Raw genomic sequence first — 243,793 nt, forward strand, 5'->3', positions numbered from 1 at the left:
AAATTCCTGCACCATGAGAGGGAAGTAAAGGAAGCAGCAAATGTGCAGGCTGAAGCACAAGAGAAGGAAGATGAGACAGAGGTCCAGTAAACTATCTTCTCCACCTATAAAGGTTGAAGGAACAGAAGTAAGGGATGCTGAAGGGCGGGTGCTGGTACAAGTTGTTGTGCTACTGTTGGTATTCGTCTCAGTGGGCCTGGAACCTCGCCATCTGCTTGCAGAGACCACCTAGAGACTTGATTGCCTTCACATGACAACCAAAACTGTCCTGCTGGTCCTTTGCCCTGGACCTATGGCATTCTGGACTAGTTCTGTTCTCACTTGTGGCTGAAAAGAAGATGGAATTCACACCGAAGGTCCATCAGGACTGTGATAACACCACCAAGCTGAAAAACACCTCCTAAAGATTGACTTTGGACTACAAACTTCTCAGGGCAGTTTCAAGGTAGCTAACTGAGATGATCTAGTCAGGACTTGAGACAAGTTGTTATGATTTACGGTGGAGTGACCCTGGCAGGTTCCCCTGCTGGTGTGGGGGACTGCTGCCGGTGGGAGACAGACAGATACACCATGCAGAGAGAGTTTATTTAGTGGGTATTAGGAAAGATATAAGGGTAAAGGGGTTATGGAGGGAAGAGAGAAAGAGAGAGAAAGGGACAGAGAAAAGAAGAAAGGGGAAGGGAGAGGCAGAGGCTGCCTCTTCAGAAGAAGGACAGACAGAAACAGAGAGGAGGAAAGGAGGTATGAGATCAGCTAGAAGGGAATGGGGGTGGGTGGAGCTTGTCTCTTAAAGGGACAGGGTACCCAGGTGACACAGCAGGTCAGCAGAATTATAATTACAACACAAGTCCTGCACTTTCCCATTACACAGAGACTGAACTGAACAACAAATGATACAGCTACCTCTCCCAGGACTTGACAATTAACCCAGATTTTTCTCCTCAGGATTCCCTAAAGATACCATTGCCCCAGACAGCAGGAAGTTAACTTAAGAATATGGCAGCCATGTTCCCAAGAAGTGGGGTGGGTGGTTTTTGTCATTCAATGGGTTATGGATATTTGTCATTGTTTAGGGGGTTGGTTATAAGTTGTTATTGGTTACAGTCAGGAGGAAAGTTAAACAAAGGAGATTAGATTCAGAGCTCTTGTTTTGAAAACAAAACAGGGGGATACAGATATGATAGGACAAAAGGGTAGATTGTTGAATCTACTCTGAAAAGAAAAAAGGGTGGATGTAGATATAAGATAAAAAGGTAGATTATTGAATCTACTTTTAAAAAGCAACTACTACTCTAAAACTACAGTGAAACCCTGTCTCAAAAACAAAAAAAAGCAACTACTAAGTTTAAATATTGTACATTGTATTGGACTTTTGTATATTGTATACAAATTTTGTATATTGATACAAATAAGAGATTAATTTTGTTAAAACATACTGTACATACATTTCTAATCTTTTTCTGTTTGTTGTTTTGGTTTTTCTGAGACAGTATTTCTCTGTGCAACAGCCCTAGCTGCTAGCTGTCCTAAAACTACCTCTGTAGACCAGGGGGGCCTCAAACTAACAGTGATCCACCTGCCTCTGCCTCCTGAGTGTATGTGCCACCATTTCCTGACTATGTTTCTAATCTTGTTCATGCTATCGTATCTATACATCTCATTTAATAATGTAATGCAAGTTTCTAGTTCTTGAAAGTTAACAACTGTTTAGGATAATCAGGAAATGCAGGTTAGTAATTAGCCACCTATTACAATTAAATTTGTGGTCATATTAGGTATGTTTTCAAGGTCAAACAAATATATTTTAAATAGACAGGTCATCTTCAAACACTTCAGAGATATACAGAAAATGGCATTTAAGATGTTTTAATAACATAGGTTCCTTTTTTTATAACAATGAGATGTGTCTGCTCCTGGCAGTACCAATCTATTCCAGAGAAGATAATGGACATCAAAGAAACTCCACATGGAGTTTACTTTCTTTGTGGCAAAAGTAAGCCAGTGGGCAAGAAAATGCCCTTGCCGTGACTGCTGACAGTGTACTGTCCTAATTGGATAAGCAAGGCACAAAAGACTGCCAAATCTTGTCAAAAAAGGTGGGACAATTCTTCAAAGAAGGACAACCCTTTTGTTTTACAGAAAAGCCTGTCAAATATTCTAGGCCTGTCACCTGAAGATGGATGCCCCAATGTTGCAGAGGAATTTTGCATGACTGTCCAGGCAGCCAGCTGTTTCTGTCACTACTCACAATTTTTGGAAGTTGCTTGCTTGCATTTCCTGCTCACGCAGTTAATATTAGGTCTTAGGTCTCTCAGGTAGTCGAAGACAAGATAGTTATAGTTTTCCTTGTTTATGAGACTCAGAAAAGAAATTCACTAAAGAATTGTAAAGTGTATAAGTTTGAGAGATATCAAAAGTTTTGGATGATAATTCAAATTATGATAGAAAGTAAATTAGGTACAAGACTTTGGACTCACCAAGATAGGATAAATAGTGAAATATTTTCTCTGAATTTGTTGAATGCAAATGGACTAGGCATTGTTAATGTACTTATTACTTGTATATGTTATATGTAGTTATTGTACTTATTATAATGGTAAAAGTTAAATGCTGCAAGTCCCCAAGTGGCTGCAGCAGACAACAGGTGAATTTGAGTCACAGCACCAATGTAATGATAAAAATAAAATGCTGCAGATCCTGAGTGGCTGCAGCAGGCAGTGGACCCTGAGGCCACACCGCAGGTCCCCAAAGTGGCAGCAGGCAACAGGCAATGGGTCCCCAGGCAGGGATAGCGCAGTTCCCTGAGTGGCTGCAGCGGGCCATGAGTCCTAGGCAGGGAGCTGCATAGTGGGTGAAAGACCTTGATGGGTCAGCCAGTCCCTCAAAGAGAGACAGACAGATGAGCACACCATGAGACCATGCCACAGGTCTCCAAAGGTGGCTGGTCCCTCCCTGGCAGGGAGCCACGTGGGTCACATGGTAGGCAAGAGACAGAGACATGGATAGGTACACCATGCAGAGTGAGGTCGGATATTTATTTAGTGGGTTATGGAGGGGTAAGGGGAGAAGGGGAGAAGAGCGGAGAGAGAGGCAAAGAGAGAGAGAAACCTGGGGTAGGTCTCAGTACCTGTGACTCCTCCCAGCACTTCTGAGCCTGCCCCCTTCCCTAAACCTCTCTGACTTTCCTTCCCCCAGCGTCTCTGTTCTATACAACAGCCATTTTGGCTACCTGCTCTCTTGGCTTCTGGTTTCTCTTGGTCTCTCTCTCTCTCACCCCAAAAGACCACCAGGGAGACCAACTCACCAAAATGCAAAAGCAAGGTTTATTGTGTGCTTGTTTTCAAGTTTGCAGGGCCCTTGTCAGTGCAGCAGCAAGAGGAGGTACCCTGCTCTTCTAGAGGCATTATTTAAAGGCAAAAACCAGAAAAGTTACATTAGCAGAGTGTGGGGTGATGGGCTCAATCCTGATTGGCTCCTGTTTAGGGACTTTTCAGCAATTTAATTTTCAAACCTTGCCTGTTGCTTGTCAAGTTTTCTTATCAGCTGACCTTCAGGTAGGGACATTCTGCAGTTCTCTGTACTTTCCAGGTGGCTACCCTGTTATTTTTGCCCCTAGCCATTTCTGAGGACTGGAATGTTTTACAGGAAATATCTTACACAAGACACAAGATGGAGGCAGAGGACAAAATGGAGGAACTTTGGTTCTTCATTCCCCCTTGTTCTAGTAACTATCGTGGGTCCTAACATGAGTGTCTTCAGTCCTGAGGGGACTGTAGATTTGTGATCCCTGGACCATAAGTTGTATTGTACACAACCTGTCTTTCATGATTTTCAGTAGCTGGTTAAGAATGCAAGGCCCTGGGGCTGGAGAGGTGGCTCAGTGGTTAAGAGCATTGCCAGCTCTTCCAAAGGTCCTGAGTTCAGTTCCCAGCAACCACAAGGTGGCTCACAACCATCTGTAATGAGATCTGGTGTCTTCTTCTGGCCTGCAGGCAGACACAATACTGTATACATAATAAATAAATCAATCTTTAAAAAAATACAAGATTCAAAAGTCAGTAACAAAAGCAGAACTACCAGGGGTCCCAGTAGAGATGAGTGATCAACCAACCAAGGGGAGCTGCTAAACCGGTTTCAAACCAACCCTGGCTTGCCTGGCGTTCTTTCTGCTTTTCCAGTCCTTCTCTTACTCTAGCCATGTTGTCTTTCATTATTCCTGAATGATCAGTGAAGAAACAGCATTCTTCCCCTAGCGCTGCACAGAGCCCAACCTGCCATAAGAAGATCTAATCCCCTCCTGTTCTGCAAGACTACCTCTGCCTGAGAGGATAAGGACTCCTCTAGGTGGGAGATAGATTTTTCTATGCATCTATGGCAACACGTAGACTGGTAGACTGGAGTAATACTGATTCTGGGTTTACAAGTGCTGAGATTCCCATACCCAATCCCCCCAGGCTAGCACCTAAAAGTAGGCGAAGGGTTAGGACTGTCATAGGTGAAAAGTTTTTATGGCCAGGCTGATAAGCCAATGCAATAATCCAAATCAAACTGAATTAGAAAAAGCCCAGGTTTAATGGATGCCAGCGCTCCTGGGTGGCCTTCCAGGTCTCCCAAGGAGGGATGGAGGTGGGAAGAAAAATCGACAAAGCTCAGAGAGGGAAAAGGAGAACCGGGAAGCCCACGCGCTCATTTGCTGGGGGCAGTTTAAATAGCCCGTGGGAGTGGTCTTGACCCTCTCTGGGGAGGGGTCACCATTTGGTCGGCTTTCTTGGAGGTGGAGTTTGGACCGTGACAACTCCCAGGGGAGGGGGCTTGGGATGGAAAGTTCCACCAAAACATCTTAGACTCCCCAACCCAAACATTTCAGACTCTTTGGATATAGGACTGCCAGGGGGCTGGGGTGACACTTCCAACCAAACAATAGGTTCTCTCTTATGTCTCCATAACCTGAGGGCTGGCTCCATCCTTGCTGCAGGAGGATCAGTGTGATAGGTTATTCTCGGAACAACCTGACTAGCACACAATATCCCCTGGTCTGGAATATCAACGGGCACTCTAGGTAGTCACTTATCCCCCATGCCAGCGAGTTCTCCCTTGTCTCAGCATTTCAACCTATTCTGGGCAGGGAGCATGGGATGACGTGTTCCTTTCTGCAGCTACTTCAAACTGACATTGGGGCGCTGTCATCAGGGCCCAAGAAGGCTGAAAGGCTAGCCAAAAGAAGGAAGGGAATTCAGGTATGGGGTACTCATCAGAAGCATCCAGTTCATAGACCCTGTGGAAGGGACAGGGAGCATTCACATAGCTGGACTGGTCCACATCAGCTTTCAGCAAGGCCAGGGTTCGCAGTCATTCAGAGCAGGTTGTAATCAGCAAGTGATGCTTAGATGTGCCTGCCAGCCAAGTGGAAACCTACTGAGATAGGTTTAAACTAGGAACAGAAGTTAAAATTTATGTACTTAAAGAAAAATAATACTTTGATTCTTCAGGCTGTTTTCTCCCTCACATTTACAAAGCAACTTTTCTCCTCAGCCCCAGACCTAGGAGCATTCACATCCTCACTTTTCATTCAGAGCCCGGGGCGTTGTGCATGGTCGGCAAGCACTCTACCAACCAAGCAATAGTCTCAGCCTCATCCTTAGCTGTAATTCTCTGCGAACACTGAGCACTGCGGTACAGAGAAACAGATCTCTGTAAAGGATTCCAGCGTGAGTCAGAAATCCAGGTACTGTGCACAGCACAGCGGAGTCCATGGCCACCCACAGAGCAGGGGGAAGGGACTCAATAGGTGGAAATCCTGGCCAGAGTCCAGGAGGGAACCTTCACTTTCTCACTGTGTACCAGAGAAAGCTGCGCACAGCGGGGCAGTGCTGAGTTACAATAGGTGTATGCCTGACCTCCCTGTGGAGAGTGAGGCTTTAAAGCCACGCCTGTCTTCTCAGCAAGAAGCCAGCCCTCCCTGCTGGGAACCCTAGTGATTATGTTTTCGCATTGCCTTCACCAGGCTGCTCCTGCTCAGCTGCAGGGAGTTGGTGCTGTTACTCCACCGCCATGCTTTAGCTCGCTCTACATCATCAATGTCGCACCCACCACCATCCTTTAGCCCGCTCATCCATCAGTGCTGCATTTTCATTTCCCTACGCTCTAGTTTCAAAAGACTCAGGTGCAATGGAACCCTGAGTACCACTGACCAATCAAGCAAGAAAAAAAAATTCTACCTAAGAACTGGTGTGTGAAGGCTACACAAAACAGCAGTCACACTTTTTGTGTGTCCAAGCGAGGTAGCTGTGGGTGGCTCAGCGCCTACATCTGTTTGTCTTTATACATAGGGAGTTCCAGTCTAGCCAGGGCTACACAGTGAGACTCCTTTTCAAAAAATAAAATTAATACTTTTGGAATTAGAGGGGAAAGAGAACATCTTTTCCAACTGACCCCGGTGAAATCCAAGGGAGTGTAAGACCCGGCACCCGTCTCTGGAAGTGTCACCCCAGCCCCTGGCCTGGGAGTTGATTTGTCCAGAAAAGCCTGCCAAGCTCTGACCCCTCCACAGGGAGGGTCAGGACGACTCCCACAGGCTATTTAGGTTGTCGCTCAAAAAAATCAAAACAAAAAAAAAAAACAAAAACAAAAACAAAAAAAACCAAGGTCTTCAGGTTTTGCATGATCTCCCCCTCTGTCTCTCTCTCTCTTTCCTTTGTCTCTTCTGGACACCCGGGAGCACTGTAGTAAACATAGGCTTCTTTTATTTTGGTCTAATTTGGTCTGATTGGAATTATTTGCGTCGGCAGAGAGGCTTGTCTTAAGATTATTCCTAATATATGGAGGTTTCCCACTGAGGGGGTCTGTTTTTCTCATGGGCCCAGCACCATGGGCTGGGAAAATATCCTTCTCGCATGTTCTCCCCTAGGCTAAGATTGGCTTCGACTTGGTGAGTTCCCCTTTTGGCGTACATGGCCGGTAGGGTTAGGGGACCCATTTGCTTTTTGGGTTTTCTGTTGAAGTTGAGGCCACAGAGGAAGTCTGACCCACAGGGCCAGCCATGCCTCACTGAGGTAAGCTTGGGTGTGTTTGGAGACATTTTCATGCACCCCTGTTTTGACTCAAAAGTTCTGTCCTGTGGACGCATTACAACAGGCTTGAGTCCCAATAGGCATGGGCTTCTACTGGGTCCTTGTGATTCAAAGCCATTTCCTCAAATGCCCTTGGGATACCTTTTACAAAAATCCTTTTAAGTTGGAGCTACCTAACATCTGATGTAAAGCAAACAAGGCTCTATAGCCCGTGGTTTCTGCCACATGTTCCCTCCTTGCTTCCCCACTCCCCTCCTGGCTTCTATGTCCACCTCCCCTCTCTGCTTCTCCATCCCTGCTTCTCTGTAGCCCGTGGTTTCTAAATGTGTGATCCTGCCCCCACTTCTACGTCCTGCTCCCCTCCACACTTCTCTGTCCTGTTTCTCTAGCTGTGTGTCTCACTCTGAGAGTCCCAAAAGCGGATCTGTTTCCCCTGTCCTTCCACTCTCCTGGCTTCTGTCCCCTAACTACACCAATATTTTAAGTTGGTCAGCTGACACAGCTTTCTAAAAGTGTTTTATCTGTCTGTTAGAATAATGTGGCCACAGGATGTCTGTGTAAGTATGTGGATTTATGTTTCTGTGGGCATGTGTGCTCATTTTAAGATAACTCCAGACTAAAACAGCTCTAAAAAAAATACAAACACATGAGTAACCACCATTTTGACCCCACCACCATCTTGGGTAAGAGCACCCACATGCACTAGTACTCTTTGACTTATTGAAGTATTCCTTTTAATCTTCTTACATTTACTAGCATTGGTAAAGTATAATTAATTGGATAAAATACATGCCTAAATTTAGCTTATATGCCCAGTTTAAAATAACAGGTAATAATACCCTGACTCTCAAAGTGCCTTTACAGATCTAAGAGTATGGCATTTAATAAAAGAGCTTCTAACACAGAGATGTGCCAGCTTTTGCAGCATCCTATAGCTCCTCCAAGAAGACTTATAGTTACAGAAGACCTTCTGCCTTGAGGCTTGCCTTTGGGTTTAGCAAAGCCACCCACACAGCAAAAAATGGTGTTTTACCTCTTCAGCTTCCTGGATGATACTGGGGAATTGATCTTCTCATCCTGCCGAGAAAGGTAAACTAAATCTTACCCCCTCACAGGAAAATCTTTGGGCCTCTTGTAAACTCAGCAACTAACAGCAAGCGCTGCTTCTAGGCTGACATTCTTCAAGGACTGAAAAGAGATTTGGGATTGCCTGCGTAGCTAAAAAAGCTGTCTCATTTTTGCTCATTTATCCCCTTGAATCTGTCTAATGGCATCTGATGACTTAAGGTACTGGTAGCTCATAACTTTATTTGTTAAGTTTCCTGCTAAAAATACAAACAGATGTGCCTCTTTCATAGGCTTCTCAGTTCAAGATTAACAGGTTTTAGTTGTATCTTAAAAATCCAGAGTTCCCAACTCACTTTACTTGCCTGTCTAATGGCATTTGATGATTTAAGGTAAAATACAGAGAGGTGTGCCTCTTTACCAGGCTTTATAGTCCAGAACTAACAGATTTCAGGTATATCTTAAAAATCCAGAGTTCCCAATTCCCTTTATCAAAAATCAGGTCTGGTAAAAAAAAAAAAAAAAAAAAAGTTTCCAGATCCTATTTTAACTCAGCTGTTACAAGCATATTTTACACATCATTCCTGGTGTCTAGGCCAAGGCCAACTTACAAGTGCTCTCCAGACAACACCAAACACCTATACCAGCTCCTAGGACTTCACCACTGGTACCAACTCTCCTAGATCAAGGATACCTACCAACTAAAATCTGGTTTTGTCTGCTATTGTGTCCCAATTATACACCTGAGCCTTGCTTGTACACCCAGGGCACTTCTCTGTCCCATTCTTTGTGACAGTTAATGACTTCCCATAGCTAGCCCCATTTTATAGGGCCAATAATAACACTATTTTTTCTCTCCTAGTCACCTGCCTTCTCATCTCCCTCAAAAAGCAGCTGCCTGCGGACTCCAGAATGACAGTAAACTGGATGCCACTCCAGCTGCACCCCTCACTGAGCATGAGACCACCAACCTCCAGCTCTCCCCTTCCCCACGTTGCCCCATGCCTGCAGGAAGTAGCCAGACTTGAGCTGACACCCCTTTATCCAAAGAGAACCTAAAGTGTTGGTTATAAGCATCACGTCAGCTCCCCGTTACCCCTTAGACAAAGAGTCTGGAATGTAATACCCAGCATCCATCTCAGGAAGTGTCATCCCAGTCCCTAGCCTGGGAGTTGCCTTAGTCTGGACTCCACCTCCAGAAAAGCCCACCAAGCACTGACCCCTTCCCAGAGAGGGTCATGACCACTCCCACAGGCTATTTAGACTGCTGCCCACCCCCCAAACAAACCATGTGGTCTTCAGGTTTTGTGTGATCTCCCCCTCTGTCTCTTTCCCTTTCCCTCGCTAAGCTCCTGGCTACCTGGGAGTGCTGCAGTAAGCATGGCATCTTTAATTCCGGTCTAATTTGGTCTGATTGGAATTATTTGCGTTGGCAGAGACTCTCATCTGAAGATTATTCCTAACAGGGAGCACTCTGTCTGGCCTGGATTGGTTGAGTCTCCACCCTAGGGAGAGAATGTTGATGGTCTGGCTGAGTGTGATGGTATACACCTATAATCTCAGCCTCCCAGAGCTGGGACAGATAGATCCGGTGTTGAAATAAAGGAAGAAGAAAAGGCTGGCAGTGTGGCCCAGTGCTAGACACTATGCAGAGTTCAATTCCAATACTGTGAAAGAAAAAAGAATGGGGTCCCACTGTCTACATCTCACATTTTAGAGATCAAAAACTAAAGACATTTGAAAGGAATTTGCTAAAAGGAAGGCTGGAGTTGAGCATGGTGGCATGTCCCTGTTACCTCAGCTGGGGCTGAACGTGGTGACATGTCCCTGTCACCTCGGCTGTAGCTGAGCATGGTGGCATGTCCCTGTTACCTCAGCTGGAGCTGAGCATGGTGACATGTTCCTGTCACCATGGCTGTAGCTGAACATGGTGACATGTCCCTGTCACCTCGGCTGGAGCTGAGAGTGGCAGCATGTCTCTGTCACCACGGCTGGAGCTGAGCATGGTGGCATGTCCCTGTTACCATGGCTGGAGCTGGGTGTGGTGGCATGTCCCTGTGAAACTGCTTTGAACCTATAGCAAGGTAGAATTTAGTTAGGCAGGGAAAACTAAGCTGGATTCTGGGATAAAGGAGGCGGAGTCAAAGAGAAGCCATGGAGCTACCGCCAGAGACAGACGTGCTGAAACTTTGCTGGTAGGCCATGACCTTGTGGTGATGCACAGATTAATTGAGATGGGTTAAATTAAGATATAAGTGTTAGAAAATAAGAAGCTAGAGCTAATGGGCCAAACAGTGATTTAAATAATAGTTTCTGTGTGATTATTTCAGGGTTGAGTGGCCGGGAACCAACAAGCGGCCTCCTTATAACACCACACACATACTACACATATACATATCACACTCACATACAACAAACATACATATCACATACCACCACACATACCACTCATCATAAACATGCGCACACACCCCATAAGCCCCACCCACATGTACACACCACACACACACAAATACCACATGCAAAAAAATCACACAGTATACACACATACCACACAACACCACACATATACACAAACCACACACATACACCACACACTCCATAAACACACACACCACACACACACCATTAATAGACACCAAGAGGACTAGGGACACATACCACACATAATACTACATACCACCATATTTGCACACACACATACCATGTATTACAAACATATGCACATATCTGCATATATATACCACACATGAGCACAACATGCACACACACATAAATATACCACATATCACATAACCACACACATATGACCACATACCACACACATCACACACACCACACACACAAATACACACAGGCCACATGCTGCACACACACATACACACACATACCATACCCACAAATGCACACACATCATGCACATACATACAAATCACACATGCCACACCACACATATATACAAACATCACAGATACAATACACACACCACATATATACACACACACCACACATATACTGCAAGCACACACGCACACAAAACATCCAAGGCTATGGTGGTTTGAATAGGTATGGCTCTCATGGACTCATGTATTTGAATGCTTGGCCTACAAAGAGTGGCACAATTAGGAGGTGCAGCCTTGTTGGAGGAAGTGTGTCACTGTGGGGGAGGGCTTTCAGGTCTCATCTGCTCAACCTATACCCAGAATGGGAGACAGTTCACTTCCTGTTGCCTGAGGATCAAGCTGCAGAACTCTCAGCTCCTCCAGCACCATGTCTGTCTGCATGGTGACAGGTGCTCTGGTGAGCACATACACTTTAACTGAATTGCACTCACCTCTGCTGAATTTTTTGAAAAGCCTCTAGTTGTTTATTTTTTGAGGCAGGATCTCCCACACAGCCATCTCTTTATAGCCTCGAATTTGCTGTATAGGTAATGATGGTTTTAATCTCCTGATTCTCCTGCCTCCCCCTTCAAGTGTTGGGGCTATGCTCAGTATGATTTTAATTTTGCATTTCCCTGATGGCTCTGGAGCTGGGGTTCTTTTATATGTGTTTTGGTGACCTATATACCACTTTTTTTTAATGTGTTCAAATCGTCTATCCATTTAAGAAAAATTGGAATGTCTTGAGTTAAGAAAAAATTGGGGAAGAGGGGGCTGGCTCAGCATGTAAAGTTATCTCATGCTAAGTCTGACGACTTGAGTTCATTCCTTTGGGACCCACTTGGTGGAAGGAGAGAGCTGACACCTGCAAGTTGTCCTTTGACTTCTACGTATGTGCCATGGAGCACATACCTACACACACACACACACACACAAATAAATAAATTTAAACCAACTCCCAAACCCTCAGTGATGACTTCGGGCTCAGTGAGTAAAGGTGCTTTCTGGCGAGCCTGATGACACCTGTTCCATCCCTGGGACCCATAAGGTGGAGGGGGGGGGGAGAACCTGACTCCTGCAGGTTGTCCCCTGACCTCTCAGCATGCAATGCATGCCATACCCTCCACCACACACATGCACACATGCACGCACACACAATAAATTTTAAAATACAATAAAGATTTCTCAAAACTTCTCTGTAAACCCTTTGCTGGATTTGCAGACATTCTCTCCCAATCTGTGTTTGTCCTTTTCCCTCCAGGGCCGCGGCTGGACCCCAAGGCATCAAAGCTTGCTGGACAAATGTTGTGGGACTGAGCTTGGCCTCCAGTCCTGCTTTTGATATCACCTCTAAAAAATCTTTTTCTAAAAGAGGTCACAAATATTCTCCTCTTCTGTGCTCTTCTAGAAGCTTGGTAGTTTTCTTCTTTTCACTTTCGTTTTTCTTTTTTTGGAAATGCCTCCCCCCCACCCACTTGATTTTTAAAATCAGGGTCCTACATGTCTCAGATTGGTCTCAAACTCACTATGTAGCCAAGGATGACTTTTGAAATCCTGGACCTCCTACCTCTCTGCTTGAGGAGCACTGGATTTCCAGGTATACACTATCTTGCCCAGATACAGGTTTTGATATTACAGGCCTGCACCGCTATGCCTGGTCCACCTAGTTTTCATTTCAAGTTTCATTCATACTATTTTTTTTTAACTTTTTTTTTAAATTTGCTGGGTGGTGGTGGTACCTGCCTTTAATTCCAGCACTCAGGAAGCAGAAGCAGGTGGACCTCTATGAGTTTGAGGTCAACCTGGTATACAGAGTTAGTTCCAAGACAGCCAGAGCTACACAGAGAAACCCTGTCTCAAAAATCCAAATATATGCACATATATACATATATGTGTGTATTGCATGTGCACATACTACAGCCTTTATGTGGTAGTAAGAAGGCAACGTGTAAAAGTCATTCTTTCCTTCCACAAAGTGGATGCTGGGTATCAAACTCTGGTCACTAGTCTTGCATGGCAATTGCCTTTACCCACTAATCTATTTAATTCTCGTTCCCTTTTTTCCTTTTATTTTATTCCATGTGCATGAGTGTTTTGCTTACATGTATTTATATGCAGTGTGTGTGTGTGTGTGTGTGTGTGTGTGTGTGTGTTCCGTACCCATGGAGGCCAGAAGAAAGTGTTGGATCCCCTGGAACTTTAGTTACAGACAGGAACAAAACCTGGGTCCTCTGCAAGAACAAGTGTTCTTGAACCCTGAGCCATCTCTCCAACCCCCCAGGCCCCACACAGACTCACATCTATGGTCCATTCTGAGTTACTTTTTGTGCTGCGTGGAGGGAGGCTCTACATTTGATTTCTCATATTGGTTATCCTATGCCCCAGTGACATTTGTTGGCAGGTCCATTTCCTGTTGAACTGTCCTGGGACCTTTGTACAAAATCAATCGACCACAAATAAAATTTATGTGTCTGTCCTAACACTAATGTCCCACCATCCGCAGCACTGAAGCATTATACTAAGCTTTAAAATCAGGGAGTAAAATTTCTCTAACTTTGAAAAAAAAAACCCACCAACTTCTGAACAGTTTATTTTTAAACTATGTTTTAGATTTGAGGGACAGCTTGGTGTTAAAACTGCATACTGCATTTGCAGTTTGGTTTGGTTCCCAGCACCCACGTGATGGCTCACACTGCCTATAACTCCAGATCCATGGATACTTTCTCTCTAGCCTTCTTGGGATCCTGTATGAACAAGATGCACATTATACTCAAGTATAGACAGACAGACACAAAAATATTAATCTTAAACAAACAATAAAAACAAAAACAAAACAAGGAAACAACTCGCCAGACATGGTGGCTCCCACTTTTAATTCCAGTACTCGGGAGGCCGAGGCAAACAGATCTCTGGGAGTTTAAGGTTAGCCTGGTCTACAGAGTGAGTTCTAGGACAGCCAGGGCTGTTACACAGAGAAATCCTGTCTCGAAAAACAAAACAAATGAAAAAGAACTTGTACTCTGTGAACACCTTGGAGACACAAAGCCTTTAGGAAGAGTAACTGGAGCAGATGTGTTGTTTTTCACTCTTTTGGAAAACCTTTTCTATTATAATGGGAAAACCACATGAAACAAATGTCATGCATAATGAGGTCTCATAAAGCAAATCCTCTCGTAATTACCTTGAAAGCTTCCAGGTCAAGTGATGGAGCTTGGCCAGCCTCCTGGCAGCCTTCTGCCCTCCCCAGAGGAGGCGCTCACCTCGCTGTGTTTGGTTTGTTTGGCTTTTGGTTTTGCTTTGTTTTGAGATCTCAGGTAGCCCAGGTTGACCCTGAACTCCCTGTGTAGCAAAAGATGGTGTCTTAGTTGTTTTCCTGTTGCTATGGTAAATACCCAGACAGAAGCAACTTAAGGGAGAAAGGGTTTGTTCCGAGGTGTCACGTCATAGACAAGAAGAAGAGTGAAGAAAATGGACTTCCTACTGCTCAGTTGCCTTCATTTTATACAGTGGAGGATCCCTAGCCCAGAGAACCACCCTGCCCACAATTGACATGATTCTTCCACATTATTAATCTAATCAAGATAATTCTCCATAGACACACCTAGAGGCCCTTCTCCCAGGTGAGTCTAATGTTGTCAAGTTGACAGTGCTAACCTTTGTGCATGGCCTCTTTGTCTTAGTTATGGTTTCTTCCTTCCTTCCTTTCTTCTTTCCTTCCTTCCTTCCTTCCTTCCTCCCTCCCTTCCTTCCTTCCTTCCTTCCTTCCTTTTTTTCTTTTTGTTTTTTTGGTTTTTGATTTTGGTTTTTTGAGATATGGTTTCTCTGTAGCTTCGGAACCTATCCTGGAACTAGTTCTTTTAGACCAGGCTGACCTCGAACTCACAGAGATCTGTCTGTCTCTGCCTCCGAGTGCTGGGATTAAAGGCGTGCACCACCACCACCCAGCATTAGCTTGGGTTTCTATTGCTGTAAAGAGACACTGTAACCATGGCAACTCTTATAAAGGAAAACATTTAATTGGGGGCTAGCTTACAGTTCAGAGATTTAGTCCATTATCTTCATAGCAACTTCAATTAACTATGAATGACCAGGACCCAGGAGTGTAGTTTAGTGTTAAAACACGTGCTCAACATACACAAGGGCTCTAGATTCCACCCCTCAAACCAAACAGCACAAAACCAAAGCCAAGCTCAACACTACTCAAAACCAAACGAACGTGTGGAAAGGTTCTTACTGATCCCCAGGGATATCCAATGGCAATATGACCCCTTCCAATACCACTTGACTAGATAAAATAAAAAGAACGGAAACATTAGAGAGATGGATGGTGTACTGGCTGGTTTTGTGTCAACTTGACACAAGCTGGAGTCATCAGAGAGGAAGAAGCCGCAGCTGAGGAAATGTCCCCATGAGATCCAGCTGTACGGCATTTTCTCAGTTAGTGATCAATGGGGGAGGGCCCAGCCCATTGTGGGTGATGCCATCTCTGGGCTGGTGGTCTTGGGTTCTAGAAGAAAGCACTCTGAGCAAGTCGGTAGGCAGCAGCCCTCCATGGCCTCTGCACCAACCCTTGTTTCCAGGATCCTGCCCTGTTTAAAAGTTCCTGTCCTGACTCCCTCAGTGATGAGCAGCAATGCTGAAGTGCAAGCCAAATAAACCCTTTCCTCCCCAGTGTGCTTCTTGGTCATGGTGTTTCATCACAGCGGCAGACATCCTAACTAAGACAGCTGGCCAAATGCCGAAGCTGAAAAGCCACCTTCCCGATGACCTAACGGTTTCTTGACGTGTACTGAAGAATGTTCACGCAGTCAGCTCTTCAGGGAGATCCTGGCCATTTGTGCTTATAACCCCCATGCGCTATGTGTAGGGTGGATGGGTGGATTGCTGCAGTTTGCTGACCACCAGTCTAGCTCTGGGCTCAGTGAATGGCTAAAGTGGGGAGTGATAGAGCAGGGCATCAGCACACACACATGTACACACACACGCGCGCGCGCGCACACACACACACGGACACACACATGCACATGCATACATGCACACACACAAAATCCTGTTAATACTTTTTGAACAGTGTCTCCTTATATACCTGACTGATCTAGAAGTAACACTATAGACCAGCTTGTCTTGAATAGTTGTGATCCTCCTGCCTCAGTCTCCCAAGTGCTGGGATTTCATATATGAATCACCACACCCAGCTTCAATATTTATCTTCAGCTTAGCATCTTTTGTCTGTTGTTTCTGCCTCTTTAGGAAGGATTAAAATAGTAATATTGCAAAGAGATGATGCGATCATAACCACCAGGGGGCGCCAAAGAACAGTTTATAAACTAGATCTCCAGTTAGACGATCCTCCCGCAATGATTCGGCCCAGCTTGGATTCCTTTGCTTCCAGATGAAAACTCATCCATTTTGTGACTCTCTGACCTTCTAGATACTCAGGCCCCAAAGACACAGGTTAATGTAAGAATGTGTTTTAGGAACGGAAGTGTAACAGTGACAGAAGGCTTATCTAGCGTGCTCTTGACAAGTTTGATCCCTACACTGTGACTGAGCAAGCAAAAGAAAGATCAGCATGGACAATATAAAAACAAAACACCCTATATTTGCATCTTTCCCAGAGTACCCAAAGAGAGCCGGGCAAGGGACTGCTGGCAGAGTTCTGGTCTCTAGAACCCAGGTTAAAAAGTGCTGTATGGCTGTGGGAGGTGGGAGATACTGGTTGTAATGACAAAATAAAGCAAAAACGGAGTAAACTCCAAGAAGTCAGATTTGTGAGTTGGCCTGATTTGTGGAATGCAAGATACAGAAAGTATCTTGTAGATGGAGCAGCTGCCGAGGTTTGCCCTGGCCTGTGGCAACTCCGCACCCAAAGTCTCGAATTTTTACTTTGTCCTGCAAACTGAGACAGCTGGTCCCTCACTACTGTTCTTGTCCGGCCCTCCATTTTTCTTCCTATCTTTGAGATGGAGATAAGGCTGCAACCTGCCGTAAAATGGCATTGGGGAAATTGAGAGAGATGTTAGACTAATACATACTGAGTAAAATACAGATTCAAGCTTGACGTGGTGGCCCACACCTTTAATCACAGCACTCAGGAGGCAGGGGCATTTCTCTGTGAATTTGAGTCTGGTCAGTATAGTGAGTTCCAGGACAAGTCAAGGTTACCTGTCTCAAAACAAAAAAGCAAAAATACCCAAAGCAACAATGACCAAAAAATCAAAAAACAAAACAAAAAAGCCCACAACTAGATTCCTGATGTTATCAAGTAATACAGTAGGATCCAAAACCATTTTGAACAGAGTCGCAGTGTGTTGTGGTTATTTGTTTGTTTTTATTTGCTTGTATTTTGAAATTATGTGTAAATGTGTGGGTAGTTGCACCTGGGTGTAGTGCCTGTGGAGTCCAAAAGAGGGCGTCAGATCCCTTGCACCTAAAGGAAGCTGTAGGCTGCCTGACAGTGCTGCTGAGGACCTAATTCAACTCCTCTGCAAGAGCAGTGCATGCTCTCCAGCCCTTGTGTGTTTTGAGACAGGATCTCATTATGCACCTTGTAGACCAGGCTGGCCTCAAACTGACAACAGTCCTCCAGCCTCAGCCTTCCAAGTGCTAAGAATATAGTTGAAGGCCTCTATTCCCACAAGTCTCTGTGCTTTTAATCACACTGTTTATGTATTCATACTCAGTTTAAAAAGGTTTGTTGAGGGCTTAGTACATTATTACACAGCCAAAATTATTAGTAGTTTAGAGGCCATGAGTATTTATATATATTATATATATATTATATTATATATATATTATATGGAATTTAAATATATATTAACATATATAAATATTTACTTATTTGTGGGGTTTCTGTTTTTTGAAACATGATCTTGGGTAACTAATGATTAGCTGAGGATGGCTTCAAACTCCTGATCCTTCTGCCTTTACTTCCCAAAGGCCACACATACATAGGCTAAAACCTTTTTGTTGTTGTTGTTGTTGTTGTTGTTGTTTTGAGACAGGATTTCTCTGTGTAGCCCTGGCTGCCCTGGACCTCATTCTGTAGACCAGGCTGGCCTTGAACTACCAGAGATCCGTCTGTCTTTGCTTCCTTAGTGCTGGCATTAAAGGCTTGTACCACCACCGTCCAAAACTTTTAAATTGACACATTGTAGTTGCATATATTTGTGGTATACAATGTGACATTCCACTGCAGGTACACAATGTGTAATGCTTAGATCAAGCCAATTGGTGTATCTGCCTGTCATCTATTCATCTATCTATCATTTATCAATCAATCTATCTATCTATCTATCACCTATCTATCATCTATCTATCTATCCATCACTCTGTGTTAATAATATTCAAACCCCTCTCTACTACCTATTTTTAAACACTCAATTCATCGTTGTCAACTACAGTTCCCAATCTGTGCTTTTCATGGGAGCACTAAAAAGTGATTGCCTCTTCTCAAGGATGGTTTTTAGGGGCCAGAGCAAGAGAAACTGTTCGTAGAATATAAGGAGAAAATATGTCTTGGAATATAAGTCAATAGTAGAGCACTTACTTGCCTAGCATGTTCAGGGTTGATTCCCAACAGTGAAAGAAAACAATAATAACAAGCCCCCCCCCACCTCAATTTCACGCTAAACATAGTTTAACATTAAGCTATACTCTCAACTCCCCAAATCCATTTCAGAGTCTTTCCAACCCAACCAACAAACTATTATGTGGGTGTGGCAGCTGTAATTATGCTGCCTGTACTCAGGAGGTGGATGCAGCCTGACTGACATGAGTTCAAGTCCAGCCTGGGCTACAGCCTGATACCCCGTCTAACAAACCAAAAACACAATCAACAACGACAAGACATTAAAAAACAGAGGTGAGGAACTACCAGGCAATGCTCATCTTGGTCTAGAGCCTGCTCTCAAGAGCGTGCAGCCTCCTTCACCTCAGCATTCTTTACCTTTGACAGCAGGACCTCGACAAGCATTGGAGCCTTATCTCCCGAAGCAAACCAGATGGCTTCCTTGCTCAAACATGCCCTGCGTTGGCAGAGTTTTCTGAGCTGCCATGCCCCGCACCTCACTCCTGTCTGTTAAACGAACCTGCCTGCGGCTTTACCGGACTCCACCAGACCGTGTCCAGTGTCTTCATGGCACAGTTGCTGTCTGTGGCATCTGCAGACACTGTTCGTGAGTCTGGCAAAAATTAAGCCCATAAAAAAAATTTTAAAAAAGCTGGGCGGTGATGCCTTTAATCCCAGCACTGAGGAGGCAGGGGTAGCTCAAGGCCAGCCTGGTCTACAAGAGCTAGTTCCAGGACAGCTAGGGCTATTACACAGAAAAACCCTGTTTTGAGCCCAAAACTCACTGTGTAGACCAGGTTCACACTGAACCCTGAGAGATCCTCCTGCCTTTGCTTTCTGAGTGCTGGGATTAAAAGCATGTACTACCATGCCTGGCCTGTTTAATCTTAATTTCCTCTATCTCTCTGTACACAGCCAATAAATATTTGCTGAATCGTATCCAGGATTCTAATTTTAGGACCTGGACTCTGTTTTTGCTAGTGTTTAGCTTTGTGACAGTGGGCAAGGTAATTAGCCTCACTAAGCCTCCATTTCCTTACCTGGAGTATGGGCAATCATAGCAGCAACAGGCTACCACCAGCTAACCCTCACCACGCCCTTAAGGTACTTAGTTAGCGCTGTAGTTGGCCTAGGAGAGAAAAGATCCAGGTGGGTCAGAGAAATAGTAGAGGGCTTCCTGGAGGAAGTGTGATGAAAGATGGGATTCGAACAGGAAGTGAAGAGGGGGACATTCCAGGCAAGCGGCCCCACCCGAACGAGAGGTTACTGAGGACAGCTCAGTCAAGACCCAGAGAATACCTCTGGAGACATTACCCAGGAATAGAGACAGAGAAGAAAGAATGAATGGGTGTGTTTCCTAGGCGTGTGGATTGCAGGCTGTGTGTGGGAATCAATGCCTAGCAGCCTGCCAAAATGCTCTGTCATTGGGTTTGCCCTTCAGGGATCAGCAGCGGTAGCCAAGGGCTGAGATGACTGGGTGGAAAGAGCGAGTTGCCGCAATGGATAAACGTAGCCAAAAAGTGACCAGCCAGGGTGAGGCAGGCCTTTAATCCCAGCACTCAGGAGGCAGAGGCCGGGTTCTTTGCGGTTCAGGCCAGCCTGGTCTACAATGCTAGTTACAGGCCAGCCAGAGCTAGATACTGTCCTAGAAAGAAGGATAGGAAAGTGAGCAGCATTAACGCTTGGTTGCTGGTTATCAGCAGGGTTAAGCTCAAAGGCCTACATTGTATTAAAGAATTAATCACACTGACCATGAGTATAGGCCCATAATTAGGGGTTTGCCCAGCAGACTACAAAGTTCACACATAAAGAGTTGGTAAAAAATACAAGAGAAAACTAGGCATGGTGGTGTGTGCCTGTCCTCTCAGTCCTTAAGAAGCGATGGCAAGAGGACCAGGGGTTCAAGGTCATCCTTGGCTACACAGTGAGTTAGAGGCTAGCCTGGGTTACATGAGATCCTACTTTAGCCTCCTCTCTCCACAAAAAGCGCAAGAAAGAGTGAATTAGACCAGTTCATGGAGGGAAAAACTAGAGGAAGGGGGTGTGGAAAGGACTGCCTATCAGTTAGCTCAAATCGAAGGAACAGCATGGTCACTCAATTTGCTGACAGAAATACAAAGGTATAGCTTGTGAGACCTATCGTCAGGGAAGGCCATGGCCTCACCGTGCTCTGCAAGTCTGGTCACAGTCAGCTGTTTCACTCCTTACATTTGCCCACTGTGGAATTCTGGAGGGGAGGCGGAGTCGGCTGGGCCCCTCGCATATCACCTTAGCCAGAGAAGCCCGGCTGCCAAGGATTTCCGGCTGCCCCCAGTTCCCAAAAGGTGCCCTCAGTTAAAGAGAGCTGCCTCAGGGACTGTCACTCCCTCAAGGCCCACAGCCAGTGACTGAGAAACTGAGACACAAAACCCTTCCTGTGTCTCAGACTGCTGGAGTGCTCCAGCTGCAGACCAGGCCAAGACAAGCTCAAGCTAGGTCTTGTTGGGTGCTTTCCGCCTTCCTGCGTTGCTCAACTTCCTCCCTTTCAGGCCTTTTGTTCTCCCTCAATAAATTCTGCTTATTAGCTCTCTCTTACAGGCTCTCTCTCTCTCTCTCTCTCTCTCTCTCTCTCTCTCTCTCTCTTATCTTCTTTTGGAACCAGTGCTTCATGTAGCTCAGGCTGGCCTCCAACTGTCTACATAGCCAAGGATGATCCTAAACTTCTGATCCTATGGCCTTACCTCTCAAGGGCTCAGATTAGAGGCATGTGACATACTAAGCAAGGCCTGACCAACTCAACTACACCCCAAACCCTAAATGTTCTGTTTCTAATGACTCAAGACACCTAGAAAATAGACAGCCAATTCAGTCATTAGATCTGGGTTCTCTGTCTCGGGGTCATGACCTATTGCGGCCTTCCTTCCTAGCTCAATTGTTTAGCTTCTCTCTCTCTCTCTCTCTCTCTCTCTCTCTCTCTCTCTGTGTGTGTGTGTGTGTGTCATGAGCACGCTAGACAAGTGCTCTACCAATGCATTATACCCCTATCCCTCTGTTTGCTGTTAGTTTTTTTGTTTTTTTTTTTTTCGGGACAGGGTTTTTCTCTGTAGCTTTGGAGCCCATCCTGGAACTTGCTCTTGTAGACCAGGCTGGCCTCGGACTCAAGAGGAAGAGATCCACCTTCCTCTGCCTCCCGAGTGCTGGGATTAAAGGCGTGCACCACCACCGCCCGGCTCTCTGTTTGCTTTTCTGTTGCTTTATTCTCTCCATGACTGTTGCTGATGATTGGCTCTCCATAAAAGCCAGACAGGTCAGGAGCTCTGTGCGGCAAAGAAAATATCTCCATCCCAGGAGCTGCACAGACGTCTCAGGACTCATTCTGATTGGATTCTCTTGGGTCATATGACTTTTCTAACCGCACTGATGCTGCTGATGGTGGTGGTAGCAGTGGCGATGCTGCTGCTGTTGGTGATGTAGTAGGGGCGGTGGTGGTGGTGACAGTAAACAATGCAGGGGTTGATCAGGACTGGAGCATAGGTTCATTCCTGGAATGTGAGTAAGGAAGCCGTTCCTATGACAGTATAGGGATGAATTGCAAGGAAGTGTTTCCCAGAAGACATTTGGGTTCCTTGCCAGGAAAGAGAGTGTCTTCTAGAAGGACAAAAAAAAAAAAAAAAAAAAAAAAAAAAAAAAAAAAAAAAAAAAAAAAGGTACATGTCTCCCAAAGACCTTGACAAAACGAAGAATGTGCACTCTAAGTTAATAGGTCACAAGGGAACTGTCCTTTGAGGAACAGTAGTAAGAAAAGGGACACTATCCCCATCGCTTTGGGGATGGTTAGAAACTAGGGAGGTGCTAAGTACAGTTAGATACATTCTGTGTAGTTATTCTTTTTTGTTTGTTTGTTTTCTTTTTTTTCAGGACTATGTAGACTTGGTTGCCCTGGAACTCGCTCTATAGACCAGAGATCCCCCTGCCTCTGCCTACCAGTGCCCCACCACTGCTTAGCTGAGCTTTAATACATACAGTGAGGTCTGAAGAGAGGTACAGTGCTTAAGAGCACTAGCTACTCTTCCAGAGGACCCAGGCTCGATTCCCAGTCCCCACAGAGCAGCTAACAAACATCTGCAACTCCAGTTCCAGGGGATCCAATGTCCTCTTCCGGCTTCTGTGAGCATAAGGCACACATGTGGTGCCAAGAAATACAGGCATACATATACACTATACATATAAATACACCATACATATAAAACTTTTAAAATAATTTTCAATTACTTGTGTCTGTCTGGGTTGGGGTATGTATGTGCATGTGTGCGCATGTGTCTGAAGATGTTAGAAGCAGTGGATTCCCTGGAACTGGGGTTACAGGCTTGTGTGGGAGCTAAAAATCAAACTCAGGTCCTCCATAAGAGCGGGACATGCTCTTAACCACCGCACCATCGCTCTAGCGCCCTGTTCTGTGGAGCTTCAAAGGCTAGCATCAGGTAAAGGCAAGGTCAGAGATTAGACAGAAGCAGAACACGGATAAGAAATACAGTAGGGGGTTGGAGAGATGGCTCAGAGGTCAAGAGCACAGGTTGACCTTCCAAGGGGCCTGAGGTCAGTTCCCAGCACTCACAAAGCAACTCACCACCATCTGTAACTTAAGTTTCAGGGGATCTGACACCCTCTTCTGGTATCTGTAGGTACCAGGCACAAATATAGTGCAGAGACAAACATGCAGTCAAAACACTTGTGTTAATAAATAGTAATAAATTTAAAAAATGCATCACTTTGAATGTATATATACGTGCATACACAGGAAATATATAGGACATACAATTTAGGTTGTTCACAGAAGATTCATTTGCGAGGTGGTGAGCTTAGGACAAAGGTGCTTGCCTCGCAGTCAGCTCTGAATGAACATATTGTTTCCCCATAACTAACAAGGGGCCCTCCTGCTTCCTTTCACCTGGGCTTTTTCACCAGGCTTGTGTCTTTGTGGGCGATATCCTGAGTGCCCTGCCCTGGTCTTATCTTGGGGTAATCTTCCCCACCCCAGTAATTCCAGGCTGTAGGATTTTCTCCTCTGAGGGTGCTTCTGCATCATTTGTTAGTCAAGACCCAGCCTGGTGTTAAAGTCTCTCAGCATTGCCTTAGCTTCTCCCAGCTCAGTGGAGGTAGCCCAAGGCTATGGTTTACCGTGTCTCATCTGTCTTACCCCTCAGTGTCTTACTCAGGGAGGTACTTGTTGGGTCGGGTGATGCAGGATCATAATCCCAGCTCCTGGGAGGTGAAAGCAGGAGAATCAAGAGTTCAAAGTTATCCTTGACTAAAGAGCAAATTAGAGGACAGCCTAGGCTACATGAGACAGTTTTATATATGTATATAGACACTCTTTTGCTTAATTTTTTTTACTTATATAGTATATACATTTGTTGAATATATAATTTTATTACTGATTTTGTGGAATTTCTTTCTTTCTTTTTTTAATTCTTGGGAGGGAAGGTATGACCGAGAGGCCACAGGATCTGGCCTTCATCCAAGATTCTGTGATGAGGCATATGGTACTGAACTTGAAGCTGATTTAGAGATGAACAATCGGGAGTTATTCAGGACCTGACTGGCTTTTGCTGTGGATAGATAGAGCCGTTTCTCCGTTTTGCTGTGGATAACAGAGCCACCGTGCCAGTGAGCAGTCTGGGAGACTTCTGGGGGAGAACAGAAGCCAACAGAATTCCCTCTGAAATGTAACATGAACTGTCCTCCTTCAGTTGCTGTGACTTCCTGAGTGTGTAAGGATGCCTCCGTGAGCTACTTCTTTAGTGTTCCTCCCACTCTGCCTCCTTAGCGCCTCTGTTCCCTAAACCTCTGGGGAGGTCAGCCCCTTCCCTTCCCCTGTGTCCAGTAGCACTGTCCTCTGAGAGGACAGCTATAATGGTCACTCCAGCAGCTGTGAAGTTTGCCAGAGAGTCTCAAGGTTGCGCTTGTTGACTGTTGATGTTTCTGTATTGGGGGGTCATTGGATCCCAACCACTCCCTCATCTCCTAGCTAGCTGTATGTAATTCTGCCCCAGTTTGCATGTGGTCTTGTGACCTGGCCAGAGCATGCAGACTATGAAAGGTTAACTGTCTACACCATCTGTGCAGCTATGGGGACCTCATCATCTATGCTGGGGTGCAATTTTTTGGTGGTCCAGATGTTCTGAGGATCAGCCATGCTTTCTAAGTAAGCCCAATAAACCCAATGGTTTCCCAGATTGGACTTTGGGGAAATCGTACTTCGGTTTATCCAATAGTCGGTGCCCTAAAAGGAGGAGGTGGACGTTTGTTTATATCTCCCCAGAGAAAGTGTTCCTGAAACACCATGTCACTTAAGTCCGAATTATTTCTCCTTTTCAGGGCTCTCTCCCTCTGTTGGGGGAAGGGAGGGATGTTCTAAAGGGGCAGGAAGGGGCCTGCCTTCATAGTGTCTCTCAGCAACTTCACAGGGTGGGCCTTGCGTGACTCGCTCTCCTCTTGAGTCAGCAGTTTCTTCGAATGTAGGGAGTTAAGGGCTCCGTCACACACATCACACTTTTGGGCTACACACCAGCAGTTCAGAATTACAGTTGGAAGAGCCGACCAGAACTCTTGGGTTCATTCAACCCTTTTCCTGCAGCTTCAGGCACTTTCGCTGTTAATGAGCTCAACGTTCTAGGCCGGTAGTTGTCAGTATCCTTTTTCCATAGGAGAACCGATTCAGAGAAAGAAGGAGGTGGACCTCGGTGGGGCGGAGGCATGACGAAATTCAAGGCTTCAGGCCAGAGCGGAATTTATTGTCTCCTTTCGGGAAGTGTGAATATGAAATAATCGATTTGGTAGCAAAGACAGCTGGGAAATGGACCGAGATGGAGGCTGAAGGATTATTTCAGTAAAAGCTCCCGGCTGGGCACCGAACCCTACTGGGTAGCTCCGCCGTCACCCTTCCGTTGACAGAGCGAGCAAAGGGGCTACGGTCTCTTTAAGCACAGACTCCGCCCCCGCCTCTGCCCCGATCTCCTCCCACCTCCTGGCCGCTGCTCCGCCAGTTCCAGACTTCCCTCAGCGATGAAGTCATCTCTCTTCTAGCGATTGGCTGGGCTGGGCTGTCATTCACAGAAAGTCGCGCCGCCGTACTAGCCTTCCCCGCTGCTCTTCCTTCGGCGAACGCCCCCTGAGTAGGGCGAGCCCCAGTTGTATTAGGCTTCTGATTGGTCAGCGCTGCCGTCGCTCCCCGGCGAGGCCGCGGAGGCGGGACCCGGTGTGGTGGGAGGGCCCTCAGCTTCCGTGGCTGAGTGGAGCCGGCGGCGGTCGTGTCTGAGGTGTCCCCGGCGGCCGGAGCGACCGTCCCACCTTCCCCACCCCCTCGCTCCTGCTCGCCACGCTCCCTCGGCTCGCGCCCGACCTCTCCCTATCTTTCTGCACCCTGACTGGTCCTTGAGCCTCGGGAGGAGACGCGAGCTGCTGGCACCACCGGAGCGGGGCGAGCAGCGGAGCCCGGGCCGGGAGGCAAACGAGACGGTGAGTGAGAGTTCGGGCAGGGTCCCCCTCCCCCACCGGCCCCGCCCCGCCCGAGCATCCTTTCTCCCCGCGACCCCTCCGTGCTCTCCCTGGGCGGGCCGGGCGCTACGGGCTCCGAGCCCAGGGCTGCCTATTGGGGTCCTCCAGTCCTCCGCCCTTTCCCCAGGGGCTGGGGTCGCAAAGCCCCGGTCACTCGACCGGGCAATCGGGTGCGACCGTGCACCTGTGCAACGCCTTGCGGGGCTGCGCTTGCTGGGGAGCAGCTTAGGTTCCCGCCCTGGCTGCTCCCCGGGTGTGTGTAATCAGCATGGACCGGCCCTTGTGCAAGCCCGAAGGATCCAGGTGCAATCCTTAGGCTTCTCATGGCAAGAAGGTTTACCTGGATCTGAAGACCGTATAGCAGCATGGGTGCTGGCAGGTCTGCAGGGCTTTGCAGTTTTGAAACTTGACCGCCAAAGAAGTAATGTCCGTTGTGTTTAGGTGTGTGTGTGTGTGTGTGTGTGTGCGCACACACACGTTTACGTTTGATGACCTCTGCCCTCCCCGCTCCGTGAGAAAGCACTAATACTATAGAGTGTTTAATGCTGGAGCTTTTCCAATTAGATTATCTAACCCACGTTTCATATGGATAATCTGGGACCCCTGTTTCCTCATCTGGAAAATGGAAACAGCAGTACCTATTACGTTGGAATGTAGATACTAAACGAAAGAATTCACATAAAACGTTCGACACGGTGTTCATCACATACCAAGGGTCCAAGAGATGACCGGTGTTCTGATGTTGAGAAGAACCACTGGGGAGGTGTGTAAGTACCAGCGCAGCTTGTCTTTGTCGGGATTTCTCTTTGTTATATGACATAACGAAAGGACGGATTGGTGGCCAGTTTACTACTTGCCTGCTTGTTCTTGGCAGGAAGTGTGTGCAGACAAGAATGTGAGCCTCATTACTTAAATATGATGAAGTTACACCTATGCTTCTTGAGTTTACATAGTTTCTAAATCCATAAGATGTCTGGAATGTTCCCAAATTGCAAGTTTTTGAGGGCTGAAGCTAAAGCCTGTAGCGTAATTATTATGTGCAAGAAGTGAGACCTCAGTGTTTTTACTTTAGAAGCCCCCTTCCACCAAAAAGTTCAGTTGTGCAGTTTTATTGTTGAAAATCAGCTGCCTTCCAGGGGCGAAGTGGTACAGCCAACTGGCCCGCAGCCCCATCACTGTAGGGAGGGGAACCCTTGCCTGGAAGTTATTAAACCGAGTTCCAGCGAATGGTGTTTGCTTTTTTCATGGTGAATCAAAGGGTTTTCTGATACTTGGTTGTTTTTCTGAGCGTCTCTTTTTAAAACAGGGTCTCACTGTGTAGCTAGCCCTGGGTGAGCTAGAACTTGCTAAGTAGACCAGGCTGGCCTTGGATTCACAGAGTTCTGCCTGCCTCTGCTTTCTGAGTGCTGGGCTTAAAGGTGTGCACCTTAGAAGCAAACTGTTACTGCTTTCTTCAGAGAGACATCCAAAGGAAAGTGTCTGTAGTCCAGGGCTGGCGTTCGGGTCCGTTCTCTGCCAGCACTTATAAGAAGTGTCCTTTTTAACAAGGGTTTGCAAAGTCATAATCACTAAGGTAAACTTTTTATTTAGAGTTAAATCATGAGAGATAGCAGTGTAATGTGTCTCCCATCATCCAAAAGTATTTATTGCAGACTTTCCATGTCCTTAATACTCTGCCAAATCCTGTGAGGGAGGGATTCAAAAAAAGTGAAAAACAGGATCTCAGCCCATAAAGGGCAAAACCATAAAGTTTGGGTCACCCAGTAGTAATTATGAATACTTCTTAAGTAATGACTTCATTTATTCATTCAGCAGACTTTTTGTTCCAGGCATGTCATGTGCCAGGTGTTTTTCTCAGCTGGGATCAAGATAGATAAGTGAGAGATGGCCTCTGGTCCTGAGGGGCGTCTAGAGACAGGAAGTGACATGTGGTCGTAATGAGGTGAAATAAAGTCTAGGTGCAAACCCAGAATTGTAGGAGAATGTCAAGGCAACCTTTTATTATTTTTTTTAAATTGGATTAAAAGGAAAGCTTAAAGAGAAGATGGTGTTTGAGGTGCATCTTAATTCCACCAGGAGAGATAAAGACCACTGCAGATGGAAGAAACTGAGCTTGGGTTCCAGGGTAAATATTCCAAAGGCAGTTATGAGCCCTTGGACAGAAGGGAGGGAAAGAAACCAAACGCTGTCTCATTCTCTAATGCCTACTGCATAATTAGGCATTAGGAGCGAGTCGTGTCCCCCCACTCCCCCACCCCCGATTGGTGCTTGAACACATGGTCTCATGCTTATAAGAGCACACTACGAGCCTCTTAGTTTTTGAGATAGGTTTACTTCTGTAGCCCAGGTTGACCTTGACTGTGGAGCTTAGAACTCAGGGCAGTCCCCCTGCCTCCAGCCCCCTAAGTGCAAAATTATAGGTATTAGCCACCATGTCCAGCTTCTTTTTTTTTCATCCTTTCCCTCCTACTCCCCCCTTTGAGAAAAGCTCTTGCTGCATTGTCCAGGATAGCCCTTGAACAGGCCCATCATCCTGATTAGATTCCTGACAAATGGGCTGAAGGCACCTGGCATGCTCCACTTGTTTCATTTGTTCCAGCTTCAGAGGCTCTTCTTGGGACATAGTAGATGCTCAGCAAATACTTGTTGAATATAAAATTAACACAAATTAAATATTTACTCCATATAAAATGTGTGTGTGTGTGTGTATTTGGGATGAGAATTGGAGCTGATTGACATATGGAACATTTTGTCTCCTGCCTGAGAAAGTACTTCAGTTGATTTTTTTTGTTTGTTTGTTTGTTTTTGTTTCTGTTGTTTTTTTTCCCTCTGAAAAAGAGTTTCTTTGTGTAAACAGCTCTGACGGTCCTAGAACTTATTTTGTAGACCAGGCTGGCCCCAAACTCACAGAGCTCTACTTGCCAATGTCTCTCCTGAGTGCTGGGGAGTAAAGATGTGTATTACTGTTCCAGACTTTCAGTTGGATTTTAATTAGAAAGTCTTTGAAAAAGAAAAAGAAAGACCTTGATAGATGGTAGATGAAGTGGTGTAGACATAAGGCATGACTCACAAATGGAGGTACACAGGAAGGAAAGTGGGCACTGTTTATGTGATAGGTTTTAGTAGAGTCTGAAAATGAAGGAAACTTGCTGGGTATGGTAGCTTGCCCTTATAATTCCCTAATTCATGAATCCGAGTCTGGAAGATGAGAATTCAAGGGCAGCTTGTCTCAAGAAGACAACAAAAACAAAGAAGAAAACAAAAAGAGCTGGAAAAGTGGCTCAGCTGCAAAGAGCCCTTGCTTCAAAAGAAAGCATGGGTTTGGATTTCAGCATCCATGAAACAGAACTGAGGCAGAGGCAGACAGAGGAGGATCATGGGAGCTTCCAGTTTGGGAAGAAAAAAATGCTCAGGGAGAGACCCTGCCTGAAAGGATTAAGCCAGAGAGCAGTAGAAGATCTCAGACACCATTCTCTGGTCTTTGCGTGTGCATACTTGTGCACCCACATACATGTGTACACAGCACATTCACACATGAATACATATTAAAAACAAGCAAACAAACCACAAAACAATAAAATCCTCAACCAACTATACAAGAAAGTCAATGAAGTAGTCACTATTCTTTTTTTTAATATTTATTTATTTATTTATTATGTAAATTTCTGTCTGTATGTATGCCTGCAGGCCAGAAGAGGGCACCAGATCTCACTACAGATGGTTGTGAGCCACCTTGTGGTTGCTGGGAATTGAACTCAAGACCTTTGGAAGAGCAGGCAATGCTCTTAACCTCTGAGCCATTTCTCCAGCCCCAGTAGTCACTATTCTTAAGGGGTGTATGGTTCTGGAGAATGAATGTGTTTCTGTCTATTGTTGTGTAATCTAGTCCCTCCAAAGTTAGTGCTGAGTGCTGGGCATAGAGCTCAGCTGATAGAGTGATTGGCTGGTTTGTATGCAACCTTGAGCTTTCTCCCCAGCACCATATAAACAGCATGGTGGTGCACACCTGAAAGGACGGTGGGTACGTGGGAGGTAGAGGCAGGAGCATCAGGATTTCAAGGTCATCCTCAACTACATAAAACCCTGTCTCAAAGCAAAAACTGAAATAACAAAACAGGTGTTTAAGATAGCAAACATTGTCTGTGTCTCTTAGCTTCTGTGAGTCAGGCATGTGGAAGCAGTTTGCCTGAGTGGTTCAGGACCTTGAAAGAGATTGTAATATGTTAGGTGGTGGTGTGTAGTTATCTGAAAGCTTAGCTGAGGCCAGTGGATCCTCCATGGTGGCTACCCATATAGCTGACAGCTTGGTTCAGGCTGTTTGGAGGAATGATGCAATTCCTCCTTGTAGGGCCTTGCCCATCCACAAAGCTTACTGAATGCCCTTCTGGATTTGTGATTTAGCTTTAGAAGTGACATGCTATCATTTCTCTAGCATCCTGTTTCCCGCACGTTGTGGGAAGGGACAGTGTAAGAAATGAATGCCAAGTAAGAATTCTGAGATGCTGTAATTAGAACCCAGAACCTTATGCAGAATCTAGATGAGTATTGTCCTCAGTGTATGTGGAACATTTTAAAAAGTCTCTATCATGCCAGGCAGTGGTGGCGCACGCCTTTAATCCCAGCACTTGGGAGACAGAGGCAGGTGGATCTCTGTGAGTTCAATGCCAGCCTGATCTACAGAGCGAGTTCCAGGACAGACTCTGAAGCAATATAGAGAAACCCTGTGTTGAAAAACCAAAAATCAAAACCAAAAAAAAAAAAAAAGCAAAAATCTTCATCACCATTAACATTAAGGATAAATATTTGGTCTTCTCTGTAAAGTGAGGTGGAGTCATTTTTCTGATACTGGAGAAAATGATAAGTTATCAGAAAGATAGACAAGCAGCTATAGAGTGTTGGTAGTTACTGTAAATACTAGAGTCAGGCTGTCTGGGCTGGAGTGGTATGATTCTACTGGCTCTGTGACTCACTAGTAGTAAAATGGGGATGAAGGTAGTATCCACTTTACATGGCTGAAATGGGATCTTAAAATGTACGCTCCTCAGAACAACTTTCCATGCCTATTGCCATGATTGCTGGCTATTGCTTCTTTGACATGGGTGCATGAGGCCGGAGTCAACTATAGGTAGATTCTTTATTCAGAAGGAGGCGTTTACGTGTTAGCCATTGGGGCTTCAATTTGCTTTTCTAGTTCACCTCTGTAATCCAGATAATTCTCATTCTCTCTCTCTCTCTCTCTCTCTCTCTCTCTCTCTCTCTCTCTGTGTGTGTGTGGGGAGGGGGCAGGGGACAACTTGCTGGAGTTGCTTTTTTCTTTCTGTCTTGTGAATCCTGGAGATTGAACCTAGGCTGTCAAGCCTTGGTGGCTGATGCCTTTACCTGCTGCCCCATCTCGCTGCCCCCATAGCCTAGGTACTTTGATTTTGCAAGGTAGAGTGCAGTGCTAGTTTTGTTTACTTTGTAAAGGGTCTTGTACTGGAACTCGGGGTGTGGCCCAGGCTGACTCCGAACTCTTCTGAGTGCTGGGACTATGGGTATCCACACCCACCTCCAGCAGCTTTATTGAGTTAGTTGCAGTTAACCCGCGAGCACAGTTGCTTGCTAAGGGTGTCTGTCTCCCTTATGTTGTCCTTTGCATGGCTGAGTCATTGTTCTGCAGAATGGGTGCTTCAAAGGAATTAGAGGAATTAGAGGAGAAAGTGCTTAGAATGAGAGCAGGTATGGCATCGCTTCCGGAGAGCTTTAATCTGAGAGGATTGTAAAGGTACAGGAAGCTAAATCAGAAGGAGCTTCCAGTCTGGAGCATGGAAGTTTTGGAGCTGAAAGAGCAGGTAGTGTGACGCTCCCCAAATTGGGACAAACTCCTCACAGACTGCGGTCCTTTTCCATAGATTGCCTGAAGGAAACTAACTTGTGGAACTAGAAATGAATTAAACTTTCTGGGTACTTGAATCCACAAAGATAGGGTTTTTTATATCAGGAAAATGTGGGTCTGTTTCTTACAAACTGGGTAGATACTTTCATGTGACAGCGTTGCATGTACCTCATGCTTGCCTGGAGCTCCTGGTCCTCCTGCTTTCACCTTCCAAATGCTGAGGTTGTAGGCCTGCACACCACACCTGGCCAAAGCTACCTGGACCCTTAGCTCTGTCATGTTCGAAGAGGGAAGATAGCTAGACTCAGTTTTCACGTGTGTCAAAGCAGAACTGAGTGGCATGCCAGGGCGCAGTGCAGGGGGCTCATTGCTGAAAGTGATCTTAATTCTGTAGTTCAGTTGTTGAAGTTCATCTTTTTCACCCTGTAGTTTCTCAGGTGAAATGATTTGAGAGTCTAGTGGTTGAGTCTGGGCCACTTCCACACCATGTTTAAGGCCTGTGTTGTGAAAAGTCATTTTTCTTTTCTTCAAATATTTTAATTTTATTTTTGTGTTGTGTTTAGAAGTCCCCTTTGCAAGTGAGACCTGATGAAGACTAGTTTGGATTTTTTTTTAAAAGCTCCGGAGTGGCCTTGAAGTTAAAATGTAGCTGAGTCTAGCCTTGAACTCTTGATTCTCTTACCTGTGCTTTCCAAGTGCTGGGGTTACAGATGGGGGCCTCCACGCCCAGCTTTGGATAGTTCATTTTGAAATCTGGAGTGTACCTTCAGTTTGGTAACTGAATTTGAACATAGGCATGCTGATTACAGGTCTTTGCCATCTTAAGTTCATTAGAGTGACTTTGATTCTTTGAAACATTTTTGCTCCAATATAAAAAACTTAAATCATAATAGGTATAATATGAAAGATGTCTGACTCTCCAGTGTCCGGTAACCAAGTTACACCAAAGGTTAAGGGCACTGCTGGACTAATTCATCTGCTCTTAGCCGATAGTCGCTGTGCCTGGCTCACCAATTCTCACCAGCAGTTCTGTGACGTAAGCGATAGGCACTGTTTAGAGAGGAACAAACTCAGTAAGGTCACAGTCAGTGTTTGGACCTTGTTCGTCTGCATTAAATGAGCTGACTTCCTATGATAATGTGTACTGTCCGCCCAGCCCTGTGCCCCTGAATGTGCCTGTGCCATCTTTTGCATGGTTAGAGGGAAGTGTCAGAATGAGGACTTTTTGTGACAGTGGTCAAGGTGTCACAACTTTCATAGTCCTCCTGGTCGTATTCCTTATATGTGTTTTGTGGCCATTCCTTTTGTTGCTGCAGAGAACTGTACAAGGGACTTCACATCCTAAATTGCTCGATAAATACTTAACCAAATAAGGGTGTACTATAATGTCCAAATTTTTAGAATTTTTTTGTCAGTGTTTCAGTGTCTTATTAATTGTACGTTATGTAAGTGATGCCAGGGTCTCTCCGTCATGGTTGGTTTGTACATATTTTCACTACCACAAAAATGTACAGGAACTCGGAAGGTTATCTTCTCATACTTTAGGATAGACCGTGTTTTCTTTGTGTTATGATACACCGCACGTTAGCTTTTTTCTTTATTGTGCTGGAGATTGAACCTGAGCTACATGCTAGGCAAATGTCACACCACTAAGGTGCACCCAAAGGACAAATTGTAACAACTTTAGAAGCTTTTTAGATAGGGTCTATCACAGTAGGCCATGCTGGCCTGAAGCAGTCCTCCTCCTGTCTCAGCCTCCCAAGTGTTGAGAATACAGACATGAACCAGCATACTTGGTTCTTGATTTTATATGTAGTAATATAATGGATATTCTTTTAAGTCGTCTTATTTTCAGTGATGGGGATTAAATCTAAGGCTTTCACATGCAGACAAGTGCTGTTCCAGCGAGCTACCTTGCCATCTTTATGCTGGCTTCCTTTTACAAATAGAAGTGAAGAACTAGGGATATAGTTCAGTTGGTAGGGTGTTTTCCTGGCATACACAAATTCTTGGGTTCAATCACCAAATCTGCTGTCACATATTTATAATCTCAGTATGGGGGGTAGAGGCCAGGCAAGAATTTAGACATCAAAATGTATTATTTTTCTTTTAAACCTTTGGTGTAAATGATAACTACTGTTTTGAACTAAAACTTCCATTCTGGAGCCTTCTGCTAAATGTGTGTTTGTGTGTGTATTGCATTTATTTTTCCTTTCCACTCTCTTTTTTTCTTTCTTTCTTCCTTTTTTTTTAGACAGGGTCTATGTATCTCTATCTGTCCTGGAACTCATTATGTAGCCCAGACTGGCCTGAACTCAGAGATCAGCCTTCCTTTGTCTCCTGAAAGCTGGAATTGAAGTTGTGTGTCACCACAACCAGCTACATTGTATTTTTATCTTTATTTTGATTGATTGGTACAGTATATTGCTTTGTAGCCTAGGCTGACCTTGAACTTGCTAGCCCAGTCTAGCCTTAAACTCACCCTTTTCTTGCACTAGCCTCAGTATGAGTCCCATTTACAGCTCTGCACTTTTGATCTCTGCAGAGTTGAACCTGAAGGTAATGGTATTGAAGACAGTAGTGCTGTGTTTTATAAATTCAGTGACATGTTCACACATTACTGCTGTTTCTTTCTGCTCAAACCCTTTTTTTAAAGTGGGGTAGGATAGTTTGGAATGGTAGTAGAACAAAATGAAAACATGTATTGATCATTTGAAATGAAATAAATTTCAGTAGAGGATCAAAGGATGGGATGGTTCACTTTGTGTCTGTCATGATCTTTGTACACTGAATCAAGTGATTATCCTAAATCAGAAATGTTGTGACATAATTATGATTCTTTCTCTTTTCTTTCCTTATTTTTTTTTAACATCTAAAAACTGATTCTGAAGATGAACCTGCAAAAACAAAATGTTTGTAAGCTGGGTATAACTTTGATAATTTGGACAAGCTATCCATGGCCTTTTATTTTCAACACGTCTAGTAACCTGTTGGGTGCCTAAATAAAACTGAGTTAATTATAGTGTAACCTTTTGTTCTATTTGGAGAGTGTTAAGGGATTTTTGAATACTCTCCAGCATTCACTTTCATTAAGTGAGTGTAGAAAACTTAGAAAGCTCTTTCTAGAGCAGAAGCTCTCCAAAGTTAACTTTTTCATTGCTTTCTGCCGCCTTTTCTGCATAGCAGGCTTCCCGAGAGATCAGTGTGGGATTAGATGCACCTCTTTTCTGTCCTGGCTCTGCTGCTCACTGATTCTGTGATCCTGGGCAAGGGAACTAATTGTTTTGAATGTCCATTTCCTCATAGGATAGTCTGGAGAGTTGACTCAGAGGTTAAGAGCACTGGCTGCTCTTCCAGAGTACCTGGTTTCAGTTCCTCATGGGATAGTTGTGAGAGCTAAATAGTTACATGTAAAGCATTTAGTACATGGTAGTCATTTAATGCGTGTTCATTTTTCTAGACTGCTAGAGTTTCTTTCGTAGCACTAACCATAATCACTTATTTTTCCATTTTATTTTGCATGTGTATCCATCTTTATGTGTGTGATGTACATAAGCATATCTATCAGGGTTCTCTAGAGAAACAGAACCCCCCCTCTATATATGATAGGTAGGTAGATAGATAGATAGATAGATAGAGGGGACTTATTAGAGTGATTTATAGGCTATGATCTAGCTAGACCAAAAATGACTGTCTGCCAACAGATGGTCCAAGAATCCAGTATTTGTTCAGTCCACAAAGCTAGAAGTCTCAGCTGGTACTCAGTATATGCTGGAATCCTGAAGAAGTAGGTTCTGATATCAGTGAAGGGATGGACTTGCCAGAGAGCAAGTAGGAGAAGAGCAAAAGCTCCTTTTACCATGTCCTTAGGCTGTCAGTAGAAGGTGTGGCTTAGATTAAAGGTGCATCTTCCCACCTCAAAAGATCTGGGTTAGAGGTGGATTTTTATATTTCAGTGATTTAAGAAAATTCCCTCATAGGTGTGCCTAGACACTTAGGTTTTAGTTAATTCCAGATGTAGTTGACAACCAAGAATAGCCCACAGGTCCCTTCCTCCTTTTATTTTTCACACACTTTCTCATTGGTCTAAAACTTTGAGTAGGCTACAGTAGCTGGCTAGTGAGCTTTAAGGAACTTGCTTTTCTCTGTACCCCATGTCCACACTGCTAGGATTACAGGTATGTGCCACTATGCCCAGTTTTTTACAGGAGTTCTGGGGCTTGAACTCAGGTCCTCACTTCTGAGGCAAGTACTTACCGTCCTTAACCCCTTGCACTGTTGCTTATGTCTTTCTTTCCATAAGCTTTATTGAGTTAGGGGCTGAAGCTGTCTCTTGGTGCTGTATGCCCAGCATTAGCGTAGTGACTGGCTTGCCGCATAGTAGGTGTTCAGTAAACACTCAGCAGACAGTGAAACTCCCTTTCCTCATCTGTCTCCCTTGGCTTAAAAGGTGCTTTCAGAATCTGATAGGGAACTTGACTCGGTAGGTTCCAAAGTCTGGAAATAATTCTCTGTGGCTGGAGACTGCCCTCGTGGCCTTTGGTTGTGGTATCTGCTCTTTTTCCTGGAGAAAATCTGCTCTTTTTCAGTTTACAGCTGAATTAGGTTTCTCCCTCTGTTAAACAGCAGCATAAATTTGGTATTATTAATACAAAATTATAATTGCTAAAAAGCAGTTAAAATATATTTAACATTCACCACTATATCCATTTTCTAGTGTACTGTTGTGATACGTACATTTTTATTGTTGTGCAACTGTTCATTATCTGTTTCCGATAACTGTTCAGGAGCTGTTTCCAAGCTCCTGTTATCTTGTGGAATTGCAGCTCTATGCTCACTAACAATAACTCCCTTTTCTCTTCTCTCTCCAGTCCTGGCAACCACTTCTGCAGCACTTTTTATTGCTGTGATATGCATGCATGCTTGTGTGGTATACACTTGTCTATACTAGCACTCAATACGTGTGCATATGCAGAGGCCAGAGAAAGATGTCATATGTCCTGCCCTATCACCTTCCATTCATTGTGTTAAGACTGGGCCTCTCAGTGTATCTGGAGTGATGCTGGCTGCTAGCAAGCCCGAGCAGTTCTCCTGCCTATAACCATAGTAGTACTAGGTTACTACTATATATTAGGTGTGCACATCAGTATTCTCTGAGTATTGGGGTCTGAACACACATCCTCCTGCTTTCACAGCAAGTGCTTTCTTTACCCATCGATCCATTTCTCTAGCCTCTGTTGCTGTGGTTTTACTCCTTTAAGTACCCCATATTTATAGAGGCATGTAATATTTGTCCCCTGAAGTTGGCTTATTTCACTTAGCACAATGTCCTGAAGATTTACCCATGTCACACTTTCCTCCCCTTTGCACTGACTAAGTGGAGGCAAATAAAGGCACTTACTTTCAAGTCTGATGACCTGGATTTCATTCCCAGAACCCAATGGTAAAAGAGAACACCCTCAAGATGTCCTAACTTACACACACTTATACCCTAAATAAATGTTAAAAAATATTCTGGGCGTGCTGGCTAGTTTTATATCTATTTGACACCAGCTTAAGTCATCGGAGAGGAGGGAACCTAGATTGAGGAAATGTCTCCATAAAATCATGCTTGTTGTAAGCTGTAAGGCATTTTCTCAATTAGTGATTAATGTGGGAGGGCCCAGCCTGTTGTGGGTGGTGCCATCCTTGGACTGGTGGTCCTGGGTTCTGTAATATAGCAGGTGAGCAAGCCATGAGGAACCAGCCAGTAAGCAGCTTTTCTCCATGGCCTCTGCATCAGCTCCTGTCTCCAGGTTCCTGTCCTGCTTGAGTTCCTGTCCTGAATTCGTTTGATGATGAACTGTGATGTGGAAGTGTAAGCCAGACAAACCCTTTCCTCCCCCAAGTTGTTTTGATCATAGTGTTTCTTCACAGTAATAGAAACCCTGACTGTAAGACGCTAGGCCACAGAGATGGCTCCGTGGGCAAAGGCGTTTATCTCCAAGCCTGATGACTGACACACATGGTAGAAAGACAGAATGGGTTACTGAAAGTTGTCCTCTGACATATACAAACACACCCTCACACCACACATATAATAACTATTCAATTAAGTACACTTATTTATTTATTTTTATATGCATTTCTGTTTTGCCTGCATGTGTGTAAGGGTGTCAGATTCCCCGGAACTGGAGTTACACAGTTGTGAGCTACCATGTTGGTGCTGGCAATTGAACCTGAGTCCTCTGGAAGAACAGTCAGTGTTCTTAACCACTGAGCCATCTCCCCAGCCCAAAATTAAGTACTTTTTAAATAAACCTTGTTCTTGGTTTGAGAAGTTTCATTGGTTGTTTTTATTTAAATGTAGAAATCTCATAGCCACCAGTACTGGTGGTGGAATCCATGGGGTCTTAACATGCTAGGCAATTACTCTACCATTGATATACACTCCTTGCTTTATTGTTCTTTGTTTCATATTGTCTAAGTCCAAGCTTGCAGCATTTCTGCTCATAAAGCATTCTTAGAAACTTTATGGATCTCCTGTGTATATTTCTGAAATTCTCATTAGTCAGGAGGGTCCTCCATAGAGCCTTGCTGGATAATCTCATCTCTATTCTTAGCGTGTGCTTAGGGTTGGCTAAGGGAATCTCTGAGTCACAGTCTTTAAACCTAGTAAAAGGTTGTTTAGCCACACCCTTAGTTTTTCTTCATCAAATACTTTCTTAATAGTGACTGTCCTAATTTTAGAATATTTTGTGATCAAGATAAACTGAGGATTTTCCAAATCATCAAGTCCTGCTTTCTTTCTTTTTGTAATACTAATTTAAAATTTTTACATATATTTTTATGTGTGTGTATATATGCTCTGTGTGTGCAGGTACCCTTGGAGGCTAGAAGAGGTCATTGTATACTCTGGAGCTGGAGCCAGGTAGTTGTGAGGTGCTCAACATAGCTGGGAACTGAACCTGGAGGAGCAAGCACTCTTAACCACTGAGCCCTCTCTCCAGCTCTTAGTCCTGTTTTTCATTCAACATTTCTGTCATCGGTTTATTTCTCCTCTTACATGGTCTTGTAAGCGCTAAGAAGAAACTAGGCTACACATTGAGCATATTGCTCAGAAATCTCACTAAGTCTGTGTGTGTCTGAAAGTTTCACCTTCTTTTGCAGGGCTAGAACACAGGTCAACTTTGCTCTTATGTTTCTTCCTCTACTGATCGTTTTTCCTCGTTTCCCTCTTGGTCTATTTTCATATTTTCACCTGAATTCTGTTGTGGAGGTGTTTATATACTCTGCTTTACTTTTTTTTCTTCTTTTTTTTTTCCTTTTTGAGACACAATCTCACCAGTAACTCTGACTTGCCTGAAACTCACCAGTAAACAAGGATGGCCTTGAAGGCACAGCCTCTGGCCTGCTGAGTTGTGGAGCGGTGGAGGTACAGCACTGAGATTAAAGGCGTGTGCTACCACACCCAGTCGGATGTTTATGTGCTCTAAAACGGTGCACGGTGCATGAGTCTCTGCTGTGTGTCTGTTCGTTTGCCTCTGAGCCCTTCCAGGAGCACATTTCAATCTGCACTTCTGTCAGTAGCCTGTTTAAGACAGTCTGGACCCTTTCTAACATGTTTCCAAATACATTCCCAGCTTCTTCATTTCTAGTTCAAAGATTTCCACATTTTAAAGTATTTGTTATAGTAACATCTCACTTGCAGGTGCCAAAATGTATCAGCCAGCCTTAGAGAAACAGGCCCAGTAAGAGATCTACCAAAAGGTTATGGCAGGGGTTGGTTTATGTCATTATGAGGGTTGGCTTAACAAGTCGGACGTAAACTTGGCTGTTGAAAAGGGCAGGAGGCGAGGCTATTGCTGCTGCCATCCAAAGGTGGCATTTCTCTTAAGAATCTGAAGTTTTGCCTTTTAAAAATTGATTTTTTTTTTAAGACAGGGTCTTGGTGTGTAGCCAGGCTGGACCAGAACTTCTGTCTTCCTGCCGAAGTTCTTATGTGCTAGCATATACTTTTCAGTGCTGTCCATTACAATTGTGCCACCACACTGAGTTCTGCTCCTAGGCTTCTCATTACCAGTGTTGACCAATGATGGATATGATTATGTCTACAAAGTCTGTTCACAGGACCCTGAACGTATGCTTGAATAACTGGGAGCTCTAGCTTAAGCTAACAGACACAGTTCACTGTCAGTCGACCCGTCATCCCAGCTCTTGGGAATTAATGTCAAGAAGATCTTAAGTTCAGGGCCAGCCTGAGTTACATACAAGATCTGTCTCTGAAAACCAAGGGCTGGGTATTTACTTTTCTAGTAGAATGCTTGCTTAGTGCAAGGCCTTGGATTTAATCCCTAGTACTGCATAAAACAAGAAACCAAAAACTCACCCACATCCTTATAAACACCTTACTGTTATAATGTCTTCCTTTGAACTGGATTGCCCATTGTTTCTCAATTTCTTTCCTTTGATTTTTTTTTTTTTTGAGTCGGGATCTCATTATAAAGCCCTGCAAATCTGAGAACCCAAGTTTAATCACCAGAACCGAAGTAAAAGTGCAAGAAGATGACCAATTCCACAGAAGTTGTTCTCTGATCTCCGTGTTTGTGTGTGTGTCTGTAAGGGCTGAAGAGATGGCTCAATAATTATTAGCTCTGGCTACTACTCTTCCAGAGGACTGAGGCTTGATTCCTAGCACCACAAGGCAGCTTACAACTGTTTGTAGCTCTAGTTCCAGGGGATTTGATCCTCTCTTCTGACCTCCTCAGGCACCAGGCACACATGTACACAGACATACATGCAACTAAAAGTACACACACACACACATATACACACAGAAAATAAAACTAAATCTTAAAGTCTCAATAGTATGACAATTAAAAATAAGTAAAAGAGCCAGGTGGTGGTGGTACATGTCTTTCATCCGAGCACTCAGGAGGCAGAGGCAGAGGCAGAGGGTCAGGCTGATCTCTGAGTTTGAGTCCAGGTTGATTTATACTAGTTTAAGGACAACCAGGGCTACACAGAGAAACCATGTCTTGAAAAACAAGCAAACAAAACAAAAGTGAAAGACTTGAACAGACACTCCATAGCAGAGAATATATGTGACTATTCGACATCATTAGTTGTCAGAGTAATACAGATTAGAACTCTCATAGCCATTAAAATGCCTAGAGTTGAAAGAGATGGGCAGTGGTAGGTGTTGGTGACAACCAGCCCTGGGAAGCAGAAGCAGAGATGGCTGGATCACTGGGATTTCGCACCTAGCCCAGTCTATAGAGTTCCAGAACAGTAAGGGTTTGTGAAACCCAGTCTCAAAAACAAAACCAAATAAGTGGAGCTGGAGAAATGGCTCAACAGTTAAATATTAGCTGTTCTTCCAAAGGACACAGGGTTTGATTCCCAGCACCCACATGGTGGCCCACAGCCATCTGTAGCTCCAGTTCCAGGGAATCTGACGTCTTCTTCAGGCACGCATGCGGTGCACAGACAAACAGCAGACAAAACCAAAGTCAAACAAAAGAGAAACCAAGCACTGGTGGGGATGAACAGCAGCTGACCTCTGGACCAGGAAGAATGGTGCAGTCATTTTTGAAGTGGGTTTGTTTTTTTATGAAGTTAATTTCATATATGCCATGCACCTCAGCACTGCTGTACTTAGGTGTTCATTACGCAGGGAGAGTTAAAGTGTAGGTTTACCAACACTATTTAAATGTTCATGGAGACAGATTTTGTAATAACTAGAAGGTTTGGAAAAAAGCAAAGGAATGTATTATTGGTACATGTAACAGTGTAAATGAACAAAATAAACGTGCATGAAAGAAGACAGTAAAGAGAACATATTGTGTGAACTCATATATGTGAAGCCCCAGAATAGGGAGGCCAGTCTGTAGTGATAAAAGTTTATCAGGGAAGGCTGGTGGATAAAATGTTTGCTATGCAAGTGTAAGGACTGGAATCTGGGTCCCTAAAACTCGGTTAAATAGAGTGAGTGACAGCTGCCTGTGGTTCCAGTGCTTGAAAGGCAGAGTCAGGATGTCCTGGAGCAAACTAGCTGGCTAGACTAGTTGTGTCTGTGAATTGTAGATTTAGTCAGGAGACCCTGTCTCAAAGATAAGGTGATGGAGGACATTCCCCATGTCAACTTTTGCACATGTCAAACATACACGCACACATGCATTTGCAGTGCTACACACCACACATACAGATTTGCTGGGAAACAACTTTGATTGCTTGTTGCTGTGAAAGATTGTTAGCGAAACAAAACAAAACAAAACAAAACACATAAGGTGATGGGAATGCTTTTTTTCTTGATTCAAAGTGATGACTCTGGAGATGGCTCCGAGCTAAGAGTACTTGCTGCTCTTCTAGGGGACTCAAGTTCCTCCTTTCCCAGCACAGTGTAAGTTGGTGCACAACTGCCTGTAACTCCAACTCCAGGGGATGGGTACCTGTACACACACACACACACACACACACACACACACACACACACTTTTTAAAAAAGGTAATCATCGCACAAGAGTATGTTGATGAAAACTTTTTGGTTTTCAAGACAGGGTTTCTCTGTATAACAGTCCTGATCATCCCAGTACTCACTTTGTAGACCAGGCCTGCCTCTGCCATGCTGGGATTAAAGGTGTGCGCCATCACTACCCAGTGCTGATGAATTCTTAATTGTAGTTGAATGTTAAGATGTGTTTCATTGTATGTAAATTATACCTTATGTTTTATAAATTATTTTTATTTATTATTTATGCCTGTGTGTGTGTATGTGTGTTTTATGAATCTGTGCACATGTGTTGCAAGTGCTTACATAGGCCAGAAGGGAGTGTTGGATCCCTTGGAATTGGAGTTACAGGCATTTGTGAGCCACCTCATGTGGTTACTTATATCTGAACTCTGTACTTCTGAAAGAGCAGGGAACATCTTCTGAGGCATCTCTTCAGCCCTATAAAATATACTTCAAAGTTGACTTAAGAAACACTATATAGGTCAATACTTTGGGCTACACAAAGATGCTATTAAAAAATATCTGTCTGTGTGAGTGCAGGCCTGTGTGTATGTTAAAGCACACACATGAGGTCAGAGGGCAACATTAGGTGTTGATCTTCACTGCCTAATCTAACTTGTTTGAAGCAGGCTCTTTGTTGTTTGCTACCATGGACATCAGGTGGCCCACAAGCACCTGGGGATTCTCCTGTCTCTGCCTCCCATCCTAGCAGAGAGTTATAGACGTGTGTGCTACCACCTGGCTTTATGTGGGTTCTGGGGTTTGAACTCAGGTTCTTACCCTTGTCTGGCAGGTGTTTAAGGCCCTCTGAACCATCTCTCCAGCCCATAAAAAAGATGCTTGTGTTCCACGTTTCATTTCGGTCCTATAGTTTCTAAGAGCTGATTTAGGCTTTTCCTGCATGTGCTGACTACAGGAGTACCAGCCTGCACAGGGGCCTCACATTCCTGTTGCATGAAGGAGTACATGAATGATATGCTCTCTTGTAGCTCCCTTGGGACAAGTCCTTCTTACCTCCACTTTTCCAGTGCTGGTCACTTTAATGGAGATACTTTGTTTGGTTTCTTCTGGCAGTTGTCCATTGAGCACATGTGAAATTATTCATTTAAACAGTTACTGAACATCTACTGTGTGTATTACCCTGCCAAAATAAAGCACTTGCTAACTGAGGAGTTATGCAATTGCCAGTTGATTATATGTGTGAAGTTTACATTTGACTGATTACATTTTGCTAATAAAAGCAAATGGATTAGATTTTCTTTTATCTTTTTTAAAGATTTATTTTTTGTGCATAAGTGTTTTGCCTGCTTGTACATATGTGTTACCATGTGCATGCCCAGTGCCCAGTGAAATCAGAAGAGGACTTTTGGGTCACCAGGAACTAGAGTTACAGATGGTTGTGAGCTACGATGTAACTGATGAGAACCAAACCTGTGTCCTTTGCAAGAGCAACAAATACTTAGCCACTGAGCCACCTCTCCAGCCCTAACTTTTCTTTTTTAGAAAAATATTTTTAAAAGAAAATTGTATGTGTGTTTTTGTGCACATAAATGCCTTTGAAGGCCAGAGGTGTTGGATCCCCATGGAGCTGGAGTTGTAGATGGGTTGTGAGTTATTCTGCATGAGTGCTGTGAACTCAGGTTCTCTGCAAGAGCAGTATGTGCTCTTAACTGCTGAATCATCTCTTCAGCTCCTGGGTTAGCTTTTCTTAGAATCTGTTTGAGCTATCGTTTTTTTTTTTTTTTTGTCTTGTTTATACTCTGCTTTCTGAGGAAAACTAGACTCAATACAGACTGCGTAATAACTCCTCAGATGAGAATGCGTGAAGAAAAATTGGAATAGTATTCTGAATTTCTGCAGACATGGCAAGTTTCTACCTTTCTTTTAAGGTCTATAAAGGATGATTGGGTTGATTTAATTCCATTGCTGAAATCAAATTGCATAATGGTTTGTAGTGAGGCCATAGCTGTATGCTGTCTTCATCAAGTTAGGTTTCAGCTATTAGCTTTTATAGGTCATCAAGGAGAATTATTACCCTCTTCCTCCTGGCCCCCAACTAGAACTGTCTGTACTGATGAGGGTCATGTTCTTAGATTTGGTCAGGCTGCTTTATATTCTTGGGACAACTTTCTTCCCCCATTGCTTGGACTGTCTTTGGCCATTTTTATTTGTTTGCTTTCTGAGACAGTGTTTCACTGTACTGTTTTTTTCTGGAACTCACTATGTAGACTAGACTGTCCGCACACTCATAGAGATCTGCCTGCCTTTGCCTGCCCCTACCTCATTAAGTGCTGGATTTAAAGGCATGCGACACTACTCCTAGCTTAAAATTAGCAGGAGGCTGAACTCTGTAGAAATCAACTTTCATTTTTTAAGTAAGAATGAAGCATCCTACATAAATATGTTCAGAATACTTTGATGTAATCCCAAATCAATCTCAATCTCTCCTCTCTCTCCCTGTCTTTCTTCCTGCCTACCTTCTTTGCCTTCCACTTCTCTCTTCCCTCTCCTTCACCTATCCCTTATCTCCTCTGAGCAGTGGTTCTCAACCTCTGGGTTGCGACCCCTTTGCAGGGGTGTTGAATGACCCTTTTACAGGGGTCACATATTAGATATCCTGCATACCATGTATTTACATTACAATTTGTAACAGTATCAAAACTACAGTTACAAAGTAGCAATGCAAATAATTTTATGGTTGGGGGTCACCACAACATGAGAAACTGTTTTAAAGGGTGACAGCATTAGGAAAGTTGAGAACCTTTGCTCTGGGGCTTTTTCTTCCTGTATTTTAACATCATCAGGGGTAATAGCTACACCCAATAGCTACGTTTTCCCATTTTTCTCATGTATTATCTATGCCAGGCAGGTTTAATAAAAAAAAACCCAAAGAGCTGGAGAGACGCTTCAACACTTCAGAGCCCTTGATCTAAAACTCCAGGCCCAAGAATCTGTTGCCCTCTTCTGGCTTCTTTTAGTACCAGACATGCATATGGTGCATAAACATGCATGCAGGCATACACATAAAACACCCATACGTATAAAGTGAAAATAAATAAAACCGAAATGGGTACGTCCATGTATGAACCTAAATAACATGTTCAGAGTTCAGAGTCCGTAGTGGATACAAAGTGTGTTAGGTAACTAGATCTGGACTTCTCTCTCTCCTCCACCTTTGCTTGGCACAATCTCCTGAAAAGGAAGCCAGGGAGATTAAGAATGGCTCCTATCTGATAATAGCTTAGTAACCTAAGAGGAGGCATTTCCCACGGCTGCAACTGGAGTCCAGTAAAAGCCCAGTGAACCGCCTTCACCTCTGCAACAGTCAGTTTGTCTCTGCAGACAAATCAGAGGAACTGAGCAAGAGAAATATGACAGGAATATGGAAATGAGGAAGAAGAGAAATTGGTGTAGGAATCCTGAATGTCTATAACTTAGGTACTTCTAATTTGTCCTCAGGACTGCATCTACTCATGCCCAAGCTTAGTACCATGCCAGAGGAGGAGGAAATAGGTTCTGTGTTTTTAAGTTACCAAGATTATCATGCCAAGAAATGGCAAAGACTTATATTGTTCAGATTGTGTTACTTCAAATGTGTGTTTGATAGGTTTAAATCTTGTTAATTTTTACTATCAAAGACTTAAATGTATTTGAATTTTGTATTCCCACCAATAGCGAGCTTGGGTTCCAGGTTCTCCGTTTCCTTACCGTGTGTCTTAGTTAGGGTTTTTATTGCTGTTAAGAGTTACTGTGACCACAGCAACTCTTATAAGGCAGACATTCAATTGGAGGTTTAGTCCATTATCACCATGGCAGGGAGCATGGCGGTGTGCAGACAGACGTGCTGTAGCTGAAGTCCTACATTTGCAGGCAACAGCAAGTTGACTGCACTTGGTAGTATCCTGAGCATAGGAAACCTTAAAGCATGCTTCCACGGTGACACTCTTCAGCAAAGCCATACGTCCCAATAGTGCCACTCCCTGTGAGTTTATGGAGGCCAATTACATTCAAACTACCACACCATGTGAGGTGGTAGTCTTTGCATGTTTAATGTTCTCATGTGTATTTGGTAGCATAATGCCAGTTCCAGTTATTATCACATTACTTATTTTCCTACAACATTTTCCAGTAACATATCCAGTACTTTTAGTTTTAACTCATGGTCATAAATCTTATAAAGCCAGGGAAGGACCTTGTCCATCTTCAGTTCTAATATCCCAGTACTCAGTAGATGAAAAATTATAGTTGGTTAGCAAGTAATGAATGAATAAAAAGTAAAGAAAAGTAGCCTAGTGGTTAAGACTTGGGCTTGATCCTGGTTTACTCATTTATAAAATGAATTTGTTAATGTCTCACAAGTAGTGTGGTGATCTTAAATGAGCTCACACATGTAAAAGCTTAGTCTGCAGTACCTGGCATATTGCTGTTATCTAATATGTGGTGGAAGCAAGTTGCCATGGCGATTGCAGTGGTAGATTGGTGGGTTTTTAGGGGAAGGTTTGAGAGGGATGCAGAAAATTGAACACTGGGCCTTGCACATGTGAAGCACATGCTGGACCACTGAACCTTCCTCCAGCACAGCATCATGGTTTTGTGGAGTTATGTTGGCCTAGGGTAGGATAGATTTCCTTCAGAAATGTATTTCTGTTCATCTGCTGTTCTGCTGATCGGTCAAGGAAATCAAATGATCCTTAAGATCAAATCTCTGAGTTTTAAGGTGTAGCTGATTATGCCCTTCATGTCCGTTGTAAACATGGGGTAAATTTGCAGATAGTGTAATGAGGCTTGAGAGAAAGTCTTGGGCCAGTTTGCCCACTAAGTAGGGTGTAGTTTCACCTAGGATTTCTGTAGTTTAGATCTTTGTTTAAATGTTTGTTTAGAGAATAATGAAGGCTTTGGATCCCATTTTATAGTGATGTCCCGAGGCAATGTAAATCGGGTCTCGGTGTCTTCATCAGTGCACTGGGGAGACACTGGTAGGGGTTCTGCCAGTATTAAGCGAACTGTATTTTGCTCCTAGCATACCCAGAAACTCTTGGTTCTTTTCCATGCTAATGCTTGGGTGTTTGCACACCAGTGACTGGGCCTGGTTTCCAGTGTGGAAGGTGGTGGGCCTTTAAAGAAGCAAGGCTATCGATGTCAGTGTGCTACTCTAAGACCAGATGGATGTAATTCTCAGGAGACCAGTCAGCTTTTGCGGTAGTGCACTGCTAAGGCAAGGCGTCCATGTGCTGAGCCTTCTTCCTCTCACCAGAGGCCACCATTGATCTTGGACATTCCCTCCAAAACTGAGAACTAAATGCACCACCATTTTTCTTTATAAATAGTCAGCTTCAGTAATTTTATTATAGCAACAGAAATGTTTTTCTTACATTCTATTTTTTAAACATCTTGAGTTAAATCTTCTTGAGTATGACTCTGTTGGGCCCTTTCTTAAGCTTATTTAACTGCATGCCCCGAGATTGGCAGTGGAATTTATTTTTCTTATCATTGCAAATGCTGTAAGAAATTTGGAATTTGTACAGACTTTGGAATGTGAAATAAATTTTATACAGAATTAGTAAGTTTGCTTTAGGCAGCTTTCTGAGACGTGGCAAATTCAGACAAGAAAGTGAGAATTGCTTTCATAGTGGCATTCCCACCTGGGACATAGTTGGCCGTGGTAAGAAAAGGTTGTGCAATCGCACTCCTTATCAACTGTTCATTGAAGCGTATTGTCTCCAGAGGCTGTAGAGGAAGTCCCCTGCTCCTTTCCTGTGTGACCATTTCCACGCATGCGGTCGTGTGTGTGTGTGTGTGTGTGTGTGTGTGTGTCCTATGATACAGAAACCTTCTACTTTGCATAATGAGTAGACAGAAACATGTTCTGACATTGGCAGTTGGGGAATGAGAAGTATGGTGAGCCCGGCATGTGTGCTTCCTTCAGCTTCTCAGAGACCCCAGAGTCATGGCCATGTGTGAACATTAAGCATATACACGGAATACACAAAGCACAGACTGTAGGGAAGACTGGACTAAGTGGCTGACTTCTGCTCACCAGGAGACTAAGAAACCTCAGATCTTAGGGGGATAATGGCTCAGAGGTGATTTCCACTAGCCACACTCGCTTTTGGTGGTTTGGTTTGCTTTTCTTTAAAAAAAAAAAAGACTTAAGGTTTATTAACTGAAGATTTTCATATAGATTTAAAGATAAATATTAAGATGAAGAAAGAGATGCTTAAAGCAAGGAGATCTATCTATCTACCTACCTACCTATCTATTGTCTATCTACCTATCTATATCTAGTATATAACTGACAGATAAATGCAGGTTTTTCAAGAGTCACCTCATCTATCATTATTTAAAAATATTTTTTTACATTTTAAAATTATTTTTGTGGGTATGTGTGTGGTTACACACATGTTACAGAGCATGTGTGGAAGTCAGAGGACAGCTTGTGCTTATTTTCTCTCTTTTTCTATTTTTTGAAACAGGGTTTCTCTGTGAAACAGTCCTGTTGTCCTGGAACTCACTGTGTAAACCAGGCTGACCTTGAATTTACAGAGATCCACTTGCCTTTGCCTCCCTAGTGCTGGGATTAAAGGCCTGCGCCACCACCACCGGTTAGTTTTCTCTTTTTACCATGTGGCTTCTGGCGATTGAACTCAGTTTGCCAAGCTTGCTGAACCATCTCAGATGCCTTAAAATTCTGGCCTTCACGTGCACATATACATGTGTTTGTACACACGCTCACACATGTGCATAACTGCACGCACACAGAGCCCATGAACTGAGTCTTCGCCTCTTTCACCTCTAGTGGTTTCCCCACTGTATTTAGAATAGCATTGAGGCTTCTTCATATGAATTACATTGTGCACGTATGGTGTCTGCAGTCCCCACATCCTTATCTGCCATCTCTTTCCTTTCCCCCTCCAGCTGGTCATGCTGTCATCAGCTGGTCTTATTTCTGTTCTTTCAGCTTTCCTTACCTCAGTGTCTCAACATAGATACTTTCTACTGACAATGTTCAGTCTTCGTTTTCTCTGTAACTTGGACAAGTTTGGAACTAATTTTCTACTTGATGGCTTTTATTTTTTCATTCATCCATTTATTTATTTAAAAAACTCAAAATATATTTTATTTTATTTAATGTGCATTGGTGTTTTGCCTGCATGTATGTCTGTGTGAGGTTGTCAGAACTTGGGTTATAGACAGTTGTGAACTACCATGTGGATGCTGGGAATTAAACTCCGGTCCTCTGGAAGAGCATTCAGTACTCTTAACTCTTGAGCCATCCTCCAGCCCCCAGTCATTTGTTTTGAGGCAGGGTCTCACTATGTAGCCTTGGCTGCCCTGGAACTCACAGAGATCTGCATCTGCCTTTGCCTCCAGAGTATTGGGTTTAAAGCATGTGTCACCATGCCTAATGATTTATTGTTTTGTCTTCCTATGTTCTTAGATTATAATTTCCATGAAAGAAGAGTCATGTTTTTGGTTTTGTTTTTTTAATTTATTATTTATTTATTTGCGTTTTGGTACAGGGTTTCTCTGTGTAACCCTGGCTATCCTGGAACTCACTCTATAGACTAGGCTGGCCACAATTTCACAGAGATTCCCCTGCCTCTGCTGGGATTAAAGATGTTATATCCTTTCTGTATAGCACATGCTGGCACGTGGTAAGTACCTGAATGACAATTTCCTAATTTCAGTGCATTGTGTCCACAGCCCTGGTTGGTAGTTAGAAAACTGATGTCCATGCCACTTGTCCTTACTACTGTTTATTCAGGGAGGAATAACTTGAAATTGAGGTTTCTGTTAAAAAGCTCACAACTTTTACTTTCGTAGATTACAATGCTCATTAGTCCCAAGAATCTTTGTTCCTTACAAGTTTTTAAAATCCACTCGGTCATGACATTAGTATTTTTAGATGTGTTTTATTTTATTCTTTACTATTCTTTGACAATTTCATGCAGGGTAGTCTGAGTTTTGGGTAATTTCATGCTCCATTCACTGGTTCATTCTGGTAGAGCACATCTGTTCTCCTTTCTATATTAATCTCAAACTTAGGAGCTAACATTTTTTGATGGGCGGAAGAGTTAATTCTGGGGCTTAAACCTAATGTCAAATACACACTAGGCCATCACTCTACCACTGAACTATATTCTTACATTCTCAAATTTTTAATCTTTTTTTTTTTTTTTCTAAGGGAGGGTCTCCTGAATTCTGGGCTAGAATTGAACTTGCTATGTAGGTATGTAGTTGTAGATAACATTGCACTCTGATCTCCCTGCTTTTACTTCCTAAATTCTTGGATTATAGGCATGTACCATCATGCCTGCCTTAATTTTTAATCTTTGTTAGGGAAAATTCCAAACATATAAAGGTAGAGACTGATGTGAACCAATCAGGTTTTCTCACATGCCGTGTTCAGCAATTTGCAGCATATGGCTGGTCTTATTTAACTTTATTCCCCCCCTTCCATATTTTAAAACAATATTTTAAATCCCAGACATTCTACCATTTCATCTTTAAATACTTTGGAAAGATATAATCAATTTTAAAACTAGTTAACTCTTGGAAAATCTGACATAAAAAAAATTCCATTTGTCTCCTTGAATCTGAGTCTGCATGCCAGCTGGTGAATTTCCATGTAGACACCACTCCCAAGGTTTGACTCACTATTGAAAGCATATACCCCATTGTAATTGCTCATACTGTTTGCTAGAATGTGCTGTGGTGGTTGCCTTAGGTCTCTGTTGGGCGGAGGGAGGGTACTAATGAGTAAAACTCACACATTTTTCTCTTTGGCGATGTGTAAAGACAGATGATGCTCTTTGACATGATGTGCTCTAAACATTTTAAGAGGTGTCTATGAAACCAGAATGAAATATGCTTTGTGGATTTAAAGAGTAAATTGCTGTCGTTCTTTTGGGTAAATTCCTGAGAGTCACAATTAGGAGAGAGAAGGAAAACCCCACAATCTAGGTGGTTCTGAATTAGAAAGAACCCTGAGCTTGGGAGGGAGACCCTGATCCAGAGCGAAGTCACACAGTATGGTGTGAATGTGGTCAGCTGTGTGCAGGGAGTCAGAGTTGTCACCTGGACTGCTCTAAGTTGCCTGTAAATGAAATTTCCCATAGGATGGGAAACCAAAGCTCCATTTTCTTTTAGGATTGTTACCTTGTGAAATTGAGAACTTGGCATAGAACTAATGGTTGCACTAGAACACTTCCTTGTGGGGAAATGAAGGGAAATAGAAACAATTATAATCACTTTTAATTAAAAAAAATCCAACTATATAGAAGAATAAATGTTGTGGGACCACCACCCAAGAGAGCATGCGCGCTTCCTGTCTGCTCTTATCAGTCCACAGTAGTACCTCAGACCGCGCCCTAATGGGTAGATACCGAAAAGGCTGTTGGCTGAATGAATTCCCACAACAAATAAATCCCTGCATCTAAGAGACCACAGGTCTTAGCTGTTTGGGGATTGCAGCCCTGCTTGCTCCTTATTCCGAATTAGCAAGTCTTTTGCCCATGATTGATAAAGAGGTAGCAGATGTGGTGATCTCCTGTTTTGGCAACTCCTTAGAAAAACTGCTTTTCTTCACTTGGCTATACTCCTATAACTCGTATTCACACCTCTAGTGAAGTCTGCATTACACAGTGCCTCAGGTAGGGATTTTGCCACCATCATCTCTGGCCTTAGCATTTAGAATGTGATTACGGACTGCAGAGATGGCTCAGAGGTTAAGAGCACTGGCTGTTCTTCCAGAGGTCCTGAGTTCAATTCCCAGCAACCACATGGTGGCTCACAACCATCTGTAATAAGAGCTGGGGCCCTCTTCTGGCCTGCAGGAATACATGCAATCAAAACACTGCATACATAATAAATAAATAAATCTTACCATGTGATCACTTGGAAAATATTTGTTGGCACATGACAGTCCCCTTCCAACACTAAAATGATGTGTTTGTTATTTCTCCAGCGGCCTTGATCCAGAAAGTGCTAATAATATGTAGATTACCTCTTCCTAGAAGTTCTGTTTTTTCTCAGGATCTGGATTATTCTCTTGTTTGGTGACCTTCCAGTTTGTTCTTTATTAACTTTTTAAGTTAATATATAAAAGAATGGGTTTCATTATGACATTTTCATGTATGTATATCATTGTACTTTGCTCCCTGGCACTATTTAATTGATATTTTCAGACTGCAATTGATTATTGGTAGCCATGAAATCTTGGAAAGTGAAAGTATGCAAAGAGGGATTGCTAGGTTCGTTTTCATTTTTTTCCTTTGAACTTTTCTATTAACACATTTCTCTTTTTTATGGTCACTGTTTGTTTTATTCATTCATCTTTCTCTCCTCTATCTTCTATCTATCATCTGTCTGTCATCTGTCATCTGTCTGTCTGTCTGTCTGTCGGTCGATCTATCTATCTATCTATCTATCTATCTATCTATCTATCTATCTATCTATCTAGTGTTATGGGTGTTTTACCTGAATGAATGGCTGTGTTTACCCTGGATTTATAGTGCCCACAGAGGCCCCCGGAACTAGAGCTATTGCTGGTTGTGAGCTGTCATGTGAGTACTGGGAACCCTGGTCCTCTGCAAGGCAGCCAGTGCTCTTCACTGCTGAGTATCTCTGTAGTTCCATGCACCTATTCTCTGAGTTGCTCTGATTAAAATTTTAAATTCTTTCTTTATCCCATCTGTGATCAACTACTTCTCTCCCACTCTTGTCCATGCTGTCTTTTGGGTTTCCTAGATTCTGATCTTCCTTTTGTTCTCGGCGCAGCAACCTGAATCATTCATTTTGTATATAACTCAGGTTATGTCCCTTCCCTTTCAAAGCTTCTCATTCCACTCTGAGTGGCAGCCCATTAGGCCTTATCAGTCTTCTGTTAACTCCTGCTGCTCCGCTGCTGGCCCTTGCTCATGCTGCTGTAGCCACTTCAGCTTCTTGCTCTCCCTTGAAAAGGATTGCCTTGTGGCTTTTGTATTGGCTGTTCCCTCTGGCTGGAATGGTTTCCTCCGGATGTCTGTGTGGCTACATTTCTTATCACAGTCCCTTCTCTGCACCGCTGGTCTCTTCTCAATGAGGCCCATCCTTATGATAGGGTGTGGTGACTTTGAGACCAACCTGGGTTCATGAAGCCTTGACTCAGAAAAGGGAAAATACTTTCTCTATCCCCCATGTCTCTCTCTTTTTTTTTTTTTTGTAGTAGGGAGGCGAGAAGGGGAGGGAGATTGAAAGATTTATATTACATGTTGTTATTATTGTTCGTGGTGTTGAGACTATAACCCAGGGCTTCATTCTACCATGGATCTACAACCCAGTCTTAAGAGTCAGCATTTCTGTCTTTGTCTGTCTTGCTCCATTAGAAAAAAAGTTCCATGAGGTCAGAACTTTGTGTCTTACTATGAATAGTGATATATCTCAATTAAAGGGCTTGGCACATAGCAAGTGGCCACTCCGTAATTGATAATTGTTGAACAGGGATGGTGATGTATTTACTTCAATGGCAATTGCTTTCTAGCATGGATTATACTGAGATTTGATATCTCACACTGAAAAAAAAGAAAGTTAAATGAACTGTAAGCTGTTAAACAGTTTCATTTTTATATTTTGTATATGAGTGTTTGCCTGCATTTTGTATATGAGTATATCAGTGTACCATATATGTGCCTGATGCCTGTGAAGGCCAGATGTTGGTTTCTCTGGTGGTTGTGAACTGCCATATGGGAACTGAGCCCAGGTCTTCTGCAAGAGCTGCAAGTGCTGAACCATGTCCCTATCCCAATTTTTCCCCCACCCTTCTTTCTTTCATTGATGCTTTTACAGTGCCTAGAGCCAGTACCAACAAACTAGTATGTATAGTTGAATATGCTACCATTAACACTCTGTAATCCTTTATGGTCTTTCTCCAAGATAGGTGATAATAGTTTTCATTTCTGTTTTTTGAGACAGTGTCTCATCTTGTAACATAAGCTGGTCTGCAGCTTCCTGTGTAGTCCAGGCCGACCTTGAATTCTTGATCCTCCTGCTTTAGCCTCTTGAGGGCTGAGATAATAGAATGCGTCACCATGCCAGGCTCTAACAACAGCAACAACAATTATCAATTTATTAATAATAATAGTTTTGTGAGTTTAGATTAGGAAACAAGTATAGAGAACCTAATTAGCTCAGGCCCCGTGGCTAATAAGAAAATGAGCTTATAGTTGGGCTGTGGTGGCGCATGCCTTTAATCCCTCAGGAGGCAGAGGCAGGCGGATCTCAGTGAGTTCGAGGCCAGCCTGGTCTACAAGAGCTAGCTAGTTCCAGGACAGGCTCTAAAACTACAGCAAAACCCTGTCTCTGAAAAACCAAAAAAAAAAAAAAAAAAGAAAGAAAGAAAGAAAGAAAAAAGATGAACTTAGATATGAAATCTAGGTATGATCACAAAGCTTTTCAGGGGCCATATTCATTTATTCTCCTGCCCTCCCTCCCTCCCTCCCTCCCTCTCCTGCTCTACCCACTTCTCCATAAATATAGAGACTTGGAATTTGAGACTTGGCTAAGTAGTTCTGAGTGTTTCCAGAGAACCCAGAACTCAGAGCCGCTGGAGGCGGTTTACAACTTCCTGAGACCCTAGCTCGGGTGTGTGTGTGTGTGTGTGTGACCTCTCCTGGCTCTGTTTGCATCCTTATTCAGTGCACACCTTTACAGTGCATACAGATAAATACAACGAGATAAAAAAGGCCGGTCACAACCTGATGTCCGGTCTGGGCTCAAATTTTCCAACTTCCTGCCTCAGTCTCTGAAGAGCTAGGGTTCCAGGTGTGTGCTGCCATGCCAGACCACGTCTTCTTCTTAAGTTCTTTGTTAATAACCGTTACGACAGTTGAGAAACAATTTATTGCAGATTTTTATTTATTTGGTTTTTTTTTATCAAAAACTTCTTATTTGTTTATTTATTTGTTTGTTTGTTTGTTTCAAGACAGGCTTTCTCTGTAGCTTTGGTGCCCATCCTGGAATTAACTCTTGTAGACCAGACTGGCCTCGAACTCACAGAGATCCGCCTGTCTCTGCCTCCCAAGTGCTGGGATTACCGGCGTGCGCCACCACCACCCGGCCTTATTTATTGTATATATGTGTGAGGACACACTTTTGGAGGTGAGAAGAGAACAATTTGTGGATTTTTGGATAGATGTTCTGTTGGAAGCTCCGCCTCAGCCCCCCCTTCTCCCTCTCCAAACCCTGCCCCTCAGGAAATCAGCCAAGTGGCGACTCCTCCCCCAGAGCTGCTCAAGATTGCACCTACAGGGTATTTAAGCTCCAATTGTGATTTCTCTTTCTCCCTCCCCACCTCACTTCTGGGGGGACTTGAGGGTCCCCCAAGAAGTGCTTTGCTCTTTAAACATGGTCTTTTTGATTCTGCTTGATCTGACTTATTACATTGATGAAGAAACCCACTGCTGGGGATCCAAAAATACTTCTCAGTGGGAGTCCATTTTTCTCTTTCTACTCTAAGTGTTTGAGGAATCAAAGTCTGGTTGTCAGGTTTAGTGACAAGTCATCTTGCCATCCCATACTGTGGATTTTTAATTAAAAAATTCCAATATTGTCATCCTTGTGTTTTTCCTAGAAATGAGAAAGGTAATGTGTTTATCTGCTAACTCTGATTAGATACTGTGAAAATCTTTTGTCAGGTACTTGCTGACAAATACTGTTGTCAAACTTGGGTTATCCAGAGCCCAGATGATTGTCTTATGCATCCCAAAGAGCATCGACTTGGAGGTGGTGCGGGGCATAGACTGGGAAGGAGTGAATGAGAGTACATACGAAGTAGCTTTAGCTAATAAAGAACTGATGTTGACAGTTCCTGAGAAGACTCGAGGTGTCAGAAGTGCTCCGAGCAGTTGGTGCTTTCACTGGAAATTGGAATGTACTCATTTAACTGGCACTGTCTGGCTACAAATAGGTCTGCATTGTTTTAAGAAAAAAGCCCAAAACAAACATTTATTCAAAAAAAATCTACAAGCTGGCATAGTGGCATACTTCTGTAATATCAGCACGTAATGGTTGAGGCAGGAGAATTTTGAGTTTGAGACAACCTGGGCTTGTATAGGGAAGACTCTTGTCTCAGAGAAACAGTGGAAGGAAGGAAAGGAGGGAGGTATAGAGGAAGGAGCGGGGGGATGACAGAGGGCGAAAGCGGAAGAGGGGAACACAGTACCCAGCTGTCTCTGGATGGGAAGGCGCTGCTCACCCTTAATTCCAGCACTCAGGAGGCAGATGTCCTAGGCCAGCCTGGTCCTTCCCAGTCAGCTGAGGCTGCATAGAAAGACTGCCTCCAAAACAGAGGAACTCAAGGACAGCTTTGACTGGTGTGGACCTTTCTCCAAACAAAACACCGCCAAAAACCCACTGGTCTTGTAATGTCCTGTGATCTAGTTTTTCTGTTATGAAATAACTCTTTTCAATACACAGTCTTCTGAATGGGGATGAAAGGGTTGGGTAGCTTAGGTCCCGGGCGGTGGTGACGTACACCTTTAATCCCAGTGCTCGGGAGGGAGAGGCAGGTGAATCCCTGTGAGTTCAAGGCCAGCCTGGTCTACAAGAGCTAGTTAGTTCCAGGACAGTTAGGACTGTTTCACAGAGAAACCCTGTCTCGAAAAACCAAAAAAAAAAAATAAAAAATAAATAAATAAAAGCTTGACCAATCCTGACTTTGTCATTTTTCTAAAGCTGGTGAAAAGTAAGAGGTTAGAGAAACTTTGCTTACATTACTGCTCATATAAAAATAGAGTTCATTTCATTATGAAGTGAATAGACCTGGGTTCTGAAGAGGCTTAGTCAGCGGGTGACTCAAACAACCTTTACATAAGATGGTCTCATGTTGAGACCAGTTCCAAAATACATTCCTTGACAACTTTCAATTAAAATCCAGGATCTCATCTCGAGATTAATGTACGGAATCTGTAATTAGCTTGTACCTTATTTCTGTTCAGATTCTCCCCCTCCCCCCAGAGTAAACCAATCACTATTTAGGAGCAGACTTTTCAGTCATAGCTTCCAATGAAGTCCTGTTATTCTTAGTCATTCTCTTCCAAGTCCTTTTCCTGTGAATAAAAGATTGAGCTCATACCTTTGCACAAGATCTGGAGAGTATTTTAAGCTTGGCGTGTTGAGACCTGGCAGGCTTGACTAATATGTGGATAGACCAGCACATTAGAACGTTTGTGAAGTTCCAGGCCACAAGCTGTGTTTTAAATGAATATTGGCATGTACAAAATTAATAAGCAGTGAGCAGTACAGACATTCAAAGGCCGTTTGCACTGGTGGCTGACTTTCCTGAGGCTCTCGCTGGCCCCACACACCTTGCTTTAAGCAGCGCCAAAATCAGGGTCAGGAGGGGTTTGCTCCTTTGTGCTCTGCTGCCCTCTGCGCTCAGCAGGGCAAAGGTTACTACTCTCTAGGTTTTTAAACTCAACCATTTGGAAAGTTTCTGAAAATAAACTGGATTTGTTACTGTATTTCTAAATGTGACCTCCACTGTTCCTGAGAAAAAGCCACTGTACATACCATGGATACTCCACATGCAAAACTGGGAAAGGACCCTGCCTCCATATGTAACCTATCACTTAATTTATCATCAGATGGCTGGGTCAGTTGGCATGGATGAAGGTGAGTTTTGTTGTCATGCACAAACTGATCAGTTTTCCTGACTTGGTGATCCATGCCTATCATCCCAATAAGATGGAGGTCAGCTTGCTCTACATGAGACCCTCAACAAACCATTGATAGAAAACAGAAAAACTATTTAGTGCTTTTTAGTGATCTGTTGTAACCTCTATGCCTTACTGTTGGCTTAATAATGTAGTAGTCATACACTCTAAAAATAGAGATGTGCGTTATATTGTGACAAGCAGAATTGTTTAAATGTACTAAGAAAATGAATTCTAGTGTAATTCATTTTGTGAATTTGGGCCAGTTGAAGGACTTCAGTCAACATGGAGTAGACCCTGAATATGTGCCAGGCTCTGATAAGCCTGGAGCAGCAGAGGTGTTTTAAGGATGATCTCTCACTTGGACAAAATGAGGGAACCTGTGTACAATTAATTTGAATGGCCCTGATAGAGCAGTGGGCAGAACTGTGGGAGCATGCAGGGGAGAAAAACATTAACTCTAGGGAATTGGAGGGCTTTAGAAAATTTTTTTCAGTTGAATCTGAGGTAATAATAAAAATTTTAAGTCAGAGGCTGGTGGGGGTGGTGGTGCAGGCCTTTAGTCCCAGCACTTGGGAGGCAGAGGTAGGTGGATCTTTGTGAATTCGAGGCCAGCCTGGTCTATAGAGCGAGTTCCAGGATAGGCTCAAAAGCTGCATAGAGAAACCCTAAACCGGATGGTGGTGGTGTACACTTTTAATCCCAGCACTTGGGAGGCAGAGAAGGCGGATCTCTTTGAGTTTAATGCCAGCCTGGTCTACAAGAGCTAGTTCCAGTACAGGCTCCAAAAAAACTACAGAGAAACCCTGTCTCAAAAAACAAAAATAACAACAACAAAAGAGAGAGAGAGAAATCTTGCCTCAAAAAACCATAAATAAATAAATAAATAAAATAAAATAAAATAAAATAAAAAGTTGTAAGTTGGGTGTGGTGGTGCCCCCTGGAGGCAGAAGCAGAAGGATCTTTATGAGTTTGAGGCCAGCCTGGTCTACATATTGAATTTCAGGACAACTGGCCTTGATTTTTGTAATTGAATAATATTACAAGATGACTTTACCCCCGACAGGGCCTTCCATGTGTGGAACCATTTCTTATTGTTTAGTCTGATGTGACTGGTGGGTTGCTCGGCTCCTAGAGGACAGGCAGTGTGTTCTCTTCATTCCGGATGTGGTGCTTCACATTGTAGCAACTCCAGAAATACATAGTGGACAGATGAGTATGGAGTCTAAGTACCAGCCACCGAAGTGTCCCAGCTGTGATGAGGAGAATGCCCACAATTCCCTTAAAAGGCAATGTTTAACTCCCTTGCAAGAGTAATTTTCAGAACTATAGAACCATTGTCATTTGGATGTAAAGGAGTTACTTATCTCACAGGGCCATATGAAGCTTAAATTAGTACATTGGAGCGTGTAGACTAGTACCCAGCACACAGGAAGTGCCGTGGTTGCTGTTACCCGTCATTTAACTCCACCTGAATGGTCTTTTTGCCATCGGCAGCTCAGCTGCTTTTGTGGTATGTAGAGGACAGGAAGGATTTAAGCAGCCATCTAAATGCTCTTTGTGAATTGGAAACACTGCTTATACTGTGTGAACTTTTATTTTTCTGTCTGTGTTAGGGATTGAAGGATGTGGTTGGTATGGAATTGAATTTCTGTGAGAATTGTGAGCAAGGTAGTCCCAGGTTGATTTACTCTTCCCTGTCTCCCTATCTAGTGTGTGTTGGTGTTTTCAGTTATATTCAGGTGGAATAGGTGAGATTTGAGATGGGTTAGGAAAACACACTTTTATGGAGAAACAGTGACAGTCATGGTGTGTGCAGTGTTGTGTATGCAGTGTTGTGTGCTGCATCTGTTGTCTCGGTAAAATGTGTTGAATAGTTTGATGTGGTGGCATATTCCTTTAATCCCAACACTTGGGAATTTGAGGCCAGCCTGGTTTACATAGTGGGTTCCAGGAAGGCTACATAGAGAGACCCTGTCTCCAAAAAAGTATAAATGATATAAAAGTTTAGTGGTCATGAGCAGATCGAAGGCAGAAGTTCTTGTATTGATTCCTGATGTAAACCAATTCGAGGTAGGAGTTTAAAATGAAAATGGTAGATTAGACTGAATGGGGGCTTGGTAGCCGCCAGACTTCACAGATAGCTGTAAACTTTGTTGTGGGTGGCAGGCTCTGTCCATTCGTCTGTAACACTAGAGTTTGATTTGACTCAGCAAGCTTATGTTCCTGTCTTAATCACTGAGATTTGAGCAGAAGTATACTACATATGACTTTGGCTCATGGGCCCTGTCTTATATCAGATGCCCACAAAAGAGTTCCAGACAGCAGCTTCATGGGGGTCCCCAAACCTTTTCCTGCATGAGCATTTACCATTGTCATTGCTATTCATGTTTTCTGGTTTTCTGTCACGTTAAGTTTGGTGAGACCCCCATTTCCCGTCAGTGCAGGGCGGGACTGTATAACTCAGAGAGCTTAGTATCCAAAACAGCAGTACTCTTCAGAGTCCCCCAGAGGAACCAGGGAGCTGCACATGGAGTTCTGTGGGTCAATGTCTTCGTGCTTGGTCACTTGGAATAGCATAGACTTTTGTTTTTATTGTTTGTTTTGTGGCAGGATCTTACTACGCAGCTCTGGCTGACCTGAACTCTCTACATAGGCCAGACTGATCTCGATCTCACAAGAGATCCACTTGCCTCCATCTCTCAAGCTCTGGTGTAGTGTAGGTTTTTAAAAGATTATTTTTGATTGTGTGTATGGTGTGTGTATGTGTGTTGCGTGTGTGTAAAAGGAGCGAGGGGAGGAGGCAAGCATGTTGCAACTGTGTACTTGTGCAGGTCAGAGTGCAGTCCTGGGTGTCAGCCCTAACCTTCTGCCTTCTGAGTCAATCTCTCATTGTTTGCTGCTGTGTTGTTTACTTCAAAGTAGCTGGCTCTTGAGAGGTGGTGTGGTGGAGGAATGGGTTCTCCTGTGTTGATTTCCAGCTCACTGGAGTCTGGAAATTACAGACGTGCACCACCACTTCTGAATTTCTTTAAACATAGATACTGGGGATCCAAACATCAGGCTTGTGTGACAAGTGCTTTTACCTGTTCAGCCATCATGCCAGCTCCTAATATCGTTGCCTTTTTATATTGTAGTACATGTGTAGGGAGTACCCACATGCATGCACTGTGTGTGTGTATGAAGAACATAGGACAATTTGTGGGAGTTGTTTCTCTCTTTCCAACATGAAGATCCCTGGGCTTGAACTCAGGTCATCAGACATTGCAGCCGGCACCTTTACCTGCTGAGCACATCTTGCTAGCTCTTCGGCATAGGCTTAAAATAACTTTTTGCTTTATTTTTCCCACTCAGTGTTGGTGTTGAACGCAAGGCCTACCATATACTAGGCAAGTACCCTATCACTGAGACTGACTTTCTCAGTTACACTGAAAGGGACCTTTAGTACATTGGTACAAGAAAAAGTAGTTGAGGTGCTTCCTGTAGCAGGTGGATCATGGTTTTAAAATTGCTGGCTAGGAAGGGAGGGAAAGGGAGATTAAAATTTAACTTCATTGTTGCTTGGTACCTGCTTGTTGGAATTTGACTGGTCACTTGGAAAATTACTTTCTTTCTATTGTTTGGTTTTTATATCAGGGTGATAATAATTGGTAACTACTTTATGGAAATATTGTGAGAATTAATAAAGAATGTGATTCATTGAGGCATGCTGAGTGTTAGGCACAGCCCCGCCAACTTTCACATGCTCTCTGAATTTTGTCATGTTAATTGACAGTGTAGTTTTTAGATGTAGGTGGGTGATGTTGCTGTGAAAATCAGTGCATGTAGCCATGCAGGTGAAGCAAGTGCATGTTGGTTTTGTTATTTTGTGTACATCTACTATCATTTTATGGAAAAGAAAAGAAAATTTCTTCATGAGATAGATTTTTTTTTTCTGTTTTTAATCTTCTACACTTGCAACTGCTTTAGCCCAAGGCAAGGGGGAGACTAGGAGGTTTGAAATTAGAGACAGTGATGTTTTGGGAAGTTGAGACTTTTGAACTCAGGGTTTGCTGAAGTTGATGCAGAGGAGGCCAAAGTAGGTTAACATTTTCAGACCTCAAAGTGAGTATGAATCGGGATTGGGTCTTTTTCTTTCTTTTCTGTCTTTCTGTTTTTAAAATTGTTTTTAAAGACAGGGTTTCTCTGTGTAGCCCCGCCTGTTCTGGAACTTGCTCTGTAGACCAGGCTGACTTTGAACTCAGAGATCCTCTTGTCTCCCGAGTCCTGGGATCAAAGGCACGCGCCACACTACCTGGCTGAATCGGGGTTGTTTATAGATGTGGTTTTGCTTCATATTAACTGCAAATAGAGTTATTAGAGGGACCTCGGTTTTGGGAAACTTTGGCAAAAGTCCCTGAACCAATGCAAATTTATCTACTGCAAAAATATCAAAACAAAACTTCCCCATTTGGCTGTTTAGATGAACTGAGGGAATTAACTGTTGTCCTTGTGCTTGCAAAGAAATGACCACACTTTCTCTTAAAGTAATTATAATTGATTTTCTACTCTTAATTCTCTCTGGAAACCCTTCCTTTGAGGAACTGTGTTTGTGTCCCTCAGCCACAGGCTCCTGTGGGATCAGCATAGCTAAGCTCGCTTCTTCGTTACATGAAATTAAATGCAGCGTTCATTCCTCTTGCTGCTCCAGTTAAGATTTCCAGTTTGTTGCTTTCCTGTCCTTAAAATGGTATGCTTCCATTGTAGTTTGAATGAGAGCTATAGAGAATTATCTAGAGACACCGCTTGTCCTTTCAAGGGTTGAAATGGGCATGTTTAATATTTTTAGTTTATGAAAGTTTTTGTTGTTAGTTCCCTGCCTATTGAATGAAATTCTGTACGTTTCCTTAGCTGCTTTCCTATCAGACAGTCCCTCTTATAGCATAGTCAGAGACGTGATCAGTCATTTTTTCTTCTTGTTTTGACTAGCAGATAGCTCTTAACAACTTTATTGAGTTTTTACTATGTCATTTGCTTGATTGAAGTTTGCATTTCAGTAATTTTTGCATTTCAGTAATTTTTAGTAATTTTTGCTTTTGAACACTTTGTTTTTGAGATAGGGTCCCGTGTTGCTTAGGCTGGCGATAGTTTCTCTGTGCTGAGGAAGACTGTGAATTCCTGACCTACCTTTTCTTCACCTTCCCAGTGCTGGGATTGCAAGTTTGTGCACCATCATCACAGTTGCTCTTGTAAACACTTTTTTGTACTTTTATTGCTCTTTAAAGTTGAGCGTGCATGCACCTGGCTATATGCAGATGAGTTCAGATGCCCACTGATGCCAGAAAAATCATCAATAGATAGAGACCATGGAACTGGAGTTTCAGGGGCTTGTGAGCCACCGTGTGGTGCTGAAAACTGAACTCAAGTCCTGTGGAAGAGCAACTGGGTGGTGCTCTTAACCACTGAATCATCTCTCAAGCCCCTGTTTACTTATTGTTGTTTCTATGATTATTATTTTTCTTATTTTCTGAGACAGGTTCTTATGTAACCCTGCTGAGACTCTAACTCACTGAGTAGCCGAGATGAGCTTGATCTTGTGATGGTGCTGGGATTGCCATTAGTTCTGGTTTATGCAGTGCTGGGGATGGAACCTAGAACCTTAGGTGCTGGGCAGGTGCTCTACCACATGAGCTATAGCTCCAGCCCCACTTGAGGTTTTTTAAGGGCTCCTGATGTTGTTTTGTCTCTTTAATAGTGATGTCAGTCTCATAATTTAGTAAGTTCATACCTAATATTTTTACTCATTTTAAGAGTACCTCCCTGACAATATATAACCAGCACTATATGTAATATAATATAGCAAAATTTATAAACAGCACTATAAATTGGTGCTGTGTGATAACCTTTTTATATCTTTTGTGTACAAGTTCCATAAAGTTGTCAGAGTAGAAATATCCCTTTTTAGAACAACAAATTAAAGTGGATAATGGTTTTTAATATTGATTGTTATATGAAAGGCAGTGTGTAAAATTATAGTTAAAAAATTTTGCCAGACAGTGGTGGCTCACACCTTTCTTTATTCCCAGCACTTGGGAAGCAGAGGCCGTTAGATCTCTCCAGGTTCGAGGCCAGCCTGGACTACGGCGTGAGTTCCAGGACAGTGAGGACTACACAAAAATAGTCAAAAAAAAAAAACAAAAAAAAATTTTTTTTTAAAAAAAACAAAATTTAAGAATAGTTGCAGCAGTGTTGGGATGTACATCTAGTTCATGGGTCGTGGAATTTTGCTGATAATCTTTTCATGCTTTCTCTCTATGAGAATATTAATATTTTCCACACTTTTCAGGCAAACTTTTTTTTTTTTAACTTTAAAATCTTTCTGTCTTATGTGTGCTCTGGAACAGTACAACTCTTAGCAGGAGCCTGGAATTCTCTGAAGTTAAGTTCTAGTGTAGGAGTTATTAATCTCTTAAAGCCTCAGTATTTTCCTCTGCCTAATTGGAGAATAACAGTACCTAATGTGCTTACTGCAAGGATCAAACAGGTATTTGGTCTATTACCTGTTCTTAAATGAATACAGCTTACCACACAATACTTAGTGACTTCCCCTTAAATCTATGCCCCATTATCCATGTATACATGTGTAGAAACTTCACTTGAAGACATTGTTCAAGGAAATCATCTTTGAAATTTCTTCCTATGATCTCTATTTGTCCTTTCTTTGTGAGACTTCAATGGAAGTAGACTTCTGACTTAATGCTATGAGTCCGTATTCTGGCCATTTCTTCTGTGTCTGTGTCTGCTGCATGGTGAATGAAAGAAGACTCTGATTGCTCCTAGGTATGGACTGAAGAGGAGGTTTACTGTAGCTCTGAGGGAGAGCATAGCCAGAGGCATCATACTGAACCAGGCTGCTTAAGGAGAAGGGGGATGAGAGGGGAGGAGGAAGAGCAGCTGGGGGGAGCCCAGCCCAGCCATGGTCTGGAGAGTTTGGTGGGGGAATATGCCAGCTAGGATGACTCCATAACAGGTACTGGCAATGCTGAAGAGGCTCAGTTAGCTGTTTGTCCTGGGTTTGAGACCTAGCACATACCATTTTGAAAATAATGCCTAGGGGTTCTCCTGCTATGTAAGAAGTGGTAGGAGTCTTTCTCCTCCAGACTGCTTGATCTCACTGCATTCTTTAGCATCAAGGCACCAACTACTGCCTTTCATCTCTGCCCTGATTCAGGCTGCAGTTTTATTTGTTTGTTTGGTTGGTTGGTTGGTTTCCAGAGACAGGGTTTCTCTGTGTATTCCTGACTGTTCTGGACCTCATGTTATTGATCATGCTGGCCTTGAACTCAGAAATCATCTGCCTCCACCTCTACCTCTGTCTCCTGAGTGCCTGGACTTGGATTAAAAGCACGTGCCACCACACCTGACATAGGCTGCGATTCTTATAGGCTGTCAGTGGAGATAAGGAAGTATCTGTTAAATTTTCAGTGGTTCTCATGGCTTCAGAGAGTATTTGGGGAAGTATTAAGGGCATTTTAAATTAACTGACTGTGGGTTGGAGATGTATAGCTGGCATTTGGTTGTTAAAGATATATAATAATAGTCTAAAATATAGACTTATCCCCTTAAAATTATAATAGTATCTTTGTTGGGAAACTTGGCTAGTTTCTTGGTACATGTAGATAGCTATCTCTAGCACTATGGTTACAATTCTAAAATGCAGTTTTTATTTTATTTTTTTTTAAGGAATTTTTGAATTTCTTTTTTTTTAATGTTTTCTTTTTTATTATGTAGATAGTATTATGTCTGCAAGCATGCCTTCAGGCAAGAAGAGGGCACCAGATCTCATTACAGATGGTTCTGAGTCACCATGTGGTTGCTGGGAACTGAACTCAGGACATTTAGAAGAGGAGACTGTGCTCTTAACCACTGAGCCATCTCTCCAGCCCTAAAATGCAGTTTTTAAAAATACTGATTTATGGGTTGCGGAAATGGCTCAGTAGGCAAGGTGCCTGCTGTGCAAGCATGAGGGTCTGAGTTGGATTTTCAGAACCCGTGTAAAAGCTGGGCATAATAGCGTGTGCCTGTAACTCCAGTACTGCAGGGTGGACACAAGCAGATCCCTGGAGCTTGCTGACCAGTCAGTGGAGCTGAAATGGTAAGCTTCATGTACAGTGAAAGACTATCTCAACAAAATTATACGGTGAAGTGAGAGAAGAAAAATGCCCTACACCGGGTGCTGGTCTCCATATACGCCTGTTTGCACAGACCAGCGCACTTGAACACAAATATTCCACACTCTCAAATACCAATTAATTTATTTACTGTTGTGGAATAATCTTTTTGTATATTGTGAAGATATATTGTCCTCATTGTTTTAATAAAGAGCTAAATGGCCAGTAGCTAGATAGGAAGAGTTTAGGCAGGACTTGCTGACAGGGTGAGAGGGTTAGTGTGAAGAGCCGGTCACCAGATGTCTCAGCGAAGATGCAAGATGAACATGCCATGTTGAGGAAAAGTACTGAGCCACATGATAATGTAGATAAGATATGTGGGTTAGGACTGGAGGGATGACTCAGTGGTTAAGAGCACTGGCTGTTCTTCCAGAGGACCCAGGTTCAATTTCCAGCACCCACATGGCAGCTCACAACTATCTGTAGCTTCAGATCTGACACCTTCACACCAATGCAGTGAAATAAATTATTTTAAAAAAAGACATGGGTTAACTTAAGTTAACTTAAGTTGTAAGAACTAATTAGTAACAAGCCTCAGCTATCAACCAAGCATTTATAATTGATAATAAGTCTCTGTATTGTTATTTGGGAGCTGGCTGATGGGACAAAAAATTCCACCTACAATCCCTGCCCTGCCCCGAGAGAGGATTTCTCTGTGTAGCTTTGGAGTCTGTCCTGAAACTCACTCTGTAGGCTAGGCTGGGCCTCGAACTTACAAAGAAAATCCACCTATTTCTGTCTCCCCAGTGCTGGGATTAAAGGCGTGCGCCACCACTGCCTGTCTACAGTTTACTTTTTTTGTGGCTGTGGGATTGAACTCAGGGCACTTGAGTACTCTTCCACTGATCTGCATTCATTCTTAGCCCTTGCCTTATTTATTTACATATATTCCTGACATTCTAATCTAAACTTTAAAGTATATCTGAAGTTCAAATAGTTTTGAAAATTTGACCCCTGCCCTGGGCTAAGATACTTTATCTCTTTCTTACTTCTCCAGTGACTTCCTAACCATCTGCTGCTGCAGCCCTTCTCTTCTTTACAGATTTATTTTCATTTTCTCTATGTGAGTGTTTTGTCTACATGTATGTATGTGCATCATATGTGTGCTTAGTGCCCACAGTCAAAAGAGGGCATCGGATCCCCTGGAGCTGGAGTTTTACAAATGATTGTGAGCTGCCATATAGGTGCTGGAAATTGAACTCAGGTCTTCTGAAAGAGCAACCAGTGCTCTTAACCACTGAGCCATCCTTCAAACCCCACTTATTACTTCCTACATCCTCTCCCTACCTAATTCTGTTCTCAATTTAGTTGTCTTATGCTTTATTTTATTATATTATATTCATAATATATTATTATATGCTATTATATTATAATATTATATGATATATATCATATAATATGAATTATGAATTATGGATATAATATAATAAAATAATATATATATATGTAGCCATGTCTGTCCTGGAACTCACTCTGTAGATCAGGCTGGTCTCGCACTCACAAAGATCTGGCTTCCTCTGGCTCCCAAGTACTGGGATTAAAGGCATGTGTCACCACTGCCCAGCTGCCTGATGCTTTAAATATGGACTAGTACTAGTCATATCATTCGCTGACTAGTACTTTATGCTTCCCCTTTTTCCCTGTTGTGGTAAAGTACACATGAAAAATAAAATTTCAGATCTGTTTGAAAAAGGTTTTATGGTTTACTGGTTGACCTGGAGCTTACTATGTAAACTAAGCTGGATTTGAACTCCTATCTCTGCCTCCCAACTTCTGGTACTACGGGCAGTTGCCACCGCACCAAACTCATCTTAATCACTTGCTTGTGGGCAGGTTATAGTTTTATGGTGTTAATACATTTATAATGTATAGCTGTTATCACTATTCATTTCTGTAAGTTTTTTTTCTTTGGGCCTTTTTTTGAGGAAGACTCAGTATAATTAGTTCAGGTTGGATTAGAACTCACTAAGTTACTGGTGAGTTATCCTCCCCCCCTTTTTTTATTTCTGAAGGGTTAAAACTAAGTTGCTGATGCCTGCTTACAGTGTCCTATCACATACCTAGCTCTGAATTTTTAGTAAAAATTTAAAATGTAAAAATTAGAGTAGTAATCATTGACCTTGGGTATTGAACACACAGTGCACCATGGAGCCTTTTGCCTACCAGCATGGAGGCCTAGACAGCCTCCTCATCTTTGTGGTCCTTACAGTCTTGCTGTACTGATTTTTCATTAGCATATTGCTTGGTTTTATGGATAACTTCTTTCCTTTAGATTGGCAGGAATAGCTCCAGATTTCTTCTTGTGTTTTACTTATTTATGTATCTTGGTGAATGGGTGTGTGGAGACCAGGCTGATTTTGAACTTCTGAACTTATGAGAACGCCCTCTCAGCTTCCTTAGCAGATAGGATTATGTACGTGCGCCATCAAGATTGGATGTTTTTTAAAGATGGGGTGATGTACTAAACCAAGCAGCCTAGAATTCACTATACCTATTTGGCTATTTATTTATAGGAAAGGTGATATTATAGTATGAAAAAGCAGAGTTAGGAGTGAGGAGACCTCAACCTTACCACTAATTCATTTGGTGGCTTTGGGTCCATTGCCTGTGACTTTTCTGAACTTATGTAATCATCTGCAATCATTGGACAGTTTAGGTTTCTTCAGACCCTTGGATTCAGAATGTGGGGTGGGCAGATAGCTTAGTTAGTAAACTACTCACTGTGTACGGAGGCCTGGCTTCCATCCGCAGCAGCCCCCAAAACTTGGGGTATGAACCAGGTGTGGGGCGCACACTTTTAATACAGGAACACAGAGACCAAAGCTAGCAGATCTCTAAGTTCAAGGCCAGCATAGTCTACATACTGAGTTCCAGAATATTCAGGAACACATAGTGAGATCCTGTCTTGAACAAGCAAGCCAGTCTGGGCTTGATGGTGGGCACATCTCTGTAATTTGGTGCTGGGCAGATTGAGTTGGTGAACTTTAGCTTCAGTGACAGATCCTGTCACAAAAATAAGGTGGAGAGCAATTGAGGAGGACACCTGATTGTCAGCCCTGGCTTTAGTATACATGTGTGCATGCATGAGTACATACATAAAATAGAAATTCAGAAATTGTGTCAATTTTGGACAATATTTTGAGGCAGTGGGAGAAATTTCTCCTCATCTTCTATAATCTGCATGCTTAGAAGAACACTTTTAGTGTTATACTTGATGATGCAGATGTAGAATTCCAGAACTACATTTATAAAATTGTCTGGATGTGCACAATGTGCAGATGGGAGGTTTTTATAAACCTCTATTAGAGCAGACGATGTAGATGATCAGTTTCTTCATGTGTGCTTCAGTGACCGGCTCTGGAACCACAGTCAGCATTGCCAGGTGAAGGTTCTCAATGCCTTCTTCCTCTCCTCCTCCTTTCTCCTTCTGGATTCAAGACAGGCTTTCTCTGTGTAGCTTTGACCATCCTGGAACTTGCTCTGTAGACCAGGCTGGCCTCAAACTCACAGAGATCTTTCTGCCTCTGCCTCTGCCTCCCAAGAGCTGGGATTAAAGGTGTATAACACCACCACTTGGCGGTTTCTCATCTTCTTAAAGGAAGAAATTCAGTCACAAGATAGAGTTTAAGCAGCATCTTATTTAGCAGAGCAAAACAAACAAACATAAAACCCCAAAATGGGCAGTTCAGAAGAGGCTGGAGTGGACAGACCCAAAGACTGAGGGGTAGAAGTCATTGCATTGTTGATTTTAAAGAACTTTTGTGGATATTTATGTTGGTAGTGCCATATCTGTTGGGTAAGGTGAATCTTTTTCCCTCTATGCTGGAAATCATGGTAGACTGGCTATTCTCTTCAAGGTCATTTCTTCCCATGATCATCTTGAAAAGCCCTCAAGGTATCAGAACCACAATGCAGGTGATAGTCTAGTGGAGCTGGGGTCTTTAGAGAATGCAGACCCTTCATTAGTGTGCAGGTGTAGCAATGGGGAGAGTCTCTGCTCATGCCTGTGTTTCTGATACCGTGGCTGGACCCTTAACTGTGTCCTCAGATGTTCAACAACAAAGTATCATTCTTATGGTCAGGAAATAGAACTAACCAAGATAAAACTGCAGAGCCCTTGGCTCCTTGATATCTACCTATATGACTAACAGGAAATACTGAGAAGATTCAGTACAACTCTCCGTGGTTACCTCATGACTAACTTCTTGCTTACTGCTCTAGTATCATGCTCTACCTAGAGAATCTTTTGGGCTGTCTTGTAATGCTTCTCTTGAATTGGAAGGCCAACTCCTTGTAATACTCTTTTTCACTATCTTTTGTACCTTGTGTTGTGTGTTTAATTAATCAGAGTTGTACTGTGGGTTGTTGTTTTGAGTGTTGAAAGTCTTCCTCTTTAATTTCAGGCAGTTTTTACAAGTATAGCACCAAGAAAGATAAAGTTTCCAAAGTTATGGCTGCTTTGTTTGTGAGTTAGCCCCTGAACCGCATTAGAAAGTTATGGTTTCAGTATCACACATGTATTTCTCACTAAACTGTAGCTTTTGTTTCTGAAGTGCTTGAGGGCTATCCCATCACTATATTTGCCTTGAAGTAATCAGGAGCCTATCCTAAAAGATTACTGGGCAGTGGTGGCACAGGCCTTTAATCCCAGCACTTGGGAGGCAGAGGCAGACAGATTCTGAGTTTGAGGTCTGCCAGATGTACAGAGCAAGTTCCAGGACAGGCTCCAAAGCTACAGAGAAACCCTGTCTCGAAAAACAACAACAACAACAACAAAAACCCTAAAAATAACCCAAAACTACGTGGTAAGGTGTGGGAATGTAGCTCATAGAATGCTTGGCTAGCATTCAAAGGACCCTGAGTGTGATCTCCAGTACTGGAAAATAAACAGACATAAAACGATAATGGCAAAACTCACAACCACCACTAGAGAACTACCATACGAGTATATTTATGTAAGTCTTCCATTTAAATGTCATCTCAGAAGTTTGGCTTCTATAGCTCCATGTGGAGAAGTTAAGTCCCTCCGATACTTAGAGAGCACTTGAGCCTTTTCTGTGTGTAAGACACCGCACTACGTGGTCGGCAGCACAGTGGGGACGTGAGTTGGCATTTACTGAACACATATTGAATTTCAGATAACCTAATTTATTCTACCTAACCATCTCGTTTAGTAGTAACCATGCTTAGCCAGATATTATCTCATTTTATAGCACAGGAAACAGACATTGAAGTTAAGTTCTTAATCTAAACAGCAGCTCTGGAATTTGAAGCTAATTCTGCCTGACAAACAACCTGTGCCCTTTCCTGACATACTGTGTCGCTCTGTGTATAAATATGACCTAGTCCTTGTTTCAGGAGTTTAGAGTTTAGTCTAGGGGTTCCCAGAGATGTGTCTGAAAAGTCTGTAATTCACTTTTTACATAAATTCAAACTTATTTTTTATAATAAATAACAATTAGGTGCTGTTTTATTGATGCTGTCAAAGCTGTAATGGGTAAGATTCTGGCACCGTAGAATAGAATCATGGAGAGGCACCATACTAGACTCCAGTTATTGTAATTATTGTTATTTTTGCCACTATGTACTGAGAGGGAAAAAATGCCCCTTGGTGCTGCAGTTAAGATACGTAAGTAAGCTGAGCAGTGGTGGCATGCGCTGTCAATCCCAGCACCTGGGAGGCAGAGGCAGGCGGATCTCTGTGAGTTTGAGGCCAGCCTGGTCTACAGAGTGAGTTCCAGGACAGCTAGGGCTACAAAAGGAATCCTGTCTTAAAAAAACCAAACCAGACTAAACCAAACCAGATCAAAAAACAAGTAAGTCAGAACCCAAAGTGTACATCTTTTTTTTTTTTTTTCAGTGATGAAAGTCACATAGTACAAAATTTGCCTTCCTAATGTGTATACTTCTTTGGCTCTTGTGTAGTCACAAGGTCAGTCAGCAATCATTGCCATCAAGTATAGATTGTTCTCATTACCTCAAGAATAGCCTCCATACTCGTCTGCATGACTCTGGCACTCATCTCCTTCCTGTCTGGATTTACGAAAACCCAGACATTCCATATAAGCTCACTGACACAGTGTGTGCACTTTGTGTCTTGATTCTTTTATTTGACATCATTACTTACAAGGTTCCTCTGTGCTGTAGCAAATACCAATGCTTGCTTCTTTCTTTCTTTCTTTCTTTCTTTCTTTCTTTCTCTCTCTCTCTCTCTCTCTCTCTCTCTCTCTCTCTCTCTCTCTCTCTCCCTCCCTCCCTCCCTCCCTCCCTCCCTTCCTTTCACATTTTAAGGGCTGGGCATGTGGCATAGGCCTTTGGTCCCAGTGCTTGGGGAGCAGAGGCAGTGAGATCCCTGTGAGTTTGAATTCCAGGCCATCCAGGGATTCATAGTGAAAGCCTATCTCAAACAAATAGCCCAACATTGTCTATTTATTTATTTTTATTTTTTAACATAATATTTTATTGCTTCTTTGGGAATTTTACATCATGTACCCCAATCCCACTCATTTTCCAGTCCTCCCATGTCTGCCTTCCTCCTTTGTAGCTTCCCCAAAAGAAAAATAAAACAAAACCTACTTTATTCTTACCTCTTGCCCTCCTTTCCATCACATAGTCATTCATCACAGTGCCATTAGGAGCTGAAGTGTGTCTCGCAGTGTGTCCTTCTGTCCAAACAGCTTTACTTGCAGATGTTTATTGCAGTGAGTCACTGGTCTGGTTTGAGGCTTCTGGCTTTTGCTACATCATCAATACTGGACCCTCACCAGGACTCCTCTCTGATATCCTGCTGTTGCCCCAAGTCATGGAGGTCCTTTGGCTTGGTTCTGTAAGACTGGCCCCTTCAGCCACTGCAGCAGGTCATAGATGGGGTAGATATTGGGGTGGGTCAGGTAAAAGCCCTGGATGTGGGCCTGGGTGATAGGTGAGCTGGTTAGCTCAGGCCTCCACCTGGACCCCCCCACTCCACCCCAGGTGAGGGGCAGGGCCAGCTCTCCTGCTCCTACACCACCAGAACCAGCTCTCCCAGCCTATGCCATTGGGGCCAGTTCTCCCAGGGCCATTGAGGATTGGAGCCAGCTCTTCTGTGACCAGCCCACCACTAGAGAGGCATGGGACCTGCTCAGCACAACCTTTTGGATATCAACATGGCTTCAGGTGGTAGTCCAGACCACAGGCATCCTCCTGGCCTTTGTTGGTAACTTAGGCCACATGGAATCAACACAGATCCCAGCTGCTGTAGAGCCACAGGCCCAGACATGTCCCTTAGCGACAGCACAGGCCTGGACATCATGTGACCTCAGGTAGCAGTGAAATAGGCCACTCATCAGCCTGTTCCTTACCACTGTCTTGTCTCCAGTTCTTCTCTCATAGCTTCTCTCTCCTCTGGAAGAGCAACAAGCTCTTAACTACTGAGCCATCTTTCCAGCCCCCAACCCCAATTTAATCTCTCTCTCTCTCTCTCTCTCTCTCTCTCTCTCTCTCTCTCTCCCTCTCCCTCTCCCTCTCCCTCTCCCTCTCCCTCTCCCTCTCCCTCTCCCTCTCCCTCTCCCTCTCCCTCTCCCTCTCCCTCTCCCTCTCCCTCTCCCTCTCCCTCTCCCTCTCCCTCTCTCTCCAAAGTCAGAGTTTCTCTGTGTAGATCAGGCTGGCCTCGAACTCACAGAGATTTGTCTGCCTCTGCCTCCAGAGTGCATGGATTGCAGTTGTGTGCCACCACCACCTGGCTTCATTTTTTTTAAAGTTGCTATACAGAGACAAAATTCATAAACTGTGCAGTTCCACACACTTAAAATATACAATTTAATGCTTCTTAGTTTATAGACATGTATAATCCATCACTACAGTTGATTTTTAGAACGTTTTAATCATTTCATAATGAATCTATGCTATTTCCCCAGGTACATCCCTTCCCCTAAATAAAAGGCCACTTTATATTTTCATTTCTGTGTTTCCTTGTTTTGAACTTTCTCATGATTGGGATTGTTTTAGGCTTTCTGTTGCTGTGAAGAGACACTATAACCGTGGCAACTCTTATAAAGGGTTTTAAAATTGGGGATTAGTCCATTATCATCATGGTGGGACTGGGCGGCATGCAGGCATACATGGTGCTGGAGAAGGAGCTGAGAGTCCTACATCTTGATCCTCAGTAAGCCAACTCTGACAGTGAGCATAGGAGACCTCAAAGTCCACCCCCATGTCTCACACTTCCTCCAACAAGGCCATATCTACTCCAAGAAAGTCATGCCTCCTAATAGTGCCATTCCCTATGGACTTATGGGGGCCAATTACATTCACACTACCACAGAGATTATACAGTATTTATTCTTAATTTCTTTACATCCTTTACCTATATATCTGACTTTGGCAGTTGTAGTGGGTGTGAAGGAGTATGCCATTGTGGTCTTGCTACATATTCCCTACTGACTAATTAGATGATCTTTTGATGTGATTATTGTTCATTTGTATGTTTTCTTTAAAATCTGTCTTCAAATCATATATTTATTCTAAACTTGTTTTTAAATAATTCTTAAATATTAAGATTTCCTTATATATGATCTTAAATATTTACAAAGTGATTATTTGTAAATATTTTCTCTCTGTGCTTATTTTCCACCTCTGTGGAGCTATGACTGGCCTCAAAGTCTTAACTTGTGGGGCAGCTCAGCCTCCCAGATGCTGAGATTTTAGGCCTTGTCACTACACTTGCTGTTGTCCCTTGATATTGTCAACGACGGGTTAGCTTTAAAGAATGTCAGCTTTTGAATTTTGATGTAGTCCAGTTTATTTATCTTGGAGAGAGAGATTGTGTGTTATGTGGGAGTCAGAGGGTGACTTCTGTTCTCTCCTTTTGCCATTTGGATGCCAGGGATTGGACTCCAGTCCTCAGGCTTTATAGCATGGGCCTTTACCTTCTGAGTCTTCTTCTGGCCCCACTTTCTTTTTAAAGTCTTTATAAAGTGTCATATTGAGGAAGCTTGCCTAATTGAAGGTCATGAAGGTTGGTAGCATTTTTATATGTTGTTTTACATTTAGGCCTTTGATGCATTAAGCTCCTGTTTGTATATAATGCAAAGTGCTTCGTATGGATCTTTTTCCCTGGCACCTTACATTGAACAGTAGAGTCTGCCTGCCCAGTACCTGCTTGGTACTTTCTCTCCCCCCCGACTGGTTTTGGTGTAAATTATTTGTCAGTGTGATCGTTCCTGTTGGAGCTGGGGTCTTGAGGTTTGTTCTGAGCCTAGGGGAGTGCTTCTAGCTGCCTCTCCTGCTTCTCGCTGCTGAGCTGGCCACCCTGTGGTCTAGATTGTTGTTTCTAAGTAAGAGGAGCTGTTAGCCGAGATGCCTTCAGGCTTGAGTCTCTGATCTGTTTAAATAAAAGCAGTTCCTTTGTGGGGAACTTGGGAGCTTCCTTGTGGACAGCCTCTGCTCTTGGACAGATCTCTGAGTCTGTCCCCCTCGGGACATTGGCCAGGGAGGTGGGCTTTTGGTCTTCTTAATTTGCCTTAGATTGTGGAAATTTTGCCCAATGATGGAGCTGGGAGACTGTAACTGGGTCCCAGCCTTTTGATACTCTTGGTGCTTGGATGGGGCCTCTGTACTATGGTGTACCTAGGCTCCTGATCCCACTTACTAGGACTCTAACTTCTTCACCTTGAAGGTGTAGAAAATGAGAAGCACTAGTGAGCACTCTCTGGTGTTTGATTTGTGCTAGGGCAGCAGTGTTCTCACTCAGTGTTCACACTCAGCTGAGCTCTTTCCAGTGGAGGTGGGGTGTGAGCTGAGGAATCTTGACTCACGCTTACTGCTAAATGTTAGTTTTCCTTGAGGAAAGCCTCTCATTTGCAGTCTTCCCTGAAGAGCATTTTTTAAAAAATTATTTATTTTTTATGTTCATTGGTATTTTGCCTATATATACATCTGTGTGAGGGTGTCAGATCTCCTGGAGTTGGAGTTACAGACAGTTGTGAGTCCTCTGGAAGAGACAGCTCTTAACTACTGAGCCATCTCTCCAGCCTCCCCCCCACCCCAAAAGCATTTGTAGTACTTTTAAATGGTTCCTTTTCCTAGGCATTTTCCCCTGGCTTTGCTTGTTTTTCTGGGGTGTATGTCAGTTCCTGTTGTTGAAATCATGGACGTAGGATTCTGATAGTATAATACCCAGGTTAGGATTAACCAATTGTCTTTTTTTGAGACAGTGTTTTTCTGTACTGTTGAAGCTGACTTGAAACTTGCTATATATCCCATTGTAAGACTGGTTTTCAAATCAGAACCCATCTGCCTCAGCTTTCAGGCCTGTGCCACTGTGCTATAATACCAGTTCAGTTTCAGTAGCATCCAGCTTCCCTTCCATATAGCTCTGTGTCTCCTCCTTGTGTTGAGAGGGTTGAAAATGACACTTTACACACTGTGTGCTTGTTAGCATAGGTTTTGTGCTGGTTATTTTAAATAAGACAGAAGAAAAACAAATTAACTTATGTTGCTTTCTGTGTTCATTCCTGTGATTAATTTCTCAGTGCTTTGCATTGTTGTTCTTGTGTGTGCATTTGAATTGCTCTCCAGTTCTTTCTTCTTTTAGACGCAGGACTTATAGCATGTCTCGTCAGTCAGGTCTATGCTGAAAGGTAGTTTGGATAGAATTGTTGACAGTACTGTCTTGTCCTCTGCCTCTGGTGTCCACTGCATAGCTGGCTCTTTTCTGTGTGGAGGAGCCTTGCACATCATGACTTATTTCTTCTTGTTGCTCTCTAGGTCTTTCTGTCATTTGATTGTGGAGTGTCTAGGTGCGACTCTCTTGTACATACTTGGAGTTCTTTGAACTTCTTAAATGTATGGGTTAATATTTTTCATCAAAATAGACAGGTTTTCAGTATTGTTTCTTCAAATAGCCTCTCTTCTTTGTCCCCCCCCCCCCTCTCTCTGAGACCCCCGTCATGTAACAGCAAAGTGATAGTACCCGCAGGTCTCTGAGGGACAGAGTCGGACATGCTCACGGATGAGTTCTTGGTTAGTATAGGTGTCCATTTCCATCCTCTAAACTGAAAGGGCTGCTCAGTCTCTCCTCACTCAGTCCTTAGAGCTTATTGGCCACAGTGTCGTCTTATGACTACTGATAGTTTTAGGGAAGCTGGGACTTGTAGCCATTAAGTAAACTAAGATCATTTTTAGCTTGGATTTTTTGTTACTAGGAGAAAAGAGGACCTGGAGTTTGGGGGCTAATGGAAAATTTGGCTTTTGATTCCTGTCTACCCCTTTAGTTGTTCTAATATTTGCCAATTTTTTAAAAAAACATGTTATTCATTTATTATACATAAGATTAACAGACAAATTTTGACTGAAAAAGTAAGGTAATGTGACTTTAAACCTAAGTTTGTTTTTCTCTTTTGTAAAAGAAGGGAAGAGATAACACAGGACTCTGATGCTCCAGCGTGTCAGTCAGGAAACCAGTTCATCCTTGCCCCTTGTTCTCAAGTTACGACTTCTCTATAGTTTAACGTGGCTGCTCTCCCTCCAGCCTCATCAGTGTTTTGGCCAGAAAGGAAGAATGTAGTTCAGTAGTGTAACACCTAGTTTCTGGAAATCATAGCCAGTACTTTTGTTCATGTCTGTTGAATGGAACTTGGTCAGATGGCCATGCATAATTTCAAGAAGAACTAGGAAGTCATCTTTACTCTGGCACCAGAAAGAAGTGGACTGTATTAGGCAATAATCTCTACTGCCTGCCACAAGGACCTAGCTGTTGTCTCCCCCCGCCACACACACACACACACACACACACACACACACACACACACACACACACTTCTTGTTTCTTTTTAAAAGTTGTAAATTATTTTATAGTCTTGTTTATTTATAAGACAGAGTCTCACTATGTAGACCAGGCTGGCCCTAGAGACACAGAGATTGTCCTGCTGCTGCCTTCTGAGTGCTGGGATTAAAGGTGATCTCTTGTTTCCTGTTTCTTACCCCGATGGTGCTGGCAATGGGACCTAGGTCTTCTTTGGTAATAGGCTAGTAGATAGTGCTAAGCCACACACCAGCCTCTCTTACTGCTTACCAGCAGTCTTTAATACTAGAAATAGTCACAGTTCCCATTCTATTTTCATGTGACATCCACATTGCCACATTCAAAGGTTCTTTTTTAGATGTGAATCACCAGTGTGCTTCCCTTTTCCTTGATCAGCTTTGAACCTTTTCCTTTTAAGATACACCATCAATAAAGTATTTGGCCCTTCATGAGGCTGGTGTATGTGTACCCACTTTTGCTTGTTATCTACACCATGCTTACTGCTTGCACAGGTGACTTCAGAATACTTAGTGTCAGTTGGGTGGTAGTGGTGCGCCCCTTTAATCCCAGCAGTCAGGAGGCAGAGGCAGGCAGTTCTCTGTGAGTTCAAGGCCAGCCTGGTGTACAGAGTGAGTTGCAGGACAACTAGGACTGTTTCACAGAGAAACCTGTCTTGAAAAGCCAAAAAAAAAAAAAATGAAAACAAAAAGCCAACTTTCTGTTGACTGATGGTAATGGGTTTTACAGTAACTGCATTCAAGGACTGGGGAGTGTAGCTTAGTTAATTGGAAGAATGCTGGCCTAGCATGCTTAGGATTATGGATTTGACTCCCAGCAGAGGAAAAAAAACAGGCAATAGTAATAACTGTTGCTAGCACATGCCCATAGTCCCAGCACATGGGAAGCAGAGGCAGGTGGATCTCTGAGTTTGGAGCTACCCTCATTAACAGAGAGTTCTAGGACAGCCAGAGAAACACAGAGAAACCCTGTTTCAAAAAACAAATTGCTGTTACATAAGGCTATAATGTAGAAAGTTTCACAGTGCTGTGGATAGCAGTTGTGGTATACTCACAGACAAGTGCTGATTAATTACGGGAGTGCAGTCTGATAGTTGTTACCAGTAGGTGGTTTTGTCACTAAGCAACATATAGAGTGTGATTACAGAAACTAAGGTGGCTAGGACAAACAGCAGCATCTTAGGGGACACCATCATATGTGTGGTCTGTTCTGTTGTTGACCAAATGTTATGTTTTACATGACTGCTTTCTTCATTTGAATAGTTAAGGTCTTTCCCTTTGCTTCTCTCTCTGTTTAAGGCTTTAGATGCAGCTGTGCTGGCATGTAAAGTCATACCAGTGCTCTACATTTACTCTGCCAGAAATCCTCAGCAACCGTTTCAGAATACTTACTAAGAGTGATACTTTTAAATGTTTTTTTTACATTTTATTTTTATTTATTTTTGTATGAGAGAGAAAGCAAATGTGTGCACTCATGTCACAGCACACATATGGAGGTCAGGTGACAATTTTGGATTGTCAGTTCTCTTAACACTAAGGGATCCAGTATGAGTTTATTTGTGAGGATTGGTTGTAAGCACCCTTACTCATGGAGCTATCTCACTGGTCCAGAGTGGTACTGTATCCAGCAGGAAGTGGCCGGAGGAGAGGAGCAATGAGTCATGGCTTAGGAGTGGTTTTTATTTAAATTATCAAGGTTCATTATGTTTCCAGAGGTTCTGTGCTGTTCAAAGGCTTTTAATAAGCATAAGAAACTGAAAATAAAGGTGACTTGTATAGCCATTGCTTTTGTATAATAACCTATATTACCAGAGTATATTATTTTAATTAATAAATTAATTTTGGTCCAGGGAGATAGCCCAGTAGGTGAAGGTGCCTGTCTCCAAGCTAGTTGACCAGAATTTGATCCTAGGGACCAACATGATGGAAGGAAAGAATGGACTCCTTTTGTATGAATTCTCTTCTGATCATTACACACACACATATTAAAATAAGGCTGGTGTGGGGCCATTGAGATGGCTTAGTGGATAAAAGCCTCTAGCCGACTGGCTGCCAAGTATGCTATGAGTTTAGTGTCCAGGACCCACATGGTAGAATGAGAACCAACTTCCAAAAGTTGTTCTCTGACTTCCACCACACATGTGCCATGGCATCTGTGCACCCACCTACCTCCACACACAACAGTAACTCATTTTTAAAGGTAGTTTCTACAATTAAAATGTAATGACAAGAATAATTCATGAACATCCCGCCATCGCCTGCTTGTTTTAGCTCTAATGCTGCAGTACAGTGTACAATGTCCTGACTGTCCTTCCCTCCATGGGACAACCTCCATGCTAAGCTGCTAAGCTGCTCTAGGGCTGACTCCAATTGGTGCTCCCCAGATCCTGCACAACGATAGGTGCTCCTCTCTCGTATTTGGATGTTCCTTCAAAACTTCAGCAGTTTCGTCCTTTTTATGGCAAGACAGTTTTATTCAAAGTTTTTGTAAATGTTGGATTGAGAATTTAGGAAACCACTTGTGGTTTCTTTTGTAAGGCAGGAGCATGTTCTTATCCTATTGGGAAGGAACTCATTGGAAAACTGAAGGGTAAGAGGCTGCTGGCTCTGGAAGTGCAAGTTCTCCTTAAATGTTCCATTGTAGTGGGAAACAAAGTGTAGTACTGTACATGCCTGCCTTCCTGTGCCGGAGGTTTGTCTCAACAGGTTGCCCATTCCAAAGTTACTCTTTAAAAAAAAAAAAAATAGCTAGTCTCATTCATGTGATTCCCATCTGAACGGATTGCTATAGCAGATTTTGTGTACTGCAGATTTTTCTGTGGGTTGGCCACATTTCAATTTATGCTGGTTTATTGGTACATAGAGATTTAGTGAAGACTGAAAGTGACTAAAAATTCCGATCCTGAAGGCTTTCTCATAATAGAGCACATTCATTAGGTGACTATACAGAATCTGATACAGAGCAAGGGTATGTCAAAGTGTCTGTGCCTCCATCTCTTATAAAAGAAATCTCTTAAAACACAGTGTAAGGTTGAGCATTGCCTGTACTTTCAGAGGTCCTGAGTTAAATTCCCACCAACCACATGGTAACTCACAACCACCTGTAATAAGATTTGGTGCCCTCTTCTGGCCTGTAGGGACACATGCAGGCAGGACACTGTAGACATAATAAATAAATAAATCTAAACAAAAACAAAACCCAAAAAACTCACAATGGAATTACACATTTTAAAATTGAAGAATTTGCCAGGCAGTGGTGGCACATGCCTTTAATCCCAGCTCTTGGGAGACAGAGGCAAGTGGATATATGTGAATTAGACCAGCCTGGTTTACAGACTGAGTGCCAGGATAGGCACCAAAGCTACACAGAGAAACACTGTCTTGAAAAACTAAAAAGAAGAAGAAGAAGAAGAAGAAGAGGAGGAGGAGGAGGAGGAGGAGGAGGAGAAGAAGAAGAAGAAGAAGAAGAACAACAACAACAACAACAACTTGAGCACCACAAAAGAGGGATTGCTTGTGAATCATAGGAAGCATACCTGTGATGTTTGTGGGCATGAATGAATAAAGTTCAAAGAATGTGATGAGGTCATCTGCTGAAAATAGTGCTTTAGCTTTCAAGCATTTGTTTGCAGAGAAGATATGGTTTAAGGTAAATTGTGAAATTTCTGTTAAAGGCTTTCAACAAAACACAACCTATGGTTAATATTTCTATACTTTTCATAACACTTTCTTGTTAGACTTTTCATAATAGATAACAAGATAGATAATAGTATCACCAAACATGGTGATATAACTCACGCAGGTCACACATCAGAGCTGAGCATTCGTTGTCGTTTGGGGACAGGCTAAATAGTAAATTAGACTCAAAGTCAGAAGCGGGCTAAAGTAAGCAGTCATTCTTTGTGTAGCTGGCAGTCTGTTTCTGAGAGCCTCCCTGTCCACCCGAGTCTCTGCAGCTCCTCCCACCTCACTGCCCCCAGTTTGTGACTGCTGTCCGTCTCTTACTGAGTTCAGGCAGAGCATGTTTGTATGATAAGTAGAAACGTAGGTTCTGAAACTAATTGTGCAGGGTCAAATAGCTTAACCTTTTAGCGCCTAGTTCCAAGTTTAAACTGGGTACTATGAATAAATGACTTTTAGTGGTGTCCAGATTGAGTACAGACAGGTAGAGTGCCTCTCTTATATGAAGTAGTCATTAAGTGTTGACTGTTCTCAATTCAGCTCAGATAGCATTTCCTCAGAGACCTCTCTTGACCATTTAATCTATATTAGCCATCTGGCCCCAGACATATAACATTTGTAGTTACCCGAGATTACTTTATTGTATAGATGTTTACTTTGATTTTGTTTATTTTGAGATAGGGTCTTTTTGTTTTGTTTTGTTTTGTTTTTCAAGACAGGATTTCTCTGTGTTACAGTCCTAGCTGTCCTGGAACTCACTCTACAGATGAGACTGGCCTTGAAGTCACAGAGGTCCACCTGCCTCTGCCTCCTGAGTGCTGGGATTAAAAGAATGCACCACTCTGCCTGGTGAGACAGGGTCTTACTATGTAGCCCTGGCTGGCCTAAGACCTGCTATGTAGACCAGGCTGGCTTCAACTCATAGAGATCTTTCTGCCTCTGCCTCCCAAATGTTGGGGTGAATGGTGTGCCTTTTTTTTAAACTCTCCTAATATAATGTAAGCTTCAGCATAGCAGAGAAATTTTGTCTATTGAACTTCAGTGCCTAAAACAATGCTTGATGGTGAGAGTCAGGTCTACACCAGAAGGTCTTTAAGACTGGTTTGCTCAGTCTAGAGAGAATGTTGCCTTGCCTACTAACCCCTCTAGATTGTACTGTAAGCTGTGATGCCTGGATGGACTTTGATGGGAGTGAGGCTGAGGAACAGTCAGTAAGACAGGGATTGAGCTTGGGAATGAAGTATATAGTTAACTTCTCTTCTGTTTTTATTTATTTCTGCTGCGTCCAGCTGGTGAGTTTATGCCCCTTATATAAGCCCTGAAGCTTACTTGTGTGTTTAAGTTTGGGGACAGCTGGTTGCTCCTCAGCATTATAAAGTTATGGCTTTATTGCCCTTCTAAAATAGTATGAACAGACAGTGTTGATATGTAATTAGATATTTGACTATGTATGATAATTTAGGAGTCGCAGCGATGGCCTGAAAGCCTAGAGTAGGCAATTGGAGGTTGGGAATCCCTGAGTTTTCAACTGAGCCTACTTTGATAACATTTTCACTCCCTTAGCCATTCTGTTCCAAATTTATGAACTAGCTAACATTAACCTAAATATCCCCTCTGCAGTTTTATACCTTGATTTATTCTTAAAGCCTTGCTACTTTTTTTTGTTGTTCTCTTTTGTTTCTTTTCTTTTAAGGTTATTCTTTTTTTTAAAAAAAAATTACTTATATACATGCTTTAGTGAGTTTATGTGCTCCATGTGCATACAGGTGCCCATGGAAACCCTCTTGGGTCCCATGGAACTAGAGTTACAGAAACTTGTGCTTTGCCCAAGGTGGAACCAAACCCTAGGTTCTCTGTGAGAGCAGTAAGCATTCTTAATTGCTGAGCCATCTCTTCAGCTCCTCTCTTCTGTTCTTGTATTCTCTATAATTTCTCTTGTACTGCCTTCATTTCCATGTTTTCCTATTCTCATACTTAAAGGACACTCAAATGACATTTTTATAGCTTGGTCTTGGACCCTGGACTCAATGTAAAAAATCAGTTTTGTTTCCTCAGATAAAATTCCCCCTATCTTTTTCGTTTCCCAGACTACCTGAGTTCTAGGAGCATAGGTGTGTGCCGCCACACCTAGCTGTTGAGGTCTTTGACACTTCCTTCTACATCATCTCTTGCAATCAAATATATACACATCATTTCCCATAAAAGGCATCTCTTGTTCACTCAACATTAATTCAATAGATTTGAGCTGCTACTCTCTTCAGAGAACACTGTGTGCCAGTTTCCTTCTATATTACTACTTGAGTTCAGGATCTCAGTATACATTATGTGTATTATCTTAAGTATAGTTTTTCTTTCCTCCTAATTCGTTTTTTCCATACTAATTCTCAGATGTGCTAAATCTGTTAAACATGAGTAATGCCACTTCTAGCTTTCTAAGGCTAGAGACTTCATCTTATAAAGCTTCTGTACTTGAGCATGTGGTTTGCCAAACCAGATTTCTGATTTAGGCTATCCCTTGTCTATCCTCCTGTCTGTTTCTCTTCATGTCCTTTCTCCTGGAGGAGTATAAGTTTCCTGAGGACAGGAGTTTTATCTTCTTTGCTCTAAACTCTAAGATCTTTTACAGTTCCTGGCAGGTAGTATACTCTATAAACATTTATTGAAGAATCATGAGTTCTAGGATTACAGGTGTGTGCCATTGTGCTAAGCTGATATTCCTGTATTGCTTGTTTTTCATGATTTCCAAGATAAAGTCAGTTTCTTGACCATTTACCTCTAGAAGTCCTTAGTAGTTAAGTCATATACACAAAGGATAGATAGGGTTAGAAGTGATAGGGTGTGGGCAGTTAGTTGAAACTTTTTCCTCATCTTCTCTGTGACCCGAGACAGTCTCCAGTAAACTCCCACAAAATATTTAAGCTCATTTGCGTCCTTCATGCCAGATTTTATACATATGAAATTTGTACATTTTATACATTTATACAAATTTTATACACATGCCTAAACATGTGTTTAGATACAGTTTTATGGAGTGATATACTGTCTTTTAAAAATATGTTAAAAGTGTAAGTCTAATTGATTAAAAATTTTCATGCAGAAAATTTAATAATCAAAAGAATTGTTCCGTCCTCTGAAGAACCATAGCGTTTGGTTGTATGAAACCAATGCTGTCATTGAGCACACAAACTCTGCTCATCTCCTACTTGTGTTTAGAGTGTCAGCTGTCTCCCCCAGCTCTTACATTCCCGGACACGTTTTGTGCTCTGGCTTCTGGGTACATACATTGCTTGGGAGAGATAGACAGAAGGCGTGCAGCCTGAAGGGGGTGGGGCTGGGTAGGGAAAGATGAAATGGAATCAAGATAGGGAACAGATGGGTTGTGGGAGATCACCCTGCCCCCATGTTGTTTTTGTTCTAGCTGCTGCTGATCATGCATAAAGCAGCAGACCTGAAAATGGTCTTGGATTCAGTAGATTTATAAACTTTCAACATTGAAACATTCAATCTAGGGATGCTTAGGAACTAACAGGGACACTTGATCTGTATTGATGGCCCCTATACAATTTTTGGTGTTGTCTCTACATTGTCATACTGTATTGGGATTTTCTGTACTATTTGAAAATGAGTAGAGAGTATTTTCTAGAGACACAAATCCATGTATGTATGTATGTATGTATGTGTTTTTTTCCCCCAAGACAGGGATTCTTTGTACCCCTGGCTGTTCCCTGGAACTCAATCTGTCAACCAGGCTGTCCTAGAACTCACAGAGATCTTCCTGCCTCTGCCTCTCAAGGCCTGGCATTAAAGGTGTGAGCCACTACATCCAGCCCCTGTATATATTTTATGCTAAAGTTCTTTCTCTTTTGCCATTGCTTGCCCTTCACCGATTTCTGGTCTGTTTCTGGTAACCTTCCTTTATTCTTCACTGAGTCTTCCCTTTGCCCGTGAAAGGTTTTTATAATCAATATGATGATTGAACCTAGGGTGCCACAAGCATGGTAGACTAGAGCTCTACCACTGAAGCTTTGTTTGAATTATTGATTGTGTATATGGATGTTCACAAGCGTGTGTGTATATGATTTGTGTATGCACACGTACACAGATACCATGAACCTGGGGCTTGTGTTTTCTCAGTTAGACTGGAAGCCAGCAAGCCCCCAGCTTGGAGCTGGTGTAAAAGCCTGTGCCAATGATTGGCTTGTTATATCAATGTTGAAATCTGGACTCTAGTTCTCATGGTTGCAGTATCTGTCTTAGTCCCTGTTCTGTCGCTGTGAAGAGACATCATGACCACAACAACTCTTTTTGTGGGGTTAGAGGGTGTTTGAGACAGGGTTTCTCTGTATAGCTTTGGCTGTCCTGGAGCTCACTCTGGCCTCAAACTCAGAGATCTGCCTGCCTCTGCCTCGGAGTACTGGGATTAAAGGAGTGCTCCATCACCACCCAGCTGATCATGGCAACTCTTATGAAGGAAAGTATTTAATTGGGACTTGCTTACTGTTTCAGAGGTTTAGTCCGTTATCCTTATGATAGGGAACACAGTGGTGCGCAGGAGACATGGCTGCTGAGAGTTCTACATCTGGATTCACAGGCAGCAGAAACAGAGAGACACTGGGCCTGGTTTGGGCTTTTGAAAGCCGGAAGTCCACCCCCCCCCCAAGAAACACACTTCCTCCAACAAGGCTACAACTCCTAATCCTTTCAAATAGGGCCACTCCCTGGTGACCAAACATTAAAATCTAGAGCCTGTGTGTTCATTCTCTTTCAAGCCCCCACAGTGTCCTTAACCACAAAACATTTTTCTGGCTCCCAGAATCATATGTAAACATTAAAATGGGGCCAGTATGATGACTCAGTAGGTCAAAGGCACTTGCTGCTGATCCTCAGTTTAATCCCAGGATTCCCACAGTTTGGCAGGAGAAAACGGACTCCAGCAAGTTGTCTTCTGGTTCCCCACAAGTGCATTGTGGCATGTACCCTTCCTCACACACAAACAAATAAATGAGATTAAAATTTTTAAATATTAGAACATTATCAAGGGCACCGGACAGATGACTCATCTGTTAAGAGCATTGGCTACTCTTGCAGAGAACCTGGGTTTGGTTCCCAGAATCCACATGGTGGTTCACAAACGTTCTTTTGTTTTGTGGGGGGGGGGGGGTGTCGAGACAGGGTTTCTCTGTAGCTTTGGAGCTTGTCCTGGAACTCTCTCTGTAGACCAGGCTGGCCTCAAACTCACAGAGATCTGTCTGCCTCATGAGTGCTGGGATTAAAGATGTGTGCTACCACTGCCCAGCTAACAAACATTCTTAACTCCACTTCTAGGGGATTTGATGCCTTCTCACCTCCACGGGCACCAGGTGTGCATGTGGTGCACATACATACATGTAGGCAAAACATTCATACACATAAAATCTATTTTTTTTAAAAACAGAATGTTATTAAGCATACACAAATGTAAAAAAGGTAATATACTGCTCAGCTTCAGCAGCTTGTTCTGTGTTCTTGTTTGTGTACCTTCATCTGATCTTGCTGCCTCGTGGCCTTTGTGAAAATGTTATTGTGGGTTACTCTGATGTGGGTATTTTAAAGGCTACATCACGAAACCTGAAAAAATGCCACCATAGCATGTAATTTACTCAATTAAACACACAACAGTAAAGTATACATGTAAAATTTTAAGTGATGTTTTATTTCAAACACTTAATGGTTTTATAAATATGGATTTTTATTCATTTTTAAGCTGTTAAAATCAGAATGGGGGATCAATAGGGCTGGGAATTTATGTCATTTGATAGAATGCTTGCCTAGCATGCATGAATCCCTGACTTTGATCCTCTAGTACTGCACAAAACTGATGGTGTAGTTGTAGGCCTGCATTCTAGCACTGAGGAGGAGGGTCAGGTGTTCAAGGGTCGTCTCTACTACATAACAAATTTGAGGCCAGCCTCTGATGCATGAAACCCTATTTTTCTTAAAAACAAAACGAAACAAAACAAACAGAAAGTGAAAGCACTAAAATCTGAAAGAAGTTGTTAAAACAGTCTTTCAATTTTCTTTCTTTTGCTCTAGGTAGTAAAAGGCACAGTCACAATCCAAGTCACAACGAAGTCTGATCCCTTAGTAATCTGTGTTCTGGGAACACACTTTTGCTTTAATATAAAAAACTAGCCAGGAGTAATCTAAGGTGCCACACACCTGTAATCTAAGCTACTTGAGAGACTGAATCAGGAGGATTGAATTTAAGGCCCACCAAGGCAACATAGCCAGACCCTCACCTCCCATCTCATTAAACAAAAGCTGACCCTCTCTTTTCTTTTATGTCTAGCACTAGACTTTGGTGGGGACACATTCCTCAAAGTTTCTTTTAAATATTTTATGAAGATATTGGATATATATACATATATATATGTATATATATATATTAAATGAATGCCAGAATTATGGACTCATACCAGTCTACTTCATGTTTTAATAGGACAATATTATGATGCCGTAGGACAGATCTTTATTGTATCTTGGGATGGTAACACATCTGCGTCAAAGCTCAGAATTCCAACAATACTGTTAATTTTCTAGTCATTTTAGAAGTGAAAAGTAAACATTTTAAAGCATATATAATTTTATTCTTTTAAACTCAGTGAGTTGGAAGAGTTGATTCTTGTGTTCACTTGATCGCTACCCCCCACAGCCTGTCTTTCAGGAAGGTGCTGTAGGTAATATTATGTTGCCCAAGTTGACCTTTAAATTCTTTGGTTTTAATTATGTCATATTCCATCCTCATTGCTCTCATTTTACCTTTTTAATTCCATTTTGTATTTAAATTATATATATATAATATATATATGTGTGTGTGTGTGTGTGTGTGTGTGTGTGTGTGTGTGTGTGTGAATGAGCAGGTAGAAGCACTTGCCAAACCAGAACCACTGCCTGGTTTGAACCTATTGTGTAGCTATGACCAGAGCATGACAGCCATCATCTTAACTAGAACATTTGGAAATGACTCTCAAGACCACACCTGTTGACTGTTGGTGTTCCCTCATAGGAGAGGCAGGGAAAGTCATGGAACCTGAGGTTCTGTCTGTTCCCTCCTGAACCTCCTGGCTATTTGTGTGTAATTCTTCCCTAATTGCTTGTAGCTTCATGGTTTCTGAAGGTGCTGGAGTATATAGATGGCAGAGGGTTAACCAAGTGGGCAGGCTCCTGTGTACGCAACTATGGGGAAGTCATCCTTGCTGGTGTGAGAATTTCCAGTAGTGAGACTTGTCTGAGGTCACCTTGTGAGCAGTCAGCTCCTCATCCGAGCTCTGTAAGTCCAATAAACTTATTGGTTCCCCAAGTTAGACTTGGCAGAACTGGAATTGGGTTTCTGTGATCTATGAGGAGGGCATAGATGGTTTTGTCTCCTTCCCCCAAAGTGTAAGAGTCCCCACAGCAGATACATTGTTCCTTGAAGGTGGGGTAGAATGTGATGGCTTTTTAGTTTACACTGCCTTTCTTAATTTGATGAATGTTTAATATTTTATTGGTTTCTAAAATCCTTACTGTAGAATCAAAGGAATACTGGCTTCCTTTTCTATACTAAAACATCACCTTTTCATTCAAAAACAATCTGAGTATTCTAGAAAAACTCGGAATCTATAAGAAAGTAAGCAAGCATTTTATAATGTGTATGTGTTTTGAGGTGTAATGTGTACATGATAAATGCATACAATTTAATCTGATTTTAAAATATGTTAATCTAGGGCAGAAGAGAAGATTAAAACTTAATTGTTAATACTTAGTAGTATAAGCAAACAAAAATCTCTTATGTTTTAATATAATTCTTGTGCTTTTTTAATATCTTACTCAAATAATTTTAGAGTCAACATTTCCACATTCAAAATACTTTAAAATGGTTTTTAATAACACAGTATTCAGAGAATGCATGTGTTCTTAACTGATGCAGCCATCAAGTCTCGTTTGTTGGAAATACTTCTCAGTTGTGTATATTGTTTTGTTCCGTGTTTGCTTGTCTTGGCTTTGTTGTTTTTGTGGTACTGAGTGAACCTAGTGACTTACATGCATTGGTAAGTGTCCTGTCGCTCACTGATGTCCCTAACCAATTCTTTGTTTATTTACTTACTGTCTCTCAGATTTGTTGGAGACAGGGTTGGGTTTTTTTTCTATGTTGCTCAAGATGGTCTTAATTCCTGGACTTAGTGCTCCAATCTCCTGGTCTTCAGGTATAGACCGCTTTGTAGACTCTTGGTTATTAAAACAAAATTATTTTTATTATTTTTTATTCTGCCATTTTAAAAGATCTTTTAATTCTGTAAGGAGTTTTTTGTTTTGTCTTGTTTCAGTAAAAGTTTGTGCTTTTATTGTCTTCATTATAAAATCTGCTTATAACTTGATCACTTGGCCCTTTCTTCAGAATGCTCAAATTTCTTACTAGCCAGCATTCTCCTAGATCTGCGATTAGACGCAACACACTCAGCCTTAACCCAGTCTTGGGACTTTAACTTTTTTTCGGAAGATAGGCTTGGTCTTCCCACTGTAACCATTCTCTTTCTAGCTTGCCCTGGGCACACAGGAAATCCTTGCTCTTCTTGGACTGTATCACTTTTTAGGGCTGGTGCTTGCCACATTTCTTGCAGAAAGCCAACAGATCTTAGAAACATTCACGGTGTGTGTGAAAACGCTTTCAGCACAGAAAAGAGAAGTTTTGTGTTTATTTATTTATTTTTCTTTTAAAGTCAAGTTTACTATTTTTATTTTAATTTTTATTATTTTTAGTTTTCTGTATGTGTGTGGGGTATGCACGCATGAGTTCAGGTGTCCAGAGAGGCCAGAGGCATTGGATTTTCTGAATCAGGAGTCCTAGGCAGTTAGAGCTGTTTGACCTGGATGCTGACACGGAACTCAGATCCTCTGTTCGCTGTACTCAGTACTGTTAACATCTGTTAACTGCACCCCGTTTTCCCTTATTAAAACTTCTAGTCAAACCTGGCCTGATGGAACACACCTCAGGATGCTGAGGTGCGAGGTTACTGTGAATTCCAGGCTAGTCTGGGTTTTTAAAGGAGACCCTGTCCCAAAAGAACAAGGACACAAATTAACGACAAAAACCCAAGGTCTAGCCAAGTGTAATAACTCACACCTGTGGTCCCAGCATTCTGCAGTTGTGCAGAAGAGCTGAGAGCTGAAGACCAACATGGGCTCCAAAGTGAGACCCTGTCTCCAAACAAACAAAAAGAAAAATGAGTTGGTTGTGGTGCCCCATGCCTTTCATCCCAACACTTGAGAGGCCAAGCAGAGGCAGGCAGATTTCTGTGAGTTCCAGGGCAATCAGGGATACAGAGAAACCCAGTCTCAAAACAAAAGATAAGGATTAGGGTGCCCTTTAGCCTCCCTATCTGCAGCCTGGCTACACATCAAGCTCTCCTGTGGAACCTCCAAGAAAGGCGGTGAATGGGAGTTTTGTGTTTAATATGCTAGTTCTGCGTACTGTGATTGAATATACCTATCACCAGGCAGATATCTCTGTATTCCTTTACAAAGTAGTTTTCCTAATTCCCTATCCTAGATAGGATGATGCATTATGCTAATTCAGTGCCTTCTGGCTATTCAGTCTGTTGTTTCTCAGGATACTTTCTCTTAGTTGTTGAAAGGTGATGTTTATTTCAGTTATTTCTCCTTGATTAACATTTCCTTTTAACCCTTTATATGTGTATGTGTGTTACTTTTAACTATGTTGTCCTTCTGAGTTAATTGAAGACAGTAGCAAAACTTGGAAGTCCGCACTCTGAGAGTTTGATAACCATGCTCACTTACTTTACAAAAACCTTTTAAACTGGTTGCAGCAGTACACACCTATAATCCAAACATTCTGGAGGCTGAGGCAGGAACATCACGATTTGGAGCTTTGCCTGAACTATGTAGAAATGCTGTCTTAAATTTTTGAACTTGTTGATGGTATGCTAGTGCCGTAACCTAGAACATCTGTATTTTATATACGCTCAGCAGTTCAGTGTCTTCATTGTGTCATCTAAACTTGGTGTGTTCCTCCATTTTCTAGGTTACCATCGCGAAAGCCAAAGTGGATTTCTCCAGTGTGGTGTGCCTGCCCCCTTCCGTCATTGCTGTGAATGGGCTGGACGGAGGAGGGGCTGGCGAAAATGATGATGAACCAGTGCTCCTGTCCCTGTCTGCTGCCCCCAGCCCCCAGAGCGAAGCTGTTGCCAATGAACTGCAGGAGCTGTCCCTGCAGCCCGAGCTGACCCTGGGCCTCCATCCTGGCAGGAACCCTAATTTGCCTCCACTCAGTGAGCGGAAGAATGGTGAGTCCTTTAGAGATTCCTACGTTGCTTGATTTCACCAGAGTCTCCATGTTTATGGCTTTATAGATCCTTGCCTTCATGTCTGGTGAAAGTTTTTTGTCTTAATAATTCCCCTCCCCCTTTTTTCTTTTAGTTTTTCAAGACAGGGTCTTTTTGAGTTGCCCTTCTTGTCCTGGAACTTGTTCTGTAGACCAGACTGGCCTCAAACTCAAAGATACATTTGTCTCTGCCTGGGATTAAAGTCATGCACCACCCAACTAAATATTTCTTGTAAATAGAGAAACAGCTTATTTTAGTTGAATCCAACATTTCCTAGCATGGTTACTGTGGCTGATTTAACTTTCCTTCCTGTTACTCTGCTGATTCCAACCCATTCTGTCCATTAATTCATCAGTTCAGCAAATGTTTGGTGAGTATCCACAGAACAGCATCACCAGTTGAGGATCAAGTGTCAGGCACCTGAGCCTGTCAGGAACATTTCACATCCAACCATTACATGTCACAGCCTAGCCTATAACCCCACCTGACTTAGGCTCAGGAAGATCATAAGACTACAGTTGAACAGAATGGCCCAACATTCTGCTAGTAGAGTCTTAAATAGGGTGGTGACATAGGTCTGATTTTGCACCACCGTAAAGTCAAAAAATTTTAAGTTGAATCATTGTTAGGTCAGGAACTCTTATGTTCTTCTACAACCTATGCTTATTATTTAATATTTGCATTATGAGTTAGTAGTATATGTATTTTGTGATTGAATCTCTTAATCACTGCAGTTTCCCTTCAGAATACTAGCCTTATCTCTATCTTCTGTGTTGATATGTTGTTTTAATTAGTCTTACCTAATAGCCTTTCTCTGTTTCTTAAATTATTTTGGCTGTTCTTACCCTTTAAGTTTCCCATGATTTTTTTGTTTGTTTTTGTTTTTCGTTTCTATTTTTGTTTTTGTTTTTTTGAGACAGGGTTTCTTTGTTTAACAGCCCTAGTTGTCCTGGAATTCACTTTGTAGACCAGGCTGGCCTTGAACTCACAGAGATCCACCTGCCTCTGCCTCCCCAGTGCTGGAATTAAAGACATGTGCCACCATTGCCCAGCTATTTCCCATGACTTTAAGGTTACTTATTTTCTACAAACAAAACAAGAGCAACAAAAGAGATAATTTTTCTCAAAAAATGTTAAAATACATAATAGAGTTTTGTAATGAGCATGTTTGTTCTCCACTACCTGTTATTTATTTATTTGTGTGTGTGTGTGTGTTACTTGCATGTATGGATGTGCCCTATGTGTGCCTGGTGTCTTCAAAGACTAGAAGAGGGCTATCAGATCCTCTGGAACTGGAGTTGTAGATGGTTGTGAACCACAATGTCAGTACTTGGTACTGAACCTGGATCCTCTGCAGGAGCAGTATGGTAGTTTGAATAAGAATGGCACCCATAGGCTCATATATTTGAATACTTAGTCATCAGGGAGTGGCACTACTTGAGAAGGATTAGGAGCTGTGGCCTTGTTGGAGGAAGCATGTCACTGGAGGCGGGCTTTGAAGTTTCAAAAGCCCAAGCCAGGCCCAGTGCCTTTCTCTTCCTGTTTCCTATGGATCTAGATGTAGAACTCTCAGCTACTTCTCTAGCCCTGTGTCTATGTGCTCCAATGCTTTCCACCATCACTAAACTGTAAACTAAATACCATTACTGAAACTGTAAGGAAGCCCCAATTAAATGCTTTCTTTTATAAGAGTTGCCTTGGTTATGGTGTCTCTTTACAGCAGCATAACTGTAGCTAAGACAGATAGCAAGTGTGCTCAACCACTGAGCTGTCTCCAGCCCTCTACCATTGACTTTCTTAAGAGGGTAAGAAATGGGAGTTAAACTGGGTCTCATTGTATGAATTGGGCTGGCCTTATTGATCCTCCTGCCTTAGGCTCTTAAGTGTTGTGATTACAGGTATGTGCCAGCTTGCTGAGCTCTCCCTCCAACACTTCATGTATATTTGTCCATCTCTCTTATCAGTCCATCTTATTTGTGTGATGTACTTCAAAGTAAGGTTCAGCACACTGCTTGTTGCTGAAATACAGCATCATGTGTCTTCTCTATTGAGCTGTCACAGTTTAAACACATTTGTTTGTAACTAGTATTTACAACTGAAGAAATGATAAAACATTGCCAAAAACCAGCTCCCACTGGGCTCTGGAGGCAGAGGCAGGAGGATCTCTGTGAGTTCCAGGACAGCCAGGGCTACACAGAGAAACCCTGTCTCAAACCAAAACGAAAAGCAAACAGAAACAAACAAAAAACCCAGCTCCCTTGTGCCTCTTTCCAACCAGTGCTTCTTTCCCTCTGCTCCCAGGAAATTATCATTCTGGTGTCTGATGTCATCAGCTAGTTTCACTTTGCTCTTTTTGTTTATTTATTTGGAGATGGTGGTGTCACCTTGTTACCTAGGCTACCTGAAACTCAGGGCTTAAACAGTCCTGCCTCAGCCTCCTGAGTCAGTGAGTCTGATCTGCTGTGCTGACATTGTACTCGGTTTCATACTTCATCTAGAAACAGAATCATCCTGTATGTCTTTTCTTGGCTGCTTTGATGCATCTTTGAAGTTCATCTTTGTTGTTTGTGACTGCAGTTTCTCTAAACAGTTGGTAAACATTTGGAGTGTTTTTAATATAGGGCTACTATGATTCATGCTTCTGTAAAACTCATTTCTTTTGGTGTGTCTCTTGGGATTCTGGGTTAAACTATATAATTTATAAGAAAATGTGGAGAATTTATATTTAAAAATATATGGGTCTTGGGCTAATGGCATGGCTCAGTAGGTAAAGGCACCAATTGTCAAAGCCTGAGAACCTGAGTTCAATCCCCAGGACCCACATGGTGGAAGGAGAGAGGACCAACTCCCACAAGTTGTCCTCTGATCATCATACATGTATCATACATCATACATGTACACACACACCAAATAAGCAAATGTAATTAAAAATAACTTAAATATGTGATGTTTTGTGCCTCTTTCTGTCCATTAATTAGTTTTATGTCTGGTCATATGTTTTCTGTACTATCTTAGCCTATTTTTACAAGCTTCTCCAGAAAGATCATGTAAATATATAGTTAGATTCTTTCCCGAGCCACACTTCAGTTAGTGCTCCCCTTTCTTCTGCTTTACTCAGTTGCCCTTTATCATCACCCTTCTTCACCTCTGCTGTAATCAGACTCTCCATCCAGCAATGCTAGTGAGCCTTTAGAAGTCGATACCAGTATTGTCCCACTCCCCAAATCCTACAATGCCTTCCCGAGACGCTGATGGTCAAACTACATTTCTATGTTGTGGCTTGGTTTCTTGCCTCTTTGGTCCATCTATACTGACTTTTTTTTTTGCTATTTATTTCCTCCCTTCCATCCTATTCAGCCTCCCTTACCCACTCCCTCCTCTCTCCTTTCTTATTTTTGTAGTGCTGGGGGCCAAACTCAAGGCCTCCTGCATGCTAGGCTAGTGCTATGCCACTAATACCCACCTTCCTCAGCTCTCTTGTTCTTGAACACAGAAACTGTACTGTACTGCACAGACATCTTTCCTCAGGGAGTCCTTCCCTCCCCAAGTTCTCTTGAAGAACACCTCCCATTACACTCACCTGTCTTTTGTGTGTGTTTTTTATTTGTATTATTTCTTTTGATGGTACATTTTATAAGGGCAGAAACTTTATTTTGTTCATTGATACATGGCTGATTGTTGACTTACTGTGGAATCCAAGAACTTATTGGGTGGATAAATGAATGTTTTATTACTTTTTCCTAATGGGAAACAACTTTTTGTTTGTTTGCTTGTTTATTTCAGTTTGGTTTGGTTTTTCGAGACAGGTTTTCTTTGTGTGGCTTGGAGCCTGTCCTGGAACTCACTCCATAGACCAGGGTGGCCCCGAATTCACAGAGATCCGCCTGCCTCTGCCTCCCAAGTGCTGGGATTAAGGGCCTGCATTACTACCGCCTGGCTTTTTTGTTTTGTTTTAAAACAGGGTCTAGGTGTGTATCACTGGCATGTCTGGAGCTCCCTGTGTAGACCAGGCTGGCCTTGAACTCCTAAAAATTCTGTTTCAAGTGCTGGGATAAAAGACATGTCCCACCAAACTTGGCTGGAACAACTGGTTTTTACATTTATAGTTTTTAGCAGATTGTTTGGGAAGGGGCCCCCACAATATTTTTGTGTATTCTTTTTCTCATTTCTATTATGTATACAATATTCTGTCTGTGTGTATGTCTAAGGCCAGAAGAGGGCACCAGACCCCATTATAGATGGTTGTGAGCCACCATGTGGTTGCTGGGAATTGAACTCAGGACCTTTGGAAAAGCAGGCAATGCTCTTAACCTCTGAGCCATCTCTCCAGCCCCCTCTTTTTCTCATTTCTAATCCCCTGTTCCTGGATGAAGTGACGTCAGCTTACTTATTTGATAATGGAAAAAGTTCATCTAGAAGGAAAGATGAAATAGCGAAAAATAGAAGGGGGCTAGTGCGATGGCTCAGTGCTTAAGAATGCATGCTGCACAATCCCGAGGACCCGAGTTAGGATCCTAGCAATATGGGACCAGCTCTGAGAGATCTGACTCCCTTTTCTGGCCTCATGCACCTGCACACATAAATGAAATAAATTTAATACAATAGAAAAGATGGGGTTCCTGTGGAGATGAGTCCTGTGGTGCTGTCTCTGCCTTGTTTGGGGAGTAAGGATAATGTTCCTCTGAGGGAGGAGGAATGGAGTGAAGGATGACAGGCAGCAGACTTAAGTAAACCCCTGTGCCAGGGCTTATGTAGAGGAAGTTATTGCCAATGAAGAGACAGTAAAGTCATCTCAGAAGACAGCTGAAGGTGTTTGGCTTGGGTGGGGATCCTCAGTCAGTCTGTCTGAACTTCTATAGGAAAGTCTCTGTCCTCATGTTCAGACTCTCAAGAGTCACTGTTGGTCATTATCTTTGCTCTTCACATCCTAGAGACTTGACTACTGTGTCTTTGTCTAAAACAGCCTGTCACGTTCATCAGTGCTGTTTCTGTTGTGAATGGAATAGGCCCTCTAGTCTATTATCCTCTTGATCTTCATGCGGTTTGACATGGCCAGCCATTGTAGACATTTTAAAGCCTTCCTCTATTGCCCTTTCTCTTGGCTTGTCCACCTCGTCTCTCTGTACACTACCTTTTCTGCTCAACTCGGACCTTTCGCTCTGTTTTCCTACTTCCTCCTTACATTGCGTTCCAATTCTGAGTAAGAGGTTGGGTGTACTGGTGAGCAGACACTTCTAGGTTTTACACATTAGCAGGGAGGTCAGGATCAGAGCAGAAGTGGAAAACCCCTGCAGAGAAGAGACTGTGATGTGAGAGAGCCTGGCATTTTAGAGCAGAGGTAGTCCTGGAGTGTGAAATATGCACAGATGTACTGTGTGTGGAGAAGTGAAAGGTTGGCTTTTCAGATGGGCTTTTCTTCAAACGTCTTATGTGGAAAAGCAGTGAATTAGTAGGAGTCCTTGGGGGCAGTTGGTAGTTAGACTCCTGATACCTGTTTACTGAAGAGTTGGTGCCCTGGAACCATGATTCTCAGCCTTACTAATGCGACCCTTTAATACAGTTTCTCATGTTGTGGGGACCCCCAACCATAAAATGATTTTGTTGCTACTTTATAACTAATTTTGCTACTGTTATGAATCATAACATAAATATCTGATGTGACCCCCCCCCCAAAGGGTCACAGCCCACAGGTTGAGGACCATTACCTTAGGAGATGCCCTTGTTTATCCTAGATTTTGATGGCCACACTGGAGAAAGTTGCTAAGAAAAGTCCAAGGTGTGTGCTTTTATACCACTCCTTTATTTTCTTTGAGTTTAGTGTCTAGGTCAAAAAGAACACATTGAAAAGCCTGTGGGCTGTGTCCACCTGGAACTCAGAGATGCTCCGGTCTCAAGTTGCTCTGGCGCTCAGTAAATGAGTATATTATAAACTTCTTTTACTTACTCTATATTCATTCCTAAATATTAGCTATCAGCTAGGTAAAATATAAATGACGGAAATGATTTTTTTTTATTCTTTTGATCATCATAACTAGTATTCCATCATCTTCTACACATCTGTGATTTAGCCATTTTCATTGCTGTGTCTTACATGTTTTCATGGATAACTATTCCATAACAGAAAAAAAATCTGTCTCACTGGGTGGTGCCGTACGCATTTATCCCAGCACTCAGGAGGCAGAAGCAGGTGGATCTCTGTGAGTTTGAGGTCATCCCGGTCTACAAAGTGAGTTCCAAGACAGCCAGAAGTTACACAGAGAAACCCTGTCTTGAAAAAACAATAAAAAAACAAAAACAAAACAAAAAAATCTGCCTCACCCCCCCTTACACAAATAAATGAAATAAATAAACAAGTAAAATCTTGTTAAAAATCTTTCACAAGCTGTGTGTGATGACACACACCTTTAACCCCAGCACTCAGGAGGCAGAGGCAGGAAATCTCTTGATTTTGAGGCTAATCTGATCTACAGAGCCAGTTCAGGACAGCCAGGGCTCCACAGAGAGACTCTGTCTCGGTAGGAAGGTAGGTAGATCTGTTCCACTTGTGGAATTTGTATTGTTCCTTATTTCACACCGCACTATTGATGTCTTTATGTATTGTGGTATGTGTGCAAGCATACCTCATAATATACTGAACATTGTGTATTTTCTATGTAATTATAAGTAATACTAAACCATTTCTCAGTGTACAGTTTGTACAGCTACAGCAGTGTGTGAAAGCTCAGACTTGGATGGCTGCTTTTTACAGAGTCCTTCACTGCTGGCTGTATAAAGATGTCACCTCTTCCCCCTCCACCCCCCAGAGACAGGGTTTCTCTGTATCTTTGGAACTGGTCCTAGAACTAGCTTTTGGGTAGCCGAGGCTGGCCTCAACTCACAGAGATCTACCTGCTTCTGCCTCCTGAGTGCTGGGATTAAAGGCCTGCGCCGCCGCCACCACCACCTGACCTGGGTTTCTTTTCTTTTTTTTTTTTTCAGTTTTTTTCAAGACAGGGTTTCTCTGTAGCTTTGGAGTCTGTCCTACAACTAACTCTTGTAAACCAGGCTGGTTGCGAACTCACAAAGATTCACCTACCTCTGCTGGGATTAAAGGTGTACGCCACTACCGCCCAGCAGGTTTCTTCTTTTATAAAGCAGCAAGTTAAATCTTTCTATTTCATTTTTTCTTGATGACTCAACAAAGCTCTTTAAATATTCTACATATAAGATTGCTGTTGTTGAATGTCTGCAGATATCCTCTCCCATGATGATATATTTTTTTTCTCTATAGTATCTTTTTTTAAACGGTTTTATTATTTTTTTTATGTTCATTGGTGTCTCACCTGCATGTGTGTCTGTGTGAAGGTATCCGATCCCCCATAACTGGAGTTATAAACAGTTGTGAGCTACCATGTGGGTGTTAGGAATTAAATATAGGTCCTTTGAAGAGCAATGGAAGAGCAACCAGTGCTCTTAACCTCTGAGCTGTCTATCCAGCACATATTGTATCTTTTGTTGTTGTTGTTAATTGTGTGTGTGGTGGGGTGGGGGTCTTGAATTTGGATCTCAGAGATGCTGGGGAAGCGCTTTACCACTGAGCTAACCCTCAGTCCCTCTTAAAGGATCTTTTGATGAGAATTCTAAATTTAATATAGTCGTTTGTTTTTTCCACCTATTGTTGTTTCATTTTAGGGGTTTTGTTCTTTTTGTTTGTTTGTTTGTTTTGAGACAGAGCCTTTCTATACAGTACAAGGTAACCTTAAGTTCACAAATGGTTGTCTGTCTCAGCCTCCTGAGTACTAGAACTACAGACCTGGTTGTAACTGGGTCCTTTTTTCCAGAAACACTGTGACTTGTGTTTCTGCAAAAATTTTTGTATGAGCCAAAGTAAAGCCCCTGTTTCCCTTCAAGTGGATTGCCATTTACTAAAAAGACTCTCCTTTCCCCACTAATCTTTGCATTGTTCATGTGCAAAGATTTACTGATGTGTAGGTGTGTTTCTAAGTGCTGTGTTTGCTCCATGGGTCCTTTGATCTTTGCCTACTCAAAGTCCTCATAATGGGAGAAGCAACTCCTTCTTCTACCTTGTTCTTTTCCAAGAGTGATTTTTTTTGTCTGTTCTTGTTTTTTGGTTTTTTTTTTTTTTTGGCTTTTTTTGTTTTTGCATTTTCTTTTGAATTTCAATATTGCTATAGGGATTTGGTTGAGATGACATTAAGTCTGTAAACTAGGAGAACTGATATTTTTAGATTATTGTTCTAATTCTCTATGAAGCCCTGTAGTTTCCTTTGTGGTGGTCTTTCGTGTGCACTGTTCCATTTGCTTTTCCCCATTTGTTTTTGTGACGCTGAGAACTGAGCCAGGCCCTGCGTGCCAGCTATAGCTTCAGCCCCGTTTCCCACTATATGTTTTCTATACTTGGATACTGATGTAATATTACCTTTGCTTTGAGTTCCCTTCCTCTAGCTGATCCCAAATATTTTCCTGAAAGAGACTGTGATCGCTGTCTAGGCTGCTGGCTGGGGTCAGGAGAGCTGTGAGAAGAGAGAATGAAAGTGAAAAGCTCACATTTATTCCCTTCACAGTGCCTTTTCCTTCTCATTTCTATTTTGCATGTTTTTACAGCCAGGGGAGAAAGGGCCAGTCTTGTGTGTTTTCCCATAAAGGGACGCCTGTGTACTTTTGCGCCACAGTGCTGCACAGGAGGTACTAATTAATTGTTGAGAGAAGTAAAAATCTTGAGTAGGCAGTTTCAGATCCAAATTATAATATTTTCTTGGGTAAAGAAAAGAGACCTTTAAAACTGTGTTCCCCAGGAAGCCTCAAGGATTTTCCAGATTTAGTCTCACTTGAAAATGTCCAAATCTTAAGATTCATTAAACGCCTATTTATAAAGTGACTTAGAGATTTTCCTAAACTACTCCATCCCAGTCTTAAAGATAACCAGGCTTCCATCTTGTTTGTCAGATGTTGAGCCAGACTCCTGGTGAACAGATACCAGAGAGAAGTCCCTACTCCAAAAAAATAGACAGTAGAAACAAAAAACCCAACTCCTCATAGATCCACCCCACATCCCAGAGAAAACCGCTGCCAGCATGGGGTGCGCTTCCTCCAGTGCTCTTCTGCATTAGCACTGTTGGTTTGTGAATTATGTGTCCTGTGTCTTAAGAGTTTTTATATGTTGTTGAATATTTTTTATGTCTTCCCAGTTGGGTAATTAGTTTGTATTTTTTAGATGATAATGATTTGATCGAACATCTCTTAAAGCTCGTGTGTGTGTGTGTGTGTGTGTGTATACACTATTTCATTAGAAATAGAAATACTGACTTAAAGTATTTGACCATTTTAATGTTGGCAAATTTATTCTTGGACCCCTTTTAGTTACATTCTAAGTATTAGAGAGTAATGAACAAGACAGATGAGGATCTCATTGTCATTAACTTACAGTTGAATGAAAGAAAGATTAAACAACAGTTATATAAACCAATTCATTTACACACTTTAATTCCTTTAAAAGGAAAAACACAAAATGTTAGGATGATAGATGAAATTCCTAGCAAGGGGCATCTGCACATGTGTGATGAACTCACACACAGACGCATTTGCATAAATAAACTTAAATAAAATAAATCAGAGAAATTAACAACAGCAGCAGAAGAATCGGTTTTAACAAAGCACATTTTAAAGTATGCAAAAGTGGACAGGAGCAGCACAGTTAAGAAGTTAACTCGGGGCTGCTGCCTGAGATCTATCCCCAGGATAGAATAGTCCTTCATGTTATCCTCTGACTTCCATTTCAACAAGAGAAGAAACATTGCAGGTGACTCCTGCTTGTCATCTAGACCCTGGGAGGCTGAAGTGGGATTGCTACAAATTTGAGTCCAGCCTGGGAATTAATGCCCTGCCTATAAATAAACCATCCAACCAACCAATAAATAAATAAATGAAAAGTTGCTGCTGTATCAGAGTCAACACCTTGTGTATGAGAATGAAGAGTTACTGCCGTGTGGGGAGTTGATGAAGTCCTGAATGAATGTGTCTTGTTGACATGGGCTTGACCATGTCAAGGACTTCAGACCATGGACACGATAAATCCTTCCCCAGGTTAGGCTCAGAACAATGGTAAAGGCTCCCGTCTGATCCAAGTACAAGAGTTTATGAACAGTTGAACAATTGACCAGTGTATGCAGAAACTGCCATAGTGTCTTCTTCTCGAAGGACTGAGACCTGAGACTGCTTCTGGAGACCTCCTCCTCCTGAGTTTAGCTAACATGCTTGCCTCTTTGTTCAGATGTGTATAATATGCCTGCTTTCTCACTCAGTAACAAACTTACTGAGTTTCTGGGCTGCTGCTGGACTGTTAGAGTCCCACGCCTATCCAGTTTAAAATATTCTGTGGATAGCCTGTCCTTTCTTCACTTTCTTGACACTCCAGTCAGATCAACCCCAAAGCTGTGCATGCCATGCACGTCATGCAGGTCGTGGCACTGCGGAGGGAGGAACTACAGCCTGTGACATAGTTTTGCCCCAAGGTTTTACTTTACTTTACTTTACTAATTCCCAATAACTGGAAATGAGGAGGAGATATATATATATATATATATATATATATATATATATATATATATATATATATATGACAGTGCTATGGGAGAACAGCAAAATCTAAAATGTGGAAAGACTGCCTGCATCCTTCAGCTAATACAGAGCAAGATTAAAGAAAAGTTAAGAGTCACATTGATGAGGTGAAATGTGTTGTCACCTGAGAATCCTAATTTGAATGAATCAACTCTAGAAATTTATGGGATAGCTGGAAAAATCTAAACACTGGTTAGATAGTTGATATTATTAGGGGCTTCAAAATATTTAGGTGTTGTAGCACTACAGTTACACTGGATAGTTTCGGTTGGGATTTGCTTTGGAATGACATCGTGGGTGCTCTGTGGTGGCGGGAGCACAGCAGGTGCTCTGTGGTGGCGGGAGCACAGCAGGTGCTCTGTGGTGGCGGGAGCACAGCAGGTCTGCTGGAACAAGTTTGGCCACATGGGTGTGAGTTTTCAGATCACAAAAAACAGTTTATCACACAGTTCTTTGCTATCTTTGTATGTATTTAAATTTTTCTGTAAGTTAAAACTATTTCCATACTTTGGGCAATATTTAAAGGCCATGCAATGAAGCACTGGTTGAAGGGATGGAATAAAAAGAATGATTTTGAGGATATATTATGAGGTAATCGGTTATATTTGGTAACTAGTTTTGCATTTAGTAACGTATTAGTAGTCCAGGGCTGAGAGGTGTATAGGTGTATGGTTTGGGGTCTGTGTAAAGGAAAAAAGGAAGCAGCATCTCGAGGAGGTGGGTGTGTTGGGGTGATGATACTAGAAAGTTTTGCTTTTGGACATACGTGCTTAAGATTGCTAGTAGAGTGATATCAGAGTCAGATATGGGATGAAATTTAGTTAAAACCTTCAGGAAGAGTGAGATTGCCTGGGAATGAATGTAAAAGAAGGGGGGGTATCCTGAGAGGGGCAGAGAAAGAGGAGTCATTCAGAATTCTGAGAGAGAAGGTGAAATGAGGGACAGAAGTAATGTATTTTAGGAACGGGAAGCTTCCAGGAGTAATGGCGAATCAATCCCACACCAGTTGTTTTAAGGGGGTATTTATTTTGGGGGGTAAAACTTACATACACCATAAACCGTCAGGAAGAGAGACTAGTTGCTGGAGCAGGAGCCGAGAACAGGAGCCGGGAGCAGGAGCGGGAACCAAGAGGCCCGAGCCAAGACTTGCGGCTCTTTTTAAAAGAGAAATATACCACGCCCCAGTGGGCTGGTATTTCAGCAGCTATTGGCTGACGGAGCGGAAGGTGCTCCCGCAGCACCGTGGGCTTGTGCTTCAGCAACTATTGGCTGAAGCAGTGGAAGGTACTCCCGCAGCACAGGAGGGTGTGGATGCAGTGATACTCTCATAGGGACTCATCTAGTAGAAAAGCTTGTTGGTGCTGCTCTCTCTCCTCCTTATCTTTTTCCTCTCCTTTATTTTCTTTTCTTCCTTGAAGTCACAGACTCACTCTGTAGCCCAAGGTGCCTTTGATCTTCCAGTCTTTCTGCCTTGTCACTTGAGTGTTAGGTTCTGAGTCTGAGACACTGCTTTGTCTGTTTCTTCCAGATTTTGAAGACTGAAGGCCTTTGGGGGGTTTGGCATCTGATGGGGTAGGAGTAGAGGAAACATACTCACAATATGCAAAGTTATTTTATTTAACATTGTTTAAATATTTTAAACAATTACTAAGCTTGTTAAGCATTTAAGAACTATACTTTAGTATCATGTCCCTTTAGTGAATTAATAGATCATGTTAAACTTGTATTGGTTAGGCCTGGTGGGGTGGTGCATGCCTTTAATCCCAGCACTCGGGAGGCAGAGAAAGGTGAATCTCTGTGAGTTTGAGGCCAGTCTGATCTACAGAGCAGAGTGAGTTCCAGGAAAGGCTCCAAAGCTACGGAGAAGCCTTGTCTCAAAAGAAGGAAGAAAGGAAAGAAAAGAAAAAGAATTGTATTGATTAGCTGGAGAGCTGTGATTAGAAACAAAGCTCTTATCTCACATTTGGTTGGCCTTCGTTCCCTTGGTGCTTGTAGCCCAATGTAGAGAACATAAACTTTAGTTTTTTGTGCTTTATCAGTATATCTGTTAGTTCTGTTTTTATGAAGTATTATCAATTTACACAAAAATTTTGGAACTGAAGTTTTCAATACTTTGGATACTATACTTTGGATACTATACTTTGGATCTTGGGAACCTGTCCTAAAGTCTGTTTGCACGGTGACTGTACATGTGTAGATGTTTGTATTAGTCAAGGTCCTCTAAAAGAACGGAACCTCAAGAATGAATGAATGAATGCGTGTGTAAAAGGAGCGGCGGGCTGTGTCCCACCACCTAGCTCCTGGCTAGCTTTATCCGAAATAATTACACGGAAACTGTATTCATTTAAACACTGCCTGGCCCATTATCTATAGCATCTTATTGGCTAACTCTCACATCTTGCTTTAACCCATATTTAGTAATCTGTGTAGCACCACGAGGTGGTGGCTTACCGGGAAATATCCAGCATGTCTGACTTGGCGGCTAGCTGCATGGCGTCTGCCTCACTGCCTTCTTCCTCCCAGCATTCTGTTCTGTCTACTCCACCTATCTAAGCTGTTGTCCAATCAAAAGCCAAGGCAGTTTCTTTATTAACCAACGAAAGCAACACATAAACAGTTAGCCCTCCTCCATCATGAGTGAATGAATGAATGTATCTATCTATAGGGGATTTATTAGAAAAGTTTACAGGCTTTTTCCAGATAGTTTAACAATAGCTGTTTACCAACAGAAGGTTTAAGAATCCAGCAGTTGGGGGAAAAAAAAGAACTCAGTAGCTATTCAGTCCACAAGGCTGGATGTCTCAACTGGTCTTCAGCAGCTGCTGGAATCCTGAAGAAGTAACTTCTTATGCCTGTGAAGGAATGGACTTGCTAGTGAGAGTGAGAGCAAACACCTTTCTTCTGTGCCCTTTATAAAGACTGCCAGCAGATGCTGTGGGCCAGATTACAGGTGTATCTTTCCCCCTCAAAGATCTCATTTCAAATGGTTTACTTAAGAATCCCTCACAGATGTGCCCAGCCATTTGGCTTTTAGTTAATTCCAGATGTGGTCAAGTTGACAACTGAGAATAGTCATCACAAGGTTTTATGACATAAAAGCAAAATCTGATCATTAAACAAATATCTTTAAAAAAATCTTACTTTCTGGGATGTTAAAAAGTTACTTAGATTTCTGTTTTAAAAACAGCTTTTTGGTTTTTTATTGTGTTCCTTTTGTTCCAAGTTTGTATAAGTAGGATTTGCTGTAAAAAAAAAAAAATGAAATAAGCAGAAACCTGCTGTTCCCCATTATTGTCCATCACCACCTAAGTGTTGGTGTCCCCTGTGGGCTAAACACTGACACACATGGCACTGTGAGCACGTCCTGTGGCAGAGAGGTGCCTGGCGGGAGGGAGACAGTCTTTACACAGGAGTCTTGGAATTTTTCCCCTCTAAGTACAGAACTGTGAGTGAGAATTTGCTTCATATAGAGAAAACAAAACAGACAAAACCCCTCATATAGCATGTTGTACAGCCCTCGAGGCTGAAAGGGATGAGTCAGCCTTTTAGGGATGCTTCTCCCGAAGTTGCTGACCTCTGACCAGACGCTTATGCAGCCCCAGTTGAAATTTCACTCATTTTTCATATGACAGTTGGAGCTCGGTTGCCAGAGGGGCTGTGAGAATGCTGCTGCCTCCAGAGCAGCGCGCGCCCACACTGGCTGCCACTCCACTGCCTGTTGACTCATTCCCACAGCTCTATATAGAGCTCGGCTCTTAAACACGATGTTCTTGGAGAAAGAAAAGGAGTTTTTTTTTTCTTCCGCAGAACCTCCCTACCCCAAATCTGCATTGCCTTTTCTTTTGTGCCTTGCCCTCTTTGTGAAACTGTTCGTTTAAAAGGTCTCCTAGTGTTTCCCTTTATCATTTGTTTGACTTTGTAAGCATTAAGGCATTTACTGGGCCAAGATTGCCCTAGTATGTTCCACCAGAAAGAGTCAGAAATTCTAGATAACAACCCAATAGCTTTCTGGGTTTTAGGTATCTATTAAAAGTCCATCAAATGGTCCAGAAGCATCTTAATACCATTTTATTGTGAATATCGGTTATAAAAACACTGCATAAGGAATAAATTACCTTTTCATTTTGGGCAAATGAAATAATTTCTATCTGTAATTTAAAAAGTGCTTAGGTTTGTTTTTTTCTCCCTAGAGAAAGCAAAATGCCTGTGACTCAGAACGGTTGATCCGTGTAGTAGGAAAAGACTGAGGCTTATCTGAGAACGGGCACTTTCCCACGTATCCTACATCCAGCATGATCTTGGAGTGGTGTAGGGAAGCTATCTGTGGTGCCCTGTCTATTCACAACTAGCATGTACCTCATTGACAGTGAGGGACTCTTCAGGAGGACCGGCAGATAGGAGACGCAGATTCCGCTCTGGAATGTGTTCTGTGGCTTTTAGAAACATATTTTAATTGGTGAGGGGTGGGGAAACAGTTGAACTGTAGTTAAATAGTCAGCTTCCTTGGCTGTTGCCTATAAATACCACATAAGAAAGGCTGTTGGGGTTCTCAGCAAAGTTATGTGGCATATGTATTTATTTGTATATATATGTTGTGTGTGTGATCCCTGAATGTTTCTTCTGTGGGGTTGAGTTTAGATTGTGTTTGCTTTGTTGTTCTAAACTGTGTTAACCCCAGAGTTCCTTCTAGTAGGGTTTTGAATAACCATTTGTAAAAGAGAGAGGAAAGCAGTTTGATCTGTCTTTCTGTGCTCCTCCCCTCCCCCTAGAGAGGACAGGAGGGGAGGAGCCACTGCTCTAACCACGAACTTCAGGTCTTCTCTGGATCGCTGGGCTTCCTGTCTGCAGTCACTCAACTCTGGGCCATCTTGACTTGCCTGAAGGGTGGAGAATTGGTGTCTTCTCAGAGAAGGGGAGAGAGTTCTCACATTCTCCTGTGGGCACAGGCATGAGACTGAGTTTGTCAAGCTCACTGTGGCCTTTCTAGACTTTTCCTGTGACTTGGACTTTTTGTGTTTGTGAGCTGTTTCCGTGAGGACTCCGTCATGACTCTGCTGGAGCCCGAGATGCTGATGATGGCTGTGCAGTCAGGTAATTCCCTTATTTCCTGCAAAGCTCGTTTGCCACAGGCGTCTGTGGAGTGGTCGAGCACATTTGTACTAGCACTGGGCTGAGATGGAAAGCTGAAACATACATCATTCAGCAAACATTTCATTTTCAAGTTTTTATGGTTTTTAAAATTCTTTTCTATTGCATGTTTCAGTTTTTCAGACATAGCTTTGAATTATGCGCTAACCGATCTGAAGAGCACGCAGCCAGGGGACCTACTTGCTTTTCTTTAACCATTTTATCACTGTCTTTGGCTCTGCTTTAGTGAAGGGTAATTGAGTTGCTTTTGACGCTTTATATAGTGTGTCTTTAGTCACAAACCGACTCTTTTTATGTCTCTGTGAAAGCATCTGACGATTTCCTCTGCCGTTCTTCTCTTCTGTGTCACAGCCTTTCCACTTCGTCTTTACAGCGTCTGGGAACGCTCCTGGTCAGGCACAGGACTGAGTTAATAAGGTAGAGATAGGGAAGCAGTTAACAGAAGGAATGTAGGATTTTTAAAATTCTATCTCTAAAAATAATTTTTCAATTCAAAGCTTCTCTTAAAACTCTTAAAAATTCCAGATAGTTTATAATGGTTCCTTTTACTTTTGGTGTTTTTAAAACTTGTAAGTCAGATATCTAAAAATAGAAATGTTCCCTTTCTTATTTTTAGACTTCTACTAAAATGTAATCTGTAGTGTTTTCAGAAAGATTCATACAAGTGGCATTTGCACCCTCTACTCCATCCCCTGACCCCACGCAGAAAATGAAACTCTGTCTCTGGCATGACTGGTCTCTGTCCTCCTAGGGAGTGCTTAGGTAGTTTGTTGTGAGGGCCAGATACACATCAGCTGAGGATGGAGCAGATGCCGTCAACAAGAAAGGCCAAGGAAGAAGGACCCAAGCCATTCTCTTCTTTCTGGTTTACAAACACAGCCATAATGAGTCATTTATCAGATGAATTTTTCTGTTCTTGTGTGCTATGCCTTTCAGGTTGCCATTTTTCCCCCCTCCCACAGATCTCTGGAGCTTTGTGTTCTAAACAAATAGTATGCTTATCTGAGTGTTTCCCATCTGTCTTTGATGAGGTATCTCAGTAGCTCCTGGTTAAACTGACTCGATTTTTCCCATCTGTATTCCAGTTTCCTGCTGTGTGTGGGCAAGTGTGTATTTTACTTTAAGGGGCAGATTTTAATATTTGAACATTCTGTCTCAGACAGTAATATCTCATAGTGCAGGTTAAAGGTTTCGTCCCCTAAGATAATTTCAGTATTCCTAGCCCTAAAAGGGAAAGAAAGTACTGTTCTCTGTAGTTTCTTGTCTAAGAGTAGGTTTTCCTACAGCATATGTTGGACAGGACTGGTCACCCATCTGTCAGACCAGCTACTTCATAAAACTTTCAGAGGACAACAGTATGCAAGACAAGTGTGGACGGAATTGACAGGGCTGTTGGGTACAGGTAGGACAAGAAGTCTGCCGCGGAGATGATAGATGTGGACTTGGTCTTTTTGCTGTATTCATATAAACTGGGTTTATGGATGACCTTCCCATTACTTAAGTTAGAAAATATTCAGAGCCATTTAATATTAGCCACCACAGATGGGTTCACTTCCCTGTTTTGTTTTGGAGTGCCACGGCACAAGCCCGTTACAACAGTAATGCAGCAGCCACTATGGTAGGAAGTGAAGAGTCTGCTATGGAATGGCAGTAAGCAATGATTCTTATTAAAAGCCAAGAAATATGTTAACCTGTACCTTCATGAGTATATGCTTTCTGGGAGAAATGCTTTTCATACTGTAAAGTAACTGCACCCTTCAGGTGGAATTGAAGATGCCAAGTTTTAAGGTGCTGGATATAGTTCGGGGTTCACAGTGCTCAGCAGGAGTTTTTACCCAGTACTTGGAGCTCTGAGGTTTTGGTAGGGCATTCTTAAGTGTTTATGAGGGTTTACCTCCTTTCCACTGCTGGAGGTTTCAAGCTGTTTTGGATCCAACTGGGTGCTGCCCTTCTGTGAAACGTGTCACAGTAGGCTCACCCTCCCTGCTGTCCTTCCTGCAGTGCCACCTTCACAGTGCACACCAGGTGTCCCTACATGTGGGTTCCTAATTAGACCATTAGGTTCCCTGAAAAAAGGTTTATTTTTAATAAAGTGTGTGTGTGTGTGTGTGTGTGTGTGTGTGTCTGTATGAATGCAGGTGCACAAAGAGGCCAGAGCTGGGGTTAAGATAGTTAGTTGTATGTCACCTAACATCGTTCTCCAGCCCGTACTAGCTTCTTAAGAGCAAACCATTCATCTGTATGTGGGCTCCTGTTGATGGTACATGGTAGACACTAATTTATCTTTTTAAGAATGGTGGAATTTTGTTTGACTTAATTCTCATTAATAAACATAATTCTTTAAGATTTTATAAAAAGTATTTTGTAATCTCTTCTTCAATAAATAAGTGAATTCAGTGGCCGTCATCCTTTATTTTAGCCAGACGTTATCCAGGGCTTCATGGCTTTTAGAGTTGATGTTCTTTGCCCCGAGTTTGTAGTGTGCCCTGTGATGAAGTGTGTTGTTAGATCGCAGTGTTCCAGTCAAACCACGACTAGAGTTCATGTCACTGCCGTGGGAATCTGTCTGGATTGTCACAGTTAGAAAATGATTTGAAGTGGACATTGTAGAATTTCTGAAGCTGGCCCTAGGGGAGTAGTATAGGGCTACGGCATTGATGGGTGTCTTTCTGAATAGAGTATGCTAGGACTCAGGCCTGACAGAATGTGTGTGTGACCCCCGAGCTGGCAGCCTTCTGCCTTTTTCTAGCCAGCACCGCTCTGTCAGTCATTCCTCCACAACAGTAAGATAGACTTCCTTGATAGAATGTATTAGGATGACTCCACAGTCTGCTTTGGACCCATGATACATGCCTGATCAAGTTGGACTACAGCTAAGGGGTTAGTTGGCCGGTTTCCCCCTGTTGCTTGAGCACATATGTGTGTACCCCAGGCCTCACCCTTGTCTGTGCATAGGACACCGCTGGTCATTGTGGCTGCTTTAGGAAAAGAGGGTGATAAAAGACCAGGAGCCCAAAGTAGAAGAGACTTTGTGTTCCACAAAGCAATTGAGTGTTCTTTTGAGCTTATTCTGGGACTAAGCTGTAAATGCAAAAGGATATATAGGTATATAAAGGTATTAGGTTTATAAACTTGGACGCAAACCCATGGTCCTACTGCTCAACCTAAGCAGCAGAGCACTGCCTGTGTAAGCGCACTCATTGGCTGTGCCACAGGGATAAGTCCATTCATAACAGAACTCCTTTCAGATCATTTGTTTTACACCAGGTCCGTATTGCCTATTCAAAAAAATCCATTAATTAAAAGTTTCCTCTCCATTCATTAGTTAACTTCCTTATCCTTGATATCTCTGTACTCAATTCCTAAATATTCCTTTGACTTCTCTTTCCTTGATCATGGCCGTTTACCCCTGAACTATTTGTTTTAAAACAATGTGCAGAATAGGGGAATGACAGTCATTTAAAGGAGGGCCGGGAAAGAATGGCAAAGTACAAGAGACAGGCTCAGCAGATTAAGTCCCACCCATTTTAGAAGCATGGTACTCTGTTTGGAACTCCTGATACTCAGAAGTGTAGAGAGCCGATCAAAAACCTCAGAGCCTTCAGCCTTACATCACCTACTTTAGATCTCTGAGTGATGAAATCATTGTGGACTTGGAAACAGTCTGGTTTCCATGGGCAGTGGTGGCGCACACCTTTAATCCCAGCACTCAGGAGGCATAGTCAGGTGGGTAGTTCGAGGCCAGCCTGAGCAAGTTTCAGGATGGTCAGGGCTACACAGAGAAACCCTGTCTTGATCCCCTACTCCCACCCCCCGCAAAAAACACCCTGGTTTCTGAGGAATTATAGAGTTTGAAGGACAGCATAGGTATTTCCTTGTCTTCTTTTTCTTTTGAAAAGAGGAAATTGGCCTTTGAGGTTAGTTTATCTACTGAAGTCATATAATTAATTTATGATAGTTTATGGCAGAAATGTGAGGAGAATTTGTGCCCTCACTCTCTTGCCAGTGAAGATATTTAAAAAGAGATGCCAGAGATCTATAGTCTGTAAGGCCAGATGTGACTCCTCCCCCCCCCCCAAATGGTGCCTCTCCTTGGGTTAAGAGAGAAGATAAAAACAGGACGTGGTGGTGTGCACATTTAATGCCAGCACTGGGGAACCCCGGGGCAGATGGATCTCTGGAAGTTTGAGGCCAGCCTGGTCTAGACAGTAAATTCCAGGACAGCCAGGGCTATGTAGAGAGATCCTGTTACAAGAGAAGGAAGGAGGGAGGAAGAAAAGAAGAAGATTTAAAAACTGGTGTCTGGGTATCTACTTCTCTCCCCTAGGAAGGTCTGAATACCACAGCCTTGCCTTTTTCTACCCACCTGCATCCTGCTGTCTTCTCTGGCCTGGGTGATGATCTCATTAGACAGGTAGACAGACAGCTGTTGTCCTCTGTGCTCTGACTTACATTTGACTGCCCTTTTCTCTGACTCACTGATTTATCTGTGCCCTCTCAGAGTTAAGATCCAGACCAAAGGAATTCAAATTCTTCTTTTACTTATTTTTCTCCCTCTTTTTGTTTGTCTTTGGATGAAGCAGACTGTCAAGACTCTGAACCATGATTTTAGCCTTGTTAAAACAGTGCCAAATTAAACAAAAATGAGGCTTATACAGCCTTACTTTTTTGGAGCCTCACGTTTATGATTACCACATGTATTGTTTTTAAATTTTTTATTTTTAATAACAAAGAAAAATGCTAAAGGCTCTGCCATACCGTCAGTGCTCAAAACCCAACTTTCTTTGCTTTGTACTTTTTTTGTTGTTGGGGGTGGTGGTTTTCCAAGACAGGGTTACTCTTTAACTTTGGAACCTGTCCTGGAACTCACTCTGTAGATCAGTCTAGCCTCAAACTCACAGAGATCTGCCTGCCTGTGCCTCCCAAGTGCTGAGATTAAAGGTGTGCACCACCTGGCTGCCTTGTACTTCTTAAAGCTAAAAGGCAGTGTTGCACTGAGCTCGTAATGCCACAGTCTGGGGCCCACTTCATGTTATGCAAAGTCACTAAGTGGGTGGTAGCAGCAGAGTGAGCACAGAAGGGCTATACAAGGGAAATTAAACTGAAAAGAAATGCAGTGGTGAAAATGTGTGCTACCATAATATGTAGTTCTCATGTCTGCTTCACATCTGCAGAGGAAACCTGAAGCTCAAAAACATGAAGACACATAATAAGAGATGGAACATATCTCTACCTTCTAGTGGTTTAAACAGAAAGATTCCCATCATTTTGAAGGCCAGGGGAAGAGGTTTCCCAAGTTAACATCTAGCCAGGCTACATATACGGTGCTAGGCCCACCTGAGCTACAGTGTAAGACCTTTCCAAAACAGTGTTGGCAAGATGGCTTAGTGAGTAAGGGCACCAGCCATCAGGCCTTATGACTTGAGTTTGATCTCTGGGACCCACATGTTGGAAGGAGAGAACCAACTCCCACAAGTTGTCCTTTGTCCCTCACATGTATGTTTTCTTACTAAGTAAATAAAATGAAATTTAAAAACTCCAATAAAAACAATCCTCAAATAAATCCAAATAGTTTAGGCCTTTATTTCCTTGCATGATCCACTTAAAGTCAGATGCTGTCCTCTCATGCCTGCTGGTGGCTCTTGTCTTCATTGCTGAAGAAGCCCTCATAGAGCACTGCCCATCCTCAAGAACTCTGGCTGCGTGTCTCCCTTGCTCATTTTGCACAGCCGTGCTGGCCTCTTTGCTGCCCCTGATGCCTCTGCCCTGTGCTGAGTCTCTCGTAGCCATCCTTCCTAAGTGGAGCACTTCCTCACTTCTGCACGACTTCCTCACCCCTGCGAATCTTTGCGTAAGCATTAATTTCTCAGTTAGCCATTCTCTGGCCAGGAATTGTAAAATCGTGCATCATTTTCTTTACCCCATTTATCACTGAACAGATTCATGACTTACTAGTTTCTTGATGTAGCTGTCTCTCAGAATGTAGGTGCCACTGAATGGGGGATTGGCCTGTGTATGTGGCTCTTGGATATAGTTAGAGTATGACAATTTTCTAATAAATGATCATAAAAAATTGCAATGTATTTTAGACAAGTATGTTCTTCAGAATGTGACTTTTTGTGATGTGTACAAAGTAATTGGTTTCATTATCACAGTTTCATACAGTATCAAAATACGTGCTTTACTCATCTCACCCACCCCTCATCCCCCACCCCTGGCCTCTGGTTTCCTTCCTCCCCCAGATAGCTTCACTTCTGCTTCCATGTCATATATGTGCATGCATATGTTAAATCTAGCTTCTACATGTAAAGGAATCACGATCCCCCTCCCATTTACCGTTCTCCCCTTCCCTTTGGAGTACTTCATCTGCCCATCTAGATTCTGCATGAGAGAAACTGGAGTTTCTTTTGGAGTCTGGGTTATTTCACTTAGCATAGTGATAACCTAATCTATCTGTTTACCTGGTAATGACTCAATTTTGGTGTGTGTGTGTGTGTGTGTGTGTGTGTGTGTGTGTGTGTGAAGGCAAAGGTTGGCAGCAAGTGTCTTCCTTTCTTGCTTTCCATCCTTTTTTTTTTTTTCTTTTTTCTTTGAGACAGGGTTTCCCTGTGTAGCTCTGGCTGTCTTAGAACTCGCGTTGTAAACCAGGCTGGCCTCGAGCTCACAGAGATCCACCTCCCTCTACCTCCCAGTGCTGGAATTAAAGGCATGCACCACCACTGCCCTGCTGCTTTACACTTTTTTTTTTTTTTTGATCTCTCACTAAAGCCGGATCTCACTTGTTCAATTAGACTAGCTGGCCAGAGAGCTTCTAGGGAGTCTCCTGTCTCTGTTTCCCCATCACTATGGTTATAGCTATATATCACCATGCCCAGCTTTTTACGTGGGCTGGTCTCTAAAGGTCCTTATGCTTGCATGGCAAACATTTTACCAGCTGAGCCACCTCAATCCAATTTGATTGTCCTTTACAGCTGAATAAAATGCCTATGTTGTGTAAGTGTAATCACGTTTCTTACCTAATTAGCTGTTGATGGACATCTAGGCTGCTGTGAATGTCAAGTATGCCTTTAAAGCAGTGGTGTGGTTCTCAGTTAGTGGGTTGTGACCCCTTAGGGCTCACATATCAGATACCCTGCATATCAGATATTTACATTACAATTCATAACAGTAGCAAAATTTCAGTTCTGAATTATCAATGAAATAGTTTTATGGTTGGGGTTCACCACAACATGAGGAGCTGTATTAAAGTGTTGCCGTATGAGGAAGGTTGAGAACCACTGCTTTACATCATTGTGTGGTGGGCCCAATTGAGAAGACTACAAAGTAGTACAGTGGCTTTCAGGGTGTAGTTGAGGACCCTTTGGTATCCTGAACTCTTTCAAATGGAGCAAGATGGAGATGTTTATATGGTCTAAAATCATTGGTCTTTTTAACTGTTGTGGTCTCATGAGTGTACAGTATATTTTCCTAAAGCTACATGGTGGAGTTTATCAACAAATGAATGCTGAATTAAATGTGAAACATTTTCTTTTACATGCTAGCAAGATGAAATATTGATAGATATAACCCACATAATGAAAGCTCTCTGAAGTCCCCAGTAACTAGAAAAGGGAGAAAGAATCTTACCCCCAGGAAGTTCTGAGAAGTGAAAGTCTGAAGCAGAGGCTGGAGCTGCAGTGTGAAGTGCTTGCCTTTTGAGTGTGCAGCCCTAGACTCATAGTTCAGTCCCCAGCACTTAAGAGAGGGGAAGGAAGTGTAGTGCTGGCTAGGTTTCTGACTCTGCTGCCTTTAAGTCTGTGGCAGTGGTATTGCTTGATTCACTTCTTGTAGCTCGAATTCTAACTGGTTTTAATAATAAAAACCCGGAGTCAGATATTGGGGTAAATGCTGAAAGATCAGAGAAGTAAAGGAATCAGCCACTAGAGAGACTTTTTTACTTCTGCTGAATACTCAGATCAAAAGGGGCAAGATCCTGTCTCCACGAATCCTCAGACCCAATGCTATGAGCTTCTGTCTCCTCCCGCCTTACATTCCTCTTTCCTCCCAGCCACATCATTTCCCATCTCCACCTCCCCAGTGCTGGCATTAAAGATGTGAGCCACCACCGCCTGACTCTGTTTCTCTTTTAGACTGGGTCAATGGTAGCCCAGGGTGGCCTTGAATTCAGAGTTCCATCTGCCCCTGTGCTGGGATTAAAGGTGTTGCCACCACTGCCTGCCTCTGTGGCTAACTAGTGGCTTAGCTTCGCACTCTGATCTTCAGAAAAGCTTTATTTGTTAGATCACAAACAAAATATCACCACATGTTTCTGTCACCCCTTCTATAAACTAGTATTGCAGCAATACCTGTCACAGGGACTGTTTAACATATGTGAAGTGCTTGTCACAGTTTCTGCCACATAGAAAATGCCATGTTTGAAAAATATTATTATAGTAAGTTGTTGTTTAGGGGATTTTTAATTCCACTTAATGTGTATAATTTTTAATTTCTGGGGTGGAGAGATGATGGCTCAGTAGTTAAATGCACTTGTTGAGCAAGTGTAGTGACCTGAGTTCAGTGCAGAGAACCCACAGGAAAATGGGAGGAGAGAACTGACTTGCCCTCCACAGGCGTGCAGTGATGCATATGCCTGCACATGTGCATATCCTCACACACACCACATACAAGTATAATAATTTTAAAAAGTTTATTCCCGGGTTTTCTTACAACTCTCTTGGTATTTGGCAGCTCGAACATTTAAAAAAATTTTGTTTTGCTAGCTTTAAAATAGTTTTAAGAAATTGTTTTAAGGAAACTAAAAGATAGGGAAATATTTGTTTTTAGCAATGTTAACATTGTTAAGTGTTTGTTTTTAACAAAGTATATTCAAAGTATAAGAATGTTTTTCATATTTCCATCTAATCTAAAATATGGGAGTTGGAGATGTAGTTCAGTTGATAGATTGCTTGCCTACCATGGAAGAAACCTAGGGGTGTTGTTCCCAGACGTTCCTGGGGAGGGGGGAGGAAGAGTGATGTGTGCCCCTAAATTCAGTCATGGGTGGAGACAGGATCCCAAGTTCAAGGTCATCTGCAACAACTAAAGAGGTAGAGGTTAGTCTGCTACAGAGACCATTACTAGGAAGGAAGGAGGGAGGGAGAGAGAAAGAGAGAGAGAAAAGGAAAGAAAGGCTCTGAGGCTATCTACCAAAATATTAACAGTTCTTGCAGGAAATAAGACTTGATTAAAGATTTTCTTTGTTGTTTTTCTGTTTCTTTCTGATTTTCTATGGTGAACATTTCTGTTCAGATAAATCCCATATTAATCTTCATGTCTATGTTCATGTGTAGTTTGGTTAAAAGAGGAGGAAGTGGCTGGAAAACATGGTGTCTTGGGTTAGGAGCCGGAACTGTGAGTTCAGGACGAGAGAAGTTCCAGTGCTGCACTGAGCAAACCGTGCATAGTAACGGGCATGCCATCTCATTCGCTGTATTCCCACCAGCTTGTTTGTATAAATCCCTTTTACATTTTCCCTTTGTTTCTATTCTGTAAGATTTATTGAGATTTATCTCTGCAGTGTTTGTGTTAGGCCGTGTTCTTGGCAGAGCTGTAGACCTTTCCTGTGCACACTAACCTACTCTAATTTGACCAAACCTTTCAGAGGATTTTATAAGCTGAAAATAATGCCCTTTCTTTTTTATGGTTAATCATAATTCGACTTCTTTGAGCATAAAATGGTGGCTTCAGTATAATATGCTTTAATTATTAAAAGTGAATGTCTGTAATACTCGTTGTTCTATGAAAGTCTTTTCCCCTTCCCTGAGGCAAGGTCTCTCCTGTAGCCTCAGATGACCTTGAGCTCCTGATCCTCTTGCTTCTGCCTGCTAAGTGCTGGAGTTACAGATGTGTGCCACCAGGCCCAGGTATACAGTTCTGGAATTGAATGCAGACAAACCCTCTGCCAGCTCAGCCACATCCCCTGCCTGGAAATGTGAAAGTCTTAGCCTTGTGCTCCTTACCAGAAAGCTGGTTCTCAGATTGTTTGCCTGAGCTTTGTACAGAATCGGGAGGATTTACAACAAAGAATAAAAATGTTAATGTGAAGTAAGCTGACTTCCTCCCTCTTTCTCTTCTCCCTTGTTTTGGGACACAGAGCATCTCTTAGCCCATGTTGACTGTGGTAGAGGAGGATAACCTTGGATTTCTGATTTTCCTACCGCAACCTTGAATGCTAGAATTATAGCCGCTTGCCACACACCCAGCTATAAAGAATTCTCAAAATCCATAAAGAGTGGACAACATCTGGACATTTCAGTATATGTGATGCTGGGCAGTTGTGGGCAGAGGCCGCAGATTTCTGCGTTTCCATGTGCATGACGAGACCCTGTCCAAAAAAGAAAAGAGGAAAAAAAAAGATGCTAACAAATGATCTCTTGAAAGTCCCTAAATGTTATTAATCGGCATAGAAATGCAAATGAAAGCCATAAAGAGATGCCAGTATGTACCTATTAGAATAGTTAAAATGGAAAAAAGACTGTTAATTCTAAGTGTGTGTGAAAATGTGAAGCAGTGGGGAGTCACAATGTGGAATATAAAATAGCACGTAATGACCTGGGAAGGCAATTCATTACAAGGTTAAATATATTTAGTATATTACCCAACAACCCAGTTTCTAGATCTTTTCACAAGAAACATGGAAGCATACATTTGTATTGAAGGTTCGTAACAACCTAGTTGTTAGTCACTCCAAACTGGAAATCACCTAAATGGCTGTTGGCAGGTAAAAGATGGTACTAATATAAACTGAAATGCTAGCAATAAAAATGAGCATGTTACCAATTCACAGACTGCCACCATGTCTGTATTCTGTGAACTGTATAAACATTGTATTAAATGTAAGAAACCAGATTCTTCTACATACTCTCAATTCATACCCATTCTTAGAAATGATGACTTTAGAGATGGGTCTTTTAGAGGACCCAGTCTCTGTAACAAAAACTCAAAACTGCCTGTAATTCTGTTTCCTGAGAATCCAGTGCCCCTGACTTCTCTGGGTACCTCCATACATGGCACAAATCCACATCAGATATACACAGATACACAAATTAAAAATAAATATTTTAAATTAATTTTTTGTTTTATGTATATGGGTATTTGGCCACTATGTATGTCCATGCATCACATATGGGTCTGGTGTCTATGGAAGCTTGAAGCTGGTGTCAGAGCTCTCTGTAACTGGAGCTGTGAGATGCCATGTGGGTGCTGGGAATTGAACCCAAGTCCTCAGGAAGAACAGCCAGTGTTCCTACTCACAAGTCATCTCTCTAGCCCTTATTTATTTATTTATTTATTTATTAATATAGGCTGTGATGGGGCTGGAGAGATGGCTAAGGGTTTAAGAGGACTTGTTGCTTTTGTAGAGGGCCTAAGTTTGGTTTCTAGCACCCATGTAGGGCAACTCCAAAGGGATTCAATGTCCTTTTCTAGCCTCTGTTGGTTTACAGCCATATAAGCGTGCTTGGGCATACTCAAAATACAGACTGGAATATAGCTCCATGCTTTTAAAAAATGAGTGATGTGTTGTGGGAAGAAAGGCCTATTGCTAACTCCCGAGACAGTTACATGGAATGAAAAAAGTTATATATTGTATGATATTTGTATGAACTTAGAAGTTTGATTTTGTTATTGTTTGACCACTGGCCTTGAACTCACAGAGATCTGTCTGCTTCCATCTCCTATGACAGGATTAAAACCTCTGTCATTGGGCTTGGCAAAATGTAGAATTATGAAGAGATGTAGTTGTTATTCTGAGGGTGGTGAGGGCATAGTTCTGCACTAGGAGGCCAAGCACGGAAGAAGACAGGCATTATCTTAACTGTCATTCTCACTCATTGCAGTACAGTAGATCAATAAGGGAAACTGGTTAAGGACGTGTGGATTGCCTTGTTTTTACAGGCATGTGTAGATCTATAATTAGCTCAAAAAGTTTAGTTTAAAAAATGCAGACAGTTTGGCAGTTTTTCAAAAAAATAAAGCATAGCCCATATGACCTAGCATTTCTACTTTTAGCCCAAGAAAGTCAAAACATTGTCTTTACAAAAACTTGAACACAAATATTCCCTGCAGTGCTGGCAAGATTGCTCAATGGGTAAAGACACTTGCTGACAAGCCCTTATGTCTGTCTGTCTTGGAGCTTGCTATGTAGACCAGGCTGACCTCGAACTCACAGACATCCGCCTGCCTCTGCCTCCTGAGTGCTAGGATTAAAGGTGTGCACCACCACCACCCAGCATGCCGTATGTCTTGAGTTCGATCCCTGGAACCTACATGGTTGAAGAAGAGAACTGAATTCCACAAGTTGTTCTTTGACATCCATACATGTACCACTTACTTGTGTACTCAAACCCAAATAAATAGATAAATGTTTGAAAAAGGTTCTTTGCAACATTATTTATATAGCCAAAAAAAAAAAAAAATACCAACAGTCCATCTCACGGTAAAAACTTTATGATATGACCATGTAGTAGAATACTAGCCTGCCATGAAAAGGAATGGAGAACTGACATTTGCTACAAAATCAATGAACCTTAAGATACGCTTACAAATCTGAAGAGAGCACAATTGTTAAGATCTCTTCCTGCTCTTGCAGAGGACCCAGGTTCTATTTCCTGCACCCAAGCTACAGCTCACAACTGTCTTTAACTCTTAATTTCAACTTTACCTTCTGACTTCCAGGGAGACCGTGCACACACATGATGCACAGATGTACATCATACATGAAAGCAAAACTCTCATACACACGACATAAAATAAATTTAAAAAAAATACTGTGCCAAGTGAAAGAAGATAGGCACAGAAGGAGTCACACACGATTGTGTTCCTATGGAATGTCGGAATGTAAATCCGTCCTGCGTAGGAGATGGATGAGTGGTGCCTGGTGAGCTAATGAAGGCGCATGGGTAGCATAGTGCTTATGCTTGTGATGCTCTGTGAACTGTGTGGAAGTTAACTAGGTTTTAAATTCTGTGACATGTGGCTGTAGCCCTAGCTACTTGGGAGGCTGAAGCAGGTGACCAAGATCAGCATGGGATCTACAAGAGCTAGTGCCAGAACAGGCTCCAAAGAAACCCTGTCTCGAAAAACCAAAAAAAAAAAAGAAAGAAAGAAAGAAAGAAAGAAAGAAAGAAAGAAAGAAAGACAGAAAGACAGAAAAAAAGAGCAGCATGGCCAACATAATAAGACCCCATTTTGGTTTTTTTTTTTTTTTAAAGGCATGTACCACCACTGCCCAGCTTGAGTTTCTTTATTTATTTTTTATTTTTTTTATTTTTTAAAATATTTATTTATTATGTATACAATATCTGTGTGTCTGCCTGCAGGCCAGAAGAGGGCATCAGACCTCATTTCAGATGGTTGTGAGCCACCATGTGGTTGCTGGGAATTGAACTCAGGACCTTTGGAAGAGCAGACAATGCTCTTAACCGCTGAGCCATCTCACCAGCCCCCTAAGACCCCATTTTGAAAGAAAAGAAAATCTGAGGAAAAATTTGTGTAGGTTTTTGGGGTAGCAAACAGAAGTGGAAGGAGAAGATGATACAAAAGGTGCTAAGACTTCTGGGCCCTCTCGAGTGCCCTGGGGTTACACAGCTGTGAGCATGTGTCCATGAGCACTGAGCTTCAAAGTGGGTGGATTTACTTAAAGTTCAATAAAATTGATTTTTAAAACTTAGAAAACTATGTAAAATTGCAAGCTTAAAGTGACTATTAGGTAGGAATAATCATGCAGTCCTTACTAATCTAAAGAAACAAAAGTCTGGCTAGGTGTGCTGAGTTTCACAGCGAACCGGGGTTATGTCAGCCAATCTGTGCCTTCGACCTTTGGCCTAGCATGGCTTTGTTGCTGTTATTTTTTACCCCAGAATCTATGAGTGGGTGCAATTGCTCTATTTTGTTTGTTTCTGGCTATTTATTGCATTCTTTTCCTCTGTGTTGAAGGATGTCCCAGTAGATAACAGAGGGAGGTGGATGCTTCTCAATACACTTTTGGATGCTCAGTTAATTAATCTGGGCACAGGAGGTTGGCTAGAATGACTCCTGAAGAAAGGGCATGGGTAGCACTGCTGGGAAATGCTGAAAAAACCATCAGGGCCAAGTGTGGGCACTTCTCTCCCACCTACATCGCCTCTGGTCTCGCCCTGCTCTCTTGCCAAGAAGTAGGTTGTCTAAATAAGTGTTACAGAAAACCTGTGAAAGTTTGAGAAGAGTTCTACAAGGGATCTGTGATCCTTCCACCTCCCACCCTTCACCTGCTCTCTCTCAGTTCTTAGGTCCTGCTGGTGGATTGTGCCACATGGTAAAGGCTCTGTTTTTCTTTGTTGCCCTGGTGCTGAGGGTTGTGTTTAGGACATCAAGGATGCTAGGCACAAATCTTGTTTCTATTGTTTTCCTCAAAGGTGGTACGGCTTAAAAACAGCCTTTTCTTGAATTGACACACAAATATCAGAAGTAAGCAAGCACAAGAGGCACATTCCAGCGTTCTAAGAAGATTTTGTAGGAGTCCCAGCAAAGTCTGTAAAATAAAACTGTAAAATAAAAGCTGGCACCTTCATGGGTTTCCCATGTATGGAAGGAAGAGCTCACTTGTCCTGTATTCTACTTCTCAACACCTCTGACCATTGGTTGAGGGCCCTGGTCATCTTCTCCCACAACAACCAGTTATCTGTCTTTGTGACACCAGGTTTCTTACTGCCTGGAATGATGAGTATAGACTTCATGAGCACAGAACTTCATCCCAGAGACCACTCAGCCTTAATCATTAGCAGTGGGGTTACCAGTGTGCTCACAGACTCTGCATGACTTGGCTGTAAATCAGGTTTCCACAATCCCCTGTGAAGATAGAATGGCCTACTCATGATCCTCCTGCCTCAGCTTTGCAGGTGTTGAGGTTATTGATGCATGCCACCATATTCTTCAGCCTGCTTCCTCTCTGACCCAGCAAGTGAGGATAGAACTGTGGTTTTAGTCTTCTAATCTTGTGATCGGTTCTGACTGCAGCCTCTTTCCTAAGCCCTGTGTTGGCCTACACTTAGTGCACAGGCTTACTGTGAATCCCAAAAGCTGCCAGTGCCTTGGTCACTCTTACTGCTTAGGAAATGCTAGGCTCCCATTAATTAGTAGCTCAATGCCAGGAGTGAGGATGAAGACCAAATATGTCCTTCTTATAAACCACACTAGCACAGTGTGTGGGACTCTGATCCAGCTTCCATAACTCTCATAGTCCTCACAACAGCTGTATGAACTCAATGCCTTTATTATCTTCTTTTACAGAAGAGGGAATTGAGGGGCAAAGTGGGTATGAAACCTGCCCAGTACCACACACCTAGTGAGGTAATGGTCTGGCTTCAGAGTCTGTGCTCTTTACCTCTGCAGTTTCTTTTCCTTTAGAACAAGCTTCAAATCCTTCACACCGTTGTTTGGTAACTCTTTGTAGACAATTCTGATCATCCTCTGCTCCATTATCCTGGTATGTAACCTATCTGTCATGTTTTACTCTGCCCCCCTACATCACTCCCCCCACACTATGACTGTTAAACAAGAAACCTTCAAACTTTTTTTTAAAAAATTCTGCTGTTCTAGTCCTCCTTTCTGCAAAGGGACAAGCCTTTCTATAGTTGAACTTGTTCAGGAGTAAATGAGTATACAGTCTGTATACTCACTTAGAAGCTGCCCTGTAGAAACCTATTCACAAGATGAGGATTAGTGCCTTCTGGGGAGCCATTGTCTCATGTTGAAACTAAGGAAATCTTCAGTATCTTGCCATAGATGTGCATTAGAAATGCTGTGGCTGGGTGGTGGTATTCCACACCTTCAAATCCAGCACTCGGAAGGCCATGGCAGGCAGATTCTGAGTTTGAGGTCTACCAGATGTACAGAGCAAGTTCCAGGACAGGCTCCAAAGCTACAGAGAAACCCTGTCTCGAAAAAAGGAAAAAAGGGAGAGAGAGAGAGAACGAGAGCACCTTGGCGTTGGAATTGGAATGGGAACTTGTGCTGTGTGATGGTCTGGTTGGCTCTGCTGGAGAAGGTGTTCCTAGCTTCTTCCCTTTCTATCTTGAGAAGGCTCTGAGAAACTTTACAGCTGAGTTACTGCCTCTGCCCCATAAGAGGATCGAAAATAACTTCATTAGTTGATCCTGAAAATGCTTTTGCATTTAGGCTTTTGGTCCTTTATGATTAAAACTGGCTTTGGTGGTTGATCTGCATACTTCCAGAAAAGTCTGTGAATTTGAGAAAAAAATATTTTTTTATATATTTGTGGAATTCACACCATGCTGAATATTACATGACAGACATTTTGAGAACCTAAAGAAAAAAAATGTGATTCTCCACATGCCTGTGGACTATATTCTGGTCATTTTAGAATAAACATTTAAACTGGGCCACCACACCTTTAATTGCAGCACTCAGGGGCAGAGGAAGGTGGATTTAAGGTCAGGCTGGTCTACAGAACGAGTTCCCACCAAAAAACCCTGGCTTGACCAAACAAGAATAAAAATGTAAATAATACCTGGTATAGAGTGTCTGTGCTCTGACACCAGTAGGTGGGTTTCCTGGTGTGTGTGGCTTTTTTCTCATCCTGCCCACCTGACTTAACTTTCCTCCCTTAACTTTCCTCTTGCTTGCTAGGCTTCATCTCCCCTCTTTTCCTGCTTTATGCCTTCCTACTCGTTCTTCACCTTTTCCTCACACTTTCTCATTCTCTGTTTCTTCATTGTGCATATACTTTGACACCATATGTCTATGAGATTTTTTTAAAAAAGACTTATTTTTGCCGGGCAGTGATGGCGCATGTCATTAATTCCAGCATTTAGGAGGCAGAGGCAGACAGAACTCTGTGAGTTCAAGGCCAGCTTGAACTGGCACAAAAGGATAGGCACCAAAGCTACGTGGAGAAACCCTGTCTCAAAAAACAAAGAAACAAAAACAATATCAAAAAGATTTATTTTTAACTTATGTGTGCGGATTTCTTGCTTGCATGTATTTATGTGTACCATGTGTATACCTGGTGCCTGAGGCCAGAGGAGACTATAAGATCTCCTGGGTCCGTAGTTACAGATGGTTGTAAGCCACTGAGTGGTTGCTGGGAATTGAGCCTGGGTCCTCTGGAAGAGTGCTCTTAGCTGGTGTGCCATTTCTCAAGCTACCTGTTTATGAAACTTTTGTTTGTTGTATATTTTTTCTTGTTTGTTTCGTTAGAGACAGGGTTTCACTGTGTAGCCCTAGCTGTCCTAGAACTCGCTCTGTAGTCCAAGCTGACCTCGAACTCAGAGATTCGCCTGCCTCTGCCTCCCAAGTGCTGGAATTAAAGATGTGTGTCACCAGCCAGGTGGTGGTGGCGTACACCTTTAATCCCAGCACTTGGAAGGCAGAGGCAGGCAGATCTCTATGAGTTTGAGGCCAGCCTGGTCTACAAGAGCTAGTTCCAGGACAGGCTCCAAAAACCATGGAGAAACCTTATCTCAAAAAACAAACAAAAACAATAACAACAACAACAAAAAAAGGTGTGTGTCACCACCACTCAAATGTTTCTGTTCAATTAAAAACATTAGAAACCAAAGAGGTGACTGGGTGTCTGTCTTTCTTTCTCCGTGTCTACTCCTCCTCGCGTTTTTGAGACAGGGGCTCACTTGTAGCCCTTAGCTGGCCTGGAATTCATTATACAGACCTCAGACTCATAGAGGTGCACTTTCCTCTGCCTTCAATACACGTGTCACTACATTCTACTTCTGCTTTTTTTTTTTTTTGTAATAGGGACTCTCATTTTGTGACTTTGCTTGGCTTTTATTAAATATTGGGGATTTTAACTTAGGTCCTCTTGCTTTTATGGTGAATATTCTTAGTCCCAAAGCCAGGTATCTTATCTGTTACTATTTTTTTTTCAGTACATTCAAGTATCTGTTACTTTCTTAACCAGCATCTGTTAAGGTTAAACACTATATAAATGTATATTATGAATGAACAGATTGGATTATAGAGATTGGTAAGAAGAGAGGCAGGTCTCCAGCCCAACAATTTTGTAGGATAATTCTCCCCAAAGAGAAAATATAAGTTGTCCTGGTACCAAGAACTCTTTAGTTCCTTCTTATAATTGAAAGGATCACTTGCCAGACTGTGGTGGCACATGCTTTTAATACCAGCACTGAGAAGGCAGAAAGATGGATCTCTAAGTTCAAGTCCACGAGATCAGCCTGGTTTACAGAGCAAGCTCCAGGTCTATAGAGCAAGTTTCAGGACAGCCAGGGTTACACAGAGAAACCCTATCTCAAAAAACAGAGGTGTTGGGGGAATCATTAAACAAACTTAAATCATTAACTTTTCTTGCATTTTGAGAAGCAAGATCCTATTTTTGTGGGGTTATGAAGATCTATATGCACAGAATGTTGGCATTTGCATCAGTAGCCTCGTCTTGGCCTGGGGTTGAACTAAGAGTCTACTCTTGGTTTGATAAAGAGCTAGTGTGTATGTGCTTGGGAGCGTTTTTTTCTTTGGTTTATTGGTTAGGGACTTTAATGGATCTCTTCTGTCTGGGTGTCATGGTACATGACTTTAATTTTAGTGGAGGCAGGAGGATCTCTCAGTTCAAGGCCAGTTTGGTCTGTACTAAGTAAGCCTTGGTATGGGCTAAGTGAATAAGATCCTATCTCAAAAAATATGTTTCAATATACTTAGATTTGTCTAGGCCTTGGTAGATCATTGTCGCGTATTTAAGTCAAAGGACTTAACAGTGTTGATTGAAATGGCAAGTGTTCTTTTGGAAGCTTAACAGTTCATGCTCAAACCAAGAGTGTTAATATCTAGTACTTCTTCTAAGTTCATTGATGGTTAATCTTCTGCCTGACAGAGTACTTTTCAGGTTAAGATTGACAGTTTTTGTGGGATACATGGGCTCATAAGGACATATCTATCTTTAACTACCTGTGGTGGCCATGGATTAGCCTGCCATGACAGACTTTACTCCTTGGGAAACTGCCCTTTCTTCTGATTCTTTCTTTTGTTACTTTAAGCTTTCTAAATTTTCTTTGTTCTTTGCAAGCTGTAGAAATTTCTTTTCATAGCAAGAGTTACATAAAATGAGATTTAGAAAATTTTAGTTAAAAAAAATGCCTTTGTAAACTAACCATGAAAAGATGGATCAGTTCAAGTTTACGAATGACTCTTAAATGCAGATTGCTAGGGGTGATGTTACGGGTACGAGTTTCTTGGATGTCATCCCTTTGAGCCCTGGAGCTAAATAGCAAGAGGCTACATGCTCAACCATAAAGCATTAGCCTCTGCCAACATTACATCAGTTTCACAAAACCTCACTGGCTAATTATCCCTTGGGATTGGACATGGATCTGGCAGCTTGTGAAAGCTGCTTTTTCCGATTTCTGTCTTCCTGGCTGTGACATATCCCAAAGGAATGAGGTTGAGAAATCATCGTCTTTTGAAAGCTCTTGACTTCTCATTCCCACAGTGGTTCTCATGGCCAGGATTGAAAGTTGCTTCTGAACTTGAGGAGGCCCTTTATGTAGTCTATGACCAGGGAGGGTGATGGTAAGGTGCCTGGTTGTGTTTTTGATGCTAGTGTCCATGGGTTCAAGTGTGTTTCTGCAGCCTCCTCTTTATACCAAGATAGAAAAAGGTGGGTAGACAAACTCAGACTCAAGTCCATGGTCTCTGTGTCTGTTGACTTTGCTGTGGTATTGGTACAGTCATTACTCACCTCGGTGACGGTCACTCTTTCCTGTAGGAAGAAGTACTGTGTGAGGTCAAACAGTCCTCCTAATACCTTTGTGCCTCAGCCTTACCTGGTTTATGTTCGATACTTTCTCTTTATTCTATGCTTTTCAGTGTTCTGAAAGCATGTAGTAAGTTAACTGGAAAGTCTTTGGACATCATTCTGTTAACAAAGCTCAGGAAGTGAGCAGAAACCGACAAAGGCTAGTCAGAGTGAAGGCCAGGCCACAGGCGGCCCAGTCATGATGCACTGCCCACAGGTCTCTGCTGGACTCCTGCTGCTCGTGGGGTGCCAGCCTGTGCGAGGAGTAGTTCTGATTCTGTTTTTCAGTTTCACGTAATTTCTTCATATTCCATGTTCTTGATGGCAGAATCCGGTCATTTTTGCTTGGATTATTTGTTTGTGATCTAGAGGCCAGGGAGCCCAGAGAGGGGAAATCTGTTTCTGTGGAAGGAAGACAGCATCTCTTCCTTCTCTTGCCATTGAAATGTCTCCTAATGAAAGGGACTCAAGTGCTGGACAACTAAAGTCTAGGATGTCTCGTCACAGTAGCTGACCCCAATCCTTATGGCCATGGTTCACTCTCAAAGTATGTTCTTGGCCCAGGCCTTGACCCTTATGTATTAGGTTTCCTGGGGAGTCTATTTGTGCTTGCCCAACATAGTGCAATGGAGAAACCATTCACTCCTTCCAAGCCCAGCTTGGTGAACCAGTGAGTTTGTTGGGGTTACTTGGAGAAGCATGAGTGAAGGGATTGCTTGCAGGCACGTGGGTGACAACTCACAAAAGCTGTACTACCAGAGTCCCCTGTACAACTTATAGCAGCTGTGTCACCAGAGGGTCCCCTTTCTCCTTGCAGTTGTATACTGACTATATAACACTAAAGCTGCTGGGAGGGTCTCCTGAGCCTTGTGAGTGTCCTGACCTCTGTGAGCCTTGCTTCTTCCAAGAAGTGATTCAGGCCAGAACGACAGCAGCCATACAGACAGATAACCCTTCTCTCCCTCGTCTACATAGTTTCTCTCCCCAAAACTCACCTCAACCTGTGGCTTCAAATACCACTTGCCAGCTGGTGTGTGTGTGTGCACCTGTGGCCCTGACCTGTTCCTTATTCTAGACTCCGCTAAGCCGCTACTTCTTCCGCTGGACACCTACATGACTCACAAGCATTTAAAGCTGACGTCATCATTCCTTTGACTACCCTGAAGCCTGTGATCCCTAACCAAGAATGGCAGGTGTCATCTTTGGTTCCTCACACCTGAGGCTGAGTTTTATAGGCTGGTCTATGGCTTTCCCTGGTTTGTCTCACTGCTCTACATCATAGTCTCACTTTTTGTTTTTTTTTTTTTCCCCAGCAGCCTTTCTAGTTGGTTGCCTTGCCTTAGAACCCAACTCTCCTCTGGTCTATTGTTCATTCAGTTGCCAAGAGTTCCTCTTCACCTCCTGTTTTTTTCTGTTTGTTTTTAAAAGAAATTCGGAGGCAACTTGGGAGAGTCATTTCTTTGCTTCTAACATGTAGGTTCCAGGGATCAAACTTAGGTTTTCAGTCTTAGCTGTTGGTGCCTTTATTTACCTGCTGGGCCATATAACCAGTCATTGTTTTGTTTTTTTAAGTTTTTATTATTTTTATTTTATGTGTTTAATTGTTTTGGCCGCATGTGTGTATATGAACCACATGTATGCCTTGTACCTGAGGAGGCAAGAAGAGGATGTTGGATCCCCTGTCAGCCAATGCATAGGTATTTTTTAATCAAACTGGTTCATCTGCAAAAGCAACAAGTGCACTTAACTGCTGATCTCTCTCTCTCTCTCTCTCTCTCTCTCTCTCTCTCTCTTTTTCTCTCTCTCTCCTTCCCTCCCTCTCTCCTTCCCTCCCTCTCTCCTTCCCTCCCTCTCTCTCCCTTGCAACCTTGTTTGTTTATTTTCAGGTAAGGTCACAGTTTTTCTCCAGTTTTCCTCCCTTTCCAGACAGGGTCTCCCTATATACCTCTTCTAGGGGGAGTGCTGGAATTAAAGGCATTTGACACTATGCCCACAAAAGTCAGTCTCTCTCTCTCTCTCTCTCTCTCTCTCTCTCTCTTAGATTTTTTAAAGATAGGATTTCTCTGTGTAACAGTTCTGACTGCCCTAGAACTCATTCTGTAGACCAGACTGGCCTCAAACTCACAGAGACTTGCCTGCCTCTGCCTCCCAAGTGCTGAAATTAAAGGTGTGTGCCATCACCACCTGGCAAAATCTCTTTTTTTAGTCTCGGCCAGATTGAAATTCATAGCAGTCTTTCTGCCTGAACCTCTGAAGTGCTAGGATTGTAGCCATGAGCCACACACTGCCTACAATCTGGACACTTTTCCTACAGATCAGTTAACCATTTGACTTTTTTACCTGGAACTCTTCAGTTTATTATGGGATTTAACTGTATGTATGTGTATAATCTGTCATTGTTGGGTTATTTCCTACACAGTCTTCATGACTATCCTTGCAGTTTCTGTCCTTGGCCCTGCCCTGACCACTGCTAATGTCCACTTGTCTTTCCAGATAAGGCCTGGCTCTTTTGAAATGTGTGTTAACCTGTGTGAGCTCCTCCCATGAAGGTGTGTCTCTTTCCTTGTGACTCCCCCGTTTTCCTTTTTTATTTGATATGTATTGGTGTTTTGGATGCACGTATGTCTGTGTACTATATACATGCAGTGCGCCCTCAGCGGTGTCAGATTACCCTGGAACTAGAGCTACAGATGGTTGTGAGCTGCTATGTGGGCGCTAGGAATTGAACCCAGGTCCTCTGGAAGAGCAGCCAGTGATCTTAACTGCTGAGCCATCTCTCTGCTGAACCCTCCTTGTGTTCACTTATAGTTGGTCCATACCACCACAAAGTACTTGATTGAGTGCATTCCTGGCTGGTCTCACAGTTACAGAAAGCACATTCTTGAAAAAAGAGGAGGTATCTTGTTTCTGAATCCCTAGGTTCTGGCATGTAGCTGTTATGTAATAATTTTATTTAGGACTGACGAGTAAAAAGCATTTTGAGAAATAAAACAATGAGCACGTGTAATGACGCTTGCATAATTGCCATTTCTTGGAAGCATTAAGTATTTACCAACTCTCGAGATCAGTCCCTGGGGAACAGATTTGATCTTACTTCATCCTGTTATCTATCTGCAGGTAGCCAGAAGCCCAAGAACCTTATCAGCTCATCAGATGATTTTTGTCTTCTCTGTGATCAACTTTTATAGTCTTTCCAAGGAAGTTGATCAGCTGTGGTTCCCCATGGCTTTCCCAGCTGTATAGTTTCACTCCTGAATAGGATTCAGGTCACTGTGGCTATTCCTCACCCCGCAGCCGCTGACTCACTGCTTGGACTGCTCTAGTGGCAGACGTTTACACAGTCCCTACATATTCATACTGTGAAAATACCCTAGAAGTTCAGGGGCCTAGAGGCACCACCATCGATGTGACTGGCCTGCTGGGTCTGCCGGTTCCTCTGGTCCCATTCTACAGCTCTCGTTTGGTTTCTGGATTCCCACTACAAATCTTGGCAGCACACACAGTATATAGTTTAAGTTGGTTTATTTTTTTATTTTTTAGGCCTTGACCACTATCTTGATTTACTGCACTGGGAAGAGTAAATTTCGATTTTTCTTTCTTTCTTGTTCCTCCTTCTGAGGGAGCCTGCGTCATTGAGAAATATTTAACCTCATGGCCTTGCACTAGGGCTGGAGATTTGCCTAAGGGAACTGGAAGCTGGCAGTGTTTTTACTTAAATTCCCCCTTAAGGGGTGGGGGTTTTTAGCAGAATCAGCCAAAACAGCTCAATGCTGGGAAATTTTTTAGTAGCAAGGCTGTTGCCATTAGGTTACTGAAAATATTTGAAACGTTTTCTACAGATAAGTCTAGGCATTTTGGATTGCCTTTTGGGGAAAACAAAATAAAACCTGTAGCTTCTGCCAGGTATGAAGAAGAAAAGCTGAGGCAGTGGACTGGATGTGGTGGTCCATGCCTTCAATCCCAGCACTGTGGATCTCTGGGAGCTGGAGAGCAGCTAGTCAATATAACAGGTTCTAAGACAGCCAGGGCTACACAGTAGGACCTTCCTACAAAAAGTTTGATTTTCTAGAAGGGTGTTAACAAAGCTGGAGGGAACAAGAAAAGGCATACTTGTACATGTGTATGTGAAAGATCTGAAATACATCACAGATTAGTAGAAAAGTAAGTTAGTTTTTCAGTTGTGTAGTATGCTATTAGAAGACAAGTGACCGGCAGAGAAGGGCGTCACCAGTGTTTGAGCCATATAAACTCTGACTAGGAAGAGTAGCCATAGGATGCAGCCGATCTCTGGTCTGTGGGAAGAATCTGACTTCCTCAACTTTGGAATTATACTAAGAGTAGATCATAACAAGGATTTTTTTTAAAGCAAATCTTTCTAATTCTTACTAATGTTTTGTATTTAGAATAGCACTTCTTTGACATAAAGAAGATATTTGCCCACAAATGTTATTTTGAATGGTCTTTGACACCTAAAGAAAACAATCTTGGTATTAGGGGAAGATGTGAACCAGCAGATTAAATATAACTACCTGTTTCATAAAACTTTATATTTGTTTTGTGTCATAGATGAAAAAAAATCGTACATATGTTTGTCAGAATGGAGTCATAAGCTGAGTAGGCACCAGGCCCTGAAAGGAAGAAACGGGCTAAACCATTTATAGTGTCTCCGTGACGTCTTAGAAAATTGTAGGGAATTACACTGTGCTTAGTATATAAATACAGGTTTTCTTGCCTCCCTGACGGACAGTTGGATGCACCTACAAGTTTTCTGTTTGTACTGTTTTCTCTTGTTAGCAGCAGCTAGTGGATGATTGAGGACTGATGTACTCAGCGTTATCAGACTTTCTTTAGTTAGCAATAACTTAACAGTTCTTGATTAGATCTTTATCCCTATTTATGTCTTCTGATCCCTTCTTAGGAATCCCCAGCCTCTCTGTGCCTCAAGAATCTCTCAAATTCTTAAGGAGTGAGTCTAAGACTCAAAAAATAAACTTAGGCTCTTGTTGGGTATACGGGTTGGGATGGGGTTTAACCTATAAAATCCTTAGAAAGAAAAGATGAATGAAGTCAGGAAATGTTTAGGTAAGATTGGCGCTGGACCAGAGAATACGCCAAATTTGATAGAAAAGTCCAAGGAAGAAAACTGAGCCCAGTGGTTTTATGTCCGGAAAGAAATCCCAAGCAAACATCTGGAAACCAGAGTAGTCCTGATGTGTGAAGGAGAGTAACATTTTTACCTTGATTAGAATAGGGGGCACAGGGTAGTTTGAAAATTGGGTCGAATATATATTTAGTGAGGAGCCTGATAGATACTAAATTAGAATTTGGCCTTGACCAGATAACTCTTGAGTAGTTTATTAACTTTCAGTTGTTATCGGCATTGAAATGGTTACAGAGCTACAGCGCTCATGAGAAACAGTGCAGTACTGAGTGCTCTTAGCACACCTGCATCACCTTAAACTTGTTTTGTTTTTTTTTAAATAAGGAAAAGGTTGAGTTAGTTCATAGTTTTGGCAGCTGGAAGTCCAGGATCAGGAGGCCCATCAGTTTGGCCTTTAGTAAGGGCCCCTTTGGCTATATGACATCATGGTGGTATGTGGGATCATATGCAGACAGAAGAGATGGTGAAACAGGAAGCCACAGTAATTACCTCTTAAGTGCTAAGCTTGTGAAAGTCAATTCAAAGGTCACAGACACATAAAATGCTTTTTGAAAATATGCAGGAAAAGACATTATTTTAAACAAATCATATATAATAAATATGAAGGTTAAGATATGGTATATGTGCAAGATTCTTAAAGACATGATGTTGCTTTTGGAAGGAAATCTTCACTGTGCTTCATGGTGTTAGTGCCTTGTGAAATTAGCCACTGCAGCCCTGGCAGACCAGGGCTCATGTCAAGTACTAGGGGTACTGATGTTGTACATGTTTGTACACAATTGACGTTTATCAGTGAAGGCAGATTAGTAAATACAGCAGAAAAGCGGGCTGTGGTGGGGTATTCAGACTACTGTGGAAAAACAAGTTAGGAAACATTCCAAGAAGGCTTCGCAGGAGGAAACAAAAGAGATCTTTAACCTATGACCTGAGGGATTTCTACCAGGGAGAAATGAATAGTGATGATTTGGAGAAAAGTAAGTTTATTTGAGGAACTGATGGACTTTTGTAGTAATAGAACAACACAATATAACAGATATAAGTACAGGCATACATCTTGTCCTGACCACTTCCGGTTGCCCCAGACACTTCTCTGTGCTCCATTTTCCTCATATGAAAACAGACAAGACAATAATCATTAGCTTGAAGATTGGGTCTAAGTAGCTGAGGATGTACAATGTCCCAAGACTAGTGTTTGGCAAACAAGTGCTCGATACACTTTAGCTTTTATCACTAGGGCTGCTGCTGTAAGCATAAAGTGTGAGAACTCAGAGAACCCGAGACTATAGCTTAGTGGTACAAGAGACATTTAAGAACATTGAGAAATCAATGCAGGGGATTTTCATTTTAGAGTGTTCTGGTTTCAGAGTGAGGCCAGATTGAGAGGGCTAAAAAAGGCAGCAGGGAGAGCAGAGAGATGAATGCAAAGTCCTCATGAGATATGGTCACTCAAAAGTGCTTACTATGTGCCAGGTGTGCTTTTTAATATTGTGTGTGTCTGTGTGCTTGTGTGGGTGTGGGTATGAGCACATCTGCACAGATGCCATTGGAGGCCAGAAGTGTTGGATCTCCTTGGAGCTAGGATTACAGGTGGTTACAAGCTGCCTGAAGTGGGAACCAAACGTATGTCCTTTGCATTCTTCACTGCTGGGCCATCTCTCCAGCCCTGTGGTGCTTATGTTCTGTTGATGGTGAGGGTTTCAGTGACAGTGATCAAAGACATAACATTAATAGTAAGTGCTGGTAAGAAAAATAAAGCAGGGATATGGAATGATGGTAACTTAGAAGGATGATCGAGAAAGCCAGTTGAGAAGAGACTAACCGAAATGAAGGAGGGAATCATCTGTGGTATGTGCATGTTTAGCATGTCCAAGCACTCGAAAAGATTGTGTGTGTGAGTGAAGAACATACATACTACAGGGACTGAGATCTCCCATCCTCTTCTCTTGGAGTTGTGTGAGCAGTTGCTGGCACATAGTGGATGTTCTGTAAATGCCTGTTGAATAGACAAAGTAGTAAATGAATAAACAAATGAGTCATGCTCTCTAGCAAGTCTGGAATCTGGGAAGGGGAGAGAAACTAGGGAAGTTGGGAGAAGTTGTGGGTCAGTTTTCTCACCTGTGAGAGCTCAAGGGGTTGGACAGTGGAGCTCAACTAGTGGGTCCATGTCCCAGCTGTGCATTCCCTGAATGTGTGACCTTGGCAGGTTATCTTTGTGAAGAATAAATGAGAACTTTTCATAGGATCCCAGCAATGCTTCTCAACCTTGGCACTGTTGACAATTTGAATGTGTGTGTGTGTGTGTGTGTGTGTGTGTGTGTGTGTTTGTCCATTCTACCTCCTACATGTCAGTAACAGCTCTCTAGCTGTAACAAACTAAATTGCTTCCAGATATCCCTCAGGGGCAAAACTGTCCAGGATTGAGAACCAGTGTGAAGAGTAGAGGTGCTGATGGTCTCTTACATGGAGGCCATGTATGTATGTACACATGTGTGTGTGTGTGTTGTGTTTGTGTGTGTGTGTGTAGCCTAGCATGTATGTGTGTGTGGATAGAAAGATGATAAAAGATAGATAGATAGATAGATAGATAGATAGATAGATAGATAGATAGATAGATAGATAGATAGAGCCTAGCATGCCTGAAGCCCTAGGTTCTGTTATCGGCACAGACACTTCAAATAGGGAGAGATGGAGAGAGGAAAGCTCTTGGTGGTATGAACAAATGTTCTGGTCTGAGATTTATGTACACTCCTCACTGATACTCTCAGTTGGAAGTGTGATGTGTTTTTTCTTTTTAATTTACATTTATTTCTTAGTTTGGAAACTAGAGTTTTGTTTGTTTGTTTTCAAGACAGGGTTTCTCTATGTAACAGCCCTAGCTGTCCTAAAACTTGTTAGGTAGACCAGGTTGGCCTCGAACTCACAGAGATCCGCCTGCCTCTACCTCCCAAGTGCTGAGATTAAAGGTGTGTACCACTGCTGCCTGGCAGAAGATAGAGTCTTTTGGGCTTGCTTCACCTCACTCAGGCTAGTCTTAAACTCTTGAGCTCAACAAATCCTTCAGCCTCAGCCTCTCCCACATAGTTAGGACTATATGTGTAGGTGCCACTGGAGGTTTCTTTAAGGCAGGAAAATATTAGTAGAATATTAGTAATAAGTTCTTTCCTTAGTTACTGGGGTTTGGGGGCACTTTTTGTAAAATAAGATTTTGATTTCTACAGTCATCAAAAGTCTCCCAGCCAAAAAAAGCCCAGGACTAGATGGTTTCAGCTCAGAATTCTACAAGACTTTCAAAGAAGAACTAATACCAATACTCCTCAAATTATTCCACACAATAGAAACAGAGGGACCATTGCCAAACTCTTTTTATGAGGCTACAATTACCCTGATACCCAAACCACAGAAAGACATTACTAGGAAAGAGAATTACAGATCAATCTCACTCATGAACATTGATGCAAACATACTAAATAAAATACTAGCAAATCGAATCCAAGAACACATCAGAACTATCATCTACCATGACCAAGTCAGCTTCATCCCACAGATGCAGGGATGGTTCAACATATGAAAATCTGTAGATGTGACGTAATCCACCATATAAACAAGCTGAAAAATAAAAACCACATGATCATCTCATTAGATACCAAAAAAAAAAACATTTGACAAAATACAACATTCCTTCATGATAAAGGTCTTGAAGAGAGCAAGGATACAAGGAACATACCTAAACATAATTAAGGCAATATACAGCAAGCCAACAGCCAACATCAAACTAAATGGAGAGAAACTTCCAGCAATTCCACTGAAATCAGGAACAAAACAAGGTTGTCCACTCTCTCCATATCTATTCAGTGTAGTTCTTGAGGTCCTGGCTAGAGCAATAAGACAACAAAGGGAGATCAAGGGGATACAAATTGGAAAAGAAGTCAAAATCTCACTGTTTGCTCATGATATGATAGTTTACATAAGTGATTCCAAAAATTCTACCAAGGAACTTCTACAACTTATAAACACTTTCAGCAATGTAGCAGGATACAAGATTAACTAAAAAAAAAAAAACAGTAGCCCTCCTGTACACAGATGATAAAAGGGTTGGGGGAAAAATCAGAGAATCAACACCTTTCACAATAGCCACAAATAGCATAAAATATCTCGGAGTAACTCTAACCAAACAAGTGGGAGACTTGTATGACAAGAGCTTTAAATCTTTGAAAAAAGAAATTGAAGAAGACACCAGAAAGTGGAAAGATCTTCCATGTTCTTGGGTGGGCAGAATTAACATAGTAAAAGTGGCAATCTTACCAAAAGCAATTTACAGATTCAACGTAATGCCCATCAAAATCCCAGCAAAATTCTTCAAAGACCTCGAAAGAATGGTACTCAACTTCATATGAAAAAGCAAAATCCCAGGATAGCCAAAATAATCCTGTACAATAAAAGAGCTTCTGGAAGTGTCACAATCCCTGACTTCAAACTCTACTACAGAGCTATGGTACGGAAAACAGCCTGGTAGCGGCATAAGAACAGACAGGAGGACCAATGGAACCAAATAGAAGACCCAGATATCAATCCACACATCTTCGAACACCTGGTGCTGGCATAACTGGATATCACCATGTAGAAGAATGAACATAGGCCCATATCTATCACCATGCACAAAACTCAAGTCCAAATAAATCAAAGACCTCAACATAAAGCCAGCCACACTGAACCTTATAGAAGAGAAAGTGGGAAATACACTTGAACGCATTGGCACAGGGAACCACTTCCTAAATATAACCCCAGCAGCACAAACACTGAGAGAAACAATTAATAAATGGGACCTCCTGAAACTGGAAAGCTTCTGTAAAGCAAAGGACACGGTCGACAAGACAAAATGACAGCCCACAGAATGGGAAAAGATCTTCACTAACCCCACATCAGACAGAGGTCTGATCTCCAAAATATACAAAGAACTCAAGAAATTGGACTCCAAAGATCACATAATCCAATAAAAAATGGAGTACAGACCTAAACAGAGAACTCTCAACAGAGGAATCTAAAATGGCTGAAAGACACTTAAGGAAATGTTCATCATCCTTAGTCATCAGAGAAATGCAAATCAAAACAACTCTGAGATTCCATCTGTAATCTCTGAGATTCCACCTGTAAGAATGGCCAAGATCAGAAACACTGATGATAACTTATGCTGGAGAGATTGTGGGGAAAAGGGAACACTTCTGCATTGCTGGTGGGAATGCAAGCTGGTATAATCCCTTTGGATGTCAGTGTGGCGATTTCTCAGAAAAGTAGGAAACAACCTTCCTCAAGACCCAGTAATACCACTTTTGGGTATATATCCAAAGGATGCTCAATCGTGCCACAAGAACATGTGCCCAACTGTGTTCATAGCAGTTTTGTTTGTCATAGCCAGAACCTGGAAACAACCTAAATGCCCCTCAACCAAAGAATGAATAAAAAAAAAATGTGGTACATTTACACAATGGAGTACTACACAGCAGAAAAAAATGACACCTTGAATTTTGCAGGAAAATGGATGGAGCTAGAAAACATTGTTTTGAGTGAGGTAACCCAGACACAGAAAGACAATTACCACATGTACTCACTCATAGGTGGTTTTTAAACATAAAGCAAAGAAAACCAGCCTACAAATCACAATCCCAGCGAACCTAGACAACAATGAGGACACTAAGAGAGACTTACATAGATCTAATCTACATGGGAAGTAGAAAGTAGAAAAAGACAAGATCTCCTGAGTAAATTCGGAGCATGGGGACCTTGTGGGAGCATTGAAGGGGTAGGGGAGAGGAAGAGAGGGGATCAGAGAAAAATGTAGAGCTCAATAAATATCAATAAAAAATGTAAAAAAAAGAATTTGGTTTCTACAATTGCAGTATACTTCTTGGGTGAACCTTAATATATCCTAGTCTGAACTCCTAACTTTAATAAGCACTGAGTTTATTTTATTTGGCCATTAGAGACTAGTATAATAGTATATTCAGCAACATTTAGTGCTCAATTTGTAGAACAAATGTTTACTTGTGTCACTGTGTTTGCTGGCAGCTAGAGTGCATTGGACAGCCATTGATCTTTGTTCTGCCTAAGTTGTGAAGATGGGGACTGAGGTTTCTGGTTTTAAAGAAATTATAAAACAAACCAACAACTGACAAATGCAACAATCAAATAGGGTACTTGAATAAACAGTTTAAAGTCATCCTCCTTGTTCTAATTAGGAGATTGTTACTGTGTAAAAATTTTGCTTAAAACATTTTAATATTTTTGAGACAGTGTTACACTATATAGCCTTGACTGGCTTGGAGCGCACTGTAAAGACCAGACTTGCCAGAGATTGAAGGCATGTGCCCAAATCCTGGCCCAGGAAATCTTTAATAGGTGCTATAAAAAGTAGGTTGTGGTGACACACGTCTTTAATTTTAAATCTGTGGAGGCAGAGTCAGGCAAGTCTCTGGAAGTTCAAGACCAGTCAAGGATGCATAGTGAGAGCCTGGAGAAAAAGCCAAAAATAAAACAAACAAAAAAACCCACCACAGGAACTGGAGAGGTGGCTCTGCAGATAAGAGTGCTTACTGCTACTGTTCTTGAAAAGGACACACACTTAGTTCCCAGCACCCACATTGAGGGGGTAGTTTACAACCCATAACTTCAGTTTTGGCCTCTTTGGGCACCTGCACACATATGCAAATACCCATGTACAGATTTTAAAATATATTTGCTTAATTTTACGTAGACAAATAAGTCTGAAATTTATTCTTTAAAAATTGCTTGATGATTTATTAAAATAGACTTAGGTATCTTGGGCAGTCTCAAGACTGTGGAGATCAGTGAGTGCCTGGTAAAGTCCCCTGGACAAGGTCCCTTACCGGCATCAGATCCCTTACCAGCACCATTGACTGTAGGCACTGGACCTTCCACTTTCAAAGTCTCTTCTTTGTGTCCCCAGTCAAGTCAACACCCACCTTCTGGGGTTGTGTTGTAAAAGCCATAACTGCAGGCTGGGGAGGTGGCTCAGCGGTTAAGAGCACTGGCTACTCTCCCAGAGGTCCTGAGTTCAATTCCCAGCAACCATATGGTGGTTTACAGCCATCTGTAATGAGATCTGGTGCCCTCTTCTGGCCTGCAGGCAGACATGCAGGCAGAATACTGTATACATAATTATAAATAATTTTTTTTAAAAAAGCCATATCTGCAGTGTGGACCCCTGACTCACCTTTCTTGTAAGTAGGAACAGTAGAAGGTAGGAGCAGATATTTCTTCCCCCCGTTGTTTTATACTTGATCTTAGTTTAAAAGCTGAGAAGATATTCCCCTCATTAAAAAAATAAAATAAAAGGCAGTTATTGGGACTGGAGAGATGGTTCAATGGTTAAAACCTGTGGCTCCTCTTCCAGAGAATCTAGATTCAATTCCCAGCACCCACATGGCCACTCACAGCTGTCTGTAACTCCAGTTCCAAGGGATCTGACAGCCTCTTCTGGCCTCCCTGAATGTCAGGCACATAGTCAGATACTCACACAGGCAGAATACTCATAAACATAGAATTAATTAATTAATTAATTAATATGCAGTCTTTTGTGGGGTTTTAGCAGCATTCCTTTGCCTTTTGTTTTCTTCTTCTTCTTCTTCTTCTTCTTCTTTTTTTTTTTTTGACACACTTAGGTATGTCCTTACCTTAAAACTTTGTCAGTAACCGGTTCCATATTTTACTCCTCTGGATTCACATAATGTAGAAGCATGGTCCTTGGTTTTTGTCCCATTGAATTGGGTTTAGTTTTGTTTGGGTGGGTGGGATTTTTTTGTCTTGGACTGGCCTCAAGCTCACAGGAGTCTGCCTCCCTCTGACTCTCAAGTACTGCGATCGGAGGTGTGTGCCATTATATGCCCAAGGTTTGAATTTTTCTTAAATGGAATTGTATTTTATGTCTTTATTGTTGTGTTCTTTCTCCCTCCCTCCTTCCTTCCTTCCTTCCTTCCTCTTTCTTGTTCCTCTTTCTTCCTTTTGCCTTCCCTTCTTACAGTACTGGGGATCCACCAGACCAGGGAATTACACATACAACTAGGCAGTTGCTCTACCTCTGAGCTAAATCCCCACCAGTGTCTCACTGTGGACATCTGACTGGCCTTGAATTCACTGTTTAGCCTAGCTCACCTTTGAGCTAGACCCTCCTGCCCTACAGTTTTTTTATATAATTTATTTATTTTTATTTTATGTGCATTGAATTATTTTTATTTTATGTGCATTGAATTGTTTTGCCTGTGTACATGTCTGTGTGAGGTTGCTGGGTCCCCTAAAACTGGAGTTACAGACAGCAGTGAGCTGCCATATGGTGCTGGGAGTTGAATCTGGTCCTCTGGAAGGAACAGTCGGTGCTCTTAACCACTGAGCCATCTCTCTAGCCCCATGCCCTACACTTAAATGCAGGGGTTACAGAAATGTGCCACCATCCTCGACAGGTTTATGTGTCGACATGTGTATTTCGGTATATTTCTAGGGGTGGGCTTGATGAGTTGAGGGAAGCCTTTTAAGTTCAGTAGATGTTATTGTCAGATTATTATATTTGGGAGTGGGACAGGGACTCATGCAACCTCTTTTTCAAACAAAAAATTTAAGAACTACAAGAAAAGAGAAACCTTTTTAGTTGACATGGCTCTAGTCCCAGAAATCAAGAAGGAGGCTGAGGCACTTCAAGTTCATGGCCAGCCTGGGATATGTTATGAGATTCTGCCTCAAAGAAAGAAAAATGTAAACACATGATGGCTATAACTGGTAGAAACCAGCTATGTACAAGATTACCTTCTCCCTCTTTGCTGGATGTAGGTATTATACTGTCTTTTAATTTTTGTTTTGTTGTTAAACAGTCCTGGCTGTTCTGGAACTCATTCTCTCACAGAGATCCTCTGACCTCTGCCTCCTGAGTGGCTGGTATTAAAGGCGTGCATCCCCACCTCCTGGCCAGGTTTTTTGTTTTGTTTTGTTTTTTAATTTTGGGGCTAAATAATGGATGCTAAATAATAACTCATTGTTACTTTACTCTCTCCATCCAGGACCTAAGGTAGATTTGCCCTCCCCCCAGGCAGTGTGGTCCCTCTGTTTAACAGCCTTAGCTGTCCAGGAACTCACTCTATAGACCAGGCTGGCCTAAACTGACAGAGCTCTGTTTGTCTCTACCTCCTGAGTGCTGGGATTAAAGGCATGTGCCACCACTGCCTGATTCTCCCTACCTTCTTTCCTGGTTTTTTTTTTTTTTTTTGGTATGTTTTTTTGGATGATCTCCTGTACTCCAGGCTGACTGCAAATTCACTGTGTAGTTGAGGATGCCCTTGAACTCCTGATTCTTCTCTCGCCACCTCCCAAATTCTAAGATTACAGGTGTGCATCACCCATGCTCAGTCATAGGGGCAACATTTAAACATAAAGTCTGGATTCAAGGAGTAATTTTTAGTTTTCCATTTTTCATTGAAAAAGTAGTAAATTTAAACTGTTTTCATTATTGTTTGGCTTTATTAATCAGAAAGATTGCTGCTTCCTAACAGAAGTGCTACTGTATTGCAAAACTCAGAACAAGGCCTATATTTTGACCAGATGAATGTATCTTGATATCTGAGATATGGAGACTTAAGCTTGAAATTCACCATTTATATTTACAACTGTGAAATGACTAAGTTTCATATAAATGTACTGTTGTATTTTTTGTTTTATTTATCATTATATAGGTGTATGTATTATATGCATATATGCATAATCATGTGTGTAGGTGCATATATGTGTGTGTGTGTGTGTGTGTGTGTGTGTGTGTACATACAGAAGTCAGAGGTTGACATTGGTGTCTTCTTCCAGTGAGACCCACTTTGTTTTGCTGTGGCGGGGTCTTAGAACCCAGAACTTGCCAATTGGCTAGTCTAGTGAGCTTACTCTGGGGATCCCCTGTCTGCTGAGGACTGGGATTTCTATTGGGCCATCGCATAGACATTAGGGATCCAGACTCTGGCCTTCACACTGAACACTGATCCATCATCCATCTCTCCAAACCTAGTTTCTTTTTTTAAATCCTGGAAAATGTTGCTTTTTTTTTTTTTTAGATTTATGTGTTTTATTATATGTTGTTTTGCCTGGATGTATATATGTACATCTTGTTCATGTCTAGTGCACAAAGAAGTGAGAATAGGGCATTAGACCCCCTGGAACTGGAGTCCTGGAAGGTTGTGAACCACCATGTGTGTACTGGACTCAAACCTGGGTCTTCACAAGAGCAAGTATCCTAACAGTCAAGCATCTCTCTGGCCCCCTGTAGGACAGTCTGAGTAGTGTTCACTCGCCTACCATGCCCCAGAACCTGGCTTTGATCCCAGAACCAATCAGATACTACTGTTCATGTGTATCAGAATCTCAAGTAAGCATGTATGATGAACATTCCATGTTTTAAAAATGAAGGATTTGGAATTGGAATTGTGTCATGCATTTGAGGGAGCTCGGTTGCCTCACTACGTTGAGTAAAATTTGGCATTTCTACACTACAGATAGCAGGTGGTTAGATGGCTATCCTTTTTGTCCTGTCCTTGTGTATTATGTGAACTAGATGACTGAAGTCTGTGAACACAGCCATGGAGCCCCTGGTGAGTGTGGTTTCTGGCTTTGGCTTCTAAAGAAATATATGGAGTTGCAGAAAAATGATTATTCCAGTGTCCTTACAGAGGTGAAGGGAGGGGAGTATGATGGAGGCGCTCTGGCAGCTTTTGAAAGAGTGAAGAATCACAGAGTGTGGGAAAGAGCTGGGGAGTGTCGTCTAACATCCCTGGCAGTTTCCCTTCAGAGCCTGTTTTTTTTATTTTGTTGACAGTTCCTAATGTGGATAATTGACTGTTGACATTTGGTCCACTTCAGAGGAGTAGTAGTAGGTTTGGAAGCAGCAACACTGGTGTTACAGTGAGGCACAAGATCAAGACTTGCATCCTTGTCATCTGGACTCCTGAACGATAGAACCTGTCCTGAAGGTTTCTTTAGGCTTTGCCAACTCACAGTACAGCCAGCAGTCTTCAAAATGGATAGTCTTTTTAGCTATTGTCTTCTCTGCTGGGTAGGCAGTGGGGGCAGTAGGAGAAGGTGGCAAGCAGGCATCCTTTGTGGTGCTAGGTGAGGAAAAATCATGCCAGGGCTAGAAACATAATTATCCACAGAAGAATGTCCCCACAAAGGAGATTATAAACTCCCGGTAAGAGAGATGTGAAAGTGTGATATTCTCTATTTGTGGGTGTAGACTTTGACTCTATTAGAGCGTAAAAAGATTAGTTGCTGAGGTGGTTGGAGAGCTCAGCATTTAATAGCGCCTGCTGTTCTTGCAGAAGGTGTGGTTTCCCAGCTGCATGGCAGCTTACCATCCATAACTCCACATTCAGAAGACCAGACACTCTCTTCTGGCCTCCATGGCTACCATGCACATATGTAGTACACATATGTATGTACAGGCAAAACATTCATGTACATAAAATTAAAATGAATAAGTTTTTTTAAAAAATTGAATGTTAAACTTGTGCAGATTTCTTCTGCTTCTTAAATTTCTGTGTTGAAGTAGAAGTGTCACATGGTTGATTTCAACTCAAAGGGGAAAGTTTTAAGTGAAATCAGTTTGGCCCTTAGTCCATTTTCTATTGCTATAGCAAAACACCTGAGAGGGTAATTTTTGCAAAGAACAGAGGTTCTGATAGCTCATAATTCTAGAGATCCAAGAGCGTGGTGCTGACTTCCATTTGCCTCTGTAAGGACTTTGCGCTACATCACAGCATGGATGGCTTTGTAGGAGCATGTATGAGAGTGGAAGATACCATAGCAAGACAGGACAGAAGGCAGAAGAATTTAGATACCAGGTTCTTTTTTTACTGCATTTTATTCTTACAGGAACTAACCAGAGTCCCATGAGAGCTACATTAATTCCCTGTGAAAGCAGCACCTCCAATTTCCTAACCACCTTCTACCAGGCCCTACTTCTTAGCGCAGTGGTTCTTAACTTTCCTAATGCTACAACCCTTTAATACAGTTTCTTATGTTATGCTGACCCCCAACCATAAGATTATTTTCTTTGTTACTTCATAACTAATTTTGCTACTATTATGAATTGTAATGTAAATATCTGTGTTTCCCAATGGGCTTAGGCAACCTTCTGTGAAAGGGTCATTTGATCCCCCAGGTTGAAAAGCAATGTCTTAGGGATTCCCCTGGCTCACAGAACTCTTGGAGTCATGAATCCATACTGAATAGAAACAGCAGCCCTTAACATCTTGCAGAAAATACACAGCAATACTTTCTAAGTCTGCCTAAATTAATATTCTTGATTTCAGAATCAGTTGTAAGAAAGAATGAATTATTTGAAAAAGATGGAGGTATTTTCAAAACCACACTTTGTGGTATGTGCCTGAATCCTAGCACTTGGGAGACTGAGGCAGAAGATTGCAATTTTTTGTTTGGTTTTGTTTGAGGCAAGGTCTTTTCATGAAGCCCTGGCTGTCCTGGAATTCTCTATGTGATCAGGCTGGTCTCAAATTCATAGCGATCTGCCTGCCACTGCCTCTGCTCCCCAAGTACTAGGATTAATGTGTGCAATTCTACACAGCTAGAAGATTGCAGGTTTTGAAGCTAGCCTGGGCTGCATAGTCCCCGTCTCACAAAAGCATTCTTGAGTATGTGATCGTTGAGGAGTGGAAGTCTAGTAGTCTTTCTAATGGCGTTCTCTTAAGACACATTAGATGTGGCCAGGCATTTGGGGTACACACCTTTAATCCCAGTACTTGGGAGGCAGAGGCAGGGGGATCTCAGTAAATTTGAGGCCTGCCTAGTCTACAAAGTGAGTTCCAGGACAGCCAGAACTGTTACACAGAGAAACACTGTCTCGAAAACTGAAAAAAGAGAAACAAACAAACAAAAAAAAGAAACATTAAATGCTGCACCATTTTTCTTTCTGAAGACATGCTTATTCAATGGCAATTATACACATTTCTTTCATCTTGAGTTTTTTATCTCAGAAATCTCCATATGCAGGAAGTGGTAGGTCCACAGTGTGCTCTGGCAATGCTTCTTCACAGGCCTGTGCTCCAGCAGTTTGCCCGAACTCTGTACTGTCTCTAGTGTGACTCAGCATTAGTCAGAGAACCAGGACGAGAAATCCCAGGAGAGGCTGTGGCCAGCTCCCTACTTTGGGTGATGTTTTTTCTTTAATTTATTAGGTCATCTGGTGTAGGAAGATGTTAACAGAAAACTCTAAAGGGATGTTACGTTCCAGGCATGATGTCTTTATGAGCACTATCCTGAATTCACTAAAATTGAATTTAGTGATGTTAATTCCTTTTTATGCCTTGTTCTTTCCCTGTTTTTCCACCCCATAAAATCTGTTGTCTGTACTCTGAGAGACCATGGACTGTCCTAAAGGTACAATGTCAAAAAATAAAGGGGATGATTAGTTGAATATTTTCAGTGCTGTTAATACAGATTATTGGCCAATTATTTCCTTAAATTAACCCTAAAGCTTTGAATGTGGTGGTAACGTCCCAGTTTCCAGGTGCCAGAGTCAGACCTGAGCAAAAGGAGTCTGATTCCAGGTGAAATTCTCAGCCATGTGACCACATAGTCTTTGTCCAGCTTCTAAGCAAAATAGGATCAGAACAGGTCTCAGGCAGCTGAGGGCATGTACTTGTCTCTGTGGCTCTGTGGTTTATTTGTTCACTGCCTTCCCCCTCCACCACCCAACACATGGTGTTTATTGAATAAACAAGTGTGCACAGTTAGCTGTGGAGAATAAGTTTCTGACATTCTTGTTTGTGAAGTTTTGTACCTAGGGACTAGAGAGGGCTCAGTGGTTAAGAGGCCTGGCTGCTGTTGCAGAAAACTCAGGTTCAGTGCCCACATGGCAGCTACAAGAGTTTCTAACTCCAGTTCTAGGTGATCTCATGCCCTCTTGTGGCTTCTGCCAGCACTGCACACGTGGTGCACATACATATGTGCAGACAAAACATTGATACACATAAAATAAATATAAATCTTGAAATTTACAACTAAATGGCTATATGTGTATAAGGTAGTAATGTGCATCTTAGTGGCCATTGTCAGGATTATTGTATTATATTATATAATATTATATTATATTATTAGACCTTTATTTGAGTCAGGCTCTCACATAGCCCCACCTGCCTTCAACTGATCTTTTCTTGGCCTACCAGGTGCCTACATCATAGGCCACCATGCCTGGTGTTTGCAGTGCTGGGGAAGGAACCCAGGACTCCATGCATGTAGACAGGCCAACTGAGCCACATCCCCAGCCATGTCCTTCTAGTCTTTTAGGTAAGACTAAAGCACATCTTGTCTCCTTTTTTCTCAAGATTATCAGTGGTCTTGAATGCACACTTCTCATTTCCTGACTAGCTTCTCTGCTGTCTCTCATCCCTGTTCATGCCTCTGCTGCTAAAAATGATATTTTTCTTTTTCTCTTTATTTATTCTCCATCTCTCAAGCAGTTGTTATTCCCTTAACTTTTGTATACTTTTTTCCCCCTTTGGTTAGAACGCCCATCTAACCTTGAGAGCAGACTTCTCCCCACAAATACCATTCTCACTATGTAGATCATGCTGGCCCCAAACTCAGAGATCCCCCTGCTTCTCCCTCCAAAATACTGGAACTAAAGGTATGTGCCACCACACCAGGCCTCCAACCATTCTGGGTTCAGTTCAGATGTGTCCTCTTGCTAAAGGCCCGCTCTGACTCCTCCCAGCTGCACCGGCACCTGTTACTCAGTTCCTAGCAGAGTGCTGTCAGGTTGAGGGTGGTATTAGTGAGTACACGTCCACTGCTGCGCCTGTAAACAGCCCAAACTGTCAGATGCCATGAGAACAGGGACTGAGGTGTCTTTTTCTGTCTGTGTCCACAGTGCTTGATACTTGATAGGTAGACGGCAAATATCAAAAGGAAAGAGAGGGACAGCAAGATGACTTAGTGGGTAAGAACGCTTGCTCTGCAAGCCTGAGGACCTGAATTTAAACCCCAGAGGCCATTTAAAGGTAGAAAGAGAAAACAGACTTTACAAAGTTGTCCTCTGAACACCACACATGCACCTTGGTATGTGCATACCTGTCCACTTCATGGCATATACACAAAATAATAATACAACTTTAGAGGTGGGACACCCTGCTTGTTCTGAGAGCACTGCTTTGGAGGTGAAAGTATTGCTGAGACATTTAGCTGAGCAATGAGCAGTGCAGCTAAAACCAAAAACAAGATCCCTGATTCCTAGCCCAGCATCCTTGCTTTCACTGTTTGTTTGAGGCAGAAAAAGCAGGTTTTTAAAAATCAGTACTTGTTCCGTAGAAATCTGGAGATACACACCATGTCACATATGGGTGACCACACCAGCTCATGTGTACTGAATGAATATAGAATGAGTACTGTTCTCAATGCTCCACATGAGCTAATTTGTTGATTACAGTGACCCTATAAACGAAGTCTCTCATCTCTACTTTATAAATGAGGAAATGCTGACATAGAAATAGGAACATCTCAAGGTCTTATATTTAGCAAGTGTAGGCACCGCACTTAAACCCAGGCATCCTAGCTCTAGAGCCTGTATCTTTTTTTCATACTCTAGAAATTTTTTTTAGATTTATTTATTTATTACATACACACTGTTCTGCTTGCATGTATATTTGCAGGCCAGAAGAGGGCACCAGATCTCATTACAGATGGTTGTGAGCCACTATGTGGTTGATGGGAATTGAACTCAGGACCTCTGGAAGAGCAGCCAGTGCTCTTAACCACTGAGCCATCTCTCCAGCCCCTCTAGAAATGTTTTTGTATGCAAATTATGGACATGTGTTTTATCTAAGCTTTCCTTTTTTTCTCTCTCTTTTTTTTTCTGTAGCTTTGGAGCCTTTCTGGAACTTGCTTTGTAGACTAGGCTGACTTCAAACTCACAGAAATCCACCTGCCTCTGCCTCCCGAGTGCTGGGATTAAAGGCGTGCGCCACTACCAAAACAAACTTTAAAAGAAAAGAGAAGAAGCCAGGCCATGGTGGCACACACCTTTAATCTTCCCAGCACTTGGGAAGCAGAAGCAGGTGGATCTCTGAGTTTGAGGCCAGCCTAGACTACAGAGTGAGTTCCAGAACAGCTAGGCTGTTACAAAAAAAAACCCTGTCTCAAAAAAATGAGGGGGGGGGGGAGAGGGAGGGAGGGAGAGAGGAAAAGAGAGAGAGAGAGAGAGAGAGAGAGAGAGAGAGAGAGAGAGAGAGAATGAATTTGTTCATTCTGGTAGGTAACACTTTGTGTCCACTTTTTGAGAAAACAAAAGAAAAAAAAGAAGTCAATTTCTATGTGTTAGTGATCTCCCCTTTTAGGAATGTAGTTCAGTGGGTTTTGAGAAAGAACACAGCACCAGAGTGTGCTTGCTATGACAACAGTTTGCGGTTTGTTTGTTTGTCTTAGTTGCTAAATCTTTATTATTTCCGTGAATTGGTACACCACATTTTTTACACAATTCACAAGTCAAAGAACTTTTAAGATGTTTCTGGTTTGAGAAAATTATTGGCCTGTATGTTCATATATGGCCCTAGGGGAACACATGTTTTTATCTTTCCTGAGTAGGTGTTCAGTTTCTTGGCTCATTTTGTGTCAGCTTGACACAAGCAAGTATCATCAGGGAGGAGGGAGCCTCGGTTAAGAAAATCCCTCCATGAGATCTGGCTATAGGCAAGCCTGAACAGCATTTTCTTAAGCTGATTGATGGGAGACGATCCCGTCCATTGTGGATGGTATCATCTCTAGGTTGGTGATTCTGGGTTCTATAAGAAAGCAGACTGAGCAAGCCATGAGGAGCAAGCCAGTAAGCAGTACTCCCCCATGGCTTCTGCCTCCGGGTCCTGCCCTATGTGAATTCCTGTCCTTCAGTGATGGATTACAGTGTGTAAGTATAAGCCAAATAAACCCTTTCCTCTCCAACTTGCTTTTTGGTCATGGTTTTTATTGAAGTGGTATAAGCCCTAACTAAGTCACTTAGGAATGGAATTCCTCGCTAATGTAGTAAGTTTAAGTTTATAAGAAACTTGTAAACATTTTCCGGAGGAGCATTTGTGTCCAGGAGGACTGGTTGTTCCCCATCCTCAGTGCCAGGTTCTTCTGGCACTTCTGTTCTGATGGCTGAGTAATCGTCCTCAGGTGCTCTTGTTGGAAAAGGGTATGGATGAACTAGGAGTGTCTGGTGAGAGGATGGTCCATGTTCTTTCTTTTCTGTTTCTCTAATACTTAGCAGTTTTCACTGTGTGGAGGTGATAGCCCACCTCCTAGCTAGCTCCGTGAGTAGGAGCTGTGGCAAATACAATGATGCATAGATTTCTGAACTTCAACTATTTTCTCTTGGAACAAATTACTCAGCCTAACAGTTTCTGCCTCTGTTTCTTCTGCACTGCACACCTTGCTCAACTTCTGCATACCAGGAGACCGTGTGGGGGAAGAATACAGTGGTATGTCTCTGCACTGCCAGACTAATATCTGACCTCCCTATATGTTGAAATGCCAGTGGATGTCTTGACGGCTGCTGTTTCTATACTCAGCTGGGTAAATATTTCAATTCAGCATGTTAGTATAACTCTCTTGATCTCCTTCCCGAAGGTCGAATGGTGAAATTACACCATCTAATCGAGTAAAGTCAAATGGCAGTGTAAAGTGAGGGTGACAAGACAAGGCTATAAATCTCAGGTGTCTCGTGTCTGCCACTGTTGTCTCAATCTGTGGTCTCTGACTTAGCCAGCTCTTTATTTTATTTTTATTATTATTTTGTTATTAAATAAGTCCTTTATTTTAGTCATTGTGGTTGCTACTCTTAGTTGTCAATTTGACTACATCTGAAATTAGCTGGAATTCAAATGGCTGGGCACACCTGGGAGGGATTTTTTTCTTAATTAAATCATTTGAAGTGAGAAGACTTTTTTTTTAATCGGATCTTTGAGGTGGGAAGAGCCACCTTTAATCTGGACCACGCCCTCCGCTGGCAGCCTAGAGAGGGCATGGAAGAAGACTTGCTCTCTCGGCCCACTTGCTCCTTCTCTTTACAGATCTCCATAAGAGTGGTTACTAACAACCACACGGCACAGTCAGTACTAGGCTGGCTTGAGATTTCCTCCACCAGTGCCATTAGTCCACAACTCTTCAGTGTAGCCTCAGGCAGATTTTTTTTGGAGAAAGGCAGAATGCAGGTACATTCTTTACCAAAACAACACCAGAACAGGTGACAACTTCTCTCTTAGTCACTGCTCTGTAGCTGTGAAGGGACACCATTAACACAACTCTTATCAAAGAAAACATCTAATTGGGTGCTTGTTTATAGTTTCAAGGGTTTAGTCTATTAGAATCTTTGCAGGGAATATGACAGTAGGCAGGCATGGTGCTGGAAAAGTAGCTGAGAGCTACATCCTGATCTACAGGCAGAGAGAACCTTGTTGTAGCATTGGCGTTTGAAACCTCAAAGCCCACCCACAGTAACACACTTCCTCCAACAAGGCCGCACTACTCTCTGGTCCTAAGCATTCAGATATATGCGTCTATGGAGATCATTTTTATTCAAACCACCACAGTCATGATGGTGCACACCTGTGATCCCTATACTGGGGGTTAAGGATGGAGAGTTTGAGGCCAGCCAGGGATTGCTCCCTGCCCCCCAAGATAGGGTTTCTCTGTGTAGCCCTGGCTGTCCTGGAACTTACTCTTTGTATAACAGGCTTACCTTGAACTCAGAGATCTGCCTGCCTCTGCCTCCCAAGTGCTGGAATTAAAGGGGTGCACCCCCACTGCCCGGCCCTAGGAATTGCTTTTTTAAAAAAGCCTTTGTTTTTTTAAAAAATGAAAAGGTAAAATATGTAATAAGCCATATTTTTTTTGAAGTTTATCAACACAGTGCTCATAGTTTGCTAGGAAATGTTCTTTATTGAGCCTGTTTGCCATGTTAGCTGTTGTGTTAATGGTTCTCATCTCATCGAGGTCCTAGGATATGGCTTTTTTCAGTCAGTTTTTCTGAATTCCTATCCCCAAATTTGGTTTTCTTTCATCTATAAACATTTTACACATAATTGTCAAATAAAATAAAATAGCACTGTGTTTTAGCTCCTTGTTCTACTTCAGTATAGGCTTTGTACAAGAAGGAAGGGAGGCAGAGGCAAGAAGAGGGAACCTGATCATGTGATATTGCTCTCTGGCAGGAGCCTTTTGGTTCTGAGCAGAGAAACCAACTGTTTACTATTTTGGGTGAATGAGGTTGGGTGGTTGCTACGAGCGTTTTCTCTGAGGGAGCCCTTGCATCTTCCAGCTCTACACATTGAAATCATCCCAGCCCAGCTTTTTGGCATTTGGGTAGTGGAAGGAGGTATCGGTGTCGAATCCCAGTGCTGACAGGAAGAAATGTTTTGCCAGGAGACTTACTGATTCTGCCCTTCTGCTGTCAGTGCTTTTAATGCCCCACTCCCTTAGTAAACCTGGGATCTCGCTGTTCTTGCTACCCTTTGCACTGCAAAAATGAAGTGCCCACTTAAAGAGCAATGCTAATCAACTCCTCAGCAAACAGTAAATGGCTGCTCTAAGGAGGGCAGGAATGGAGACTGGCTTCTTGCAATATTGGCCTCTGGAGTCTTATATCTCCAGCACACTGGAGAAGACCAGGATTTGTCAGCCTGCCTGCAGGATCCTGCCACTTTCATGGATTGTCCTGAAGCCGAGGAAAGACAGCTGCTCTGCAGTATGCCTGACCCCTTACCACAGTTTGCGGGAAGGTTAGCGTATTTATCCCTGTGGGGTTTGCATGCCTGTGACACACACTTAAATGGATTGCTGTTGTCTACCCCCTGCAGCTTTGACTTTTGATGATTTATTCTTTCAGAGTTTGTGTTAAAGTTGAGCATTCAAGAAATTGTTAATTGTTAAAATGTATACGGTAGCATACATTTTAAAATCAGATAGGGCAATGACAAAGGATGTTTCTCATGGCTCAGCCCTCTCCCAACAATGGGTAAACCTGGGTTGTAGAAGTGATTAAAAAAAAAGCTGTTCTAAGGTGAGACTCTGCCTCTGTGGGTCAAGTGCAATATCTTATCAATAAATCACTCTGGCTATTGATGGATGGAAGGGAGCTATTGATTGTCTTCTCATTGTCTTCTGTCCCTTACAGCAGCCTTCTTTGCTATTCTGAAAATAATGACAAAAGATTCTTTCTGAATGGAGTAGACACATTTGAGTTCTACAGAAAGTTCTTCAGGAAAATCCTTCCACAGGTGTTCTGGGTTACTGGTGGATCAAGGATGGAGCCTTGATCAAAATTTTACCAGATTTTGATGGCAAAAGAATGGTCAGTCTTGTTTGTTAGTGTGGTAGTGATCTGCAGTCCTTAGTTTATGTCATTAGCTGTGCAAGTGCTGCCCTTCTAAAGCATAGCGTTCTTGAGTTCTCAAGTTCTCGTGGGTCTTTGTGGCTTCTGACAAGGTGACTTGAGTGTGTGGAGTCAGCAATGAATGAATCAGCTGCAGAGCAGACTGATATTCCGTGCCCAGTTTGCAAAGAATTTTAAGAGCAGATTGAGAGGTGGTTGTTTCTGTTTTTTTAAATCTAGAAGTATACTAGATCTATGTGAGAGAAATATCATGGCCCTGCAGAGGGAAGGAGAGACTTCAGTCATTGGGCACACCCTGTCCTTCGTAGACCTGGAGAACTGTACTCTTCCAGAGTCCCAACTTTCTAGGTTAATGTCTAGGCAGATTTAGCTTGGTGTAGGATGAAAACCCTGGGTTCAGGCTCTAGCATTGGAAGTAAAGAAGCAAAGAGTGTCGGCATTAGTGTGAAAAACTGTGTAAGTACTAATGCAGACTTGTTCAAGCAGGATCAGAATGGCAGTTGATATGCTCACTCTGTGGAATTCTGTGCATCTGTCGGTGTGTCCAACTTTTCCCCATTGTAGTACAACCCTGTTATCTACAAAATCATATGGTAATGGCACCCCCCCAAAAAATAACACCCACATATCTTCCCTTGTAAGTAAGTTTCTGACTTTGTATTGGTCTGCATTACACACCTTTGAGGACTCAGGTCATATCTTCTCGAATTAAATATTTTTTTTATGTAAACATCATTTTGTAAGCTCACGAAAGAAATAGATTATGCTGAATACCCAAGGGCACCCAGTGAAAATGAAGTATATTAGTCTTGTGTTTCATTATTATAGATAAATTCCTAATAACAGTAATTTCCTTTTTTTTTTCTTTAATTGCCTTTAGCAAGGATCAGATCTGCCTGATAGTTTTCTCTTAAGGAGGCATGAGCAGTCTTGGAGATGGCGTTTTGTGGTTTCATACTGCCTTCTGGTATAGCTGCCCAGCACTGCGTCTTACTGCACAGCATGGTGGTCACTAGACAAACATGGCCATTGTGCCTTGAAATATGGCTCACGTTCCTGAGAAACTAAAAGTCTCATTTTACTTGATAGCAGATAACAGATGTTCCTATTGGCTGCCTTTTAAGATGGGCCAGTTCTCTGCCTCCCTCTTTCTCTCTCTCTCTCCCTGCCTCCCTGTTTCCCTCTCTCCCTGCCTGCCTTAATTCCTCTTCACCGGCTTAACATGGCAGCTGTGGAGAGTGCTGGCTGTGGTCCTAATCTTACAGTACTGCCTACCTCTTGGCCTTGGCTCTTGCTGTTCATCTCCAGTTTATGAAGTGTTTCTAATACTTCTCATACACTGCTGCCTCCATGAATATTCCAGAATCCCTTTGTTCTCTAGGAACTTATCTCTAAGCTTATTTCTTAACATTTTAAACATTTACTTGCTTTGTATGTGTATGAATGTGTACTGACACATGCATGCCTGATCACCACAGTACATGTGTGGAGGGCACTTTCAGAGTCTGTTCACTCTTTCCATCTTATGGATGCCAAGGATGGTGAACTCAGGTCAACAGGCATCTTCATCACTGAGCTGTCTCACTGGCCATTTTACACTTATCTTCTCTGTTGTATTTGTGAGTCCATTGAAGATCTTTGCACTTTTTATAGGTTTTTTTGGTTTTTGTTTGTTTGTTTTAGTGTATGTGATAAGCTCAGCCTTTTCTGTCTAACCCTCCCAAGTGTATACCAAAAGCCTCTTGTGGATCACCAACCATTCTGTGCACATTAGCAGTTAGTTTACAGAGACTGCCGATACTTACTGTACTTCTGGCCACTAGAGGGCAGTATTTTGTCCATAGGAAGATGTGTTCATTTTCAAGTGACTGAGGTTTTTGAGTGCTTCCCTAGCCCAGTCTTAGTCAATCTCGTGGATAATTCTAGCCTTCAGTGATATTAAAAAATAATGTTTCTGTAATGCTCTTCTGCCAGATTGAGAATATGATGTTGGACCAAGAGATGGTCCAGTTTCTTCTTGTTCCACCTGAGAGGCGTCAGTCAAGTCACGGGGTGTCATAGGCAGTCACTGTTTTAGCATGGAGCAGATTGTCTCGACCCTGAGTTCCTAATTTGGTCTTGCCCGTGGTGTGTGGCCATGTTGTTCTGAGCTTTAGCAAACCAGTTTCTGATTTTCTAGTATCTTCCATCATGATTCAAATGAGGTCATGTGTAAGTTTCTATCAGGTGTCACGTTGACCTGTGCTGCTCCCTCCTTGCTTCTGTCTTCACTCCCACACGAAGTGTGCACAGTAGAGACTAGTTGTAATATGTGTGATGTCACGTTTTAATTATTAGTTAAAAGTTGCATGATGTTAAAAATTGGTAAGAGACGTGAAATGTATTCTACCAACCTAAGCTGTGCACGGTGATCTGTGGTTGTAACAGCACAACCAGCAATCTGTTGGCATCCAACTGGTCCTCTCATGTCATCCCCTCAGAATGAACTCTGTTAGCTATTTAATTCAGACCCCTTTGTTTTTAGTACCAAGTGATTTAATGTTTTAATATCCTCTGCCTTTCTTAATAGTATAACTTAAGATATTCAGAGTTAGCCAATTATTATGAGGTATCTAGATTCGTTATGTAAAACCAGGTTCAAATACAATTATTAAGACAAGACTGATGCATTTTGGATAAGTATGAACACAGTTTGCTGTCTGATTTGTGGTTAGACAAGAAGCAAGCATCTGGGCGTGGAGGCACACAACTTTAATCCCAGGACTGGGGGAGCAGAGGCAGGTGGATTTCTATGAGTTTGAGGCCAGCCTGGTCTACATAGTGAGTTATGGGACAGTCAGGGCTACATAGTGAGTTGGAACTTTCTTCAGTAGATTAAAGTCATCAAATAAAATGTCCAGCTGAATTCATGCAATCTTAGGCTTACAACATACTCTTACCAAAGAAAGTTGCAGTCATGGTCTCTGCAGTTGAATAATTTCCTGTCCAGGCCTTTAGGTGGGGGAACAGAATCTACAGTCCTGTGTGAGTAGTTATAGGACTTCCCTGCTGGGAGAGCTCCTGGTGCTACTGAGTAGACATCCTGGCAAGTGTGGGATGAAGAAAGTACTCAGGGTCCTGGAACTGATCAGAATTAAACATGCAAATCAGGAAATGGAAGCTTACTCCTTTGGGGTTGATCTGAATGAAGCTCCTCTAGAGCGTTGAGGTATTCGCTGAACACACTTGGGCTGTGGCCCAGGCGGATGGCACATTCCTGCACCAATCTTCTGAAGCCTGCCAGGTTCAAAAGCTGGGAGGATGGGGGTTGGGGGATAGCTGTGGCTATGACCTGACAAGAACAACCTAAGAGGAAATGAATGCCTTAGGCCTGAATGGGGATGAACCACAGATTCTCACAGCCCTTGTGCCTGCCTAGTCTTAGACTTGGTTTCTGCTGCCAGTACATCCCTGGGACCAACCGGTTCATCAGCTCTGAATGATTCCTCCAGACTGAGGCTGTTCTGAGGCTAGACTGTGTACTCCACTCCTTTTCTCTCCTTACAGCCCAGCCTGCCACATTCCTAGGCCTGACCAAGCCATCCACCGAGGAATAGGCAGGTGTGGGGCAGCGTTGGTATAGTCAGTTTCCCCTTCTTTTGTAGTGTCCACTCTGGCTGTGAAGGAAATAGACAAGATAGTCTCCGAGGCTTCATCTCTTCCCTGCCCCCCTACTTGCCTGTTGCCCTTTTGATTTTTTTAATCTGATACTCAACCTCTCCTTCCCCCACTCACACACGTTGGAGTCTCCTAAGCTATTTCTGTCGGTTTAATGATCCCCAGCTGTTGCTGTAGTTCTGGCTCATGAGAATCAGCAGAGCCAGCGGAGAAGGGGACACACAGGTTGTCAAACAAGTCGTGCTCATTTTTCTGAAACCACTAGGGCGAGGCTGATTAGGGATGCTAATACTGGCTTGATTAAAAACACAACAGTCTAGAGAAGTGCAGGCTCCTATCAGGGACATTTTTAAAGTAAACATTTTTAGTGACTGTAGTTAGCAATAATGCATCGTGTATTTCCAAGTGGGAATTTTGAATGTACTCAGCATAAAGAATGACAGAGGTATAAGACGATGCTATGTGAATTGCCCTGATTTGCTCATTATTAACCCAGTTACACAGGAGTAAAAACATCACATTTTGCCTCAGAAAAATGTACAAATCTTGTGCCAAACAAAATTTTTAAAAAGTATTCCTCTTGGGGACTGGAAAGATGACTCAACGGTTGGTTAAAAGCATTGGCGGCTCTTCCAGAGGTCCTGATTCATTTCCCAGCAACCACATGGTGGCTCAAACTATAATGGGGTCTGATGCCCTCTTCTGGCATGTAATTGTACGTGCAGGTAGCGCGCCATATACATAAAATATATAAATCTTTTTACAAAAAGATTTTTTTAAAAAAAGATTTTTCTGATATGTATGGCATTGTTTTAAATTCTATTTGAACTCATGGTCTGGCCTGTCCTTCCAACCATGTGCTGTGTTCCTGAAGGCGGTGAGGAGCATCAGTCCCCTTTCTCTGCTGACTGAATGCAGGTTTCTTCCGTAGAACTTTGTGCAAACCCTTTGCAGACCCAGCCACAGTCAGGGAACAGCTGTGGTTCTTTGGACAGCATGAGCCGGCCTAGGGTTGCGCGGCTCATGCATCTTTTCTTCTCGTCTGTCCTTACTAATCATGGAACGGTGCTGTGGGAATTTCTAACAGGTAAATGGCCTGGGTTACTCCTCTGTGGGTTTGAACTTGAGAATAACTCTCCAGCACTGTGGCTGCTGACCTTATAGTTTCTATCCTCCCATTTTATGGGAAGTTTAATTTTACAGATTTCATCTCCAGACATTTTGCTGCAACTTTTCCCAAAATTTATTTTTAAATCTCTAATTCAGTTAGATAGCTAAAAATTTACACTAACTAGAATTAGGTGGGGTTCTCGTTCCTCAACTCACTTCTTTGAGATGCTGCCATCAGCCTTAGCCAATCTCTCTCTCTCTCTCTCTCTCTCTCTGTGTGTGTGTGTGTGTGTGTGTGTGTGTGTGTGTGTGTGTGCACGCGCAGCGCACGTGTGTGTGCGTGCCAGAGAGAGAGAGATGGGGGCGAGGGGGGGAGTTTAAAACCTGTGTTCTGACTTTTCTTTCTGATCACCTCTTTGCCCTCTAACCCTTCCATCAGGAAAGATCCCTCCTAAAGGCTAGAGATCAGAGCACTGACTGTTTTTCCAGAGAACACAGGTTTAGTTCCCAACACTTGCTGTCCACAGCCATCTGTGACTCAGTCCAGGGACTCTGACGCCCTCTTCTGGAGTCCACAGACACCAGCACACTTAATCTACACAGATAGGCAGGCAAAATGACTATGCCCATAAAATAAAATTTTAAAAAAGATCTTCTTTAATATTAAAATGTATTTATTTTAAGGACAACTTAATTTTTAGATTTCCCCCTAAATGTTAACTAAAGGAAAATTTTGTTATTATAGACACTAAAATTGAACATCAGAATTTTTAAGGAATTAAAAAGCCTTTAATCCTAGCAGTTGGAAGGCTGATTCAGGCAGATGTCTGAGTTTGAGTCCAGCATGGTCTACAAAGTGAGTTTTGGGTCAGCTAGAGTTTCATATGAGACCCTGTTTTTTTTTGTTTGTTTGTTTGTTTAGTTTTGACAGATAAAAAGAAAAGTTAGGAAAAGCTTATCACAACACCCAAATCTCTAAGTACTTACAGAATTCAAATGAAGCTTGAAGGCTTCCTCAGATTTTTCATAATCATTCTAATGTGGTTTATGTCTTCTAGCCCATGTATCTAAAGATATAGACATTAGAAGTGCACAGATGTAGGAAGATTTTCTCTTATCTTGAATCTAAGTTCAGAATCTGCTCACCTGTCACTGCCCTCAACAGATCTGAGTGGATTGTTAACACCAGTAATACCCACAGAGATGAGAGTGTGGACGTTCCCAAACACATAGAACTAACATCACAGGGAAACAGGATAACATCATAGAAACAGCATTCCTGATACTTTGACTTTGGGTTGCCCTCCTTGGTCTAGGGAAGACAATGCCAATTTACTGCTATGTTTTTTCAAGCTCCGGTGTATTTGCATGCTACATTCAGATCTTACGTAATGGAGCTCATTTTTTAAAAAATATTTTATATTTAGTTACGTGTATGTGTGTGGTTCTGTGAACATGAGTGCAGTGTCCTAGTGGCCAGAGATTTTGTTAGAGGTAGCTGTGAGCTACTTGATATAGGTGCTGGGAACTAAATGCAGGCTCTTTACAAGAACGATACATGCTCTTAACCTGTGAGCCAAATCTTCAGCACTGTGGAGTTCATTTTGTTTGTTAAGACAGACTCTCACCACGTAGCTCTTGCTGGAACCTCACTATCTAGACCAGGCTGGCCTTGAACACATAGAGATCTACCTGCTTCTGCCTCTTAAAGGTGTGTACCACCAAGCCTGACTCTGTGATGGAGCTGCTCTGCTTCTCTAATCTTCCTCAGCTTTCACCCCCTAATATCTGACTCTGGGTTTTTATTATTAAGTCCAGTTAGAATTCGTGCTAAATCTGGTATCCAACTTTAGGGCACAAATTCATGAAAAAAGCCATTTGCCTGTGACTTTGCAGCCACCAGCGTAGGACAGAGCTACATTCGGTCAAAGTCACCACCTCACCAGCTAGGTTTTCCTTTCTTCTCTCCTAGTGGGCTTTCCCTGGACCCCTTTCTTGGACTGCTGCCAAACCAGGTAGCTGCCTTGAAACCGACTTGGGCTTCTACTGTTTCCTGGAACCCAGTTTCTCTAAGCCTTATTCCTGGCTTATCCTATCTTTTAGATTTCTATATGAGTCATGTTTTATTCTCAAGAAGACTTTATGTATGTATTTTTTCCCATCAGTCACCTTCTGTTCTCTTCACTAGATTTTCTTTTATGAAACAGTTTCTTTTATTGAGAGCTGGGATGGAAGTTTCTTTTATTGAGAGCTGGGATGGGATGGGATGGGATGGGATGGGATGGGATGGGAGGTTTTACATCCTCCTAGACTTCTGTCTCTGGGAGCTCCTTGGAGTGCCTTGAAGATGTGTCCGCCTCTGGTCTGGTTCCTGAGAACACATGCAGCCTTTGCAGAGCGTTCTGATGCGTGCCGTATACGTGGTATCCTAGCTGTGTCATTTTGATGGCACTTATGTTAGGTGTCATTCTAAAACGTGGCCAGTGTGTTGTAAGGAGGACAAAAGGTGGACTATAGATAGAGCTGTGTGCTTAAGGCTTTAGATTTGGACACAGCTGGACCCCAGCGTCTGCTCTGCCCATTAATTGTTACTGTGACCTTGGACAAGTAGCTTAATTGTTTCAAAACTCAAATTTCTATAAAATGATGATAGTGCCCTCTGCACAGTTAGTTTTAGGAGACCAGGACCCTGGGGGTATGTTCTCACCATTTTATAAGTATTATTAAACAGCCCAGATCTTTTATTTTCCCATATTTAATTGCTTAAGTTAGGTTTCATGAGCCTATCTTTTTCAAATTACTAGGCTAGATGAATAAGTAGCTTAGGTTTTCCAACCAGGAGAAGAACTTCAGCAAAAGCTCTGCTCTATTCCTAACAGCATCAGATTAGTTGGAAGAGATTTATCTCTTTGAGGGATGTGTGTGTGTGATTTCTGGCTTCTAAAATAGATTATTTGAAAAGAATTTTACTGGTGTTTACATATGACATATAGATGGGAGAGAAATTTACGGAATTTGTGAAAGGGTTGAATGGTGGAGTTTATCAACAACACAATCAAGTTTGAAATCTCAGTTTGTGAGGTGGGTGTCTTAAAGTCAGGATTCTACTACAGTGTTATCTTTACAGTATTACATTATAATTAGTTGTATTCATTTATGCTACAGATCACATGCTTTGATTCCATTAGAAAGCTTGTTACTCTTTGTTCTTCATAATTACTTGTTTGTGGAATAGTAGTTTATGCCCAAGAGATGACAGCATTTCAGTTTGAAAGCCTGACCCTTGATGTAATTCACTAATTGAATCATAAATCTTTCTGAAGAAATAAAATTAATGAGTTATTTTGGTTAATTTTTAATTTTGTATGTATGTGTTTTGTCTGCATATACATCACTGTACTATGTGTATACTTGGTGCCTGCGGGGGCTTGAAGAGGGCATTGGATCCCCAGAAACTGGAGTTATAGACCATTGTGAGCCACCATGTTGTTGCTAGGACTCAAACTTGGATCATCTGGAAGAGCAGCCAGTGTTCTTAACTGCTGAGCCATCTCTCCAGTCCTAGATCACAAGTTTTTAAAATAATTTTTTATTTTAGAACAGTTTTAGACTTACACAGGTGACCCAGACACCTTCAGATAATTCTCCTTAATGCCAGCTTCTTACACAATTGTCATTCTGAGACACCAACAATGCCACATTGCTGTCAGGTGATCACAACTTTATATGGGTGGATTCCATCCATTCCCTACTTCTGTGACTTTTCTTTACCAAGGTCCAGTGTGGGCACCCGTTATACTGGCTGGCTTTGTGTCACCTCGGCACAAACTAGCGTCACCAATGGGGAAGAAGCCTTGGTTGAAGAAATGCCTCCATGAGATCCAGCATAAGGCATTTTCTTAATTAGTGGTTGATGGGGGAAGGTCCATCCCATTGTGGGTGGTGCCATCCCTGGACTGGTTGGTCCTGGGTTCTTTAAGAAAGCAGGCTGAGCAAGCCACGTGAAGCAAGCCAGTAAGCAGTGCCCCTCCATGGCCTCTGCTTCAGCTGCTGCCTCCAGGATCCTGCCCTGCTGAGTTCCTGTCCTGACTTCCTTCAATAATGAACAGCAATATGGAACTGTAAGCCAAATAAACCCTTTTTTCCACAATTTGTTTTTTGGTCATGGTGTTTAATTGCATAAGTAGAAACTCTTAAGACATCCATGATGCATTTAACCATATGATTTTTCCTCCACACTCCTCCTCTTCTACTGGGTCTCACTGTGTAGCTTAGGCTGATCTCTCCTCCTAGATCTTCCTGCTTAGCCACCTCAGTGCTGAGCTCACAGGCATACTTGATCTCACTCAGCTCTAGCCATGGTGAGTCAGTAGGATCCCAAAGACAGTGCTTTCATTGTCTTCTGCTTTTTCATTTTTGTGTTAACTCTGGACCTTGAAATTCAGCTGGTCCCAATATCTCTGGTAAAAGATAAGTGGATCTTTCTGGGTCTTTCAATCACTGCTTCTGCATTGACAGCTCAGAATTTTAGGCACATACTTTGAATATTCACTGTACAATTCAGTAATGAATGTTGCCAGCTTTTATGCCCTTTTCTGGGTCATGCTCTTTATAGACTTACAAGGGGACTTGAATCTGAGAACAGAGTGCAGGTGAGCTGCTTACCAAAGGGAAGCAATGTATTGCCTTGTCCTGCCCTGCCCTTCACTCTTTTCTTACCCTTTCCCCTCTGTCTTCTCCCCTTCTTCTTTCCCCCCCAAACATAATACCTTCATTAACTATTTGGGAATTTCACACAGTGTATCTTGATCAGGTCCACTCTCCCATCCCTGAGCCCTACCCCCACAAAAAGAAAAGAAACCACCAAGTCTAACTTGTATTGCCCAAACACCCATTGGAGCATTGTCAAGCTCCCAGTGACCAACTCCTTAAAAAGAACTGAGTCCTTCCCCACTCCACCTCCACCAGAAGTTATCAACTGTGAAAAGCTACACTTAAGCATTTTTTCACAATTTTATTTTTAAAATTTTATGATTTATTTACCTTTTATTTTATGTGCATTGGTGTGAAGGTGTCAGGTCCCCTGGAACCAGATTTTCAGACAGTTGTGAACTGCCATGTGGGTGCTGGGAATTGAACCTGGGTCCTCTGGAAGAGCAGTCAGTGCTCTTAACCCCTGAGCCATTTCTCCAGTCCCCTTTTTCACAATTTTGAGGACTCTCTTCAATAGCTTCCTATCTGGACTATTTCTTGAGGGTGGGGGCTGTTACAGAAGCTTTCACTGTCTCTCACTCTGAGTCCTGAGTCTGCAGTGATCCATCCTCTGCAAAAGGAGCTTCCCCGCCTGTAGCAGTTGATGGCAGCATGGATCACGGAACTCCACATAGTTTCTGGAGGCAGCATGGATTTGGACATCAGCATGCCTTCCAGCTGTAGCACCAATCACAGACATCAACACAGATTCTGGTGGCAGCAGACCTCAAAATGATTTTGGGCGACAGCATGGACCATGGACCTCAACATAACCTCTGCCGGCAGCTTGGATCACATGGACACCAGCATGGCCGCTAGTATTTGCACAGACCGTGGATGTCTTTTGGGAGGCTCAGTCTAGAAAATAACCATTCTTCATCTTGGTGTCTTGCCACAGCTCAGAGTCCAGGTGATCATGTGCCTAGGCAGCACATCTGGGAGCAGGACCCTCGTGAGCTCCAGGCCACGCATACCACCCTGCCCTTGGTGTGACAGGAGCAGGGCAGTGGCCGTGCCTTGGGCGGCCTGATAACTGGCCCTTCTGGGCAGTGCCATGCTCTGTCACTGCTGCTGCATCTCTAGTTCGGCTTCTCTGTGCTGCGCGCCATCTTATTTCCCAGTTCCATTAAAGTCATCTTCACATAAGATGTCCCCTTTCTTAGCTGTTGAAGAGATACCGCACCCTCTGCAGGCTCACCACTCCTGAGCTGCCCCCACGACGCCTCTGTGGATCTCTCAGATCCTGGGAGTGGCCCACACCCTGCAGGTGCTGGCTAATGGCTGCTGCTGCTATTTTGAATCTCGACTGTAGAATCTTCAGGATCTTTGCCTTTCTACATTTCCCTTCTTCCTTTCTTTCATATCCCACTACCAAGAACAACTTGGGATGTGACTTTTAAATAAGAATGTTTTACTGGGGCTAGAGAGGATGGCTCGGTGGCTAAGAGTATTTGTGGCTCTTTTATGTTAATCTGACACAAGCTCGAGTTATTTTGGAAGGGGAAACCTCGGTTGAGAAAATGCCCCGTGGATGTATTTTCTTGATTGGTGATTTATGTGGGAAGGCCCAGCTCATTGGGGATGATAACACCCCTGGCACGTATACTAGGTTGAATAAGAAAGCAGGCTGAGCAAGACATGAGTAAGCCAGTAAGCAGCACTCCTCCAATGGCCTCTCCTTGACTCCCTGCCCGGACTTCTTCAGTGATTAACTGTAAGCTTCGTGTGGAGCTGTAAGCTGAAATAAACCCTTTCCTCCCTCAAGTTCCTTTTGGTTGTGGTGTTTTATCACAATGATAGAAATCCTAAGACACTCTTCCAGAGGAACAAAGTTCTCTTCCCAGAACCCATTTCAAGTGGCTCACGGCCACCTGTGGTTTCAGCTCCAGGGAATCTGACACTGTCTTCTGCCCAGCTCACCTGTGGGCACCTGCACACATTGCATTTACACACAGACACATAAATTAAAAAATAATTTTTTAAAAATCTTTTCACTAAGTATGGATGGCACATACCTTTAAATTCTAGCACTTGAACCAGGTGGTGGTGGCATGTGCCTTTAATCCCAGCACTCTCAGGGCAGAGGCAGGTGGACCTCAGCGGGTTTGAGGCCAGCCTGGTCTACAGAGCGAGTTCCAGGGCAGCCAGGAATACACAGAGAAACCCTGTCTTGAAAAACAAAACAAAATGAAATGTTTTGCTATAAGCAAGGCACTTCTATTTTAAAGACTAAAGCTACCTCTTTGGGAGTGTAGTACCAGGTAACTGGCAATTCTTCTACCACAAGGGAAATTGATTTTTTGAAAACCCCTGAACCCTGTCCTATGGCTACACAGAGCATTTGCCATGTACATTTGTGGAATTTGAAAGTTTTAATGGACGGGGTTAATTTCCAAAATTTCATGATGATGAAAAACTTGAGGCTAACAAAAGTTAGAGGGCTTGATTTAGCTAGCAGTGGAGTCAGGGCAGCAGCCAGCACTGCTTTCTCAAATGTTCTTTAGTCTCACCTTAAAAGTGAGTGCTTCTACTTGGAACTTATAAAATATTCCAATGGTCTCTTATCCCAGCAGCCATCAGCTGCCAATAATTTTTCAGCTAGGGTGGGGCCTTGTGAGCCCCTCCCCCCAGGAGTACTGACTGGCTTGATTGTGTGCAGGTGACCGCAGACGTGAGTTAATGAATGCAATGGCCACGTCATGTCCACAAGACACTTGACAGCACTTCTCCCCATCCTTCCCTCTTCCGTTGTGTTCCTGTCCCATCTCGGACTGAGCACGCAATAGTTAATGACCAGCTGCAGCTTCTCTGTGTTAACTATGTCCACTGCAGAGAGAAGCTTCTCCGACCAAGGTTGAGAACAGCACTACTCTATGGTATCAAAAACAAAATATTTAGAGGGTCTTTTGACAACATGTCCACTTATTTAAAACTTAATACCCGCCCCCCCACGCAGGCCTGTGACCTTCCCTGCCATGTGCAGGTTTATGGGACCAGGATGGATTTCCCCCTGTGAAGGAGGCCTCACATCCAACCAGAAAGTGGTTGTTTCTCCCATAGTAGTCATGGCAGTATTGTGCCAGGGAGCATGACTCGTCTTGCAGATCAGTATTATAACACACTGGGCAAGATCATTGGTGTCTTCCCTTCCCCCAGCAGCCTGCAAACTACCCAGCACTATGAAAGGTGTTGCAGGGAGGGTGTTTCCTAATCAGTCCCAACTTGATTTCTTCATGACACCAACACTATTGCCGAGAATCTCACCATCCTAGTACAGATGGCCAGAAGAAACAGTCTGTGCTGTCTTAGGGGCTTCTGGGGCTCCCCTGACCACAACTTGTTGGGAGATGTCCTGTGCCTGGCACTGAGACTGTTTGATAAGCCACGTGTAAACCTTATAGTCTTATCGCTTATAATGATTCATTTTGGGTCCCTTTCCCATCATACCTAAGAGGTCCATGAGGATGAAAGTCAGTCCTCATGAGACAGCATTCCTAACAGCCCCATTTGGAAGTGTAAAATGCGTGACTTGAGTCCAGTAGACTGACCATTTAGTTAGGATCTAATGTCTGTGGCTTTGAAAATGACCCTCACACGTTTTAGTGCTTATTTGATGTTCATTTCCTCTGCAACTGTAAGCTTCCCTAATGGCAGGGACTGCATCATCTAATCTCCATAGCATCCTTTGCAGCAGGCAGTGTCTGGCATATAGCAGACCTTTTGTTTTTCCACACACACAAAGAAAAGAATGAGGGAGGAAGAGGAAGAAGAGGAAGCAGCAGCAACAACAGCCTTGATAGGGAGCCAAGCAGGAATCTGAGATGGAGTGGATGGAAGTGAACCCACACACTGGCACTTGGCACGGGAACCCTCAGGCAGCTGAGCACAGATGCGCCAAGGGTGTAAGCCCTGAGCTCTGACTGGCTTATTGTTGATGTTTCGCCTAAAGTCTGTTCTAGACAGTTGGTCCTGTCATAGAAAGAAAAAATGTTACAGGTTAGCTAGCAGAGCATTTAAGGGGAAAAACTGGCTCCTGGACTCTGCCTGCTCTGAAGTACTTCCTGTCAAACACGCACAGGCTGTACCTATTTGTTGTCACTGATTCAGTGTGTCTCCCTGAACACATCACACCCCTGGCCCAGGGCCTGCTGGGGCAGCGTGTGTAGTAAGTTCCTGCTAAACGAATGAATGCAGAGCCCTCTCCCCACCCGGCTCCCAGTTCCTACACTAAGTGCTGCTGCTGAAAGCAACCCAACAGCAGAAGTTGGGAAATATCTTCTTCTCAGGGCACCTTCCACATACTTCCCGATTTCATTTAATTATTTTCTTTATTCGGAAACAGGATCTCGTGTATCCTCAGCTGGCCTTGAACTGAGTATATAGACAAAAGTTACTTTCTTTTTCTTTTATTATTTTGAAACAGTGTTTCTCTGTGTCTTGGAACCCGTTCTGTAGACCAGGCTGGTCTGGAACTCAGAGATCACCTGCCTCTGCCTCCCGAATGCTGGGATTTAAGGTGTGCATCACTATTGCCCAAAAATAACTTTCAATTTTGATTTTCCTGCCTTTGTGCCCCAAATACTGGTATTCCTAAGGTATCACCATACCTAGTTTATGTGGTATTAGGCCTCGTGAATGCTAATCAATTATTCTACCAACTGAACTACATCCCTAGGCCCCAATTTTTACCTATTTATTTTATGTGTATGGGTATTTTACCTACATTTATGTCCATATACCACTTACATGTCTGGTGCTTGAGGAGGCCAGAAGAGGGCATCAGATTCCCTAGAACTGACATTCTGGGTGGTTCTGAGCCTCCATGTAAATACTAGAAATCAAACCTGGGCCTGTGTACTTAACCACTGAGCCATCTCTCCAGTACTGCTTCACCTACTTTCAATCATACATCATAAGAATAAAACCAGTGTGTTCAGTGTAGTCTGGTTCTGAGGGATAGGTCATGTGCTTTTATAATTTGAATATACCAAGTGAATTTAAGGATTTGGTATCAGTTACACTGTACAACGCGTGAATAAAATAGGTATAACTGACTGATAAAATGATGTTTAATTATCACTTGCCAAGCTTCTTCTAAGGCTAACGCCCAACCCCTCCTCTGGACCTTCCCAGGAAAATAAGTGGTGTCATTACTGAGTTAGGATGGGTTTGCTCTTTACTGGGACTGTGTTTTAGATGCCACAAGCTTCACACTTTGGCCACTCATCCCAAGAAATATTTAAAGCCAGTTCAAATGATTTGTTTTTATTTATCTTTTATATTTGTTTATTTATTTTTTGAGACAGCGTTTTGCTGTAGTTTTAGAGCCTGTCCTGGAACTAGCTCTTGTAGACCAGGCTGGCCTAGAACTCACAGAGATCCACCTGCCTCTGCCTCCCAAGTGCTGGGATTAAAGGCGTGCACCACCACTGCCCTATTTTTATTTTTTTAACTAGGGATGTGTATGTGGGGGGGGAGGGAAGGAGAAAGAGCTCAAGTATGTGTGTGTGTGTGTGTGTGGGAGAGAGAGAGAGAGAGAGAGAGAGAGAGAGAGAGAGAGAGAGATTGAGAGAACAAGACAACTTTGAGGAACTGGTTTTTCTTGCACTGTGTGGGTCCCAGGGTCAAACTCAGTCAGGCTCGGCAGCAAGTGCCTTTACCTCTGAACTGTAGACTGTGCTAGTCTGGGGAGATGTGTGGAGTAAGAACTTGGCACACTCTTCTTTCTTCACTCTGCATCACTATTTAGATCTCCTTATCATTCTTCAAATAAATAAAAAGCCAACAGAAATACCTGCTTGTGCACAGGCTTGTGTTTTACCTATACTATTAGCAAATCCCATAAACTTAGGACAGCGCCTGTTTCTGAGTGGGTTTGTGGGGACAGCTCATGAGTAGATGGACAAATGTGTTTATAGCTGATGGATGGTGAATCATCTGAGTGCTTGCAGGGAAAGTGTTGGAAGACCCAGCTGGAGAGATGGCTCAGTAGTCAAGAGCACCGGCTGCTTTTCCAGAAACCCAAGTTCAGTTCCCTGCACCCATGCGGCAGCTCACAGCCAGCTCTAACTCCAGTTCCAGGGGACACAGTGCCCACTTCTTGTCTCCACAGGCACTAAATATGTGTAGTATATAGATAAACTTCCTCAGGTAGAACACCCATACATATAAAATAATAAATTTGTTTACAAATAATTGGAAAAGAAAATGAAGAAATCAGATTAGAAAGCAACCAACTCTAGACCCTCCCCCACACTACCCATGTCCAAAAGCAACAACAACATAATTGTACAGTGACCCTCATGACCTAAGCTCACTCAGGACCAATCATTGGTGTTTCACAATTATTCTTGAGTAATAGCTGTTTTGCTAATTATTCTATGTTTGCAGTGTCTAGGCGTAATTGATTGTTTCTCTGTTCTGAATTGTGTTATATTAATTTGTTATATTTAAGTATTCTCTAATAGTTTATTGGGTCTTAGAAATACTGTAGAAGATGCTGGGTGGTGGTGGCGCACACCTTTAATCCCAGCACTCGGGAGGCAGAGGCAGGTGGATCTCTAAGTTTAAGGCCAGCCTGATCTACAGAGCTAGTTCCAGGACAGGCTCTATGCTACAGAGAAACCCTGTCTTGAAAAACCAATAAATAAATAAATAAATAAACAAATAAATAAATAAATAGATGCTGTAGAAGAGGACAGGCTGCCCCTGCCCTTTTATCCTCTTCTGTCTTGTCCAGCTTGGCTTTCCTTTTTTATTTTTTTTATCCTTCCCCCCCCTTTTTTTTTGTTTTTCAAGACAGGGTTCTCAGTGTAGTGATGTGGGATTCCTCTCTGTATGCTGTGAATACCATTGGCTAATAAAGGAACTGCTTTGGGCCTATAGCAGAGCTATAGGGAAACAGAGTTAGGCAGGGAAAACTAAATGCAATGCTGGGAGAAAGAAGGGCAGAGTCAGGGAGAAGCCATGGAGCTGCTGCCGGATACAGACATATTGACACTTTGCTGGGAGGCCACGACCTTGTGGTGATGCACAGATTAATGGAGATGGGTTAAATTGAGATGTAAGAGTTAGCAAATAATAAGCTAAAGCTAATGGGCCAAGCAGTGCTTTAAATAGCATAGTTTCCGTGTGATTATTTTGGGGCTGAGTAACTGGGAACCAACAAGCGACTTTCCTCCTACAGTGTAGCTTTGGAGCCCATCCTGGAACTCACTCTGTAGACCAGGCTGGCCCTGAACTCACAGATTCGTTTGCTTCTGCCTCCCAAGTGCTGGTATTAAAGGTGTGCGCCACCACCTGCCTTCCCTTTCCTTTCTTATGAATGTGTGTTCCGTGCTAAGTACCACACCTGAAATTTACAGACACCAGGATGGAACCCAGCTTCTGTTCTATAAGCTACTTGGCACAAAATAAAAAAATGAAAAGTCTGTGCTCTAATCTCCATACTTGTATAAGAAATAATGATCATAGCCATCTTTGCAGAGCTACCCACCTTCTTCCTCAGTCGAGGTTAAAACTCAGAGCCTTGTACATGTTAAGTACAACCAATGAGCTACAAGCCTGGCCTGAGGGTGTGTGGATGTGTATGTGTGTGTGTGCAGGGTTGGGGTGTGTGTGGGGTTGTGTATGGGTGCGTGGGTGGGTGTGTAAATAAGTTAAAAGCGTGTCAGTCACCAAGCACAAAAGCTAACGTGTTGCTGCTGTGTTGACCTACATTTATGTTACTCTGTAGTCAGTTCCTAGGTTAAATTCCTCCACTGAAGTTGATTACCTCATCTCCTTTGACCCTAATCTGAACCAGCGGTTTTCCTCAGCACCAGATAGTGAACCCAGGAGACCTGTTATCTCAGCAGAGCTCACTTGCAGAAAACCCTGGGAAAACAAAGTTAGGAGTTCAGGTTATGACATCAGTGTTTGGGTTTAAATCCTGCTCCACCCCTTATTAGTGAGACAAATTTGGCTGATTAATCTCTGTAGGCCTCACTTTGCTAACCTGTAAAATGGGTTAAGTAATAACCATCTTCTTATGGATCTTATGAAAATGAAGTGATTTTAAAACATAAGAGTACTGGGAAATTAATCCCAGCACTCAGGAGACAGATACAGGCAGATCTCTGTGAGTTCAAGGCCAGTCTGGTCCACAGAACTAGTTCCAGGACAGCCAGGGCTATTACATGGAAAAACCTTGTCTTGAAAAACAAACAAACAAAAAAACAAAACAAAAAAATAACATTTCTTTGCTTTGTTTTTTCTTTTTAGAGACAGACTTCTACTGTATAACCATAAGTTGATATAGAATTTGTAGCAGTCCTTTGCCTCAGCGTCCGAGGGCTGGGATTATAGTTATGAGCCACTGTACTCAACTTAATAAGACCTTTTTTTTTTTAACTTCAAGGAATTTATAAACTAGCAGGGGTAAGGTAACTACACACAGCAGAAGTACACAGGTAGCAAGTGGCTTAGGTGACCCAGAGTAATTCTGAATGTAGAGAATACCAAATGAAGAAAGTGAGCATTTTCAAGCAAAAATGAAATTTAAAGATGAAGAAAGGTCTGTGATAATCAAGGAAGAGTAAGACTTAACCCCGCTGGGGTGTGTCACGCTAGGGGAGGACAGCTTGCAAGTCACGCTGGCAGCCTGGGAACGTGGTGAAATTAGGGCAGTTTCTGAGGAGGCAGAATTGCTGAAGAGGGTTCAGACATTGCTAGTGCTGGGGAGGGAAAAGAGCTTGGGACAGAAATTAGAGTTTTAAGAGAAATATAAGTTCTGTTTTGTACCCATGACTTTGAGACATAGGCAACAGCCTAGTCATTGTTCCTTTATCCTTGGAGGCCTCTAAAAACTGCTGTGCAGAGAAGGCCCCTGCAAGCACCACCAGCTCCAGAAAAGGAGGTTTGCTTTGTCTGCGGGACCCTCCTGCCCTCCCTGGACTTTCCTTGGTCTGTGCTAGCAGTTTTTCTGAATAGAGATGATTGATGCTTAATTTAATAAAGCCCCCTGCTGTTTCATTAAGCAGTGTTGCAGAATGGAGTGCGGAGAGAGACACCTGTCTTTCTCCACCGGCCCGGATGTGCGTTGAGTCATATAGTTTGGTTGTCTCATCTCAACAGAGAAAGAAAGGCCCTGATGAAAATGAAGAAAAATAACAGAACCATGTTAGTGGCAGGATATGTTCTAGTCTAGAGGAACAGTGCATGGTGAAAATAGCCCTAATTTTTAGACCCGAAAGAAAAGTTTTAGAAATATGTGGCTCCCCGGTCTCTGTGAGGCAGCACTTGTTCAGCATGTCCGTGTGTGAACATCTGCCGACAACCTGCACAGCGACCGGGAAGCTCTTCGTGCTGGGTGCTGGCCCGTGGTACTTTCCTTCAGCTTAGAATTGGTGTTTTCAGTCCCAAGAGGAAGGCTGAGACCTGTAGGTTTTAAGCAAGAGGCAAGACTGGTAGTTTGTGGATTGTTATCGCCCTGCAAGACCCTTCGCAACTTCCTCTTGCCGCCCACAGCAGAATGCGGAAACCCTTGCTGTCAGGCCACTTCTGCAGTTACACACAGTTGCAGTTTGGGATCCTCCTTTTACACTATAGCTTATTTTTTGGACGTTCTCTGCATTTGAAAATGTGTCTGCTATGGTGGAATGGCTGACTGACTTCACCTGTCTTCTCTTTGCTGCCATGCAGTGCTGCAGTTGAAGCTCCAGCAGCGGCGGACCCGAGAGGAGCTGGTGAGCCAAGGGATCATGCCGCGTAAGTGTCTCTCTCTCAACATTTGTACGCTTGCTCTTTGTGTTGGAGTGGCTCCTGTGTGGCACAGGAGCGTGTAACAGCAAAGGCCACGGGTTTATTTTTCAGTCGTACCTGCCTCTTACTTTCCCATCAGTTATTGGTAACTGGGTCATCCATCACCCAGATTCATCACGTCCAGTGAAACAAACAGTGTTAGGCTTCGAGGGGGTCAGCAGATAGTCCTTTGCTTTGTAACTGTAACTTTCATGGGCATTACAGCTTCCCTTCCTGAGAGGGGCAGGCGCCGTTCTGCTGGTGTACACTTTACCTCCATGCTCAGGCACTGGCGAGAGAAATCTGTTTTCTATTGCGGACAGGTTTGTCAGTGGACTACAGTTTATTTTAGAGAGATCCTGAGGTACCCATGGAGGTATGGGTGTGTGCATGCCTGAATGCCGCTGTTGGTGAGCTGCCATCACTGTCCCCGTGGCTGCATCCCTTGGGGGAGAAATGAAACCAAACCTTAGAATTTGTTAGAAACAAGAAAGCCTGCTTTGACTACTAAGAACATTGTAGGTAGTGAAGGCTGGGGCCAGCGGTCTTGATGTTTTGACATTTCTTTACTGAGTTCTCAGCAGATTGATGGGGTCCCTCCCCTAGTGGTATGTCATCACCACTGGGTTCCACCCTGAAGAAGATAACATACACATGTGCATGAACAGGCATGTGCATGCACGTGTGTGCGCACGCGCACACACACACATGCCTACACACATCAGCAACATCTGCTTTCATGGGAAAACTGGGCTTCACCTCACTTTGGTGCTTACTCCCCTGCTGCCATGGTACCCATGTTGTCAGTCACTCGTTCAAAGTAGTAATGTGTGCAGTTGATAGTGCAAGATAAATCTGCCCCTGCTTTCAGAAGATTTATGGTTAGAAAGCAAGGGAAATGGAGACAAATGAAGAAGATAATTTAAGAACCTGTTTTGTGCTGTGTATAATTTACCTGGTGGATCTGTTAACAGCAACAGGAAAAAATTGGAGTCGCCAAGAAACCTGGTGTGGTAGCACATTCCTTTAATTCCATTATTTGGGAGACTGAGGCAGAAGGAGTTCAAGGGCAGAGAGAATTATACTGTGAGACCATTTTAAAACCCCAAAACATGAAACAGGAAAGGAATATCAAATAAGCCAGTGTCTGGAGTATGATGAACCAGGAGTTAGGGTGCTCTGAGAAGAGTTAGGGAGCTCTGAGAGGAGTTAGGGTGCTCTGAGCACAGTAGGAAGCCACTGCAGGTTCTGAACAACTGAGGACAGTGTTTGACTCCATCATGGTGTTAATCTTTCTTTTCACTGCACTTTACTGTGGTCTGATTGACCTGTTGTTCGTTGTAGTCTGTGATCCTCCAGAGAAGGGTTCCAACCCCAGCCTCAGTCTCAGGGTTCTGCAGTAGATTGGCAGTGTTCCTGGTAGGCAGTAATCTGTGTGTTTTATAGAACATTCCAGAACTGCCAGTCTGCAGACCTCATCAAGAAGCAAGCCTCATCTGCTTACTGCTTCATGAAGGGCATCTAAGTTTATGTCTGCTTTGTACCTAAGATGGTTTTAGACAACATTAAAATGAAAGAAACACAAGGCCCTCATACATGCCCTCCAGACATGAAACAACCAAAGTCTGGGTTGCTACAGTCTACCCAGTGCACATCCACATGGGGTGGCTGCGGGTGCATCACTAGTTTGAGAGCCTTGTTCTCAGGATCAGCAGTAAGTTTGGGATCCAGAGGTTGTGAGGAGTGGGCTTCTCACATTCTTCTTCCTGACTTTCATGTGCTGCTGGGGATCATCTGGGTAGAACTGACCAGCCACAACTTCCTTGCTTTAGCGTGGTGCTCAGAAACTGTAGGTGTCTGTGTGTCCCTCCACCTTCCAGAACTGTCCGTGTGTCCCCCCATCTTCCTGAACTCTTAGAGAAAGTCACTTACTCGTGTTCCTTGTCCCCCAGTACCTGGCCCTAGGTGAATAAAGACAGCTGATTGCAGAATGGTGTGTGTGTAGAAAAAAAACTAGCAAACGGGCTAGAATTCTGGTCACAGTGTTTGAAATAACCTCAATAAACTCTCCCATCTTACTGGGAGCCCACGGCCTCCAGCTGTCTTGGAGTCAAACTGCATGCTTGGGTGTGCCTGTCCCATGAATTGGGAATGCTCACCTCTCCATGGCCTTCAGAGTGCCTCCCCACCACCACCAGGAGCTTTCCTGTAGACAGTGCTCATTTCCAGCTTCTTTGGGGAGGAAATGGGAGCAGAAAAGATGGTGAGAGAGAAAGCTGAAGCCTAGAAGAGTTCAGGTGTGAGAGTCCCTTCTCACCAGTGTGGAGGAATGCAGGGTTAGACCCCAGGTTCCCAAGGAGACTAGCCTGCAGTGGTGGGTGACCTTACCTCAGCGTCACCTGGCGGTCCCCAGCATCCCCTCCCACCGTCGCCCCTTCACCACTGCATACTGCTTTCTTCACCTCCAGTGCAAACCTTTTAAGGGAAGCACAGGCAGTGCCAGCAGGCAAACTGAAAGTAACAGCTCTTTGAAGTGTCCACTTAGAGTCCATTGATTGGCCTGAGATGTTCCCAGAGTCCTTACATCTAAGTTTGTTGTACAACTGAGGAGGAAGGGCAGGTAAGCCAAGGCAGAGAAAGGACAGGGTTTTGTGGCTGTGTTTTATTTCTGGTTTATACCTTAAATCTTTTCATCCAGTTTCTTCCCCCCCCCCCACTTATGACTGTGGGAAGGAAGATCAGCCTAGCTTACCCCAGAACCCTCATTCACGGTCCCACGTAGGATGGACTGCTTGATTCAGCTCAGTCATCAAATCTGCAGGACGTGATGTGCTCCCATGGCTCCTTTCCCATTACGGTTGTTCTTGTTCTGTGTGCTGTTAGGCATTGGGAGTGGCCTTCTCATGGATTTAGGGGATTAAAGTCTTCTAGTTCCCACATACCTTCCTCTGTGGTTCATGTGTCTCCACTGTGGGTATGGAGCTAGTTTCTGCTGTGTTCTGAACAACATCATTTCCCAGTATCCTTTGTTCTCATTATGTAAACATGTCTCAAATATAACACCACTTAAGACCCATCAAATGCAGAGTGCCAAAAAATGGGGCCCATGCAGTCTTGGCTCTGAACTTTCTCTAGTGCTTTCTGAGGAAAAGGGAGGGAAAATGGCGCCTGCAGGAAGCAAGCAGGTCTTTCAGTCCAGAGCAAAGTCAGAGATAGAAACAGTGTTCTGACAGGGCCAGCTGTGCAGCTGTACAGAACCGTTTAAGAAGGCGAGTGTGGACGTTGTCCTGAGCAAGCAAATGAGAAGGAACTCCTGTGATTCCCTGGATGTGAGAGTAGAGCCACAGTGTTTTTTTTTTTTTTTTTTTTTTCTTCCTTCTTGGCCTGTTCCACCGAGACTCCTTGACAGCGAGCAAAGAGCAGGAGCATTTCTGGTGCTGCAGCCAACCTGTTCATCCGTCATCACAGGCTGATCCAGAGCAACCATGACACCTCAGCACATAAGTGGAGAAATAAATCTTTGTCCTTGAAGTGCTCTGGGAGCTTGGCTTGGTCCTCTTGAGCTTGTCTTTTTAATTCCTTCAAGTCCTCCTTCCCTCTCTTCCTTCCTCCTTTCCTTCTCTTTTGTTTGTGGGTACTGGAAATCAAACCCAGGTCCTCATATGCTGGATAAATGCTCTTCCCCCAAGCTCTATCCAAGCTATACCATGTCCTTTCATTTATTTTTCTTACTGTATGTGTGTGTGGGGGGGTGAGTTTATGTATGTGTACATGTGTGGTTCTCTATGTATATGTGTGTATATATGTATGTGTCTGTGTGTATGTTTCAGGAGTCACTTCTCTCCCTTCATTCAAATCCCAGGAATTAAACTTAGGTCATCAAGCTTGGCAACAAGCACATTTACCTGCAAAGCTATCTCAAACCATGTCGTTATATTTAAATGGTGTTCCCCTGTGTCTACCACTGCCACCAGTGACTGTTATGGCTGACTGGTTAGGAGAATTCAGAGTGTATGAGGGCAGCTAGTTAGTGCCATCCAAAGGCCTCCTCTCCTGATGTGCTCATACACATGGGCAGAAGAGTAACTGGTTCTGCCAGTTGATTAGGAATGGTTTGCAGGTCTGCGTGTAAACCCTACGTGTCTCATGCTGACCCTGCAAAAGAATGGCTGAGAGCAGTGGGTTCCTAAAGCCCTAAATAGACTGACCCAGCTTCATTCCACCCCTCCAGTTCTGCAGTCTGACCTTGTTGCCCATCTTGCGGTTAGGGTGTTGGCCACCTAGTCTACACAGAGACAGTGCCCACCCACAGCCTCTCTAAGTGGCCGTTTTGTTAGGCCCCAGTGCTTGCTGAAGCTTTCCTGTTCATCTGACCCAGAAGAGATGTCTTACTTTGACAAAAGGTTACATGTCACTCTGTGAAGCATTGGGTGTTATTACTACATTTCCTTTTCCACTCAAGTTAAATTCTTCTTTAACTTGGATTGGGGGAGGGTAGACTGAACCAAACCTTGTTACACTCGGTGTGCACTCGGTGCTGATGAACTACCTTTGTTTCCTACTAAAGATTAAGGTGACAAAAGAAAGTTGTAGGTCTCTGGGAAATGTTTGTTTATTTAAAGGTGTACGTGTTTTTTACATTTATTTATTTTACTATGTATTGCTTTACATGCATGTATGTAAGTGGACCACATGCATGCCTGGTGCTCACAAAGGTCAGAAGAAAGCACCAGGATTCCCTGACAGGCAGTTGTGAATGGCCATGTGGGTGCTGGGAATCAAACCAGAGTCCTCTGCAAAAAGAGCAAATGCTCTTAATGCCAAATCACCAGCCTGAAAATGTTGTTTGTTTTTAGCGAAGGATGACATTATCAGGGATGTTATGTCTCAGTAACATCCTGAGTGCATGTCTTAGTAACATGTCTTAGTGCCTTCATGTCAGATCAAGGAGGGACAAACCCTTGTCTTAGGCTTCCATTGTCTTCATTTGCTCAAGTCCATCTGGAAGTTGCTAGGTCTGTGTATTAGTCTGAATTACTACTCCTGTTAACTAGTGGTTTGGCCAAGATCTACTCTTTCCAAAAGGAACTTAAAATACACCCCACCCCCAACACACCTTTGCCAATTCTAGTTCTGGCTGCCCCAGGCTCCACCTACCTCCAGACACTTGCCCTGAGAGCCCAGCACAACCCATCTGCTCTTTCAGACGGAGATTTTCCTGTTCTTTTGTTGTCTCCCCATCCTTTCCTCTCCCTTCCTCCCTTCCTCCTCCAGCTCCTCTTCATCTTCCTGGTTAAAGCAGAGACCCCCATGGGTTAATGTATCCTTTCCACAGAAATGTGGAAATGTTTAACTGTAGTTGCAGCTCTGATTTTTGTGGGGTTTTTCTTGTTTTGTTTTTATAAACACTGGTAAAATGTGTATTTCTGGAATGAGTTGGACTGGTCCCTAGATTTGAAGTCCAGAGAAAATTGTGTTAGGCATGTGGGCATGTGGACCCTGGAATGCTTTCCTTTGTCTCAGGAAGGCCGACTGGGCCCATGACTCCTGGGGGTTTCATGTTGCACTCTTGATGGACATCAGAGTCCTTGTCTCTCTTCTGCTGTCCCAGTGTGTGTGTGCCTCAGTGAACAGTGACTGGCATAGAACCTCCTCCTCAGGCCCATTGCTCACAAGCCCTAAAATAGGAGTGTGGAGCTCACTATGTGTTGTGCCTGGATCTAAACAGAAAACCAAGGACAAGCTTTGTTGAGCAGGGTAGAGTCATTACTATTAGCATTGATTTATTGATCAGGCATAGTAGCACACGCCTTTAATCCCAGCACTTGGGAGGCAGAGGCAGGTAGCTCTCTGCGAGTTAGAGGCCAGCCTGGTCTACAAAGCAAGTTCCAGGGTAGTCATAGCTATGTAGAGAGACCTGTCTCAAAAACAAAACAAAAATTATTTATTGTGTGTGAATGAGTGTATGTGGGTGGGTGGGTTTGTTTGTGTCACAGGGTGGTTAGGCGGAGAGGTTGGAAGACTTGAGGGAGTTGGTTCTCTCCTACCATGTGTGTTCCAAGGATCAGGCTCTGGTCGTCTGGTTTAGCAGCAATTGCCATTTCCTGACAGACCATCTCTTTGTTTTGTGAAAGATGGCACTAACATGTAACTTTGGCTTACAAATTGCTGTGTGACCAGGTTGGCCTCAGACTTGTAAAGATCTGCCTGCCTCTGCCTCCCTACTGCTGGGATCAAAGGTGTGTGCTGTCATGATGGGCTTCCAAGTAATCTTTTCGATGGAGAGTTTATACAATTTTATTATCTTTTCAAAACAACAGGAAGGTAGTTGCTCTCCACAATTTGTTCTTATTATCTGAGATGTGCACATATAAAGGACAGAATTCTGCAAGGTGATAAGTGAGCAGGGTACAGTGATGCACGCCTGGTCTGCGAATGCACCCCAGGTCAGTCTGGAGCGCATCTGAGAACCTGTCTCAACAAAAACCCGGAAGACAGTAAAGGATACAGAGGAGATTGTGAGTCCGTCAGGGTGGCTACTTTGCTAAATCTACAGCCCAACATCCTGAGGTCAAGGTTCATCCTCAGCACCACACATGGATGAAAGACAAAAATCTTGACGTGACAAATGGAGCCTGGTGCATCTGATAATGTGATGGCTTAGATTCTTCCGGAATAGGATATTCTCAGAAGGACAAAGATAATTTACAGCTTATCCAGATAGACAACTAAGGGATATTCAGAAAAAGTGGTCATTTTGGGGTGTCTTTCTGTGCCTGTGTCAGTGTGTTTTGAGGCTCCTTCCCAACGTTCGGATCATCTCTCTCAGCTTCCCAAATGCTTGCCATCATGCCTAAGTCTTTCTCTTTTTTCTTAACTGTTTTAGACTTTACCACGGAAGGGGGATGTGCTGGAAACATAGACCAGTCTGAAGTTTTTAGCTGCAGAATGCTGTGAAAGTCACATGTAAACACTAGTCGTAACCGTAAGGACATAGCACTCTTAAATAGTTGGCCATGCAGCTAGGGCTACACAGAGAAACCCTGTCTCTAAAAAACAAAACAAAGCAAGTTGGCTGTGGTGACATGTGCCTACAAACCTAGCCTGGGGAGGTGGTTCTGGAAGATCCCTGGGACTTGCTGGCCAGTCTAGCCCAGTCATCAAGATCGAGGTTTAACAAGAAACAGTTCTTAAGAAGGTAAAGGGCCAGCAAGATGTCTCATTGGGTAAAGGCACATCCTGACCACCTGTGTTTGTTCTCCAAGACCCACATGGTAGAAGCAGAGACACCCAGATAGTTGCCCTCTAACTTTTACACATGTGCCGTGATGTGTACATCGCTTCACAATACACAAAATATATAAAACATAAAAGAAAAAAGCTTTAAAAGGGGCCAGAGAGATGGCTGAGTGGTTCAGAGTGCTTACTGTTCCTGCCGAGGACCTGGGTTCAGTGTGCAGTGCTCACAGGCACTTCTGTCACTGTAACAAAAAACATGAAATAATCAATTTATGTTAGTTTTGCTCACAGTTTCTTTTAATGTATATATGTGTTTGCCTCCATGCATGTCTGCATCACATGTGTGCCTGGAACCCAGAAGGGCATCAGATCTCCTGGAACTGGAGGTACAATGGTTGTAAGCCACCAAGCCAGTGGTAGGAACCTAATCTGTGTCTTCTGCAAGAATAGCTACCGTCATGGTTTTTGAGATTGTAATACATGATTGACCAGCCTGTGGGGAGAGAGTACGCTGTGGTGAAGTCAAGTAAAACTGTGCAGTTCCTGCTGCGCAGTGAAATGCAGATATGTGCACAGTGAAGTACACATACATGTACAGTGAGGCGCACATATATGCACAGTGAAGTACACATACATGCACAGTGAAGCTGTTCACTTCATACAGCTGGGAAATGGAGAAAGGAAAGGGATGGGGGTGTCCCACTATCCTTATCTTTTTCAAAGCTGCACTGTCCTAAAGGGTTTATCACTTCCTGGTAGGAGCATGGGCTAAGGACTAAGTCTTTAACACATGGACCTCTGGGAAATACTCACAGATGCCTTAGCAACCAGATTCAAAGTGTTTGACCCTGGTGTTTTAACCCTCAGTGTACCATATCTTTGACATCTGTGTGTACTAGTCTGTATACCCCCTCCCCTAGCTTTGGCATTTCCCACCACTGGTGGATTGAGCAGCTGTACCTCAGATCTCTGCTTCCTGCATTCATCCTTTCTGTATGTGTGTATGGGTGAAGTATATGTGTGTGGAGACCCTGGGGTTACAAGCATGTACCACTGTATCTAGCCTATATATTTTTTTTCTAGAGGTTGAATTTATGTCTTCAGAAGACTTTACTGACTGAGCCATCTCTTGCACCCCTCTGTCTTCATTCTTAGTAGTTGGCTCTTGTGTTGGTTTGTCTGGGTGAGGGTGAGAGCCAAGTACCAAAACAAGGGTGGTGTCAAACCTGCATACCGAAACAGGATATGCGTTGAATGCTCATGACTTTTAGTTTGGATCTTGCTTGCCCTAGATGTGTGATCCCTTCTCTATTCAAGCTGTCTTCAGTTCTTGTGGACTTAGTTCTGGTTCTAGTTGTCATATTCAGTCCCTAGACCGTTGACAAGACTCTCTGATCAGTGGTCTTCATTGCAGATATTTTGGTAGGCTGAACACGGGGACAAAGAGTAGAGGTCGGGCACAGCCAGTGCTCAGCGTTGCTTTATGCACGAGCTGTTTCTTCCCAAAGAGCAGGCAGGGAGGAGACTGCAGCAGTAACAGTGCCTTAGTCTTAGCCCAGTTTAGCAGATGGCAGAATACTTTCACTTCGTTCAATGCTAATAATCACTGGGTGTGGTCGTAAGTGTAGCTGCTGTTTGTGGATGAGGACAGAAGCCTCAGAAGTCACATGACTTGCCCTTGCTCTTGCTGCCGCTTAGAAACAGAGACAGATCCAGCCCAGCTTTTCTGGCTCTAGACCTATTACTGATTCCTGAAGGAAACAGTTTATAGTGGTGCTTACCCACAGGAATTTTCAAGTCTGAAAGTAGTTGAAGGGGCTGGGGTGAGGCTCACATGGTAGAGTGCTTGCCTGCCATGCAAGAAGCCCTGGGTCCAGACCCCAGCAGCACATAAACCAGTGCGGTACACATACCTGTCATCCTAGCTCTCAGCAGATGGGGTGGGGCAGGAGCTCAAGACTGAGCGTCCTCTGCTACATAAGCAAAGGAAGAGGATTCACTTGAAACAAACAGCATCCAGTTGAAGTCCTGTGATTGATGAGGTCAGGAGGTCACATTTGGGGAGATAGCGGTGAGAGTGACTGTCACTAGCGACCTTCCAGGTCCATGCCTACCTACCATTTTGGGAGGCTGGAAGTCTCTAAGACAGCTTTCTGCTTCCGTCATGATACCATGTGTTAAATCATGGGTGTTTAGTTTCTTCTGTGCTATGGATGCTTCTCAAAGAATATTGCATATTCCCTGACTGGACAGCTGTCCAGGCAGGCACCCCCAATTCATTACACAGTTTCTAGACCCCTAGAATTGCTCCAGTGGGTTTACCTTGCCCTGGAGTGAACCTCCTCTGCCTGAGTGTAGAATCCCAGAATCATCTCCTTGATGCTCATGCCAGCCCTTGACCTGTCAGCGGCGTGACCAGCCTATGCCCTTCTGTAGGATGTGAGGCCCTTTCCTGCCTTTGTCTGGGCTTTGTGCTCTTCCCCTGCTGGGAGAACACCCAGGTGTGATGATCACACTGCAATCCTGTCGGCAGGAGGTAGGATCGGCTCAGCAAGACTAGGGCCTAGCCCAGGTCTGAGGGAAACAGCAGAAAGCCTGATTTATTTGTCAGTACTTTGTTCGGATCCAGTCCAGGACTTCACATGTGCTCGACTCTGCTGCCGAGCTCCCCCACCCAGCCTGGATCTTTGACTCCCAGGAATATAGCTCCAGAAATTAGAACTCCTTAGCCATGAAGTCAGCAGAGTTGAAATGTCAACCTTGGCAATCAGTGGGCTGGCAGATGGCCCTCATATCCCAGAGCTGAAAACTCAAAGCAGACTGTTGAGAAAGTTCGTGAAGTCCTTCGGCATGTCACTCGGGCGTGGAGAATGAGTGTATTTGAAACACCACTTTCTTGCTTCTTTTTGTCCTTTGGACTAGTGAAATAATGATTTTCAAGTTTTTGTGGTACTAAAATTGCCAAACCACCAAAGGTAAGAGTTCTTGGAGCCCAGGATTCTAAAGGTCCTTGAATTCTGCCAGAATGCCCTTATCTTGAACCATACTTGGGGAAATTCATGGTTTCTGACATTTCCTTCATGGAGAATATTGCTGCTCTGTTCTCCCCCAAGTGGAAGTAGAGCACTTCCACTTTCACTGTTCAGATGATTAAAGACTTGATGGCAGCTGCTGCATGTGAGCTAGCGAGCCTCCCTTCTCAGAGAGGGAAAGCTGCCTTATCTGCCTCTCATTGCCTTGTGTAGTAGGAGTATGAACAGGGAAGTCTCCAGAGCTGGGTCCGGCTTACTCTGGGAGCGGTTTGGTTATCCACTGACTCCTTTTCCTCCATGTGACTTCTTCAAGAAAGGGAGAAGAAATAAAATAGGAGCCTGTGACTAAAGCTGAAGTCCTCCTTCTGTCTGTTATTATTATCACTTAGAGAAAGTGATGACGCCATAGAAAACCATAGCTAGAGCTCTTAGGGAGAAAGGGCATTTAGCTGACAGTCCCAAACTAGTCACCATTGTTTGTGATCGAAGCCCAAAGCAGCGAGTCACGCCGAATCCACAGTCATGAAGCAGAGAGGAGTTCCTTCATGCTTGCATTCCTGTGCTCAGCTCACTCTCTCCACTCTGAGACTCACAGCTCAGGATCCCCTGCCTTCCCACCTCAGCTAGCATGACCAGGATACCGCATGCCCCACAGATGTGCCCACAGGCCAACCTGTTTTACACAGCCTCTCACTAAGATTTCTCTTTCAAGGGATTCTAGATTGTTCCAAGTTAACAATACTAACCACTAGGACTTAGGAGATGTCTTAGTGGATGAAGGCACTTGCCACCCAAGTCTGATGACCTGGGACTCACAGGGTAGAAGGAGCAAACTGATACACACAGAAAATTTTAAAAATGTAGTTTTTAAGAATAAAAATTAAAGTTGGGTGGTGGTGGTGCTTGCTTTTAATCCCAGCTCTCAGGAGGCAGAGGCAGATGGGTCTCTGAGTTTGAGGCCAGCCAGGTCTACAGAGCAAGTTCCAGGAAAATCCTACACAAAGAAACCCTGTCTCAAAGAAAAAAGAGAGAAGGAAGGAAGAAAGAATAAAAAATTAAAGGGGCTGGAGAAAAGGACCTGGGTTCAACTTCCAGCACTTTGATTGGCAGCTCACAACCATCTGTTAGGAGTTCCAGGGATACTATGCCCTCTTCTGGCCTCTGAGAGCACTGCATGCACATGGTGCACAGACATACATACAGTTACACCCATAAACATACAAATTAAAAACCTCACCATCACAACTAGCAAGAAAGGCTGGCTGTGGAAGATCTGCTAATGTGTGAGTTACCACGTGCCTCTCCGAGTACAGAGCTTTCAGTCACCATCTGTAGAGAGACCCAGGCCCACAAGTGCACAGACAGACACAGGGTGGGTGGGTCTGTGGGGAATGAGGAATTGGGCTTGCTGACTAAGAACGAGAAGTTTTTCCAGAAATTCCTGGCCAGTCCTAGAAGGCTTACTTGCCCAAAATGCTTAAGTAAATCTGGTACTGGTTCCAGAAGGTGCTAGTTTGATGCTTCAGCTCAGGAACACAACCTTGTAGTCACCTTGAACACAGCGCCAAGTCCTCCTTTAAAAAATGCTCAGACGGTATTTTCTTGGGAAAATGGAAATCATAACTCTGTTATTTTCTTAATTCACAATGTGCTCATTTAAGGCATCTAGCTTGTCAGGGAGGAAGAAAACAGGTGCTAGCGGGAAGGCCCAGAGAAGCAACTGCCTTCAGCCAGCTGGGGCGGAGCCCAGTTGGGACTGAAGCTGTGATGAGGAATGCCACAGCCCTTGGCCAGTGCGTCCTTGTGTCTGAGGTTTCTCTGCTCTTCCTACTCAGTCCAAGCTGCACCCTTGCCTTTGCTCGGAGTGTCCCCAGATTCCCAGGGTGGAGAAAGGATTGAAAACTGCCCTCTGTCCCAGAACTGTGTGTTCTTAACAGCACTGGTGTTTGCATGAATCTTAGGGGGCTTCTCTTCTCAGAGACTGCCTTCTTGGGGTTCTGGGAATATGGAAGTTGGGATGAATGATGTTCTGGACCCTCCTGGCAAAGCCTTCCAGGCAGCAAGGAAGAGGGAAGCAAAGTCCACATGAGCATATCCTACCTGGCTGCACACTTAGAGTGTTCTTCTTAACTACGCAAGGCCAGAACCTTAAAACCCATTTTCTTCTGCTTTGCCCTACTTCCCTGGGTCTTCTTAGCACAGAAGCTATGCTGATTCGGGCTCCCCAGGGTTACTTGATCCGTATGAAGAAAGCCCAGGGCTTTGCCTGTATCGTCTTACATCTCCATCACCAAGCCACCTTCTGTAATGTGCTTTAACAAAGCTGGCTGGGCGCACACAGGGATTGCCCAACCTTAAACCCCAGGGACTCAGAAGTGGTTGTTTGCTGTTCCGATCTCTCCCACACGAACCTGGGCCATGTTTAGCTAGAAGTCTTCACAGGCCGAAAGGAGGAGCCATTGCTCTCTCTTCCTTCTGCCTGGAAGAAGTGGCTATTGAAATGGCCAGACCTGTTGTCGGGGGTAGAATTCAGAATGGAAAGAGAGAAACACAGCCTTAGGTAGACAGCCCAAGGACTGACAGGAACCAACATGCTGGTCAGGTTTAGGTGAAGGAAGAAGGGGAGGCTGAAGGGAGCCTGGATGGGATCCACCCTCTGTGGTTACTGGTGGCTTCATTGTATGAAATTGGAACAGCAGTCCTTAGAGACTAGGATGTAGTCATTTCTGGTCATTTCTCATTCTCCAGCCCTAGCCTTGTCCAGCACAAGAATTCTCCCAACTCTGCACCCCAGTCTGTCTAAGACCTGAGGCTGCTCCATGGAGAGCAAGCCCTGGTTTTCAGACTGTAGTTGTTCAGGTCTGAAAGCCCTGGAGTCTCAGAGGGTCCATAGCCCTTCTGTGCCCCTGTATCTCTTGCTGCTGTGGTCAAGCCTGCCTTTCCACATAGCCCATAGTCAGGTCTACTAGTACATCTAATAGGCACAGCGTTAACATATCGCCACCCTACCCCCACTGTGAGCCATCTGACAGGTTCTTTTCTCTGTTTTTTGAAGAAGTTGAAAAACTAACTCAGAGAAGCAGAAAGAATTCTCTTTAACAAAATTAAGTTGTAACCATGGCTGCCATTTTCTAGTTTTTTTCTAACTTTTCTGGGCTTAATGGAACATTACTGGCATACTGTTTGCCGGGCAGTGGTGGTGCACGCCTTTAATCCCAGCACTTAGGCAGGGGCAGGCGGATCTCTGTTAGTTTGAAGCCAACCTGGTCTACAGAGTGAGTTCTAGGACAGGCTCCAAAGCTACACTGAGAAACTCTGTCTCAAAGAACAAAATTAATTAATTAATTGGGCATTGCCTGCCCCAGGTGTATGTGTTCCTGTGTGTGCAAGAACACACATGGAAGGACAACCTCAAGCGTTGGCCTGGCCTTTCACCCAGTGACAAGATGCCTTACTGTTTGCTGCTATGCATCAGGCTCCCAGGGACTCTCCTGGTTGGTGTCTCCCTTCGCCATAAGAGCACTGGGGTTACTGACATGTGCTCCTGTGCCTGCCTTTATATGAGTGCTGAGGATTTGAACACAGGTCCTTATACGTATGTGACAAATGCTCTACTCCTGAACTTTCTCTGCAGCTCTCCTTGGGTAATATACTAGACTAGCTAGCATGTTAAAATACCTGAATTCGCAGCTGGGCATGTGGGTATATGCCTATGATCCCAGCACTTGAAAGGTTGAATCATCCTGAGTCTGTGTCCAGTGTGGGCTACATAATGAGACCACATCTAAAAAAATAAAATAAAATAAGGGGCTATGGAGATGACTTAGTGGTTAAGAGCACTGACTGCTCTTCCAGAGGACCCGGGTTCAATTCCCAGCACCCACATGGCAGCTCACAACTGTCTGTAATTCTAGTTCCAGGAGACCCAACACTCATGGCAAAACACCATTATATGTAAAATATAAATAAATAAATATTTAAAAAATAAATAAAATAAAATCTGGGCCTATCCCTATCGTGTATATAAGCACTCAGTGAGTATTAGTTTTTCTTGCTAGTGTGGTTTGAAAGTACCATTAGCTCAGTGGGTTCAGAAGCTACATCCATTGCGCCGTTTCACCTAGCTCCATCTTGCGCTGGTGGCAGCTGTTGTTGGTATGTGAAGAGCACGCACCATCCTGTGTCCAGATGTGTCTGTGCTTGCCAAATGTGTTTCTAGAAGCGAGCTTTGTGCATTACCCCTGGGGTGGCAGTGGAGGATGTTCAGGTAGCCAGGACTTTAGATAATCAACTATGGCTGGGGCCCAGAACCAGCCAGCCTGAGAGCATCAAGCCAGTGACTCAGCCAGAGTGACAGTGTTGACAGCAGTGGTGGTTTATGTGAGCTGTGGATGTGTGCTTCCTGCCATGCCAATATGGATTTGGTTCATTCGTTTGCATGTTTTAAGACAGGGTCTTTCTACACAACTGTGGCTGTCCTGGAGCTCACTCTGTAGACCAAGCTTCCTTGGAACTCAGAGAGATCCTCCTGTCTCTACCTCCTGAGTGCTGGGATTAAAGGTGTGCGCCACCATGCCCAGCCTAACTCTTTTAAAATAGAGTTTTTGGGGCTGGAGAGATGGCTCGGAGGTTAAGAGCACTGATTGTTCTTCCAGAGGTCCTGAGTTCAATTCCCAGCAACCACATGGTGGCTTACAACCATCTGTAATGAAATCTGGTGCCCTCTTCTGGCCTGCAGGCACACATGCAGACAGAACACTGTAAACAAAATAAATAAATAAATCTTTAAAAAATAAAATAAAATAGAGTTTTTGTGCATGCGTGTGTGTGTGTGTGTGTGTGTGTGTGTGTGTGTGTGTAAAGTGTACTAGACTAGATGCAGATGCCCTGAGAAACTAGAAGGGGGAATATTGGAACTGGAGTTATAGGCTATTTTGAGGCACCTGAAGTGGGTTCTGAGAACTGAGCCCAGGTCCTCTACATAAGCAAACACTCCTAACTACAAAGCCATCTCTCCAGCTCCACTGATTTGCATCTTAGTGCTCTAGGAGGTGGGCAGAGGCTCGGTCACATCGTGCATCGTGGAAGAGTAGCTGTTAGGATTGAGTACTGGGACACTGATCCCTCGATGCAGGAACATTTCCCAGTTCTCAACCTGTCCCAAGCACTGGATCCTGGCTGTTACATGGAGGGTTCAAGCTGCGCTGTGGAGCCCTCTCATGTCCCACCTCTGGTCACGTAGAACCACCCTTCTCATCCACTCAGTGGCTTACTGAATGAGTCTGTGTGCCTGGGACTTGAAGAATGGGGAATTGTGTGAGCCGTGGAAGAAGCAGACAGCACACGGGCGCTGCTGTGGGGGTGTGGGCACAGCAGACCGACAGTGAACAGGCACAGCACCTGTCAGGGTTCTGGTGGACAACGTTTGCTTCCCAGAATTTACTTGTGCTGTGTTCTGGCCTACAACTAAAATTGTGTTGGGGGTGGGGGGCGCAAGCCCATCACTCTCAGGCCAGGCGTCTGCTTCCAGGCTCTGAAAGCCAGTTTTGCTGTGGTTCAGCCTTGCACAGTGGAGCCAGGAGCCAGGGCCAGCTTCCTTCCCTATGGGCAGCTGTTCCCTGGAATGGATTCTCCAACTGAGTGGGTTGAGGAGGAACCTGTGCTGGTTAGTTGATACCGAAATTTGTCTGTTAAGTCTAGAGCTCCCCCTGCTGTCAGAAAATAGAAGGGTTCTCTGAACTTTTTAATGAAGTTTTCTTTCTTGTTATTATTACTTCCCCCCACAACCCCCCAGACAAGGGTTTCCCTGTGTAACCCTGGCTGTCCTGGAACTCGATATGTAAACTAGGCCAGCCTAGAACTCACAGAGACCCGCCTACCTCTGCTTCCCAAGTGCTGGGATTATGGGCATCGCCACCGCCTGGCTATTACTATTTTGTAAACTGTCTTTAAACCAAATGCTGCTGGAGCTCTGAAGCATGCTCTCGGGAGGCCCAACCCCAGGGAGTGAGGGCGGAAGCACAGAAGCCAGGCAGGATAGGTCCTATCTGTGCTCTTGCTACTTTTAGCGGCTCCTACCCTAACCCCCCACCACAGCCAGCAGCCTGGAAGGTTATCTTTGCACACAGTCTCACAGCTGTTTGCAGCTTGGGCAGCAGAAGTGAAACTGACCACAGTTTCACCTACTGCCATTGTTCCTTAGTGAAGTGAGCCACATGCTTCCCTGTCCTCCCCGGTCTCTTAAATTGCCGTGTGTCACTTTACAAGAGACTTGGAGTGCATGGTGCATTTGCAGGGGGCCTACAGCTGAACTTGCCATTGAAGACAAAAGCTGAGATCCCCAGAATAGGACCCAGCCTTGTATCAGCAGTAGTGTGTGTGTTTCTTCACCAGGGCCAGCCAACAATGACTGAAATTTTCTTAGTTCTCAAAGATGAAGCTGAGTTCATTTTAATAGTGCCCTTGACAGCAGCTGAAAAGAAGCAGCACTGAGAAGACATGGCCTTGCTGGTTTTAACTATCCCAGCTGGCCATCACAGTTCCTAATGAGACTAAAAAGCAAGGTGGATTCGCCCACATCTGTGCCGAACCAGGCAATCTTAGAGGCGTAACTGATGAGACTGAGAGTGGTGTGGGGCTGACTGAAGTGAAGCCAGGAGGGATTGCTGCCACCAGGGTCTTAAAGTGACTAGCTGTAAGACACATGCTTCCTTAGGTGTCGGGGCGGCATTTCCGTTTAAGGTGCCATTTCTGCTGCAGTTGTGGTGTTGTCTGTGATGTGTCTGTCACCACGAGTCGTATTCTGCTGTTGTTTGGGGCTTTGATGGTAGTGCTGAGGACTGAGCCCAGGGCCTTGCCTGTGCCAAGTAGGCATTCTAGCACTGAACCAGCCTCAGCCTCTAAAAGTAATCCTTCTCTGGTTCTTTTCTCAACAGCTTTGAAAAGTCCAGCTGCATTTCATGAGCAGAGAAGGAGTCTGGAACGGGCCAGGGTAAGGCTCCCTCCTTCCCCAAAGACCTCCAGAGCACACTACCGTCACCGTCCACAGCTGCATCTAGCACAGCTTTGGGGGCCGCCCTCACTTTGTAGCTCTGAGTGATAGAAATCTCAGGCCTTTGCTGTTTCATCCTTCCCCAGCCACCTGCCCTGGTAGACTTTAGTGCCTGTGAAGGTCATCAGAGCTCCCCTAACCTGGCCTTGAAGACCGCTCATCTTCCCTCCATTGAGTCCACTGAGCCTCATGTAGATGATCTGCCCAGTGTCACCATGTGCAGACTTTCCATTGGGCACACTGCCCACAGCCGTGTGAGCTTCCATCTCCATCTGCCCCAAAGCAGGCAACATCCACGTATACCCTTTTACAGCAGCGTGGGGCACACTGGAAGCCACACTCCCTGTGGTAGCTCCTTAGCTGCATCCTTCTTCCCTTTCAGTTCCCTCTGGCCCCTGTGGAATGTCCTGTGCCTGGTGTGGGTGGAGATGGGGAAGTGACCAGCTCATGTTTCCCCTCCTGCTCCCCCTGGAGGGCTGCCGGTCTTGGCTTGCTGGACCTCACACCATTCGTAGAAACTAATATACTTGCTCCTGAGACTCATCTTTTCTCTTTAAAAAATCATGATCAATTGTTAGCAAGTAGGAAGAATGAGGTCATGGGTACTGAGAAACAGTAACAAACTGTACTTACTTCCATTTGATGGGAGCCAGAGAAGGCCCAGCAAGGAGAACAGGTCAGCGTTATAGCCGGGCAGATAGGCGCAGAGAACAGTGGGGCCTGGTTAGACACCACTGTCCTGCAGAATGCTGCTGTGTGTGAGGTGTGTGTATGTCTTTGTCCACACAGGAGCCCTCATGAATTAAGTGCTACCGCCCTTGTCTAGGTGCAGCAGAAGCTAACTGATCTGTCCAGCTAGAAAGTGATAAAGCTGGAACTCAAGCCAGGGTCTGTGGAGCCCAGATTTTTATTATGTTTAGTGTGTGTGTGTGTGTGTGTGTGTGTGTGTGTGTGTACATGTGTGTGTGTGTATGCGGGTACATGTGTGGAGGTCAGAAAACAGTTTGCAGGAGCTGGCTCTCTCCTTTCACTGTGTAGGTCCTGGGGATCAAACTGAAGTTTTATATATATATAATTTTATTACTAACACATGGTAAGTATATTCATATAACAGGTGCATGTGTTGCACATCTGTTCCCAGATGATTTCGAAATTATAATAAGAGGTTTAATATTTAAGCACACACTAAACTGTCCTAATTAAAATATGAAAAATGAGGACATTGGCACGGCCACAGCATAACTTGCTTTACTCAGTTATACCAATTCAGAATTTTGAAAAACTACTTTTGCATCTGAGTAAGAGGCAGCACTGTTAGTCACATCACTAATCCCTATGTCTGTAGCTCCCAAGCCAACAGCATCTCATGGAGGCCCATTCCTGGTTGCTGCAGCAGCCTCAGGGTTCAGAGGAGCTCTCAGACATGGCTCACTGTTGTGACTGGTTCCTTCCCCATCAGCTGCTTGTGTTCTCCAGCCCCAGGAATGCCTTCAGTGACAAAGCCCTTTCTTTACCTTCTGCACCAGAAGCAGACTGCTTTTCTGGTTGTCCTTCCTTAGTAACTTCTAGGTAGCCAGGCCCTAGCCAGTGGGCATCCTTCATAGATTTACCCTTTGTTACTAGGGCTATTATGACTCAGTACCCAAGAGACAAGAGATGTATTTGAACAGATGTGACTTCTCTGGTGGGTGCTCCCGGCACTGCCTGAGTTCCTCCAGACTTTCCAGTACTATCCCCTTGGCCACTGCTAGAGCCACTGTCTGAGAGAGCCGTGCAGCACCCGGTTCTGCTTGCTGCAGATGGGCTGATGCGCCCAGAGCCCGTGGCTCCCTTCTACATCTCTAGGTTCAGACTCTGGGTTCAGGACCCACCAGGTCCTGGGCAGCAGCCAGCAGCATGAGGACCAGACTGACCTCTGTAGTAACTTCTTTTCTAACTCTAACCTAGCCTGCCCTGCCCTGTCCTCTCTCGTGACTTAGAATCTGAATGATGTTGTTGCAGAGGTGAACTGTGTGGGCTCTGCAGTCACGTGTGCTCATCATTAGCCTCAAGCAGCAGGGGCTCAGTGGTTGTTGAGGGAATGGTTTAGTTCTGCAGTGCCTAATAAATGCAGAAATGAGGACATTGGACTTTAAGGAACTAGAGCTCTGACACCATGTATCAAAATTAGTATTGCATTTGGCAGTCATTCAGACTGAACTGAAAATGCTCTGAGATCACGCAATGCAAGGTTTTTGAAAGAGGACATAAAATTACATACAGAATGATTACAGCTCTGCAGAATCAAACTACATGAAAGAGTAACGGGGGGAAAACATGAACATGAACAGTTCTGTTGAAGCTGGTTACTCTTTTTGTTTTCTCATTTTTTTTTATCTGTTTTTTTTTTTTTTTCGAGGCAGGGTTTCTCTGTAGCTTTGGTTCCTGTCCTGGAACTAGTTCTTATAGACCAGGCTGGCCTCAAACTCACAGAGATCCACCTGCTTCTGCCTCCCGACTGCTGGGATTAAAGGCGTGTGCCACCACCACCCAGCTTGTTTTCAAATTTTAATTACTTGTGTAGTATAAGTAATAAGTTTTAGCCAGTGGTGGTAGCACATGCCTTTAATCCCAGCACTCGGGAGGCAGAGGCAGGCAGATCTCTGTGAGTTTGAGGCCAGCCTGGTCTGCAGAGCAAGTTCCAGGACAGCCAGGGCTACACAGAGAAACCCTGCCTGGAAAAATGAGAAAACAGTTTTAACCACATACAGTAGAGGCTTGAGAAGGGACTGCACAGACACAGCTGGAGGCTGTGTATAGATTCACACCTCCCCTTGCGGACCTCAGGACCCTGCAGTCACCACGCTGCTAAAGTGAACTGCAGCAGCCACTACAGCAAAAGCATGTTTTGTGGTCCTGTTCATGCATAATTTTATGTGTAGCCTTGAGAATTTATTGGTGTTTTTCCGTAGACCGAGGACTATCTGAAACGGAAGATCCGTTCCCGGCCGGAGAGATCGGAACTGGTCAGAATGCACATTCTGGAAGGTGTGTGAGGTTGGAGGTGCTTCCCCGCCTGACCCCATTTTCACTCTGCTCTTGTGCCTTCCTGCTTTCTGCCATTGGCTTCACACTCAGACACAGTTACATGGCTGCCACTGGTTTTGGGGGGATGTGAGAAGCATGGACTCATTCGCCCAGGTTGACCTGACCCCTCTCTTGGGTCCACCATTCGCTTCTAGAAGGGGCACTTTGTTTTGGGGTTCATTTGCTCACCTGCTCGCTCATGCACTCACTGGCTTTTACCTGAGCACCTGTGATGGCAGGCACACTCATCTAGATACACTGCAGCTGGCCCAGCCACACCTTCTTTCTGTAATTTTAGCAAAGGAAAGGCTTGGGTTCTAGAGTGGCACACATATGCCCACTCGTTGTTTGCTAAGTTTAGTGTCAGTGGGAGCCTGGAAAAGACCTCAAGTCAGAACCCCACATTTTGCAACTGAAATCACTGAGAGCCCAAACAAAGAACAGTTTGCCTCGGTGGCCCAGGCCTAAGTGGAGCAGGAGATGTCCCTTATCTGGCGTTCCTCTGGCTGTGCAGCTCGACTCTCCTCGGGGCTGGCCTGGCCTGGCCCTCGTGCTGTGGCACTGGAAGCCAGCTTACCCTGCTCTGCCTGGGCATGCATTTCACTCTGCCGTGTCTGCTCCCGCTGCCCTGGAGGTCCCGGGGACCAGGACCGTCCTTCCATCTTTCTGAGCCCCCTTCTCTCCCACGATAGAGACCTCGGCTGAGCCTTCTCTCCAGGCCAAGCAGCTGAAGCTGAAGAGAGCCAGGCTGGCCGACGACCTCAATGAAAAGATTGCGCAGAGGCCTGGCCCCATGGAGCTGGTGGAGAAGAACATCTTGCCTGTGGAGTCCAGCTTGAAGGAAGCCATTATTGGTGAGGAGGCTTGAGACTAGACACATGGAATTCACCAGCTGTGAAGAGGCATTCAGGGGAGGCCCTCGGGAGAAAGTGGAACCCAGGCCCATGTTTGTCTCAGACAGCAGTGGAGGGGCTGTTGAGAACCTGGTTAGTGTTCACCCACACACTCATGTCCATTGCACGCACATGTCCACTGTCTCTTTAGGCCACTCCCTCCCTCCTCAGCCTGCCCTTTCAGAAGAGTATCTGTTCTGTTCCAACGTCCCAGAGGGCAGGGCTGGGTGTAGGACATGGTCTCCATCCTCTCAGCATGGCTAGTGGCTTTCTTCAGGATGGGCCCAGATCAGTGTGAGCTATAGCTTCTCTTGCTTGGATCATTATTGTCACGTCCTTGGCTCCACCGGCTGCTGTCCCTTGCTGTGAGTAAGAAGAATGTTTGTAGGATTGGCATGAAGTACAGGGACAGGTGAGGGATAGAAGGGCAAGCCCCACCTTCCTAGCCCATCAGCACAGTTCACTGGTGAGGGAGAAACTTCGGTGTTCCTCCTCAGTCCCTTGGGTGTAGAAAGCCTCAGGTTACGGCTGGGGAGGAAGAGGTTGTGGGCTTCTTCCTCTTTTTCATCTGGGTCCCCACCTCTTCCCCTGACTGTAGAGGTAGTGGTTGTGACAGGTCTCTTGACACATCCTCCTAGCCTTTGTTTCCGCCTCCTTCACTGCCACTGCCATTCCCACACTGGGGCTCTTGTCCCTGCTTCTGCCCTGTGTCAGTAAGCGCTGTCAGAATATGGCTCAGGGCCATTCAGGGACAAGATGGCAGTAGACTGTCCTGGCATCTTTGCTGCCCAGGCGCCAGGCCTTTGAAGGGGGTCACACTTCCTCTGAGCTGGGGTATCAATGAGGTGGGTGTCCCTTTCCAGGGAGCCTCCTTCTGTAGCCCCAGAACCTTAGACTGTTGTGGCCTTTTTGGCACCCTCATGAGGAGTTGTGCTCACTTGTCACCGTGACCTCTGGGCAGCAGGTCCATGCCCTTCACTGTGTGGACCATGAGCATTGGAGAGAACAAAGCACAGGGCCAAAACTCTGGGCTTTCTTTTGCCCATTAGTAACCTGGGCAGCCTCTGGCAAGCCTGTTTGGGAACACTGACTGTGTCTGAGCTCTGCACCAAGGCAGGCCGGTCACTGGGTTCTCTTTACTGTGCCTCTCAGACCCAGCTGGGTCCCTGTACCTGGCTGCAGGAGTCTCACATGGAGGCGGCATTGTTTTTCAGTGGGCCAGGTGAATTACCCGAAGGTCGCAGACAGCTCCTCCTTTGACGAGGACAGCAGTGACGCCTTATCCCCTGAGCAGCCTGCCAGCCATGAGTCCCAGGGCTCAGTGCCATCACCCCTGGAGCCCCGAGTCAGCGAGCCACTGCCCAGTGCCACCTCCACATCGCCCACTCAGGTGAGTTCACCTTTCCTGAAGCTGCCCCAAGCCGGGCCTCTGCCCTGGGCAAAATGGGCAGTTCCTACTATGCCTGGGGGTTAGGTGTGTGGGGGTCCTGTTTCAAATGCCAGCGCCTTGATGTCAGCAGTGGTCCCTAAGTCTAGCAACCTGAGCATAAAGAGAGTCTGGGCTGGAGTCCTGCGGCTGGGGTCTCAGCCTCCCTGGCCCACCCACTCTGCTGGCTCTATTCCTCGCTGCCTGCTGGTCCAAGTGCGCTCAGTTCAGCGGTTCAGTGTGGCCACCTCTGACCGCCCTCTCTCGTTCTCTCCCTACCAGCCTGGCTTCGTACCTTGTATCATCCCCCTGGTTACCACTTACCCCTTTGTCCTCCGACCACAAGGATGGAAGAGCAGGTTAAGTACACTCCATTTGGGGGTGCCAGGGTCCTCACTTCTCACTTCCCTCTCAGGTTCTTTCTCAACTCCCAGTGGGTCCGGATCCTGGAGAGACGCTTTTCTTGACAGAGCAGCCTCCTCTGCCTCCCCCACCTCTGCTGCCCCCCAGCCTCACCAATGGAACCACTGTCCCCACCGCCAAGCCTGCCCCCACACTCATTAAGGTACTTCTGCCAGTGGCGTTCCTCCCTACCCTGTGTTTTGAAGTCCTGCTGTGATGTCATTCTGGTTGTGAGAACTGCAAGGGGTGGGGGTGCACATCTCCCAGGGCCAAGAACCCAGCCCAAGGTGATGTGGGAATTTCTTCTGATCTCTGTGCTGCCATGGTGACACTGACCTACTGTTGTAGCCCACTGACACCATCTTAGTTAGTGTATTACCAGTAACACAACCAGGCTACCACAGGCTGGACATAGGTAAAGAGGCTTGGGCCAGGGTAAAGGCGCTTGCCACTAGCCTCACATCCTGAGTGTGATCCCCCGGCCACTCACATGGTGTGGGGAAAAGTACAGACATGCACAGGCTCTCCTCTGGCCTTCACATGCACACTGTGATGTTTGTGCACAGTTAGCATGTATTTTTTGTTTGTTTGTTTTTGGTTTTTTGAGACAGGGTTTCTCTGTGTAGCCCTGGCTGTCCTAGAACTTGCTTTGTAGACCAGGCTGGCCTCAAACTCACAGAGATTCACCTGCGTCTACCTTCCAAGTGCTGGGATTAAAGGTGTTTGCTACCACTGCCCAGCTGTAATATTTTTCTTTAAAGTGTTTTTCCCCCCTTGGCTTACCACACTAATCCATGGTAGCGGGGCTCCATCCTATGATGAACTTATGGATTCGTAGTCACTCTGAGGCCCCCTCTACATAGAAGTTAAGCCACCATCCTCGTCATACCTAATAGTGGAGAATTCGGCTCTAACATTTCAGCAGGGGCACCACGTTCAGCCCATGACAAGCACAGTGAGCCAGTCATTTGTGCCTGAGGGCTTCATCTTCTGCCTCCTGAAGCAGTGAGAGTCTGCCACAGGTGACTGACCTCAGCAGGGCGTGCTGGGGATCATGCACTGGCTCTGTGGCCTCCCTGTTTTTAGTCTCCCCTGAAGTCCCTCAGGAAGTAGGGGTTACAGGAAGTCCACGGTTCGGCTTGCTGGCCTTGTGTGCACAGGGGTTGGAGTTATCAGCTGCACAGAGGTCAATGTCAGAATCACCTACAACGTCCCAGTAGTTTCATCTGTCCTTTCTGCTCCCTCCCTTTCTCTTGGCCTCCTCCCCATACACACCATATACCAACATGGCAACTCCTGGCTACCTACAGCCTCCTCCTTTAGCCTGAGTGTGGGAGGAACTGATGGCTCACAGCCCAGGAACTGTCCAGGTTCTTCTCTTCCGGTATTCACTGAGCGCTCCATTGGCTAGGGGCCTCCTGTCCACCTGCAGCAGACCATGATGCCCCCACACTGGCCTCTTCAGCATGCACTGCTCTGAGACCTGCACTGTCTTCTTTTACAGCCCATGGTATCCCAGATGTCCCCAGCTTCTCTCTACCTCTCTTCATGTTACATGGCCTTTTCTGACCACACGTTTGGCTGAGCAGTCTGTCTGTGCTTGCTCTTCACTGATACATTCCTCAGTGGCTTGTGGTTTGACTCCTGGTGCCAGCAGTAGATTAAGCACCATCCTCTCCCAGGTTCTGACTTTCCTTCTTTATCTTTTCCGTGACTCCTCCCTTAGGGTGAGGCTATCCTTGGCCACCTCTTCCCTTTGCAGTCTGGGTGCCCATGGTCATCCAGTCAATGTTCTGCTGCCCCTGTGGCCTCATCAGACATAGTGTCAAGACCAGGACATCTTCCTGGTCCCCAAGAGCCCAGCTCCTCACTGCCGCATGTCCATGTGGCTGCCTCTGCCCAGACCACCAGTGCCACGTGATCAGACCATCTGATCTCTGCATCATCTTCTACCTAAGTCACCTTTGTCTGCTCAGAAATTTCTAGGCTCCCAGTGTCCTCTCTGGGACACTGATAACTTGCCTTCGTCTATCTCAACCTGCCTGAAAGACAGGCAATTTGATTATTGCCCCCTGACCTTTTTCTGTTGACCTGAATCCTCTGATCATCCAGGCCCTAAAGTTATGCCAGCCAGGAGACTTTAGGGCATAAACAGGTCACTGTGCAGCCTTGGGCAAGTGTCTTCTGAGCTGCTTCTGATACTTCCTTCCTAGGTGGGACTCTGGGAGGCTGGTGTGGGGCTCTGGAGCATGGCCATGCTGCTCAGCTCAGTTTTTATGTTTTTGTGTTGCTCAGGGTCATGGTGACACTTGTGCAGATCCATCTGGTTGGTCTTTTCTCCAGCCTGCCATGTCTTTTAGGACAGAGACGGTCTCACAGAGTAGGGGTTGGTGCCTCCTCAGAAGATGCTGGGCATGGGGCTAGGCTGTTTCTCCTTGGGGTGGTCCCTGAAGACACTGTCTTGTGTGCCCTCAGCAAAGCCAACCAAAGTCTGCCAGCGAGAAGTCACAGCGTAGCAAGAAGGCCAAGGAGCTGAAGCCAAAGGTGAAGAAGCTCAAGTACCACCAGTACATCCCCCCAGACCAAAAGCCGGACAAGGGGGCGCCCGCCATGGACTCCTCCTACGCCAAGATCCTGCAGCAGCAGCAGCTCTTCCTGCAGCTGCAGATCCTCAACCAGCAGCAGCAGCAGCAGCAGCAGCAGCACTACAACTACCAGGCCATCCTGCCTGCCCCTCCCAAGTAGGAACACGGTCCCTGAGGTTCTGCTGATGGCCGCTGCCTGCAGAAACTAGGGGGGTACTGAAGCTGTTTGTTTCTGTCCTGCCTCAGGCCAGCAGGAGAGACTCCTGGAAGCGGTGCCCCCACCCCATCCCGCAGCCTTTCCACCAGCAGCAGTTCCAGCTCAGGCACCCCAGGATCCAGTGGGCTGGCACGGCAGAACAGCACTGCACTGGCTGGCAAACCAGGAGCCCTGCCAGCCAACCTGGATGACATGAAGGTAGGTAGCTGATCCCTTCTCACTGGAAGACTAGGCCTCTCCCATGAAGAATAGGGGCAGATTTCAGGCAGAAAGTCACGCCCCATGACCACAAGATGGAAGGCAGAGCAGGCTCCAGATCCAATCTGTCATGAGAGGGCACCTTAGCCTGCTGTAAGGCCTCTCTGGCCTGTGGTCATAGCAGTACCAGCCTTTGTGTATGGGGTGGGGACTGGGGCGGGGGTAATCTTGTATTCTCCATTATTGTGTGGTGGACTGTGAGTAGCAGCATGGGGTTGTTCCCTCTGGGAGGGGAGCAGGGTGGACAGTTTCATCCACCTCTGCTGTCAGTCAGTGCCAGGGGCTCAGCCTGGCCCAGCCTCTTTTCTCTGCCCCCGAGCAGAAGATGGTATAGGCCAAGTTTTCTATTGAACACGTGTCCTCCTGTGTCATGACCTGGATCCCTACAAAACTACTTTTGTGAGAGTCTTGGGCTGATGGGCTCCAGCTGGACTCAGGTCCTGTTCTTTCTGCTTAGTATTTTTATGAGCTCAAGGTTGTATTCCGTGAGCTTTCTTCATCCAGGGTACCAGAGACAACACTGAACTGCAGGCACCACATGGGGCTGGGGAAGTCTGCTCTAAGGGAAGGCCTTGCAGGGTGTTCAGAGGACTCCAAAGTCATCTGGTATAGCCAGTGGGACCCAGATGAAGGACAGACTCACAGGAGCCCCCAAAGCCCCTACCTTTCCCAACCTGCCCTGTCCTTGTCCAGCCCCCAGGCTGCTAAGCTCTCAACCCCTGCAGGTGGCAGAGCTGAAGCAGGAGTTGAAGTTGCGGTCACTGCCCGTCTCTGGCACCAAGACAGAGCTGATTGAGCGCCTGCGTGCCTACCAAGACCAAGTCAGCCCAGCTCCAGGAGCCCCCAAGGCCCCTGCCACCACCTCTCTCCTGTCCAAGGCTGGTGAGGTAGTGGTCGCCTTCCCTGCGGCCCGGCTGAGCACAGCACCAGCTCTTGTAACAGCAGGCCTAGCACCGGCTGAGATGGTGGTGGCCACAGTAACCAGCAATGGCATGGTGAAGTTTGGCAGCACGGGCTCCACACCCCCTGTGTCTCCCACCCCCTCAGAGCGGTCACTGCTCAGCACGGGTGATGAGAATTCCACACCGGGGGATGCCTTTGGTGAAATGGTGACATCGCCGCTGACACAGCTCACCCTGCAGGCCTCCCCACTGCAGATCCTCGTGAAGGAGGAGGGTGCCCGTGCTGCGTCCTGCTGCCTGAGCCCTGGTGCACGGACTGAGGCGGAGGGACTGGACAAGGACCAGATGCTGCAGGAGAAGGACAAGCAGATTGAGGAGCTGACCCGAATGCTCCAGCAGAAGCAGCAGCTGGTTGAGCTGCTACGGCTACAGCTGGAGCAGCAGAAGCGGGCCCAGCAGCCAGCCCCAGCCAGCAGCCCTGTGAAGCGAGAAAGTAGCTTCTCCAGTTGCCAGCTGAGCTGCCAGCCTCAGGGTTCTGCTTGTGCCTTTGGCCCTGGCCTGGTGGCTCCCACTACCAGTCATGGAGACACTCAGGCCCCAGCCCCAGGGTCCGTACCTGTGGTGGTGAAGCAGGAAGCGGGGCCGCCTGAGCCAGATCTGACCCCTGCCCCCCAGCTGCTCTTGGGCCCACAGGGCACCAGCTTCCTCAAAAGGGTCACCCCTCCTACTCTGGTCACTGACTCTACAGGGACTCACCTCATCCTCACGGTGACCAATAAGAGTTCCGATGACCCTGGCCTGCCCACTGGGAGCCCCCGGCAGGTAGCTGAAGGGCAGGGGCTGGGTGGCTGGTGGGTGGATGGAGAGTGAACCCTGACCTATATAAGCTGCAGCCTCAGACTCAGGATCCTGCTCCCTAGAGTGGCCTCCTTGAGGCCGGTGTTCCTGTCACCCTCACAGCATCATGCTTACCCCATCCTGTATTTCTTCCCTAGTGGCTTCCATGAAAGCTCCCAAAAGCTCATTAGCTAACTACCCGTGGGCAGTGAGGGAGGCCCTTCCCCACCCTGGCATGTTTGAGCCTTGCCTCTACTCCCACCAACAACTGATTTTCCCATTTAGCCTTTGTCTCAGCCTGGTTCTCCAGCCCCGGACCCACCTGCCCAGATGGACCTGGAGCACCCGCCTCAGCCCTCATTTGCAGCCCCCACACCTCTGCTGAAGAAGGAGCCACCTGGGTATGAGGAGACTGTGACTCAGCAGCCTAAGCAGCAGGTGAGGATGATGGGAGCTGGGGTGTGCTGACAAGATGTCTCAGCAAATGAAGGCACTTCCCTGACAACCGGTTTGAGTCTCAGGAACCACATGGTGGAAGGGGAGAACTGACTCCGGCAGGTTGTCCTCTGACCTCCACACATTATGGCATGCACGCACACATGTACAATAAATGCTTTAAGGCAGTAGGCCCAACTGTGGGCAATGCCTCAGCCCCACATGGGTTGGGGATGGGCTTAAGAAGCAGGTCCATGACAAGCATGAGGAACACTCAGTGCAAGGCAGAAGCACAAGCTAGGCTGCCCAACCTGAGCTGAGATGGTATCTGGATTTTCATGTTCTTTTCTGTTTCTTTCCTGCAGGAAAATGGCTCTTCCAGTCAGCAGATGGACGATCTGTTTGATATTCTTATTCAGAGTGGAGGTAAAAACTCCATCCCCAGATGCCCCTCTAGTTACAGGGTGGCAGTTCATTTCAGAGCCACAGGCCTATGACATCCTGCAGTTAGGTGAATGTGTGTGGCCTACATTTATCCTTGTAGAACTCAGTCTACAGTGTGGGGAGAGTTGTCCAAATACCTGACAGCAGCATTATGACAAAGGACAGGAAAGATCCAGGAATTCAGGGTTCCAGGGCAAGCCCTAGGAGGGCACCAGCTTGGGGGCTGTGGAGTGAGGGAAGAGGGCAGAAGAGCATGAGGTCGCGGCTGGCCCCAGGTGGCAGAGTCGTCTGACACAAGGCCCTCCTTGTTGTAGTGACTATGGCTGTGCAGGAACACCAGCGCGGAGACCCTGCAGCCAGGGGAAGTTTGATTGTCACATACAACTAACTATTCAGTGCTGGATACTCAGGAGTTTCCAGGCTTAAGGGGAACATTTAGTGCTGAGTCTGCCACAGAGCCTGAGTGACCTTTGTGCCAGTGCAGGTGGCTGGACTGGAGTTCAGGAGAGCCCCGGGCCTGAGCCACAGCAGCCACTGTGCCCACAATAAACCCCATCAGGACAGAGAGGGGATTAATGGAGGTGGAACCACTGAAATCTGGTATTGAGGGGATGGTAGAGGAATGGCAGCCAGAGTGCTGCCTGTCCCCATCCCCCAAAGGACACTCGATGTCAGAAAGAGGCAGGTGGTGGCACCTGGGAAACTGAACACAGGCACAGTTGACCTGGGACAGAGAGACCTGGAGAGTTTTGTTGTGTCACATACAACAAAACTCGACAGTCCAGTGGCATTAAGTACACTGGTGTTGCACAGCCGTCACCGTCTACCTCACTCCCCCCAGTGTGCCTGCTCTGTATGTGGACTCCCATGGTCTGGTCTGGCTGTGAGGTGTTTATTTTACTTAGCATATCCTCAGGGCTCATCCACTTGTCCATCACTGTACACTTGAACTGGATGTGGCTGCTGCTTTTAGGTACAAGCGAGATGGCTAGATCATACTGTGTTTTTTGAGGAACCAACTCGTACTGCTTTCAAAGCTGCTGGGAGCTTTTTAACCTCCCCTTGTCGTGCACACTTGGTTCCAGTGACCCCACTTCCTCACCAACACGTCTGCTGCTGGGAACCTCATGCATGAGTTCATCTGCTCCACTTCTGACCACCAACACCTATTTTCTGACCTGAGAGTAGCCAGACTGTCATGTGTGAGATAGTATTTCCCCAGGGCAGGTCATTGCATTTCCCTAATGACCAGTGATGCCATGAACTGTTACAGCCATGTGATGGTTGGAGGAAATACCTATCCTTTGCCCATTTTTAAAAGTGAAGTTGAGTTTTACAAATTGTATGCACTCCCTGGTCAATCTGTGACCTGCAGATACTTCCTCTCATTTGGTGACGTGTCTTTTCATTATTTTATCTTTTTGGTTCATGCATGTGTGATTTGAACCCAGAAGAACCTCATGCATACCAGGCAGGCATTGTTCCATTTATCCTCAGCTCCCACAAGTTAGAAGTTCTATGGTTTTATCTCCTATATTTAAGTCTGTAGTCAGTAGATTCTTCTCTGGTTTATGGTAAAGAGTGTCCCATAATTTTTTGTGCATATTCAAACTTGGTTTCTGAACCACTATCTCTGTTGACAGAGATTTCGGCATATTTCAAGGAGCAACCATCCCTACCAGGCAAGGAGAAGCCACCCCCAGCAGCAGCCTGTGGGTCCCTGCTGACACCACAGCCCTCGCCTTCAAATGAACTCCCTCAGGCTGCTCCTCCACCTGGCTCCCCCACTCTCCCAGGGCGCTTGGAGGACTTCCTGGAAAGCAGTACGGGGCTGCCCCTGCTGACTAGTGGGCACGAAGGACCAGAGCCCCTCTCCCTCATTGACGACCTCCATAGCCAGATGCTGAGCAGCTCTGCCATCCTGGACCACCCCCCATCACCTATGGACACCTCTGAATTGCACTTTGCTTCTGAGCCCAGCAGTGGTATGGGCCTGGACCTGGCTGATGGCCACCTGGACAGCATGGACTGGCTGGAGCTGTCATCTGGTGGCCCTGTGCTCAGCCTGGCTCCCCTCAGTACTACAGCCCCCAGCCTCTTCTCCACGGACTTCCTGGATGGCCACGACTTGCAGCTCCACTGGGATTCCTGCTTGTAGCCCTCTAACTCCAGACATAGGCTAGGGAAGGGGGTGGAGTTGGGGAGCCACAGGACCATAGCCAGTGTGTGCTCCCTGTGACTGTGAGCCTTGACAATCACAGTTCCTGGAGGCTGCAGTAGAGACCCTACACCTGGCTCACGTTCACCCAGGGCTGGGGATAAAAACTATCAAGAAACTCTGGGCCCGTGCTGAGGTTTCCAGAGGCTGGCCAAACCCAGTTCAATTCGACCTCCTTTTCTGAGGTCAGAGGGTGCACATCTGGCTGAAGTTTGGTCCAGGTGGGCCTGGAGCCAACCTGCCTTCCTCTCCTTTTAAGGAGGAAACTAGCCAGGCCTCTACTTGCCCATTCCCTATTTCAGCCAGTCCCAGGACTCTGTGTCCCAAGAGGTGGCACTCTGCCATTTTAGTCTTGGTATATAGTGTAACCAAGTTGTGGTTGGTGGCAAAAAATCTGTATAGGTGTATATACCTCGATATTATATATCAACTTGCATATATACATATATTTTTAGGGGTGGGGGGAGATGGGTGTGGCTACCTCCACCTGCTTTCACATGCAAAAGGCCTGGAGAGCTGCTTGGGGATTGATACAGGGTCACCATGAGGAGCTGTGTGCCACGTGGCCCAGTACTCAACCTGACATGCAGCTGCCTAGGCCTATCCCACACATATTTGACATGTAGACAGACACCTATCATCGCCTACACACCACCCTGCCCTGCTTCCTGGCTCCATAGTGCCACAAGGGCAGAGGTGCTTCCTGGTTCTCAGTTCTCCACTCACCCACATTCCGTCCCATCTCCCCACTGCAGCCACCCTGGCCTTGGGATGGGGTAAGGGTGGGTGGGTCCCGTGGGTCCCGGCTACACCTGCTGGGGACTAAGAGGTACCTTCTGCCCAACACCAGCCCTGTTCTGTCCTGATTGAGTACAGAGTAGGGACAGTGCTGGGACAAAGGTGGGGAGGCTGTGTGAACTTTTTAAAATAAAATCAAAAACACTGACTTGCCAGGCTGTTGTATTTGATCCATCAGGGCTGAAAGGCGTGACTGGGGTCCTGGGCCTATTCCATGATGGCATGTAGAGGTCACACTGTGGCCCTAGTTCCATCAGGTGAACTTGGGACAAATATCCAGCAAGGGCCTAGTCAGATCATTTCAAGTGGTTTTTGATGGGGTCACCTTGATAGTACCCAGGCCTAGCTAAACAAAGATAGGAGGCGCTCTCTCACAAAATGAGTTTTATTTACAATTAAAGAGGTCAAGAGGCCTTTATCTACCATTAGCCTACCCCCTTCCTGAGCAGAGGCCAGCATGGATGTGGCTCTCCACTCCTTTGCAAGGATTTGGTTAGTACACCATATCCCAGCACCCAGGGCTCCTTAAGGACCTTGGAAAGACACTCCCCAGAAACACGTTAAGAAGAGACGCTGAACTGGCCACCAGCCAACTATGCGAGCATCGGGTGGAGAGGCCCAGACACTGATCATGGGTCCTGGGCAGGCTGGGGGGCGTTTCCTTTCCTGAACCTTTTTCCCTGGGGAAGGAGGAAGGAGGCCTGAGGCAACCAGTGGCTGGGGGAGGCGTGGGAGCCACAGAGCAGCTCGAAGGTGTGTCATCCATCTATGTCCCAGCTGAAAAGGTGGTGCTTCACCAACATGTCCTGAACACCCTCCTTCAGTGGCTGCTTCTCCTCCTGTGCACAGAACAGTCCCAGTCATGGACAGGGACCACCTTGGAACCACACAGGTCACTTCTTCAGCCTAGACTGCACCATAGCCCTCCTGGCAAAGAGACCAACCAGGCCACATACATACCTCTCTCTTAGCAGGAAGCTCCCAGTCCTGGGAGAGGCTGAAGGCAAAGCAGCAGAGGACACTAGGGACCAAGGGACAGTCTCTGGTCATTCTGGGCTATTCTGCCAACCCAACAGTCTCCAATCCCACCAAGTTCCAGGCCCTTCAGAGCTGCCCACTCACCCACCGGAGCTCACACTTGATCTGGACCCAGCCGGGACTGCGCAGGAAGGACCAGGGCTGGTACCACTTCTCCACAGTGGGCAGGCTGGAACAGAGTACCTCCAGCCACAGGTGTAGCACCTGTTCACTAGGAACAAGGCAAAAAGGGGATAGGGATGGGGGCCAGAGGACCCCACCCTGCACCCTCAGCAAAGTGAGGCCTTCAATGGGTTCAGAATTCCTGAGGACCTCCCCGCACCTTAGCCCTGCCCTGTGGGGTACTCTTTGAAGGTCTCTCCTTCCCTACACTTACTTGAGCCCCACACAGATAAGTGAGCGGAGCTTGACGTCCATCTGGGCGTGTGCTGCATCATGGGTCACATTCACAGACTGCACAGCCTGAGAAGGGCACAATGTCACTCAAGTGCCCAGTGGCTGGCCAGAGAGGTCTCAAGAATCCTAACAAATGTCCTAACTTACCCGGTACAGCAACTCTTCCGGGGTCAGGACTTTGCCATCTTCATCCAACCTGCAAGAACAAGAGTGCCATCACTGTCTGCCGTGCTGGGCACTGGCAGGTGGCACAGGCACTATGTATGTACCTGTATGTCTTACAGAGCACCAGGCGGGAGTACACTGAATCAAAGTCTCTCTCGACCTCCCGGCCCGCTGCCTGTGGTAGACAAGACACAGTGTGAGTGAGGGCAGTGACGGTGAACACATGCCGCCACCACCCTGCAAACTCCTTCCACCTCCTCCAGGAACCCAGGGAAGGACTGAGGTGAGCACCAGGCCCAGGTGCCAACAGTAATTACCTCCTCAATAAACAGCCAGGGGTGGCAGGCTCCTCCAAGCAAGGACGGCTTCTTCAGTCCATGTTCAAATAGGGCCTTGAGGGCTGGGCAGAGGGTCCCTCGCACGAGGTCTGTGACTCCTTCTGTCACAGAGTCATCCCCCGCAATGGAGTACTGATGGAGAGAATGTTTGAGAAGCCCTAGCCTGACACCTGCAGCCCCCCTCTCCTGTCCTCCTGGCAGCTGCCACAAGCCAGGGCTCACTTGGGACATGGACCCAGTAGGAGGATGCTCCCACACCACGAGCTACAAGGAGCAGCTCCACACTCTTACCTCTTTGCTCCGTTCATCCAGGACCTCGACAAACTTAGCTGGAAACCAGCCTGTCGGGGAAGCAGTCATGTGAAGAGCAGCAGCAGCCATCCCAACCCTTTTCCCCAAGGTCCAAGAAAAGGGCTCCCCGGACCATTCAGAACCTTCAAGTAGGCCAGGCATGCCAAGAAGACCAAAAGGAAAGAGCCTAGTTCCCTCAGAGGCCAGAGGTCTGAGGCTGGGCAGGCCATGGAAGAGGAAGGACTCATCTCCCTCCCCAGCCCTGCAGCAGACAGAAGCCCTCACCTCTCAGGCCGTTCAGCTCACCCACCCAGCAGTGTTCATCCTTCTGAGAAATGATCTGCAGGAGGAAACAGGACTGGGCTCAGGGCCTGCACAAACCCCCTGATGTCCTCAGCACCCGCCAGACTGAGACCAAACATGCTCAGCAACATCAGCTCTCGGCAGGGAAGGTGGGGAGCAGGCAGCAGGAAGCATGCGTGCCAGGCCACCACACACCGTGATGATGTCATTTTTTCGGAAGCCTAACTCATCATCATCATGCCGCTCAAAGTCCAGCAGGGCCTTGGCCCGGCGCCGGTGGCTGCGCAAGCACGCCACGTAGTTCTCATGGTCCCGCTGGTGGCTCTCCATGCTGTAGTCTGGGGTCAGCTCCTGCCAGAAACAAAAGGCCCACCATGGAGGAGGAGCCTCAGTACCAAGAATGGGCTGGGGAGGGGAGCCCCAAGTTGAGTCTAGGGAACCTGCCACTCACCACACTACAGTTCTTGGGGTCTGTGCACTGGAAGTGGCGTGCCACTCGCAAAATGGCTTCACGGAGGTCAGCTACCAGCTCTGTCTGCTTGATATTCTTGGCTTTGAGAGCCTCCAGGTCGTCCTCCCCTAGGAAGCACATGGGCTCAGTAACCAGTCCTGCCCAGCCTCTAGAAGAGCCTGCACAAACCCACACTGGTGCTCACCGAAGAGCAGGGAGGTGATGCCAGACTTCCTCCGCTGAGTCCTGCGGCGTACAACCTGTGGAGAAGAAAGCTGTCAAAGGTGGCCAAAGTAGCCACTCAGAAAGGAAGACACTAACTTGTGTCTCACTAGTACCTGGACATTTCTAATGGCCTGAAGTGGACACTTGAGATCAAACCATATCTTCAGTTCAGGCTAGGCACAATGTCCAGGAATGCCTGTTACTAAGGAAGCCTAGGTCACCCCCTAGTGGCCACTGCAGGCACGTGCAGAGCTGGGTGGGATGGAGAGTAGCTCAGCAGGTAAGGGCCAGTCTGTTTCCCACAGCCCCTCACTCTGGGCTCCCTTGGGAACTCCATGATATGGCCAAGACAGAGCCTCCCTACTCAGCTCACCTGAGAGAGGTTGGTGGAGGCACTAGTCCCTAGGGTCTGGCCTTGGTCTGCAATGAGGTAGGCCAGATGCTTGCGGCGTTGGGTCTCCACAGCCACATCAGTGAGGGAGCCAGCCAACCGCATGGCCTCCCCCAGCAGCAGCTCCGCATCTTCCATCTGTGCAGGGATGTCTGACAGCGTGTTGAAGATGGAGGCCGAGTTCTCTGACTGTATCAGCTCTTCCTCCTGGGGAGTGGGAGAGTTAGGGAGCATGGCACTGGTACCCTCCTCAGAAACCTGTGCCCTTCGGCAGGCCCGGAAGATCGCCGAGCACACCCACACTTAGGGCTTCCCTCAGGCAACACTATGATGAAGGCTGGACTAGCATGGTGTCTCCCCAGAGGAGGGTACCAGAGCTGCTGTACTTGATCCACGCTCTCCTTTCTCAGTTTGGAAGCTAGGTGGCCCAGACGGTGGGTAGGAGACTCTGTAAGCACCTTAAGGCGCAGCATGCCCAGCGTAGTCTGGAACAACACCAGGGAGCCCTCGTAGAAGAACAGGTCCCAGATGCGCAGCAGCAGTCTGATGTGCACCACGCTGGCGAAGGCCGTGAGGAACCAGTGCAGTGTGATCAGGGAGAGCTCTGCCAACAGACACCAACGTCACAGGGGCTGGGACCAGGCTGTGGCCTACAGGGAACAGCCTGGGCACGAATCAGCCAGCTCCGAAAGAGCAGCAGGAGGGAAAGGAAGGGAAGGGATCAGAATACAGAAGAACAGAATAAACCGTGAGTCTCTGCCGACAGCCCAGCCACCAGCCCTCTGCTGCCTTGAAACCTCAGAGCTCAGAGTTGGTACTACCATCTTAGGGTTCCTGGACTCTGGGGGAGGGAGGCAGCCAGGTCTCACCAATGTCATGCTCCTGCAACAGTTTGTCCAAGCGAGGCAGGTACTGAACGATCAGGTGGCGCAGGACCCGCTGGTCAGTCTGGACACCCAGCAGGGTGGTGCTGAAGTAGGAAGCAGGCAGCAGGTCCTCAACAATGGCACACATCATCCAGAAGGCATCCTCCTCCTCCAGGAACAGCAGGAGGCAGGCGGCCACCTAGCCAGAGGAGGACACGGGGCTTCTACCCAAGTACTCATGTGAGCCATTCTAGAATGGCTACTTAGGAAAGGCTCTTGGGGACACCTCCTGAAGGCACACTTTTTCAGGCTGACTGAGAGGGTCCCTAGGAAAAGACACATGTTCCCACAGCCCTCCTTGGGGACTCCCAGATCAATCCCCACCTCCCATCCATACAGCACCTCAAGGGAGAACATGGCCCACAAGAGGCCTGAAAAAGACCCTGGTTGCCTCCCAGGCTGCTTACCATGCCTGTGCCCTGGCAGTAGCCAATCTCTGGGTAAAGCCAGGCCAGTGCTCGGAGGACTCTGCGCAGGCGGGGCACCCCGATGCTGTTCACATTGGCAAAGCAGGCGTTGCTGGGCATGGTGCGGAGCAGGTCCTTTTCAATCTGTCAGATCCCCACACCACCCCACAAGACCTTGTTTGATGCAACTGTAGACTGCTACCCACCCAGTAAGGGAGAGAAGCTGTAGGTGGGTGGGCTTCTGTCCCATCAATGGGGATTCCTTAAGGTCCAGGCCAAGGCTAACCCTCCCTTCTCCAGGACTAGATCCCATCAGGTGTGGACCTGAGCCCACACCAGCCACCTGGGAACCTCCTGCCTGACCCAGATCTGTACTTAAAATTTCCCGCTCTTCCTAACATGGAGCCATCTCCTCCATGTCCTTCTTCACACCTTCGATAACTTTCCCTGCAGCACTGAAGGGCCTGGAAAGGAGCAAATTTACTCCAGGCCCCATTCATGAGTAAAAGGGCTGCCCACCCTGCCAAGGAGACCAACAAGGGGCAGTCCCAGAGGTGACGCCTCCCTCCTGCCAGGGCACATGGGCTCTGCCAAGCAGCTCCTCCTGACCAGCTGAGCTGGCTGTTCCGTGTTACCTGTTTGGCAGCAATGGTCTCATCATTGGAGCTGTTCTTTACAATCTCACGGTAGGACAACTCAGAGTTCTTCTTCTTCTGTAGTGCCCCAGACAGTCGCATCCATAACTGGGGGGGAGAAGTCACATAGCAGTTTCTTTTGTGACAGGCCAGAGCACTCTCAACTCTCTGTGGGGTCCTTGTCTTTGTGGCTATCTCACCTGTGGCCTCATGCCATGTGGGATGCCAGCCAGCACTAGGGAGCGGAGTTTCTCAGAGCGGGGGAGGGAGACTGCAATCTTGTCCCACGTGAGATCCCCTACATCGTGGTTGTGGGTAAACTCCAGGTGGGCCTGCCACCGTAGCCTGTGTGGGGGATCCTCCACCAGGGGTGCACCTGCCACCTGGCTGCATCCAGGCTCAGATCCTTCCACCAAGAGAGAACAGAGGGGAAGGGAAATGTGTTCCTTATTCCATACTCCCCACATTAGTGTGGTCTGTCTGGATGGGGTTTACTGCTGTCCCCAGGCCAGGTGGCTCCACTGCCCATAGCCACTCAAGAGCTCTAGCCACACAGCCTTCTTAGTGGTAAGGAGGCCCAAGCAGACCTTCTCCTCAAAGCAGCCCCACACCCAGAAGCCAGGTCTCCATCCTCCAGAGGCTTGGGAGGCTCCTTGTACCCTAAACACCAAATTCAATCCATTGCAAATACAATGGGCTTTGTGCATGTATATGTGTGAGCACACGTATGTGACAGTGCAGGTGTAGAGGTCTGGAACAACTTCTGGGAGTCAGTTCTCACCTATCACATGGGTCAAAACCAACTCACCAGGCTTGGTGGCAATCACCTCCACCCACTGAGCCATCTCACCAGCTCTGAATTTCCTTGTATCCTACCAAACCCCTGACTACTGGCCCACCTCACTGGCCTCCAGAGCAGTCACATAGACCTTCTAGGACATGTCAGATCATGTCACTGCTCAGGCTCAAGACTTCGGGCTCCATCACCTGCTGCGCTGTCCTCACCTCTTACCCCTTTCTTCCTACTCCTCCATTCCATTCTTCTCCACCAAACCCATTCACTCCTTGGGATCTGTGCACCTGTCACTGCCCATCCCCAGGTACACTCCCTCCTTCCATCCCTCCCCTTCTAGTCTCTATTCAAAGTCTTCCCTTTTGAAAGCCCCACTTAACTGCCTTATATGTAAATTTCACCTCCCCCTTTGCTAGCCATGAAATGCTCTTCATAGGTCTTCTTGCCCCCAGCATACTCTATTTTGGCTTGATTACGGCCTGTCTCCTCACCAGAATGGGAACTCGGTGTGGCCAAGACCATCTTTGGGAACATAAACGGGAAGAAAGCACAGGCACCACAGCTTCATGAACCCCTTGCACACAAGAGGACGAAGTCTGTGGCCAGCAACAGTCTGTGTGGTGAGTCCTGCCTGCAGAATCTCCTTGGCACTCACCCTAAATCAAGCTCTTACATTAGTTCTTAAAACACTTCAACCACAGCTGGGCAGTGGTGGCGCATGTCTTTAATCCCAGCACCGGGAGGCAGAGGCAGGCAGATCTCTGTGAGCTCGAGGCCAGCCTGGTCTACAAGAGCTAGTTCCAGGACAGGCTCCAAAGTTACAGAGAAACACTGTCTCAAAAACAAACAAACAGAAAAACAAAAATCAAAAAATTTGGACTCTACATCTGATGATCTATCAAAACACAAATGATTTCCATCATTCTAGAAAGTTCTCTGTGACCCTCTCAACCTGAGCTTTTAACTTCCATCTTCTTGCAAATTAGAACACCAAGGAAAATCAATGCCTAAGTTAGAGATGTGAGTGACCCTGTTGTTCCTGGTGGCAGGCCATCATGGATCCGGATCCATGGATCTAGTCAGATGCCCTCTTATAGAAAAATAACTATGTCAGGCGTGATGGCACACACCTTTAATGCCAGCACCCAGAAAAGAGGCAGGTGGATCTCTATGAGTTCGAGGCCAGCCTTGTCTACATAGTGAGTTCCAAGACAGTCAGAGATCTGTAGAGAGACCCTGTCTTAGAAAAGGCTACAAAAATTTCACAATCAATGTTGTAATATGATATTATGCAGCCATTAAAAATGTGTAAAGTATGTTTAAAAGCCTTAAGTAACACAGGAAATGCTCCTGGTGTAACGTGTGACATTTCATAGTATCGGGAAAAGAACACCTCCCACAGCAGCAGCTTCCTCAAATTGTGGGACTATGGACTTTTTAAAAAATCCTACCCCTTCTGCCAGGTGGTGGTGGCATATGCCTTTAATTTCAGCACTCAGGAAGCAGAGGCAGGCAGATCTCTGTGAGTTCAAGGCCAGCCTGGTCTACAGAGTGAATTCCAGGACAGCCAGGACTACATAGAGAAACCCTGTCTCGAAAGACCAAACCCCGCCACAACACACAGGGTTTCTCTGTAGCACTGGTTGTACCAAAACTCGCTTTGTAAACCAGGCTGGCCTCAAACTCAGAGAGTTTGCCCCTGCCTTCTGAGTGCTGGGACTAAAGGTGTGTATCACCATGCCCAGTCTTCATTTTGCTTTAATCTTCTTCCCTTTCTGCACAGTCCAATTTTCCTACAATATACATAACTGCTATATTATGTAAAAATCAATAAAATTTATCTTAAAAAAAATCAAAAGTTCCCATAAACTTACATCACCCTTAGATATATTCTGTCCTTAACTCCTTAAATGATAGCCCCAAACCTCAGAGGTCACATGCAGTAGAATGGAAAACACAGGGCCAGACTCCTCCCGAGGATGTCAACAAGATCACACACGAGGGGCAGCATCTCACCTTCCTTGTCCACGCGGAAACCAAACTCATCATAGCAGAACTCTGGTTGCTCTGCAGACTCTTCCTTCTAGAACCAGGATTAGGAAGCAGTGTGAAGCGGTTCCAAAAGATGCCACCCACATGGCTGACTGCTAAAACCCACCCTGATGATGGGTACCCTTCTATGATGCCTTCTTTCATCATCTGGTACAAAGGGTCACCACATTACTGAATTCTCCTGTGTCTCCATAATAATCTTTCTCCTAGCTAATGACTGGGTCCTACAGGCCCAAGAAACTAAAATGTCACCTCTAGTAGTAAGCCTGTGACCCTGTGTGAATGTGGAGTGGGTCATCTATTCCCAGAATACTTGCCAAAGTAAATCTCTTCATGAAGAGCATGGGAGGGAGCTTGGCAGGCTGGTGCCTGACTATGTTAACTGCTATACCTGTGCGTACTTTGCCAGGATCTCCTGGGGCCATATGCTTGGAGTCAGGGCAGAGAAAGGGCCACTGGCAGAAGGCATGTGGTTTCCTACAAAGACCAGAGAGAACAGTTAAGAAAAGCAGAAACACCAGGCATGGTAGTACACACTTTTAATCCCAGCAGAGGCAACGAATCTGAGTTTGAGGCCAGCCTAGTTAATCTACATAGTGAGTTCTCATTCCAGGCTAACCAGGAGTACATCATTAGATCCTGTCTCAATCAATCAGTCAATAATAGAAATCACACAGAAATGACTGGCTGTATGGAGTGGGCTGATGAGGCTGGTGGAGAACCTAAAGATGAGCACTGTGGAAAAGCAGCAGTGTGTCCAACATATAAACTCAGACTCGTTTTTCCCCCTGGTTTTGAGACAGGGTTTCTCTGTGTAACAGCTCAGACCTGGAACTCGCTTTGTAGACCAGGCTGGCCTCAAACTCAGAGATTCATCTGCCTCTGACTCCTGGGTACTGAGATTAAAGGTGTGTGCCACCACCACCCTACTAAACTCAGACAGTGGGAAAATTCGCAGGTCAGAGGAGCGCGGAGCACAGCAGTTTCAGTCACTGACCCAAGAGCCCAAAGCCTTCTCTTCCCCCGTCCACCTCTCTCATCTAGATTATTTTTCTGTTGTTTGGGTTGTTTTTGAAAAAAGGCCTCATAGCTCAGGCTGCCCTTAAATCTGCTATGTGCTGTGGCAGGCCTTCAACTGCTCATCTTCCTCTGCCTCAGTGGAAGGCTAATTATGAAGCTGGACGTCGGCTCCAGCAGCACTCCTACGAGAGCAGGCCTTGTCCCACCTGACATCGTGTGCAGGAGACAGTGGCAGGTCTTCCCAGATCAGGCTTAGATGGGCATCACGGGCATCTGGCTGCCATGAGGCTCCTCGGGCTTCATCTGCTCTGTCAAGAGAGCAAAAGAGAGGTTGTTCCACACCACTTCCCCATCCCAGAAGGAGACTCCTCTGCCCAATCCAACATTCAACTAGGAGATGTCTACTACCATTTTTCTCTTTCTTTTTGTTTTGCTTTTTTTTTTTTTTAAATATTTATTTATTTATTATGTATACAATATTCTGTCTACATGTATGCCTGCAGGCCAGAAGAGGGCACCAGACCTCATTACAGATGGTTGTGAGCCACCATGTGGTTGCTGGGAATTGAACTCAGGACCTTTGGAAGAGCAGGCAATGCTCTTAACCACTGAGCCATCTCTCCAGCCCCTTGTTTTGCTTTATTGTTTTGTTTTGTTTGAGACAGAGTTTCTCTTTGTAGCCCTGGCTGTCCTGAAACTTGCTCTGTAGACCAGACTGCATGAATTGTATAGTTCAGAGCTCATCAACTATACCACAATGAGATGGCGGTGAAGACCTTTAATCCCAGCACTTGGGAGGCAGAGGCAGGAGGATCTCTGTGAGTTTGAGGCCAGTTTGGTCTACAGAATAAGTTCCAGAACAGCCAGAGCTGTTATTCAGAGAAACCCTGTCTCGAAAAAAAAAAAAAGAGAGAGAGAGAGAGAGAGATCTGGGTAAGGGGAAGATGGGATGTCTTCTAGGGATCTGGATTCTGACAACAGTTCTGCTAATCTCCACTTGTTCAGGTCCTAGGCAAGTATATTTCACTTTGAACCTCACACCTCAGTTTTCTAATAAAATGAATACTACCACTTATGCATTATAAAGTCAGCAAGATTAAGTAAGACAATGTAAGTAAGGCCCTCAAGCACACCATCTGACTTACCACCAGGACCCTAGGGATCCTAGTAATGTCTAGAAAATGACTGTCAGGAAAAAAAATGGCTGTTGTTATCTGAGCCTTGGGTCCAGACTGTGGTACACTAAAAACTATTAAGCCATATGAAATTGCTGATATTCGTGTGTGATAACCTACAAAACCAATGTCAAATGGTTCGATGCAACATATAATCCAGATGAGATCCTAAGACTCAGCACAAAGGAGGTGATCTGGTTGTTCCTTGAAGAAGAGCAGAGCATCGGGCATAGCGGCAAATCCCAGTACTCGGGGCAGAGGCAAGCAGACCTCTATGAGTTTGAAGCTAGACTGGTCTATATAGTGAGGCCCAGGTCAGCCACAGCTACACAGTAAGACCCAGTCTGAAAAATAAGAAGAGGAAGAGGAGAAAACATGGCAGAGCAAAGCACAGAGGAAAACAGATTGTTTAAAGTGGAGGAACTGACATCTGCTATGGAGGCAGAGAGGCTGGGAGACAATTCTCCATCAGCAGGTCCCTTCTCGGCAGCCTCCTACTGATTGGTCACTCAGCAAACAATGACTGGGCACTGAGCAAAGCCACCCAACAGTGAACAAGGTCAGGCTGCTGCAGGATAGTTGAAAATCAGCCATGAGACAAAACCAGATGGGACTGCATCAGAAGAGAGGAGCTATCTGTATCCTATCAGAAGGAGCCTTTGAGAGTTGAGGTCTGAGCAAGGATCCAAGGGAAACAAGGAATCAAGGCCTGGACTTCACTGAGAGAGATCCAGGTACAGAGAGCAGCCAATAAGTTCAGAGCCCGAGGTGCACTGAGGGGAACAACAGTAGGGACCAAGGGCACCTCACCCTGCGCACAGGCCTTTGACCTTTATTCTCAGAGACTGGAGTGATCAAGAGGTTCTGAACATCCATGAAGCAAAATCTGATGGGACTGGATACGCTCTCCAGATGCCCAGGCTAGGAGGTGATGTGGGCTCTGCCTAGGTGAAAGCATGGAGAAATAACCAGACTGTGGATACATTTTAACAGGCTGTGAGCTTCAGCTCTGAATTCTGCATGCATGTGTGCATCTGTGCTATTTCCGTGTGTGTTGTATATATGGATACATATACTTCAGGCCGTCCTTGTACCTCCCAGATGTGATACTGCTAAGCTGGGCGGGCAGGTTTTTCAGCTTCTAGTTGCTATGGAAAATTCCCTGAAAGCACTCATCTGAGAATTGATGAAGTGGCCTAAGCAGTTAGTCACATCTTGGTTATCTGGTTCCTGTAGCTGCCCCTCTGTTGCCAAGGGGTGTTAAGAAGCAGAAACTTTAGAAAACCCATAACTGATGCAACCACCTATGAGACGCCCTGAAGAAACTAATTAAATTAAATTAAATGCACACGCTTAAAGGAGCCATTGCTGACGGTGTGTATCCTCCCTAGCTCACCAATCCCACAATTTCCTGTTGGGCAAATGTTGTGCCACTGTATGCAGGCACAAAGGTAATGCTCATTTCCTGTGGTCTCCTGACACGGACTGTAGGGACCTACACCCCTACGAGGCACCAGGACTGCTGCCACATGGGGCTTTCTGCAGACATCTGCCAGAGAACACACAGGCTGAACCAACACAGACAGAAATACCTAAGACCCTGAAGACCATTTTTTCTCTGTAAAGAGATGAGGTAACACTGAAAGCTACAGATAACAGATAACCTGGTAAGAATAGCTCAGAGCTGGGAAAGTCTGAGAAAGGCTAAAGGAAGAAAAGGCCATACTGATATGGCTATTACAGATGCTCCCAGCAACTACACAATGGCTCACAGCCATCTATAACTCCAGTTCCAGGAGAGCCAATGACTTTGTCTTACTTCCCTGGGTACCAGGCTTATATACATGCATACAAAAATACTCATATTCATCAAGTAATCTAAAAAAGAAGGTTTAAATAAAATAAATTATAATAAAAGTTTCCATAAAATGTCACTATGACAATAAAAGGGTTTAACCTTAAGAGATGATTACATATGTGCACACCTTTAATCCCAGCACTTGGAAGCAGAGGCAGGAGGATCTTTAAGTTTGAGGTTAGCCTGGCCTGCAGAGTAAGGGAGCAAAGGCAGGAGGATTGCAAGTTAAGATCAAGCCATCTATATAATGGGATCCTGGCTCAAAAAAAAAAAAACAAAAAACAAAAGGTGATTGACCACGAAAGCCATCAGACAGTAGGAATGTAGCGTCTATCGATCTTGGATTTTTATTATCGTTATATGTTTTATGACCTGGCCTATGTTGTCCAGGCTGGTCTTGAACTTTTGGACTCAAATGATACTTCCACCTCAGCTTCAAATGCTGGAACTACAGGCATATGCCGCTATGCCCAGCTTGGTCTTGATTTTTTTTATGTTATTTTCTTTGGAAGTACTCGAGACTCAACTGTTGAGGTTTCAGACTTTTTCAGAATTTGAAAAATCTAAATACATTTTATTAGGGAAGTATCTCTAATTGGAAAATCTGAAACTTTATTTGAGATAGTGTCTCTCTACATATCTCTGGCAGTCCTGGAACGTGCTATGTAGACTAGACTGGCCTCAACTTTACAGAGATTTGCCTGTCTCTACCTACACTGGGAATAAAGGGATGCATCACCATATCTGGCCTGAAACTTTTTTTGTTGTTGTTTTGTTTTGTTTTTTTGGTTTTTTGTCTTTTTGAGACAGGGTTTTTCTGTAGCTTTGGAGCCTGTCCTGGAACTAGCCCTTATAGCTCAGGCTGGCCTTAAACTCATAGAGATCCGCCTGCCTCTGCCTCCTGAGTACTGGGATTAAAGGTGCGTGCAGTCATCACCCGGCCTGAAACTTTGTTTGTTTTTATTGAGTTATACCATTTTTTCTCTGCTCCCTTCCCATTCTACCCTCTGCCGTGACCCCCACACTTCCAATTTACTTGGAAATCTTTGTGTTTTCTCCTTCCTATGTAGATCCATGCATGTCTCTCTTAGGGTCCTGTTTGTTACCTACGTTCTCTGAGGGCTGTGAACTGGCCTGAAACTTTTTAAGCATCAGAAACACTCAAAAACTCTAAGAGTACTTGCTGCCCTTCCAGGGGATCCAGGTTCAATTCCCAGCACTCACATGGTGGCTTACAGCTGTCTCTAACCCCAGTACCAGGGGATCCTATACCCTCTTCTGGCCTCTGAGGGCACTTCATGTTATGGTACATAGATGTATATTTAGCATAAACACCTATACACATAAAACAATAAAGTAATGACTTAAATTTTAAAAAAGTTTAAGATCTACCTTTTTATGTGTATCAGTGTTTGTCTGCATGTATGTATGTATACCATGATGTGTCTCTGGTGCCCAAGGAGATCAGAAGGGATCAGATTCTCTGGTACTGTAGTTTCAGGTAGTTGTGAGCCATCACTTAGAGTGCCAGAAATTGAATCTGGATCCTCTACAAGAGCAACAAATGCTCTTAACTACTGAGGCATCTCTGCAGCCCAAAATAATAACTAAAATTTAGTGTTCAGTGTGTTGATACAAGTCTTTAATTCCAACACTCAGGAAGCAGAAACAGGTTTGAGGTCAAACTGGTCTACACAGTGAGTTCCAGGTCAGCCAGGTATAACTGGAGGTTTCTCTCCCACCCGCCAATAACCACTCTGAGGCTTAATATTAATTATAAACTGTTTGGCCTATTAGCTCAAGCTTATTATTTACTAGTTCTTACAACTTAAATTAACCCATTTTTATTAGTCTATATTTTACCATGAGGTTCATGGCCTGTTACCTCACATCTTGCTTCTCCAGCAGCGGCTGGTATCTCCCAGACTCTGCCATCTTTTTCTCAGTATCTCTGTTTGAATTTCCCACCTGGCTCTATTCTGCCTGGCTATTGGCCAAATCAGCTTCTTTATTAACCAGTGGTAATAAAACATATTCACAGCATACAGAAGAGCATCCCACATCAGCCAGGACTACATAGTAAGACTCTATCTCCAAATTAATTAACTAATTAGCTAATTATGGGTAATGTTATAGTATACATATTATAATTAGAAATAATTACAACTTAGTAATTGCACTGGAATATGAGAGGTGCAGGTCTCTAAGCCTTTCTTCCTCTGACAAGGTACTACTCGCCACCTCAAATTTCATTCTTTGGGGATTTAATGTTTATGCAAAACCAAGAGGAGAAAAAGTGGAGGGGAGGAAGTGCAAATAGCTCGTCTGAAACTGTGAAAAGGACTCCTTTCCCTCTCATTTGTAGGTAACACTTTACCAAAACAGCACAGCTTGAATTTGACATCTCAGCAACCCAGGAAAGCAGGAGCTTCTTAAACTGCTAAATGGTACGGTTGTCACTTTTCAAGTTATTGGAAAGCCCGCCCCTCAGCAGCCTAAATAATTCCCTGAAAATAACAGCAGTGCCTTGAACCTAGAGCTGGCAAGCCCCAGTTTTTTTTCTGTAAAGGCTGGACAAGATGCCCCAGGTACCCAAGCTTTCACATGGGGCTGTAGATTCCAAGCATGCTGACATGAAATACTTTTTCAATAGCAAAGACATAAAAAGCAGCCTACAGGAAAAGAGATGCTTACCAAGGGTGTGAGCAAAGTATAGCACCTGCAAAACACACTCCTAGGGGAACAGAAGCCATTTCCAAACCTGTTTTCACAACACTTCCAAGTCTCCTGAGCTCTGTGCAATGCCCACAGGACCATCTTATCCACTGACAACACAGTAAAATGTAAACACAAATGAAAGACTGAAGATGCAGCAACTAGACAAATAAGCTCTCCAGCCAGATGTGGGAAACAAGATAACTGGCTATGTAGCTACAAGATCTTGTCATAAAAAAAAAAAAACAAATAAAAGTCTCCAGATTATAAACAGTCACTAGATTTATTATGTATGACAAAGGAAATTCTGAACTCTCTTTTGAATTTTTATTTGTTTGTTTTTTGAAACAGGGTCTCACATGTGGCATTGGCTAGCCTGGAGCAGATTACTATGTAGACTAGGCTGGTCTTGAACACACAGAGATCCACCTGCCTCTGCCTCCTGAATACTGGGAAAAAGGTGTGTGCCACTTTGACTCTTTTATAGAACTCTGAACAACACAAAATAAAAATTCTGAGGCTGAGGGCTGAAGAGATGGCCCAGCAGCTAAGACCACTGTCTCCTCTTCAGGAGGAACCCAGTTCAATTCCCAGCATACACAAGGCAGCTCACAACTGTCTGGAACTCCAGTCCCAGGAGATCTGGGCCCCCACTCTCTCTGGCCCCCACAGGCACTACACGTACGAGGTACACAGACAAACATACATACAGGCACAACATCCACACATATACATAAAATAAAAGAGAAAATAATTTCAAAAATAAAAGGGTGTGCCTATTAAGAAAAGTATGATGTGGGGCCAGTGAGAGACGGTTCAGTGGGTAAAGTTGTACAAGCCTGATACCCTGAGTTCAACCAGTGGAATCCAAGACAGAAAGAAGGAAGCAGTTCCTGAAAGTTGTCCTGATCTTCACACGAGTGCCACTCTCACACACATAACAAGTGAGAGAGAAGCATGCCCTGGGTGAAGAGATGGCCCAGCAGGTAGAGCACCTGCTAGATAAGCATTAAAACAGGAGTTCAGATCCCTAGACCCTACAGAAAAGCTGAGTTGGTGTGGCTGCTTACCTGCAATCCTAGCACATGGGGGTTGGGGCTCGGAGGGTGAAGACAAGAAATCCCAGAGAAGCTGACTAGCTAGACAAATGGCCAACCCCATATTTATCATGAAACCCTGTCTCAATATACAAGGTGAAAATAATAATGATTAAGGACATCTGATGTCAGCTTTGGGCTTCCATACATATACACCTGCACATGCATACACATATGTACGCACTACACATAGATACATATGCAAAAACGGAAAAATCTGGAAAACTATTAAACAACAGGGTATCACTACATAGCTAGCTCTGGCTGGCCTGGAATTCGCTAATACAGACCAGACTGGCTTCAAACTCAGAGATCCACATGTCTCTACCCACTGAGCCATCTCTTCAGGCCCCTTAAAGGATATGTTGATCAGCAGCTCTCAAACTGCTGACTGTGCTGACATCGCATCTCTGGTGCTGAGGCTGTTGTGTCTGGGAAGAAAAACACTTGAGACCCAGCAGTCTGGATTCCCCCTTGGCCAGTCCTTCAAATTCTAGTTCAGATGGGACCTCTAACAAACCCTCCCTTTCCAACTCCCATGTTTATCCACCTCCCCCTCCTGAAAGAATCAACCACTGACAGATGTTCCTAGCGTCCTCTACTCCATACTGTTTGTGTACATGTCTGTCTGTTGTAGTCTGAGCTAGTGCAGGTGTTGACTGGAGGATAATAACCTAGTAGCTCCTGACGTACAACATACTCTTTTCAGGTCCTATACCCTGGTTCCTATTGCTCTCCCTGCTTGGCAATACACTTCATCTGACTATTCCTTCCTCAATGCTCAAGCATTAGCTTCTTCAACACTCCCTCTGCCTCAGCCTCTGTGTGGTGTCTGTCTGGGTTGGAGTTTCTATTGCTGTTAGGACAAAAACAACTCAAGGAAGAAAGGGTTTATTTCCCTTACACTTCCAGGAAACAGTTCATCACTGTGGGAAGTCAGGGCAGGAACCTGGAGGCAGGAGTTGATGCACAGGCCTTGGAGGAGTGGTGCTTCCTGGCTTTATCTTTATGACCTGCTCAGTTTACTTTCTTGTAGAACCCAGGACCAACCAGCCCAGGGCGGCCTGTTACATTAGCTGTGGGGCAATGGTCTGTACCCTGAAAATTGTATTTTAATAAAATGCTGATTGGCCAGTAGCCAGGAAGGAAGTATAGGCGGGATGACCAGGCAGAAAGTAGAGGCAGGGCAATGAGAACAGGAGAATTCTGGGAAGAGGGAAGTTTCAGTCTGCAGTCGCCACCCAGTCGCAAGATGTGACTGCCTCGCTGAAAAAGGTACTAAGCCACATGGCTAACACAGACAAGAATAATGGGCTAATTTTAAGATGTAAGAAACAGTTAATAAAAAGAGCCTAATATACTAGGCCAATCGGTTTGTGATTAATGTAGACCTCTGTGTGTTTAAGACTAAATGGCTGTGGGACCTGATGGGACAAAAAAAACCTCAGACAACAGACACAGGTCCATAATCCCAACACTGGGGAGGATAAGGAAGAGGACCAAGAGTTTGAAGCCATTTGGGGTTATGTAGTAAGCTTGAGACCAGCTTAGGCTACATTAATCTTGTTTCAAAACATAAAACTAGGATCCACATGGCAGCTTGAAACCATTTGTAATCTTAAGTTCCAGGGGATCCAATGCCCTCGTGGGCCTCCGAGGACAAAAAGCATGCACATGGCACATAGATATACATGCAGGCAAAACACTCATACCCATAAAATACTTTTGAAAAAATAAAGTAAAAATAGTAAATGTTTTAAAATATCAAAAGGTAAGGCTAGGGAAGTAGCCTTAGTCAGTAAAGCACTGGTCATGTAGGAGTGAGGACCTGAGTGTGGATTCCCAAAACCTGTACAACACCACACACAACAGGACCTCTCTATCATTCCACCATTTTCCTAATGCCTCCTGAAACTGATTGTTCTTATAACCGATGTTAATAAGGAGCCAATATTTCCTGCCATCAACATTACTGCAAATCCCTCTGGCAGGACCTCCACCTCCAGTCTTGTCACTCCCTCTGTCCACTATCTTATAACCACATGGTCTTTTTTAAATGGATCCAATCATGTCCTTCCACTCCTTAACCCTTTTACTTCCTTTACCAGAAAACTTATCACTGGGTGTGGTGGAGCACACCTTCAATTCCCAGTCAGTTGAGGCCAGCCTGGTCTACAGTTTCAGGGCAGCCAGGGCTATGCAAAGACCTGTCTTTAAAAAAAAAAAAAAAAAAAAAAAAAAAAGGCAAGAAAGGCCAAAATTTGTTAACTTGACTTATAGTGGATGACTAATGACCCTGCGACCTATCCCTCGCTGGCTCTCAACACGCACTGGACCATCCGCCACAGTCTATTTTCCTAGATATTCGAACCTGTTTGCTTCCTCTTAGAGCATGGTGTTTAATGAAGCCTGGATATAGTGGTCACTGGTGCTAACCCTCTAGAACTGGTCCACCCCCTAGCTCCAATGACCCTTGTTGAGAACATGTTTATAATTCCACCACCTTTTTTTTTCTTTTGGTTTCTCTAGACAGGGTTTCTCTGTAGCTTTGGAGCCTGTCTTGTAGACAGGCTGGCCTTGAACTCACTCTGTCTCCCGAGTGCTGGGATTAAAAGCACGCACCTTCACGGCCCAACTTATTCCACCACTTAAGTCCCTGATGACATCTCGACGACCTCCTCTACACCAGTGTGAGGAGCAGAGCAAAGCACTTCTTTATTCACTTCCGCTCCAGATCTGGCTCCTGCAGGTTTGCTACTGGGGCCGCTGTCCCTTCCTTAAGTCAATATTTCCTCTGTGACCAGGGATAGAATGTTCTTTTAGGCCAGAGAGGTGTGGTAGTGTAATACAGAACACACACTGGGCAAACACAAACCAGGCAAGGAGGAGCTCCCTGGGGCAGATGCCAAGGAACAGGCTGCCCCTTCCTGTTCAGCAGCCAAGAGAAATGCAGCCCTCCTGAGGCTCACAACCATCATCTCTCTGAGGCCTTCCAGTCCCTCCATGGATCACTCCTTTCATATTTACAGCTTGGCAGTATCCCGCTGGCTACGAGGAAAGCCAAAGCAAGGCATCTGCATAGCCCATCTATTCCACCACCAAGGGAGTGAAAATGAAATGTAAATGTGTTAGCTAACTGAAGTTCAACATTCCGGGAGCCCTAAAAAACAGTTGGGAGGTTTTGAGGAAAATAAAGTTACTTGAGAGCCGACTAGTGAAAAAATCCACTGAAAAATCTTTTCTTAAATGTATAGTAGCATAGGGAGCCTGGTAATACAGCTCATAGGTAGAATGCTTGCTTAGAATGCAGGAATCCCTGGGTTTGATCCCCAACATCACATGGAAACTGTGTGCTGGTGTAAATGGTAACCAGTACTCTAGATATGGGAGCAGAAGGATCAGAAATTCAAATCCATCTTTGGCTGCATTCTAGGCCAGTGACTTAGCTTGCTCGTCTTAACAACTAGACTCTAGGGTCTCACTGCTTTCCTAGTCATCTCCTTACCCTGTAGCGCTGGGTTCATGAACCTAATCCAGGTTTTTGAATTCTTTTTCCGTAACTCTGAGGTATTTACTATACCAGTTTTTCTTCTCTACTTAGCTGCTTTGTTATTAGCTCTTCCACTGCCTCATTTCCCATCAGTCATGTTCCTGTTTTAAAAAAATCCACTGTTTGGGATCCATTCTCCTTCTAAAGTGGGATTTAAAGAGACTGGAAAGATGACTTAGCAGTTAAAAGCACTGGCTGCTCTTACACAGTTCAAAACTGTCTGAAAACTGCAGTTCCAAGGATACAAAACCTTTTTCTGTCCTCCAAAGGCACCAGGCACACAAGTAATACACAGACATACTTCAGACAAAGCACTCATACATACAAAATAACTAAAAATTACAAAGTAGGATTCAGGGTCAGAGAGATGGCGCAGTGGGTCAGGGTACTTGCTGGCAACTCTAAGGACCTTGAGTTTAATTCTCAGGAACTACTTGGTGGAAGGAGAGAATGGGCTCCTGCAAGTTGTCCTCTAACCGAACCGCTACATGTGTACATGTGCACATACAAACAAAACAAGCAAATAATTGGTTTTTTTTAAGGTGGGCATGATAACACACAACTTTTTGTTTTGTTGCTGCTGTTTCTCTTTTGTTTGTTTGTTTCTTGAGACAGGGTCTCTCTAAGTCTTGGCTGTCCTGGAACTCACAATATAGACCAGGCAAACCTCAAACTCATGGAGATCCACCTGTCTCACCCTACTGAGTGTTGGGAATCCACCATGCCTATCAGTAACAAATACCTTTAATCCCAGCATTTAGAAGGCAGAGGCAGGGGGATTGGTCAGGGCTACATAGTGAGACTCTGCTGAGAGAGAGAGAGAGAGAGACAGAGAGAGACAGAGAGAGACAGAGAGAGACAGAGAGAGAGAGAGAGGAAAGTGAGGGAGGCAGGCAGACTTAGCCATTACTCAAGATGGGCCACACTGCTATTTCCAACTTTCCATTGGCGATGTCACACCACAACACATCTATTTTTAATCCCATCTCCAGATGATTCTTTTTTTATTATCCAATTTTCTTCTCAGATATTTAGGTTTCAAGGTTTAAGGTAATTTTAAAGTCTTAGGTTTCTTTTACTCTCACACTGAATCATCTGGAAAGTCTACTAATTTTGTCTCTAGAACACCTTTAGCTCCTGCTTCCATTGCCTTAGTTCATGCTCTCACTGCCTCTTTTCTGGTCCACTGTGAATATCTTCTAACAGGTTTTTGTGCCTCCAGACTGTCTTCTACTCAAACAAGCAATAGATTAGTCTGGCTGGCAGCCACAATCCTGCAATCCCAGTTCCTTCAGGAATCAGGAAGGGTAAGATAACACTTTCAAGGCCCGCATGGGCTACAGAGCAAGACCACTTTCCCAGCAAACAAGACATCAAGTTCCATCCCCCAGTATGGGGGACTAGAGAAGGAGGCCCTAGAAACAGACTAATGTCCCAAGAAACACAGCTGATTACTTACACATGCTTCCAACCCACTTCAGCCAGAGGTCCATTTCAGGATCTCAATCCCTTCTCTGCCTTATGTTTAACGTTTATTTATATGTATATATGTATACTTGTGTCTATGTAAGTGTATACCATGTGTATATGGGTATCCTAGAGGCCAGAAAAGGGTGTCAGAGCCCATGGAGCTGGACTTAACAGGCAAGTGCTGGAAACCAAACTCAGGTCCTCTGGAAGAACAAAAATGCTCTTAATTGCTAAGCCATCTCTCTAGTCCCTCAGTCTTACTTTTTGAGACAGAGCCTATCACTGAAGCTTAGCTTTTAGCTAAACTGGCTGGCCAGCAAGGCCTTGGGATCTGCCTGTCTCTGCTTCTCAAATGGTGGGGTTACAGATGTTGTCTTAGTTAAAGTTTTAACTAAGAGGCACCATGACCACGGCAACTCTTATGAAGGAAAACATTCAATTGTGGCTGGCTTACGGTTCAGAAGTTTAGTCCATTATTGTCATGGTGAGAAGCATGGCAGTATGCAGGCAGACACGGTGCTGGAGAGATAGCTGAGAGTTCTCCATCAGGACCCGCAGATAACAGGAAGTGACAGTGAATGACACACTGGCCAGGTCTGAGCTTCCAAGACCTCAAAGCCCACCCCCTAGTGACACTCCCACAAGACCACACCTCCTAACTGTGCCACTCCCTATGGGTCTATGGGGGCCATTTTTGTTCAAACCACCACAGATGTATACCACCAGAATGCTGGGGGTCCCAACTCTGTCCCTCATACAGCAAGCACTTCACCCAGTGAACCAAGCTCAACCCACCCACTCCCAATTTACTTATCTTGTTCACAATCAACATAGAAGTCAGAGGACAGCTAGTAGAAATTGGCTCTCCCTTCTACCTCGGAGGCATGTACCTTTACTCACTGAGCCGTTCATCTACCCCTGTAATCCACTTCTGTATTTTTTTTAAATTTCTTTTTGTTTGTTTCTAGACAGGGTTTCTCTGTGTAGCTTTGGAGCCTGTCCTGGAACTAGCCCTATAGACCAGGCTGGCCTTGAAGTCAGAGAGATCCGCCTGTCTCTGCCTCCTAAGTACTGGATGTAAAGAAGTGAACCACCATTAGCCTGGCTTTAATATTTTTTTTAAAAGAATTTATGAGCTGGAGAGATGGCTCAGAGGTTAAGAGCACTGGCTGTTCTTCCAGAGGTCCTGAGTTCAATTCCCAGGAACCACATGGTGGCTCACAACCATCTGTAATGAGATCTGGTGCCCTCTTCTGGTTCTGCAGGCAAAACATGTAGACTGCACTACATGTAGAACACTGTATATGTAATAAATAAAATCTTTAAAAAAATTTAAAAAAATTATTTACCGGGTGATGGTGATGCAGATCTTTAATTCCAGCTTTGAAAAGCGGAGGTTAGTAGATCTCTGACTTTGAGGCCAGTCTGGTCTACAGAGCTATTTTCAGGACAGTCAGGGTCTCTCTCATCACTCTCTTACACATACACACTCTCAAAAATCAAAAAAAAAAATTATTTAGTTTATTTTATGTGAATGAGGGCTTTGTCGTACAGAATGTGTGGGTCTGGTGCCCACAGAGTTCTAAAGAGTGTCACATCCCCAATGGTTACAGTCTGTAGTTACAGACAGTTGTGAACCATAATGTGAGTGCTGGGAATCAACCCTGGTCCTCTGCAAGAGCAAGAAGTCTCTTAACCAATGAGCAATCTCCAGCCCTGCCTGAATCAGCTCTGAACATGTATACCATGCTTCAGACAAGGTAAGGCTGACTCAGCATGCCTCTGTGCTTACATGGCTGCCTTGCCTTTCTACTTTTTTCCTATTTTCAGTACTCAGCTCTGAAACACCACTTCTGTGATGCTTTTCCTACTCCTTTCTCTCCACGTCTCCTTACACTCACATAATGCCACACACACCAGTCATTTATCTAGCTGCGTACCTTACTTTTCCCAGCAGATTGAAGCTCTGTTAGGACTTAAACTCGGGGCTTCCCAGAGACTAACCCAGCTTCCTGTGCTATGAGCACTTAGTCACCTCCTGTATGAAGCATCTACATGTATATACCTTTACTATTCTGAAGATTTGATAAAAATAAATCTGTATTTACTTTATTTAAACATGGTGCAGTGCAAGAAGGCCTGAGTTTGAGGATCTGTTCTGTCACTTAGCTGTGAGTCCTTTAAGCAAAACAATCTCTCAAAACCTCCATTTTCCTCTTGTTGTTTGTTTGTTTTGAGACAGGGTCTCACTGTGTAACTCTGACTGTCCTAGAACTCACTATATAGACCAGGCTGGCCTTGACCTCACAGAGATTCACCTGCCTCTGCCTCCTGAGTGCTGGGATAGATAAAAGGCATGCACCAACCACAGCAAAATCAGGACAGAAAAGTACCTGCAGAGTAAGTGAAAACATACTTACCACCTCTAGCACCATGCCCAAGGCCCTAGCTTTAATCCCAAACACCAGAACAAAACCTCTACCACATATTTGGTATGGAAACCCTGTTTTCTTTTTTTTAATTTTTCAAGACTGGGTTTCTCTGTACAGCCTTGGCTGGCCTGGAACTCCGAGATCTGCCCACCTCTGCCTACAAGTGTTGGGATTAAAGGCACATGCCACCTTTCTTCTTGTTTTGTTTTTGTTTTGAGACAGGGTTCTTCTGTGTAGCCTTGGTTATCCTGGAACTAGCTCTGGAGACAAGGCCTGACTCAGCTCTCAGTGCTGACTTAATTAAAGGCGTGCACCACCACCCAATGGAAACGCTATTTTATAAAGACGGACTGATACATTATAACCTATCCCATATCCTCTTAACATGTGACAATGACACTCCTCCTCATTGAGTGGTGGAGTTTTTATGCCCCCTCCTCTTGACATGAAGCAAACTTCAGAGACTATATCAACCCAGGGAATACCGTAGACTAACACTATGTAGCACCAATTTTGTTATAAAAATGCCATGAGATCTCATAGCACATCTATCACACACTGTGATTTATAGGTAAGGTTACATGGGAAGGACATGTGAGGACTTTGTTTTTAAGGAGGGGGAGGTGAGACAGTCTCAAACTGCTAGAAAAGATTGCTAAGTGGTTGGCGCACTGCTGAAGAGAACCTACATTTGATTCCCAGCACCCACATGGTGATTCACATCTGTTAGTCTAGTTCCACAGGATCCCATGCCCTCTATGGCTTCTCATGTACATGGTACATAAACATACAATCACACAACAAAACACTCATATACATAAAATACATATTTTTTTAATTTTAAAAGAAATATTTTTCAAAAAAGTAAAAAAAAAAATGAGCACTGGTTTTTTCCAGAGGACCTGGGTTCAATTCCCATCACCTGCATAGAGGCTCACAACTGTCTGTATGTTACTCCAGTTCTAGATGTGATGCTCTCTTCTGGCCACTGAGGATATCAAGCTAACACGTGGTACATAGGCATACATGTAGACAAAACACCCAAACACATTAAAATAAAAATAATTTTAAAAAAATTTTAAAGTTTCACACTGTAGAAAGGGTGGCCTCAAATTCATAGCAATCCTGCCTCAATTTCCCTAGCACAGTGACGGCAATACACATGTGAGCTGCCACAGTCTGCCAATGAAGAACCTGGAAAAGGCAGACATTGAAACAACATTTTTCTTTTGGTTTTCAAGACAGAGTTTTTCTGTGAACAGAGCCCTAATTGTCCTAGAACTCACTCTGTAGACCAGTCTAGCCTTCAATTCAGAGAGCCGCCTGCCTCTGCTTCCCCAGTGCTACGATTAAAGGTGTGCGTCACCATGCCAGGCTGAAAAACATTTGTTGACTTAATAAGTGAAGATACATGAATGAATGAGACCCCGAAGAATGGTAAACAGAAAAGGGAGCTTAGAACAAGTCACAGTAGATGAGTTTTGCATATGTAAATACAGAGCAGAAGGCACTCTGCTCAGGAAAACCAGGCAAAATATCTTGGGAGAAGAGCAAGAGTTTGCCACCAAAGAAAAAAACAAGATAGAGCCAGGCGTGGTAGCACATGTCTGTAATCACAGCAGCACTCTGTAACACAGTAGGCTGAGGCAGGATGGATTGCTATTGGGATCCTGTGGAGGTAAAAGGACAACCCTGTAGAGTCAGTTCTCTCCTTCCACCTTTCCATAGAAGCAGACTCAGGTCTTCAGGCTTGTTTGCACCTGCTGAGCCATCTTATGGGTCCTGTAGAGCAATTCTGAGGTCAGCCAGGACTAGAGGCAAGACTGTCTCAAAAAGGAGAACGGAGAAAAAGAAAAAGAGAAGGGATGAAAGCAATACTGGACTTTAACCTCATTCTCAAGTCACATAAGAGTATTTACCAACAGAACGCAAACATAAGAAATGGGAAATGACCTGCTGTTTACTGTCTTTAGAATGTTAGCTAGAGGGCCCACCTTATTTTGTTAAGGGGTGTGGTGTGAAAAAAATCCTTCTTTAAGTCCTAATTGCAAATCATGCCTTTTCTAAGATTTTTACTGAGACTGGATCTCCCCTATGTTGCCCAGGCTCACCAGGAAATTTCTGAGTTCAAGCAATGCCCCTGCCTCAGCCTCTGTGGTAGCTGGGAATACAAGCATGGGCCATCTCCTGTTTTAAGAATAAAGACTTTTGATTAGTGCTTTCAATTTCAGTTTTCATGTTACTCTTGTTGAGAATCTATCCAATGAAAGTTAATTAGTGAGTCAAAGGAAACTAATCTTCTAAAACACACATCGTTAGAGAAAATCACAAATATAAGACTGGGCTCAAGGATGGCATACATCTGTGGTCCTAGTCTTCTGGAGGCAAAAACAGGAAGATGCAGCAAACAACGCCTGTCTTCACTCTATGCACTCCATACAGTTTGTGAGATTTGGGCAAGGGGCTGGAGGTTGAAACACACACAAAGACACACTGACAGAGACAGGGAGACAGAGACACAGACCTCTAATCACTGATAAGAAGCCCTTTATTCAATAGCACCATGGAGGCTTTTATACCCAATAGTCAGGTGGGCCAACAGGTGAAAACCTTATCCCCTGATCCTCAAGGCAAGGCAACACGTGCTCATGAAGCAGAGCTGGTAAACAACTTTGACACAGCTTTCAGTAACTCAAATCAGAAGGAAAGTAAAGATCTCTAGCAGGGAAGAACATCTGGAGGCCAGGACTCCAAATGGTCCCAACAGGAAGATCCTGAATTCAAGGCCAGCCTGGGTTCTATGACAAGACCTCATCTAAAGCAACAACACAATACACATAAATATAGTCAGTCACAATGATTTCTGCACCTGGGAAGCAAAGGCTGGAAGATCAGGAGTTCAAGGCTACTCTTAGCTAAATAGTTATTTTGAGACCAACCTGGGCTACAGAAGCCACTTCTGAAGCAAACAAAACCTCACGAATACAAAATATATAGCCCAGGTGCTTTAAAATGCAGGAAATGTACGGCTGGGTGCGTGGCACACGCCTTGAATTTCAGTACTCAAGAAGCAGAGGTACTGGATGCCTGTGAATTTGAAGCCAGCATAGCCTACACACCAGTTCCAGGGCAGCCAGAGTTACATGCAGACCCTGCCTCCTAAAGGGGGGGGGGGGGGGACGACTACAAATATGAATACAACTGGAAGAGACACACAGTGTTACAAGATCATAGCTAACTGTGCCTACTGAAAAAAGGCTAATGTCTCATTTGTAGGTGATCATAAGGCAATGAGACTACATTTTCAAAAGAGGAGTAATTTATTATATAATGTAATATTTTAAAAACCAATGCTGTCAAAATAGCTGATAAGCCACACAGAAAACTTAGCCTCATTATTTAGTCACATGCTACTACGAGCACTCATCTCTACCACGCTGAGCTCAATAATCCCATAAGGCATTCAGCCTCCAAGTGATCACCCTAGGGAGAGAGGTGAGGTGGTGAACAAGACAAAGGCCCTACTCTTCAAGAGCTCACACCGAAAGCTGGTAGTACAAAGACAGACTTGTGGTTCAGTTCCTAGTCTGTCGGACTCCAAAGCCTGCACTTTATCTTTCAACCGTATCACTTCTCATGGGGGAGGGGGTGATGCCTCCCTGGAAGAAAAAGCCACACACACGGGAAAATACCACTTCCAGAGTAAGGGAAGGTTTCTCTCTGTCAGTGGTCCAGCATCTTTCCCCAGTTCCCAAGACTAAAGTCTTCGATGGAAGTATTTACATAAGATACTGACAGTTTCCAACGTTTGTCTTCTTGGTTCCTAAGCCCCCAGGCAAAATTTACAGACGGAGGGATACACAGTAGATATTTGGTACAAGACTGAATGAACTTCAGGATGGTAGAAGCCAGACTGTAATATGCTAAGGAGTAAATGAAAGAGAGGGATAGGATCTGCCCTCCATTTTTTAAGACAAATTTCATGTATCCCAGACTGACTCGAACTATCTGTGTAGTTGAGGATGACTTAAAACTCCTGATCCCCCTTGCCTCCACTGGGATTACAGGGAGGTACCACATCCAAGCACTGGATGCTAAAGGTCAAACCCAGGGCTTCATGCATGTTAGACAACAAATCTACAAATTGAGCTACATCCCCAGGCCCAGAATCTGCTTTTTTATTTTTAAGATTTATTTATTAAGAGGGCACCAGATCTCATTACAGATGGTTGTGAGCCACCATGTGGTTGTTGGGAATTGAACTCAGGACCTCTGGAAGAGCAGCCATTGCTCTTAACCTCTGAGCCATTTCCCCAGCCCCAGAATCTGCTTTTTAAGAATAAATAATAGAAAGAAAAATGGACCAGATGTGGTGGCACACACCTTTAATCCCAGCACTCAGGAGGCAGAGGCAGGTGGATCTGTGTGAGTTCAAGGCCAGCCTGGGCTATAGAGCGAGTTTCAGGACAGTTAGAGCTGCGTAAAAGAGAGATCTTATCTCCAAAAAACATAAAATATAAACAAATAAATAAAATGGAAGAAGCTATAATAATTTCTGGGGAAATATGACCACAGTAGTAATGTTTCATATAATAAGATTGAACAAGGAATATAACTCAGTGGTAGAGTTTGGCTACCATACAAGAGTCCCTAGGTTTAATTTCAAGTGTTACATTAAAAGGGAGGAGTGAGCTGGGCGATGGTGGTGCATGCCTTTAATCCCAGCACTCGGGAGGCAGAGGCAGGCGGGTCTCTGTGAGTTTGAAGCAAGCCTGATCTACAAGAGCTAGTTCCAGGGAGAAACCTTGTCTGGAAAAAAAAAATCACAAAAAGAAAAAAATAAAAAGGAGTGGGACCAAAAATAAGTAAAGACTTAAACACACTAGCTTTTGTTATGGTTTTGCAGCACTGGTATTGAACACAGTACATACATACATACATACATACATACATACCAGACCTTGCACATAGCAGGTAACTAAGCCACATTCTCAGTACTTTGAATATAATTGTTAATAAGGAAATACAAAACACTGTGAAAGGAGCAGGAATGATGGGTATGGTGGGACACATCTGTAATCCCACACTTGGAAAGCAGAGGCAGGAGGATCTTGAGATCTAGGCTATTCAGCAAGCATTATGGGGGAGTGGGAGGAACTGGGGGTTTTAGAGCTAGAGAGGTGGCTAGAAGTTGGCTTTGGCACAGCGTGAGAAAATCATTTAACTTCTAGGCCTTATTTACACGTATGTAAAATACAGTAACAGCTATCATTGACTGTGACAATTACAGTGTTTATTAGACAAAGGGGACTCGGTAACTGCCTCCAACAGATTACTACCGCAAGTAGAAGCCACACTCCTGGGCTAACCTCTCCCAACTAGCTGTCCTATCCGGATTTCCTGTCCAAGTCTGTGTTACAAGCAATGACAAACAGGATCTTTATTTCTCCTGCGTACCACCCTTTGTGCTAGTCCCACTTCCTCATGACAGCATGAGCTCCTGCGTGGCTGCTGTGGAAAACTACTGCTGCCAGCTGAATGAGAGGCCATCTGGAGAACAAGCCAATGAAAGTGATGGTAGGTCACCGAATCTACGAGATCCTGGACTTCCGCCAAAATCTTCATTGGTAATGAAGAAGAGATAACGTGAAAACACACACACGGTTTTTTTGTGACTCTAAGCCAGTAAGATGCAGCCACTCCAGGCACAGTGTGACCAAAGCAATGGTCTCCTGAGTCACTTTCTCAGAATCTCCCTCATTCCTCTGACATACTATCCACCCCAGTTCATTCTCCTGTCAATGTGAAGAGTTCCCAAATTCACAAAGAAAGAAGGTTGGTGTGTTTTTTATGGAGAGGCAACTTTTGTTCAGAACGTTTTCTTTCTGCTAGGAACTAAACCAAAGGTCTCATCGTGGTAAACCAGCACTCTACCCAAGCCACATCCAGGATTCCTCACAGTCCCATCAAATTCATGTTTGTCCATGAGGCATATCCATCAATCCAAAAACCTCCCCTCTCACACAGATCATACACATCTGTGGTTAAAAACGGAAAGAAGGTAGGGTGTAAGGCCAGGTGGTGGTGGTGCATGGCTTAAATCCCAACCCTTGGGAAGTAGAGACAGGTGGATTTTCAAAGCTACAGAGAAACCCTGTCTCGAAAAACCAAAAAAAGAAAGGAAGGAAAGAAGAGAGAGAGAGAGAGAGAGAGAGAGAGAGAGAGAGAGAGAGAGAGAGACTTGATACATGCTTCTAAGCCCAACATCTAAGAGACAGAGGCAGGAAACTTAGCCTGGTCTACAAAAGAAAAGCTCCAGACGAGCTATCAACAAAGAGCAGCAGCAATAATCAGGGGCTGGAGCCATAGCTCAGTGGACAAGGGTGAAGACTGCTCTAGCAGAGAACCTGAATTTGGTTCCTAGAACCCATGACAATCTCACAACTGCCTACACCTTTAGCTCCAGCAGATCTAAAGCCACCTTCCGACTTTTGCAGGTACCTACCCTACATGCACTTGTGAATACACATGTGCGCTGGCAACACACACAGACACTAAATAAATAAATAATAAATCTTAAAAGTTTCAATCCAATCAAACAAAAAATCAAGATGGGCTAAATGAAAAAGCTACATTAAGGATCTGGGGGCAGCTCAGTAGTGAAGGGAGGCCCTGGGTTCCACACCATGACAAAGTATAAGTAACAGCTACACTTGATCAGGAGTATCAAAATCAACAACAAAGAAGCAAGGTATCAACCTTTACTTAGAACGAACAGCAAACTGCTCATGGAAAACAGAAAGAAATGAATATGTCAAACACAGATGACTAATGCATACAGTTCAGAGAGACCTGGAAACTAAGAAAAGGAATGAGGAGTAAAGAACTGGGAAATGTGTGCCCCTTTAAACTTAGTCACCAGCACAGTCAGAAAAGCTACAAACAAAAAGATGAAACTGAAAATTAGTCCCATTAAAAATCTGATTTTTCAGGGCTTGAGAGTGCACACCTTTAATCCCAGCACTTGGGAAGCAGAACAGAGGCCAGCCTGGGCTACATAGGGAGCTGTCTCAAAAAAACAAGCTTGAGTTTACCTAGAAAGATTTCTTTTACGGGATTTTTTTTTAAAAAAAAGTATTCTGGATCATTTCTAAATATCCCACCAAACAACAACAAAACCAAACCCACCGAGACCCATCACAAGTTCCATAGGTAGCATGAGGCTGGAAGATTCGACACAATCTGTCACCGAAAAAGAAACTTTGAAGCATCTGCATTTCCCATTATTGCATTATTGTCATATTAAAGCAGCCGGATCCGCACCTCAATCTCAGAGTAATTTCCAGAATTCCAACCGGAAGCACACCAGGCGACCCTGCCTAAATGTTCGCCTCAGTTTCCCCGATGCTAACACCCGGACGCGCTTGGACCGGCCCAGATGCTGAACCTGAGTCTTAAATGAAGACACCCAAGTTCGCTCTGGAAGAGTTGCCACCTGCCGAGACGCCCACAGCGGCCCCACGTCACAGGCAGGAGTCCCCGCGTCAGGCGCAGTTTCTCCGAGTCGCCGGGCGGGCGCCGCCGGAGGGGGTGGGTCTGTCACGCGCGTCCCGGGTCGCCGTGGGAGCAGACGCCGCAGCAGCCCGCCGCCCCCCTTCGGGGCGGCACGCGCCGCCTCTCCCTCAGTCCCCCACCGCTGCCCGCGGCCTCCACCCAAGGGACAGCTGAGAGTCCGCCTCGCGGGGAGACTCGCACCCCACTCACCTGTCTCGCGGCCACCTCAGCAGGACGGGCTCCGGGCTGGCTCCCAGTCAGCGCGCAGCGGCCCGTCTGCGCACGCGCAAACCGCAGAGCCGGCGGCCGCGGAGCATGCTGGGGGCTGTAGTTCCTGGAGAGACTGGATCGCTGGATTCCAGGCCGTCTTTTGGGGATGCCTCTTGCGCCCGGTCCGTAGTGTGAGCAGCTGGGGAGCGGGGTTAGAGCAGTCAGGATGAGGAGACTGGCCTTCTCTTTCAGGCTCACAGAACAATCCTCCAGACCAGCTTAATCCAGTTTTCCATCAGTCAGGCCCTGGGGGAAGCACTAATTGGTCGAGGTTATGACCAAGAAGGGTGCAGTGTGTGGAGCCTGAAGGCTTGCTTTTGAATCACTGTGTCAACATTTAAAGTACCCATGGGAACCCAGAACTTCAGGTTCCTGTGAGAACGCGATGTGTTGGAAAACATTTAAACACAGTACCAAAGAACAATCCAGAAAGATGGCAACTGTCACTGCTGGCAAGGAATCTATCTTGAAAATGCCCTTGCCTCATTTCAGAAAGGCCATCAGCTGCTTCAGCAGCATTATAGGCACATCTCATTTAAATCTGAAGACACTGGGGCTAAGAGCTGCTTTCCAATGTCAACCCCTGTTCCTAGTGTTGATTTGCCGCTGTGTCCAGGTGAATGAAAGCAAAGACTACAGAACACAAGGCAGCCTCAGTCGGGACCTGGCTGTACAATATTTGGCTTACAATAAGTACTTTAGCAGGTTGTTCAGGTCTCCCATGCACAAGAATGCGCTGAACACAGAGTGAATGGTCTCATTCCATTTGTTGCAAGAATTCCTTCCCTGGGAGACTCAAGTCTTTGTAAGGTCCCAATGATAGATTGATAGATCCGAGTACAATACCACTGAAGTTCAACCCAGAGAGCCAATGAGTCTAGTAGGCTTACTTACAGATCACAGGTGATGGATTGTCTACAGGAGCGTGGGTGACCACAAGCGGCCATACTGCCGTCTTCACCAAAGCTGAGCAGATACAGTCCCTCTCAATTTCCCAAGCCTACACAATCAGACACATTCTGAGATCCTGAGGCCACGTGCAATTAGAACAGAACTGCCCCCAAATGGCTACGAGGAGTGGGGGCGGGGGGGGGGGACGAGGAGCGGCTATGATCTCAGCTGTGGGGGGAACAGTTACCCTCTTTTCAGGACCTCCTTCTATGAGGGATGCAAACAGCCCTACTGTGATGGCTGATAGCAAATAGACACAGCTGATGTCGTGATGGCCGAAGCTGTTTTGCTCAGAGGACTGATGTGCAACACCATTTAGAGAAGGATTGATCAGAATTATGAGAGCTGCTAAGTGGCAAATCGAGATCTGCATTTATTCCCTAAGAAGTTTATTTGTCGTCTTAGCTGCAGCAGCCTTCTGATTGTGTGCGACCCTCCCCCAGCACACACATGAAAAACTTATAGATGTTTTTACTTTCTGTGTTAGTGTTTTACCTGTATGTTTATGTATCATGTGTATGACTGGCGCTTGGGGAGGTCAGAAAAAGGCATCAAATCCCTTGGAACTGGAGTTACGGTTGGTTCTGAATCACCACATGGTGCAGGAATTGAACCCCAGTCGTCTACAAGAGCATCAAGTGCTCTTAGTTGCTGAGTCATCTCTCCGGCCCCTCAGTTTTTATTTATTTATTTATTTTTATTTTAGACACGGTCTCGCAATGTAGCTTTGGCTGTCCTGTAGCTCTCTATGTAGACCAACGTGGCTAAAAATCTCAGAAATCTACTTGCCTGGGCCTTTCAAGTGTTGCGGGTAAAGGGGTATATCATTATGTCTGCTTATGAAACATTTCTTATTTCAAAATGTGACAGTAAGAACTCCAGTCAGAATTTCTAGTCAGAAATCAGGACGAAAAAAACGAAAACTGTTTATAGCTCCTTAGACAGTGAGAGCTCAGGGCAAGGCCCCTCTCAATTCTGAGAATGTCAAATATGTGGAAAATGGGACCCAGCGTATTGACATAATTCAGGCCAGCTGCGTGCGTGAGAAAACCAACACCTGCCCCATGATGCAAAGTAAACAGGGGAAGCTGTACCAGCCAAAACCAAAGAGTGGCAGAGACTTCTCCGAATCAAAAAGTTGTTTTTGAAGCTGGGCAATGGGGTGCATGCCAATAATCCCAGCACTTGGGAAGCGGAGGTAGGTGGATCTCTGTGAGTTCAAGACCAGCCTGGTCTACAGAGTGAGTTCCAGACAGCCAGGGCTGTTATACAGAGAAACCCTATCACAAACAAACAAACAAACAAACAGAAGCTGGGCATGAATGACTTAAGTTTTTAATCACAGAATTTGGGAGGTAGAGGCAGGAGGATCTCTGAGTTCGAGGCCAGCCTGGTCTGCAGTTCCAGGACAACCAGGACTACGCGGAGAAACTGTCTCAAAAACAAAGTCAACCAAACAAAAAAGTAATACTTATTTCTCCTAGGCTATCACAAAATAAACAAAACCATTTGTTTGTATTGAGACAACTTATTGCAGCCCAGGCTGTTGTTGAATTCATGATCCTCCTGCCTCAGCACACCCAAGTGCTGGGCTCAGAAGCCAAGCTAGAAAGCAACGTGCACTCCAATGTGTGTGTGTATGTATGTGCCCCTTCCCAGGTCTCATGTAGCCCAAGATGGCCTCAAACTCCATGTGGCCAAGGATGACCTTCATTTCTGATCCCCCATCCCATCTCCTGTATGCAGAGATGATTCATGGGTGTGTGTCACTATGGTTTATAATTGAACATTTTTATTTTCTAGTTTATGTACATTGGTGTTTTGTCTGTAATTACGTCTGTGTAAGGGTAGCAGAAGTCCCGGAACTGGGGTTACAGACAGTTGTGAGTTGACACGTGGGTGCAGGGAATCGAACCCGGGTCCTGTGGCAGAACAGCCAGTGCTCTCTGGCTGAGTCATCTCTCCAGCACCCAAAGTCTGTTATTCTCTTTTCATCCTTGGGGGAAAAGTGAGCAACTCACTTAGCTGATGAACCATGGGCTAAAGTCTTACTTAAACTTAGTTTGGATTTTTGCATTACATTTCAGATGTGTTTATCTATACTCTTACAAACAGCACTATCCTAATTAGAACATGTTAAAGACAGACAGCTGTCTTATTAAAATTTAAAACCATGGGAGAGGTATTACAGTCAGAAGTTCAAAAGCCCGCTTTCCAGTGCCCTCAAGCCATGGGCATTGACAGGAGAGCAGTGGAGGATGGAAACTGACGCGTGCCCTTTGTGGGGCATCTCTTCCCCAAACTCACACTTGGTCTTACTGTTAGATACAAACTAGATATTCCCTTGTGAGGATTACAAATGAGGAACTCACCGGGCAGTGGTGGCACATGCATTTAATCCCAGCACTCGGGAGACAGAGGCAGGCGGATCTCTGTAGTTCGAGGCCAGCCTGGTCTACTGAGCGAGGTAGAGGACAGGCTCCAGAGAAACTCTGTCTCGAACCTCCCCCATAAAAAAGGAATGAGGGTCTCTGCAGTCTGCAGTAGGTCTTAAATTCTCATGTAACATTTGGTCCTACTAGGTCTTCCAATGGCCTTGAAATTCTAGACAGAATGTATCTCAGTTTTTCTTTTCTTTTTTTTTTTTTTTAAAGAATTCACTTATTTTTATGTGCTTTGGTGTTTTGCCTATATAAGGGTGCCAGATCCCCTGGGACTGGAGTTACAGACAGTTGTGAGCTGCCATGTGGGTGCTGGGAATTGAACCCAGGTCTGCTAGAGGAGCAGCCAGTGCCCGTAACTGCTGAGTCATCTCTCCAGCCCCAACAGCTCAGTCTCTGAAGGTCGGACTTTTATTTCCCAGTTACGTATGCATTTATAATTTATTTACTTTAGTGTTTGTTGTGGAGGTCACGTACCATGGCATGTCTGTAGAGGTCGGAAGACATCTTGCCTGAGTCTTTCACCATGTGGGCTCGAAAAATTAAATCACGTTGTCAAGCTTGGCAGCAAGCTTCTCTGTACACAGAGCCATCTTACCGGCCTCTTGTGTTTGGGGAAAGATTCTCACGTAGCCCAGGCAGGCTTTGAACTCCTGATCCTCCTGCCCCCACCTCCCACGTGTTTGGATTACAGGTGTGCACCACTCTGCTCAGCTAGAATTAGGACTTTCCATGAAGGAATTACCATGCACTCAACACTAAACCCTTTTCTTGAGAAAGCTGGCTTACCAGCTTTTAATCCCAGCACTTGGCACTCGGGAAGTAGGGGCAGGGGGATCTCTGTGAGTTCGAGGCCTCAGACATCCAGAGCTACCAAGTGAGACGACGGGTTTTGGTATTTTTTTTTTTAAGTTGGCTTAGCAGAATTTCTCTGTGCATGGCACTTTACAAGGTGGTATATTATACCAGACGCCCAGCAAAGACACCAAATTCTAATTGGTATCTATAGTTAGAACTAGTTCACTTTGCAAGAAAAAAGTGTCCATCCATTAGACTACATGTGCAGTAAAGGTCATCTCATGTGTGTAACATATGTGAAGTCCAGTATTTTAAAATATATGCTACAATGACTGCTGCGGAATCCTGTTCCTCACGCACAGAAGCCATTACCATGGCTATCAGAGCAGCCGTAGCTACCCATAAACCACCACCACAGTCAGAACTGTCAATGCTCTCTCATACAAGTACCGGGCCGGGAGGGACATTAGACCCTCACCTGAGATTCCAACTATCCTTCCTGCCTCCTCTCCCCAGACACAGATGAGTCTGCCCAGCTTCATAAAGACTTAAGAGGAACACAGGGCAATTGGAAGGTTAAGTAAAGTAGGGGTGCCATCTATCCAGCTGAGATTTTTCAATGATGCGGTTATTTTGGGATCACCCATGCTCCTGTAGCAAACCAGTACACTTGAAGGTTCAACAAGCTGGACTCAGGTGGAACTGTGTCTTTGGTCTGTTGTGGGTGGGTGCCTGATCTGGCATGAGTAGATGTTTGCTCACGACTCCCTAGGAAAAGTTAACAATGACAAAAATGTGTGAGGGTTTGAAAGAAAATGGCCCTCAAAGGGAGTGGCACTATTAGGAGGTGTGACCTTGTTGGAATCGGTATGGCCTTGATGGAGGAAGTATGTCACTGTGGGGGTGGGCTTTGAGGTCTTCTATGCTCAAGCTACTCCCAGTGTCACAGACTACTTCCTGTTGCCCACACGCTACAGCTACTTCTCCAGCATCATGTCTGCCTGCATGTTGCCATGTCCCACAGTGATAATGGACTGAACCTCTGAAAATGTAAGCCACCCCAATTAGATGTTTTCCTTTATAAGAGTTGCTGTGGTCATGGTGTCTCTTCACAGCAATAGAAATCCTAACTAAGACAAAAAAAAGGTAATTTTTCTTCCAAATGGAATTCTGGCACAGAAAAAGGCCATTAGCTAAAGACTGAAGACTTTAGTTAACAGGAACTTATCAATGCTGGTTAATTTGACAACTGTTTTGTGCATCTACGCCAATGAGGTTGGCTGCGTAGACTGTAGAGGGAAACACTTCTGTGAATAAATCTGAAATTACTATTTTGAGGTGGGAATCTGGCACAGCCATACTTGATGGGAATGGCAGAAGTCATAAAGCCAGCACAGCTGTTTGCCAAAGAGCCAGCAAAGCTGAGCCACATGGTGGCCATCACGTCACCTTTGGGTTTCATCTCCACCTGTTGGATATTTGGGAGACTTTTAGTATTTGTACAATTTGGGGATCTTGGAATGATGGAAATTTTCTTATGAATCATTTATGCCTTCTCCCATGAATGCTGCTTCTAAGCCTCCCCAGGATGGTCCTGAGCATACTGTTCTCCCCACTTTAGGGAGAGATCCTTATCTACTTGAAGGTCTTCCTTACGTCTTGGAGGTTGTGACACACATAAAGAAGCCAGAGGTCTCTTTACAAGGCTATGAGATATTCTTAAAACATCTGTCCTTGAACTTATACAGGAACAAGATATTCAAAACATAGTAAATTCAAAAAGGTCAACAAGATTCGGTGGGCTAGAGGAGTTGGCCAACAGTTCAGATTACAAGCTTCTTCCCACTATACACCAGGCAATTAGGTAGCACACACGGCAACAGTCAGATTAGCTGAAGTGACCTCTGCCCTACACAGAGACTTATATTGATGAGCAAAGAACGGAGTGGAAAGATGAAAAAAGAATGAGATGTCAGAACCTCCCTTTCTTAGAAAAGAGGCACATGCAGAACCTCTGGGGTGTCATGTGACCAAGCAACAACAGAATGCCGGGATTAGACATACACATTCCATAAAGATATAAGATGTGAACATCATATTATGCCAGAATTTGAAATAATAACTGCAGCAGCTTTGGCCTGAGGATATTTCCTGGGCACTCTGACCATTAGAAGTTACTAGTACACTGCTTGGGACATGGCAGTATGCCTAGGAGGACTTGAAGATTGTTTTGGTCTAATGTCCTTGTACCACAAAAGCAACCAACCTAAGAACAACTTGTCATATACCTCTAGATTCTTAAAAATTGGGCTCTGAGGTTGATGAGGAAAAATAGTTTCGAAAGATAGCTGTTTATCAGTGATGTCAAAACTTGAGGGAAAATGATTGGGAATGATAATTCTCTTCTGTTGTAGTTTATTAATAATGGCTAAAAGATGAGCAAAAGGAAGTAAAACACATGCCCAAAACCAAAAATGATTGATCTACATAAATGTATCCCTCCTTACTAAATTCTGTATAAGGAAGCACTCTGGCTGCTAGTCAGTCAGACTGCAGGATTCTCCTGACTGTCATGGCCTGGCTCCTTCCCTCCCTCGCCAACTCCTTACATCCTCTGCCAGAGATGAGCTTCCTCTCTGTCCACCTCTCCTGAAACAAAAGGAAGAAGTGTCCCATGTCTTATTTCTCACTTGTTTGCCACTCTTGCATTCAGCCATCTTCAGACCCCACCCTCATCTGGAGTTGGACTCCGGCAGAAATCCCCATGGAGATTAGGCTGGTCTCAAACTTGCCACTGCCACCCAAATGCTGAAATACCTCTACTACCATTAGAAACCACTCTAAAATTAAGTTCTTTGAGACAAACATTACACATATGTTGATGCTGCGCTATGTATCCCCTGCTCTTCTGGCTTAACTATTGCCTGATTGATTGGCAGACTAACAGGGTCTCTGTAGCCCTGGCTCCCGTAAAACTCACTATGTAGACCAGGCCTGCCTCCACTTAAGAGTTCTGTTTTTGTACCACACCTGGCTAGCTTAAAATTTACCTCTTCCTATCTATGTACCATTCATACATTGACACAAGGTCTTGTGTAATCCAGACTGACCAGGGGTTTACTATGTAGCAGAGACTACTTTTAAACTCTGGATCCTCCTGCCTCCACATCCCAAGTGCTTGGACTACAGACATGTGCCACATCCTGCCCCATTTAAAACTGTTTACTAGTTGAGTTTCGTACATGTTTGATAATGCTTACTCCCCCAGGTCTTCTCAGATCCACCCTACTCTCTACTTACCCAATTTTGTGTATTTTTTTAATCCTTCGTAACCAATTTCAATTTGAGACATGGTTTCTCTATGTAGCTTTGGAGCTTGTTCTGGAACTCACTCTGTAGACCAGGCTGGCCTCGAACTCACAGAGATCCACTTACCTCTACCTTCTGAGTGTTGGGACATTAAATGTGTACACCACCAGCTCCATCCCACCTGCCTTTATTTTCTTTCTTCAAGACAGGGTTTTTTCTGTGTAACAGTCCTAGCTGTCCTAGAACTCACTTTGTAGA

The 243,793-nt window shown here is 44.2% G+C and overlaps 2 protein-coding genes across 11 annotated transcripts; one reads left to right on the forward strand and one right to left on the reverse strand.

Moving 5' to 3' along the window:
- Positions 1-25,847: 25,847 nt before the first annotated feature.
- Positions 25,848-204,637, forward strand: Mrtfa (myocardin related transcription factor A). Of its 2 annotated transcripts, XM_048454715.3 has the most exons (14): positions 25,848-26,084; positions 91,933-92,194; positions 172,583-172,648; positions 189,888-189,943; positions 192,955-193,030; positions 193,762-193,923; positions 195,177-195,352; positions 195,804-195,953; positions 198,266-198,531; positions 198,622-198,790; positions 199,576-200,574; positions 200,875-201,027; positions 201,390-201,450; positions 203,112-204,637. In XM_048454715.3, the coding sequence occupies exons 3-14, from the start codon at positions 172,642-172,644 to the stop codon at positions 203,624-203,626; spliced, it is 2,790 nt and encodes a 929-aa protein (XP_048310672.2). In that variant the 5' UTR covers positions 25,848-26,084; positions 91,933-92,194; positions 172,583-172,641; the 3' UTR covers positions 203,627-204,637. The 2 variants fall into 2 exon arrangements, with proteins under 2 accessions (XP_048310672.2, XP_048310671.2); XM_048454714.3 differs by lacking the exons at positions 25,848-26,084; positions 91,933-92,194 and adding an exon at positions 107,661-107,941.
- A 216-nt stretch (positions 204,638-204,853) lies between these two features.
- Sgsm3 (small G protein signaling modulator 3) lies at positions 204,854-236,113 on the reverse strand. Of its 9 annotated transcripts, none has more exons than XM_048454721.3 (22): positions 235,977-236,113; positions 214,122-214,223; positions 213,287-213,372; positions 212,860-212,926; positions 210,251-210,456; positions 210,051-210,158; positions 209,416-209,559; positions 208,952-209,147; positions 208,541-208,686; positions 208,065-208,289; positions 207,672-207,726; positions 207,467-207,594; positions 207,211-207,366; positions 206,998-207,052; positions 206,713-206,762; positions 206,401-206,553; positions 206,188-206,258; positions 206,066-206,114; positions 205,899-205,984; positions 205,621-205,733; positions 205,445-205,505; positions 204,854-205,323 (listed from the first exon to the last, which is right to left on the reverse strand). In XM_048454721.3, the coding sequence occupies exons 2-22, from the start codon at positions 214,126-214,128 to the stop codon at positions 205,305-205,307; spliced, it is 2,181 nt and encodes a 726-aa protein (XP_048310678.1). In that variant the 5' UTR covers positions 214,129-214,223; positions 235,977-236,113; the 3' UTR covers positions 204,854-205,304. The 9 variants fall into 9 exon arrangements, with proteins under 9 accessions (XP_048310678.1, XP_048310679.1, XP_048310673.1 ...); XM_048454722.3 differs by having other exon boundaries at positions 205,607-205,733; XM_048454716.3 differs by having other exon boundaries at positions 205,611-205,733; positions 235,977-236,112.
- Between the last annotated feature and the right edge of the window lie 7,680 nt (positions 236,114-243,793).

This window comes from Myodes glareolus, chromosome 19 (assembly GCF_982192425.1).
Source record: "Myodes glareolus chromosome 19, mMyoGla1.1, whole genome shotgun sequence".
Taxonomy (NCBI): domain Eukaryota; kingdom Metazoa; phylum Chordata; class Mammalia; order Rodentia; family Cricetidae; genus Myodes; species Myodes glareolus.

What these genes read in the sequence shown, in the direction of transcription:
- Mrtfa (XM_048454714.3), top strand. Translation starts at nt 107,896, where the DNA reads ATGACTCTGCTGGAGCCCGAGATGCTGATGATGGCTGTGCAGTCAG. An exon ending in GATGATGGCTGTGCAGTCAG is followed by an intron (nt 107,942 to 172,582) that starts GTAATTCCCTTA and finishes GCTGCCATGCAG; the next exon opens with TGCTGCAGTTGAAGCTCCAG. An exon ending in GAGCCAAGGGATCATGCCGC is followed by an intron (nt 172,649 to 189,887) that starts GTAAGTGTCTCT and finishes TTTTCTCAACAG; the next exon opens with CTTTGAAAAGTCCAGCTGCA.
- Sgsm3 (XM_048454716.3), bottom strand. An exon ending in TGAGCTGAACGGCCTGAGAG is followed by an intron (nt 206,763 to 206,997) that starts GTGAGGGCTTCT and finishes CTTCCCCGACAG; the next exon opens with GCTGGTTTCCAGCTAAGTTT. An exon ending in TGGATGAACGGAGCAAAGAG is followed by an intron (nt 206,554 to 206,712) that starts GTAAGAGTGTGG and finishes TCTCTCCATCAG; the next exon opens with TACTCCATTGCGGGGGATGA.